The sequence below is a fragment of the Pipra filicauda genome, unplaced genomic scaffold, assembly GCF_003945595.2.
Source record: "Pipra filicauda isolate LSUMZ 115617 unplaced genomic scaffold, ASM394559v2 scaffold121_size3267253_pilon, whole genome shotgun sequence".
NCBI lineage: Eukaryota > Metazoa > Chordata > Aves > Passeriformes > Pipridae > Pipra > Pipra filicauda.
In genome coordinates, this window is record NW_024103674.1 from 500,795 (window position 1) to 744,587 (window position 243,793).

Genomic DNA, 243,793 nt, shown 5'->3' on the forward strand with positions numbered 1-243,793 from the left:
TAAGAAAAACTGCACCATGGAGACGAGGTTTGACTAAAATCATGCACAAGGTCATAAACTACCTAAAGACCTCAAGTCTTCCAGATCCCTCCAGGTGGAATGCCATTTCATTCACCTCCTGGGAAGCACTGTGCTCCCTCAGTGGAGCAGGAGCAGGCTCTCACAGGTCTTCCCTAGAGCTGATTTGTGCAATGCATTTCTGAGGTGTAAAGGAAGAAACTGCAGGAGTGAAGAGAAACACAGAGAAATGAAGCTCAATCCACATGTTCACTGTGCTTGTTCTGCTTGTCTCCCTCTCCCTCGTTTCTTGTGTAGCATTTGGTCTGACTCCTCATCTTGGAATTATCCCTCTCACCCCGAAAGGTCTGTGGTGACACTGAAAGGTAGGGAAAGGCTTGGGATGAGCAGCATTAAGGGATTCTCCCTCTGGGATGAATTCACCGCTGCACAGAGGTCAGCATAGATTCTCAGAGCCTCTCCCAGACTGCTCCCATCCTTTCAGCTGATAGAGGGAATGCACTGGGTGAGTGGCTGCAAACCTGGGGGGGGGTGGCAGTGTGGTGGGACACGGGGCCCTTGAAGCATCTCCAGCAATTCGCTTAGCACCGGGACCATATTGTTTTGTGTGTTCCCAGCCTCATTAAACAGAGCTCCCTGCCTCTGCTGGGGGAAGGCTCAGAGCCTGGAAGAGATGAAGGATTGTTCTGGCTAGTCAAGGAGGTAATTTTAATTTGCAACATTCAGCTTCCAACTGTTCAGCAATAGCAAGAGGTTAACAATGTGGAACTGGGGCTCGCTCAGAAGAGACATTTCACTCCCTCACTCTGCACGTGGTGCTGCCAGGGCTTAAGCAGCTCTCTTCTCCTGCTCTCCCATTCCCAGCTGAAGGGAGCATCAAAATAAACTGGATATGTTCCTGAAGTCAGTAGCTGACTTTTGGCACTCTGTTCTGACCTCATGGCCAAAATGTTCTCATTCTCTTGGAAGACCCAGAGTTATTTCTCCAGTCCCATGAGATTGCTCTTGATTTCAACTCATTATCTTGTCTTAGGTGAGTTTTAAGATCTTACCTTTCAGACTGTCACTAAGAGGAGGACACTGGATATTAAATCAATCAGCAGAAAGACATGGATAATTTTTTTTTCTGTCCACACTGAACAATTATTCCAATGGCTGTCCTAGACATGGCAGATTAAATAACTGCAAATGAAGGACATTTATCTCTGAAACAAGTGATTTGATAAAAAATGGTAAAATAAATTAATTCATTGCTACATAGGGACAGTAATGCTTGTAAGGGGAGGGGGACATGAGCTTGTGCTGTTATAAATTATTGCAGTCTGGTGGCATTTCGATGTTCAGGGGGGTGTTTGTGTGCAGTGGGAACAGTCGTGGTGCTTACCTGGAATTGGAGGAGTCAGAGCACAACTGCTGCAAACACTGCTACAAACAGCTTCTGAACCACCTGTAATTCCTGATCATCCCTCATCGGCAGAGCTCGTGGGAAGACACATCCAGGAAAGAGTCACTCAGCACTTCTTATCTGCTGAGGCAACGAGGAGGCCTGAACAGAGATCTCCTACCAACCACCCCTACAGCCTGAACACACAAATCTCCAGTGGGCACAAAAGTTAACTCAGCACAAACCAAATTTCAATAAAGTGGCTGATTTAACTGGTTCTGGAAGGGTGAGCCACAGCAGCAAGAGTGTAAGATATTCCTACAGAATGTAACTTTCAGGATACTTCTCAGCATTTCATTTCATAATAGGTCCAGTTTCAAAAATTTTCTGTGTGCTGTTGAAAATTTGCAATTGAAGAAACGTAAAATATATTAGTTTCATTTGCAGAATATTTTATTTTGTCAGAAAATTCCTGCAAAATATTTTATTCCCACTTTTACAACAACTGTCTGTATGGCTTTCTATCCTTTATCCCCTCTTCTCTCTTTTTCCTTCATGAATTTGCCACTCCAAAGCAAAGAAATGAAGGAGAAATAATTATATTAAGTCAATGTTTCGTTTTGCATGTTAGTGAGGAAAGTAAGAATAAAATTACCTATAACAACAACTCAATACTATTACCTATTTTTAATTTTTTTTTTTGACAGAACAGAAAAATCAGCCGCCTCTGTTGTGCACTTGTGATTTCTTGGGCTACACAAGTTAGGGTAGATTCTACAGACTCTCATCTCCCATGAAAGTGAAAGAAAGGGTTTGCCCCAATTTAATTTACCATTATGTGAGGTCAGAAATATGTGCTGAAAGTGCCAGACATTGTGATCTACCATCTTAAGCCCTTCCAGCTGTCAGGCTGTATGGAAATAACTCAAAGCATTCAGCACAAAAGGTTCACTGGGTGTTCAGTGTAAACAGACTCTGATGGGATTTATGGATGTGCCTTCCAACTCTTTTTCCTTCCAAAAAGCAGAGGTGGAAACCCCTCGTATGCATTAGCAAAAAGTCATTTAGTCCTTGCTCATCACACCTGTGACACCGAACTCCGACTTGGCAGCTTTTCTCTTCTCATCTCATTTTGCTTTTGATCCTGATATTTCTGGATGGGGATCTGCCTCTCTGGAGCGTTCACAAGAAGCCAGCACACGATGTGAGAACTCACAGCCCACAGATCCATTGCCACCAGCGGCCTGGGGCCATCTGACACCAGCTGAGGGTCTGTCCCATCTCCCCAGCCAGGGAACCAGCAGTGCCCAGCTCCTGGCTGGGCCCATTCACTGCTGTATCGAGGAACACAGAGCTTGGATGCAGCAGATAAGCCTGAATAAATCCACACTGCACTCACCACTCATTTGCCCTGGAAATAACAGCCTGGGCCGAGCGTGGTGTACTGGCAAGAACAGCAAAGCACCCGACATGATGAATAATGTTTACATCGAGAATCCAGATGTCATTTTCCATCCTGTAGCTTTAGAAATAATGGCCTGTTACTTCATATTAAATCAAGGGTAATCCATTCACCTACAGGCCCAACGATAGCTGTCTCTGCTAATCTCCACTCAGGGAGTTATATTCATCAACAGGAAAGGCCTGTGTTTTCAGCAACAACTGGAAGCCAAATGATCTTCAGCGATGGAATTTCAAATATCAATTAGCAGTTGAAAAGTATGAATCTGTCAGTGCAATCCTGCCCGTACATAAACCCTAGTTTTCCACCAGCAGTGTCACCCCCTATGTCCCCAGGCACACAGACCCCAATGTTGTTCATTTCCTTTGCAAACTTTTTTATTTACCAGCAATAAAATTCTCAGTGGCTCTCTTCAGTGATGATTCACCCAGTGCCTACTACACTTCAGCCAGTTTAATCCTCCTGTGGATGGATGTGACTCCAAAATTGGCCCTGCTTTGAGCTGGTGGTTGGATGACATGACCCAGAGGTCCTTTTCAACCCAATTTTTAATATGACTCAATGAAGGAAGTGATGATAAGAGCTAGGATTACAATGTTGTGACCTTGAAAAGCAACGGAAAGTTCTTTTTAAATCACCCTTACACAGTTTGGTTTTCCTAGTTGGATTGAACCACTGACACCCCTGATTTGACCTGGCAATTATGATAATGTGCACCTGCCTTCCCTTCTCTTTCTGCCCAAGTGTGAAGAAAGGTTCATTTTCTGTAAAAAAAAAATAATATTTTAGAAAACAGATTAAATACGCAAATGTGTGACCAATTTATTTTGAGCTATTTGCACACAACAAGATCTGGTCACATCTACTTTCAGATTCTAGTCCTTCTCTTTGGGGCTTTTGGACTGTAATTGTGTTCAGTCTTCTATTTATACAGTGAATCTATAATGTAATTTCATGAGGTACTGAGATGCACTGAAAAACATATGAGCACGAAGTTGCTCTGCCTAATCCATATGAAACAGTGTTGGAAATCAGCCTGGTAAACATGGCAAGAGAATGAGCAAGGATTTCATCTGGGGCTCTGACACTAATCTAAAAAGGATTATCAAGGAGATAGCCTGAGATACAGAGCACTCGAACAGAGAGGACAACGAATCCTGGTTAAATGAAAGCATTGGCTGGTGGGGGCTTGTAAGTGATTAGGGCACGACTTCACCCTGACCACACCAGGAGGGGCTCGTCCCTCACAGCCCCTGCACGAGTTACATTTCCTGCTCCATTCCCCCAATTCAAAGAGAGGTTAAGAGGAACAGATGATTTTCAAACATTAGCTTTTAATAGGGACAGCATGTCTGGCGAGATGAAAGGACTGAAAAGCCCCTGCTGTTCACAGTTGTAATCCACCCCCAGCCGTCTCGCTGTCGTTCCTCCACGAGCTTCACCACTTGTTGCTTTGGGGAACTCACATCAACACAAATTGGTATTAAGGCATCCAAGGCTCAGTGCTCAGAGACCCAGGAGAAGGAGGTTCCTGCTGAAGTTCACCCTGTGTGCCAAAGGTGGTGGTGCTTGTGGCCACACTCCTCTGATCTCCCTGCTCTATTTTGCTCGTCTTAAAATTGTATGTTGTCCCTAATAACAGAGCTGTGAGCACCTGTCCTTTTGGGGTGATGGAAAGCAAAGGTCAGGCCAATAAATTCTGTAATTGAAGGTTTAACTTAAAAATGTGAGAATTGATCTTTTGAAGCAAAAGAAATTAATAGTTCCCTCCTCTTGTGGCAGAAAGCTGAGAGCCTGCTGATTCCCTCAGTCTCGCCCGCTTGTCTTCCCCTGACAAATTGAAGGTTTTGTGGATTTTGGCCTTTTGAACTGTAGGATTTAGTTTCCAAATACCAGAAAATGTTTTATGGATTGTAGCATGTGTAGTCCTGTGTTCCTGTATCCCACGTGCCTGAAGCCAAGCGTCTGGCCCAGATCAAGACTTTATGGGATGTTTCAATAACAACTGAACAAATCCATGCTAATGCCATGAAAGAACTGTCATCCATCCTCTTACTGTTCCCTTTGGGTTTTGGCTACAAATAAATTATGCATGCCCTGAAGTCCCCTAAAGTCTTCCTAGGTTAGAGGGGTATCATGAAATGCATGAACAACTTAAATAAAGCTCTTTAAGGTTTGACAGTGTTCCACATGGCACTGTGCTCCTGGCAACCTGAGCATCCACCTGGGGCACGATCAGTTCACCCTGGTGGGGTGATTCCCCCTATGCATGGGGAGATGGAGAACATAAAGACACTCTTGTGAGTCCATTCCCCTCCCACTTCATTTCTTTTTCTCCCCTCTGCTTTTGATTAAGGCTAATAAAGCTCATGAGATGGGCAATGTTTTAAGTACAGCAACACTTTTCCACCTTTCAGCCCAGTCAAATCCCTTTGCTGATTTTATTGAGTAGCCCTATTTCCACACAGGAACACTCCCATATAATTGTTCCATCAGCATGGTTCAGTGCATGGTTGAGGTAGAAATTGTCCTGGATGATGCAGAGCGTTCCTTGTTTGAAGCAAAGCTGTCACAAATGTATCAAAAGCACCTTTTCCCTTTTTTGCATGCTGCACAAGGGAAGCTGTTATGTACTCTGCAAGCATTTATCCATTATAAAGTCATATTTGATTCAGTAAGACTGGAATGAGTTCCAGTAGGTTAAATATCTCAAAAGCCAAAGCTCCCTCTTTCTGGAGTTCATGCATTTAGTTCACTTAGCTTTCCAAACATAAAAGTAATCATGACATAATAACATACCCAGGGGATCTTCAAACCTCACCGGGTAGTTCATGGGATGTATTAAGCCATCTACCATCCCTTTCATCCACTGGAAGACTTGTGCAAAACAGAGAACATTGTGATAAAAGAAGGCAGACCATAAAATAGAGGACCAAGCCCTCCAGTTGTGTATCATAATAAAGCCAGTAACACTGTCCTGATTTGTGCCAGTAGAGAATCTGCCTCTTTGTATTTAAAATGTAAATATCTCAGAGCAATAAAAGTGAAATATGCTTTAGCTGTACTTTAAGGAGAGGTTTCAGCAACCTTTATGTTTAAATTTCTTGGTTGGTTAGCCCACAATGACTTCTAATCGCTTGGGAGAGTTTTTAAAAATCAAACTTCAATATACTCAAGATGCAGAAACTGAGAAAGTTGTCTGCAGTTCATGGGGGATAACTTTTATTTTTTAAGGGGAAAAAAAAAAAATCCTTCATCTCATTTGCAAACAGCTATTGCATCCAATATTGACGATCTGAAACTAGCAAAGCCTGTTGTTTGAAGGAAAGCTCAACACCTCATTTTCCATTCGTCTGGCAAAGGATGTGCAGCCCTGTGGAAAAATGAGAGTAACATTATTATAAAAATGGGAGTGATAGATAAAAGGGATCTTTTGTGGGGTTTTGGGTTTGGTTGTTTTTTTTTTTTTTGAGCTACCCCTTGCAGGTGGGTGTTTTTTGCGTGTGTTTGAAGACAGGACAGGGATACATCCTACCAGCCCCCAGAGAAGACTGGGCAGAACTGCTTAAACTCAGCTCAGAGTTGGGTGTAACCAAAACACTTCTTTTTCCCATGATGCTCCAATTCCATCCTTTCCCTCACCCTGAGTTTCCCTGCAGCTGAAGGCACTGGGTACCTCCAAAGATCCAACTACTATTCATGAGGCAGGTCAGGTTTTCAGCAGAGGAGAGATAGTGCAGCCATGGCTGGGAAAGCTGCCTGCACCCCTGACTGCCCATCTGGAAAATGTAACTAATTTCATTCACTGGGGAGTGCTGGGAGGATTAATTGGATTTAGTGGCCACAATGTACTTTACATTGGTTGGGTGGAAGGAGACTGATAAGAGTTGAGGTGCAAATTTCTCAGAGGTGCAAGGAAAAAACTGACCAAGGAGGAGGGCAATTATTTCAAGAGTCAGTGAAGCAAGGAAAAGACAATTAGCATTGGTATCACCCTAATTCACAACAATTTACAACAATGAGGCTGAGACACTCTTCCTATCAAGGCCAGAATACATAATTCCTTGACCTTATTATAAAACATAATTAAAAAAACATGAGCAAAAAGGCTGCTTGTCCACATGGGCAAATAGAAAACTGAAGGACACATGAAGGAACTGAAGGACAATGTTTTTTTGAGTCCAGGATCTGGAAGAAAACCACAGTAGTTGTATCAAGCTTAGAGTTATTCAGTGGAGCCAAACAGGTAACAGGAAATTTGAACCACACAGCCTTCACCGTATTTTTTATCCCTTGGGAGTCTCTCATTTGTGCTTTGCCTGCAGGGAACCCCAATGCTTGAGTCCAAATGAGCAAAGAACCCCATTCTCCTGGGACAGGATTCTTTTTTCCCCACATTCTTGTAGGTTGTCTTAGATGTTGGCCTCAAATATCTCCAGCAATGCAACATGGAACAAACATGAGAGAAGCAGATGGAATACCAGGAGCAGCAGCATCAATACCTTCTGAGTGGATTAGAGGCTGGAGTACAGCTGCCATTTTCTTGATCTTTTATTAGCACATAATATTATTAATTACAGAATTAAAGGAAAGACACACTGAAAGGGGCGAGAGGACAGGCCTGTAATGGAATTGTGACTGTTTTATACCATGGCTTTTCTATTCTCTTCTGTGTCTTGTTTTTCTTATGTGGAAAACCTATTTTATACAGAAGGATTTTTTTTTTGTAAGGAGTACATGGAGCTGGGGACTTAGGCCAGGTCAGTTTGCAACACAAAAAGTACACCTGCCTGACCTTACCACCTTTAAAAGTCTCCTCTATGATTTTTTTTTTTAGATTGTTTATGGTGCTTGTGCTGAAGAGTCTTGCCTGTCCAGGAAGTGGTGGACAGACAAGTGGTAGATATTCTCTTTAACTGTGGTTGTCTTCCTCTCCTCAACTAGAAAAAAAGCCAGAACCTGTTCTGAAGAACTCCTCACATCTGTTAAAAAACATAGTTCTTTCTTCATCTACAAAATGTTCTGTTCTCAAAGAGAAGATTTCCTATTAATGCTGAGGAGGAGGATGTTCATCAGTGTTAAAGGGCAAGAAATCTTTGATGACAGCAACTTTACACACTTCCTTTCATACATTCATCTCAAACTCCTTTATAGGTCATATAAAAAATTATATTTTCAAAATTTACCCCAAGGGCCATTTTGAGCCACCCTAACCTGCCATATCCTTAAAAACTGGGAAAAAGCACCCCAGACAACATAGATATGGTACAAATCAATCTAACTTTCCCGATTCTGATGTATCTGCAAAATGGATGTGGGCTGAACATCAGGCTCCTTGCTTTTTACAGTTGTTTGCAAAACACCTAGAGCACTGTAGATGTTATTTATAAAACTATTGATTTTTATTATTTATCTTTATGTCTGTCTTGGTCTCTGTCTGCCAGCTGATCACTGTCAGGTGTACTAGATTGTGCTCATGGATTGGACTGGAGTAGATGGGATTAATTGATTTGATTACATTGAGTGAAATCAGTGGATTTCACATCAAATGGAATCAATAATCTGAATTACATTAGACAGATGAGCAAACATCGGGCAGGATCATTGCTTTGGCTTTCGTGGGCTGTTACAATGGTTGAGATCAGTGGATTGAATTCATCTGTGCACAACACGGGGACCGGCTCCATTTGAATCACACTGGTGGCCTCAATAACTCCCAATTTCTTTTTAACTTGAGTTTGCACTGATCTTTATTATAATAATTATACCTAGCGGCAATCACCCTCTCTGGTACACACAAAAAAGTTCATTATATGACACAGAGATGAAGTGGCTCATTTTCCCCCTATTCTAATTTGGTAAATGGTGATTACAGAGGTAGGAGCTTAGCGAAACCCAATGAGCCTTGATACGTTAGTTAGATTTTCAGCAAGTCATCTTTACTGAGACCTAACTGCATGTAGCCAAGTCAGATGACAAAGTCCAAAAGTCTTGCCTGCTGGTAGTGTTGTTATTCTCTTGATTATCCTCCAGCATGTTGAACACTCCTGTGTTAGAAGGGCAGCACGGATGGCTGTGGCATCGCATGTGGCCGCCTTTCTCTCGTCCTTAATCAGAAACGTTGAGCTGTTCTCTAAATCCCCGAGAGGGAAAAGAATTCATTAGATTTCACCTTTTTTCACTCCTGAATGCTAAGTGTCTCTTCCTTTTTCTCTCTCTTCCTGGGGGAAATGTGCGAGGAATTAATGTTTAGAAAAAAATATTATCTTTTGCAATTCCCACATGACGCTGAATTCCATCTTCTGCACGGAACTGCAGCCAAAGGTCACTGTAGCAGAGGGGTAGGATGCTAGCAACACTTCCTTTCAATTCAGTGATCAAAAATAGAAGATTAGCCAGCTCTTTCCCAGCTTAGTGACATAAAAACCACGGGACTGGACTGCGGAAGGAAAAGGCAGACAGTGCTGGCAACGAGAAGAAAGTTCGGTGGGTCACGACCGAAGCTGTCATTTGAAAATAAAAGTTCATTCATATTTTCACGTACATAACGCTACCAAATTAGGACACAAAAGACAGAAGTTTTGACAGGAAATCAGGGAGGGTTAGAAGAAAGGACTAGAGCCAGAGGCTGATTTCACCTGTGACCCCTTGAAGGTCAGCTCAAATCTTCTGTATTTATCCCATGCTCGTGTCCAGCGAGCATTTCTTGGCAAACTGTTTTAAGTTTGTACTGAAAAAAATCTGAATTATTGTTAGAAGAAGGGAGCCCAGACTCTTGCTCCTTTTTCTTTTCTTCTGTTCTTTGGATTTTCTTTCTGCCTGAGAAATGAGGCCAGAGCCTGAATCCACAATTGGCATTCCTGGAGCTAAACAGATTTTCCCCAGGTCTGGTGCTGTTGGAACCAGCACAGACAAGGGTTAGATATGAAAGAGGTAAAAGGTCACCTTTCAGGACACCTGCCTTTCTCTTCTTACTCTACCTGACTACATGGGTAAGTTGTCTAATTTCTCCATGTTCTCATTGCTCAAATACACATATAACAAAGAATACTGTGGCAAAGAATAAAATTATTTGGGAATACAGAGAATACCAGTGTATGCCCTTGGATCTTTTGTTTACTTGACTTAAAATTTTACCTAAACTGTGAACTTTTTATTTACAGCTGTAATTTGCAGCTGTAACTTACTGTTTATTCACAGAATATTGACTTCTTTTTAACTTGGGGAACCTGATATTTTTATTATGGGAAGTGGTTGCCTGTTGTAATTATGCATCCTTGGAGAAGGGTATTTCCTGATCTGGAAAGGAGGCTGGATTAGGCTATTAAAGGACAGGGGAATATGTCTGGTTCAGAATATGAAACACATAGCAATATTCCACTATTTAGCTGTTGATACAATGCTCTCCAACCTTATTGAATGTTAAGGGATTGGCTCAGTTTAAAAACACACGAATGCAGAAAGATTCATATGTGATGCACAAAGGACAGAAAAGCTGCACCATTCAGCTCAGAAATGCCTCAAAGTCCAACTTGTAGCTCATCAGCACTGCCAGCTATCTACTGATTCCTCGTGCCTCTCATCCCTTCCTCCTGCTCTGCTTCACTCTCCCCCTCTCATCTCCCTGGGAAGGCAGAATCTCATCTGTTTGCAGTTAGTGGAAACCAAAGTAACTGGACTTGCTGCTGGAACAGAAGAAATATGTGATGTTAACAGTTCATTGAGCTGTGAGATGAACAAGCTGGGTGTTGAAAAGGAAATCCAAGCTAAGAGTACATTTCCAGTGTTAATAAAGCTTTTTCCCTTTGTTGTATATTTCCAAACACTGATTCTGGAATGGTTGTCATCCGTTTCCTTCCAGAATTAGACAACAGGACAAATTTCAGGTATCTTGGAGTCATTTATCCTTGTTAAATGATAGCTCTCTATGCTGCATCAGGAAATCTGCTTCCTCCTCCATCTTTTGTTAAAAGTTCTCTCATGTCTGCAGCTGTCATTGCCTTTTGCAACAAAGTCTTCTACAACAGTTTTGAGTCTGTCTCCCCTGTGTTCTGCTTTAAACATGAAGCAATAATCTGGGCAGCAAGATGTGAGTTTACCTGGAACAGGAGCTTTCTAGTCAGAGGAAGATGGAACAGTATCTTCTGATTCTTGGAGGTACTTTGCTCTCTTAAATGATGACAGTGGTTTTGGGACCCAGACTGATTGCTGATGATGGAGGAGACTTCACACGAGAGCAACCATAAAAACAGATGGAAAAGGCACAAGGAGCTGGGTGTGAGCAACAGGGAAAACCCAAATGGGTGAAGCTTTCCTTGAAAGGTTTTCCTCAGAACATGGTGCCTTAGAGGAAATACTATTTCCAGGGACTGAGCCATTGCTATCAAAGCCACGTCACCTCCACCTTTTCAGAGAATTATCCCAGGCAAGGCAGATGAGAGGGTGAGCTACTGCTCCAGATGTTTTTGCTCTGGGTCTCTGTGAGCAGATGTTGTGTGCAGGCTGCTCCCTGCTATTCTTGGCAGGAGGTAACTCAAATAAAACTTTGCTACACTTTTAGATGGGAAGAGTTTCTGTTGGGTTTTTTTTTAGGAGCATTATGTGCAGCAATTGCATAGCCTGCAATGATTTAGAGATCATCTATGTTACAGTGAGCCCATTTGGCTTTTACTTTCATGAGCCACAATGGAGACCTCATGCTGCAGAGAGGTTTGTCTTGAATTTTGTTTCACTGTCACAGAGCCATCATCATCTGTTTTTGCTTCTGAGTTTTATCTTTTGCTCAGGAGAGGAGTACCATATATTATTCACATCACATTATGTTCACAACATGTGAGGTGCTGGACAAATGCATTATAAGAAAACAGTCCCTGCTGTGAAGTTTACAACCCAGGCAGAAAAAGCAGATAAAATTTAAAGGAAAAGAGATGTACCATAAAAAACCAAAATGAGATAAGAAAACATTCAAGGTGTCGTGGTTAACAGATGTGTTGTTAATTCCTTTTTTTTAATATTCCATTTTATTGGCAGAGATGGTTGAAAATTTTTCAAAACTCCCCCTCCTTCTGCTAAAAGGAAAGTTTACTGTGAAAACATGAAACTGGATTTTGCCCTATCTCTTGAATTGAATTTTGATTTTCAGGAATACTTTTCATCTTTTGAAGACTCAACTGCAGAAGTGCTTTATTAAGCTGTATTTTCAAAAAAATCACTTGTGGGATTTGTCTTAAAAAAAAAAAAAAGAAGAAGAAGAAAAAAGAAATTCACCCAAAATTGTACTCCCCATATAAAAAAATCTCCTTTCTTTTCTTACAGTGATTCCACTTTTGGTGCAGCACTGACACCAGGTACCATGTCATCTGCTCACATCCATCAGCTTGTTAGCACTGCCTTGTGTTCATCCCCTGCTCGCTCCCAGACACATCTGCCAGGTACCTCTATGCTTTAGTCTGGCTGTTTGCAGTTCTCGTGGTGGGTGATCACTCCCACAGGTACAGCAGCTTTCTCCTCTGTTGGTACACTCCCTGTGCCTGTGGAGACCAGTTCACACAGTTCCATCCCCCGGGATGGCAAAAATACTCTTTCTCTCCTGGCAGGAAAACTGGCCACCACTTTTTGCAATGCAGGTCCAGCCCCTGCCATGCCACCTCACCTCCCTGGGCTGCCCTGGGCAAAGGGAAGGTTGGATGGGAGGAACAGGCAAGGCAACAGGGATTCACACCTGCTTTGTTACAGCTGTCCTCTCTAATCCCAAAAGGGAAAGACAAGGGTTCTCTCCTGGCCATGGGACTCCTCCTGTCCCTTCAATTCTCCTTTCACAGGCTTTGTTAAACACCTTCCAATCCTTGTTATTTCCCCAGAGCAGATGGTTGCACACAGCAAACTTATTATTGCATCTTTCCTGTCTGCTCACCAGTCCTGAGGGATTTGGTGGCTCCTTTGCTGGCCGTGCTCTACACCACACATCCATCTACAGAAATATAAGTCCACTTGATACTGGCTCCAGGAGGATCTCCTGAAGACTACAAACATCTAATCTCTTGTCATAAGCCTGCACATTTATCACCAAAAATCCAGAGCAGACCGGTGGCTTTGTAGGTGGCAAATTGTCCATTTAATTATGGGATTTCAGTTGGCTTTTTCTAACAGGTCTTTTTCACAGCAGCTGACCTTCAGTGAGTCCTTGAATCATACAACTGCCTTTGTGAAACTACAGCAGAGAACATCCTTATTTTATTTTCCTCACTGCCCTTCAGTTCAGCAGCAACATCCTTGAGGTGTCCTGTAAAATCCTGACACACGGAAGCAATAGCCTGTGTTTGCATCAAGACAGGAGATGGCAAGCCCAAGTGCACAGTCACTTTGATGTGATTTTTAGGAGCAGGGATTATATTGCCAGTGCTAACATGCTCTTTTTAGGCTATTCATATTTCATTAAAGCCAAGCAGACTGTGTTGCTGTGAGAAGTGGGGGAGAACCACTGCTTTGTGTCATGTCACAGCACTGAGTACAGACAGAGCGGGGGCAGCTGGGCAGGCACTGGGTATTCTGCTTCATAGGAAACTCCCTTTAGAGGAAAATAAATATATTCAGAGGAAGATGAGGTCCTCTGGTGTCATTTTTTAGTTCCCTTTCAATGAAGTGTCACAGCCAGAATGTTTTCAGTTGGTGTGGTGGTGCATTCCCCCCCTAGGCTGCACGATGATCTGAGAATTATTCATGACAGAATAGTCAGAATGTTTTGTTTTGAACATGGAGAGAGAACTTTTTCTGAGTTTGATACTAACCTTAATTCTTTTTATGTGAAAACTGTACTATCCATAAGGACAACAAGGTTTGCCATGTGTGAGAAGGGCTCAAATGCTGCAAGGATTCTTCTCAGTGTGAGGAGCTGTGTGAGTGGAGGAAGGTGCAGCTGAAGAAGCTCCTGACAGTGAGTTAACCTTAAGGAAGCCCATTTCCAACCTGTCTTACTCCAAAAAATTCCAAGCTGGGTTCAAACTCAATGTAGTTCTGGTGTTTAAAAGTCCCTTTGGCTTTCCTGGTGTGTTCACACCAAGGAAAAGGTGCTGTCCAGTCTGCTCTGCATCTGTTTGGCTTCGGTCCCCCCACGAGCCTGCTCTGCCCCCATCACTCCCACTGAGAGTTAGTGCTGCTTGTATTTCTCAGCTGTTTGGGTTTGACAGCAGATACCTCAGTAAAACTGGAGTCTGGTTAAATCACTGCTCTGCTTTGTCCTCCCCCAAGGAGTGCAGCAGAGGAGTTTTGCATTTTCAGGTTCCTGGGTGTCTCAGCAGGTTACTGTTCATGTGCCTGTTTTCTATTTGTTATCAACAGCTCAATTTTCTGCTTCAACTGAGGTGTGTTGGCAGGGCTGGCCTTTCTTTGTTTTTTACCAGATTTCTAGATTTCCTTTCCTTGCCTCTCCACCAGCTTATTGAATTCTTGTTGATATGGAACAGACTTCACCATCTCAGTTGTTTTTCTCTCTGAGCTCTTAAATGTCTCCACTGTCACCTCTTGTTTGGGTTCTCAGACTTACTTCTCTAGGCTATTTTCATGATTTATAGTTGATTATTGTTGCCACTTTTAGTGTAATGTCTACTTGCAGATATAAAGTCAGGTTTCACCTCCACAAAAGATTTCTATTGGAAAAATGAAAACGCTATTGAATTGTAAAACCTGCCAAGATAAATCATAGGGGAAAAAAACCCCCAAACCTGTTGAAGATGTACTGTTTCATTTATATAAATATACTTAAAGGTACAGGTGACATTCCAGGGAACTATCAGCAGATGGCAACTCCACCAGCAGCAAGCTCAGGGGGAGCTGCTTTAAGAATGAGGTCGCTATTTTTCTCCAGAGCATAAATCTATAGATTATAGTTATTGCATGACAACCTGCCACTAATTAAATTATAAATGACATGACAAGAAAGAAACACTTTAAAATCACTGAGCATCTTTTTGGGACACTTTTAGTACATTCCAGCTATGCTCCACTTTCTGGAGCACGGTGACATCTCCCAGTGTTTGTATTTAAAGTAAATTGAACCAGTGAAGGATCTGACACATCTCCCTTCCTGGGAAACCAGGGTGATTGCTGATGGAGCTGTGGGAATCTCTGCCTGGGCTCATTTCTCATTTCCCTGTTCAGTAACTCTGCCTGCACTGGCCACAATCCCTCTGTGAGCTGCAGCTGATTTAGCAGGTGGGGGAACCTTCTAGAATTACTGCCCCTCATCATCCGTCTCAGGCTGGAGGAGAAACAGCCCTGTGCCTGAGGAGTGGGTGATCCACCAAGGGATGACAGTAATCACTGCACATGGTTGATATTAACATTCATTAAGAATAGCATTTGTTAATAATAATAATTCATGGAATTACAGAATCACAGAATATGCTGAGTGGGAAGGGACCCACAAGGATCATTGTGTCCAACCCTCAGCCCTGCACAGGCCCATCCCCAGGGGTCACACCCTGTGCCTGAGAGGGTCATCCAAATCCTCCTGGAGCTCTGGCAGCCTTGGTGCTGTGCCCACTGCCCTGGGGAGCCTGGTCAGTGCCCAACCACCCTTTTCCTGGGATCCAACCTGACCCTGCCCTGACACAATTCCAGGCCATCTCCTGGGTGCTGTCCTTGGTCCCTGCAGAGCAGAGATCAGTGCCAGCCCCTCCTCTGCCACTCTCCAGGAGGTTGTAACTGCAGTGAGGTCTCCCCTCAGTCTCCTCTTCAGCTGAACACATCAAGTGCCCTCAAATAAAGCCTCAGTTTCAAATAACCCAGGCCTAGCCCAGGAAAATTTATTTTTCTCAGGTCCTCCAGTGAAGTTCATTACTCTTGGCAGAGATAGTCCATGCTGCTCCCAGTTCTGAATCCTTGCTGTACTCACCTCCCTGATGCCCATTTCAATGAGTTTCATGTGATGCCATACATGGACCAGGTTTGCTTTTCAGCTCTATGAAAAAAGGCTGAGAGAACTGGGATTGTTCACCCTGGAGAAGAGAAGGCTTTGGGGTGACCTAATTTCAGCATTTCAGTACCTGAAGGGAGCTGACAAGAAAGATGGAGAGGGACTATTTACAGGAGCCTGGAGTGACGGGACAAGGGGCAATGGATTAAAACCAAAAGAGAGCAGGTTTAGATTGGATATTAGAAAAAAATTCTTCCCTGTGAGGGTGGGGAGGCCCTGGCACAGGTTGCCCAGAGAAACTGTGGCTGCCCCATCCCTGGAAGTGTCCAAGGCCAGGTTGGACAGGGTTTGGAGCAACCTGGGCTAGTGAAAGGTGTTCCTGCCCATGGCAGGGGGTGGGAACCAGATGATCTTTAAGGTCCCTTCCAACCCAACCCATTCTGTAATTCCATGATTCTCTGTGTTCCAGGTCTTTTGGGGCTCCACTGATGCCACCACATGCAAGAAAAGCACATGGTTGTTGCCTGTCAGTGCCTCAGTGGAACCCACGTCCCACCCCTGGGTGCTTGCAGAGCCGTGTGTCACCCTGCAGATAATGAGCTGATGAGGCAGATTCATTGCCTCCCTTTTTCCACCGGAAAACGACATAAATCATAGCAGATTTTTTCTTTGATAACTTAATGCTGCAGATGTGAAGTGTTTGGGGATGAATAGGATTCAGTGTTTGTTAATGAGAGTTTAATGTCTTCATCTTCTGCATTAAACTCCAGTTAATTAATATTCATTCAATTAGAAAATGTAAAAATAAATTATACAAAATTAAGCTTTACACAGGAAGCAAGTGACCTCATTTCTGCTGTTTTCAGGTGCTAATTAGATTAGCTTCTTTCCTATAAAGGGGGAGGCACCAAGTGCTGCCAGTACTAAAGGGAGCCTTGTGTTTTCTGCAGACCTTCTCACCTGGGAGTGCCTGGTTCTAGTCTGCCCTGAGCTGGCAGAGACCAAAAACTACAGCTCAAGTGAACCACAATTTTTTTGTGAGTCTGGAAAGCTTCCTGGTCAGTGGAAAGCTTCTCTTTGCTGGAATATTGGTGTTTTATGGAGCTGGGTGTTGCTGGGAGAGGATGTGTGCTCAGCTGGTGACAAACTGGGACGAGTTGTATGAAGTCTTGGTTCTAGTCTGGTTCTGCCTCCTGGCTTTGGCTGAGAGAATCTTCCTCCTTTGCTGCCTTTTTTTAATTTTTTTTTTCTGCTCTGAAGGGGTTGCCTAAACTTAGAGTCCTTTAGGAAATGGTGTTCTTTTGGAGCTGAGTGAGTGTCTTGGCTTAGAGAGAGAAGATGCAGCCCTCTGGGATGAAGAGGTGGTCTGACTTGAGCAAGGCTAAGGGCAGGATAAAACAAGCCAGCCTGAGCTGACTTTATACAGACAGACCACAGGGGTCCTAAATAATCACTGTTATCAGCTTATCTAATGTAACTTTGAAGTTGTCCTTGCTTTGAGTCAGGGGTGGTGCCAGCTGACCCACAGAAGTCCTTCCAACTTCAATCACTCCATAATATTATGTTCCTTCTACTTACCTAGATCCTGAAGCCACATTTGTCTTCTGATGCAGAAATACTGTAAAAGGCAGTGAAAACTGGTAGAAAACTCAAACTGCTTAAAGACCTGCTGTGGATTATTGCACACTGTGCTGGGCTGGGGAAGGGAGTTGGGGAATAAAGGTTCTGTGCTGGTTTTATAGCTCACCATCCATCACTCACCTCTTGATCTGGTGCTTTCTAGTAGCCCTGAATAGCAATTTGCTTTTAAAATGCGGGGGGGGGGGGGGGGGAGGAGGGAGGAGGGAGGCATCCATGTGAATAAAACTCAGGGTTTATATTTTGTCTTTGAGGATTGTTAAAAGGGAAAAACACCTTTGGATAAGATGGTTCAATTACTGAGAATTTGGGGAATTGGTTTTGTGTGTGTGATGTTAAGAAGAGTCAAAAGTAGTTCAGACTATCAGTGACACTGCAGGGAGAGTGCTTGTGATGGTAGTTACTTCTTGCAAAGGAGGAGGGTGTGCTAAAGTGATAAACAATTTAGAATAACTAAAAAAATAAATTAAAAAAAAAAACAAAAACAAAAACAAAAACAAAACAGACAAACCAAAACCCAAACCAAACCAACCAAACAAAAAAAGTTGCAACACTACTGAGACAGAGACATGGGACCCAACTGTGTTTCACTAGGTCATCTCATCCTGGAGGGAAATAGGATTATTCTTAGTTTGAAGCTGCTTATTTGACTCAGGTCATCACAAACACATAATGATTTGCAAAGGATGCACAAATGAACTACAGTGTTACAGCCAGAGGCACCTTGGCACAAAGGAGGATATTTCATGGAAGGGAGGTCAGCGATGCTACAAAGGACAGTTTCCCTCTGCTGTCTGGTCCTGCTGTGGCCCTTTACAATAGAACACAATAACTCTCCCCTGGTTTGTCCTGTTGTGAATCCCTCTGAAGGCTGCCATCCCACTGCCTTTTTTTCTATTCTACTGCCTCCGTGTCTTTCTGTTCTTCTCTCTGCTACACCTCCTCGTTAGCTAAAATATCTTAATCTTCAGAACCTGTGCTTGGGTTCAAGCCAGATTCCTGCTTTCCTTGGCTCATTTCAGCTATCACAACAGTTTGGCACCAACTGTTAGGGCTGTGCTTAAGGCCCCAATTCAGGATGTTACTTAGGAGAGATGTTGAGGTACTTATCTGCCTGGTGTAGGCAATGCTGAGAGCCATGGGCTGCTGCAGTGCTTTGTATTCCTTGGTGTCACTCTGACTTCTTAATTTACTGTGTCCTACAAAGCTGCAAGGGGAGGAGGGAGGCTCCCAAGTGTCAGGCTTATAGAGTTGTTTGGGTCAGATGGTATTCCCCTGATCACAGCACTCCTGTGTGGCACTTTGCACCTCCTCAGCTCTCAGTGTGTGCTCTGGCTCCGTTGGAGTTGATGAGAGCTGGTTCTGTGCTCTATTTCTTTGCTGAATTGACCTGCTGGTCTTGAGTCTGGAAGTTACTCATTTCTCTGATGCTGTTGGTAATTAGTCTTGCTCTTGGCTTGGAGATGAGCTCCAGGCACTTGGGAGATTGGGAAGGCTGTAACAAGGCTGATCTCATTAAAGGGTTAAAAAATAAAGCCCCTTCCTGAGGTTATTGGATTAGCCTTGTTTGGATTGGTGTGGGCAAAGAGCAGGACATTCCTCATCAGTTGTTTCTGCTCTAACCAAGAAAACATGGCTGTCTATATATAATTTCCTGGCTGGGGGGCAGGTAGGAGCCTTTGGGAAATCACAGAGACCTCACCCTGCACGCCCTGTCTTCCAGGAAAGCTTTTGATCACTGAAGTCTTGCCTGTTTGAGTGGAGAGCTGACAAATACACTGTGCCTCTCAACATTCACAGCTCTGCAGGTTGGGTTTCTCCCTGACATTACAGGTTTTCCTACCATATCATCCAGACACCGTGTTTCTTTTCTTCTGTGATAACTGGGAAAAATGGCACTTCTGGGCCTGTCGAAAAAGGAGACCAGGCTCATATTCCCCACCCCAACCCACTGTGGAGTCAAGAGGTGTTTATACTTGACAAGATTAATCTCACCAGCTATTTGAAGACTTTACTGAAGTCTTTCATTTCACTGCTCACTCAGGCTGCTCAGGAAGATTAGAGTGATTGCTGATGGCTTTGCAAACTGCTCCAGTGGACACTGAGTAAATATTTTAGGAAGCACAGCTGCAAAACACTCTAAATCCAGCCCTTTCAATGACAAGCCATACCTAACTAGCCCAGTCCAAAAGGGAAACACCAAACCCTTGACCACAAATCCTCCTTGTTATCCTTTTAAGAAGGACAAGGGTCATGCTCAGACACCTCACGCCAGCATATCCTGATTTTTGATGTTCTCTGCACTGTGCTTCTGGGCAAAACAGGGCAAATGTGAGGTCAGAACCTGGGCATGTACCTGTGCATCCACCCCCAGGCTTGGTTTCAGCTTGGGATTAGTCCTTCTGACATGCTGAAGACTCTTACTTAATTCACTTAATTAAAAGTGAAAATGTTTGGAGATACCCATGTTCCTTGTTCTTTCTGATTATTGGAACTTTATTAATGAGTGACAGGTCTTGTTGTTAACGTGTACATTAAATGAGCTACCAACCAGCTACGTGTTTTTGCCCAGCAGCCATGGAATTCAGAGTAGACCAGAAGGGATGGATATCCCACTTCAGTTTTGGGGTGTTTTTAGCCTCTGGGTTGTAAGTATGGAAGGGTTCCTGGGAGTAATCCCAAAAGATTTGTCCAAAAGTAAATAATTAGGAGGATTTCCATGTGAAACTTGGACAATACTGAAAATTCAAATTGCCCCTTCTCAGACTTTTAGAGCTTTATATGATTTCCATATGTTTTAAAGGGCTGTCTGACCCTTCAGTTAAGGTGTCCCCTCAGCTCTTTCCATGTCACAGGTGAAAAGATGACTCTGAGAGTCTGTCTCTGAGGTCTGAATCTGAGAGAGCACTGCTGAGTAAAGTGACCTGACTCCTGCTGTGCCATGTCTCCCCAAGTCAGCTCTGCTTATTTCTCTTCACATCCATCACTTCCTCAAGTACAAACACATTAATGATACTGGCAATGGCAAGAATTTTTTTTCCCCTTTTATATTTATCTCTCTTTCCTTGGTTTCTGTCCAGTCTGAAAAGTCCCACTAAAAAAAAAAAAAAAAAAAGAAAAAGAAAAAGCTGTTGTGTCTGAACTGATTATAGGCCATCAGACTTGATGTCCCTTTGAAATTATGACCAGCCTTCACAGCTGGACAGATCTGTGCTCCTGTCTGATGCTGATGGGTCACACATTCCTACAGGAGGAAACAGGAGGAGGGCAAGCTCTGAATCTCGCTTTTTTCCTTGGGTGAAGGGGACATTTTCTAAATGGGATTTTATTACAGTGACAGTTCTGAGTGTGAATCACCCCATTTAGGTGATATTTCCAGCAGCTCCACCAATTATGGCCACCTTTGCCATGAAGAACAAGGAAATTAACAGCAGCTAATGGACTGGCAGAGCTTTTGGTGCCAAGTCAGGAGCACATGACAAGGCAGATCAGTCCCCGCCTGCCTCTTTTCTTATTTTCCTCACTGTCAGATATTTATTGTAATAGTTGAAAGGCAGCATTTAGCTGGTATAGCACTTTCTATTTAAGGTGCTGAGCAGAACAGGCCATTCCACAGATAAAGGGAAAAGTATGTTTGAGGACGATATTGGGAGTGAAATGGAAATTGCCTCAAATTGGGTTGGCGAGCATCCTTATTATTCATTGGGATGATTTAAGGACCTCTTTCAGGAAGGAGAAGGAAGTAAAGGTATGTGTGGGGGAAATATTCTAAAACTGAAACTGTTCTCTGCTCACTCATTAAATAAATTCATGACCCAGCAATGCCTCAGGGAGCCTTCCTTGCCCAGCCAGGCTGCAGAAGGACTGTGGGGCCTGGCTGAGAGCAGGGATCAGCTTCTTAGGGCTTCTCAGAGAGTCCTCAGGGACAATATTTGCTGATTTGGAGGACTGGTAATGGTTAAGGAGGAGATCCTGTCCTTTGCCTCGACCTCTGTGTGCAAGTGCTCCAAGAGGCAGGAGAGCTGTCGGGTGTGGGATTCGTGTGGGACCTTCCTGTGTTTGTGGAGGAGGCAGCAGCCTCTCCAGAACATGCTGTTGTGGAGTCACTTCTGTGGAGCAATGGATGAAGTATCCTGGACTGATTAATCCCTCAGCTCACTGCAGGGCTCCCAGGAGAGGAACAGCTCCTTTCCCTTTCCAGTCACTGCTGGTGTTTCCATGGCAGGTGCTTAAGGACTTTCATGACAGCACCAGAAAGGACTATTACAGAGGATCCTGGCTTTTTCCATAATCTGAATTGTAGTATTTTCCCTGATGAGTCCACAAGAAGCCTTGCACAGTATCAGACTCCTCAACACTGGCATTTACTGCCCCTATTTAGAACCTAAAGTTCCTAAAGTGCCTTTTCAGGTATAAATGACAGAATTACATGTCATCCTTTTGAATTGCAACCAGTTTGGAGCTGTACAGCACTGCAGGTGCTGTGGGGCGTTGATGCTGCCCCAGTATTCAGAGCAGAAAACGAGGAACCACAGTATCTAACTGCAAATGAGCAAGGACTGTGCTTATCAGAGTGTAATTACCCTGATCTGTGACCTTGAGGGAGCTGAGGCTCTGATAAGAAGCCCCTGGGAAGGGTATACACTCCTGTCAGTCTGAGAACATGCACAGAGATGAGCTTCTGCTGTTATCCTAATTTCTCCTTTATTTCTTCCTCCTTCCCCCCCAGGAAAAGCTTTGTGTGGGGTTTTTTTTGCCTTTTAAGCTTCCTAGGCACCAGTCTGAAGAAAATCACTTTCACATCCTTTTTCTGCCAGGTTCTTGGACATTTCTGGGTTCCTCTCTGATGCACTGTGAGCAGCTGTGGTGTCCCAGTGTCACCTGTGGGGGTCTGCTCTTGACAAAACGTTATAGTTCAGTTCTCCTGTTCCCAGTAGCCTTTAGCTCTGCAGCCCCAGCACCACTTGATGGGCTGATGGTGTGCAGGGGCCTGAACACACAGCACTGAAGGCAAAACTGAGATGATGGATCTTCACACTCTGCTGAAAGGCCTCTAGTGGTCTAGTTCAGGCGGAGTTAACTCTACCCTTTCCATCTCCAAGAACCAAATAGAACACACTCCAGGCCATGTAACACAAGATGCCTTGTCAGCTGTCCAGCTCCTCCACGGCACTCGAGAGCTGCATCCCACCCATCCTGGATCATGTCACACTTCAAATATTCCCTTCCATCACAAAGCTACTTACAAACAATATCCTGTCAGTCCCATAAAGAAAGGCTGAATAATGCAGAGCAGAGGCAATGTCTGTGCTTGGCAAGTAGTGTGGCACCTGTGGAGAGCAAAACAGCAATTTCAAAGGACCAGTGTCCATGCTATAATCATTTAAAGGGAAATATTTTAGGCTGCCTCTGGTCTGATCCCAAATTCTGACTGTTCATTAGTGCGTTAGGGGTGTGCTTCAATCAAAAGCAGTTCAGTTCATGAGCACCAAGCCTGCTTCAGCATGTGAGCTGAAGTGTGATAAAGAGGCAGTTTTGGTATTCAAAAATACACTTTTGGCCTGAAACAAAATGCTGCTGTAGGTGCACACACAGAGGAAACCTGTAATTGCCTGAAACTGCAGGGCAAACTTTGACAGGGCTATGAGCAGGACCAGGCAGCCTGGTCTGCTGTTTTTCTCTCTCTGCTGGTAAATAATACTCAGTGCACCCTCAGAGTGGACAGTACTTCATGGCTGATGTATGTTCCCTCCTATTGGGTCTAAAATAACTATATATATACATTTACTGTGTCTAAACAAAATTAACTGTATAGTATGGAACCATGTTGGGGGCTAGAGATGAAATAGGAAATAGCAGTTGGGATTTCATATAAATAAAAATGTATGCACCATATCAAGAGGAAATGAAAAACCTTCTATTGCAGCTTTTGCTGGGGGTGTTGTTTGTAAGCAGTTGTCAGAGGATAACTTTTTAGTTTTTGCCTGGAAATTGTTCATTATAAAAAAGAGCTATGGAAAGTATTGGACCTGTGATAGATCCAGATACCTCTGAAGCTGAGGAAAATTCAAATCCATGGTTTTGGCTTTAAAATGAGAGTACATGGATGTGGTCCTGGATCTTCCTGACATTGTAACATACGGTGTTGCCCAAAAAAAAAAAGCTCAAGTTACTGGAAAAAGAATTAGCAAGTATATCACAAGAAGCTGTGCAGAACTGCTCTTTGTGTGTATTTCTTGTAGCATCACTGACTCTGTGGAAGCCACATGGGTACAATTCAGTTCCAATAACCATGCCTGCTAACCATACACAAACCCACCAAACCTCCATACAGCCCTCAGAGAAGTTGGCTCCTGTGTTGGGAAGCAGATGTGCTCCTCGTAGGCTTCCCAAGTAATTTAAATATCCAACAGCACAGAGCCCTGACCTGGGTATTTCACACTCTGCTTCTCCAAAATGCTGATGAGTGCTGTGCCCTCCCATATGGAGGTCAGTGTGTGGGTGTCATCTCCAGCAGGATAACCATTTAATATCCCATTGGAGCAGTTCAAGAAGGGCTGGTCCAGGACAGGAGAGGGTACAAGTTTATTCTTTCTTCACTCCATCACCTCGTGTATGTGGTTTCAGCTACACTTGACTGCCTGTACTTCCCAAAGGCTAACACTGACTTGTTCCAGGGACCCATTCAGTTATAGAAAACTTCTGGGGAGTTGAAACCAGAGGAGACTCTTCCCACAAAGATTATGTCTCTATTTGGGATCCTCAGCTAAGGACCCTTCTTTCTGTGGGCTCATGCTTATACAGAACAAGCTCAGAGATGCTTCTTTGAGGGTTATTTATCAGCTTCCAGAGACTGACTTTCCTTGGTGCCTTTGGGAACATCTGGCCTTTCTCTGAGGCTGCTGCAGAGCTCCAGGGATGCAGTCTGAGCAAGCCAACACACACCCTGAGGGTCCTGAGCTCATCCTGGCTGCTGCCACTCTGAGAACATCACTCCAAGTGTCGTGCTGGCTCCTCTGGAATCCAATGTCAGCAATATGGAGTGACAGAGTCCTGGTAAATCTCAGACCAAACCCACAACTTCCATTTTGCTGCTAATTGTTTGGAATTCTTTGAACTCACGTCTGTGGATGGCACTTAAAACTGCCTCTGCCTGGTACACCTCATAAACAGATGGAGCGTTTGTTGACGTTTCTGTGACAGCTTGAAAACTTGTCTCCTACCTCTGAGCTGAGCCCTTTCTGCCTTGTCCTCCATCTGCCATCTCATTTTAAAACTAGCAGAACAACTCGAGTGAAGCAATTCCGACTTTTTCCATCTGTGCACAGTTAATTAAGAGGGTAATGAGAGCTCCGAATGAACAAGCCCTGCATTAATTCAAGATATGATTAAGGGAAACATCCAAAAATGAAAAATATATATGTGCCTACATACGTACATTTAAAAAAAGCCCCGAGTCCCTTTTGTCTGTCCCTGTACTTGCCAACATTATGGCTATGGATGATTAAAAAATAGGAAGGATGACTATGGAAAACTGAGTCCCTGTTCTGAATGTGAAATTTGTGTATGAGCAGCTCAAAGGTGTGGGGACTGTTGTAACTGGAATATGTGTGAAGATGGTGCTTGATAGTGGGAGAAGAAAGTGCTGTTTGCTTTTTGGGGGGTTAGAAAGGTGAGTTACAGAACCAAAGGCAGGCAGAGATGCACAATCCAAAGAGTTGCCCCAGCTGAAATGAACTTAAAACATATGGTTCTCCATGATATTTGCTTTTGTGGCCATCTCTGTGTGCTCTCAGCCAGGCAATATGTGATCACATGAATCTACCTTGGGAAATTTTACAACAAGCCAAGACTGTCTCAGCAGTTACTGAATTAGTAATTCCAACCAAGGCTGGGAAAAAAAGGACTATATTGCCTAATTTTGCTCTAGCTACACTAAGAAGGCAGCAAGAAGCTCTGTTGGGGACCCAAGAGTATGAATTTTATAGGGAGTGAGGCAATATCTGGTCCTGCAAAATATAAATTTGGGAGGATCTTGGTGGCTGGGAAAGGACAGGGCTGGAATAATGCAGGAGGTGAAACAGGACAGGCAAGAAAAAGGAACATGAAGACCTTGGAGTGAGGAAGAGGAGAGGGCAGCAGAGCAAAGCAGCAGCTTTTCCCTCTGTACCTCGTGGCTCCCTCCAGTTTTACATCTCTCATTTTACCTTACTGGGGGGTGGGAAAATGACTGGCACTGAAGAGGGCTGAGCGAATCCTTGTTTGGGGTTTTTTTTCCCCCCCTTCTTGGTTTCTTGCAGCAGCAGGAAACGCAGCAAATATTTCTAAACAAAGTCTGAAATTGGCTGTTTGCATTTTGCCTGTGAAACTTCCTGTGGCTCACAAATTGGACTCTCATCCCCGCGCTGCCGGGGAAGGCAGACGCATTAGCAGCAGCCTGGCAGAGCTGTTGGCTGCAGCCAACAGAAAGGGGCTCAGATCCACCTGCTAAAGGCTGTATTAATTTTTAAAGAATAAGCTTTCTGTGGCCCCTGGTGCTCACTGGTGGTGAAGCCTCTTACCTGACAGATGAATGAGAACAACCCTTTACGCCCTGCCCCCTGTGCTGTTTGCCGAGGGGGGGGTTGCTCAGCAGTGGGGAGGTGGCAGATTGGAAGAGCTCATGGCATTTACACAGGGATCCCAAGGAGACAGCTGGAGCAAGGTGTCCCACACAGAATGATTGCACAGAGGAAGGCAGGGTAGGACGTGAGCCATCAAAATATGTATCCTTTCTTATTTCTAAAGGATTTCCAAAGCGCTGTAGGAAACAGGGCTGGAAAGGAAATCAAGATATAATCCTCTGCCCCAAAGGAACATCAAAATTGTCACTCCTGTCAGGCATTTGTCTAATCTGTACTCAGAACATCCCCGAGTGGGGATTTCACACCCTCCCTGGGCCCTCTTTTCTGATGTTTAACTACCCTTGCTGTTAGAAAGTTTATCTTAATGTCTGGTCAGAATCTCCCTGGCTGTAATTTAAGTCCATTAGTCCTTGTCCTAACTGACATGGAGACCAAACTTATTCTCCTTTCTGCACAACTTTCTGAGAACACATATCTTCCCAAAGATGTGTGTGGAGGAGCAGGGACACAAACACTGGTTTGAATGCACTGGTGACACACTTGTGTGTCAGGACTCCACTTGTTCCTCCAGGTATCCATAGCTGTGCCCTAACACCAGATCTGGGATGGGTTTTGCACTGGTTTGGTGAGACTGGCACAGTGTGAACCTGAATTGAGAAGGGAATTGCTCAGAGAAGTGGGATATAACCTGGAGCTAAAACCCCAGCTGTTATACAGTCCCTCTCCACGCTGCCTGCAATGTGGCTTTGGGAACATCTGGGAATTTCTGCACTGGGACATTCAGCTGTTATCCCTGGGAACAAGGATGTGCCCTGTGCAGGTACCCAGAGCTGTTGTCTCTTCCCCACTGAACCAAAGGCCATTTCTGAAAAGATCCCAAATTTAACAGCATCCTGAGAGAGAGCATTGCCTTTATACTGGATGTGCAGAGGGAGCACAAACAAAGCAAAACTGAATTTGTAATCTGAGGAATGTTTTATTACATTACTGAAGACTTATGCCAACTAATCTGTGTGTGTATACTTATGTAGGCCAAGTAACAGAAACTTCAGGGTTCTGCTACCTAAAAATCCTGGACAAAACCTCTGCTCAGGCCAAGTACAGGGTGGGTGTGATGAGTCTGTCCATCCTTGTGGGACTGATAAGCCCAGAGACCAGGTAATTCCTGGCTAACTCAACTCCCAACACACAAGACAATCTGTCCCGCTGATCAGAGCTTCAGTCAGACTTCCACTGGACTAGTTTGATGTAAATAAATTGTTATAAATGGATCTCTTTTCCACTGCAGTGTGTGCCCTGCTCCGAGATCTAAACCTCTCCCAGGAAACTTCCCAGCTGAGTTTTCAACATTCAAGAAATATCCATCATAAGGTTTCTGCTTAATGTTCAAAATTTGGGAGGGTTAATATCCTCACAGCATTTGAACAATAAAATGGACAAGTAGTTTTTGCTCGAATCTGAAGGAAATGAAATTCTTCCCTAGACTGGGAATTTGTTAGAAATTTCCATTAAAAATAAATAAATAAATAAAATCCCCAACCTTTCTACCAACTAAGTCTGAAACTCCTTGAAATAAGGGCTAGTAATGGAAGTGCTGACAGTATCTTAACTAGAGCAGCGTGAAAGGAGTGATATAATAGTTTATTTCAGGTAATGCCATGGTGATTTTTAATTTACATAATGTCAAAAATGCAGTATGTGAACTTTCTGAAAGCAAAAAAGTGGCGATAAAAACATCTATTTATTCCTCCTGCCTCCTTGCAGAAATGAGAGAATGAACAAAGCCACAAGGAAAAACCTCAAGGCCATGGTATTTGCATGAAGCATTCTACACATAATGTACCCGAGGAGTGTTTGAAAGAGAAGCTGACCCCGTGTAGTTGCTCTTGTCTCAAATCATTTGCTAGTTTAATAGCTTAACATTTGCAAAATGATGTTTAGATTATTTTCCCTTCCTAGCATTAAATATAACTGGTGTACAGTGAATGTGAGCGGCCTGTGGAGGACTTTCAGGTCCCAAAGTCAATTCTCCTGACAGCTCAGCGTGTCCTGGCTGTGGGTGCACAAAGTGTGTGTTGCAAATGGAGGGGCTTGTGGGGTCTGAGAGCCCTGCTAGAGGTTGGGGTTTATAGATTTGGGGGATTTTTAGGGAATTAGTCAGATATCTGCAGGTTTTTCTGAGGATAAGTGGTCCTCCTTCCTGTAACAAGGCATCGAGGTGGTGTCTTCCACTTCCCAGTGGTGAGTTCTGGGTCCACAGCTGTTGTGTGGGTTCCTTAACATGTTTCCTTCTGGCCATGGGAGGACAGGTTTGTACTCAATTTGTGGTCTTTTCCAACCTAAATGATTGTGTGCCATGTGCTGGCCATGAGTGTGTGGCCAGGGGACATTTGCCCCTCTCCCTTGGTCCAGGGGCTGTTTGGAGGACCTTGGCTATCTTAATTCACAGAGTTATTCTGAGATTATCCTGGAGGCTGCTGTCCATCCCAAACTCTGGGAAATAACTGTATTGGAGCTACAAAGACATCACTGTGAACAGAGAAGGATCAACCAGGTGATTCCCAAAGAAACTAAACAGTAGATCTGTAGTACACTTATTGCTCAAAGAGAGTCCTGTTCACTGCAGAAGAACTGGTTAACCATTATTTTAGCAAAATTGCAGTTTGGTATAAGCAGTCCACTAAAATCCTAGTTTGGAGTTCCTGATATTGAACCAGCCTGAGCATCTTCTGGGACTGGAGTTAACTCCTGTGGCCACTCCTCTTTTATTAGAGCCCCATCAGACACTGCTTGTGTATCGATGATTTTATTAATTCTCTCTAGGAAATTTGGCTTAAAGAGCATTGGCAGGCATTGTACAAACCTAGAAGGAGCATGCCCTGCATAAATGACTTTAAATGGGGGGGAAAAAACCCCATGATATGGGTCCCTGGTAACTTACAGGAGCAGCACAGGCTCTTCCAGCCAGTATCAAGTCCTCAAAACAGAATTTTAGCAGGTTTTCAACATGTTCAGTTCTTGCTCTAGCCCTCCACACAAGGGGTAAACACCAGCCTGAGTGATTAACACAGCCCAGTGTGACACAATAGAGCTTGCAGCCACTAAAGCAGCCTAGTGTGACCAAAAAATTCTGAGAGGAGTTAATAGAAATCCTGCATCATGAAGGAATCCACAGAGGAAGAGAATCCCTTGTGACAATATTATACCTTCAATATCATTCATAAAAATAAAACAAATAAAAGCCAATTGTGAAGTCCAGGATACCATAAAATATGAGTTTGGGTAGAGTCACTTAGAGGGAAAATTTGCTTTAAATCTGTGTAACCACCTTGAAGCCTCACACATTTCCAGTTTTAATCTAGCACATTAGTGAGATTAGTACATGGTTTTTTTTGTAATTAAACTGCATATTTTATCACTTCTTCTACTTTCATGCTATATAAACTTCCAGGAAATTACAGGCCTATAAATATTGCCAGAGCCCTGCCTCTGTGGGAGACAGAAGAACAGAGAGACAGAAGCAGTGTGGGTGGCCCCTTCCTTTTTTCCCTAATTGTGCCATTAGTCAATAAACCCAAACCTTTGTAGAGGGAGTTTTAGGATTAGGATACACACAGAGGGAAGCTCAGAGCCCAGGTTCCCATGGAGAGCTCTGTACCTGCAGCCACCAGTGCTTTCCAGAGGCTGTGCAGAACGAGCCTCCTCTTTTACTGAAGAGGAAAGGGACGTGGCAAAGGTAGCACTGAATGTCCCAATGGACCTCCTGGCTAAGTCCTCTCCTTTGATGTCAGGTTATGTCACTGTCTGAGGAAAAAGAACTTGCTGTGCCTTATCCCTCATCCTTTATAAGTGCAAAGATGTTCTTCCTCTGTCTGCAATGTCCCCACGTGGCTGTTCCTGCCTCTCCTCCTGTGCTGAGCATCAGTTTATCCAGGCATGTTTCCTGTTACCTGTGAGTTTTTTGACTTCCTCAGACACTCACTGCTTTTCAACCCTTAGTTTAAACCTGAGGTGGACCCTTCTGTGTGCAAAGGACAGTTACCACCAATGCTTGCAGTTGGTTTTAGTGTTTGAGAAAACTCCACCTTGGTTGTATCAGCTGCAGCTCAGCCTTTCCTGCTTGGACCACAGAGCAGGTGAACATCCATGTTTCCCATTTTGCATCAGACACCAATGTTTTGGAGGGTGCAAGAGTCCAGGAATGTCTCGAAATAAGCCTTTTTGTAGTCATTAACTCTAAATATTATGCTGGACCACACCTGTGTGTGTCCTGGAGAGAAGAGCAACCCTGAAACTCATTCACCAGGTTGATCTATGGGTCCTGAACTCCAGACACTGTGTCAGAGTTACCTTTCACCTCACCCCAAGTGCTTTCAGGCGTGTCAGGGCACTTGGATACTTTTACCAAATCGTAGGCTGTAAAAAGGCAGATAATGCTCTCAGCAGAAAGGGATGTAAACAAAAAAAGGGCAGATGCCAGCATTTCCAGAGATCAAGGCACCTCTGTTGTAGGAAAACAAATAAATAAGAGCTGAGCTTTAGGCAAGGTTTGAGTAGCTTTAGAGTCAGCCTGGAATCTGATCCACTCAATCCAGTGCTGCTGATGCCTCCAGCATCGTAAGCTCAGCTCCTTAAATGTCACTTTGGAAGGTGAACAGATGGGAAGTGGAGCTAGAAATATATAATCATGTTAGATTTCTTTTACAAAAAATTCTTTTAAAAAAAAAAAAAAATTAAAAAAAAGGAAAATTCTTCCTTGCAAGCCCTTCTCTGCCCTGCATTCTCTTCCTCCCACTCCTTTAAAATTAACAGAATTCTGATCTGGTGCACAGAAGGAGATTTTTGTCAATTTGAGACAACAGTTGAAGGAAAGACCCAACTCAAGGAGTGCTGGGCATCTCACTGGGATAACAGGAACACTTCCCAGAGCTCAGGCATCTGGAGCTCCAAGTCTCCTCCTGAGTACAACCCCTGAGGCTGACCCACTAGTAACCAGGTTTCAGATGTGGCTTTGTCTCTGGGTCAATCAACATCCCAGGGAGTGAGAAAGCACCAGGAACTGAAAGTAGATCATTCCTCCATGAACCAAAGAAGATTTGCTGAAGCACCTCCAAATAATGTGCAAAAATCTCTGTGCTGGTGCACGGAGCCAGGAGGTGGCTGCTATAAAATCCTGGCAAAGCCATTGCTTACAGATTATAAACCTGCAGATTTTAGGGAAAATGGGCAGAGCACAAAGATTCCTGCTTCCTGACAGAGGCAATCACCAAATTCCTTCATCTCATCAACCTGCATTTTCAAACCTGACAAGTGATTTGGGATGGTAATGCTGCAACAAACCCTCAGCTCTGTAGCCTGAAGAGAGGAGTTTCTCAAAGACAAGCCTATTAACACACTGCACAGCAGCTTCTCCCCTTGTGTTCTTTGCCATCAAAGAGTTGTGCCTCCTCCAGGGCTCCTTGTGGAGCTGAGACCAGGCCCACCTGCTGAATTAGGTGCTGCATGGTGGAGAGAGGGAAGAACTGGGAAAATACTGATGATCAGTCAACAAACAATCACCCAAGGGTCGTGTCCTGGCTCTGTCTTTGCAACAGGGTTGCTCTGACAGCAAGATTTGCTCTACAAGTGCTTGCACACCAGTGCTGGGTGCACAGAGAGGTAAAGATGCACCAGGTAGATGCACAGCCAACAAGTGTTTTTTAGGTATTTAACTCCAACTGCTTTGTCTGGGACAAGGGCAGTTTTGTGTGCCAGGCACCAGGTAACACTACAAAGCCCTGCTCTCTGCTGGCAGTGCTGTGGGACATCAGGAGTGAGAGACTCAAAGACTCTGCAGTGACTTGTGGTGGTTATTTCCCTTCTACTTTGTGACTACAAACTCCTGGACCTGCCAAGGGAGCTGCTGGGAAAACAAATTTCCCACTGTCCACTCAAATAAATAACACAAACCCTTCCACCACATCACAGATTTACCCTCTTGTGATTCCCAAGCCCCTCAGATCTTCCCTCTCATGTCATTGAAGCTACCTGGGAAGGGAATGGGAGAGGGGAATAAATAAATAAGTAATGTGTATAGTCCAGTCTTGTTTGCAGTTTGAACAACACCCTCATCTCCCACAAACCTCCCTGTGCTCAGAAAACTTGGTTTTGTGGAGAGATTGGTGGAAGGGGGAAGGTTGGTGGCTTTTTTCTTTTTCCCTACTGATTTGTCTCCAGAGAAATGAGTAAAACCTTACAGATGAACGTGGCATAGAAGAAAGAACATATGCTGTACATGCATTTAAATAGCATTTATCTTACTTTTCACTGACGCAGTGGTGAAATATGTTCTCTTTGCTTTCAAATTTTAGGGACGAACAGATGGTAGAAAGCTTAGTTTTGGGTATTATGTCCATCAAAATAACCTGTATTGCAAGCACCTCTTACTATAATTGGGGATTTTAGCTGCAGTAGAATCTGGACTCCAGGAAAACTCCTTTGTAGAAGTAGTATGCAAAAAAAAAAAAAAAAACACCAAAAAACTGAATGTTGTCCTAAATATATATTCTTTCTGAAATACTCAGTTCTGCAATGCTGTGATTAGAAATGTGCTCACTTTTTTGGCCTTGCTTTTGATATGGACAGAATAAAGTCCAAAGAATCCAGTCCCTACTCTGACTCCCACCTCTCCCCTCCTCAAATGCTCCAGCACACCCCAAAAATTATTCAGTCAGCACTGTAGGAACATATGAAAAGAGAAAAGGAAAGGGCTGCCAAAGATTCTTTTTAAAAAAGAAAATATCCCAAGAGTCCCAAGGATCTCTCACCTGTTTCATCACTGTTTGGATGTTCCTACAAAATTCTGAAATTCCCAATGTAAAATGAGCCTGGGGGGGAAAGTTCTGCCCCAGCCACCCTGCCCTGGGTAACATGGGCTGTACCAGACCTGTGGGAAGGGAGGGATCCTGGCAGGGTGTGGAAACCTGCAGTCAAACCCAACCCTTTGCTGGAAGCCCTGCTCAGAGGGAAAACTTGGCCCTGGAACTAAATAAGCTTTTGGGGATGAGGATCATGTAAAATATGTATTTATGCCAAATCCAGCATGGTGGGAACCTCGTCTGATGGGGAAGGGAATGCTTATGTACTGCAGACATGAGAGTGTTCTCATTATGGATTTATATATAGAAGGCAAATTCTGAAATATTCCAAAGCTGTCTTGCACAGTTTTAGAGGATTTTATTTGGTTTGTTGGGGGTTTTTTTTCCCCCTCTGGGTTTATTTTTCTTTCATTCTGGTTTAGTGGGTTTTTTTGTTGTGGGTTTTGTTTTGATGTTGGCTTTGATGTGCCTGTTCTGCTGCTCAGCACTTTTCCTGGTTCAGTGCCTCAATTTCTAATTTCCAGGTTGGTGTGTGTTTTGCATGAATTTAATACCTGGTCAGCATTATCCCATGTCCTGGAGGAGTCTCTTACTTTGCCATTTCATCCTGGCAGATCAGATCCAGGTTGGTTAATTGTGCAGAGGGAAATAGTCTAGCAATGTGTTTAGAGGCTTTAAAAATTAATCAAAAATCCTAAGAAGAAAATGTATAATTCCATCCACCTTGATGGAAAGGTGCCCAACACAGCAGCAACATTTAAAAAGTCACTATTTGCCAGTAATAGATGCAGAGTGGCAACAGGGGTTTGGTTTTTCCTCCCCATGCTTAGGAAAAGAAATAACTGCCTCAAGGATGCTGAAAAATAATTATGGGAAACATACTTGGGACACATCCCTCATTTTTAGAGATGTCAGTCAGTTTAGTCCCAAAATTACAATGTATAATCAACGTCCCTTCTCTTATTTTTCCTTCAGGACTGTTTACCTTAGAATAAAAATTTAAAAAATCACAAGAAAATAAGTGATGGAAAGAGTTGTCAGCACACAGAGAGGGAACCCAACCATATTTTATTTACCTACATAAATAATTCTTTTATTTAGTGCAGACTGTATCTCACATTAGGGCCCTGTCAGACTGAGAGCTATCGTTCTGTTTTTATTTATCTACATACACTGAAGTGTGTATTTGTTTAAATTAAAACTGGGGGCTCAGAGACCCATAAAATGTTTAAACATAAGCACGGTTACAAATTGTCTGGTGTGTATTTACCACGGCCCCCTGCTGTGTGATACCAAGTTACTTAATTGTGCTTGTTTGCATCATCTGTTCTATAATGCTCACAGCATTTTATTCATGGAGTAGGAGCCTATGGTTTGGCATAAGGAGGAGGTTATTTTTCTGTCTGTGCTGGAGCAGGTTAAAAAGCTGGGTTTGATTCTTTTTTTTTTTTCTTTTCTTTTTTTTTTTCCAAAGGAAGGAAACACCTGTTCGACTTTTTTTTATAATTAAATACTGAAAATGCTTTGGTGGGGATTTTCTTTTTCCTGAAGCAAGACGCAGAAAATTTTGAAACAAACTCGGGAATGGTCAGATCTTATTATATATTTTAAAAAAGTGTCACTTTCCATCCATTTTTTATCCATCTTTTCCCCACTGTGGTTCTGACACTGTGAACAGCTGTTCTCATCTGGAGTGCTGCCTCCTCACGGTGCTTTGGGTGGCTGTAAATGATGCTGCACCAGATTTAATCTCCTTTAAGGATGATAGGTTTGAGGGGGAGAGGGCAGGAGCTACACTTCAGGATTTAGCTTCTCTAAGTGAAGAGGGTGTTACGTGGATCCCTGATTTCCTTTGAGATAAGCCTGGCCAAATGACAAGGATACCAGCTTCCAGTGCTTCCATGGGCTGGGAGAGGTCATTAATTAGAGCAAGGAGGAAGCCTGTCTTTGTGCTTTGTATGATGTGCATACATATATATGACATTCAACAGATCCTGTGGCTCTCCTGCTACTCAAGCCCTAAAATTCAGCCCAGTTTGGCTCTGATTTGGCTGCACACACCTGCAGCAGCAAAGGCTCTCAGCGAGAAAACCAGCTCTTTTAAAAACACACAGGTCAAGCACGGAGAGATGTGTGTTCAAAGGATAGAAGGACAAAAGCTGAAGCTGTTTACAGAAGTCTTTGGCGTAAAGTCCCAAAATTGAGGGAAACTGTAATGTGCTTCCAGGTTCTAATCCCCATCCATGCTGGTTTGGAGCTGGTTTGGAGCTCAGCTGGTGCTCAGGTACATCCACACTCACTCTGGGGGTGGAAGAACAGCTTTGCATAGTTTTCATAGGACATATTTATTAACTGAGCTTCTTCTTTTGGAAAAATGCAGTGCAGGATTCAAAGCTCAAAGGTGACACTGGGGAGTGTAAAGGTATAAGAGCAGCCTAAATGAGAGCCCCAGGGCTGGCTGGTCAGCCCCAGGCACAGAGACACAGGTCAGGCAGGTCACCTTTCTCCTGCAACCTCTCATCTCTGAGAAATCTGCATTAAAGCATCTCTGTTTCTGTTTAGTGACCTCCAAATTTGCTTTCTCCTTTATCACACCTGTCTGCCTCCACCTGTTGTTCTCCAGGTGTGTTGCCCCAGCAAACACAGCCATGACACAGTCCAAACATCCCTTTATGTCTCTGTGTATACATGCAGATACATGTGGTTGCAAAAGACCTCCCACAAGTACCTGGAGATGTTTTCCAGCTCCCAGCTGATAGCCAGACCTCTGCTGCCTCCCAAAATCCATTTCTCCCATTTCCTCCTTTGCACAAGAGTGGCTGGGCTGTCACAGCCTTTATTCTGCAGCTCTTCTTAGATAAGTTCCAGTATGACCTTTTGACCTGTAATTTTTGGAGGTGACCCCATCTCTTCCTTCCCAGTCTCTGGAGGTTAAGGGTGGAGGATACAGCTGTAAAGGGCTTTATAACAAACCCAGCTTTGTAACCACATTGCTCATTGCAGCAGAAATAGTTTGAGGCAAGAATTCAGATGTGAAAGCCACAGAACCCAAACTGCACCAATTTCCTTGTAGTTCCCAAATGTAAGTCTACCCAGAGAAATTATGCTCTTTCCCATTTTTTGAGAGAAGAACACTGCAAACAGGCATTTCCAGCACTGCCTGTAAGTACAAGTGCTGCTGTGTTACCTCATTACTGTCACTCCATCCAGTCTTTGGGCTAAGCAGAATTTTGTCTAAATACTTCTGGGTGGCTTTTGCAAGAAGCACAAGAGTTATTAGTTATGTCTGGATGAAATAGGGAGTGCAGTGAAAAGTTCACAGGTGAAATGTGTCTGTCTAAGAGCTGATGCAAACATTTCCCTACTGGCAAACCAGATTTTAAGCCTACAGAAAGTGACATTGTTCCTTTAAAGAATCCTTATCACTCTCCTGCCTTGAAACATCCTAAAACCCCTTCTCCTTTACCATTCCAACGGCGTAACTTCGACATGTCAAGGTTATCTATAATTTCTTCATTTCCTTTCAGGAGGGCTCCCTACCTACACACTACATCATGCATCTTTTATTACCACCTTAACGTATTTATAAAATATTGATCACCCCTTCTAAATGGCTTTGCAAATGAAGCCACGGGCCTTGGTATTCCCTTCAATTAGCAGCATGTTCATTGTTTGCTGAAATGACCCCCTGTTCAGAGCTGGTGCTGAAAACAAACCTTTCAAACAAGCTCTTGCCTATTTTCAGTTCTCGTGCCAATTTTTGCCTCCAGTTATATTCAACGTACACACCCAGTCTTTTTTTTTAAATTTTTATTTTTTTTTCATTCTGTGAAGTTGCTCTCAAATTACACTGCACTACCTGGGGACAGAATGGGGTTAGTGGATCTGCTCTGGGGTTTTTTTCTGCAGCAGCAGAACTCAGGGTAGATTTAGCTGGGACCTGCAGTACCTGAGAGCAGCAGAGAGTTGCTCTGAATTTTTTCTGGAGAACCAAAGGCACAGTGAGGTTAGTCTCCATCGGCACCAGCAGAGATGAGTTTTGAATTAGGCACCCAGTGTGTGAATTAACACCTGGAATTAATTTAGCATGACACTTGCTAATGAGAAAATAGAAATGCTAGTTTATAAAACAAAGAAACACACAATTTCAGGGGGAAGAATAAGTGATAAGGAGGGCTTGTTGAAAGACTCAGCTGCAACCTCCTTCATAAGGCAAGTTTGTTGTTAAATTTAATGGGCTATAGGTGTTGATTGGTAGAGTCGTAAAATGAACTGTTAATTTGCTATTTGGAGAGTGGAGAATCTAAATTATGCAAATTGCTTTCAAAACTACTCTGTTCCCTGCATACAGCATAACAAGGTAACATGGCCCTTTCCACACCATTATTTTTAGGGCTCTTCCCCGTTGCCATCACCGGTAGGTCTGGGTGCTTTGAAGTGCCGCAGGGCTTTGATTGCCTCTGATCTGCGCCCGCGCCGACGCGGCTCGGCGAGGTGCCAGCTCAGACAGGGGCTCCCTTTTGTCACCTGTGTTTGAGCACCTACCTGAGTGAGATTTTAAACTGACAGCCCAAAAGAGGCAGCGATGCTCGTTGTGTTCAGAATGACACTCGGGGAGAGAGACCGTGCTGGGGAACGAGCGCGCGCCTTGGCGAGGACGCGGAATTCATTCAACCTGCCCCGCTGCTGCAGCTGCAGCGCTCAAAGACCAGGCTGGGAAGGTGTCAGCGTTTACCCTCTGTGAAGAATCAAATGAATCCTGCCAGATCTGGTGTTTCCAATGCAGCTATGGAAATGTCAGCCCTGGTAAGCTCAAAATGAGCACCTGAGTAGATGAAACGCAGCCTGTTAGAATCGGCAGACATGGGGCAAGGGATGACGAGTTTGCTGGGTGTGAGGAGATAAATAACAGTGTGTGCCATGGGTGTGTGAAGATCTGCCCCTCAGGATAGTGCTGAAACGGATCAGATCTGGCATGTGAGATGTTCTGGGCTCTTTGTGCCACAGACTTGGTGTTGGCAGCACCGACAGTTCCGCAGCCTCTGAAACTCTGTCCACTGTGATACCAAATTTGTCCCTGCTCAGAGCAGGGATCAGTGGACCACATTTCTGATTATGTAGCCAGAGTTCATCCTGAGGCCATCTCCTATTTCATGGGAATGGGAAAGATGGCGTCCAGATCAACATCTTGGACTTTCTCACTTAGAGCCCTGCAAAGCATGTGGTTCCTCACTATCCAATGGCCAAGTCTATATAACAATTCCTCATCTTCCCAGGTCCCCTACCAGTCTCAGGAACACATATGGCTGATTCAACAAACATGAAATGTAAGAGCACTATCCTGTGGGACTGGAGAGGTGACAGAGAGCAGGGACCTTGGCATTCACCTTCATAACCTGCATCATCCCCCAAAATGAGTGCAGCAGGTCTCACAGCCTGTAGCCACCGTTCCAGGGCTCTCTGCAAACTCCCCTGTCACACTTTGTGACTTCTTTTGGAACAATAATGCTTAGAGCTACAACTTCTTCTTTAAGAAATGTGAACATATGGATTCTTCAGGGAGAAACTAGATATACCACATTGACTGTAGACTGGCTGTTTTCTGGCTGTTTCCTACTGGAAGTCTTTGTAGGTTGGGGGATTACAGCATAGATGAAGACTTTTTCAATATCCATAAAAAATAACTTCCAAGTGAGCAATATTTCTACCAAAATGGCTTTTTTTTTTCCTTTTCAGTGAGTTAGAGTAATTTGTGCTGGTAGGCAAGAGAATTCTGCATCTGATATTGACACTGAGGAGAGGTATAAAACCTATTACACCCAGTGCCAATAGCTTCTCTTTTCTAATCAAAACAATGTCAAATAAGTAAGAGAATAGGAATGAAATAAGCCAGTTCTTTCCATCTCACCCGTCCCTATAAAGCAAGCAAGAAAGTGTGATGGCATTTCAGATATTTGGAGCACTCAGCTATGAGGTCTTGCAAAACCCTGTGGTTTTCTGGTGTGCTGTTTGTTTGGGTTTTTTATTATTGCTATTATCATACTCACAACTGTTAAGTGAATCACTGAGAAGGTTTCTGCTGCACATCCAGCAGGAACATGCCTCAGGCAAGAACAGGGTTTTATTTATTTAACTTTAGCAACAAGGAAGGGAGGAGGAAATCTCTCTCGTATGTGTCCACCTTCAGCCAAGCATCTCTTTATTTATCCAACATCCGTTCCCTCTGCACATCTGTGCCTGGCTCACCTGCCCCCACAAAACCCTCTGCCCTCCTGCCTTGTGTGCCTGGGGATGAGGAGCTTCTGCCAAAACGCCTCAGGTGCTGCTGAGGGAGCAGCACAGCATCTCCCCCAGGCAGGGAGGGAGAGGAGCAGCTCAGTTTGGAGCAGCCGTGTGCACTCCTGCCCCTCTCCCCCAGCCCCTCAGCTCTGCTACCAGGAGCTGAGCACTGGCAGCCCCCATCCTTGACCCCTCACTGTCAAAGGAGCACCACTGCCTCTGCAAGCTCTTCTCCATGGACAGGCCTCCCTCCCCAGCCCGGGGGCAGGGCTTTGCTTCCCAGACAGCACTGATTTTCTGCATCTATTGGAGGGCACAGTCATGCAGTGACTGTGAGGAAGGCCAGGGCTGTGCTTCCAAAATGGTCGAAATTGGGATGAGGTTTGATTGGTTTGTTTGTTTGTTTTGTTGTTATTGTTGTTGTTCCGGTTTTGGTTTTTTGTTTCTGTTTTTTCTTTCTGGTTTTTTTATAACAAACTGCTGTTGGATACCTGAGCTGTAGGGTGGCTGCAGCCCCCACCCAGCTCGGTGCTCTCAGGCACACTGCTGGGCAGAGGCACAGGCAAAGCCCTCCTTGTCCTTGTGCATGGAATTAACACATTAGGCTTTTGTTACATGTTTTCTTTTCCATTTCAGCTCTGAAGGACTCTGTGTATGCAGTGTGGTAGGTGACTCATTTCAGCTGGTTAAGACCAGAGCGCTCAGAGCACAGCAATCCTTGCTACAACTGCAGGTATCTCCAGTGAGGCAAAGACTTTTGATATTGCTAAGAAACCATCTGTGAGAGCCACAAATACTTCACCAGTCACATCTGCAACGAGCTGATATCTGCACAGCAACTACCAAAACCTCAGCTTCTTTCCTCAGCTGTGTCCTGGGCTCAGTGTGGTTCCACAGTGGCCTCTCAAGGGCTGTGAAAGGAGCCTGATTATTCCATGGGCAGGCCAAGAGCCTGCTCGGGATGCAGATCACACACCTTGGTGTTATCCCTCACCGTGGGCTCATGCTGGAGGGGTCAGGAGCTCCCACATCAGCACAGAGAAGAGCCACGTGTGCACCTGGTGTCACCTGGTGCTGAAGGGGACGAACACAGGAGTGGTACCCCGAGGCTGCACATCCCAGGGCTGGGGGACACCAGGATGTGTCCCACTGCCTCAGAGGTCCCAGCATGATCTCAGCTCAGCACTCCACAGCTGCCTTTCCCAGCTGGCTTTGAGACTGCTCTGCTCTCCTTCAGATTTGCTGCAGTCTCTTCTCCTTTTGTTTTTTGCCCCCTTTTGTTCCCAATTCCACCCCTTTCCGGGGTAGGGGGTGGTACAGGTGGCTTTGGCTCCCCAGTGGCAATGGAAATGGGGAGAAGGGAGTGAATCCACTTGCTGAGGCAGCTCCCTGTATATAGAGCAGTGCTCACTGTTCAGCTGTCAGCATTCAAATCAAATAACTTTCCATACCAAGGAGTCAGACTCCAGCACCTTATTTCTTTTCATTACATCTTTGAGTAAGCACTTCCCTTTAGGAACACCTACTGTTCCAAGTAGAGGCTTGGTGTTAATATTCTGTATTGTTGCTCTGAGAAGCACTTTATATCTTGAGTAGGTTCATTGGGTTCAGGGGGATTTCTTGAAGAAAAAGAGCCCCCCTAACATGGGTGGAGAACACCAAAGTTCATCCATTAGCAACAGACCCAAACTAGAATATCCCCAAATTTCTTGAAGCATATGTCAGTTGACATTTCATTGATTAATAAATGCAGAATATTTTTTTTCCTCAAATAAGCATATCATTGCTCTGCTGTTGTATTTTATATGTTGCTATATTGCTATAGTAACGGTAGTATTGTGTTTATTCTATTTTAAATTAATCTGTGCATGAAATAGAGGGAAGATAAATGCTAATTGGGAGATTTATTTTTAATAAAACCAGAACTGGTTATCCCATGCAAGGAAAGCAGGGATGTTATGGATAAGGCAGAATGAGTGGTACAGACTGCCCTGGTCCAGCACCGAGTGATCAGGGATGTGGTGCCTGGAGCTGTTCAAAGTGCTTTTTGTGGTTCCTGTACCAGAGCTATCCATCCACCACATCATAAAATCACAGTCATAGAATGGTGTGAGTTGGAAGAGACCTTAAAAACCATCCAGTTCCAGTCCCCTGCCATGGGCAGGGACACCTTCCACTGGCCCAGGTTGCTTCAAGCCCCGTCCAGCCTGGCCTTGGACACTTCCAGGTATCAAGGGGCAGCCACAGCTTCTCTGGGCAGCCTGTGCCAGGGCCTCACCAAAGGTGATGTGCTCTATTGTAAAAGCAGAAAAAGAACCAATTTAGGTGTCTAAAGTAGGAAGTAGGAGTCCCCTGTTATGTTCCTCACTCTCTTGACCCCAGACCCTCTGCAGGTATTTAGGCAGGTCCCTCACTCACTAATAGAAAGGCTCTTTCCTTTCCTTTTTTCCAGGGAGTCAGGGACATGTCTGAGAGCAGCCCCACTGCCACAGCACTCTCTGATGAAAAGTAAACCTCTCTCATCCCACACTGCAAATATTTGCCTCCTGCACGACATGGGGACAATCCTGATCACTGGGAGCATCTGTGGCAGCAGAGAAAAGGCATTAATGAATCTCTGCTGATAAGCACTATTTACCTGTTTTTGCCTGGCCTCCAACTGATAAACCAGACACACAAAATGGCACATGCTGACATGTCTTGCTGCTCTGCTCCACTTGGAGAGAGCATTTTCCCTCCACTCAGGTGTGTTTGCAGGTTTTTCCTCCCCTAGTTTAGTTCTGTGTCACTAAAAACATTTTCCACGGTGGTGGTGAAAGGGTCTGTGCTGTCACACCCCAGCTCTGTGTGGCTGAGGGTGATGTTTCCCCTTCTCTCACAGCGTGTGCTCCCTTTTGATGATCTCTGCATACACGGATTAAGCTGTGAAGGAGTTGGAGTTATTAAATCCTAGATTAGCCACAACTAGAGAAGGAAGATCAGCCCAAATGAACTTGATTAGCTGGTGCTCTGTAGATCTGAATTTCACAGGCAGTGTTGTGCAGTCACTTAGACCATAATCCCAGCCCAGAAACCTAATGATATAAACAGTGCTAATAACTCTGGGTCACCTGTCTGTGGAGGGCAGATAAGGAATTGAAAATTATGCACATTGCCATAGGTAATCTACTACCAAATACTGTTGAGTAAAGACCTCCATTTTTATTTCATTCCACTTATGTTCTTGCCCTGATTGAACAGCAAATAAATTGGAAATTCAGAATTAAAGGACCTGCTAATTCAAATTGATTTGCAGCCTCCAGCACCCTCTTCCCTACCGAAGGTGCAAATGGATTCTGGTGTCCACCCTATGATGGCAAATCTTTAGTCTTCTCTGCTGCATTGTCAGAAATAGGGGAGAAAAGACTGTCTTCAATGGCACCAGAAAAAAAGGAAAGTTTGCAGAGGGAGCAGGTGATGATCTGCTTTATTGTATCAGACAATTATTTGTTAGCAGTTAATATCCACAGTCCTATTTCTGTCCTCACAAACCAAACAGTAACTGCAGCTTGAAAGTCACGCTCAACTTTGAGGACAAAATGTACCATTCGGGCCTTTTGAGTGAACTGAACCTGCAACAACCTCCACTGTGGAGCAATGGGGAGAGCTGGTGAGGGAACCAGGGCAGTAGGGCAGCAAACTCCCCCACACATTGCTTTTTAGACTAAAAATTTGTAGGGGAGCACGGCATGGTGGGGAATGGTTTATTTAAAATCTGACCTGGTTGGAAAACCAGTCCCAGCACCCAAGGGTGAACCTTCGTGGATATAACTCTGCCCTATTTCCAGTGGAAAGAATAAATAAATAGAATAGAGGGAATAAATGAACATATTTACATGCCCAGGACTACAACTGGTCAGCCTTTGCTGTGCCATGGGATGCCAGTTTTGGGGTAATGCCTCAGGCCACTGGACTTGTGGGACAGCCCCTCCTGTGCAGCCACACAACAACTTGCCAGAGGTCATGGCAGCCCAGCCCTGGCACATGAAGATTTCCCTGCAAGGATGCTGTATTTATTATTATTATTATTATTATTACTACTACTACTATCCCTTGAATAGATGTAAAAGCTTCAGGCCAGGTGGAATCACCTGCCACCTCTCAGGTGAGCTTAGGCCCTGCGGGGTGAAACGGGGATGGCACGGATTAGTTTTGGGTCTGACTTCCGAGCCCGTGTCACAGATGCCACCCACCAGGCTGGGAACTGCAGATGAAAAGTGCCCTTTGAGCAAAGTGAAAATAAAGAGAAAGCAGTGCTGTTCCTGTAGATTGCATTTCTCTCTGCTGCCAGCCATGTGACAGACAGACTGTGTTTCTCTATTTGTACCTGGAACGCTCCAATTTCTCCCGATAGTCTTAAAACCTTATTTTTAAATCTTTCTTTTGACACTTACACAGCGTGACTTGATTTGATAAATAAAACCTTCTGGTGCTGTTGTTCAGGTCTGAGATTAAACACTTGATGCTCTACATAAGGAAATGCTTTTGATGGGTGAATTTAATAGCAATTGGTTACTAGCAGGATGAAATTAATTGCAGGTGGTTCAATTCACAGGTGAATTGTGGTATAACCTCACAGCCAAGTCGGTGGACACAGAAAGCTCCCTTGCTGTGGGTTGTCCCTGCTGAACATCATGTTTCATGCTGTTTGTGATAATATGATGACATTTTATTTATAAGAACAGAACAAGCAAAGTTACTTTTCCAGTAACTCAGAAACGACACAAACTAATTTTTAAAATTTATGGTGGAAGGTATTTTTTATTGCTCTGGAGCAATGAGAGCCATATCTGAGTCATCCTTCTTGCTGATTATGTCTAGGTAGTGAATAATACTGCAGTGTACTGTACAAATTTTACATCTTGACATTCCTAATACTTACATCTCAAAGTATTTAAGACCCACTGGTTGGTATGGTTATCTCTTTGTGGCAGATGTGGAAACTGAGGCATCTGGACAAGCTGTGTGCACAGCATCACCCCGTGGATCTGCAGCACAGGAAGGACATAAATGCAGGACCCAACCACTCCCCACTTCATCTTTCTGCTCAAGTTTGCTTTATTCATGGTGTTAACCATTATTTGCAAGGCAGTAACCACTAGAGCCCCAAAAATGGACCCTTATCAATGCCACAATCTTCATGTGTCATTGATATGGGTCTGGGCACAGTCTGTGTCCCAAGAGAGTTCTGATGTTCTAGAAACAGTGGACAAGGGAAAGCAGAGAAGTGCCACACTCAGCTTTGTCTCTTGAGAGCTGGATACACAGTCCTGTGTTCTTATATCCTGCAACACCAACCAAGCCAATAAACTCCAGCTCTGGGCATTCTTGTTTGATATAAGAACAGTGGGATTTATTTCATTATGAATCTAACATCATGCTTTCAACCATTCATTTACCAAATTTCTCTGTGTCCTTTGTGCAAGATCTCCCCCGTACTTCAGAGACTCGTTGGAGAGGTAGAAATTATCCCTAGCCCAGCAGCACAGGAACACACGTGCGTGCACACCCCATTTAAACTCGGGCTGAAGGTCAAACACTGTGCAGTCTGTATCACTGAGATACAGTAAATTCTTTTGCCTAAGTAGGATCTTGTCTGATTCTGCGAAAAATGTATCAGCATCAAAAACGTGACACTGAAGGTCAAGGCAACATTGATCCACAAGAACTATCTGCTACAGTCAGCTCTCTCCTTCTGTCAGTTTTGATGAAGCTACTTTACATTTTTATGTATACATACACATGCATATTTAAATATCTGTATAGTTTTAAGGCTGGATTTGTTACACGCTGTAGTTGTTGCTTTTGGTGTATATTAGGGATTCAGATCTATAAATCCCTGCATGTGTGGGGTCTAACTGCTTCAGATATTGGATCTTACCCTAGATGTGATCAGCCGGATGCAAGTGCACTGGTAGAGGTCATCTAATTACTTCAATCAGCTTGAAAGTGGGAAAAGTGAGGATAAGAGGAGAGAGAGGTGACCTGTCCCCTTTCACATGAAGAAGGAGTCATGAAGTGGATCCAAGAAGCCCCAGCTTTTGTTGAGCTTTCAACCATTTTGCCTTCCACCTTCTGTAAGTTCCACGGTGAACTTGGAAGAGCTTCCCTTTCATATTGATTTTCTTGGACTCAGTCCCCTAGTTTTAAAACCACTGGAGTGGTAAAACACCTTCTGGCATTAAGGACAAACAAACTCTGCCTTTGCCATGAATGCTATTGATCAAAGATCACTTAAACCAACAGCATTCCACCGTGTCCACCGATTTGCTCAAACCGTCCACGTGCACCTGCACCGGCTCCTCTGCTTGCAAAGGCAAGGCAAGGATGCTGCTTATGGAAATTCCTGTGATATAAATAATGTGGGATGATTATAACCACACAGATCTTGGCGAAGGGTCTTGCTTAAGAAAGCTCACACTCAGTCAGTTCCTGGAGATTTTCAGCACAAATAGCAGCCTAGAGGATGCAGTCGGCTTCCTGGCCTCTTGCCTGAACCCTTCACGCTTTCTGTTCTGCTCGTGGACTTCTGCATTTATAAGCACTTTCTTTTATCTAACCCTGAGAGTCCATCATGTTTTATTTACCCTTCTTTTAGCTCTGCCTATGCATTTGCAGCTACACAGAAATCGATAAGAGCATCGCTAATTTTATCTGGGAAAAAGGGAAAATTTACTGGAGAACTAAACGGAGTAGGTTTCAAAGGCTGGGGTTTGAGGGTTCTTTTTTGTATGAGGGAGGAGAATTTAGATATCCAAACTCGCTTTTTTTTTTCTTTTCTGAGGATCAGTGATTGGCACAAGCATGGATTTTAAACATCTATGGACTTAATTATGCTACAGAGCAAATATTTCTGCAACTGTTGGATTTGTACCTTTTTTTACCTTTCGCAACAGATGCAAAATTAAAAGATGGCTTGGTTTTCTAAAGCAATTTGGCAATAGAGCCCTGGAAAAGGTCAATAATTCCAAGGCTGGCCACAAGGAAGTTTCAGAGAGCTGATCACAGCCTGAAATACATGGGGAAAAAACAAGGTCTTGACATAGAGGTGTCACTTTGGTCTAGAAACCACTTGACTGTACTCTAAATGCTGCTCCGAATGCTCAGAGGTGTTGGGCAGGTTGCAGCCTCTATTTCTTCATATATAATGGCAGGTCTTTTATATTGACCCCATTTTCCAAGCAATGAGAAGATCTCAGTGTTGCTGTGTTTCTATCTCAGCCTTTCCTTTCAGCACTTTCCCATTGTTCTTCTTTGGTTACGTCTGTGACATGGTGTATTTCAAAAAAGATGTATATATATTTTCCTTGTCTCTTGTACCTAGAGAATAGTGAATGAACATGCAGCATAAATTTAAAAAAAAAAATAAATTAAATGAATATTCCAGAGGAATCAGTCTGCCAGCAGAATCTTTCACAAGCACAGGAAATATTCAGGGGGGAAATAACTCTCAGTCCATTTGTTTGATTCACTTAAAAAAAAAAAAAAAAAAAAGGAAAAAAATTAGCTTACTGTTAATTCTGAATGGAAATGTGCTTTGGAGCAGATCCTGAAGGATGTTGACCTCTGAGCATTGGACTTTGGACACCTTCCACAGTACAACAAGCACGTCCATCCTCCAGGGAATTCCATGGGAACTGAGGATCCTGAGCACTTGGCAGGATTGAGCCTTTTGCCAGGCGACTGTCAGCAGGGCTTGGGTGCTTATTTGGAAAGAGATATCACGTGCTGGCGTGATAATAACGAGATCTAGGAGTATCCCCCTGGAAGCAGGTACTTGCTTTAGATCTCATAGACATTGTCTTAATTGTGCACTAAATCAGGAGGAGATGGGAGGCAGCTCAGGCTCAGGCAGCGGAGCCGCCGGCGCTGCTCTCTGGTGATGCTGAGCATTATCAACCCCAACCAAATGCTTCCTAAAGAAGGTTCATGTTTGGTGCCATAAACTCCGCTGGCTCGTTACTCAGAGTGATCTGTTAATGCATCTCTCTGAGCTAGATATCCTTTATTTCCCTTTTCATTTTCTTTTTTTTCTGTTCTTTTCTCTCTTTTTTTTTTTTTTAGTGGATAATAATCAACTTGGAGAGGGCTTTTAAAAGGAGAAAAGGTTATTTCGCTGACATCAATTTTTGCATTAAAAGTGCACTTGGCCAAGTGCCAAAATATTTAATATCGTTGCCATCTGTCCCAGCTGAATACAATTTAAGATTTATTGATTTTTCTTTTTCTCTCTCTCTCTTTTTTTTTGTTTTTGTTTTTTGTTAATTTTGGCTTGAGACAAGGTTAAGACTCTAAAAAACAAAGTCTTTTTCCTCCTATGGCATCATAATCTTTGACTAAGTCCAACTGCCTTTTGATATGCAGCTGGTGCCAGCTGTCTGGGGTTATAAACGACCTTTTTAGAAACACTTTCTGCCCTGGCCACCTATGACTATGCACATGTGCCAGGAAGAGAGGGGCTGTGCAGGGGGGTGTTTCTGTTCTGGCAGTCCTCATTAGAGAGGTTCATTAATGTGTCAGGGATTGCAACCTGTGCTGTTTTCAAACAGATCTGAGACTTTCCAGTCCACTCTCCTTCTCTTCCAAGGTAAGGACAGCACCAGGGAGGCAATTTGGGAGCATAAGGAGATCTCTGCAGAGATGTTCCACTGATTATCAGCTCTTCAGAGGAAGAAGAGACTTTTTCTGTGTGTAGCACACCACAAAACTGTTTCCTGGGGGATGTCAGGGGTCTCTGGGCAGGATCACAATGCAAATAACGAAACACTTTGGCAGTTGCTTGAAAAATTCCTTCCAAGGGATGCAGAGGAAGGGGAAGGTGGTGTTTCCTAAGGGGAAAAGAGGCAGCCCAGAGGCAGAGCTGTGAGGGGCTGTGGGGCTGATGGCCAGGCTTGCATTCTATAGCTGCAACCTGTGCTGTGTTACTTGGCATTAATGGTTTCATTGCTGCTTTTTGCCATCACCTTTTCAGCAAATCTTTACCAAGGGACACAAAGAGAGAGACAAAAACCTTCTCAAGCCACTGCAGTGAGCAAGGTTCAGCTGAGGGCCAGTCCCTCTCATTTTATCCGAGCTCGCTTACCTGTTTTAATGACCTCCTGCTTTAGCAAGTTCTGCAGCTTGAGTTCAGCCACAGAAATTAATGGGACCATTCAGAGGAGGTTGATTAGCTCCAGTTTTATTCGCATAACCCTGAGTATCACCTAAGAAAAATGCTAGGTATGTTTGTGAGCAATTATTTGCACAGTATCCACTCCCCATCTGCACAGTGTAACCTGACTCACTTCCACAGGAGCTCGTGTCATGCAGCTGAAATGCTGATCCAGGAGCCCAGCTAACACCACTGTGCTGTGGTGTGTCATGTTCTTGTACCATTTCATTATTGTTTTAACCTTATTATGTTATGAGAACCTTTGCGTGGTTTAGTGCACTGGGTAAGTGGTGCAGGTCACTAATGTGCCTCTGATCTGGTAATAGGTAATTAATAATGCTGACAGCTTCACCACATGATCCCACTTCCCTTCGTCAACACTCCAACTCAATTTATACCCTATTGCCAACCATCTGTTTAGAGGCTCCACCGTAAATCACAGAACCATTTAGGTTGGAAAGTACCTCCAATATCATCAAGTCCATCACCACCTTGTCAACTAAACCACAGCACTGAGTGCCACATCAGGTCATTTACTGAACACCTCCAAGGATGGGGACTCCCCCACCTCCCTGAGCAGCCCCTTCCAAAGCCTGACAACCCTTTCAGTGAAGAAATTCTTCCTGATGTCTAACATGAACCTTCTCTGAAGCAGCTTGAGGCCTCTTCCTCTTGTCCTATCACTGATTATCTGGGAAAAGAGCACAACCCTCACCCGGCTGCAATCTCCTTTCAGGCAGTTGTAGAGTGAGAGAAGGTCTCCCCCAAGCCTTGTGGTGTCTTTTCCCACATCTCCTGTCAAAAAAAAGCATCACCTCCCACTGACCTTCCCTTACACTGATTGTAAGATATGTCAGTGGGTCCATCCTGAGGATTGCACAGACCTAACGTGGTGTGTGCTGCTGTTCTTAAAGGGAAGTGGTTACACTAATCCATAGTTCACCATCTCTTGAGCATGATCTGTTCAGACTGTGTGAGCAGGAGGGACAGCTTGCTGGCTTTGTCAGTGAAGTCAGATGCCTGTTTGCAGCAGAACTCCTCCTCTGCCTTCAGCTGGGCTGTGCTAGTTCATGCACACTGACCTGTCTCTGCCCACCATTCCTCCACCAGGCTGAAACCAGCAGCCTACAGGAACGGCTCTTTCCCACATATTTGGAAATTCAATAAGGTCAGATCCTTGAACAAGGGCAAGTAAGATTTTTCTATCAGTGTAAATGTGTAAATACTAACAAACTCCTCAAGCTGTGCATTGACAAGCCCATCCCCTGAGGCAAGAAACACATGGCACAGATTCCCTGGACAGAACTGAACTGGATTTGTTTTTCACCGTTGCCACAGCAGGAGGATTTCTTTAAAAGGCATTTGTTTTCTATTTCCCCCCTTCCCCAACATTTCCCTAGTCACAAATCAAAAATAACTGCAGTATTTTCTGATTGTTAGAAAAACATTGAGCTGGAGCTTTATAACTAAGATGGGTCTTCAGCATAAATCAGAGGAGCCCAGCCTTTATTGCAGAGTGAGCCATTTGCTTCTGGACAGACTCAGAAAAGGGCAGTTTCTCTCTGAAAGCCACATATATGCTGCCTGCCCAGCTCTCCCATGAAGGTCTAGATTTACTGAGCAAGCAGAGCATATTAACTCTGCTCTTGCATGTACATCCAGCTGTTTGCAGGCACATAGTTCTTCACTTGGGTTTATCCCTGGAAAGAGGCAGGGCTGGAAGCAGGCTGCCATCCCTGTGAGGTGTTGTGTCTGACCAGGGGAGCTCCAAGAGTGGCTCCAGCAGAAGTGCTCCTAGTTTGTGTAATTCTTGGCTTTTTACCCTAGGATATTATGCTATTTTTTTAGTGTGGGAAAGGCCTTTTGGGCACCGGAATGGGGCCACTTATCAACCTTTCACGTTCTGGATTTTTCAGTGCCAAGTCCACATGTTTAGTTTATCACATGGGGTTTAGCCTTTGCACTTGAAAAAAATGTAAGAGATTTGATATTTTGTATTGATTTCAACCAGAAGGTAAATACAGCTGGGCAGATTCTGTGCTGGTTTATACCTCCTCAATGCATCCTCCTGAGGTCCAGTAGGATTGCTTGGGATGTCACTCGGACTAGAATATGTCCCTTTAATATTTACACAAAATAAAAAAGGAAAAAAAAAAAACCTTTTCATTATTTAATATCCATTCTGGAGTTTGCTTTTCCAAATGTGCAAATACAAATCAATAAATGCACTTTGACAGATGTTCTGAGATGTTTCTGAGTCAGAGAAAGTCAACGGGTTCTCCACCAAGGGAAAACTGCCTCCCTCTTTGGTGGGATTCATAGGGAGGCAGAGTGGGAACAGGGTCCTTTTTCCTCCTTTCTGCTTGCAGGCATTGTCTATAAAGCATTGGCAGGAAATTCTAGGGAGGTTTTATAAAGTAATCTAACATGGATAGTTCCATTTAGTTTCAACAGAAAGTCTGTAGGAAATGTTCTAGGAAAATCCATCGAGATTTCCGAGGGTAATGTATCACAGCAAATGGCCTTTTTAAACTTTAGCAGACAGGTGAGAGAGTGCATATTCCTCATGTTACAAATGAGCCCAGGGTCATATGTGTTTACAAATCAGCCCTTTATTAAAAATCCTCTGTAATGGGACTTTCCTTAGCATGGCTTCTGTTGAGATTAACAGGCCTGGGCAGGAGAGGCAGAGGGAACAGCAGCCCATTCACTTACTGTGACCCCTCGAGGCTGGAGAGACCAACCTCCCCCAGCACTACTGAGCCAGGCAGGAGGGCTCCTGCCCTAATACCTCTCTAATGAACAGGCAGCCCCACTGATCCCACCCTGGCTCACATGAGAACATCCTGTTATTAAAATCTCTGATTTGAAAAGTCAAGATAAGGTCAGGGATGCAGGGCCAGGCTGTGGAGCCTCGCTGTTGTCTCCCCTTGAGTGTGTTTAGATGTCCAGCAGGCTCTGACCTTAGAAAACACAGGCTTTGCCCCAGGTTCCAGCCCTTACCAAACTGCAGCCTTTTTTTTCTCTCCCTGGACATCCACAACCAAAATCCTTAGTGCAGGTGCTTGCAGAGACCAATGCCATTGACTCAGGTTTTTCTGCATGAGCTGAGTAGGCAGCTCCTGGGATCCTGACCCTTTCACCTGCAGAAGGAGGTTATTTAGCCCTAATTAATGTTTTTATTCCAGAAGAGCACCAGGGAAGGTGGCCCAGCTAGCGGAATATTCAGGATACCAGGATTTGCTCCCTATAGGTCCTGCTGGATGATATTGTTCAAGACATATCATCTTGCCATGCCCCACTTGTGAAATTCAGTTAATGGCACTGATCTCACAGAGAAAGTGCTGTAAGAGTGGCAGCATTCAAGACCTAGTGGTTTGTTTTGTGGGAGTTTTTTTATGATTGTCATCATTTAAACCATGTCACTCTAGTTAGTAGCTACTGAGGAGCAAGAGAGGCACCAGCTGCCTCCAGCATGTGTGTAGGTTGGCATTCTGTGAATGAAGAGGCCACCCATGTCAGTGTAACCCAGCTCTTATACACCCTCACACCCTCCTTTATCAGCCTGTAAATTATCACCTGCTCTGTTATCTTTGCATTTGTTTCATGAAAGCTTTGGACGAGATAAGTGTCTCACAAGGGTGTAAAAGCACACAGAAGCTCCTCACTGCCCCTGCTTGTGTTTGTACACGTGTCTCTTGGGCACATATTTGTACAACTCCCACTGCCCACCAGCTCCTGCTCTGCTGACAGGGTGTGAGGGGTCCAAGGCAGGTGGCATCTTCAAACTATCCAATGCCACACCTGGAGCTGGCACCAACCCTGCTCAGCTCAGCCTTGGCATAAGGCAGCATCGTTCCCATCGAAGCCAAAGGCAGAGAGGCACTCTCTGCCCAGGGCGGTATTTGGCCCTTTATTTACAAATAATTTAAAGCAATTCTGTAAATGTTTGTGTGCCCAGAGGTCTGGGGATGATTTACAGCTCTCTCAAATTGTGTAGACCCTTGATCTGGGAGTGTCACTCACAGTAATGGGATGTCTCAGCTGTCCAAACAGAGACATGTTTTAAATGTTAAAAATGTTCCGTGATCGATTTTCTCTGTTTATAGTAAATGCCTTGATTAGATTCCCTTGTAGGCACTTCAGAGGCAGACTCCCCCTCGCAATCTTCCCATATGATGAAATCTAGTTCTTTCTTCGCTCTACTTTTTTATTTTTCCCTCCCTTAAATGAATTTAGTGCTTGAGAAAGGTGACTGATTGATGGCTTTGAGGACTGAGGCTTTCTGAAGCAGCGTCTAGGAACATTGTCCTGCTGCCTGACCTCCAGGCAAAAAGGGGTGATCTCTGAAGACAGAGGGGCACTGGATTCCCTCGGGACATAACAGTTACCCAAGCCTGACATATCCTTGTCACAGTGTTAAGCTGTTTAGCTTTAATTACAAGCAGTCAAATGTCATCTTTTTTTTATATAAAAAGAAGTGAGACTGTGAAGGGATGAGGTGATTTGCTGGAGCTGGGGAAAATTGCAGAACAGACGTTGGAATGGGCTGAAAGATGCCCTAGTTGGGTATTTTAATCTTTTTTTCCTTCTACATTTCTATTAAAAAAAAAAAAAAAAAGAAGCAGCAGGACAGGTTAAGGTATTTTTGTGAAGTCTGCTCTGGACTGGTTGAGACCATCATTTCATTTCACATCCATCACTAACCAGCCATTAAAAGCAATGGCTTTCATTCTCCCTATTGACCTGGTCTGTAATCAGACCAGGGACCTTGAAAGGTGAACAACTCTCTATCCTATTAACAGACCCCTGAGCCATCCAATCCCCTTGATAGTCATGTCCCCTTTTTTCTTTTTTTTTTTTTTTAATGGAAATAGCTCTGCTTTAATCCACGTGCCTCTATTGATCAGGAGATCAGGTCTACTTGATGTGCACAGTGGAAGATGGTATGACATTAAGAACAACTTGTGACTTAGCATGAAAGGGTCGGTCTAACTTTCACTAATTAACCTTCCTTTTTTAATATTATCTAATTTGCATCTTGCCCTTCTGAATTACATCTCTGTTCCCCCTCTTCAGTCAAGATTGTCAGCCTTCCTTCCCCATCTCACAAACTCTTCTTTCTCCTAAGCCTTTTCTCTGCCATATGTGGATATTCCATCTACAATGCCATGATCTCATGGGCATTAAAACAAATAACATCAGCCTGTTATTTCTCATGAGAATATCAGAGAAATATGTATAGCAGTGGCAGAGCAGAGCCTCACAGAGAGAAACAAAATTTCACTCTATTTTTATTCTCCAGATTTGGATGGTTAATTGGTGGTAAGATAAAACTTACCTCAGAACTACGTAATATAGGAGAGGGGAATTGTCTTGTGAGCAGATGCTGTCATATTCCTTTGACTCAGAGACAAAAGGGTGAGAGGAGCTGTGTTAGGCTCAGGGAAGGTTATTTCATGCCAGAGATCAGATCACATGGAGAGCTCAGAGCACTCTGCCTGACTTTCCTTTCATGGACACCAGTTTACATACTAGTCTGCCAATACCATATTGATCTAGAACCTCCATGACAGGAGGCCTAGGGCTTTCCACTTGCCAAGGTGTTAATACTACATTTTTGATCATCACTGTAGTGTTTTGCACAGCTTCTTTCTGGCAAAGTTCAGCCCATACAGTCCTGCAGAACTGCCAGTTTTCTTAGTTAGACAAGAGACATCCCAGTTGAGCTCTGGGGGTTTCCTGCCCCCTCAGGGGATCAGGTTGTTTCTACTCGTGTCTCTGATGATAGGAATCACTCTGCTTCTCTAGTGAATGATGGCTGATGTCCTTTCATACCCTTAAAAACAAATACAAGACAGCACTGATCCTCATTATTTAATTTCCAAGGACTATGCATCGATTGTTGAATAAAGTTGTCAAGGGTGAATTAACAACTCATCTCTACTGTTACAAACCTACAAATTAAGTTGAAAGGGACCTTAGCTTTTGAACAGTGTTCCAGCATCAGCTGTCTTCCAACGCAAACCACTCTGTACGATCACAACCGGTGACCTCTGCCCTATTCTTGTTTTGTTTAGATCATGTTTAACCCCAATTTGTGCTGAAACAGAGCCAGGCAAGAGGCATCGTGAACATTTGCAATGCTCTGGGCACAGTGATGGACAGACCCAGATGGTAATTCCAGGCATGGAGAAGGGTTAGGAAGCACGTAATAAGCCCCAGCCAGCCAGGAGCAAATCTTTTCAGAGCCTAGACTAGTTATAAAGAAGTGCACGGTTAACATAAGAATTAATTCAGGGTCACGAGGAAGCAGAAGGAAGCTACTGCGTGTTTAAGTGCGTTTGTGCCTGTGCCTGGAAGCACTGCTCGTGTTCTGTAATATCTCTTTGCAATATGTATTTTGGATACTGCATTTTAAACCCATTAAGCGTGAGAAGCACTTATACACTGTAGCTAAATCAAGAAATTAACTCCTACTGCACAACTTCCTGCCGTTAATTTATTTGTTTAGTGAATGTTGGGCTAATGAAAGGACATGAGTTGGCCATTCCCTATTTTAAGGGGCTTTAATCAAGTTAAAGATACGTGGCACAGTTTCTCCTTTGATACTCAGCCACCTTTGTGGTTTTGTGCTGTCCTGGGCTAGCAGTGTCTCAGAAAACATTTGTTCCGTTTTTTTGGGGAAGCAGCTATGACAAGGATAATAGAGACCTCAGAAACCAAGAGAGAGCAGCATTAACACACCCCTGTCTGGAACCATAATACAATCTCCTGTCTGGTAACAAACTCTCAACATCTGAGTGCCATGTCAGACCTCTGTTAATTTGTTCTGTGGTATTTCTCTCCATGCTTCTCCCCAGCATGCACCTTCTCTCCTTGTTTCATTCGATAAACACCATCCTGACTATATCTAATTTGTGGGCTGCACAGTGTGGTGTTACACATGCCAACATCACCAGCACTGGCTTTGCAGACAGGGAAAAGTAGAGGCAAAATCCCACTGAAGGTACACAGTGGCACTCAGCAAGGTCTTGGGAGATGGAGAAGTAGAAAGTGGTCTTTGTTTCGCTATGACCAGGTGGAGGAGAGGTGAAGTAAATGCAATTTGACCAGAATAAAATCAGAGTGGGTGGGTGGATTTCCTTGTAGGGGGTTCACCTGTACCTTTTCCCAGTGGTCAAGCACACACTGAGCAGGAATAACCAGGCACAGTAGGACTACACTGCACTTCCAGTCATTTGCTGCCAGGGCTCTTTCAGGCCTGAGCTCCACACACATTGCTCTCCTTGCTGCCGAGTCAGGCACAAGGAGTGACTGGAGAGGGGAAAGCACAGGTAGTGTGTCCAAATGGCAAATAGCCTCTGTCTGTCACTCAGTCTCATTGTGAGGGCTGCCTGGGGCTGTTGCAGTGCCTGCAGGGCTGTGCTGGGTACCCAAAGGACTCAGCACTGTGGCTGCACTCCTCGGGCAGGGGGAGGTTTGAGATTACAGGGGATACTGAAGCAGGAGAACAAGTTGACTAGTGGTAAGAGGAGACAAAAATGTTGCTTTAAAGGGGCACTCTGGAGTTATAGTGCAGCCAGACTATTTTAAGGTGTTGGCTGAGCGTGTTACCAGCTGGATGCTGCCACTGCTTCCCCTGGAAGGGAAGTGGTTGCCTGTGGGGCTTTACACCAGTGCTGTGCAAGGATGGAGAGTGCTTGTACAGCCAGATACAACAGCTCACCTGAGAAGGTCCATAGCTGGTCTTTAATTACTTTAATTTAACTGCTGGTGAAGGTCTGTTCATCTCCTTAGGGCAGAACTAGGGCATGACAGCCCAGCCAGCAGGATCACAGGAGGACACTACCTCTGAATCAGCTTCAGGCAGGACGTGGGACGTGCCTTGTCCTTACACACACGGAGTTTGATCCTGTGTACGTTCTCTGAACCGTGGGTGGATTCAGTTTGACTGGAAATCTTATGAGAACAGGCTTTCCTTGTGAGATGTGGAGCAGCTCTCCCATTCCTAGCTGCATGATGTCTTTTTAAGCACGACATCCTCCCGTGTCAGGACAGGAACTGAAGGGTGTGCTTCCCAGTGGCCTCACAGCTGGGAAATGTCCATGTTGCAGGGGTATGTTACAAGCCAGACATCTCTTCAAACAGGAGATACCTACCTGAAATTAGCCCTGCCTGTGCCATGTAGCTGTTCCACTCCATGACAGAGTCATGCAATGCTCCTCATGGCTATTTATCGCCTGTGACTGAGTGTCTTGCATGTGGCTGGGCTGGAATTTCAGGTTTTGCTGATGACATGAAACCACAATGCTTTGTGCTAGCATTTAATTTCTCAGCCTGTCTCCATTGCTTGGGCTGCCCTTTACTGCACATCCCACTCTGTTCCCTAAGGGTCACCGAGGCACGGGGAGAAGGCCAGGAGTTCTGTGCAATTTAAATGTCACATCAAAGTAGGGAATTCATCCTGGCCCAGAGACACAGGCTGGAGACTGCTTATACTTCATTCCTGATTATCTCTTAGGTCAAGGTCCCTGCTAGCAGGAATAGCATTTAGAAAGCTCCTTGGGCTCTGCCTCTGCCACTGACCTCCCCTGTAGCCTGAGGCAAGTCACTTCATTCTTCAGGATTTCTGTTTCCCCTTCCACCTTTCCTTCCTTTGCTTGAACAGTGAGTGCTTGAGGCCAGGAGTATTTCTAAGCAGGTGTATCTTGCCTAGAGCGACAGAGCCCTGATTTCATTTGGGGCCTGAGCTACTGCAGCACAGAAAGAACTCATCCCCACCTCTGTGTCTCCCACAAAGTGCTTTGGTACCAGGATGAAGTTAATGAGGAAGTGACACTGCCTTGCAGTCAATTCATGGGAGAGTGGGGGATGAGATGTGTCTGTTTGCCAGGGATGCCTTTCAGTTCATGTGCATCAACTCTGTAGTTTTGGAAATACAGGAGCAAGAGCCTTGTTTGGAGTCCCAAGGTGTTCATGAGCAGCAGAGCCTGTAGCCTGTGGACCTGCTTGAGCAGGTTGCACTAACAGTTGGAGCAGTAATAGGCATCAAAGATGCTGGGGAAGCAGGATTAATAGAACCCAATGGGAGACAAGTTGCATCATTATGTGCTGATGACATGATCAGGGCTTTCCAACTGCAGCAGAGGTGTGTTCTTGGTTCTGTCCTCTGCCTTGAGCTCTAACCACCATTCAATCACAAACTATTTTCAGGTGTTGGCAGGTGGAAAATAGAAATTTTTTTGAGGAAAGATTTTGAGACAGTTTGAGCACTCTTAGAGGACAGTCAGTACACAGGGAGGTCATGCTAATTGCTGAACTAAAGGTGGGTTGAAGGCAGTTGGAGAAACACTGGCAGTCCCGTAGTGCAGTCACCTTCAGCACAGCCAGACCCCAAAGTCCTGCTCCCAAAGCATTGGACCACGTGCCAGCTCCTGCAGCCACCTCCAAAAGGGATGCTTCAAGAGCACAGTGCATTATAAATTGATGCCCACATGAACATGCATTCCTCCTCCCTGCAGTAAATGTAAACCCTGTTTTGTTAAGAATTCCTGGCAAGACTGCTCTGTTTCCTTCCTGAAACCAAACGAGAAGTCAGGGGACTTAGAGCAGTGCAAAAAAAGATATTATATTCAGCCTCATTTCAACAGTCTTTCCTGAACTCACACGCTCTGTATCCTCTAATGTTGAGAGGAAGAATGATACACATTTACCTAATGTGATCAGTGGTAGTTACACATTTTAATAGACAGTGAAATGTGAACAGGAATTGTGCAAAGAGAGATCTATATAATTAGGAGGTTAAATATTGTGATAGCTTAACCAAAACAACACTGACAAAACCCAGACTTCTGACTTGCAATCCGTGACTGAAGTAATTCAGCAGACTGGAACAAGTCTAAGGTTTGGGGGTTGATTTTATTCAGGGTTTTTTTTTTTGTCTTATACAATTTTTAAGTACAAGCCAGAGCAGCTCTCTGGAGGAGTGGCCACCCCTTTGCCTCCATGGAAGCTAATGGCTCATCTACCAATTCAGCAGGAGTCAGGAGACAGTCATCTTACTGTAATATCTTTTGTCTTTCTCCACCGACACCTCATTGATGGGCAATTTTTCTAAACAACAGCAAAATTGCAGTGCCTGCTTCTCTGTCAATAAATTCCATTATTTCACATGGAGCTTGGTAGCATAGCTAGAAAATGCTGAAGCGATTACATTGAGGAACTACAGATCTGTGGCCTGAGCACTCTATAAATCTATGGACAAAGTTTGATAAAGCACATTGATACTTTATCTGACAGGAGCCTGTCTAGATTTATGGGGCTCAAAGCTGCTTGCACTGTCATCCTTGATTCAATTAATGCAAAAGCACTTCCCATGTTCACACTTCTTTCTTGTTGGGCAAAATGTGATCTTGACATTCTTCCCTTACTTTAATGAGCAAAATATAAAGTGATGGAATCAGCCAAAGGATAATAGTGTGGCTCTGTAGCAAGTAGGGTAATGCAATGGACTGTTCCAGGTTAATGTGCTGTGATCCATGGAGGATTTGCCTCAGTGTTGGGGTGCCATCAGTTTTTCCCTTAATCTTTTCTAGTACTAATGATGAGCAGCAAAATCAGATGAAATTGTGGCAGGTTTAAAAAGGGTTGTACTTCACTTTTTTGTTTGTTTCAAAGTCACTGGGACTGGGACACTGAGGGACAGGGAGACAGAGCAGTTCAAGCTTTTGGACAACTGGGATGTAGCTGTCAGGAGAGGGTCTTTGGTTACAACACCAGGGCAAGTTATGTTGCCATCCCGCTTTTTTTTTTCATTCAGGAAGTGACAACTCAATGGGCAAATAGATTTGGTGTAAGGACTGTACTGGATGTAGCTTTTGAGGATTTACTGTTAGAAACTTAATGTTTTAATTTTTTTTTTTTAAGACACAAGACTTCTGTGTGACAGGCATGTCTCAGCATGGTTTGGTGAAGTGTAGGGTTATAAATTCCCAGGGAAGCTGTTGCTGCCCCAGCCCTGGAAGTCTTCAAGACCAACTTGGATGGGGCTTGAAGCAATCTGACCTAGGAAGGTGTCCCTGCCCACAGCAGTGGGGTTGGAATGAGATGATCTTTAAGGTCCATTCTATTACTCAATGATTCTGTAGCAGCCTCTGTCTCTTTATCTCACATTACAACAGATAGTTGCATTAATTTACTCCTGGAACATGCTCTGGGCTTTGTCCTGATTTGCTTTATTGTAGGAAAAGTATTTCTTCAATGCTTGCTGTTGCATTGATGTTTCAGGCCCACTTTTACATCCCCTGGAGTTCCAAAATCCTGCCTGTGTGAGAATCCAGGGCTGTTTTCCTGTTGGGATGCAGTTACAGGAGAGTTGGAGCTGTGTGTAATACCTAGAGCTGGATATAATCCCTGCTGTTGTTGTGCAGGGTAGTTCTGTGGAGAGGGAGTGTTTAGCTATGGAGAAATCCAGGAGAGCAATACACCTGCTACATTAGGGTGATTTGCTGTGATTTCTGCCCAGAAAGAGGGAGTTTCTCCCAGCCATGCCTTGCTGAAGTTTGAGGACACTTCAGAAGTGCTCTGGCTCCATGATGACCCACAGGCAGGGACAGCTTCACCCTAGAGCATCCCTGCCATACTGGGGAGAATTCCTGCATCCCCTGACATTGTGCAACTCCCCTGTGCTCCCTGACAGGAATACAATTTACTGCAATTTACTATAAATCCTCATAAAAGCCCTTCTCTTGTGACACAGTCAGTCAGAAACCCTAAAAATGACTGACAGGCGCTTCATAAATATTTATGATCTCTAAAAAAAGATTGAAAGAAATAAAAGTTAAATTCTTCCCTTAGTGAAGTTTGTCAGTGGAGTCTTCTCTGCAGTGGCCAGGTCTGCCCTTCTGCTGGCATAGGAGAAGTGGCTTCATCCTGCCTGGCAGAGCTGGCCCTGCTCAGGGTCACCCTCATCCCCAAAAGCAGGAGGGTGCAGAGAGCCCAGACCTGCCAGCTCAGCCACAGAGATGGAGCAGAGTTCCCATGCCTGTCCCACTGCTGCTGTGCTCGTGGCATGAAATCCAGAGGAAACCTGGTGAGACTGGAAGTGCAGAAGGCATTTAAAGCCCTTAAAAATTGCCCAAAATAGGCAAAGCTGCTTTTCTGACTGCCTTTGCACAGGAGTGCTGCCCTTCATCGTTTCTTTTTGCCATAGAGAAGGAAATCATGACTCAAAGAGGGTCCTTCAAGGCCAGGTCTCCAAAAAGAAATCAGAACATGGGCATATAAGCCCATCCATTAAAGCCTCTGGGGCTGATTAGGAGTTTATATCCATGCCATTTTGCTACTTTAACTTCTGCTCCTGTTCAGTTTATAAATAGTTATGACATTTACTGCTGCTAGTTTGGGAGGGAGAAAGTAGAATAAGCTAGAACCAAGCAAAGTCTTGGTCTTTGTGGTGCAGAGTCAAGCCAGGAGAGGAAATTTGAATATGGTAAATTAAGAGAATGTTCCTCAAATGAAACTGTCTCCCAGTCATAAGTCATGTGATGATAAATTTCAGTTGAGTGACAACAATATTAACAAACTGAAAAAAAGATTGATGTGCATCACAGGTCCATGAATGCAAAATAAAAGGGAAAGGCTTGCTAGCCTGTGATAGGCAAAATATAAATATGTATCACTTGGTTCTAAAGTGAGTTATGATTACATTTTCCTACTTGTACCTGAAATCTGTAGAGGTTATTCATCTTATCCCTGTATCAGCCATGACAGTTATAGCCATGCGCTGCATACGGCTCAGGTACCTGTTCAGCAGATAAATCAGCAGGCACGAAGGGACCTGTTGTTATCAATTTGATCTTCAGAATAAATATACAAATATGTGTACGGCATTGTTGTCACCGAGAACGATTTCCCTTCTTCTCGCCAATACATTTTTAAGAGGTTCCTCCAAGAGCCGCTTTCCGACAATGCCAGAGGGAGACGGAGGGAAACAATGATCAGGCAGGAGGGCTAGATTTATGGACTGTTGTCTATTTTATTTAAAAAGAAAAAAAGAAAAACCAAACAGAAACCTCTTCCTTCTAGCATCTCTTGTCCTCGGAGCACAGTCCTGGCTGGCTGCAGCGAGCGAGGGGAGGGAAGAGGCGATGGGGAGTTACGGTCAGTGAACATCTGTAAGAGGAAACCATTCCTGATGAGGCTGAGAGTGGTATTGCCTCTCCACTGGTGCTAAAGATCTAAAGGTTTTATGATGCAGCAGAGACTGTAGTTTAATCCTGATTTACCACGGCAGTTCAGCAAGGAGGAGAGACTCACACAGACTCAGCCCGGCAACGCGCAGGCCGCCGGGACCTGCTGGCTGTGCACCGAGCAGAGAAGCTGGGAACGGAAAGGCAGGGGAGATTTCTTCTCCTTCACTTGCACAGAGATCACAGTGACAGGCACAGGGATGTGGGAATGCTGGGACCATGTCACTGCATCGTGCCATGAAGCATCTGAGGAGGGGGGACATGGGGTCCTGATCGGATCTGAGTGCAGGACTGGAGACACGCTGCCCTGGAGGAGTCTTTCCTCGCCGGGCACTGTTTTGGACAGGCCACTCATCAGCATCAATCCAGGTGGCAGCTCTGGGGAAGGAGTGGGAGACAGCCTTTAACAGCATCAGCTTCTCTCAGCTGGAACATCCTTGCAGATAGAGGCAGAATGGCAGCAGAGACACGAGCTTCTCCCAGCATCAGGCTGCTGGAATATCCCAGCAAAGTGGGCAAGTAGCGAGAGAGACTCCAGTGCAATAAAAAGCATCTGGGTGTGTGCACTGACCTGAGCCCTGTGCTCTGTGGTCCCAGAGTGAGCAATAAAGGCTTGCCCAGCTAGAATTGCTGATGGGCACTGAAGTTAAGATGTTGAATTCATGCTTTGCCTTCCTTGTGACAGTCACTGTGTGCATTACTCCGGATTTATGGAGGAGGAACGGGGGCTCTCCAGGCTCACCTGCTAAAAATCTCAGGACGATGCAAAAGCAGCAGCATCCACACAACCACTCCCCTGCCCAAATTTCATACATGGTACCAAATACCTGTGAAGATGATGACAGTATGAAATAGTTACTGTCCTTGACAGCTACATTCTGTCCTCTTACTTTGTCTAAGTCTGGGGGGAAGGACAGTGGTTCTATGTAATTACAATTCCCAGGTAAGGCTGGAATGCAATCTCCTGGTAACTCTGACTCGGTAGCCCAGGGGAAAAGGCTTATGCCTGAACTGTTTTGGTTTTTTAAACCCTGCCTCTTCTGGGAAGCGTTTTGTTACTTAATCAGTACCATTTATTTAGTTTGCATCACAACTGTGCTCAAGGTCCCCAGCGAGGACAGAGCCCCAGATTTGCCAAGAGGTAAAAGATATTTATTTCCAAATAAAGTATTACTCGGATAGGTGTTTGATAGTTACAAATCATAACCTTCAGGCTCCATCCTATCTCACAGAACTTATCATCTCCACTTCCCTGTCAGGCAGCCGTGTATTATAAGGCTGTAACACTCACAGCCAGGCACCAGGCTCTTCCCTCAGGTACACTGTGACTTTGTGCACACCCAGGTTATAAAGTTTTCTGACCTTCTCTCCTTGGGCTACAAAACCAAGATTGCGCCATCCTTTTTGCCAGCTGCAAGTATTTCTTGAAGTGTGGCACGCCTTTGAATTTTATTTCCCCAGGGAAAACTCAGGATTTTCCCTGGAAAGTCAGAGGTTAATAAAGATGTGTTTGATTCGGAAATGGGAAGGCAGGAGGGAAGTGCTGGGAACCAGGAGTCTGAGCGATGGGGGAAGCAGCAAACTTGAGTCTGAAGGTGGCTGAGGATGTCACCTGCGAGGCATCTGAGATGCTGCATGCTGAGTGTGTTTAATGACATGCGGGGAGAGGAGATGAATTGGGTTGGTTATTTTTCCTAAACTATAATACTTTAATGAAAAACAACTTCTGTCCTTCAGCCGTAAGAGCTATTCCTATTCTTGAACTGTGAAGGAGGAGGAGTGAGCAGGAAAATGCCATATGAAATTGTTAAGCTAAATTCAGAGACGGTACATTCTGGCCAACAAGGAAGATGTAACCGTATATCACAGCATTCTGTTAATGAGGATTCATTTTTAGCCCAACTTGTCTGTAATGAAAACCCCTAACATTTAATTTCCATAAAGCCAGAATTAAGGCTGTCTTTAACCTCGGTGTGCTCTACACAGTTGGTTTTTGCTGTGGTGTAAATCACCCTGCTCAAACAGCAATATAAGAGCCATCCCCCCACCATAATAAGTGGGTAACGCTGACTCATAATTCACACTGTGTAATTCCTGACCAAAAATGTGCAGCTTCCATTGTTGGGAATACTGTCTCTAAAAAGGTACTGCTGCTTTACTAAAATATTTGCAAAAGGAGGGAATTTGTCACAAATTGAGACTTCTATGTTTGCAGTAAAGCAGTGGTAAAAAGGACATAGGTAGATACACTTGTTTTCTGTCCACAAAAATTGGAAAAATTCTGTTTTCCCTTGAATTTATTTCCAATTATATTAGTGACTTACATTTTCATGGCAATTTAGGAACCTATTTTGTGTTCTCCAGTACCAAGATCCCTTCAAAAATTCGGACCTCAGACATCACAGTGGTCATTTGGCTGCTAAAGCTCAAGCAATCCACTATCAAATGAGATATGAAGGACAAATCTGGTGTCCCTGTGACACTCGAGCATACTCTGAATCACCACTTTCACTCACCTGCAGAGTTCCTTTGCACCAGAGTGAAAAGAGGGCCCAGATTATTGCAAATTAAAATGGCAGAGGCTGATGTGCATGTTGATAAGAATGAGTGGAAGGTGCAGAACACCACAGTATTCCCTGTGTCTCCATTTCATCCCCTGCCAAATGAAGACATGGCCTCCTCCAAAGGAGGGTGGTGGGGTTTTCTTCCTGAATGTCTGGAAAGGGCTCAGAGGGTCTTGAGTTAGAAATGCAGAAGAATCACAAACAACCCTTACATTAAGGCTGCCTGGAAAAATTAGGAGTCCTAATGTTAATTAGAGCTGTGTGAATAATTCATAGCAGATCCTTTATTAAAAGAATGCTGCTACTTCTTTCTGTTCGCAAATTGTCCATAAGCAGATGGTGATTTTCTGGATTGTGTTTATTATACAGACCTATTTGCTAAATTATTTGGGGGAGTAAGCTCTGCTCTGTGTCTCATTCAGGAGGAGTTAGCTGGGCATATTGAATGGTCAGAATTCACCGTGATCATCTAAGTTTTCACTGGATATATTGATCACCTGGAGGGTTTCTCTTCCTGACTGGATGTGTTAACATTTAGAGGAGGGACTCCAGCACGAATACTCATACACTGTATTACAGCTCCTTGTGCTCCCCCATCTGTATAACACATCAACCTGCTGTCTCTCTGTTCAGAACTTGCTTTTGCTTAGAATTATTCAGAAATGTTTAAATCAGAATAATTATTCCTGAATAGCTCTCTCTGTGAGCACTTATTCTATAATAAGAGTGCTGTGTACCAGTTTAGTTTAATCTGCTTGAAAGTGAGCTAAACTAAACAGGAATAAGGCATGCCAACTGCAGAAGAAAAGATGCCACAGAATTTAAATTCACAACCTATCTCTTGCTTTTTAGCACAAAATACCTTCTCTGGGTCAAAGAGGCCCCTGAGCAGCAAAGCCGTGGAAGCTGGAGGGTTGCAGCAGGGGAGGGAGCACTCTGTAAATACCCTGCTCAATGCACCCACTGTTAGGGAGGAGATACTCAAAGAGACCTTGAGTCTGACCCCAGACAGTTGGTCTTTGGTTATCCAAATTAATTCCCATGTGTATACAAACCCTTTGGCTCGAGCACTCTCTGCTTCGGGGGTGTGCAGCTCCCAGCACAGCAGCCCCCCGTCCCTGAAGCTTGATGGGGTTAAGGAGTCAGGGAGCACCACACGGCAAGGGCAGGATTCGGATTAGACACCAGCACCCCACCACCACCTCCAAACCTCCCTGTCCATCCTCTGAATAAAATCACTCCTCAGTGGAAGCAAACAGAAAGAAACAGAAAGACTATCAAAGCCTTGCTGGATAAATATTCCTTCTGCGCTGCAAACTGTTGCTTACAGCTACTATTTTTTGGGTAATGATCTGCTTTTAGATTTTCTCTGAGATGTATATTCCATCTCTTTGACACTGTCTCAGCCTTATCTCGGCTCATTTTTTTTTCCCCTTCCTTAAATCTCTTTCTTTACCTTTAAAACGCTCTTTCCCCGAGCAGTTACAGATGTATCATTGCTGTTGTGCTCTTAACATGCAGCTGGAGCAGCTCGGGAAGCACAGGGAGGATGCTCGTGGCAAACTCCACATCCTGGATGCAGCTGAAGAACCGGCTGCAGCTGAGCTGACCCTCTACCTCGAGCACCACCAAGTGCAGTGGGGCTGCATCTGCCCGAGGTGAGGCAGAGTCACACCTGAGGCTTGCAGCAGAACACTACTAAAGGATCTTAATAAAATATAATAATAATAAATTTTAACATATGAGGACATTTTTCTAAAAAAGTCTTTAAAGTCAAAAGCGTGGATTTCATTTTCTCAGAGCCAGCCCAAAGGCTCCCTGTGCAATCACAAATGAGATTTTCATGAGTGCTCAAAGCAGGCACATTTGAGTAAGAGCCAGGCATCTCACTTCCACAGGGATAGTGGGTGGGTACTTCCTACCAAACTTTAATTGCTTAAGTTTAGTACCTACTTTTACCTTGTGAGCTCAGGATCGCACACAGACAAAGGAGGGAGAGAGTCCTTCTCAGGCAGACACCTGGGCTAGAATGGATTACTTGGCCTTTCCTGCAAGAACAAATCTGCATTTGTGAGGCCAGCAGGAACATGGATTGCAGCAGTCTTTACTAGAGTGAGAATCATGAAGTTACTGGGGCGTTGCAGGAGTGAAAATAAAAGACATTCTTGGAGATAAGTGATGTTTAAACTAACAAACTCGAGAGTAGCAAATTGCCAAGATACTGGGGGACACTGGCAAATGGAGAGTTTGGATTTCAGTGAGTGACAGGGCAGAAATATTAAGTGCAAAACAAGCCATGCTGCTGTGACAGCTGCACTCCACCATGGGCACCAGCCCCTTCCCATCCCACCACTGGCATCTTCCCCCCTCACTCCACACCATCCTCCTTCATCCTTTAGTTGTCCCTTGCCAGGCTTGGCAGAACTTCCCCCAGCACTCAGCTGCATTAGTCCTTCTGACAGTTTTTGGATTAACAAGAGTTTAATTCCAAGTCTTTGGTGTATCCCAGTGCCCTGATCCTTTGCCTCAGTTTCCCTGGGGAGACAGTGCCGGGTTGAGCTTCTGCTTTGGAGCAGAGCACAGGAGCAGTGTCATTGCTCCGTGAAGGGTGAGGCAGGGGGATCCCTGGCTCAGGTATCCCTTGGGACCCCATTGCCTCTACTCCTAGAAGGTGTCACCCCATCCCTCTCTGAGCAGGGGGTCGCTGACTCCCCACACTGCAGCCCCATGATGATGTCAGTGTGAAGCATCAGCTCAAACCGACTGTACAGAGAGGGAATATCCCACCTGGATGCACCACATACACTTTGGGAAAAGCCTCCTGGAGAGACCTTGCAGGAGCAGGGCCATGGCTCTCCTCCTGTTTCCAGCAAGAGGTTCCCAGACTGCAGCAGGGAGTTCAGATGAAGTCATTCAGGTCACCTGCCAGCCTTCCACAACAGAGTCCATAAAGAACAGCAGCCAATGGTACCTCTGTGCTGCGTTTCCCTGGAAGGGTATGTTAATATACCCCGTCTTTATTATCCTATCTGAAAAGATATTTCATTTTACCAGTTTTTACTACGCAGTCTCAATAACTGGAACTTGTTTAAAGGCTCACTGCTCCAGGAAAATGCATTACATCTTGGCTTTTAAATCCGCCAGCTCCCATTTATTGCTATTAATAATAGATTGGGAAAGCTGTTCTTTTTATTTTATTTTGGCCCTCTGAATAATTTTTTTTTTGGTAGCTCTAAAATCAAATATTTTAAAAAGAAAATGTCTTCAAGCAGCATTCCTGTATCCACCACTCTGGGTGCCATTAAGGAGTCACTTGCAGTGCTCAGGAAAGGGAAAAGGCAAAGGGAAAAAAACAGCAAAACTGTTTAATAATCATTTATGAGCCCAAAGTATCCAGGGAAAACAAGTTAAGAAAATACCTAAATTGGTTTTCATTTAAAGTTTAGGCATCTTTAATTTATAAATGCTATTTAAGCAGAGAAATGTTGTTGAGGACTAGAGTAATTATCCGCATAAGTGGAAATACAAAACTTTGGTGCTTCTACACAGTTTGTTCTCCTTCTGCAAACTCCATTGAGCTGTTTTTAAGCTGAGCTCACCCAGGGAATTGCTGCCTGCATGTTTATGTATTTACTGTAGAATTTTTTTTTTTTTTTTTTTTTTTTTTTTTTTTTTTTTTTTTTTGCCAAGCCAGCATTGGCTTTTTAATCTTTCACTCGTTTCAGCATTACTGTTGTGAAGGAGGATATTAATGGCCAGGCCCTTCTCTCAGGAACACTGGCGTAAAATCAGAGGAAATGGGCTGAAGTCAGTGGAATTTCTCCACTTCTTAAGCACATCTACATCCAAACACAGCCCCTGGTCCTCGGGGGATCTGGGAACCTGGGATCACCTCGGGTTTGCCTTCGTCCCTCTCTTCTACTGTGCTAATCAAAATGGGAGAGAGGAAGTTTGCCCAATAATAATTCTTTTTCCTCTGCTGTACGCTGTATAAATGCAATCCTTGCATTATTATGTTGAAGCTGGGAACCTCTAAGCAATTACTTCCCAGCACATTAGTGTCCATGTACTAAATGCTAAAGTGTTTATTCAGTGCATTGCAGGATCAGGTTATTGCTGAGTCTGTCCATCATGCCCAGAAATTATTGCTATAAGTGCTTTAAGAGCATGGCCAGTACAATGGAGATATAACCCTGCTGAAGGACTGCAGTACTTCTATTTAGAGAGAGGGAAAAAAAGGCTGCAAAAGTGTTCAGATGCACAAAATCTCATCATCAAGCGCACATCGCTGTAGGAACCAAAAAAAAAAAGGAGAGAGACACAAACAACTTTATACTGAAATTGAGTGGAAATTGGAATAGTGAAGGAAATATGCTTTCTTTTTCAATTCCAGATGCTCATGCAGTCTTTTGCCTGGGATTAAGAGGTCATTTATTGCAGCCTTAAAGGATAAGGACTGGGCTAGATAGGAGAATCAGCAGCTGTTTATTCTGTAAATGTTTGAATATGAATCAGGTCTTCCTTTTCAGAGCTTTGCTTATTACTTTTATTTACCAGGATAATATCAGAAGTCTAATTAATTCTCCCTACCTCTTTCAATTCTCAGTGTCTCAGTGCTTCAGCAAAGCTGGAACCCTTTAGAGCTTTCTATCTATTGAATGAAATATCCTTGTTTATAAGGATGGCTATGTCTTCATCTTTTCAGCTGAGATTGCCTTAAAATGTACTAGTGCAGAGCACAGAGATAATGCTGGAGGAATAATAACTTCTTTTTTTTTTCTTTTTGCATTTGGTTATCAACTGGTGGTTTATTTCTGTAATCGTCTTTATCAGAGTCCTTGCTGCACAGTGGTTAATATTCAGGAATGGTTATTATCTCTTTCAAAAGTTAGAAATATCAGCCTCAGTGAGACACACTGAGGTCTGGGGCCGTGAAGTGACTTCTCCAAAATCACCCAGGGAAGGATTTTAAGGAAGAGATACAACAGACTTAAATGTGATGCTCAAAAATCAGTGTCTAGTCCTGAAGTATTTCTGCAGGGTGAATTGCAGGGTGAATTGCCACCCAGTCTTTCTGGGGTGAATTGCCACTCTCTGGGGGCATTTCTGGAGGCGGTTCTTAGACTAAATGCAGCTCTAAAAGTGCTAAAGTTGGGTATAATAAGTCCCAGTTTACACCTCTGGGTTCTGCTGCAGTGATGAGGCCGGAGGAGCTGATTTGGGCTAAAACACAGGCTGGCACCAACAGGCCTTTGCTAGTGCCCCATTTTGCCCTGTTTCAGCCCAGTTCCAGTCACCACCTTCCACAGACAAGGTGGGAGGAGGGCAGTTTCCCAGGAAAAAGAAACCAACCAGCCTTTCCCCAAGCCTGCAGCAGGCACTGTGCCACACGGGGATGGTGCCAAGGGATGCTGTGCACATCCCAGGAGGAGGAGGATGGTGTGGTTGATGCTCAGGGTGATGTTTTCCCGGGTCAGATGCCAGGAATCACTGTAACCTTGAGCATCCCTGCTCTGAGATGAAGCCTCTGAAGCCCCCTCTGCTGTGACTGTGCTCTTTACACTGGGTCTCTCTCTCAGTACTCACATCCCGTCCTAGAAAGCTGCCACAATAACAGCCCTTATCTTGATGAGGGACTCGCTGTGCTGCTCTGGAGCACTGTAACAGTAATATCCTCACAAAAGTTCCTTCCCATCATCCAGCCCAAGGACAAATGAGATCTCCCTCTGTGTTAATTCAACAAGGATTTTGTTTATTTGTGATTATTTCTGTTGGTGACGCTTGTATTACTGGAGTTTGTTGTTTGCTCACAGCACTCTCTCTGCTGCTAAAGCCTATTTTTTTTACATTTGACCTAAATGTTTCCATGTTTTAAAAGGTTTTAATTAATTCCTATTGACTCCTTTCAGATTCTAAGCAAAGTTTCCTCCTTCTTATGTCTCCAGCACTCCCAAAATAGTTGTTCAATTAAAATAGCTTATAATAACACTGACCAAAAGAGGTGCACGAGGGGCCCAGCCACTTCCTAAACACAGCACGAGGTGTTCTGAGTTGATTATGCATTTGTTATTGATAATTATTAATTATATGCCGGTTATTACACCACTCTCTTGTTTTATTGGCATGCTGTGCATTTCAGAGAGGCAGAAGCCATTCTAAGAGAAATGGGTGACATTAGCTCAGCACAATAATTAATAACTTTATGATAATGATGTATATCTACTCGGCATTGAACTCTGGAACACACAAGAAAGTCCTACACAAGCTTGTTCACACTGTGCCCGGTACGTGAAGGGGTGACTTTGCCACTAAGGTTGGGCCACTTTAAGAGCCAAAAAGAGATGATAATTAGTCATCATTAATTAGTGGGCACTGGCCAGGCTTGGGCCTCTTGGAATTTTGCGGTTTGATGTTACACTTGGATTTTTGAGGGACTCCAAAGACATGTCTAAGCATACACAGCCAACTGGGTTCCCTTGAGCAGGCTTGATGTGCAAGAAATGCAAAGCAGGAAAGTTGTGTCCCTTCCCTGGTGTCTAAAGTTGGATAATTAAACAGAAATCACTTTGAAAAGCTTGTCCCTTCTTCTCCCACATCCCTTTAAGCACTTCAGTGCTGGAAACAACGCAGAAGACCAGCCTTGGCCATCAGGGTTCTCTTTCCCTTCATCCATCCAGAGCACCAGGGCCATGGGGGTGATCCAAACCCCACCCAGACATGCCACTGGCACACTGTGGTGAGCAGGGTCACTTGGGATCTCCACCAGCACCCAAACCCTCCTCCTGACGTTTCTTTGGATCTGTTTTGATTTCCAGCCTCGATGTTATTTGAATGTGCAGTGAGTAGCCTCTTGCTGGCAAATATGAGATGCTGATAGCTTCTGAAATCTATATCCCAGCCTTGAGATAACAAGACAACAAATTTTTTACATCCTGGGGGAAAAAAAAAGTGACAGGCTGTTAGGGGAAGAGATCAAGATAGGTGTGAGCACGTGTCCCTGTCCCTCCATTCCCAAGTCAGTCGTTCCCTGAGCAGGATGACATAATCGGGGTGATGGAAGTGTCCTATTTCCCACAGAGGGGACAGGAGGGAGGGGGCACAGCAGCACTGGGATTGATTTCCCTCTGCTGGAGCAATTACACTGCCAAACTGGCAAAAAATAAATAATAATAAATGACTAATAAACACCCCGTTTGAATCTTTAAATGAATATCGGATTTTAATTATAAAGGTTTAATTTTTAGAATGGAAAAGCTACTTTCGCACAATTACTGCGTGCAACTTTAATTAACTTTCAAGAACTTTCTCTTACTCAAAAAAAAAATCTAATTAATAATACTTAGGGAATTATTAGCATAAAATAAGTCATGAAAAGGGGTAGAGAAATATAAAACATATATTGTACAAAATTACTTGGGAGAAAGACTTGCTAATTCTAAAACCAAAGTCAAAGCTTCCAGCTTTCCTAATTTTGGCCTATAAGGGACTTTTTTTTTTCCTCAGTGAAAGCATGAGAAAGATATGGGAATCATAGGACTTAGGACAGAAAACACAGTTACATTAATCAGCTGCTGCAGAGACCTGTAGGACTGGGAGAGGTGATCTTACCAAAGGTTCCTTTATTTGGGGGAAATATGACACTGGTAGACAGGATGGTTCCAGGGAGATAGTGAATGAAGGGCTAAGGAATGGGTTGGGAATCCACAGGATTGCTGCCCAAAGAGCCCTAAACCCAGCTGCAAAGCCAAGCCTTACTGGCCAGGCAGGAAAAGGCAGGGGAAGAGGCAAAGAGCTTGTTTGCCACCCACCAAGAGCTGGGAGGGTGGGCATGGAGGGGAGCTGCCAAATCCCAGTAAAAAGAACCTTCCTGGGGCACCACACAGCCCTCCAAAAGGCAAACCTGGGGGACTACAGGGGTCTGTATATGTAAAATTGGCCAAGCAGAGCAGGCTCAGAGAAGGAAGGGGGACTGATATGATGCTCTGGAGCAGAGGTGTATTACTGCAGGAACCAAGAGGGAAATTAAGTCAGGGCACAAGGACACGGGGAGGGCAGCCTGTGGTGGAACTTGTTGCTTCAGTAATGGAACAACAGCGAATGAGAGTCACTTCACAATAATATTTTGCCCAGGTCTTGTTCCAGCTGAGTTTTAAATTAACCAGTGGATACAGCTGTCAGCATTTCCTTTATGAGATTGCTCCAATACAAGAAATCCTCCACGGTCCAACCAGCGTGGTTGGAAATGTCTGTGTGTGAGTGTACAAAGGAGGCTGAGCCTGATAATCAACTGCTCTGCTAAAATGGCTTTGACTCAGCTAAATATATCCTGAATTAAACTGAGACCTAAACATTCTGGACACAGTGTCCTTTATGGCCAGCTCAGCCAGAGCAACCTCCCCCTTCCACCTCCCTTCAGGGAGGGGAGAAAGGATGCAAACCCAAAGGTTTGAAGCTTTCCTTTGCTTCAGGGAGGGGAAATGGAGGTTTGCAGCCCCTTCTCCTAATGAGCTCTCTGGCCAGTTTAGCTGAAAAATAAATCAATGAGCAGGAACAAAGTACCTGGAACAGAAAGAGCAAAACTTTCAACTGGGGACCTGCCTGAAGACCCCAAGGGCAGAAACATCCTGCTCTTTGTATGCTACTTTTGCAGCCAGCCCACGGGCTGTCAGCAGACAGTGGCTGAGGTCAGAGCAAGGGATAAATCCTCCACCTTCCTCTTCCTCCTTGCCTGGCCAGCAGGCAGGCAGCCTCAGGGCAGATCACTGACATTGCCCCAGCAGGTCTATCACTGTCATCCCAGGCTCAGGCAGCCCAGGTCCTGTCACCTGGCTGCTGGTGTCTGGTTTTTTCTGAAGCAGGACTGGCTGGACTGGACCTGTTGATCCCTGGTTGGAAGAGGTTGTGTTGTTGGGACTCCGTAGCTTCTGGCCAAGAGATTTCTGTGATGTTCACCCAGTACTGCCACCCTCCCTCCTGTAACACATTCCACGTGCATTCAGCATTTATAGAAAACATCTGTTGTGGTGTCCAGGACTCAGATTTCCCTTCTTTGCTCTTCTCTCCTTTTGTATTTCAAAGGGTCTGTCTGTGAAGCCCAGCAGCACAGGGCTTCAGGATCTGTTGTCACAGAGCCAGACAGGGAAGCAGGAAATCCACAGTGTGCCTGGAACCCTGGGCTCATGTCAGAGAGTCAGACATGCAGCAAGCCCTAAGGGCTCACCCACAAACCCAAGAGTTTGTCTGGGATAACTTTAAACCACTTAGCTTGGGTTTTATTCCCTGCATTGAGAGTCATCATCCCAAGGGGATAATTTGGAGCTCCCTCAGGTGTATCACCACATTAAGAGAGGTGAGTGTGGTGTGTGGATGCCCTACAGCCACAAAGGGGAGGAAGATTAGGAAGGCAGAGAGAGGAAAGCATCGATTTGAGCAAGTTCACATTTAAATCACTATAAAACATGGTGTGGTCCAGAGCCCCCAAGTGCACAGGACACACTCTGGACCACACTTAACTTGCTCCTCTAGCAGGCTGGGAACCTAAAGATGTGCTTTTCTCTGGAGCTATGAAAACATGTCACAAAATACAAGGCTTTTGTATTCCAAGTAATTTTACTTGGCAAGAAAAGAAATCACCCCGAGCTCTTGAAAAACAACTGCCACAACACCAAAAAAAAAAAAAAAAAAAAAAAAAAAGAAAGGAATAAAAAAAAAAAGAACACCCAAATGAGTTTAGATTCTCACATCCCTGCTAGGATGTTCCAAATATAACCACAAAACACAGTTCTTAAGCCTGTATTTATTACTACACAAATCTAGTTTAAAAACAGCTCTACAGGGGTTTTTGTTTAGCTGTAGTACCAGATCAGAGAGAAAAGGACACTCGTGCCAGCAGAACTGTAAGGCTGCACTGACCTCCAGTGGAATTGGGAGAAATATTCCGGTTGTAGAGGCTTCTTCACAGCCCTGTGAAGCCAAAAGTTGCCTTGTTTAGAGCTTTACAAAGGCACCGAATTCATATAGGGATCAGGGAATTTATTACAGATTACTGTATACTTAGGATAAATAAGTTAAAGTACTGTAAGGGGATTTGTTTGGAATAACGCTTCCAGTCTAAGTCTGGCTTCATCAAATTCAAGCTTAAATATGCAGGTATTAAATAGAGCTTTACAAAATCAATCAGCCTGAGGGCTTTTTAATTGATTGAGGAGCAATTTTTCCTCCCCTTTTCCGCTGCAGAGAATTGTTAAAGGTGGTTAATTTCGGTTTTCCCACCTGAAAAACCTTTTTCCTTTTGGTTTGGTCACCTAATGAAGAAACTCTAATGACAGTCGGTGTGTGACATTTCCTCTCAGCACTTAGGAGGAGTTTTTCAAGGTCGGACAAAGGTGATCAAACAAGAGAGTGGCACTTCTCAGTCAGAGTGGGAATGATTGATCTTCCCATCAGATTTTAGAGCTGCACCGCTTGACATCGTGTCCTTTCATGTCCTGATCAAAGAAGCTCATGGCACGCCCAAGGTATTCTCCAGAGTGCCTTCATTGAAGAATTCCAAGGTCAACTGAAGGAAAATGTGGCATCTTCTTCCCTGGCAACCTCTGGCCGTGGTGGTTCCACATCGGCTGCTTCAGGAGCTGCACGTACTCAAAATAAAAAGGTTGACACTGGCACAAACAGCTCACAGAGTGAGTGTTAGAGAAACAGTTCTCCTGTGCTAAAAGACAACCTTAGCTGAAAACAGTCCCTTTCCCCTGGAACAGCTAGAGGGCCCTTCCAGGTTGTTCAAGAGTTTTCTCTGAAGAGCAATTAGAGAACTATTGTTCAAAGTGTGCTCAACAAGGAGGCATGAGGACTTCAAAGGGAAGAGGCAGAGATTGATAAAGCCACTCCAGAAACAAGCAGGGGGGAGTCAGACAGGCAGGGGGACCTGAAAGAAGGAGAACAAGAGAAATTAAGGCAGTGCTCTGGAGTTGGGGCTTTTTGTTGTGGTTTTTTGGGGTTGTTTGTTTGTTTGTCTTTTGGTTTTGGGGTTTTTTTTGTTGATTGGTTGTTTTAGGGGAGTTGAAGGGGGGTTGTGGCTTTGGGGTTTTTTGGGGGGAGGGTATTTTATTGGCTTGGAGGGAGTATTTTGGGGGATTGGGTTTTTTTTGAAAGGAAGATTTAAATATTTCCACTCAAAACAGTCAAATGAAGTGAAGCAAAATGTTTTGGCTTCACATCGTTTAACCTTATTTAACCTGCTTCCAAGTTCTTCGTCCCAACCATCCTTTAAACTTTGGCCAGATTTTAAATTCAAATTGCAGTTGGAGGAGTGGAAGAGTTTGATTTCCTAAATGGCCTCCCAAGGTCTTTCATGGCATTTGCTCTGCACCTGCCTGCATCCCCTGTGTGTGACAAGAAGTAAGAAGCAGGAATGCAGGAGGCACAAAGGCAGGGGGTCATCCACTGCCTCACACCTCACCATGTCAAACCTTGTTTTGACTCAGAATCATGTCACTTAGCACTTGTTCTCCCAGGACACAAGGATTTTTAAAAATCCCACTCATTTTTCATGTCCTGCTTAGACTGTAACTCGTGTGAAGCAAGTGAAGTCACGTTCCATGTTTAGGTGCTCCATGACTTGGTTCCTGCTCTACCACTGACACACAAATCCTCAGGATGCACATAGATGTGATCACACAAGTCCATACACACAAGGAAAACCCAATATTTCCTTGCTGGAGTGGCAGGAGTGGAGGTGTATTTCTTTGGTTTAGATTTTGGAAGTGTGTTTTCTGATATTTTACAGCAAAGGAATCAGATACAAAACCTGCCTCAGGAAAACTGAGGACATGGGAAATTCCAGCCCAAATTTTGCCAAAGTTTGGCAAAATTATAATTGACTGCCAACAGTGCTTTCCTAATGAGAGCTGTAGGGTGATTTCAGTAAGTACAAATACCACTCCTCTGTATAAACAGCAAGGAATATCATCTAAGATATATCCCAAACCACTTAAATACATAATGATTTTGGTTTTGTCAAAGACTCTGATCCACCTCTAACAGGGTCTTCAAGGGATATTTTTAGCCCCCTCACAAGCAATAAAAACTTTCAGATGAGATTTCCTGATGTTGGTGCTATCACAGAGCAGAAGAGGAATGCACAGCAGGTGAAGGGACAGCGTGTATGTAACACACTGTGTCCTTACTGGGATTTTTTGTTCAACAGGCAGTTTTTGTTGTCGCAATAGGATCAGTCCAGCTGTGACTTTTCATATAAATCCTCCCCACGTGGCCAGAGCAGCTTGAAACACCTTCTTTCCACTCTGGATATAAATCCAGCTGCACTGGAAAGGCCCCATGGATGGGTGAAGTCCCACTGAATGCTCTAAGAGGGAGGAACTCCTGGATGTCTTTGGAAGCTGCCAAGTTTTAATGCCTGTGGTGTATTATTTCCTTGGAAATGCATGAAAAAACGTCAGTTAGTGAAGCAAAGAGATGGCACCTTTGAAAAATAAAAGAAAAAAAAAAAAGGAAGAAAAATATCTAATTTACCTCCTGATGATGATTCTCTTTGGAGATCCCAGGACCCACAATTTCTAATTGAAGCCAGAAGTGCATAAGCAGAATAATTTGGGGTACAATTTACCTCTGCACAGACATTCAGCTCAATTCAAAGGCATTGCCTCGACTTGTACTTGCTTCTCAGAAGGGAAAACATTCCTGGTTTTAATCCACTGCCACTCTTTTAATATTTCCTTGCACTCTCATTGTAATGCAGCGAGTGTAGCTGGTTTATATAATCTATCATATCTTAATTAAAAGGTCTGCAGCTTTCCCTTGGACTTTGTTCATTTTGGTTTAGTATCACCAAACTAAAGTGATTGGACATTATTGAAAAAACATGTCTTGATGGCACTGAACCAAGACTCCTGACAAAAATGTTGGCAGCAAACTTCGCAAGTGTGACCGTTCATCACGCTTTGCAATAGTTATTTATTTCAAAATGTCAGAATTTTCCACAGATCAGAAATTCCCATTCCCTTCTCTCTCTATTACCGAGTGCCTCAGCCTACACCCAAACACTCAGGCACTGAGCCCATAGGAATGCAGAGATCAGCAAGATGTGCCAAGTGCTACTGAAAGGATAAACAAAGTAACTCAAATTATTCTTACAAAGCAGAAAAATACGGATGTAATTTTATAAAACTGTTTGCTGAGTGTTGAACAGTGAGACAAGCCCTCCAGCCCCAGTGCATAACAACTCAATTATGCAAGCCCCAGATTCATTATTCCCACTTTGATGCTGTACTGCACACACACAGTGCTGTAATTCCCTCTGTCACGTGGCATTACATTAATTCTTAGTTTGTCATGGAAAGCAGTATTTTTGGGGTGGACACTTGACCTGTCAATTAGTAGGATGTGTATGTTGAAAAAATGTGGGAGAAGACTACATAAGAAAAATATTTTCTCCCTACTAAAAGGCACGTGGATTTTTTTATTTACTTCTCATCTGATTTACCACTTTAAAATCAAAGTGTTACTTCCAGGGCCTCGGTTATCAATACCAGGCTGGGGAGTATAATATATTGAATTCTCTACCAGCTCATGGTCTTCAAATCCAAGGGTGGACTCTTTTAAATAAATCTGTTGTCAAGGTTTGCATGTCAATGCAGAGCTGTGGGATGCTGTTTCTGTGGTCTGGTTGTCTGGTCAGACTGGACTTTCAGGACAGTCCTTTGCCACCATAAAAGCTCTTCTGGGAACTGGCAGAAGTGTCCACAGCTTCGGTGACCTTTAGGATAACAGCTAAGACTATTTATAGGCAACAAATTTCACTTGCAGTCATATCAGAAATCTAATTCAAAGGATTAGATCACCCCATCAGAGAGCTAAGACAATATCCTGCCACGTATTCCCCATCAAGAGCAATCAGCACAGCTCTGAATTTTGTGACTGTTTATAACAAACTGCCCATAAACAACCTGCAGACCCAGGCAGGAACTTCAGATAACAAATGAATCTGAGCAAATCTCAGCAACAGCTCCTGGACAACTGGTGAACAGAGAGGAAACTAAATTAATCAGATAAATGACTTGCTCAGCTCAGGTAGAAAATGTCAAACACTTCAAAACTAACCTTTTGGCAGCAGGATTGCTCTTCCCGGATCTATTTAAGATTTCTGCCTTTTGCATTTGTCAACAGTGCTGGGAAGTGAGTGGGTTTCAGGGGGGGTTATGTGTCATGCTGGACACGTAGGCACAGCCCCTCAACTACCTGCAGTGAGTGTGCAAACCCCACACACTGCCTGGAAAGCCAAGTGCTGTTTCCTGGGCTGAGGGGAAACACTTCTATGCAGTTCACAGCTAAGCCTGGGCACAGTATTTCTGTCTGAACTGATTTTCCTCCAAAAAGCTGTTTTTCTAAGGGATCTTTCAGTGAGATTTATCTGTTCTCTGGAAATATTAACTCTGTATTTAGAAATTAGGCTGCAATTTAATTTTTCTTGCTGGAAGTTGGAGTATTTTTATTCTGATAGGTTGTTGCAGCGCCAAGGAGAGTGAGAGCCCAGCTGGCTTCTGCTACCTCTCCCTGTGGTCACAGGGATCCCCAGCCAAGCCTTGGCTTCCACGCTGGCACGTGCCAGACCCTGGGTGTGCTCCCATCCCTGCCACAGCCCTGAGATGCCCTCTAGGACTGGGTACCCATTCAGAGAATTTTTCTGTTGCTGGTTGTTGGAGCCAAACCACACTTGCTGTAAGCCAAGAGAGCAATGCTGGAATGACTGTGGCTTTCAGCCAAAAAAAAAAAACACACAACCCAAAACCCACACAAAAAAAAAAACCCACGAGAAAACCTTTCTGTATTCATACAGACACTATTAAAAAAATAAATAAATAAAAAATAAAAAAGGTTTTACAAAAGGAGAAGCAGCATTTAGGAGATTATAGGTGCACATCCACCTTGTTTCGTTTCAAACCTAATCTCCAGAAGCAAAATTCCCCCTCTTACAGAGGATCAGAGCAAGGTCCCTGCAACAAGCAAATCCTCTCTTCCCTTGTGCCCAGGGTGAGCAAAGGGCAGGACTCTTTATTCAGGGAGTTGCTACCAAAAATGTCAAGAAAATATACAAAAAGTGGTAAGTCTGGAAGGACCCTGGTAGGTCTCACCAGCTTGTGTCACAGGAATTTTCAGCTTTCCACTGACACTTGGTAGGATTGAGTTTAGAAGACCAATTTGAAGGAGACATAAAGGCATATAAAGGCTTTTATGCCCAAAGTAAAACCACAGTTTGCTGATAATTTATACCAAGCTAGGAAACAAGTGAGGAAGTTCCTGTTCCAAAACAATCCAGACCTTTTCTCAGAAATCATGTGCACCTCATTTTATGGGCATGTTTAAGTTACACTGAGGCTTTGCTGAATCAGAGCTTTGATTCCCACCTAACTGGCAGGATCATGGACTGTCTCCAGTTGGAAGGGACCCGTAGGGACCATCAGTCCCTGCTCGGGGTGGATCCACCTCATTACACTCCATGCACTGTCAGGTCTGCAGCACATTGAATGGTCTCAGGGGTGTTTGGAGTGGAGTTGTCTCTTTACTAGGTTGAAGTGCAGGGTGTTCAGTGTTTATTGTGTTCTCAACAAAGTCTGTTATCAGCCAGTTTGAAGTTTGTTGCTATCTCCCACCGTCTTAGACTAATCACAGTAATGAAGGCATTGAGCAGAGCCCTTCTCAGGTGGCATTTACCATTGTTTGCTGCAGATAACATAAAGCTTTCTGATTACAGTCGGCTTTTATCACTTCAGAGCAAATCTACTCCACTGAAATGTGCTAATAAAACCCACGGAAGCAACAAACTGGAAAGAAGTGTTACAGCAATAAAGGAACATGAGGGAAAACGTACAGCTTTTGCCACTGTTATCATTTTCAATTTATTAAGATCTAACCATTTTTGTAATATGATGCTATTGCTGGGGGTTAATTTAATCTTCTCTAATACCAGGCTCCAGTCAGTTTTCAGTGTCAATTTAGATATAATGCATATTTCTGCACTACAATCAGAGAAACACCCTCCGTGGCCCCGTGACCATATGGTTTCAACAATCCGAGTGTAAATGTCCAGCACTTTACACATCTATTTATCTCCAGCTTTTAAAAACCCAAATCCCAGAAAGGATCTTTGGTGCTGTGGCTCTGAGGACAGTCTGAGGGCTAGTGGCTGCCACAGAGAAGCCCTGAGAGCCATCCTCCTGTGCTCCCATCAGGAAACCTCCCCTGCTCTGCTGCCTCTCACTGCAAAGGGCCCCAGAAACTGGGTAGAAAACTGCTGAGTAAACCCTGAGATCTTCCTTCAATCTTTGCTGAAGGCAGCAGTTGTTTTGTGTGCATAAGGGTAATGCAAAACCCAGTGAAGGTTTTATGTTGCCACTGAGGTGGCTAAAGAAAGCAGATGGGGCAGCAATTCACATAGAGAAGGAAAAGCTGGATCCAAATATTTGTGCCAGTGCAGGAGAAGGACAATCAATGTCCTCCATATCTGCACATAGGAGACAGGGTACATAGAGACCTCGTCTCTATAAATCACACAAAATAAATAGTACCAAACTTTGTGTCTGCTTTGTATGAGATACACTGACCTGGCCAAGATTTCAATCTTTGTCTTTGTGTCCATGTCACCCCTTGCAAATTAAGGACATCAAACTTCATCCAGACCCCTCCTCCCCAGTGGATACCTTCCATCCAGCCCTGCTGTCCTATCATCTCTTGTGCTGTTGTCTTTTTCCCTTTTGACGTGCTTCTGTGCAGTTAAAGCACAGCCAACAGGAGCAGGAGTGGAAAAGAAAGTTACTAGAACACGTTTCCCTTCTTTGGAGCCTTGTAGGCTTCTGGATTTCGCTGAACATTGTTGAGCCTCTGTGGGCAGAGACTGCACATGCTTGGCACCATTAACATCTGCATGTCCATCATGGGGCAATGTGATTCACAACCTGCCTCCTGCTTCGTGAAAACCTCTTGTTTGTTCTTCCAGCCTTTGCTTTGTTCCCTTAGTGGGGATGTTTTAAAGAAGGGAGAAGAAACGGGGATTAAAGAGGAGATGTGGGAACATCCAAAAGACCTCATCTCAAGAGACACACAGGAGGTTTGAGAGGCTGACCAAGAAGCACCATGTAGCAGGAAACACCAAGGCAAGAGATTTGATCTGTGGCAGTGCTGCCCTGTGTACCTGCAGACATTCAAGGACAGAGTGGTTACAGTCTCTACTCATCCCCACCCTGCCCCTGTCCCAGTAGCCCATAAGCTCTGGTATCACAAATAAGCTCAGCCTTACAAAACTGACTCCCTCTGTCCTAACAGAGCAGATAGAAAAGCTGAACCTTCAAAAGATCAAGTGATTTAGCAAGGTCATGCAAGACAGAAGGGGCAGATATTTAATTTTAGCTTAAAAAATTCACCTTCTCTAATGAGAGCCCCAAATGTGGAGCCAGGGACATCAGAGCTACTAAATGGAGAGGCAACGTGTCTGCAGCATTGTGTCAAAACCCTTGTGCAGAGATCACACGTAGTTCAGGCACCTCTAGGAGAGGCCATGCAAGATCTAGCAGGCAATTAATGAGACTTTCAAGGCAGTGGGTAAATTAGGTGCCAGCAGAGAGCCTTCAAGCTTCCTAGAGGGCTTGGAGTGAGTGAGAGGGGTGGAGGGAGAACTGCAACACACAGGGAAGGACGAAAGGTGTGCTACCCCTGCTCTCACCCTCACAGCTCTTGGCACAAGCATTCACATCCCTGTGCTGTTTAATCCCAGGAGAGGCTGCAGGATGCTGTTTGTGTGGCTGCAGTGACAACGAGTGATGTACTGTGCAGGGCTGGACTGTGCTACACAGGGTTGTGTTCAGTGAATAGAGTGAGGGAAATATGATCACCTCTGAACCTCCATGGCTGAGGCTGGGAGAGAGCAGGGAATGGCAGGGCATTCAAAGGCTGTGAGGGTGTGTGTCTTGCTTAGGGCATGCTAAAAGGCACTGCTTACTGCTGAATCAAGATTTCCTCTTGAGCTCACTCCAGTGGCTTTCCTGTGTTTGCCTCAAGCCACCAGGCAGCTATCAGGGTCATTCCTAACAGGACATCTTCATCCTCCCTCTCACAAGTGCCTCAGCACTGCAGCTGAGGCTGTGTGGGGTGGGCAGGGCAGCCCAGGGGGGCTGGAAATGTTCGAGCAGCCCCACAAGAGGAACCCCAGGTGCAGAGAAGTGCAGGCAAAAAGCCAGAGGTGGACTGGATCAACTCCTCCTTAGCTCTGTGCTGCAAAGCCCAGGTGGAGAAGGGGCACAGAGGGCACGTGTGTCCCCTCACTTCAGTTCCCCAGCAAGAAGCAGCTCAGGAGTTGCATTGTGAGCAACTAATGAGATTAATGCAAATGGGTACAGTGAGTTACACAACATATAGATGCCCTTCACACAATGACGGACACCTTCTGCTACAGTTCAGTTTTCCAGCAATCATCGGTAGCACTAATAATAATTAAATCTCAGAGGCTGTAATGAATTATACATAGCAGCATTCTGGTAGCAAAACAAAAACACTTTAAAAGATTTTCTCCTAAGCCACCATCAGTGCTTATTTGTCGCAATGATTTATTTTTTTCTGATGTATTAAGCACCTTTAAAGTTTGCGGTATTGAAACACAGATAGCACTGAGTCACAAAAAAAAAATCCTGGAAACAATTTAAAGAAAAGCAGGTACCACTAAGCTGATCATTTTTGTTTGAGTGTAACCAGCAGAGATGAGCAGAGTCACAGCTCAAACTGGAGCAATGGACAGGAATGTGGGGGGCTGAGGGGAGACTGAGCATAGCAGGGTTTGAATTCTGCTGTGTGACCTTGGGCACATCGATTAGGGATGAAATTCATCTCTTTCTGAAGTCAGACATCCTGCTGAAGCTGATCAGCGAGGCTCTCAAAGCCAAGGAGAGGACAGGACTGCAAAGAGCAGCACCTTCCAGGAGGGTTTCAGTGGCTTTTGGTGGCTGTAGAGATTTGGGCCAGTGTTCCCTGTGTAGGTATCCAAAGGCATCAGTCAGGTCCAAACAACTGCTGCTGGACACCAGTCCTGCTCCAGTGACAATCCTGCAAGCAAATAAAAGTACTTTTTCCAAGAGAGCATCCCCTGTTCCCAAAACTGCAAATGACAGGGTGTTCCCTGTCACTGCTGCATCTGCAGAGCTGGAGGAGAAAAATAACCATGTCAAATGCCTCTCTTTACTCCAGCATGTAACAATTTGGTCACTTGGAGAGGCCTCCAAAGGACCATCACTTACAAAGTGGGCTTGTAGCACAGGGGTTACTCAAGGAGAAGAGTACCTGAAGACCAGAGATGGAGCTGGTACAACAGAGCCCTGACAGCTCTAACACATCTTCACTGCTCGTGCAGCCACTTACAGAGCCTACATCCAAGTCCTCTGGTGGATGCCAGGAGGCTTCACAGAAGGTCAACCAAAAGCAAATATTAATGTGAACCTGATCTGGAGAGCAGAGAAGGGATGATTTTCCTCTCTGATACTGGATAAGACAGCGGAATAGCCCACCAAAAGGAGCAACTGGTGTAATCAGTTTAATCAGATATTGCAGGGATAAGCACAAGATAAATAACCCGATACCACAGCCACGAGCACGGCATGAATAACACAATACCCAAGCAATGAGCTCAACATAAATAACCCAACACTGAGCAGTGAGCTCAGTATAAATAATCCAATACCATGGTGATTAGCTTAGCATGAACACTGCGATACCACAGCAATTAGCCCGGCGTAAATAACCCAAAATCCCGACAATCAGCGTGGCGTGGAAAATTGTGTCCCACACCAACAACCACAGCACAGCTAAGGCAGAAAGAAGACAACAAGAAGAGCACTGATATGTGTTTATTACTACAGTTGCAGGTTTATACCTGCTTTGGAGCACTCCCAGCTCGTCCTCATGCAGGCAGCAAAGTTAACCCCTGCAGCCACCCACAAAATCAGGTTTATGGGCTGCATACATTGTGTTCTGGAGGGAGGAAAAATCAGTGGAGGGAATGAGGGGGTTTGGGGAATTTTTCAGCAGGTGGGATAATCCAGGCATGCAGGCAGTATTCTCAAAAACACTCACTAGTTCTCCAATGCTGCTCCCAACAAAGTCAGCTCAGCAGCAGGACATGGGTGAATGGCTCCACACTGAGGGAAAGTAGGCTTAGACTGGATATTAGAAATAAATTCTTCCCTGTGAGGGTGGGGAGGCCCTGGCACAGGTTGCTCAGAGAAGCTGTGGCTGCCCCATCCTTGGAAGTGTCCAAGGCCAGGTTGGACGGGGCTTGGAGCAACCTGGGGTAGTGGAAGGTGTCCCTGCCCATGGCAGGGAGGTGGAACAAGATGATCTTCAAGGTCCCTTCCCACCCAAACCACTCTCTGACTCCATGAAGTGAGGAGGGAGCATCCCCCAGAGGCCCCAGTGCCTGGTGGGCAGCAGCTGGTACACGGGATGCAGGTGATGGGGAAGGATGGGTGAGGTGAGGCTGGAGCTCAGTTCTTCCCTCTGGGGCTCCCTGTGGATACAGTTCCATGAATCCACCTGCTGACACTCCCAAATCCTCCTCCAGGGATGAATCTGGCAGTGTTACCACCCGGAGCCCACTTAATGTACAAATGCTGCATTTATATGTAAGTCACAAATACATCTTTTAATGCACTCTTAAAAAGCAGAAGCATAATTACTAAGGTCAATATATAATGTTTATTTCCTTTATAATAGACATTATAATTTCACTTTAGGGAAAAGAAACTGTATGCATAAAAATAATGACAAATATTAAAGTCACCAAAATAATGGAACCAGATCACTCTACTAATCCTAAATTTAAATGCATTAGCGATCCCTGTAACATTAAAGGTCTGATAAGCCAAATTAGGTTTCTTGTAAGCATAATTAATCTTCTTTTTCAATGAAGATATTACAAGGGAGTTAATTTGAATCCCAAAGGCATTTCTAAAATTGAATTATATAGATAAAGCAAATATTTGACCTTTTACTGATAATTACTATAAAAAATCAACATGCAAATGAAGCTTATGAAAACCTCTCCTGAAAATGGTATTATTGGGGTAATAAAATCTTCTATAACCAACCCCTCCAATCATTTAGTGTCTTAAAAGACAGGTAGCCCCTACCTTAATCTACAATTTGAGAGAATTAAATTACAATAGTGAGGTCTATGTTTATTAACAAATAATTGAATGGAATAAAATACAAATGATTATGTCAAGTGCAAGGATTATCTGGTTTCATTCATAGGTCATTAAATTTAAAAGACTTCTGGTGTTGGTTCACGTTCTCCTCTGAAATTATTTTTTAGTGTCATTAAAAGAAGGTGATATTTATTGATTTAAATTACCCTCTGATTGGAAGAGGCTTTTTCATGGCACTGAATCAGGCTATTTTTGAAGAAAATTTTTATTCAATTCAGTGGAAACAGCATTTACTTCTTCATTACAAGCTGAAGCTCCCAAAATCTCACACGCCTGGAGACTCATTGCATGAGTTTAGGGTTAGGAAGGTGCCCCAGGGTCTCTGATGGTGAGCATGGTACACTCTGACTGCTGGGATTTGCAGGTTAGAACTGCAGATCATCAAACAAGTAACAAGATCATCCAAGAAAAGCCTTTTTTTCCCAAGGTTTTGAGTTAAAATGGAGGTTACTAATTTCCAGGGCATCATTTCCATGGATGTTCCCCAGCCTTGGAGCTTGGTGAGCAGAGGAAAAGCACTGAACTTCTCACAGCTGGGTCACTATGGTTGGTCAGGGGTTTTATTAGCTGGAAAAGGAATGTAGAAGAGTTGATCCTTGTCACTAAAGCCTCAGTTGATACAACAGCTACGTTGAAATTAAACCTCAATGTTGCCCATAAAACCAGCAAGTTTCCTGTTAGCCAAACTTTTGGCACGTGGACAGGCCAGGAATAAAGGAAAATATTTCTCATACTTAAGGTTGTTCCATTCAGCCCACCTTTGAGGCCCAACAAAGCACTGGAACAGTGCTAAAGCTCATATTGTAACAATTTTGCCACTGTTGTCTTGCTAAATTGAGGACTTTTGTCCCCAAACTGCCAATCGAGGACCTCTCACAAGCAGAAAACTCGCTTTAAAATGTATAAAGAGGAAGATCTGCTCACTGACCCTGGCTGCTGTTTCAGGTCTAAAAGCCACCTATGACACAGTCAGCTCCAACAGCCAGAGCTGGTGAATCACTTTGGGTTGGCTCACTGGCCCTGCTGTCCAGCATTTCAGAGCCTGGAGCCAACAAAGCTCCTCAGCCCCTTTGCCTCTTTTGAAACATCTCCCTGGGAACACAACCTGATTTTGTTCAGGTCTGGTTTTGAGTTAAACAGACCTGGTGGAAGATGGTCTCCACTGGCAATTTTACTCTGTTCAAGGTCACGGGAAGCCTGCAGAGAAGCATCATTCCTTTATTGAGAGACTTTTGCCAGGCAACATTAGCCAGTCTATTCTATCTCAAGCCCCTAGCCTTTAGATATAATTGCTTTATTAAATGTCACAAATGCTCATTTGAGTTAGATGGTGTCTGTCTCTCTCTCTCAAAAAGAGAGAATCTTAATTTAGACACAGAAAATGGCCCATTTGCTGTTGAATTCAAAGCAAATACCCCATCTCTGACTCTAAACTCAGCCTCTCCTGTTGGAGTGTTTGCAGTAAGGGACATTTAAATGGCCTGAAACAAAGTCATTTTCTTTGTCATTATTACACTGGAGTTTTCCATCTCTCTGATTAGATTAGAATTGAATCTGGTTGAAAGAAATTGAATTTGTACATTTCCCTAATCATACGATCTCCAAACACTGAACTTTCTAGTACCAATTAGTCCGTCCTGATCGGAACGAACCTTCGGAGATGTCCCCACTGATGGGAACAAGGAATGAAAAGCTGTTGATGAAAGAGATGATCGATTGATAAACTGCCACCTGCATAAACACTCTCGTGCTCCTTTCAGGCAATTGCATTGTTGGCATCTTCAGAGCTCCTCTGAAGCAGGTGAGCACTGAAAAACGTGCTGTTCTGCTCTGTAGCTGTAGAAAATTCACACTCTTTGTTCTGGTGGTCATGGTCAGCGTGGACTTGCTGTGGTAGGATATCCCTGACTTGCACTTGGTTGAATTTTGGTGTTTTCACCTGGCTGAGCTGTGTTTAAGAAGATGGTTTAGTGTGCTGGGGGTTGTAAATCCCTTCTGTGCCTTGTGTGGCTCTAGGAACTCCGTCCAGGGTTCTCTTGGACACTCATATCTAAGCACTTCAACACACATTTGTTGTTACACTTTATTTTCTGGGTGTAGAACCCTGTTTCCATCTGTCTCTGTTGACAAACTGAACAAAAAAACAATTTTGTGCCCCCATGTGTGCCAACTGCCTGTCTTTTTGCAGGAGGAACCATCTCTAACTTTGGATTACACAACCCAGCTAAAGGTGGCAAAGGACAACTCGGTGACATCTCCTCCAGCAAGAAGCAGGGGATAAATATATGTGCATGTGTGAGCATGTCAGAGCACACAGGGTAAAAAAATGACCTGGAAAGATCAGTGCCAGCTCTCAGTCTGTCAGCTGTGACCCCACTTTGTTGGGCATCTCCAAGAGCCAGAGAAGAGACCTCGGGGGAGGGGGGGGAGCTGGTGAAAAGCACAGGGTTGTTACACATTAGGAAGTTATCGATGGGAAGTTAATGGCAAATATTCAAGGCAAAGGAGATGGTTTCTGACAGCCAACCAGAGCTAAATGGTTGCTGAAGTGGCATTGAATTAAGCTGGTTTTGACACAGATGTATTTACCTCTCTGTGAGCAGAGAAGCACCTCACTGGGCTGGGGTTTTTCTTCAAGCAAAGAGTGGAGACATTAAGACAGTTCCAGTGACTGCTCAAATGGAATGTGTTTTTATATTGAGAAGGGTTGTTTCAAGGAAACATCTATCAAAAGGGAAAACAAGATTTCAGCAAGCAGAAGCACTGTTAGATCAGAACCTGAGAGATGAAGTGCCGGATCATTGTTAGTGGAAGAGTGAAAATAAAATAAGAGAGCTCCAACTTTGAAACATTTGGCTTCATTACTCTCCATTCCTCAAACAAACAGAACTGCCTCAGGTCATCTTCACACAGGTTTTTTTCCCCTCTGTTTTGATCATTATTCCACAGGGACACTCTCTGCACTAGCTCATGTTTGTGCTGCCTTATAAACTGACATAGTGTGGGAAAGGTTCTGCAGTCCCCAGAGACCAGACACAGCCCTGTCTGGCCTGGCTGTTTGGCAGTGTGTAAGTACAGCAGCAGCATTTTGAAAATAAATAAATAACTGTTCCAAATAAAATGAGCAGCAAGGCTCCATTTATAATCAGCAGAGAGAGGGAAAGGTATTTCAAGGGGGTGACTCACCACGAGATATGTCTAAGGCTGCTCAGTGGACTTGTCCTCATCTCATGGGCTATAGAAGCACAGAGATGAGTGGCATAGCGGTGGATGGCAATAGTCAGATAAAATTAATCCATTCAAAGTGGCTAATCCTTTCCAGATGGCTTGGGGGATGAATAGAATTCCACAAAATTGGAGTCTCTGAGCAAGAAATCAGTGAGACCGTAGAACACCCTTCAGCTTTAGAGATCATGGAGGGACAGGGGCGTTTCAAGCAGAGAAATGCAATGTCTTTGCAGTGCTCAGAGGGCAGGAGGCACCTCTGACCCCTCCTGAGCACAGTTCTTCTCCATCTGATCCCTCTTGGAGGGACTGCAGCAGTGCCCTTTGGAGGAAAGCCCAGGATTGCTTGTCCCACATGCTACCACAGTGACATGTATCAGATGATCTCCTCAGACAGTGGCTCCCCCTCATGAGAGCATTAGTGACACTCATTTTCAGCATCAAACAGTGGCTTTGCAGCGGCTCCAGCTCAGAAGCTAATGAATGGTTGCTCAAGGAAGTTATTTTTGCCAGCTCTTGGCAGTAGTTACTTTGCTTTTAATTGTGCATTCACATGCCTGAGTCTGATAACAGTGACTTCTGTGGAAAAATGCAGTTTTATGAATAATAAGCGGCCCCTCGGAAAAGAAACCCACTCTGTTTTAGATACCAGGAACCTCCTGATCCACTGTTGTCAGCTCTGCAGTGTCTGGTATTCACCAATGCATTCAGCATCCTCCTGAATAATGATAATTCATCTGTGTTCACTTCACTAAACTATCATATTTTATGGAAGGAGTTAATTAAATGGTGATTTGCACTTCCGCTGAACATTAAACATTTAATGCAGATGCTCCAGTCATTGCCTGAGCTCTAAAGTGGGAAATGGCTTCAAAACTTCATATTTCCTTAAGAGGTTTAATGATGCTAGATCAGGCTATTTGCATACATACATATACAGGCGTATTTTATACCAGCATTTATTGCAAACAAACCCAGCTTTCTTCTTGCCACGTTCTCAAGAATACGAGGCGGGACACACAGATTGCAACTGAAGGGTTCTCTCTGGATGATTTGCCCCTGCCACCATCAAATTAATGGGCTCATTAACGTGAGATTTTCTAGCAAGGCATTAGAAAGAAACAGTTATCTACAGCGGGTCGTCTCTCCTATAATTTAGAATAAATTAATTGGTAATAAATTAAGAATGCTAAAAATTAATTCTCGTACAGCAGGAGTAGGGGCTTATACGCATTGCCTTCAGCTCAAGTGCCACAGTAAATCCTCTGGAAGTAAATAATTGTTGGGATGGGGGAGGAAAAGAAATTAATATTAATGTGCGTTGGAGGGGATGACACAGAGGTGAAATGTAAGGCAGCCTCTGGATGGTGGGAGAGGAGTGCTCTGGCTTCCTGAAATATGAGTCTTCCTAGGAGGTGGTAACATAAAACGAGGTACTGCTGGATGTCTTCATCCCTCATGCTCCGGGTGGCCCTGATGGATTGCCCTGTTCCCGTCCAAACGCTCCTGTCAGCACAGCGGGTCACTCCACGCGCCGGGGTTGTGCTCGCTGAGCCAAGGGATGGATGTCACACCTTCCCTGGGATGGTTGTTCCGGGGCTGCCGCCATCATTTTTGGGATGTAGAAGTGAGACCCCACTTTTACAGAACTCGGCAGTTTTTTTCCCTGTTACCCTCAAAAGAAAATAAAGTTGGAATCGCTTCAGTTTCGGAATGTGACGCGTGAAAGTGGAAGAATTTCTTTTTTTTTTTTTTTTGAAATCACATGTTTTCAAGTGAGGGAGAGATGGGCAGGGAGCAGAGATGTTTCAACACATCTTCAAAAGCACAGAAGTTTCATTCTCTCCACCCCCAGCAACTATTTAAGAAGAAAAAGGCAGACGTTTTCTTTAAGTTGGTCCATTAATAACTCTGCATCTTCTAAGTGCCAAATTGCTTGGGTCTTTCCCTCCTCCCAAATTCACACAACATCACTTTGAAATATAAGAAGCTCTGGTTTGTCATTCTACCCCAGGATTTTCAGATCTAAACTTCTTTTAGCCTTCCCACAATCATCTTTCTCTCACAAAAAAAAAAAAAAAAAAGGCTTAAAGCAGTTATTGTTGCATATAACGAATGCTTTTAGAGTACCAGTTATGCTTTAATGTACATTAATTTTAGATCTCCTGGCCCTTTTCCAGCGAAGCCTGTGCCTAGAATTTTTTTTAGGCTATGAAAAATTATTCACAGATATGTCAAGCATTAAGTTAGTAAATGAATATAGGTTTGAATTCAATTTGTTTTAGCAAACTACTGTTATAAAGAGCCTAGTGTAGCGTGAATTATTATCCAGATTTATGCTTAGCATCTGACAAAACGTTAAGCTACTTTTTCAAGTATCCACTAATTCTAAATAAAGGCAGAACTGTGTCATTCCCACATGGCACTTCCCAATGCCAGCTTCACACTCCATCACATTTTTAACTTGATGCTGTTCCTGCCATTGATATCTTCCAATTACAGGTGCTTCAGCATAGGCAGGATTTATTCAGTGCCCGATCCGTGTTGGCTGTAGCCTGTTTGGGCAGAGATGCTTGGCTTTTCAGCATCAAATCCACTCAAAAGTGTGTTCTCCTCCACTCCTCCCACGTCCCACACAATTTCAGGGCAAAGGGCCTGATCCTGAGTGTTCTGGGCACAAAAACATAACCCTGAAGGCTCAATATTTCTCAGGATGAAAAGCTGTGCAGGATTTTTGGCTGGGGCAGTAGAGAAGGTCCTCCCACAGTCCTGACCACGTCAGCCACATCAGATGGGACAGAGAGAGGCATTTCCCCCAAAGGACACAGCAAAGGAGCTGGTGGGTATTCCCAGGCATTTAGGGAAGGAAGGAGAGGGGATTACAACAGCCACCTCCCCTTCAGGGGTGTTATCCAGTGTAAGAAGGATTGTTTCTTACCAGATCCTTCCTTCTCAGCAGGCAACAAAAGGAACATGTGGGAGAACAGTGGGAGGATGTTTCACCTCCCAGCCTGGTGTCAGCCTAAATCCAGGGGTTTTAGGTGAGCTTTGCTTTGAATGTAGGTTTTTTGCCCCAACACACAGAGTGTCTGCACCACCTATTTACACACTGTCAATGAATAAGAACTTTAAGCTTGCAAAATTGGGTTGGGCTCTGTCAGATGCAGGGACAGGGGATGGGGACAGAGCTGTCCACCCAGGCTCTGGGAGGAGTGACAAGACCCTCACACTTTATTGCCACCTGAAGAACAGGCAGCTGACAGGAGGCGACCAAGGGACTTATAAAAACGTGGCTGAGGTCCATATTCTCTTCCAGAGGTGAAGTTCTATGAGCACAGCTGGCTTGCTCTCCTGCTAGTCTTGGCAGCTCTGGGGGCAGAACACAGTCCTCATAGTTAGCAGCTTCAGTCCCTGCTTGAGAACACAAGGACTAAAACTATGGATTTCCAACAGTCCTACTCAGGCTCTGTGCAAAGGACCATCCCTTCCATCTCCAGAAGGGAGCCAGGCAGCACCATCACACAACCCACTCACCATTCACACCATTAACTGCTCTTATAGTGGGCCTGAACATCTGATTAAACATTCACCAGGCTGAGCTCCAGCCTCATCCTGGAAGGGAGCCACCAGCACATCAAACTGGCACTGCAAGATTTACAAGGCACAGATGAAGTCGAGCCCTACAATAGTTCATTATAATTAACAAAGCTGGAATTGCACTGGGCTTTGAGCTCTATATCAATGCTAAATATCTCATTACCAGAGTAAAATATTTATGTCTCGTGGTCTTTATCACAAATGCAGGCTCGCAGTTAGTGTGTTCTGGTCCAGAAGATGAATTCCAAGGAGAAAATGAACGGCTTGGATTAAAAGGCTGGCAGCCCTGCAGGATAAAACTCCTTACTGCACATGACCCCAGTGATGGAGGGAGAAATGAATGCACAGCGAGTGCACAGCCTGGAGCTGCAGAATTATGGTCTGTGTAGGCAAACGCTCCTCACTTTTCCCCCTGGTGTCTCCTTAGGGCCAAATCGATCCCTGGGCTGTCACAGCTCATGGTGGTTTGTGCTTTTACTTCATCAGGGGCTGGCAGGTGCTCCTGGGTCCAGCTGCAGTGGTGGGAATTGCTGGTGCACACGTGCCCATGAGTCTGAAGGCTTTTCCTCTGGCACATCCTGCTCCCCCTCCAACCTGAGGGTCTTGGGGGACTTCCAGGTATTGAGAGTGGAAGATAAAGACGATTGATTTTTTCCCTGATCACTCCATGGGGTCTGCACCACCCGAGAGCTCTGATGAGCTCCTGTGGGGCCTCCTTTTCTCTCCCTGCTGGGAAGGATGCACCTCTGCAAGCACAGCCTCCCTCTGCTGCCACCAGCACTCCATCCCCAGCCAGAGCAAAGCTCTGCAGCCTCTACATGTAAAGGAGAAGTAAAAGTGAGGTTTTGTTGCTCACTCTAATCTTGTCTCTGGAGAACAAGGGTCAAGTCCTAGGCAAAGGCTGCAGCTCATTTTTGTTGGCTCAGCACTGCTACGCAGAGGACTCGAATAATTTGGAGGTGTGAATACTGTGCTGGGACTTTGGAAGAGCTGCTTCCCTGCCCTGCCACAGGCTATCTGTGCATCTAAGTGAGTCTCGTAGGCTTAACTGCCTTCCCCTTCTGCAGATGGAGGCAAAAATGTCCTTGTCCTTGTCCCCTGCCCTTGCCTGGCCTGTCAGTGTGGTTCAGAGCAGGCACAGGCTGGTCCTGTGTGGGTGTTCGGTGGCAGGAGCAGGCGAGCCCTGATCTGCACTGGGACCTCCGGGCTCCGCTCTAGGATGAATAAACAATTTTCCCCTCTACTGCCTGTTACTCCAAATTTGTCAATAATTCCCAGAGTCACTACGAAGCTCAAGCACGAAGGCTGAGCCACCTCAGAGAGGTGTTCAGCACACTGGCACAGGGTTTAATCCAGGGAATGGACAGAGGAGCCACTGCCCCACCCCGCAGACAGACCTGGTGGGCTAGTGTCACTCTGCCCTTGGTCCCCCTGCACCTTCCCCAGCTCCCTGGCCTTGCAGGGAGCGAACATGCTGGCTGGGAGAGCACACACACTGGGAACCAGCCAAGGAGGGATGAAATAGAGTTGTCAGCATTTCTTAGCCATATCGACTCCCATTAGCGGCAGCGCTGGTGTGATGGATCCCAGCCCGGCTGGAGGAGGGCAGGGGGGATGGATTGCTTTGCTCACACCAGCTTTCACAAGAGAAGTGCTAAACTGCTCGACTTGGCAACATTTAGCTTCCAAAAGCTGGTGTAGCTATTGCCAACCCACTCCAAAGAACGGAGCAATTCTTTAAATTCCAATTAGAGGGTGAACAGGTTTTGACAGAGGGAAGTTGGGAGCATGGAGGCCCATTTTGTATACTTAGGACATTTATTTGGGAGATTAGCACCTCCTAGTAAACAGGTATTAACTAAAATCTGTCTGAATTATGCTTCTAATTACTATTTCATTTGCAGGGGTGTTGTATTTATTACAATAAGCTTCTTGTGTATTTATTGTATTCTATATTGGAGTGAGGCTCGGGCTGCTGAATGTATGTGCTGAACATGAGGGCTCATAAGCACTGCAGTGAGTACAAGTGCAAAGCCCTTCACAGGAGTTGGGACATTTAACTCAAGCACTGGAATCTTTCTCTTGCATTAAATGCCAGAAATATTCAAGGTGTCCACCTTCATTACGGCCTTTAGAAGTATTACTCAGTCATCTTTGTTTATTATTTTTCTCTCTCATTTTCAACTCTGCTGCCCAAAATGACAATCCTCATTTTTTTTTCTCAATAATCTCTCTGTATTAGAGGTACAATTAGTAGCTGGATCACCTTGTGCTCTGTTGGAAGCCCTAGAGGTATTGCTTTGCTGCTATTTTCTGAGGTGGGCTTTCCCCTCTGTTTTCTGCAGGCTCAGGTGCATCAATCCGCAGCTCTGGGCTTGGTTGCTGGTTTTTTTGGTGATGTCAGCCTCCAATGTGACCTAGGAAACAGCTGTGGGCTCTAAGAAGCCCATTCCAGATTTCAAACTATAATATATTGAGTCTTTACACAAACACCCTGGAGCCAGGACGGCTGTAAATCATGGTTAGACAATTGTGCATTTAATGTTTCTCATAAACGTGTAAAGTTTGTCTCCAGAAAGCCATAATGAAGGAAAGCAGATTGAAGCCAGGAAGTGTCTCGTTAGCATGTGATGGAAATGTTAATCAGGAGTCTTTAAGGAGGATGTAATTAATTCCCCACACAGTGCTGTGTGAGGTTCCTGGGGGCAATCAGGCAGCAAAGGGCAGAGCAGTTGGGAAGGGAAGTAGGGATGGTTATTCTGCTCTGGGAGAGGGGCTGCTTAGGTGCTCTCCACCATTTTATGGTTATTGGGGTTGGCCTGGAGCAAGGACCTGCCTGAGACCTGGCCCTGGTTCATGGAAACAGGTAAGTCCTATCATTGTTTTCTGATTCCAAGTGCACTCACTTGGCAACAGATACTCATAAAACTGGTAGTTTGAAATCTGCTAAGACAAGTTCTGCTGAGCACCTGGTCCTCCCTCTTCTTTTTCTTCCAAGTTCTCCTCCCTACTGCTCTTACACTTGTATTTTGGGGTTTCTTTTATATTCTGCCCTATTTTGACATGGGTCAGAGTCTCTCATCTGGTTTGAGGAATGCAAACTAAACTCCTGGTGCTGCACAAATGTCTTATAACAGTAATGACTGTGGCATTAACTCCTATGCTTGTGGTGTGTTCTCTAAGCTTTAATCCCAATGAATTCCCAGTTCCCTGTGCCACAGGCAGTGTGGTTGATGCCTCTGAGGCCAAGAGCTGCAGGCACCTCTGCAGGGGTGCCCATCACCTCCTTGGGAAAGCAGCACTGCCATACCCAAGGGAAGGGGAATGAGGATTTCATTCCTCCTTGGAGTGGATAGGGGAGCCCTGTCTGGTGTCAGTGTGATTCCAGACTGATCCTGGAGGGAAGCTGTAAAGGCACACAGCTGCTCCAGAGATCTCAGCTAGAGCTTGTTGTGGTCTGGGCAGCATCTTTCAGGTTGCCTAGGGTTGTTCTTCAAATGAGCATCATTTGTTTCCATTTCTAGTGCAGTCAAAGCAGCACTTCAACTTCTATGCTGAAAATCCAGTTGTTGTGTTTCAAGCATCCCTCTGTATGGAACCTCTTGTATTTTTCCAGTGCAAAGGGCTTCCCTTCTGAATGGAAATTAAAGTTTGACTTTATTTCCTTGGACTTGAGAACTTTTGTTAGCAGTAACTTCTGGGTTGGATCTGAATTTCATCCTTGTTATTGCGCTTTTCACACTCTGCCTGAGGCCTCAGTGCTACAACAGAAGAAAAATTCCCAGTCCCTGGGGATCTCTATTGATTGTGACTCTTCCAACATCTGGGACTCTCCCATCCCAGCAGATTTGCGAGCAGAGAGAGACTTTATTTTACTGGTTAATTTTGCAGAAAATAATAACACATGCAAACCAGTGAGACTGTAAACCAAACCCATTAAACCTGATTATTGTCAATTTGTGCCTCGTACCTGCGGCTCGTGGAAAGTTCTCGCCTGTGGTTACCCAGCAATTGTTGTTGTTTATGTGTTTATGAGCTTGTACCCAACATATGCTTAATGGCTCTTCTGCTCATCTTTTTCACTGTGGTTCTCACTGCTGTTTCTGTAAGACATTGTGGCCACAGCAGTCACAGACTGTCTCTCCCTGGCAAGGGCTGCTGACCTTTTTTGTAAAAAGGTCCCTGTTGTGACAGGCTTTGAACTTTTGTCCTCCTCTCCAGCACTGCTTTTGGCTGATGAACTGCAAGGAACAACATAATAGTGAGGGAAAAGCACAAAGTCCTGTCTCAGGGTGGGATCAGACCCATCAGAGAGGGCTGATAGATCCAAGCATGATTTGGGCAACGGGAGAAAATACTCCAGCTACCCCAGAGCCAGCTGAGAGATTACTCTTCTTCCCATAAGAGAAGATAAGTTGGTTGGTTTGTTTTTCTTTTTTATTTTTTTTTAACTGGATTTCCTGGTAACTGAAATTATTTGTTTGATGACTGTGGATGTAGAAGCCCAGGTAGGAAAATGTGCACTTCAAGGATGGTTTGGGAGGACTGTAGATACCATTTCATGGAAGTTATTTCTCAAACCCCCTCCTCAGCTGTCAGTTATGCCTAGAGGTGTCTGAACCCCCTGGCCTGGGGGGTTTATTGACTTATTTAAGTTTTTGAGGAAACTGGCATTTTTATCCCATTGGAAAAATTGGTGTTCCCACCAAATGTTGTCTCTGGAATCAGAGGCAAAAGTTCACAGTGTGGTTCTCCTGGGAGAACTGTGAGCAAGGAAGGAGCCCGGGATTTGTTGTGCAAAGACAGAAAAGGGCCTGGTGACACACAAACCAGAGCTGGGCACTCAGGCCTAAGGGTTTGCCAGCAGCTCTCTGATTTCTGACAGCTCTGATATTGGCAATTTCAGCACATGGGCTGTCTTTTAACTTCCCTCTGAAGTGAGGGACCAGTGGTCCTGCTCTGGAGTGTCCAACCAAACCTGGGAGGTCCCAAACCTCTCCTGGAGCCAGCCCTTCACGGTCATTGCAATATCTGCTCTCTTCTTAACTAGAAACCCAGCGTTTCTGCTCACATTTTAAACTGAGTCAGTAAGAAATGCAAACTATTACTTCAGTGCCTGCCTTTCTCTTGTGGGGCTGGAGGAGCATTACCTTTACTTAGCAGGTGGGAGAGATGTATTCTGTAACTCTTCAGGGAATTAATGTTCACGTTATTAAGTTTAACATATTGCTCTCAGTTCCACATCTTTTTGGTTTAACAAGCAATTGCAGACTCAAAATGATGAGCTTGGTTGCAAATGCTGCACCTCTCTTTGGGGTCTGGGGACTGAGTTTTACCAATTAAAGTGGAAATATGTTTGAACTGCGCAGTGGAAAATCAACATCCAAATTAGTACCATGTAAGATTAAAAATACTGTGGTAGGACCTCACTAGAGAGCAGTGCAACCCCCACCTCAGTGAGGCTGTCTGGGGGGGCTTGTTTTGCTCCCTTGGCATAATGTTTGTCCTTGGGGAAGCTTATGATGGGTCAGAGCATCACGCCTGGAGGAGAAACCCCTCTCTGAGGTCAATGCAATGGGACCTGCAGAGCATCAGGAGCAGGGGGACAGAAATAGCAAATTTCCAGCATCTCTTGCCAATATCTGCAAACAGTCCTGATTTGGGGAGGTTGGTTGATTTCTTTTTTTTTTTCTTTTCTTTCTTTTTTTTCTTTTTTTTCTTTTTTTTAGGTTTTTCTTTTTTTTTTTTTTTCTTTTTTTTTCGGTGGTTTTCTTTTTTTCCCCCCTTTTTTCCCCTGAAGGGGGGAACACCATCCCCCAGCGTTTTCCCCCCCCTGGGGCCCCCCCCCACCCTTTCCCCCATTCCCCCCCCTTCCCCCCTTTTTCCCCCCTTTTATCCCCCCCCGTTTCCCCCTTTCTCCCCCTTTTCCCGCCCCACCCCTATTTTCCCCCTTACCATTTTCCCCCCCACCCCCTTTTTCCCATTTTTCATTTCTCTTTTTTTCTTTCATTTCTTTTTTTTTCTCTTTTTTTTTCCCAAACAAGAATGTCTTGGGAAAGATGTTCGGGGGCTCTGGGAAACCCAAAGGTCCAGCTCCACTTTGTGTTGTGGTAGTTAAAGGTTTCTACCAGAGTCATTCCCAAAAAAACCCACTCCTGGGCTTTCTTTCTAGCCTTCCAATTTAATAGTCATCTTCATACCTCCTATCTGCTCCTGAAATACAATCTGTGGCATGCTGGGAATTGTCTTGAAACCAATGATTAGAAAAATCTCCCCCACGCTTTTGCTGGAAGATACCAAGGTTCAGGTGCTCCCTCTCTGCCTGTTCAACTCCTCCTCCCTTCCCAGGAATGATTTGTTTTTTGGGAGGCTGTTTCACCCCACGGGATAGAAAAATATTCCTCTATTGCCTTTCTTTTCTGAGATTATTTTCTAATATATTTCCCTTTGTCATCCTTCTGTTCCCTATATGTTTTCAGGAGCTCAGTACAAAGTTAGGCTCATCAGGGAAAGATGCAGTAGCATCAAGTTATTTATTAGAATGGGCAGCAGTAGTCAATAATAGATGATTTGGAACAATGAGCAACTTATCAGGAACTTGCTTCTGGAACATATTTGTTGGGATTTTCTACCTTAACCCCAAGCACTGGCTGGGTTTTATTTCTAATCTCTTCAAAGAGTGATTTGAATGTGATAAGAACAAGACTATTTTATATTTCAATTTAAAAAATAAATAAATAAATCAAACCTGTATCCTCTGTAGCAAAGGTGGGTTTACTTGACCCTGGGTTGTTGGTGGTGCTGAATTTCACAAATAAAGCCCACGTTGCCTTTCTAAAATGTTTTGCCATCTGTGAATATGGAGTTGTGACCCCTTCAGTGTCCAGGTATCTGTGCTGCTGAGAGCTCTCCTGTCCTGTTTTTCCTGACCTTGAATGACTTTCACTGCTGCAGCTGATGGTCCCTTCCATCTCACCACCCATCTGTATGCACTTCCATAAACAAAGAAATAATAAACCTCCACACCATTAAATTCAGGGAACTGATGCATTTCAAATGCAGAAAACAGAAGCAACAGAAAGTCTTGCTAATTTTTACACTAATTTACACCAGAGGGAATAAGAAGTCTCTTAAATCAGATGCTAATTTTGTTTACTTAACTTCCTAGTCAGCACAATGACCTTTCATCCACGAGTAGGAACAAATTAGTGCAGAAGTTCTTTGTGAGAGACAGGAGAACTTGCCTCAACCTGATACTGAATAATACCCAATTAAATGTACTTCTAAACAGCTCTGCCTTCCCTCCTAGAAGGAAGCTTCAGATAAAAGAACAAAATGATATGCCTTTTATTTGCCACTTTACAAAATCCCTTCACGTAATGCAAACAACCCTAACCCTAGTGTGTCTGATACAGGATTTGCAACGCTCTCGCTTTTTGGTAAGAGGATAAGAAGCTTATTACTGTTTATCAGGGGAGGATAAAAGATCCCCTGTTCCCCTTGCTAGGAGGGGAATGGATTTTCATGTTTATCAACAATCGGGGAGAGGTGGGTGGGAGGGAGGTATTTGGGTAACAAAGCTGTAAAGACGCCAAAAAGGAAAAAAAAAACAAACCCGAATCTTTCTGGTAGGTGGAAGAACGGAAGTTCTTCGTATTTGGTAATGGGATAAGAGACATGGAGCACGTTCTTTGGCGAGATAAGGAGCTTACACTGTAGTGGAAATTCTTTCTGGTGTTAATACAGAGATCCAGAGGCATCCTGATGATTAGGAGGCAGCTAAGGAGCTACCTAGGGATTTGTGAAGGGAGCAGGGGGGCTCTTGATGTGGCCACAGCAGAGAGGGACCAGCTACCTACAGCTCCTCGAGCTTGGACAGGTGTTGTGGGTGGGGAACAAGACACTGAGTCACAGTGGTAGGAGAGGGAATGAGGGGCAGAGTCCAGGGTGCCTTTGGTCACCCTGGATGTGGTGTGGAGCTGGCTGGGGGACAGTGTCTTGGATCTCAGGGCATGAAAGCTTGAAAGACTCTAGAGATAGACATCTCCACCATCCTCTCTTCTGCTCCCTCCTGCTCTGTCCAGACCTCCAGGTCTCTTCTCTAAGGAGAATCAGGCTGTTTGTACTCAGCCAGGGACATGATGGCGAGGAAAAGCTGAACCCCACATCCTCACTATACATTCAAAGGGATGCCTGTTCCCTCCTCTCTCTGGAGGCAACATTTCATTTCCTTAGCTGTGCTCTCATTGTTGGGTTGATGTAAATTTAATCTCCTCTGTTATGATGACAGAAACCAAACAATTTCCAGGATTTGTCACACAGTCCATGAGAGAGCCAATGCGGTGTCAGGCAGAAGGTTTGATTCACTGAGCTGTGAAGGCAGCTGCCCACAACACCACCTTCAACTGCCTGTTGGGAAGAAAATTGAGTGAAAAAGCTGGTGGGAGGAGGATGAAGAGGAGGAGAGTGCCATGGCAGGCCCTGACACTGCTCGGTGCATCAGGTGCTGAGATGCTGCAGGGGCTGGGTGGGCACCAGGAGAGCTTAAAAGTTAAACTTATTGAAACATCAAGTCCGTGGCACAGATCACATTTAAAATACACTCCTTCTACAGCTGGAGGTGTATTTTGGATATAAATGGCTCTGCTGCAGCTGGTGTGGCAGGGGGGTGACCTCACCCAGCACTTGCACTGTGTTGGTGGCACACGATGTTGTGAATGTCCCGGGCTGTCACTCTCCTTAGCGAGAGCAGGTATCCAATCCTTCTCTTAGTTCTTGTGTAAACCTCCCCCAGGGAGTCACAGCTGCTGTTCCATCCACCTCTGAAGCACCTTCTGTGGGCCTTCTCCCCTCCCAGGAGCTGTGGCAGGACCCAGGTTGCAGCAGCAGCCACGGGGGTTTGTGAGAATCCCAAACACAGACTTGACGCTTGGGCCAGATCCTGCCTTTTCTGCAGTGACTTTATCCATGTGCAGAGCAATTCCTGCAGCTCTGGCTCTCTAAAGGCACAAATACAAGGCTTGTGAGGAAGATAATATGACTTTTTTGAACTTGTTAATGGCACTGGGGAAAAGGAAAAGAAGTTACCCAGTACACAAACCTTGCTTCAAACATGTAGTGCTGTGCACGTGGGATGGTGCCACCTGTCCCCAAAAGTTCCTCATTTCAGTGCTTTATATCAGTTTTATACCCTCACCAATCTGTGCCAGTGTGATTGCCTGCAGCTAAAACATCCCAGGAAACTTCAGAGAAAAACTGTGGGAGAAAAGAGATCCTTTTTTTACTTTCTTTTTTTAATCAGCTGTTTCGGTTTTTTTCTTTTTTACTTTGAGGAAGGGCTTTCAAGGTAGCAGTGATCTCTGAAAGGAAAAAAAGAAAAATAGAAAGTCTGCTCTATTTTTTTTTTTAAGTCAGTTTTCACATGCTAGTTAGTTTTTGGCAGCTTCGCAATCTGTCACTTAAATTAATTTTTCAGAGGTGGCAACTAATTGTCTTTATTTTCTGGAGCCCCTGGGGTGCAGTGCTCAGAGCTGAGTGCTCTGCAACCTGGAGCAACTTGCCTTTTCCAACAAAGTAGGTTTAGGCTGACTTGTGACTTAGGAGAAAGAAACTGCAGACACTTATCTTTGGCAGGTTCTGTGAAATAAAACTGGTGAGGGGGAGTGAATGTGCCCCCAAGCCTGTGGCAGAGAAGTGTGAGCGAATTGTGGGATCCTGTGCTAAGCCTGTTTTGCTCTGTATATCCTGCTGTGTGGCTCCTTCCTGGTCCCAGATGGTGAAGTCCTGCTGCCAGGTGACCTGTCCTCCTCTCTGGAAGCTGCTTCTCCCATTAGGACCTGGGGACCACAAGCTGAGGTGCAGGGAGAGCTTGGTTTGCAGCCAGCACTAGTTAATCCTGCTGTGTTTCTGCCTCCTTTCTCCAGTGTCTGGATGGAAGAGCTTGGGAGCCCTCTGTCCATCCCTTGCACGGGTCACCAGGATTCTTCCCTGGAGAAATGTCCACTTAATCCTCTCTGTTGCAGCAGGGCCAAGAAGCCAGAGCAGCCCAGGCCCACTGCTGCCGTGCAGCATGTGGCAGTCCTCAGTCCAATGGAACAAATCCATATTCATGGCTCCCTCCCTCCCTCCCACCTCGCTCAGATCCGGGGCTGGGACAGCCTCTCGCAGATGGGAAGGCCAGCAGGATGCTCCTTGGATCCGGAGCCAGAGCTCGGCTCTTCTCAGATAAGGATTTAGGTTTGGGCTTCTCTCCAGTTGGGTACAGGCAGCAGATTCCTGCCCTGCTTATCCTGCCTTTAACGAGCCCTCCAGCTCTGAGGCCACGCTCCAAGCTGAGCCGGTTATCGAAGGGATCCAGCTGCCAGCTGGGGGTGTGCTGGCAGGGACACTTTGGCCTCTCCCAGGGATGTGGAGTGGCAGGGTGGCACCACTCAGAGGGTTGGCAGCACAGCAGGCTGCCAGAGCATCCACTGATTGGCAGTGGGAGCTCACACACCACCTCTGTCGAGGTGCACGAGTTCTTTCCTCCGTGGATGTTGCCCTGGGAAATGGTGGGGTTGGTTGGTTGTGTTTTAGAGCTGGGAAACGTGTTCATTCGTTGGCTTGAGGTGGGAGCAGGGAAAGATGGAAAGATGTCCCCTCTGAGCTCGGTGCCTTGTTGCTGCATGACGGAGTTTTATGGTGAAATTCCCCCAAATCTTCAGGTTTTTGCCTCCACACCAAGGCCTGAGGACCCGTGGTGGGTCTGTGCTGCTCTGTCAGAGCTCAGTGAAGGTGAAACAAGGTGGGGAAGCACATCTTGGTGCTTTTCATTGCAAATAAGAGCAATATTTTGTGTTTTATTTGTTTTCCCCACCCACAAACCCTTGCAAGGTCCAAGCCCCTGTGCTTGCAGCCCCCTCACCACAGCCCAGAGCATGAGCAGCTGTGAGTCCAAACCCAAAATAAAGCACCGTGACCCCCCCTTAGCCAAACCTGCTGCCCATGAGGCTCCCCCTGCTCTCCTGCCCACCAGCAGCAAGGGAGTTCCAATATCCCCTTTCCAGATGAATCTTTCTCTCTGGAGCTTAACTCCAGCAAAGGAATGATTTGCTCTTACAGCCTGTTAATGAATTTCTGAAATAAGGAATTAATTACCGTCTGTCTAAATTAGAGTTGTCCTACCCTTTGAGATCCATCTTTTTGATTCTAATTAATTTTAAAAATTACTTTTAGAGTCTTCAGTCGAGATTCTAATTTATTTTACTCTAATATTATTTCTCTGATAAGCAAGTTAATTTTTAGATCAGAATCCGTCTAATCTCAAATTTGTCACACAAACTCTGCTCTCTAAGATACTGTTTACAGCTCTTTGGAGATGACAGATCATGATGCACGAATCATTCTTCTTTTTTTCCTTTTTAAACACCTGAATGTGTGTGTTCAAAGGAGATTAATTGAAACCCTTCACTGGGCTGTGTTTAAGAAAGATTCTTAATATTTTAGAACCAAAAACAAATATTAGTTATAAAGCTTCTCTAATTGCCTTTTTTCATGGAGAAAAATGCAAGTCTAATTTGCTTTTTTAAAAGAACATTTGCTTTATGGGTATTTGCCTGAGTTTGACAGTTATTTAACTGGCTGTTTTTATTAACTCGTGTTCTCAGCATCAAGTGCAATGGCAGCTGGGGAAAATTCAAATATCAATTTTATGTTCTTATCAAAGCTGCCATCCCACAGGCTGCAATAAACCGTGCAGCAAACTTCATTCTAACTCCTGAGTTTGTCCTGATGGAGGTTTGTCCTTGTCCTCTGCTGGTGGCTGTGCTGGACCCCCATGGGGACAAGGATGGGTGAGGATCAGGGATCAGGTGTAAAAGGCTGGATCTCCATCCTGATGGATGGTGTGTGGGCAGCCAGCAATCCTGGGCAGAGGAGAGGAACCACCAGGAAAAGGGCTGAGGAGTCACAGCAGCCTCTCCCTCACTGTCAGCATTTCTCTTTCTCTTTCCTGTGTCTGTTTTTTTCCTCTTTCCCATGTTTGTTTTTTTTTCTTTTTCCTGTGTTTGTTTTTTCTCCTTCCTGTGTTTATTTTTTTCTCTCTTTCCATGTTTATATTTGATCAAAGTTTACAAACACATTAGCAAGGGACAGAGAAATAACCTGAAGTCTTACAGTGTCACCGAAAGCCTTGCAAGAAAAGCTCTAGAGAGTCCTGGAAGCCTTTCTGGAGACCTCAAGGGAACTTGGATTCTCTTGTTATGTCTCATTTGTGGAGAAGCCCCCTATGCTGAGTACCCTGCCCAGATGCTTCTCTACAGTCCCCCCCATGTTCTTAGGGCACACTGCAGACCATTTTTTGGCCCTGGCACATGTTGAGGAGCACCAGAGCATGAAGTGGACACTTCATGCTTGTTGTGCATCCTGTAAGAACCAAACTCCCTACATTTGTATGCAAGCTGGGAAAGAACCTCCCCAGTCATCTTGGACAATTTCATATTATAGTTTGTTTTGGTTCTTAAGATCCTTCTATTTGTATTTTTTAATTCCCACCTGTGTGGGGTATGGATCTTGGATTCTAAGAATCCCAGATGCTTAGCAGATGGTTAGCTTGAAAAAATAATCAAAGAGGCAGCAAAATTCTGTGTTCATGAGCTCCTATTTATTTCAATCTGGTGTTTTGCCTCACAACAAGACTAATAAGCAATTACTCTTGCATCTCAAATGCTTATGCAGTGTAAATGCATCTGTCAACCAGATTCAACATCATCAATAAAGCTGCCAAAGCTGTTCATGATTCAATGATATATGCTTTGAGCATCTTTTTTGAATATAATTTAAAGATTGCGGTCCTATGATTCCAACATTATTTCCTGTGTGTTTAAAATACCTCCAGCTGGAAGGATCTGTGCAGGCATCATACAATCACCTCTGCCTGTGTGCACCTTTGGAAACTGTGCCATTTGGCTTCTGTGATGGTCTTACTTTCCGGCTGGTCTCTGACAGGGCTCCCTCAAGGGCTGCTGGGGCTGAGAGAGACATTCTGGGATTTGAAGTTTTTCTTTCCTCCTTTCTGTTCTGGTGAAATCCATCCCTGTGCAGAACTCCATGGAAGTGCTGTGAGCCCTATGTGCTGTGCATGAAGGGAACTTGGTAACAGGGAAGGTGTGCTCTGCAGTACCTTGGGGGAATATTCTTTTTTAAAGTGTCTTTTACAGCCAGATGTTGCTCGAAGCAGGTGACGTGATCAGCCTCTACATGTATGTACACACATCTTAATTGCTTTTCTGGATTTCAGCCCAGTTTGACAGAGATGTCCCAAATATGTTTTCATCAATCATAGAATCACAGAATGGTTTGGGTTGGAAGGGACCTTGAAGATCATCTCATTGCAGCCTCCTGCCGTGGGCAGGGACATCTTCCACTAGACCAGGTTGCTCCAAGTCCTGTCCAACCTGGCCTTGAGCACTTCCAGGGATGGGGCAGCCACAGCTTCTCTGGGCAATTAGTGCATATGGACAACTCACATGCACTTCTGCAAAATGGTACCTGGCCTCAGCTTTAAAATTATTTGAAACTAGAATCCAGCACAGACACTGAGGCTCCCCCATGCTGATCTCTCCAACTTTATATCTTCCTCTTCTCCCCTCTCCCTGCTGCTGCAACCTCCTTCCTTTACTCTGTGCCTTGCTGTGTGTATCCTGTTATCCCATCAAGTGGAAAAGTCAGGCTGCAGAAAGGTGTACCATTCATGCCTGAGCTGAAGAAAGAGCAGCCTCACACTCTCAGCTGTTCATTAGATCCCAATGTTTCCATGTAGGAAAGGCATTTATGAATATCCCCACTGTAAGAAATACTTCAGTGAGATCTTGCAGCTTGCCCTAAGACAAAAATCTGTGGGAGGTGGTCTGTCATTAGTGCTGGTGGGGTGACACTGTCACCCGAGGGCATCACATGGAGAAAACAAGTATTTGTATGGTAAATGTTGGTTTGTCCCCACAGGTCACTGGTCTGGTGTGAGGGGACCAAGACCTGACTGGGGCCCTGGCTTGGGGTCCCATCTGCTGCTGCAGCAGGTGAACCTGTGCTCACCCACTGGCCCTGCCCTGGGCAATGCTGAGCTAAACATTGCCCTGCCCTGTGCCAGTGCTGGTACCAACAGGAGCTGACGGGTGGGGAGGTGTGGGGGGCACAGGGGGCTGTGGTGCCACAGGAACTCGGGCAGGCTGGCTCAGCCTTGTCCTGCTCCTGGATTTTCTGCTCGTGCTCATCCAGCTGGGGAGTCTCAGCATCCCGGGGTGGTGGGCTCTGGTTCCTGGAGGCACCGAGGAGGGGGCATCCAGGCAGCTTTGCCAAGAGGCCTCCCTGGGAAGCGCCGTGCTCCGCTTGCTGTGTGACAGATTCCTCCCGCTGCTCGTGCCATGTCCCGGGGAGCTGGAGAGACACGACTCCCCCATCCCTGCGGAGCCACGTGCCCACGGCTGGGCGCGATGCCCGGCAGCTCCCGGGGCTGTGCCAGCGTGGTGGGTAATTACCATGGCACAGGGTTTGTCAGGCCCAGGCCTGGGGGTGCTCCTGCAGCCCCCGGAGCCGGCGTCTCGCCAGGTGGGAACGGGCCTGGCTCTGCTTCCCGCCCTCCGAGGGACAGAACCAAACTTTCTGTTGCTGATAATGGAATTATTGTCGCTTCCTTCCCTCCCATCTCTCCTCCAGATGCCTGTGCACGCTGGTTTGCTGTCAGGGCGCCCTCAACTCTGATTTTTACAAGTGTGGTGCTGGTGTTTTCCAGCTTGGAGCAGAGCAGCTAATCAACTGCAGGAAGGCGATGCTCGCTGGAATTTGGCTCTGTCTTATCTGTGCTACCAAATCCACACAGACCCTCTTGGCCATCGGCTTTTACTGCAGCTCCGAGGAGGGATTGACTGTTCCTTCCATCAGGATCACTTTGTGTGAGCCCAAGCCCTCTGTTCACTGTGCACACTGAGTATGCTAATGGGCTCTGCCTCTGTTTTCCAGCCACCCACTGGGGTGAGTTTCTCTTTCTTTTGGTTTGCTTTGTGCCTTATTTCATAGTTAATGGAATACAGATTTCTGAGCAAAGAGAGATCCCAGTGATTTTTTTTTTTAAATATTTTTGTGCTTTTTATAAGCCTCTGTGTGAATAAGAATCTGAGTCTATCAATGCAAGAGGCAATCCTGCACAGTTTAATTTCTCTGCTCTCTCAACTGTGTCAGTTCCTGAAGGGACAAAAGGAAAAAAAAAAAAAAGAAAATGAAAAAAAAAAAAAAAGGAGAGAAAAAAAGAGAAAAGACAGTTAAAGCAACACACTAGGAGTGGTAGTGCAAGGTTAGCAACAGGAAGTGTTTTAAAACTGGATCTTTGGAGAAGATATGACCTCATTGCCAGCCTTTTGCAGTTTCCCTTTTCCCAGAGGTTTAGGAGGGACCACATTCTAATCTTTTCCCGTGTCAACAGAAAACCATCCTGGCTGAAGCTTGTACTAAAGTAAATATATTTTGTCCAGGTGTTAATTCCTTCACTGGCCCCCAGGAACAAGCCAGATTTGCCCTGACTGACCTTAAGCTGGGTTTTGGGTTTCTCATTCGTTGATTCTCCGAAAATTAAGTGCCCGTTGAGGAATGTTGGGAAGCACTCAGTTGGACCATGTGCTCTCAGCCCTGGGCTGGGTTTGGGGGATTATTATGGTCTGTTTCCCTGACGTTTTGTAAACAGTTCCCATCACTGCTGGAGATGAGTTGTCCTGTTTCTATGTGTCCATGGCTTCAAAACAGTTCCTTGGAGTCTTCAGTGAAAATAGACTGAAATTCCAAGTCTTCCAGAGTATCCTCTGCCTTGCTCTTTGAAACCAATGAAGTTGAAAGTCTTCCAAAACTTTCCAAAACACCAATCCCAAACCCTGAGTCTAAACATTCACCATCAGGCTCAGGAGGAATTCCAGGATCACTCTGGATGGCATATTTTACACAGGAGATCACATTGCTCAATTTTGCTCCATTTCATGCTTTCTCAGCTAAGAATTTTTTTTAAGACCACGGAATCAGTGAAAAGGTGGTGGTGGCTTCCCCCTCCCAGCCAGCTCTGTTCAGCTGAGCTCTTGGCTGTTAAACCCAGCTTAGTTTTATGGCAAAGACTTACAAGGGAAAACAGGCAGCAGAAAAATTTAAAACACTTCATGAAGTATTTTACAGAAGAGTGATGTGGCATATATAGACCAGTTAATGGTGTGGTGTGAGTGGTTTATTGGCACCTGTGAGCGATGCAATTGCCACACAAGCTCGTGGCAATAAACCCTTTAATCGATTCGGTGCCACTGTGGGGTCTTGAGCCAAGTCCTGGTGCCCTCAGTCAGGAGGCAGATCCCTGGGGAGCTGGTCAGGCTTCCCCAGCCATGTAACCTTGTAAAGTAAGGGTATGGAGGGCCCAGAGGGTCCTGACCCCATAATCAGTGCAGCTGTAGAGCTTTCCTTTTCCCCAGGCTGGAATATGCTTTTGCTCTTTCATGAGGTGGGAGTTCTCTGCTCTTTGGTTTGAGGAGAAATGTGTGGTTTCTCTAGAAATATGAAGTCAAGTGGGCTCAGAGGCCCCATCTCTGGTGGAGGAGCTGTGACAAGGGCAATGGCCATGTGATCCCCAGGGTGGTGGCCATACAATGCCCAGGGTGGCCCCTGGCTGTGGCTTGGAGCGGCCCAGCCTTTTGAGGGGCAGGGGATGCATTTAGACCATGGAATCATAGAATGGTTTGGGTTGGAAGAGACCTTACAGATCATCTTGGTCCAAACCCCTGCCATTGGCAGGGACACCTTCCACTAGCCCAGGTTGCTCCAAGCCCCGTCCAACCTGGCCTTGGACACTTCCAGGGATGGGGCAGCCACAGCTTCTCTGGGCAACCTGTGCCAGTGCCTCCCCACCCTCAGTCCAGAGAAAGTCCAGGGTTCACCTCTCTGTGCAGGAGATCAGAGGTTGCTGGTCAGACTCTGCTCTGGGTCTCTCTGAGGTTGCTGCTGGGGCTCCCCGTAGTTTGTCACTGTTGACAAACTTCATCAGCAGCTGCAAAATCCCTCCTGAGATGCAGAGCCTGCAGGTAAACCCAGCCCAGCACAGGGACCTTGTGGGCCCATGGAGGGCAGATCTTCTCAAAGCTGCTCTGGCTGCGTAAAACTTTCCTGATGTTTCTCAGTTTCCCTGTGTCACATCTCAGTGCAAGTTCTGCACTTTGTGGAGGCTGCCAGGCCAACTCAGTTCATATTGATCCTTCTCTCTGCATTATCATCAGCTGTAACTACAAACAATCAGGGAATCCTGCATTCAAGTAGACATAAATACAAATATCCTTCCTGCTCTACAGGCTGAGTTCCATCAGACAAATTTGTTTCAGGGTGGAAGTTAGCCCTGTTTCTGCTTAAAGTCACGTTTTTCCAGCAGAAGAGGTAGGAATGTCAGGTTTGGGGACCATGTGTATCTGTGTCTTTACACCAACAAAACCCAATCAGGCTCCAATCAAGTCTTGTCCCCTGTTATCTTGGCAGCTGCTGACAAGGATGGATCGAGACGGGCGTAGGAGATCAAACATGAGACAATCTGTGCTGCATTTCAAACCACCTGAGGCTTCCAAGTGCCAGTGTGGCATCTGGTGGGCTCAATAACTCAAACTGTGCTTTAAAACACCTCCGCTGTCCCCAGCAGCCTGTGTTTGCCATTGTTATAAATTAATAGCTTTCTCCAAGTTATTTTAACTTATTATCCCACACGTGCATTGTGTGTGTCACTCTGGTAGGGATAGGCCATGGAGTGAAATTATAACAGCATGGTTCTGTTTTTTCCTTAACCACTGGTGCCTTGCTAGTTTTTTATTATCTTTTCTGCCTGGAGGAGTTTTTGAACAAAGTAACTTTTAAAATCACGGCGTTTCTTTGATGCAATGTCTGGAGACGAGTTTGCTGTGCTTTTACAGGACATAAGTAAACACATTTCTTAAATATATTCCCATTTACAAAATTTCCTGCTGTGCCTTTAGGCAAGCAGGATACTGGTGGAGACTGTCAGAGCACCAGTGTGTGCCACAGGCAGGACTGGGGTGGGTTGAGGGGGTGTTGCAATCTCTGTCTCCAACTTTTTTTTCATGCCTTGGGGGCAGGAAAACACGGGGAAGGGATGTTGTTGTGTCTGTAATTCCTTGGGACCACAGTGTGGATTTCACAGCAGGTGACATTGGAGGGAAATCAGGAGCAAATGGGCTCAAAGTGTGCTCAGGGGGAGCTGAGAACTTGCCTCTCCCATTCTCTTTGGGGAGTTTTACGTCTTTATCTCTGCCCTGGTGGGTGCCCAAGCAGCTGCCAGGGTTAATGTGTGGGTGGGCACATCCCTGGCACCAGGTATGGATTGGGAGAGGAGAATGGGGGGCTGCAGCCTGAGCCCAGCCCAGGGGTGATGTGGGATATGAAGGTGAGGAAACCTGACCCTGTGCCTTCCCACAAAACCTTTCTGCCTCCAGGTGAAACCTCTGGCTCTAGGAAAGTGCCGTGTTTCTTCATGCTGAGCAAAGGGGAGACTGTAAAGGGTGAGACTGGCCTGTAGGCAGTTAAAATGTAAAATTTTCCACTTTTCTGAGCGCTCATATCATGATCACGCTGTCTAAATAATGTCCAGGCTCTGGCTGCTGTATTACCTGTCCCAAGCATGATTTACTGCTGTAATAAATTAGCCCCTAAGCCAAAGAATCAAAAATAATTGGCTTTACATCTTGGTGCCCATTTTATCCTGTTCCTTTTTCCTTTCCACCTGTCCTCTTTCTCCCTCTTATTCATTCTCTGACATTTCCCCCCCCACCCTTAATTCCTTTTCAGGGACTGCTTTGGGATTCTTTTCCACTCCTCGTGCTCTTCTTGGGATTAACAGAGCTGGTTTCTTGTCCTTTGTTTTGTCCTCCAGATGTTTCCAGCTGCTGTGCCTGTGAGTGGTGCCACGGCCAGTGGAGCAGGAGATCTTGCCCTTGTCCTGGACCAGTGCAGCCTGGTGATGGCTGTGACCCACCCTGGTGGCTGAAGGAGAACCCCCAACCCACAGGAGGTGATGGAGGTGCCACAGCAGAGGTTGGTAAAGACATCAGTGTCACAGCTGGATTTTAAATGGACTTTAAAATGAGCTCCACATCTTATTGCTCTGAAATACTGGATGGCCTCCAAGCATGAAATACAGCAGGGCAGGGGGCTGGAGGGGTTGATGGGCTGTGAATCTTCTGCATCTTTTTGGTGTGGTTTTGCTTTATACATTTAACCCAAAGGCTTGTGACACAACGTTTAGCAGCATGTACCCTTAGTTATGTCACCAGCTCCTACCATGTCCTCGTCTGCTTCCAGCAAACCTGGACAAGGAGCTGGATATCCAGCCCTTCTAGAAGGCATATGAGGGTGTGTTGTGGGGTAGAGGTGGATTAATAAGGGCAAATTTGGAAAAAAAACCTCAAAGCCTTGGTGAATGTGGCCTTTGGGATTTGACCCAAAATGTTTGGCTCAGTGACGTGCTCTGAAGGCTGTTGCAGCACAAACCACGTGAACAGGAGTGGCTGATAGAGACAGGCTTTATTTGTCTCTAGTAGCAGCAAAGAATGGGCTCCAAAATCCAAGTGTACATGGTTATGTGTGTGTGTGTAGTGCGTGTGAATGCACAAATGGATGCCAGGAGGCACCTGAGCTCCATCACTCCAGGGGGTTGGTGATGTTGCACAGTGAAGCCTTTGGGCTCTCATAGAATCACAGAAATGGTTTGGGTTGGAAGGGACTGTAGAAAATATCCAGTTCCAACCTCCTGCCATGGGCAGGAACACTTCCCACTAGCCCAGGTTGCTCTAAGCCCCATCCAACCTGGCCTCGAGCACTGCAACAACACCATCACTGTGTCACACCCAGCACAGCAGCTCCAAACCCAGTTACTCAACAGCACAGCCTAAGTGGGGACAACTTCACTGCTCTGAGCAATCCCAGCTAGAACAGCCTGAAAGAGTGGAGGGTGTTTCTTTGTTTTCCTTTAAATAAATGGGCATTTTCTGTTTTCTTTTGTTTTGTTTTTTTTTGTTGTTGTTGAGCTGTTAATGTTCATTTTGCGTGCGGGCATGATGCCGTGCCTGTTACAGAATGCACACAGTGGAGTGCAAAAATCAAGATTGCATCTCATGCATAATGCATGGCCCAGCAACCCGCTCAACAAATTACCCAAGTAGATGCCTCCGACAGGGCTGGGGGGAAGGAGGGGGGAAAAAAATATCGTAACAAGTATCTTTCTAAAGAAATGACAAAATAAACACATAAAAAATAGGCACGCAGAGCTTTTCTCGAGGGGGTCAATTCAGAAATTAAAGGTAAAGGATGATGTGGCTGCAAGTGTGGAGCAGCAGGTCTGAAGGTGGGATGGGGCAAGGGGAGCCCAGAGCTGCCTGTGGAGGTGTCCAAGGACTTGATTTGGTGTTGGGAGCTTATTAGAGGAGTGACATCCTGTGGAGATAGGTAGGAAAAGGGATTACTTGGTTTATTTATCACTTTTGATGTGCTGGTTTGCAGGGATGTGTTGCAGCTCTGCTCTGCTGTGACACTGGATTTTTTGCTGCTTCTCTGGAGACGGGAGAGAACTGTGAAAACACAGATTTTACCTGTGGAAGGATGGCGAGGAGGGGGACAGAGAGGTGGGAATGGGTCACTAAAATCTTTCTTGTCCCCTCAGTGTCACCAGCCCAGGAGCAGCTTTGTCTTCCCCCACTGTTGCCAGACACTGCTTTGCAGCCTGGAGGAGCTGGAGGATGCAGCCTCTGCTCCCTGCAAGGGGAGTTTTCTGCAAACGGATGCTAAAGTGACCACATTCCTTCCCTGTTCTCTGTGCTTTGACCCTGCTAAACCTGGATCATTCCCTGCAGGCTGGCAGGGGAGGGAGCAGCCACTGCCCATTCCCAGAGTGCTTCCCTCTGGAGCAGGCACGTGGTCGGTGTGTAGCCTGAAATCTGGGTGCTGAGCTGGGGGTTCAGGGTGAAACTTTTTGGTGGAGAAAAACGGCATTTTAGGAGTAGTTTGTATTGCTTTTGCTTCCCCCTGGAAGGTGAGGGGGTTGACCCATCACCCAGGGCTTCTGTGCTGACAGCACTGATGGGTTTGGTGTAGCATCCAGCAAAGATGGAGAACCCTTGGGCACTTGTTCCTCTGGAAGCCAAACCTTGACTCTAGAAGCCAAACCCATTGAAAGGGACTGGAGGGGGGAGTTTGTTTCCAGAGAAGCAGAGGGGCAGCCCCAGGACTTCACCAAGCACTAAACTTGCTGATAATTTCACCATGACAACAGTGCCCGTGGCTTCTGGATCACTGTGATCTGTGCAGGGCACATTTTAAGACTGGGATTTGTTGGAGTTTTTTTTTCCTCATTTGAGTAATAACTCAGGCTCCAAATCTCATCTTATCCGTGTCATTCACACTAATGAGCCCAGGCCCGATCCGGCAGCATGTGTTTGGGTTTATGGCAGCTCCCTGCAGGCAGGAGATGGGCAGGAGCCCAAGCCCAGCGCAGCGGCCGCGGGTCCGTGCTGGGCTCTGCCCGCCTGGGTCCGACACAGATCCCAGACCGCCAGCACGACCCGCCTTTGCCATCTAGTGGCTGCTGATCCCAGGAAGGCTCAAAAGTGGACTTGAGGAGCCAAGGATGAAGGTCAGGAAGGGAAAGTGGCAGGGGAAGAAATGTATGGGGAGGGATTTGTGCTATTCGAGGAGCTTTTTCCCGCGTTGTGACAGCCCCGAGGATGAGCCCAGGCTCTGCAGCATCCCCTGCTGTGGGGGGGTTGGTGCTGGAGTTATCCTCCCCAGTGTGATGTGGGTGTCAGTGTTCCCAACATCCAGAAGGCAAACACCCTCCACCAGCAGCAGAACCCAGGGCTAGAGGGGCAAATCACCCTGCACAACCACCTGGGTGCTGGGGTTTAATACCAGTATCAGTTCAGGCTCATTGGCACTGGAGGGGTTTGGTCTCACTCACAGCAAAGCCCTGACCCTCTTCCAGGTTCCTGCTTTCCCCCAGAGACCACAGTGGGAAAGCTCTGGACACCCATGGCTTCAAGGAATTGGTGTCCACAGGTGACCAGGGGCGAGGTTTTAGCAGTTTGTACATCAGGAATTTGGGGCCAATAGAACTCTGGAGTGTTGCCACTTACTTTTTATACATTTCTCTTCCCGTACTGTCATTTCTGTGGAATTTGGGAGTGATGACAGGATTTGCTTTTCCTAGTTCACGAGTGTTTAAAATAAACCCAAAATATAAAGAGGGCATGATCCCCTCTGCCTGGCTTTTTGGGCCATGGCTGGTGGGGAGGGCTCTGCCCCCTCCCCAGATTGCTCTATGATCCCATACAGCTGGTGGGGAGGGCTCTGTCCCTTCCCCAAATCTCCCTGTGATCCCACAGGTGCCCCGGGATGCCCCATCCCTCTCCACCCCAGCAGACACCACCCCTCAAAGCCTCACTGCTCCCTCCCAAAAACAGAACTGGCAGCTTTTGTGGGGATTAAAATACCGCAAGGTCTGCAGCGTTTTTGTTTTTAAACGCTTGAATGCATTAGCATTGATTTATTTTTAATACAACCAACCACCTGTGAGTTTGGGATATTACTTCTGTTTGTTCCCTTTGGCAGAGGTGGGTCTTCAGTGGCCTCCCAGCCGTGCTGCCCTGATGGGATGGTTTGGGGCTGGCTGGCTGTGTCCCCAGTGCACTGCTCTGTCCCCAGGACAATAAATATTGCCTTTTCTCAGAGCTCCTGTCAGCTGCAGGTATTGTAGGGGGGCTAAAGAGAAGGGAAAAGCTTTTAGTTTTTTCCTTTTCTTTGTGTTTGTTTTTTTTTTTTCATTTTCTTTGGTTTTTGTTTTTTCCTTTTCTTTGTATTTTCTTTTCTTTGTTTTTTCCCTTTTCTTTGTTTTTTCTTTTCTTTGTTTTTTTTTCTTTTCTTTTTTTTTCTTTTCTTTGTTTCTTTTTCCTTTTTTTTGCTTTTTTTCCTTTTCTTTTTTTTCCCCTTAATCCCACCTGGCTTCTGACTTCTTCTCTGAGAAGGACCTCAGCCTGTTTATGCCCTGCAAGCCTGGGAAATGAGCAGAGAGTTTCAAGGTCACAGGTAATAGCAGCAGGTCTCCCCTCACCCTCTAGAATCCTCATCCCTGAACTACTCTCTCAGCAATGTTTCCAATCACCTTGCACATATAATGAAAGTACAGGCAGGAACTCACTAAGCAAATGAGCCCCTCCTTTAATTCCATTTGCTTATGCTGCTTATTTTTCTCCTGCATAATTATTTTTAAAGGAAAATTTAATTTTGTTTAATGGGAACAAAGTTTAACACTCCGTAAGCTTTGTCTTCTGCGGGTTCCATCTGGTGAGCTTTTTTTCTGTTTTATTTTTTTTTTCTAATTATTTTTAAACCAGCCCAGTAAATTGTGTGTGTTTTTAAGAGGCACTTCTCATTAAGATGAAATACTTTGATCTCATAGGATCATCTGTTTTTAAAGAGGTATTGATAAAAGCTGCATTTTTTTTTTTTCTCTCCCAGTTAACCCAATCTCAGTGGTGACTCTGTCCCCTCCACCTGCCCAGGTGTTTGCTCTGCTGTGAACTGAGTGCAGCAATCAGAGCCTGTCAGAAGAAAAGAGGGGTCAGGAGAAGAGCTCTGAGAGGGCACAGCAGGGACCATTAAGAAATAAGTGGCAAATCATCTCAGGAAAGGGAAACATTTAGCCTACTTATTTATTTATTTTTAAGTACAGATGGTGTGGGGGGAAAGAAGAGGCTGCAAGAAGACCAAGAGGCATGGGAGTGCTATATATAGCTGTACAGCTGTTTCCTTCAGGTGTTATAGCTCAGAAACGTGGGATGATTAATTTTGAAAGTTGAAATGTATAGCGGATTCTGATTACAGCTGAGTGTCTATAATTTAGCTACTTAGTAAAATTAACTTGACGTTTTTAGTGAGCTGTGAGGACAATAACGTGTGAAGAGACTGAAGAACAAGTTTGACTGCATGCTCCTTCCCTTACCTTCCCCCCTTTTTCCGATTGGCGAAGTTTATTTTTAACTTTTCCCATTTTCCCGGCATCTTTCCCCGAATCCAGGCGAATGGGTCTGGCTCCCCCTCCTGGCACAGAAAGGCAGCGCCGGGTTGGGCTCAGCCTTCCCATCCCGGGATGGTGCCACAGGATAACCAGGATAACCAGGGCACGGGCTGCAGGTTGGGATCGCCAAGGCACAGAACACTTCCCAGAGCACGGCACCTCCAGGAAGGCTGTGGGACCTCCCACTAAATCCATCTGCATCCTTCAGAGGGAGCCCATGCTGGGAACTTGCAAAGCAGGTCACAGCAGGGACCACAGAAAGGGACGCCTGGGAAGTGCAGGGCTTTAGGTTGGTTTCCTCCGATAAAAAAATGACATGCACGATGGTTCTGTGGAAGTATGGAATGTGAGAGACCATCCCCAGTGCCAAGGAACAGATTATCTGTGACCTCTCCTGTGAGGAAAGGCTGAGAGAACTGGGATTCTTCAGCCTGGAGAAGAGAAGGCTCCAGAGTGACCTAATTGTGACCTTCCAGGACCTGAAGGGGGCCCTCAGGAAAGATGGGGAGAGACTGTTCACAAGGGTCTGGACAAGGAGGAATGGCTTCAAACTAAAAGAGCAGGTTGGATATTAGGCAAAAGTTCTTCCCTGTGAGGGTGGGGAGGCCCTGGCACAGGTTGCCCAGAGAAGCTGTGGCTGCCCCATCCCTGGAAGTGTCCAAGGCCAGGTTGGACAGGGCTTGGAGCAACCTGGGCTAGTGGAAGGTGTCCCTGCCCATGGCAGGGGGTGGAATGACATGAGCTTTAAGGTCCCTTCCAACCCAAACCATTCTATGATTTTTTAATTTAGTTCAATAAAACCATGATTGCACCACAAAGTCTACTTTTGTAACTAAAAATTGCTGTATTATGGTCATGTTAGGGTTAAACTATTTTCCCAGTTCACTTTGTGCCACTCAGCAAAGGCACCCTCTGATGTGGTTTCTTTGTTCAGTAATGCTCAAAGTCTGAGGTTTTAAACAAAATAACACAAACACGTTTGTGATTATTTTTCATTTTAATTGTCTGATTCTACGTAACATTTTCAGACACAGCATCAATCTAAGTTCCTAACAGGACAGTAAGAAAGCCCAGTATCAGGCAGCTTCCAGAAGAATCTTCCAGAGATGGTTAAAATGCTTTAAAATATTGAACATTTTTCACATTTCTACAAAACAATGACAACTGGCAGAATCTTTTTTTTTTTTTAACCTGCATTATTTTAGCAGTAGAGAAACAGTGGAAGGTGGATCATATTCTTGACTCTTTCTGGACCTGTTTGACTATAACAACAAATAGGTTTATAACATGACAATTGCAAATATAAAATTTCAAATGTGCCAACTTTAAAAAAAAAAATCTGGAGTTTTCCTCAGTACCTGCAGTACCTTGCTTCTGTAATAAATATTAAAAACCATCTTTACATTACAGAAAATGTTAAATAAGTTATTTACCAAAAGAATTCTTTTTTTGTCCTCTTTTTTTTTTTTTTTTTTTTTTTGGTCAAAGGCTGATTCCATTAAAAGAGCTGAACAAACATTTTTACATCAATAAATAGTAAGGCAGCATGAAGCAAACAACTCCCAGGACCAGTCTGTGTTAGCAGAACTTTCTCCTTCAGAGAATCCTCTTTTTGCTGGTGTAGGAAGGTGATTTTTGATTCTCAGCTGGTGGGACCTGGTTAGAAAAGCAATAATTACTATTATTGTACAGTACTTTGATGCCCACAATTTGTCCCTACCCCATCCTGCTGCACAAGGAGCTGCAAATAGGAGCTTCTGTGTTCAGCAGATCTTCAAATTAAAGTGATAAGACTTTTGTAAGCAGAAAGACTCTTTTATGTCATCACTTTCTAGCTCAGGCAGGGCTGAGACAACAGCACAGCAGCTGCACAGGGAAGTGCTGAAGGAGGCACTGATGGGGATGAGGGAGAAGGGGTGCACAGAAAAGGTTAGAGGAAAATTCAAGGAGGGGCTGAGAACTGTACAATCATTCACAGTGGAGGGGTGTGAGGAGAAGGCTGGGATTTAGCAGTCAAGAAGTGTATTCATCCTTCTGGGAGCAAAGTCTGAACCTTCTGGGAGAAATTATATCTGAGCAGTGATTATTTAAACACTCCAAGTGATTTAATACCTTTCATCAGCAAAGAGATGGTTGCAAAAGCTTTGCCTGTTGGGTCCATGTTTAAAAAATAAAAGGTGCATCAGTTACTAATACACACTCCAGCTTTAAATAAGGGTGTCTTTGTGAACTTGTTCAGCAGGCAGGTTATCAGGCTGTGATCACCCGAAAATAAACTGCTGGAAGGTGATGACAGACATGAATATTAATCTAGGGAAGCATCAGGAAGGAGAGGGTTTAGCTGTTTATGTGGTCAGTCATAAAACTCTTAATTCAGACATCAAACACGGCAGACTATTTATCATACTAAACTGCTGTCACCCAGACTTGATTAGGTAGCAAACCTAAAGCAAATCAGACTAATTCTGCAAAATACTCCTGACACAGCAATGCAGATTTCTGATTAGCATATACCAAGGAATTAAAAACAAGCAAAAATTTTACTTACTTCCAGGTTTCCTCTGGCTTTCTTCAAGACATCATGAGTTAAAACCACTGGAAAGAAAGAGGAGATTAAAAAGAATACTTCAAGTCTTTCTAAATTCACTGTATTCAAGTCTTATGACCAAATATTAAACAACATCTGAGCAGGAGGATTTCCTCAGGACCACAGGGCAGGTCCAGAGGCCACCCCTGGAATGTGGTTTCCTACTCCTGGCCTGTATTCCATAATCTGCTTTTCAAATCTAAGCATCATGGAAGTGGTTTAGAAGTTTTTCTGCCACACCAAGAACATTCCATGTGAAACAGGAATAGCTCAGGACTACGTGTAACATCCCAGGCACCAACAGCCCCTGCGATCCTGAGTGCCCAGTTCCCTCCACCTAAGGCAGAAAGGAAGACTTTCTGTTCATTCTGAGGGGAGCTGGTGCCTGATTTAACTCCAGTTTGAGCCATTATATATCCTATTTGGGCTGGGGAGGGCAGTTAGTAGGGAAGAGAGAAAATTTGCAGTGGAGATGTTGTGGGGGGACCATGGGCAGGTGGCAAAAGGAGTCACCCAGATCCTCCAGCAGTTCAAGGACAAGGCAACCCCTCTGGACCATGGGGAAATCCTGTCAGGGGCTTGTTCTGAAGGGTTCCAAGTTTCCTCTGTTCATCCAGCTACTTTGGCTCTGTGGGGACAGCAGGAGACCTGTGAACAGAGGAGGGGATGCTCCCAAACAAAACCAGTATTTAGAAATGTCAGATTAAATCTGCGAGTCTCTAATCTGTGTCAGCTCCATAACTGCTGAAATACACCCCTCACAAGTACCAATTTGATATTCCAGTCTCAAAAATAAACAATTTAGCCATAATAAAGATTTTTCATTACAACAGCAAGAACCCAACAACTCCAAGGGTAGAGCTGTCATGAGATAATTACACCCTTGGCAGATTACTGCAATTTGGCACCACATTGTTCCACGTTCAGAGGTTCAGAGGAGGTTTATAAGCAACGAGTTCTCTCACCACAGAAAGCACACAGAAGACTCTGAGCCACAAGAATGTTCCAGTCTCTGCCTCTAAATATATTTAGGAATATATTTAGGAATGTTCAGTTAAATAACAGAGGGAACCTGAATATCCTCAGTGGAGTGGCCAGGTAACAGGATGTGTGGAGAATGAAGGTGGGCAAGGTCACCCATGGAAAGGAAACCGATGCTTTTCCTTTCTTAGCAGCAAAAGGGGAAAGGAAGAAATCTCAAAAACAAGTGTGAACATCCTGACAAAAATCCAGCAGCTTCACATGATCCCCCTGTATGCTTGGTCAGGAATTTGTGTACAGATGCAAATTAGAAACAATTATTAAATTGCTCTTTAAGGCGAAGGCAACTCGACATCCATAATTCCCATAATCAATGAAACGTAGAGAAAATCACATCGAGGCCTTTCTGTGTAGCAGAGTGCTCTCTGCTCACAAGAGCTCTGCTAGTAAATTCATTTCACCTGGCAAACTAGATTTTTTCCTAAATCAAAAATGTTAAATTCAGCCCATGAAGGGAATTTGGAGGCTGTGACACTGCTGGCACAGCTGCTGCTCCCCAGGCAGCACTTTTGCATTATGGAGGTTTCAGAAAATGCAGGTTTCAGTTTCTCAGCCCCTCGTTCAGATGAGGCTCAAAGCCCTGCAAAGAGGGAGCAAAATTAGGGGGAGATGTGCTGTTTGCACATTTCCACAGTGGTGGAGTGGCAGAGGGATAACACTTTGGCTACAAGGGTAAAAATCTCTGTTGATTTATAACCTGCCTAGTTCTGAAATAACCCAGTGTGTTCCAGATGTCACTGGAACTGGAGAAACTACACCAGTAAATCTACCCCAGGGATATTATTTGGAAAGACACACTACAATAGCTTTGATTTTTATATGACAACCCCAAACTGAGCTATTTAGCTTTAAAACTTGAACAAAACACAGTTTATGATTTAATATAAGTAATTTGTACATCGTTTAATATAACAATTCTGAAAGAAGTGACCAAAAACCAGCCCATAAATGCTTAAAACAACAAAAATCTGCAGGCAGGAGACACGTGGACCTTAGATATAAAAGTTACAGGCTATGGAGCAAAATAACATTTATCACTCTACACTGCATTTAAATGACTTGAGTCACATATAGTGTTATGGCCATTTTTATAACTTTGTATGGTGTGGAACATTTTCCAGTCTAGGTGAATTATTGGTAACACAAGTGCCACTCCAGCACAGACTAACGAGCCATTCAGTCCCACCTCTTCAGAGAAGGTAAGGAAGGACTTTTTAATTTTCTTTTTAAAGAAGAAAATTAAATCTCCCTCCCACAAAACACATATGGCTGTAGTATGAAGGTAGAGGAGACATCCATTCAAAGCTCTTCTGGTGAGTGATTAAACTCTAAAGCAGCAGAGATGGATCTCTTCAAACCTGGCTTAAATCAGCTACAATACTGCCCGTGTCCCACTTGTTTTCATGTTTCCAGCTAATTTCCTAGATACAGGATGCTAAGAGTAAAATATCATTTCACAGCATATCCTAATTTTTCTTTAAAAAAGGACTCACAATAAATTTTTGTTTCCCTTATTCTGAGCCTTGTTCTCCTGCACTCCCCAGTCTGGTGCAGAGCACTGACAGATCTCCTTTGCCACAAGGGCAGCATCTCAGAAAATCTAAGAGCCTAATTCCATGTTTACTAAGACTGAGGCAAAATCACAGTTCCGAGAAGGACAAAAATCTTTGGCTGAAAAGGTCTACAGCAACAGGAGCTGTCCAGAACTGTTGCAAGATAGAAAAAATAGTATCCAAAATGGAATAACTCAAGTGGCAATCGGGCAGCTGCATGGATTGACATGTTATCAGTGGTTTGTGTAAAACCATGAACTGCTTCCCATGATATTCTCTGCAGCTTTCTGTACTTTGGGCAACTTTTTTCCACTGGACTGAGGCTCCATCAGTCTGGCACAGCCTGAACCTCCTGAGCTGTTTGTCACTAACAGCTGGGAGTGCACAAGGGAATGCCAGTTGTAAAGGTAGCCACAGACTACAAAAATGAAATAAGAATCATTAACAAAGCACACACTTACACTGGTCAATGATGACTTTCTCCATGTTTTCCTTCAGCTGGTTTGTGGAGTGCAAGCGTTTCACTGTGCTGTGCAACTTCTTCTCTTGCTCAGACAGTTTCTTCCGTAATCGAAATATTTCTGCTTTCATCCCTTCATCCTAAATTGAGAAAAGAAAATATGACATTAAACTATTACATAAAAGCACTATCCACACTGAGAATTGCTCAATATTTTTGTACAAGGACTCTCAAGCTTCCTTAGAGTATGAACAACTTAAAGGAGTGAAAGATGTCTGAGTCCTGTCCTTCCTCCAGGACACCTGTGACATGATTCTATGATTCTATGACACCTGTCAAGAGACAACTACAATTCTTCTATTACACTGGGGAAAGTCTTAACACCAGTGCCTATTTTTGTTTCTGAACTGGAAAAGATAAGGAAGGGCAGTGCCATGGGATCAGCAAGTGTCCTGTCTGCAGGTTCAGAACTTCCATCTTGCTCCTCCAGTGTTCTGTTAATAGTTGATGCTGCCTTTATCAAAGGGCTAAAAGGCACTGGACATATGAACAGGATGGTTTAATTGCAAAATTATTTGACAGTATCATTATTAAGGTTCAGTTTTCACCAGTTCCAAACAAGTTATGGTTAGTAACTTGCAAAACAGGATGGTGAGCAGCCCTTCCAGTATCACCAATTTGGATCCTTGGGCAAACTTAAGCTTGCACATTTTTAATCCTGTGCCACTTGTTAATTAATGTGTCTCTGGAATTTGCCCCCAGTACTTAGCTCTGCAGAACTGATTACTCACAGCTCCTGTGGGGCTGCAGAGAAGGCAGTGAATGCCCTGTATCTTTTACAATCAAGCTTCAAGAGACATTCTTTCATATGCTGCATTTAAGACATCAGAAGCAATCTAATACTCTTAAGATCTCGGGATGTTGGATAAGAAACTTTAAAAAAGATTCTATTAGGCTCTAATTAGGTGCATGCTGGGAACTCGAATCCCCACACACATTAAGGTCAGATTTTCGTAAGTGACTGATCCAAATGAAGAAGGTTTGGATCAGTGTGACAGGGAAGCACAAGATGCATCACCCACACACTGAAAGCCCTGAGTGTGTGTGAGGTATGTTCAGATACTGCAACCCAGGCCAACATTTAGCTGTCTGTATAGCTTACACACATGAGGATAAAAATGGAAGCACACACACTTGCCAAGACATTCCAAATATGGAGCTGAAACATCAGTGAATATATCAGACAGCAAACTCCTTCTGCTTTTGTGAGTCTATATAAGGATGCTAGAAAACATCACCAAAAATGTCATGAAATTATATATACAATGTTTATTTTCCTAAAGTTTGAGGGTTTTTTCAGGAATATCCTACTTCCCTTAAAAAACACATACAAAAATCTCAGTGAAAACACTTCAGATTTATTTTAAAGCCAGAGTTTGAAACAGTTGTATTGCTGAGTGGTGGTACTCTGACAGTAGAGATAATTCATTCCTCATTTAGTTTACTTTCATTCATTTGCATAGTGCAATCCTTTTTAGTTAAAATGTTATAAAACTTGTCTTGGGGTTTTGTCACACTTTTACAAAAGCATCCTCTTTTACAGCTTTGGCATCAACAACATTTTGTAGCTGAGATTACATCGAAGGTGCTGATGCTTCTGTTCTTACTGGAATACACATAATCAAATTGAATTTGGCTCAAATAACAGGGAGTCCAAACCTTTTCTTGCAGAAGTGGAACATTTGCCACCTGCCTGGGTTTCCTGAATATCCTGTGACAGGGTTACAGATGACATCTTGATTATAAAGTATGTTGTAAATTAACACCTGGGCACACAACATGACCAGGACAGGAACCAGCACACACTGGACATCCTGGGTTCATGATTTTCAAAAGATTTTCCCAAAGGACACGTTTGTAACTGGTCCATCTCCCTTGACACATTGTCAGAGTTCAGAAAAAACCCTCAAATCCAACAAATTCCAGTGAAACCCAGCAGTACCTGAGTGCCCTGAGCAGTACCATGAGCAGCTTTCAGGGGAAGGGAAACTCTCCAGAGAAGCTTCAATAAACGTGCAGCCTCTTCTAAAATCTGCTGCACTGTGTGAGTATTTGTGGAAAAGCCATGCAGGGATGCCTGGGCTGGTACCTGTATCACAGGAGTAGAGACATGTCATATTTTATACTTAAAACATTATGGAAATGTAATCTTAATGAATGGATTTAATCCAGTGGGTGTGATTTCATATTTAAGATAATGTACACAGACATTGTTTGCCATAAAAACTAATTTGTTAGTTAACAAAAGCTGATGAATTATGCATTATCTGAGAATTTCAGGGAGGGAGGGGATTCATCCTAATCAATAACCATGATTAAGAATAGATTATATTTACTAGATTTCCTTTGCCACATGGTAACAGTTGGCAACTCTCTTCTTTCTCCATTTGCATTTCGTGTCATGTTATTTGAAAGTCAATGATTACAGACATCAATTTAAGCAATATAGATGTTTCTTCCTTAGCAGACCCTTTAAACTGTTCCATTTAATGCTAAAATAACCATCAGGACACACATAAAATGTTTTCCTCTGCTGACAGATGAGGAAACCAAATTGAAGAAATTGCATAAATGTGAAATAAAGGAGGGAAAGAATGCGAGGGGAGCAAATGAATTACCAAAGCAATGGTGCTACAGAAGGGGGAAGGGTAATGAAGGAAAAGCATTTGCAGTTCCTACCCCATGCAGGATATAATCTGAATATTTATTTAGCATTGTTATCTAACCAGAATCCTCCTGTCACATAAAACATCCCATTTGCTAAGTAGTCTGAAAATTCAGTGATGTAAAGCTTGATAGGAAACTGCAAATTGTGAAACTTACTGCTTTTATCTTTACACCAACAAAACAAGTTAAAAACTTAGAGAGATTACTTTTCCAGTCATTATCAGTATGTTAACTAGGTCATTTGGAAATATATGATACTTCAGAGAGTCTTAACTGTCATTCAGGCATCATTTTCCTGGGTGAGCACACATGTGATACCACAAAAAGAATTTCAGAATTGTGGAAGACTGCACCTTCAGTAGCTTCACTAATTATAACTGCAAAAATAAGTAGCACAAATTTATCCCTGCAGTTAAGACCTTCTGGTTTTTGAAGAGCAGCAGGAATGGTTTTTACAACATTTATATTATCATAAAATCATAGGGGTGAAAAGGACCTTCATTAGTCACTTAGTTTCCTTTCCCACTCCAAGGCAGCAAACATTACATGGAATTTTTCAAATATTGGCATAATCATTTTTAAAATCGCCTCCAGTAAGTGTCTCTGAGCACCCTCCATGCCAGTGGTTCATTATTTTTACCACTGGCTGTTGTTTTCAGTGCCTGTTCCAAGCCTTTCCTGTTGGGGTTTAAGTTTTTTAGCTCTTTATTAGATGCCACAGACATGTACAGACTGTTCCTTCCCTTTAATTGAAGCTTGTAGGCAAATTTATCTTTTCAATCCACCCCAAATATGCCATCATTAACTGTGTCCAGGAATTGAAAATATTACATAAGATAAAATGAGCAGAAGTAAACACTAACCAGTTCTCCTGATTCTAGAGGGAAAGGACTGACATTATTCAAGACAACACAAACATTTGATTTGTTTAAACATTGTTATGTTTAAGATTACAGCAAGAGCACCATGACTTGTTATTACTGTGTCACAGGATGCAGAAAGGATGATACACTGTGTTCCAGAAGACAATATTTGATCATTAATAAGATATTCCAGTCTGTGGATAGCCACTGATATTGCTAAAATGCTCAGCTGATACCAAGAAGTGAAAAAATATTAAAAAGCTTCCCTGAATAGGAATGTAATATGAAACAACCCTCATTAGCATGCATCAATCATTAATGTACAGTTACAACCTGGTGTTACTAAAGGGCTGAATTCAACTAAGTGAGGAACTTTATTAGCTCTGTATCCCATTTCTTTTAATTGTCTCATATTTCCTGCATTACAAGAAAATCTCAATTAGTTTTATCCTTAGATTATTTTTACACACCACTACTTTATGCCCTCTTTAAAGCATTTCAGACTTTTACCTGAGGTTTTCTGTTGTTGCTTTCATTTGGCTTTTTTATCATTTCCAGCGTAACAAACACCACTTTTCATATAAAAGCAAGCAGTTTTACCTCATTTCGACTTGCAAGTAAAACTAAGATTGCTTAAAGCACCAGAATTAACTAATTTACCTGTAGCCTCATTAACTCAGAATCACAAATAAGTGCCTGCATTTAGATGAGGCTTGGACCGTGAAGGTCGAGGTGTCCTGAGTCATTCAGTGCCTGCTGCACCTGGTTCTTCTTCTATAAATTCACCCTCCTTTAGCAGCTTTCTCTGCTTACCTTTACTCCAGGCTCCTGCAGCTTCGTACCAGTGATGTCTCTCAGGGAAATATCCATTTCTGCCAGGACCTGCTGCCCCTCTGTGATCTGTTTCCTCAGGGCCTCGTAGTCCTCGATCAGCCCCAGCACGTGGCGCCCGTTTTTGTCCGCCCACACCCCGTGTCCGGGCACCAGGCGAGGGGTGCACGTGGTGCTGGAGCAGGAGGTGCTGCTGCAGTGGGAAGCACTGTCTACATCATCCTTAGGGGCTGGGAGTGTACCTGGGATAGAAAAATAGTGGACTTCTTTTATCCTTACGTGCAGAACCGATTTACACTGAATTTCTCTCAAACCACAGGTCTGAGGTACCGACAGTTACAGGATCGCGGAATATTCTGAGCTGGAAGGGACCCACAAGGATTTTAAAGTCCAACTCTTAAGTGAATGGCTCATACAGGGATTGAACCCACAACCTTGGCATTATTAGCACCGGGCTCTGACCAACTGAGCTCATCTCAGGGTCATAACTCACATTTAGGACACATTTGGACGTACCTGTTTTCCCCAGTGAAATGCAACGTCCACTCCTCTGCTTCTGCTGCTCACAAATGTTTCTGCTGGCAGCAGGGCATTTGCAAAGGTTTTCTACTAAAAAGTGAGAAGGAAAACTCTTATCAGTAGATGTTTACATCCATTAAAAAAACTTCCCAACTCTACTTCTGCTCCTTTTATTGCTGATGCTGCACTTGGACTCAGGAAGCAGGGAAACGCAGCCATGGATCTTCCAGTATTTACCTACTCTTGTATTTTAGCATCTATCCAAAGTTCTAGATATCTCCCAAAATAGTAAAAATATCTAAAATACCTCCTGAAGAGCATATTTTAATTAGCAAATGTAAGCTTCCCATTAATTTCACAAGAAGTATGACACTCTCCACACTACCAGACTAAAGATCTTCCAAATTCCCTAAGCACTTATGAGTAAAGACAGCAACCTAAAAACCTAATAAAGTCAGCTGTTGACATTACAAGGAGTTTTTCTGGCTGTATGCTGGATGTATGGAAAGCTGTTACTATGCAGAGCACTTTAAGCAGCAAGGAAGATTTTCATGCTCTCTGCATCCCATGTACATTTATATTGGAACAATAACCTGAGTGTAAACATTACATTTTCCTTGATTTGCTAAAACAGCATCACTTAAAAGTGATTGAAATAAAGGTAAAATATTCCTCAAGGGCAAAAAAGGGACAAGTGATTTATCCAGAGCCCATTTAGTGCATTTATTGATCATTCTTGGGTAATACATACTCACCCTTACAAACACTACAGAGCTCTGGAGTGAAAAAAGAACCCCCAGGTAAGGAAAATTTCACTTCACACCCCCTGCACAAACAGCTCTACCAGGAAGGGGATTTGGGTGCAGCTGATGTTGTATAAGGCTTTTAGAGCATCTTTAAAGAGCAAGGCACAGGTTCCACAGCACAACAAAAGCACACACAGCACAGTACCATTCACTCCTGCACAGTGCTGAGATCCTGGTTTGAAAAGACAGTTGATATTAACAGCTGACACTGATGCCACTTCCTCCCTCTTTCCTTTGGAAAGTTGTTCCTCTAATTTTTCATGCAAGGACTTGTTGGTCTCGATGCTCCTTTCCAGCTGCACCCGCAGACTCTGTATTTCAGTCAACAGTTCGTGTAAGTCAAGTGGATTATTCTGATCTTTTCTGAATTCCTCTGAGGCATCACATCTGGCATCTGAGACAATTTCAAAAGAAACACTTAAACATCTTTAACTATTAAAAAATATTAGCTACTAGAACGCTCAGCAAGTAAGTTATAGCCAGTGTTATCCTCAATATTAAGAATTAACTACAAACAGCATTGAGATAAACAAAAAAGCACGTCTTAATTGCTTCTATCCAGGAAAGATTTAAAGAGCTGAAAATTATTTTTCACTTTGTCCATTAAAGCTACTAAGTCTCAAGCCAAAAGCTAAAAAATGTGATAAAAACAGAATGAAGAGGATTTACAAAATCTGAAGCTCAGTAATGCACAGTCTGGGGAAAGAAAAAGAAATGGGTAATCTCAGAGTACAGAGGAGGGATGAAGTAGAATTGGGAGTTTAATTTTACACACGGAATTAAAAACAAAGTAGTGATCACCTGGCAACCAGAGGAACAAATCTGAACATGAAAAAAAGCAAGGGCTGTGTTTGCCTTTTCACAGAAACAATTCCATGTATTCTTTCCTGCTGAAATCAAACTCATGAAGGTGTTCTCCAGACAGTGGGAAGGGGCTGAGCTACATGAGGAGGGTGCTGCTACTCTCTAATGGCATCACCAGTTCCACAAGAATCACTTCCACCCTGAGCCAACTTTGGCTTAAAGCCTTGTGCCAATAGGGTTCTTCTGCTGCAGCCAGGCAGGAAATCCAGTGGCAGCAGGGCATATTAGAGGAGCAGGGAGAAAAAAAATCACCTTTTACAAGAAGTTCCAATAAGGAATTTGCTGGATCTGGCAAGGGGAATGCAGCAATGAGCAGCATTCCACTCTTTTATCTCACCAGCTTCCTTACAAGGGGTAGGAAGAACTCAGGTGAGCTCCAGTCCCCCTCTCACCTTTAGTGACATCAAAGTGGACTGGAAATTATTAAACAGCTCGTTCAGAAAGCAGTGCCAGCACTTCTCCCAGCCCCAGGGAGAAGCCATACCCTCACCTTCAGCCAAGAGAAAGCACAAGCTACCTGAGTAAGCACGACCTGTGAGGATGCAGCAGCAGGTACTTAGATGACAAGTAAATATCTAAGATTCCCAGGAAGCCTGAGACACTAAATCTTCAATTCTTGTTTTTAGCTTAGCTAAAAGACAAAGGGAACTTGGGGTGTGTGCAGTCAACATCTCAAACAGCCTGGCAGTGACACCAAGTAAAAAGCAGCGTTTGATTAGCAAGTTGTCAGTTCCCTCTGCACAGCAGAGAAGCAGAAGCACAGAAACAGTGACCCAGCCCTACAAGGTCATATTCAGAGGGAAGGGTTGCAAGGGCAAATGTTGTGCATTTATACCTGTCCTCTTCCTTCTTGCTTCTTCCAGCTTTTCATACACCTTGATCTCCGTCCGCAGCGACTGCAGTAACTTCTCATTCTCTGAGATCTGATGTTGCTTTACATTGATTTCTGTTTGCAACCTGTTAAGTCCCAATAAACAGCTGAGTTAAATTCTTATTTTTTTTTTTCAAAATCTAAAATCCATTCCTCTTTCCCTCCGTAATTCTTGCCTTGCCTTTTGAATACATCCATGCACCTCATTAATGTTAATGGCTATGGCTAAACACGTGCTTGTCACATTGACAATCTTCTTCTCTAAATGACTGTTTAAATGTGGACAGAATCAATACCTGTTTAATTCATTACGACTGCTGTAAATTTGACATGTCAGGTATCTGATTTCATCTTCCTTTTGGCAAATTTGTTTTTGCAACTTTTCGTTTTCCTTCTTGATGCACTCATGATCCTCCTGAAGATGCTCAATGATTGCACTCTTTTTAGAAAGAGATTCTCTTAACTTTTCATTTTCCTTTTGTTTATCTGAAACAAGAAGAAACACAAGGTATCTGTAACGCCCCCACTAAAGCTATGGTTTTTAACTAAATCAGCTTTTTCAGAGACTATCAGAAAATAACAGCTGCTACTCTATTATTGTTAATCCCAGCTTGGATGCTTATGGTTGAGCATGGAATTGCAGGGGTGGGGAGAATGGTTAAGTCAGTTTAATGAGTAGAATGTGACTATTTTATTGTTTTCTGATCTGGGATGAGTTGCAGGCTACTCCTGTAAAGCACAGTTCACGTTTTTACCTCTGGATCCTTTTGCTAACATTGCATTCAGAACTTGATTTTGCTTCCTCAGGAAATGTATTTCAGAAGTGAGGGAATTATGCTGCTCTGAGCCATGGATAAAAATGTTTGCAGAACCTATAAATATATACATAAAAGATGATTTATGAGTCATCTCTAGGTCATTAAAGATTAAACTTTCCAGACAAGAACAATTTAAAAAATTGCAGAAAAACATGTTATGAAAGCTATTTCTCCACTATATATTTTGAAGGTTATCACTACAGGCTAAAAGGCAGCTCAGGTTAATGCCAAGTAATCCAAAGCCCTGAGCATCACAAGTATCTCTCATTGCTGGGCAACCATTACCAAAATTGCACAATTATCCCCAGCAGTTTTCACCTGTCAGTTAATATCCCAATAGGACAAAATGTAGGAGTATTTTGTGACATTTCTATGACTTGAAAACTGTTGGAGGGTTTATCATATATTTTAGTCTTGCTCTGCTCATACTCCATTGTATTTAGTGAGAGAACAACTAGATTCTACCAACTAATCCACAGGGACTAATGCAGGAGTAACATAAATAGTCTGGCAATAGATCTGTTACCACACAGCCAAGAGTCACTGTCTTGGCATCTGATTACAAACTGAGAACACATTTATGACCACAGGGATGAAGATTCATCCCTCTTAAATTCGTGTATCTAAAATTCAGATAACTGAGCCCGACTTGATCAACCATCAGCAGCCACAGGGAGGAACAGGCCCCTCCAGAGAGCAGCTCACCCCGTGCATCCCCTCCACACCTCTCTGTGGGTGAGAGCCCTGTTCTCCAAGAGCTGCACTTCTCTCCAGTGCCTCCATGAGAAGCTTTGGAAAACCAGCACAGATTTAGATGTCTAAATTTCAGAAAGATAAGGGTGATGAATCCTATCCCGAGGATCTTATTGTGTTAGTCATATGAATATAAGCGTTAAATCCTGTATCCAGTCAGTCAACTTCCAGCCCAGGCACTCCTCATAATGTACTGTATTTATGTTACTCATTCCCCAAGTGCACTGTTACAGTGCAGTCTGGAAAGTGCCACATTCCACTCTCAAGGTGCTGCCTCTGAAATGCAAGTCAAGTAAATTTTATTGCCCTTTACAGCCTTCTCATAGTCAGTAAAACACTCCAGGACCCACTGGAATTAAAAGTATTTTTCAGTTGATTGGTTATCCCAGTATCTCCTGAGATAACTACAAGAGTGTCAAGTATTTGGTTAATAGAGAAATAACCAGCTGGCAAAAAAAATTAGCTGAGTGTATGAGGAGGATGCCTTTCAGCTCTGGCAGTTCAATTCAATTTGATGTGCTGCACTTCCTCTGAGTAATCTTATTTTATTGTAATCCCAATTGAAGCTTTTACCCACTACCTAACTGGGATGTAGTGTGCCATGATATGCACCTCTTGTCACTACTGAAAGACTCAAAGGCTCCAGAAGCCTGGCACTAATGGCATTTCACTATCTATATGTTAAAGAGTTGAGGCAGCTCTGTGAACTCAAAAGGCTTTTCCCTTTTCAGACTTTAACAAAGCAATTCAAGTTGAAGTGGCAAGGCTTGATGGTCTCATCTTGATTCTAATTTAATTTATTGCCCATCACCCAGCTTTATCCTATTTGAAAAGTTATGCTATCACAGTTCTACTGAAAGGCTTTAGAATATAACTAGTAGTTATCTTACATAATAAGGGATAATGTAGAGCCAGTGGTAATAGGGACACAATCCTGCAATTTGACCCACTATTGAGACTACTACTTCTGTGCAGAGCCCTGCTGACATCAATTACACTCTCCACAGAGGCAAAGGTCCATCTAACCAGAGGAAAGTGGAGCATCAGGGCCCACAATTGCAATACACTTGAGTTCTCATTCTGTTTTGTGCTGAAAAAGTGAGTGCTAAGGAAGCATACCTTGAAGGTTTCAAAGGAAACACCGACTGAAAGAAAGGCACTGTTGAAAATCACAGCAAAGAGGAAGAAAATATTCATTCCCAGGTAAAGCAAAATAAAGGCATTGACAGATGAAGAGAATTCTGAGTAGATACAGTCACTTATGGGTTAAAAAAGCAAAAAAGCACCTATTTTAATGTTAACTGCCATTAATAACATTTGAAACCTGGGAAACTCAAAATTAAACCTTTGATTTTGTTTTGAAGCCTAACATTTGAAATGATTGAAGCAATTATTTTAGTTCTACTTGCACTGCAAACCTCAGCTCTACAGGAACGATGTAGTCATTACCAGCACTTGAGTCATTTATAGAATACTGGAAGCCCAGAGGCATTTAAATACTTAGAGAATCTAAATATTAAAAATAACACGGCAAAAATAGTGGGCAGATGTATGTACATCCATATAACATTTATTAGACCAGAATAAATCTATGCAATAACTTCAGTTGAACAAATGATTCAGTATCATGAATTTAACAGGCTCTCATCAACAATTAAGTATGTTACAATTTGGCTTTCTGTTTTAAAGGAAAACAAACTAAGGATATTAAGTTAAAAGTAAAAGTATTGAATTCATAGAATCACAGAGTGGTTTGGGTGGGAAGAGGCCTTAAAGCTCATCTCATCCCACCCCCTGCCATGGGCAGGGACACCTTCCACTAGCCCAGGTTGCTCCAAGCCCCATCCAACCTGGCCTTGGACACTCCCAGGGATTCAGGGGAAGCCACAGCTTCTCTGGGCAACCTGTGCCAGTGCCTCTCCACCCTCACGGGGAAGAATTTCTTTCTAATATCCAATCTAAACCTACCATCCTTCAGCTTAAGGCCATTCCCCCTTGCCCTATCACCCCATGCCTTCAGGAATCTGCCTCAAACTTCACTTGTGAACTTCTTTTTACACTAAAAGTCAAAGAAATCTCATCTATTACGAAAAAAAGGAACATCATTATTAGAAGAGAGCACAGGCTTATCTGATCTCATGAAACAGATCTTCAGTACAGAGAGAAATAAGAAGGACTGAAAGTACATAGTAGCAAAAAGGAGCTGTTCTAACAGGTAGTTGTTTTTTTTCCTTTACTTTCCCAAATTTCTCCTCCATGCATTGGTAGATGTGCTAAGGCAACAAGAAGACAGATGGAAGGCATAAGACAGTTTATAAAGAAAATATACTTTCACTGCATTAATGGATGCCCTTGCCAGAATCTTTATGAAGCTGTAAAAGAGTTGGAAGTGTTTCAGTGTGGTTATTTCACGAGCACAGAATGCCTTTCCAGCAGTGTAAATACTTCATGGATGAAATGGATGCTTTTTATCCACCTTTCCATCACTGTAAATTATCCCTGAAAGCAAACTGCCATGTGCAGGTTGCCTCCATTTAAACAACAACAGAAATGGATCATGGGGTGATGTAAAACATAATGAATCTAATGTCAGTATTAGTGAAACTGAGGCAAAGGAAAGTATGTCTGTATTTATTGCCTGCTTTCAGTCTGAGTCATATTGCATATTAATCAATTGTCCTGGGGGGGGAATGTGGGAGAGTGAGAGCAAAGTGCAGGGAAGTGCAGGTACAGGGTGCTTCAAAGGTGCTCCAAAAGCATCCTTTTAGTGAAAGCTGGCTATCTCCTCGTGAAAAGTTTTAAACACAGATCAGAGCTTGGCTTTCAGAGATGCTGAACACCAGGAACAGAGAGCACTGCCTCCCAATTTGCATAACTATTCTTAGCATTTTTCATCCGCTGCTTTATATTAGAGTTTGGAATGAAAACCAACTCCATGTTAAAATTTCCATCAGTCGCTGTCAGGTATTTCTCATTAAAACCTCACGGTGGCATTTTGTCCAGGACACATTTATCCCACCAGTCAACTCCAATGACAAGCTGACATGGCCCAGGCTCTGTCTTGCAGGCATTTTGTCCCTGTGTGTAAACACAAGCTGGCTTTAGAGTAGTCAGAAAATTCCAGAGAAGGCATCTCCAGCTGGCAGTGGTGCTGTGCTGACTGCCCCAGGTGTACATGGGACAGGGGCAGGAAAGCTAATTCTACACAATTCCTACTTTGGATCAATAGCAGGGATGTAATTTAGAGCAAAGCATCTCCTTCTTTATTCAGACTGAAAAATTCATACTGAAATGATGTTGATAAAATGGGCTTCCCCTCCTGCAACTGTCCCTGGCTGGACATGGCTGAGAAGTGAAAGAGGACATCCTAAAATACAAGAACATTGAAATAATAATGATATCCTGAAGGCACAAAAACAAAAAAGGGAAAAAAGCAGGCTGTTTGTTGGTAACAGAACTAGGAGGGTCTTTCAATTCTCTGTATGAAATTCAACCACAGCACCATCAAATGTTATAAAAGTCCCTGGCAGCCCTGTTCTCTGAGCAATGTGTGCATGTGCAGGTTTGAGGCTCTGTGGTGCACGTGTATCCCATAAAAGATTTGTGCTTTGGTACTGGGTACACTTCCAGCACTGGACTCAAGGAAAAGGCACATCAGATCTGTATTTATGCCACTCCACAAGCAGGGTGGGAAACCAGTGTCTGCTGAGAGGTTCAAAATGCAGCAGGACTCTGAGAAAGGCACATCATTTTAAGGGGTGGGGTTATTAAAAAAAAAAAAATCACACAAAACATTTCCAGCAGCATTTGATCTCTCAGGCTCTCATCAGAAAAGGTGGATTTCATTTCTCATGAAATAAATTCTTACCTTGATCTAGTTCCTTGTCTGTTACTTGTCTCTCAAGCTGCTTCCTCAGTCTCTCATTAGTTTTTATGGAGTATTCTAAACGCTGTCTCAGGATTCTAATTTCTTGCAGATGCTCCATTAATAACTCTAAATAAAGCAGGAGACCACTTCTTATTTTGAGCAAATTACTGTATTCTTTTACACTATGTACTCCTGCCAAATCTAATGGCTGTTAATACTAAAAGATGATACAGAGCTGTTAAAAATGGTAGATATTAAATATCTGACTCCACGACAGTCTTTTTTTTTGTACAGTGCTCAAGCCATGCATTTAGTGACAACTCCTACTCTCCATTTTAACTTAAGCAATATTCCAGTTTTAAGGCTCTTCAAATTTCTTCTTCCTACAAAACTGGAGTAGATAACAATTTTATCTAGTTAAACATTCCCTGTATTGAGAAATGAATTCTAACTCTGCAATGCAGCTTCACACTCTGGCTCAACACACCAATCATATACATTTTCCCTTACAATAGGAAGCTCCCAGAGTAACTCAGATAGAAATTTGACTTTGACTTACCCAATGCATACCACAATAAATAAATCTTGAATCAAGTTTCATTACTGTACCTTTTCCTTCTTGCTTTGCCATTCTACCATTTTTCTTCCATTGGCTGCAAGTTTCAGCTTTACTCAGGAGCTGATCTGTTCTACCTGTCACTGTCTGATTTGTCAGTTTATCCCTGTCACACACTCCTGGTTTACTCTGCAATATTTCTCCCTGAGCAGTCGGTGCCAGCTCAGACATTAAATTTTCATGGCTGCCGATAAAGTACTGCAAGCATCACTCGTGCTTAGTGAAACTATCCAGGTCAAACATGACACCACTTATTAATTATGCAGCACTTAACAATCCTCCAGGAAACACAACTCTGGCTTTCACAAAATTAGAAAATCTCTCTTTTTCAACGTAATAATCTCTTGACAATTGTCTATTTTGCCCCCATAACTTGTCTATTTAAGGGCTGTCTGGAGCACTGTAAAAGCTGAGAGTCTAAAACAACAAAGGCACAAATGATCACGGTTTATTTTGTCTCAAACAGGAGGCAGCTCACATCCTTGCCATCTCTGTGTGCCTTATCACTGGAATTGCAATGATTATGCAAGGAACTGGAAAGCTGAAGCAGACAAACATTCTTCATTATTTCTTAATTAGTTCCCTTGTGTGTTATTCATCAGCTTTTCCCAATATCCAGCGAATCTTCAGTGGGAAAAACATTACCTGGGGGGAACTTGCTTGGCACTTTGCTGTGCTGGCCTTCCAGGTCACGCCTGTGCTCGGGTGAGCCAAGGGGAGACTTCTCTGACAAATCAAAGTCAGACAAGCTCTGAAGAGCAGATGGTACAGGGGACTCATCCTGCAGCTGCTGGTACATCGTGGCGTTCTTCTCGTTATCCCTTTTGCGCCAAACAAAACGGTTTTAAAATATAAAACGTTGTTTTATCACTTTGGAAGCACAGACAGGGGGCTTGCTGTCAAATTCACAGGTAAAGCAAGGGAATTTATACAGGAAACAAAACACTACACATCAGAGGTCGTATCAAGACTGAAATTCAGAGCTCACTGAAGTCAGCAGGAATAAGCACTGGACCTCCAGCCCGCTTTGTATTTTCCAGCACCAGGTATTCACCTTGGTGTTCAGGGGACCTCAAGCTGCCTTGAACAGGCAGCTGAGGGTTTCTGTAGCACAGAAGAATCCCAGGCTGGCATAAAACCAACATATGCAGCACAACAACACCTGCTCCCTTCACCTTCAGCAGAAGGGGGTTGTGAGAAGGAACCTCAGCTGTGCTGCAACTTCAGTGATCTGAGCCAGCCCCAAGGTCACAGGGAGCTCCCTGTCCCTCCTGGCAACCAGGATAACGTGTGAACATCCACCACAGTGGATCATGGCACAGGTATTGTTTGTTCATCACTGGAACAGTCCTGGTAGCGGGATGTTTCTTTTTCAGTATCTCAGCTTTTTGATGAGAAGTGGGGAAAAAAAGCCTTAGTTTGTTTTCGATGGATATTTTATTAACAAATTGAATATTAATAAGCAAAGCCCTGCCAAAAAGCAAAACAGTGGAAGTTGTGCTACAAAACGTCCTTATCAACTTAAGAAACAACCATATTTTTGCTAAACATTCAGTTGCACTCTTACCTTTGAGCTAATTCATAAAGTATAGTAACTTCTGTACCTATTGATTCTCCTGCAAAGCAGAAACAGCTGATTAAAAACACACACTGAGAATTACAATTTTTTCCCCTCCATCTTACTCTATTTAAATATAGAATGGTAAATTAATGAGAAATTAGAGAAGTCAACAGATACTAACACACTGTGTGTTAGTGTCAAATGCTGTACAGGAGTAAAACTATTTATAGCTTAGCAACAAAGCAGCATCTTGCTCTGAAGCTCAAAAAAAAATTAATAGGGACCACAGGTGCCAGATTTTACAGCCTTGGTGTTTTAGTTAGCACACAGATGTGAAATAATTGTGTTGTATGCAAAAGGATTAAGAGTAAATGCTTCAATAAAGAAATATATAAACAAAATGATATAAAAACAATTCTGTTGCACTTGGATTTTGTCCACCCAGCGTCATGTTAACCAGTAATTCTTAATAAAGGGGCACACGCGGGATTTTGCCTGCAATATTCTCTGTGGAATTGTGTGTGAGCACAAGCACAGTTTAGGGCAAGAGACCTGGACTCAGACACTAATTTGAATAAGGAAATGAGAGTTTCATGGTGTCACCTTGGCTCCCCAGATTTTAAAATTTTTGTGCAATTAAGCAAAAGTGGCAGGGAGGAGCTGCTCAGCTGAAGTTTCAGGGGAATGAACTGAAGGTCAGGATGGAAATGCCGAGACAGACGGTTGTTTATGCTGCTTCTTTACAGTCAATTCTTAGTACACTGGATGTTCTTTACAACCCTACAAACATCCTTTTATTTTAATGTGTGATTCAATGCAACACCATTGTGTTAGATATATTGAATTGTCTCGGTTGTCAGTGACTTTTCACAGTATATAGGATACCATCTGTTGGCTTAAAGGCATTTAATGTTTATTCACTACAGACTTCTCATTTGTAATGCAAGGAGTCTCTGCAGCCACCGAAATCGTTGAATACACTCAATCTTTTATTACCCTGCTATGACACACTGCCTGTAATACCTTTTTCTCATATACAGCTGCTTTATATGAGCAATCAAAACTGCAACATGCTGCTGAGATCTTTAATGAAAGGCAGAACACAGATCATGGCATGGCTGGGCCCTGAATGGGGCTGAACAAAGTCATCTTCCAGAGCCAATTCCAGGAGGATGTGGGGGTCAGGGTCCCTATTTCAGGTGCCTCAAGTGTTTTGCTGAAGGTGTAATTCCTGCTGCTGACATCTGTGGAAGTATTGCTGGTTGTCTGGGTCAGCAAGAGAAACACTTGCAATGCCAGGAAAAGGTTTTTCTTGCTGAATTACTCACGATAACGTCCCTTTTCCATCACTTTCCTGCTAACCTTCTTTAAACTACAGACTGAAGGCAATATGCAGGATATAATCTTCCTTCAGGTGACCAATGTCAATTGTGATGCTCATTTTCCCACACATGATTGCATTTTAGCTCTCTGTCATGAAAGACAGTGTGTATTTCCTAACCAGTCAGACTATTGGCAGCAAGATACAGGTCCCTTGGGCAAACCATAGAATAATTTAGGTTGGAAAAGACCTCTTAGACCATTGAGTCCAACTGTTCACCCAGCACTAACCCATGTCCCCAAGTGTCTTCAACAGTCAGCTGGGCTTGAAACAGGAAATCCTGAAGCTAGGTGTAATAAAACTTTTACCAAGCTAAATATAACCACTGTATTTTGGACAGTTAAAATATGCTTGTGTTAAGATAAACAGCTCCAAATAACAGGTGTCAAGAGAGAGCACAATCACAAAAGTAAAATCCAGTCATGGGGTAATGGCCATAAACTAAAACCCAAGAAGTTCCACCTCAACATGGGGAAGAACTTCTTTCCACTGAAGGTGGCAGAGCTCTGGAAGAGCTGCCCAGGGAGGGTGTGGAGTCTCCCTCTCTGGAGACATTCCAAACCCACCTGGTGTTCCTGTGTCACCTGCTCCAGGTGACCTTGCCTTGGCAGGGGGTTGGACTGGGTGATCTCCAGAGCTCCCTAATTAGTCTGTGATTCTTGTTGGAGCACAAAAATTTTACCTTCCAAGACAGCCCTCCCCTATAAATCATTTTAAAGCAACCCCTCCACTAAAAACACAATAAAACCCTTCCCATTTGGACAACGTGAACACGTGTGACAGTGAGCACAAAACACTGCTGCTTACCATAGAGGAATTTCATTTCCAGCTTCTCAAACAACAGGACACTTTGATTCAGCTGCTCACGGAAGCCTTCAGCAACATAATAATCAACATCACTGGCCTGAAGCAGCTCCTCAAAGGCTTTAACCAGACTTGTCAGATGCTGATGGTAAGTGACACAGCCACAGCGGATCTCTTTAATTTGTTGGCATTGAAAGGAGAGCTCTCGAGCTTGGGAATGAACTAATGAATCATATCTGAGAAAATGAAATTATCTGTAAGGCAATTTGCTGACCGTAAGTGACACTTAAATAAAAATAAAAAGCGAATTAAACTTATATTCCTGGACTATAATTTTATGCGACTCGATTTGCTTTTAAAGCGCTTTTACGGCCGTAATGAGAGATGTGTTGTCTCTAAGTGTTGAGTTTGGTATTTATGGGCAGAACTGGTGGGTTATTCTCCATCACTGAACTGCTTCATTTATAAAATGGGCCAAAACTAAGGGAATGACTCGATGGTCTGCTGGGAAAGAACCCGGATGGCACCAAAGGTGCCAAATTTAGATAAGGAAGAGTGAATCCACGAAAAGAAGTTTTAAGAATACACATATTTTCCCTGACTGGATTGGTTTGGGTTTTTTTCAGGATGGGTTTTTTGATGCTTTGTGGGTTTTTTTCCTTAATTCATTATGGAAAAACAGAGCTGTCCCTTCTGAAATTTTATGTATTTACATACAAAAGCACAATAATGGACTTTCTGGTTTCACCCCGTCTGAAAATTCTACATATTTCTGCATGTTTTTTACCAGAGACACGACCATGACAACCACTGTAGTGTCCACACTCCTGTACTTCACAAGCCAGGATATAAATTTCAACTCAGTTGAATTTATTTATTGAGTTTGCACTTGCAAATGTAGACATCCTCTTTATACTGCCACTGTCTGTACCACAGGTATAGTTCTTTGTACAGAATCATACATTAGTGGAGAGAAAAATAGAGAGGATTTGAAAGAGAATCAACCAAAATCTATAATGGTCTGGGTTGTTATAGAATTTTTATTGTCACTTGTATATAAAATAATTCAGTTTTGGGTCTGGCACTTGTGACTCATGATGGTGTCCTACACAGTGGCCATAAAACTTCACAGTGACCCATATTGTCTCATTCCTTAATCTACAGTTAGATCTTCCTTTGTAAAATGGATGAGGTGTATTTTCAAGGTATGTTAATTTATATGGGCTACGTAACACAATTGCATTTTACAACAGTAAGACTGAGATATAATAGTCCGTGTTGGTGGTTGCTCAGTGTCTCCAAATATTTCTCCTCAAGCATTTGGAAGAAAGCCACAAGGCTAAATCCCTTTCTTTGTTACACTTCCTGGCATCCTACAAGCCCTCAGGACAATAACAATATTAAAAAGGGAAAAAGGGGGGTGGATGTTAAAAAAGGTTCACTCTTATGAGTCCCCATTCTGTGGCTGTGATTTGTTCATATGTAGCCAAAATGCTGCCCCCGGTCTTATCATTCAAAAAGCAAGACTGATGTTTTCCAGTCTCCCATAGATGATTTTCCAGCTTATGAGCTTATGCTATAAAATTTCATTCATTAATTTCTATATATATATATCCACTTTCACAGGAAAGCATCACAGCACTTCAGCTGCAAAATAAACGGGAACTAGAGCGGAAACGTCTTATTTTACACATGAAGTCTGGTCCCATGAACAGAAGGGCCAGCGTGGATGTGCCAGCCAACTGCCCACAGAAACGTTTCTGGCTTAAAAGGGATGTTCCATTTTCTTGCACTTGTCACCTGAAAAAACCCTGAGTGATGCAAAACTGTGACACTTTGATTACAGAGCTCAGCCCCTCTCACAGGTAACCTGAGATGTGGCTGCTCACGGGAGGGTGTCTTGCAGCAAAGAGAGTTGTGGACCTGAGGTATGGGCAAAGACAAAGGTGTGTGGCACAGGACAGTTACACATGAGCTTATCAGGAGCAGTTCTGTTGTAGAGGAATATTGTTTTGTACTTCAAGGGGCCTTTTAACTAAGTATTTCAGTTTATTTATGGTAATGTTGGTGAAATAGCCTTTACTATAACACACTTCTATGTGAATAAAAATGTCTTCATGTTACCTTCCCACTGCTGTTTACAAAACAGAATCTGAAATAGCAACGGCTTTACTCACTTGGATGGTGATGTTTCCCCCAGTTTGTTCTGAAGGTGATACACTTCATCAAGATGCACATTTGCAACTTGCTCTTTCTCATGTTCTGCCTCATTTTCCAACAGCAGTTCCTTAAGGTTTTGTGCTGCCCATGTATCAGATGCTTTTGAAGGCTCTGAATTCCTGTTTTCAGCGTGGATCTCATAATCCAGCTGATGGACACCAGAGAATGCTTTGATGTCTTGCATAGCTTTATGTGACACTTGTGTTCCAGACCCTTCCACGGGCAAGGCTGCGTCACTCACAACTTCGTTAGGAACACCACTGAGCAGGAGATGGTCAGAGCTCTGCAGCTGAAACAGGAACATTTTGTACTTTTCAAGCTCAGACTTCATGTTCTTAATTCTTTGTTTCAGTTCTTCTACATCATCTGTGGCTTCACAGTCATCGAGTGCATCTGTACTCGTTCCACTCAATTTGCAGGAGCACGGGCGCTCGGAACCCGAACGTGCAGTGGCTGAGTCCATGTCCTCCTGTTCCATGGGATAAAACTCTGCATCCATCTCTTTTAATGAACTCTGAATATTCCCATTGCTAATGTTATGATGATTTTGCATGTCTGAAAAACAGGAGGCTTGAGAGTGAATATTAATATTTCTTTATCTGACACTCTGTTCTCAACAGCACCAGAATGAATTCATTTAATTCTGCAATAGCAGAATAAAAATGCAGATAATTACCAGCTATACAATAATAGTTTGGGACTTTTGACCTCTTTCTTTGATTTGTCTGTTAATTCAATAATTCAACCCCTTATCACCTTTCAAATAAACAATACTCAAAATACACCCACTTTCTTTTCCCAAATGATTGGAAATTCCTTTTGGCATATGCTGTCCTGAATCAGACACCATTGAGGCCCAGACCTTTGCAGTCACAAAGATATAACCTCAAACAAGAGACCATAAGATTTCAAAGGAGACTCTGACTTTACATGGTTCTTCCTAAAGCTCCTAATTAAATATTCCTCTTCTCCTCACTTCAAAAATCTATACAAAACCAATTGGAGCATAAAGTCAGCAGAATTTTAAAAAGGTTATCAACAAAATAGTAAAATTTGAAGAAGGGGCTTTAATAACTTCTTTTTAAAGGTTGATCTAAACAAAATCCATTAAAGTGTTTGGTGTTAAAGGTTTTACTGGCACACATTTGACGTGCACATCACATTCCTCAGGTGACTTTGCCATTCCTAAGTAATGCAATCACCCCAGATTCAGCCCAATAAAAGTCATATATTCCTACATATAATCCATGTTTATACTTGTGTGTGTATTGAGGGCTCTATGTGTTAGTAGCTAGCAAAATGATTATTTTCTAGTTACCAGTAAATTAAATTTTGCCCTCCTATTAGTTCTGCAAAAGATCACTGTGAATTAGAACTTCCCTTTCGGGAGTCACTCATTGATCTTTCAGAGGTCTTAATACTTTCAAATTGGTTTCCATGGAGAATTTGAATGCCCAGGTTCAAGCTTTAAATCAGCACAAAATCTCAGGAGGAGCAGCTCTATATGAAGGCCCAAGTCAAGTTCAAGCACAAGCAAATAAAAATAAATATAACATAAAGCTTGAATAAAATAAAGCTGTGATACTGGGATATCAACACTGCCCAGAGAAGCTGTGGCTGCCCCATCCCTGGAAGTGTCCAAGGCCAGGTTGGACAGGGTTTGGAGCAACCTGGGCTAGTGGAAGGTGTCCCTGCACATGGCAGGGGGTTGGAACAGAATAATCTTCAAGGTCCTCTCCAACCCAAACAGTTCTGTGTCTCTGTGCAACACTTCATTCATCAACTTCTCCTCCTTCCCTACCAGTGAGTTGCTGCAGTAACACAGATGTCAAAAAACCCAAATACTTGGTGAACTCTTAAACTCTGAAATCCTGATTCCATGTAAACAGATAATAAACAGATAAAATAATAAAAACAGATATTAAGGAAGAAATATTTCAGATTAGAGCACTGGCTGTAGTTTTAATGAACCAGTGCCCTTTAATTAAAGGAGAACTAATAAGCTCTCTGTGCATATATGGCCACACACGGAGCACAGCCCTGCACACCAAAGGATCACAGATTTGGCCATATCCTCTCTCTACAGTATTAATCAGGTTATTCAAGCTCTCCCAAAAAAGACTAATGGATGATGCAGAAACATGGAACACATAGTATAAAGCCTATTTATATTTTCATTAAACGATTCCATTAGGTTTCAACCTAATTGAATGCCTTCAAATAATTCAGATAAGCAAAATTCTATCATTCAGTTGCTTCAATCCAATAGTTCAGAACTAGATGCAGAAGCAATAACTAACAAACATTTAATTCAGAGGAGAGTTCAGAAGTGAGGACATTAGCAACAGAGATCAGAGTCAGGCATATAACTCATTACTTTTACTGGAAACCAGACTCATAAATCCCTGTGGCCCTTCTGAAAGCACAGCCCCAAAAGACCAGCTTGGATCCTTGGAGCAATTAATCCATACTAGCTAAGAAAATGAGATTTAAAACCCACAAATAATGGCAAGGGAGATGATTACCTGCAGCAATTTATGATTTTATACAACTCAGAAAAAACTAGAGTTTTAAAATTTCCTTTTTTCTTATACTATACCATATAAATTCTTTACCTTGATAGTTTTGCTGATTTTTGTCCATCACATACTCATTCTTGTCCTCTGTACCTGTATCAACACCTTCCAACTCCACCTGGGTTTCACTATTATCCACTTTGAGCAATGAGTCAACTGGAGAACAGTGGGGGAAAGTAAAACACAATTCAGTAAGTGACTGAAAAAAATTAAATGGAGACAGTTAAAAGAAACAAAACCAAAAAGCAACCAACCAAAGCACAAAACAAAAAGCAAAAACAAACCCACCTCACAAATCCCAACCCGATTCTCTGACAATTTGGAACAGGAAAATATTGGTCATGTGTAACAGTGCTTGCACATATTTTTAAAATACTTGAACTAATTATAAGGATAACTACTGAGAATGACTTGCAAAGGCTCTTACTAACAAATGAAGATAAACATTTGCAAGTCCCCTTTGTGATGTTACAGTTCATCAATTTGTAGTGCATTTTTCAATGTTTTATGTTAAGCTTAGAGAAAAGGCTTCCAAGTTTCTCCAGCATGAGCACTGATCATAAACTAATCTTCTGCAATCTCCCATTGCAGCAAGTCTTGGAATTACCAAGTGTGCAGTACAAGTGTTACCCAGGGGAAAGAAATCAGTGAGGAAAGGAAACCACAGGAGTGCAGCTTCTGATTCATCTCAGCATTCAGTTTAAAAGTACTGCCCTTCTCAGCATTCTCCATGGGCTTTGCACCTACCAGAATTAATTGCTCCAGTCCCATCACCTTAGGTATTTACAACAAATTGTACCATATCTGTCCCTTTCCACTTTATTAACAACAAAGTCTCTGCAAACTCCGTGTTTGACAGTGGTTCACTCACTGACACTCCCTCCCCTATCCTTCAGATCTCTACTCAGTTTTTATTCTAACTGCTAAGTGCATTTTTGGTTTTTTACCACTCCAAATCTTTCTGTAATACCCATTGCTCTCCGTCTTACAATTTGTCATAGTTTGCTGATCCTGACACTTTGTCAACAACTGAGTTTAGATTAACCCACCACACTGGAAACAGACACAGATTACTTGATTGATCCGTGGAATATTGGAAAAACTTAATTATGCAGCATAAACAAATAAAGTATTTTTTACTCTCCTGTCTCCATTACTGACAGTTTTCATTAAACTTGGCATCCTGTAAAGGAAATTTTTTATTTACCTAAACACTGACATATACGTGTGCACTTGTGGCACTCTGTGCATCTGTCATTTATTATGGATTTTGTGCCATGTGTACACAGCACTTCCTATTCCATAAAAAGCTGGTTTACATTTTAGTGGCAAAGAGGAAAAAAAAGGTGTTTTTCAAGATCTGTACACTGGTTTCAGCACTGCAGATATATAAAGACAATCTGGGTTTAAGCCACTATTCCAAGCAGCACAATCACCACGTCTGTTCATTATTTACCTCTCCCTGATGTGCTTCCCTGGGCAGGCTCTTCTCCAAGGTTTTCAGCTCCAGACTCATCCAATGAGTCTCCATTAGTTTGTGCCTGCAGTGGTTTGGTTTGTGCTTCACAAGCTTTCAGACCTTCCCAGGGTGTCCTGGTAGAACACTGTGGTTCTGACCCCGATTTCTGCATCCAGGAGTTCAAAGGCACATTTCCTAAGGGTCTGGAGGATTTTAAGAGCACGGGCAGACGGGATTTCTTGGGCAGGGAAGAAGAGCCAGCCTGAAAAAGGTGTGGAATAAAATGGGGAGTTGTAGCTCACATGTAACAGTCAGAGCATAGGAACTACAAGGAAACATTTTGTAGAAAAATAAAATTTTTCCTGTAAGATCAGTCAGCTGTCACTTTAGTTTTGACAATAAGTTTGCAATGCCCTTGGCTACATGAAAAATAAACAGAGAGGCAGAAAACCCATTCCACTGGTACAATTTTCTGTAAGTACCAGCTGCTCATGCATCCACAGCCTCCCAGTGACTGGCTTCCAGCTCAGGAACCAACACAGCAAATCCAGCAGTGACCAGCAAAAGTTTTTAACCAGCAGAACTGTTAGTTTGGAATTTATGGATGCCTTAGGAAAATAGTTTCTCACCCAAACTGACCTCTCTAACTGCTACTTCCTACTGTCATTTATATCATAAATGTCTGCCAGCCCAGCAACTTAACACCTTTAAGTTAACTTTAAAACCTGTTCCCCTTAAAACACATTTTTTTTTTAGTTGAGGATCTTGCTCATTTTTAAAAAATTCTGAGCTTATTTTCCTTTCTTCCTTTTGTTTCCACCTAACAACCCCTATTTCCATAACCCTGAGAAAATCAACACAGCTTTGCATCAGCCACAGGGGACATTTATCCTGCCACAGAGAAATTCTTCATGAACAAAACCAGCTCCTTCACCCATATAGTCTATAAATTGTTTCTGCAGCATTCCCAGTTCCTACTGTAACAGACATTCTGTCACTGGAATTGGGGGAAGTTAAATTTCTTAAGTCACCACATTTTAGCCTCTCGCCTTTTGGAAAGTCTGCACAAAACAAATGTTCCTTGTTTAAACCACAGAGCATAAAATAGTGCTATTTCCAAAAAGATAAAAGCATGCTATGTGTTGATGAGAGTTATGGAATTGTGTGCAATAATAATAATAAAAATCAATAATGGCATGTTCAGATAGATTGAGTTTATTTTTTTGCTGTTCATTTGCTCTACCAGTGTCCTGAGTCCCCTAATTTCTTTCACCACCCAATGTATTCTGAAATACCTTTTCTCATTCACTTCTTGGTAATTATAGTCTTTACACAATTCAAAATAATAAAATGCAAGTTCCATTTTCCTAATGCCATACTCAATCCCTTTTGTACATACATGAATACAATATCATCCACAGGCTGAAATATAAATCCAGAACTTCCAGTTAACTAAACTGCATTAATAACAACAAACCATTCCCAGCTGTCTCAGGGCTGTGGCACAGACACATATGTCACCCAGATCACCCAAAGGCCAGTTCAGCTGGGTAATTTATAAAAGCCATTCCAGAGCTAAAGATACACTGCATTAGTCCAAACAAGAAAGCTTTTAAAGCAACTGATTCAGGGATTGCATTGAGGTTGCAGCTGATTAAACTAGAGAGGAATCAGAAGAGTATATTGAAACTCAGGGAAAACAGGAACCTGGAAAAAAAGAGAAGTGCAGAAACAATCACAGGATGGTTTGGGTTGGAAGGGACCTTAAAGCTCACATCATTCCATCCCCTGCCACGGGCACAGACACCTTCCACTAGCCCAGGTTGCTCCAAGCTCCATCCAAGCTGGCCTTGAACACTCCCAGGGATGGGGCAGCCACAGCTTCAGAAAAATGAATCCAAAAGGAACAAGCCAGAATAAAAATGAACAGTTCCTAATTGCTGCCTCACATAAATCTCTTGATCACTAAAGTCATGGGAACCACTCTTTGCAGAAGGTGCTACAACATTCCCCATTAGAAGTGCACAAAATCAAAAGCAACGCTCTCCTTTGTCTGCGCCGCAGGAGCCAAGATCTTCAAAGAGTTTTCAACTTCACTTCTATCACTGCTGCTGAAACAATACACAGGAACTCTTTAGCAGACACTGTTTTCCCACCTCTTTGTTTGGGATCACAGGCTGCCTGCAGACAGAAGGCTTGAAAACTCAAGTTCTGTCTGTGCTGACAGAACAGATTCTGTGCTCTCAGGTTCCAAACCAACAGGACAAACTGCCCCCCAGTTTCACAGTGCCCCACTGGCCACACTTCTCTAAAAGCAAGACACAATTATTAGACGTTAATTGAAGGCTAAAATTAAGATTGGAGTTTGTGGAAGTCTACCCCTGACTCCTCACCAGCCTGCTCTCAGACATGGTGCAAGGAATTTTCTAGAACACATTTGCCATTTAGACTCAATCAATGAGTTCACTCTGCTCAGGCTCTCCAGGCTGTGACCATCTCTGCAGGAACACAAGGCAGTGCAGAATCAGGCCATTAAGCTATAAACTCTTTTTCCAAAAGCTGTAATATTTACTAGTATCTGGTCCCGGTGAGGATTGAAATTCAGTTAATTAACGTTCTAAAGCAGGCTGAAGTATGTGATGAAAAGCTCTGAACATTAAGAACAATTATCTAAAATATATTTGGCTTACATCTCTTTTCCTAATATTAAAAATTACACAAAAGCAAGATTTAATATTAGAAATGAAACATATTTTTCCCTTTTATATATCTATTCCCTAAGTAACAGAACGAGAATAAACTTACTTCATTTGTTCTTGTAAAAAAAAGTCTTTCATGCTGTTCACCCTTCTTATACACATTTCCTTGCTGATGTTCTCTTTCTGCATTTAATCTTGAATAGTGTGACTTTTCTTCTGAGGCTTCTTTTTTGCCTTCATGTTTGAATCTCATGACATTACTCTCTAAAGTCATTGTTTGTGTAGCTGCATCTTTCAATTCCACTTTCAACAACTGAATATCCTTATTAATCTGTGGCACTGCATCTGGATAAAGCTTCTCTTTCCCATCAAAAGTTGATTTCAATTTTACTTGCTGCTTTAAGAATTTAGTGACCTGCTTGAAACGTTTGAGTTCAGCTCTTAGTTGAATAATCATTTGCTTAAGATCTTTTTCATCCTTTTTCTCTATATCTTCACTTGAACATTCTTCCTCAGTCGTGTTCAGATGATCTAACAGTTCATTTACAATTTTCATTTGTTCTTGTCTGCTGCACTCGGGAAAGAGGAGAGAAAAGCCATGAATTTAGATTTTTATTTAAGCAAACAAAAATACCTTCTAAGAAACTCTTCTGCTGTGTCGTGACACATCTGAAATTCCCAGGAGATTCTGTTTTACTCACTAATGAATTATGAACAAACAGAGTTTTTGAAACCCTTTCACAACTCAAATTCTAACATAAATTATCTCATCAGTGCTTTTCTCCTATTTATGGCCATATATGCTCTACTGTCCCTCTCTCAATTTATGAGCTGACACTAAACCTCTGGTAACTAAACTGATTGCTTATGTAACAAAGAAATATATGAAATATGAATGGATTTTCAAAAAAGTTTACTCTCTACCTTAAAAATTAATTTATACCAAAACCACGGGAGACTTTAGATCACGGAACCACAGAATATCCTGAATTGGAAGGGACCCACAGGGACCATCAAAGTCCAACTCCTGGCCTTGATGCTGAGTTTTTCTAAAAATCTATCCCTTCATGTATTTTTAATGTAACAGGGAAGATGGAAACTGAGAAAGCAGCCAAAAGCCTGCAAAACCAGCTCACTGCAGACCACCAAACTGCCCCATGGATAACTAGTGGTTCATGGACAACAGTTTGGAAAGTGATGTTTAAGAGAAACTGAAGCCAAATAAGAGGCATTTCAAGCACAAGCAAGCTCTCAAATTCCACAGACAATTTTGTGTGTCCAATAGAGAGCTGTTTGTGCCATTAAACACATAAACCAGCATTTTAAACAACTGCATTTATATAGTTTAGCATTTGAAATGGTAGAAGCTAACTAGGCTTTTTATGGCTTACTCTGGCATCTGATGTCATTAGTGAGAATTCAGTTATGCAAAGTACAGGCTCATCACCCGTCAATCTGGTCATTTATACTGGAACACAGAAAAAATTACACGCTAGAGTGGCAAAGATGATGGTGCTGGAATCGCTCATTAGCAGACTTTTAAGTAAAGTTAACAAATAAACAATGTTTTCTGTTCATCTTCTAAGGGAGCAGTACCTCCTCATTTACCACTAACTACTGCTGTGACAACTAAGACCATTTATGCCTGTTGGGAGAGTTTTAAATAGTAATGTAAAAATAGAGAATTGCTGGAGTAAAGCCAAGTGCAGGATGGTGAACACAGAAACCATGATTTGACTTGTGCAGCTCCACGTGATATTCTGCTCCCAGCATTGCTCAGCAGAATTTATGGGGAAGGTCATTCCCATCACCCTCCAAAAATCACTACACCCAGTGAAGGAACAGCACTGAAAGGCATTGGAAAAGACACATAATCCTGGACATAGTGATTATAGTGGAAAAAACCGGGAAAGGAAAATGAGAATCATCTCCACCAAGACTCTAATTCAGTTCTCAACCAGGAGATAAGTGGAGTAAGCATGAAATTGGGGAAACTAGTCAGGGAGTGTGGTTTTCCTGTACAGCCATTTCTTGCTTGGTATTGGCCAGTTCCTATGGAAATGAGCATTTTAGCTGGGAATTGATCAAATCAGACACTTCAAAAACACTGATTACACCAGGGCTTGTACAGATTTTGGTACACGAGTGTCTCCTCCTGCACTGAAAGGGATCCAAATACCCACAGAATGGTTCATCTCAGCACAGTCCTACAAGTGCTTGTATTGGAATAATCTCCTATTCAGCTGCAGAACATGGGCCCCAAAACCCCCTGAACCACTGACAGAGAGCAAACCTCTGCCCAGGCAGTTCAGGTGAAATGCATAGAGTACCATCCATTCAAAATTATCCCTGTAAAAATCATTGTAACTCCAATTCCTCCGCCCTCAGATCCCCATATATATAATTTTTACAGCAGTAAAGTGTTGTCCCCTCCACCACACCACCTGTGCTCTCAGATATTTTGGTTTTTTAAAGAAAAATACCACCTATTATGAACTGAGCCCTTTAACTCTGCTAGACCCCATCCTAGAAGCAATCAGTCCCTGCAGCAAAGCTCCATGTACCAGTAACTTTGGAGAGTTTCTTTCTTGCAATGGGTTTTTCTTAAGGATTTCTACTGATAGTGTGTTTCCTAATTACTTAATTGCATGATAGACTAAAATGGCTCTGAAGGTGTCTTGCCAATCTCTCAGGTAAATTAGACAGTGCCATTATCCAAATTCACTTTAGCAAAATTACTTTATTCTCTTCTCAAATAGAAATACTGTCAAAAGCAGTGCATATCCCTCATACTTACGTAGATTCCAGCACAGATGTTCTATTTTCTCTTAAAAGAGATGTGAGCAAGCTCTCTTCTGTTTCATATTCACTCATTCCCGTTCTGCCCAAGTGTTTGTCAGCTGTATCATGCTCAAATTGAGGCTTAATTGGACTCCTATAATGTCTGTCTTTGCAGAAACTCTCTGAATAGCCCGATGGAGTTATCTGCTAAAAAATTGCAAACATTGTCTTATTACACAGGTATGTAATGTTCTATTAAATTCAGGGCTGTAATCTTTTTTGTAATCAGGTTTGGTAATTCCTGATGCTCTTTATCTGCATTAAGAAGCACCCACAGACATTTCGCTGACTATTTATTAATAGGAAAACCAATTAACATCTATTTCATATGATTAATTCATAGCCATCAGTTGTTTAGGAAGGAGTAAGAAGATTTCCCTGAAGGTCTTTATCTGTGAAGAGGCACGAAACTTCTGGAATGTTGCCTGCAAACTGCAGCTAACATTTTATTAGTTCAACTTGGAATCATCTGTATTTACAGTACAAATTCTGTCCTGGGATCTCCAGATGCAAGTGATGGCTGGGACAGGAAACAACATCAAGCATTTACAAGCTGCCAGCTTCTTGCAGAAAACACTGTAGGTGTGTCCTAGGAAATTTCTACCTGGGATCTCTGCAGTCATTCAGCCCCCATTAAAACAATCAAAGTCAGTGTCAATCACATGAGAATTCAGGCCCATGTGGGTACAATTTCCACCAGCAGAGAGAGATGAGGATGTTAAAGAGCCAAGAGAATCTTATCAATACATCACTAACCTGTTTATCCACCTCACAAGGAAAATCCAAAGATACTTGAAGGCATACCTGGTAAACAAACACAGAAATTACAAACTGCATCATTATTCTTCAACATTACTATACAAAATGCCCCATTTTGTGTCATATTTTAGCATGTTACAGTTTTTAAACCCGAAAGGTTCAATTTTAATTGCACTTGATGATCCTCTAAGGTCCCTGCAATCTGAATTATTTTGTGATTCTGTGATGCTTTATATTAGAATAAGAGGACAGAAGATTCCTGTGTGTATGAAAATGCAGTCTACCAGTTACCAAGAACATCAAGTACTTCAAACCTGAAGAAAGATCTACAGTATTTTTTCCTCAATCACAGCAGCAAATGAATCTCACACAATTTGTACTATAGGCCTGGGTGCAATGGAAGGAGAAGATCAGTGTGTGTTTAGGTAAAGAAACATGATTTGAAGGGACTCTCTGTCATCCCCTTTCAGGATGACTATAAGTACTCCAACAAGAGAACACAAGGTCCACAATGAAACCTATTTTGACTGTAAAGCCAGCAGAAAAATACAGGAAAAAGCTTCCACAAACTCTTAAGGATAACAATCAGTTGAAAGCAAACTCAGATAACAAGAAAAGCATGCTTTGGTCGCAAAAGACTTTGTGTTCTAAGAAAATAAGAGATTTTAAAGGCATGCAGAGAAGAGGGCACTGTAACCCAGTGTACCCTGAGCAGAGTCCTACCTGACTGACCCTCTCACAAAACTGACTGTTCTGCATCTTCCTGTCATTGTCACCATCTTCAGTCTGCATTACAGGCTCCTCTGTTGTTTCAAGACACTACACAAAGTATGGAATGATGTGAAAATGTAGCACAAAAAAAAAAAATACTGTGATATGAAACATGCATAAATAAGTCAGTGACATGTCTTAAAAGAAAAATAAAAAAAGCCTGTAATACAAAGTAACAAACACTGAATTAGATTTCTTCGACAAGATCAAAGAAAATTAGTACAAACCCCAGGAATGACTCTCATCAAATACAGTGAAACTTCATCTTATACATTCCTCTATTTTTATTTAACCCTTTCTCCTTAGAATTTATAAAACATATAAAACCAGTCAAGCCCTTGTGGCAAAGGAGCTCTGTCTCCTCAGTCGTATTCTCGTTGTGCCTATTCTGTTTTCCAATTTCCAGAATTTATATTCATTTGCTACACAGTTTAGGCTCTTCTCCAGCATCCAAGAAACAGATTCAGGTGAGAGACTGGAGGGAAGGGAACTGGTGTCTCGGGGTCCTGGATGTGGTATTTATAGCTTGGTGCTGAAACTCAGCGAGAGAGAAACCTGCTTCCCCAGGATCACAGGCTGGAAAGTCCTGGCTCACGAGTCAGTCCCATTGCAGGCAAAAAGGACTCTATGAGCAGAGTTATTTCTGCTTCCTAAGAACACTGGGAATTGAATGTATGTGTGGGGTCTGATTTTTTAATTGAGCATACATTGAATGTATGTGTATATATATATATATGAAATTAATGAGAAAAACCTTTTTAGCTCCCAATCCCTTGCAGTAGAAGCAACTCTAATGGTTTTTAGTACGAATTTTAAAAGGCAGAAACCGGATGGTGCAGTGTATTAATACATTTGCCTTTTACAATTAGAATTCTATGCAGAAAACTTAACTTGCAAGTCATGTTTGGATTATTTTGGTATTTTCACTCAGATTTGGTTTTCTAGGACAACACAGAAGAAAGACAACTTGAAAACTGGAGGAGGACACAGATGGGACTGTGGTGTATAGCAAGGGCATGCATTATAAAAAAATCTTTTTGTTGTCATCATGGGATGACAAAAGTCTAATAATGTTAGCTATTATAAAAGAAAAACTGTTTAGATTTAATCTTCCATGTGTAGATTAAGGACAAACCCTGCATTTGTGTATTAAAAATGAAGTAGTTTGCACATGTAACTTATCCATCCAATGCAACCACCTTTTATAACTCAACAGTTTTTAGTACCTGCTCTTCCAAGGCCAGTATTTGGGTTTATAAGTGAGGATTCTTAGAATTAAACTACTGCATAAGACCAACAGGTTATAAATACACTATTACAAGGAATCACTGCAGGTTGAGCCTGGTCCTATGGTCCTCTCTCTGAGAGGCTGAAGACAAATTTTCTGTTCTCCAAGGAATATAACCTAATGTGCAACAAAATATTAAAAGAAAATAAGTGTCTTAAGGCCAGAAAAATAAGCCTACCAAGACTAAGCTGCCTGTTTTAAAGTATTTCCTTGGAGACTGAAAACCTTGAGAATGTTTTTTCGAAATGAACCCCTGATATGCTTGGTTTGCAAAGATCCCCAGAGCCCTGAAGGTTGAAATCACTGAGGCTGCTTCTCTCCAAGAAAGCAGATGTTCAGAGGACAGTACAAAAACAACCTTTTCCTCTCCTTTTTCTCCCTCCCAGCATGAACATGAAGCCAAGAAACAGAGGACTAGGGGCTATCAGACCCTGCAGAGGCACCAACATGCAGATTCATCTGATTTGTGCTCCAGCTCAGGGAAGAAAAAGCAAAATGGGAACATTTTAAGAACCTGAGAAAGATACATCTTCCTGTGCCTGTCCAAATTCCTCTTATAACACATGTTAGTGTTATCCCAGCACCACCTGCCAACAAATTTTAGCTCAAAACCCACACAAAAAATAGAACATAGGGTTTTTTGACAGTGCTTATTAATATATAAAACACACTGTTGTCACGATCCATAACCCGAAATCCAGGTTGCCATTTATTGCCAGGCCTGATAAAATGACAAATGGTATAAATGATAAATGATAAAAACTTTTAAACTAAAAACTTTTAACTAAAGATCCTTCGACTTTTGAGCTCCAGAGTACTACTGTCATTCTGGCACAGTTTAAAATCCATATTTAATTTTCTTATTTCCTTTACCAGAATTGTGGGATTTATTTATATTTTACAAGCTTCACTCCTCATCATTCTACATCTAATTTCGTGTAGGGAGCTTTCAGAGAGCAGGTCTGTGTGTACTTGTCATGTGGAGACAAGCAGGAGAGCACAGTGTCCTGTCATGATAATCCCAGCACAGGACTGGAATTCCTTTGGAATGAACTGTAGCATCCTTGGGGGTGCAGCACCCTCTGCAGGATGATAAGGCAAAATGCAAAAAATATTAATTATGGGAAGTGTAGGCACCCAGAAAGGGATCACCCACAAGCTCTGTGCCCAGACCTGTTAGTGACACATAAATTCATTATTTCAATAAAACCACAGCACCCCTAAAGGTCTGTTTCTCATTTTAAATGTATTTCAATTAAAGGTAGCATGAGTAAGCCTTAAAATTGAAAAAGCAAGAATATTTGGTGACTTCTGATGATTGTTTGACAGCACATCCAGGAAAACACATGAGCCTTTTTCCTGAGTCCTGCAGAAAAATCACCAATACCACAGTCCCAGTTCTGGAATCAGCCAGTCCCTACACATAAGTAATTCAAACTGTTCCCATCCTTGTTCTTTTAATTCAGAAATTCAAGGCACAAAATACCAGCACCATCATTATTCTTTCCACATTTTTTCCTTCCTGTTCAATATGTTCTGCAAACAACGGGACTGAAAGCAAAAACCACAAAGGAATATAAAGACAAGCACTACCAGCCACACTTCCAGAAATATTTTCCAACAAGCTGGAAGGGTCAGCAGGATCTCTCAGAGCCTCCTGAACATCCTTCACCACTCACACACAGTAACACACGTGGGGACCCAGCTCCCAAAATGCTTCTTTCCCACAGCTAAAAACAGTCTCGGCCTCAGGAAAAAGAAGGAAATACCAGCAAGGATTATTCCCACAGTGCTGGGGGCCCCTTCTTCATGTAATTTTCTGCCCTATATGAAGAAACAGCCACACATTTAGGTGATCTGAAGTGCTATTCTCTCTTTTTTGGCTACATTGGACCCTTTTGTTTTGCAGATGCAAAGGAAACCTGAACCAAGCTCAGAGAATTAGACCCAGCATGAGAATGACTCTGCAACAGCAAAGAGATTTTCAGGAATAACTAAAATGTTATATAAGATACTGCTTTCTTTGTAAAATTAACTATTTCCTTCCCTTTCAATTGACAAAACAAATAGATCACAGACCCAATTAATATTTAAATGAGTATGTTGCTTCCTTAAAATCAACTTGACACATCACTGAACACTTGCACTGAGCTGATTCTCTGTTGTGCTAACACGTTAAAGTTGTTTACATCATTAATTTAAAAAGTTATTATAAGGAATTAGCAACTTCAGCCCTGAGGGCTTTACACTCCTTCTGAACTGATGTAAATGACTCCACAAGGTACATTAGATGAGAGAGTCAGACTCAGTACTTTAAAACAGAAAGCCTACCTCTCTGTGGTTTAATATTTTCAGTGCTTCCTTCCCTTGAGAATCTGTTGTACAACATCCAGACTGCCTTTCCTTAAGTTCTTGATTAATTGACTGCAGTTCCTTAACCATCAGGAGCAGATCAGACACCTAAACAATCAAAGGAAGAACAAGCAGAACTTTTAACATCCAAACTAGTAGGAAAACACATGATGATATATAAATGTCCAGCTAAATCCAAACTGCAAAGTGGGAGAGGCTGGGTTTGTGTGCCTGTTCTTGAGGCAATCTATGTGTGGAAACAAGGTTATGTATTTGTGAGTTGGCATTCAAGGAACCTTAATTTGTAAGACTGTAGTTTCCAGTCAGTTACTAAGTTCAAGTATTAAGTTTCACAACTCAGTGGCAAGAACAAACCTGAGGGCACCTCACACCAACAGCTGATTTGGGAAGAAACATTTAATGCAAGAAAAAATGGCATTGCAGGGAAATGGCATCATCCAGAAACAACCTGTTCTTCTGCCTCTAAACCCATTTATAAATTACTCCCATTCTGAGCAGCTTCACAAACACAAAATCTGAATGGACACTCATGTTCAAAACTCTTGAACAGACATTACAGTCACAAACACTTTTAGTATATTGAGAAGGCAACATTTGGAGAAAAAGGTGAAATCTTTTTATTAGACCAATTAATATACTTGGAAAAACAGGTCAGCTTTCAGGCACACAAACCCCTTTTCCAGTAAGAAGTTATATATAAACATCTTCTGCTAATGAGGGTCCCTGAACCTATTGAAGGGAATATGCTCAGAGATAAAAGTGGTGTAACCCCAGAATGGCACTGGGACACAATCTGGGGCTTTTTTAGTGACACCTGCTCAGTGTAAGGCAAAATTCCTTCCTTTAGATTACCCACCTCCAGAGTGTGAGCACCTGCCTACAATTCAGCTGGCCCTGAGAAATATAAAACTCCACTTATGTTCACTCCCAAACAACCACATTCAAAATAATTCCTTGTCATAAACTGGAGCATGGACCAGAGGTCACTGCACAGGGTAAGGAGTAAGAGACCAAGTTTCTGAACTCTGATATTGCTTTATTATATGGCAGAGGTCTGCACATTTAATCCCTGTGAATTTCAGTTCTCCTTATGTAGAATGGAGACAACATTCATTTATCACTGGTTTATTTTGTAACATGTCCTATTTACCAAAAGGTTTGAAAATCCTGGAGTGTGCTGTATAAACTATATATCTTCATGTTTATAAAGGTGCATGAAATACACATTGTGGGATATTTAATGTCAAAACTTTCCTTTGGAGTTGATGTACATGATGTCTGAAACATGGAATTGAGTCAAAAACTTGAGTCCAAGTGTCTCAGAGCATAAAACTTTGGCAGCAACTCCCCCCACCTTTCAGCTGATTCTGAAGTCCACGTGGTGTAACAAAGACTAAATAGTTCATAAAAGGTAGGTCAAAGAACCACAGAGATGTTTCCTTCAAATCCTTTCAGAACAACTCAATTGCATCTAAATAACATTTCTGTGAGAGATACAGAAAATACAAACAAAGCAGAATAAAGCCATTAGAAATAGTAAATAATAAAAAAAGATCAATACCTTTTTCTTAAGTTCTTCAAGAGACAGATGATCTATCTGTAGGCTTAAATGATCTTGTTCTCCTAAACAGATACTCATATAAGATGTTTGATCACCACAGAAAGATAGTGTTTCATCTGCCAAAATAATCAAGGACAGGCATTATTTCAGAAATTCCATTTGCAGGAAAACACAGCACAAAATGCACAGACAGGACTTTTCAAATAAAAACCTTCCAGTAAGTCTCTGGGAGGCCAGTTAAAATGTTTCATTCCCAAAATAAGCTTTCTGTTTAATTGAAAAAAATTTTGTCCTCATATTTCTCTGTGCTTCTGACACACAGACATGCTGCATTTTCTGTGGCTGTATTTTCTGTGGTTATCAGCATGAGTTGTGAATGTAATTCTGAATTACAATTTGCATATTTAGCATTACAATTAGAAATATTTTTTAGGAAGGATAAGTTAGGCATGAATAGTTATTTGGTTTTAACTATATTTTTATGAACATGAACTCAAGGTTTCAAGGCAAAAGGCCAGGTTAGACAAAGTTAATGAATTTATTTTGCTTTTGGGTCAAAAGAATGCAGCCATTGAATTGTAAATAGTTATTCATTTCCTCTATAACTGCAGGAATTATTTGTTATGTTTCAATAAACACCTGCTTATTTGCAATATAGATGACAGCTAATTCTACAAATGGATCTCCTTAAATAGAGAGAAAGTATATCTAAAGTAGGACAAAGAAGAGACATCCAAATCCTACTCCCAGCTCTGACACTGATCCCGTGGCTGCTGCAAGGACCCAAAACTCACAAATTATCACTAATTTTTCAGAGTCTTCATTCCCAGCAGCCTCACCCTCAACAAAACTGCTCCTGAGAACACAGGAGCATCCACGAGGCCCTTTGGCCCACCCTGGTTGTGGATCATCTGTGGGCTTTTGAGGCTGGAAACTCTGAAACAGTCAAAGTTTACCTTTTATCACTTATCAGAGCTGTCAAGGGAGTGATGCTAAAACTGAAAATCCAAGTTGAAAGGGGAAAGTGAACAGGCTTTATTGTTATTTATATATCCCCTAAGGAATAAACCAGATACATCTTGTACATATGCAGTAAACTATATTTAACAGTGCCCACTGACATTATTCTTTTCCATATCTAAGAATATCCTAAAAACACCTCCCAAGACGTACAATAAAAAAGCTTGAAGATAAAGTAATAGTTTAAGGCTCTACTCTTTCTGAATCACTAAATAACAAAACCTCTGGCTACCTTTTCTTTCTCTAGAAATAATTCTTCTATTAGGAGGAGGTTATCCATTGTCTGAGGCACAAGTTCTTTGGGAAGTAATTACATCCCATGGTCAGAAAGTGATCCCATTGCCACAGGTTGATTCCAAGTCAGGAATTACAGACTTCTGTGAAAAACATAAATTCTGAGGGTACAAAACTTTAAGCAGCATGAAATAATCCCTGCTGCAGATTTGCCATGGAATTACCAACACCTGCTGCGTGGAAAGAGAGAACCTGTCCCTCTGTACGTGCCCTGATTGCTCCAAGACGTTCTGTTACAAATCCCCCAAATCATCTTCAGTGTAGAAAGCCAAAAAGAAACCTTTTCACACCTTTTTTACTCTCAAATATTTCTTCTCCATCACAGCAAATTGACTGTAAAAAAAACCCAGGTTTTTTTTTTTCGTGCAGGGAGAGGGTTGGGCTGCACATGGCTACAGACCTTGGCGGTTTTTCATGTCCTTTATCTGATCTTCTAAGACCTTCTGTAGATTCCGGTTGCCTAAAACATCTTCTTCCAGTTGTTTTCTCAACATGAAAATGTTGTTCAGTTCCACTTGCAAGCTATTTATGCTGGATAGAAAAGGGGGGGGGAAAGAAATCTTTGAGATTCAACTCAAACCTCAGCACATTTTATCCACCTGGGCTTGCACCAAGAGCCCATTTCAGGTTCCCCATCGCTGGGTTTCACCACAGTTACATCATTTTCATGCACGAGCACAAACAAATCCCTACGTAGGGAGAGGAGACTAAATGTTTACATACACAGCCTCTTCCTGCTGTTTTGAGCTGTGCTGTTTCTAAGTCAGCTTCCACATGACAGAGTTATTCCAGCAGCCAACTCTGGGCGATTCTTTTGAAGGAAAAATCAAAATTACTGACTTCTGGAGAGTATGCCAGAAAAATATCATTATTATATAATGCTGATGGCTTTGTGTACTCCAATATGTGGTGACCATGGAAACTTCATTCCCTTGCCACAGAGCTACACTATATAATCTAATGCTCCACTTAAGAAAAACATCAAAAAATCCTGTTTCACTGAAAATATGACCCAGATATAACTAACTGTTTTATTTCTTCATTTATCCACACAGTCTGTAAAAAGACCTTTTGAGGTCTAAATTGTCTCAATTATCTCAATAGGGCATAAATGTCAAAACTTACAATTTATAAATTTGTCAAAGTGAATTAATTCTTTAAGCAGCTTTGCCAGGGAAGCTCTTTAGCATCAGCCCCTCAGGTCTCACAGTCTCAGCACCTGGAGCTGTCCCTTTCTAAATCTTCCCCACACCCTTCAACTACATCAACAAGACAGTTCTGATCAATCCACAAAAAGACTTAAGTACTGAAAAAAAAAACCTGAAATTGTACTAAAAATGAAATAAATAGGATTTAATAAAAAATAAGTAACACGGTATGACTGAACTCATAGTATTATTTATTTTCACGTTTACTTCACTCAGTGTTTTAAAATAAATGAAGCCGCTGTAGAATTTCCAATCCACTGCACTAAATGCCAGAGAATTCAGGGATCTTTAAAAAATTTAAATCCATCTTACAGGAGACTGTACAGGAACACAGAGCACATCATACTTGCATGAGAATAACAGTGTATCGTAGAAGCACATTAATTAAAAGGCTGCATGTATGAAAAGACTCTCAGGCTGTCTCCTGACAACTGTGCTGTTGTCAGGGTTTCCCGCACAAGAAACTACTGCTTTAACCAATTCTGCCTCAGACAAGAGCTCCTTTGAAGAGAGACCCCTCTTAAAAGCTCAGCAAAAAAATTAAGAATAAAAACAAATCAACACATTAGTAGGAGCCAGGTAAGCACATTTTCTCCTTTTCATGAGTTAGAGGTTTTATAAGAAAAAGCATTGATTCCCCACTTGGAGAGACGGGGAATGTCTTGGTCCTGACATTCTGTACCTTATTTTGAAATATAACCACCCAGGTTGCTTAAAATAAATAATGCCTAAAAGAAGATATGTCAGCAGGAAAACAGATGTTTGCCTAAAATCCTTGTCACTGCTGATGGCAATTAAATTCAGCTTCCTCATTTGTGTATCTGCAGGGCTTGTTTATCCATTTCCAAGAACTTTGGCTGTTCAAGTCTTCCCTGATGAGATTCAGAGCACATCTCAGCCCCCAAAACTACGAGGGGGAGAAACAAGACCAGTCTCCAACTTGGAGCATCGCGTGCAACCGCTGCGTGACACTGCTCTGTGCATCCCAGAACCCCACATCAAGAAACCAGAACCAATGATCCTGATCCTGCAGAAGTTAATTGCAGAATTCCTAGGACCCTAATGATTACACCTACAGTTATAAGTTTCCTTATTTGAGAGGAAAAACTCGTTTCAGAGCCACTTTCCTCTGCCGTTGTTACTGCGCGGAGCGATGACAACCACCTGACCCACAGAACATGGCTCAGTGGCAGGCCACCCTCCTCATGTGAAATAAGAAATAATCCCCATTATCTGGCTTCTGTCACTATTTTTAATTAACAGAATTCTAGTATCTAAAGCAGCTCCTGAGCTGTGGCCAAGCACAAGCTGGCACAACTGTTAATGTGCTTAACTCACATACAGCTCTCATCTACTCACTTCATGGTTTCCAAACTACAGTGGGCTACAAACCAACTGCAAAATACAAACACACATTCCCCCAGGGCTGGCAGGAATAAGCCATTGCCTTCAGGCAGAAAGAGTTAGGAGGCTCTCAAATGCTCTCAATATCTAATTAAGGCGTTTGTAATTATAACAGCAATAGTAAATTTTTTATAAAACATTTAAATTTATTTTACCTTACGGCTAAGGATTTTCTTTATTTTATCATAACATCTCCTCCTCAACTGCCAAGCAATAACAGGGTACAAAGTAGGCCACGGATTTCTCTCTAAAATGTTGTGTTCTTTGATTTTAAAAGGTTAAAAACCACTTGCTCCTGCCATACTTCTCAATGCCTTACATCGAAAGTGTACTATGTAATCTTCAATTATTCTGTTTTGTTTAACCTTTTCCAAAGTCTTATGGGTTTATAGTCTCAAAGTGTCACTTTTAAGATAAGCATTATCTGTATTTTAGAAGTAAACCATGGCAAATTGTCCAGCACCCAGAAGTTCACTGCAATTTGATTTTTCCCCTGTATTCCAACACACCACATGTAACTGCTGAAAATCCAGCTGCTTACTTTGGTACCTCAGTGGAAATCTGGGTTATTTCAGATTCCAATCCAAACAGAAATATTTTCAGAAACATTTAAGTAATTTACATAACAGAGCCTCACTTACAAAAATATTTCCCTTTACAGAGACGACTACGGTGAGTTTACAAACAACTGGCTGGTAAAAAAAAAATCTCCAGTTAAGCTGCACATTTTTCTCCCAACTTCTGACTTTTGCCCTTTGAGTTTAATCATCCCCCAAACCAGAAGTACTCACCTATCTGATTCTTTGAAGGTCTTCACTAGGGTAGAATATATATTTTGTTCTTTCCTTAAAGCAAGAATCAGCTTCTCATACTCAGCTTCTTTATTTTCCTAAATTAAACCAAGAACATACTGAACTTGCAAGGTAATTTTTAGGTTTGTATTGTATCACTGTTTACCTACCATGAGTGAGTCACACATCTAGACAGTGATTCATCATTTTTCTCACAGTTTAAGAAGCTTCCCCCCACCCCAACCCAAAGCATCCTCACTCCCAAAGTTCCAAAAATTCAGGAACAACCCAGCAGGCAGCTATTCCAGAGGAGAGGAAGGGAGGGAAGGGAAAGCAGACAAACCCAAGCTCCAAGAACACATTTTAGAACAAGTCCTCTCGGTGTTCTGGATAAATTTGGCTTTTTTGGGGCAAGGAGTTCCTGCAAATTCTGTTCCATTTCTGAACAACAAAAAAAAGGGTTGTGTTGAGCCACAACTAAAGGGTGACCGTGTCAGACACTCTGTGAGTCAGCTTTCTGCACACTCAGCTGGGTCACCACAAGCTGCTGCTTCACTTGTGCAAAGGGAAGAAAATGGTTTACCTGCAGTCCTGCTCACAGAAAGGATATTGTTATTATCTTAAGAATAAACCCAGACTCTTAGGGTACATTCTCAGTAAGGATCCACTAATTCCCCTAGACTTCTTTCACTCCAAAACAACCACAGGAAGCAAAAAATGCAGCTATTCAAAGGATTATTTGCTTGCAGTTATTGCATAAAAGTATCTAAGATATCAGTCATCTTTGAAGAGAAAATAACTGGAATATCTGTAGCAAATTTAGATGTATTAATACCAGGCACAAATTCTGCCTCTGTTTAAGAATTGTTGCTTCTCTCAGTTTTCTTTTTCGACTGAAAACTGAAAGCAAGAACAGAAGAGGTGCCACAGCTAAGGGGGAATCTCAGCTAAGGGAACTCTTAAGAGATACTAAATCATTAGTGAACAGATCATTAACAAGGAACAAACCTACACCCAGGAGTTTTAAGCAGCTGTTATTACTCCAACTGCAATTCCTAAGGAAGGAATTGCAGCAAAAAAAAAAAAAAAATCAGCTACAGTATAATCTTGTTAATTCACACTAACGATGCAAAGACTGTTAATTTGAAAAATTCAGTGTTCTGCAAAGTAAACAGCACAAAAGCAAGGACAACTGCTGTTTACTTTTAATTATTTACACTCATACTTCACTGTATGCTGGCAAACATGTTAAATAATATTTTGCAAGTGTAATCAAGTTTTGCTCAATCGACTCCTGTTCAGGTAACGTGCCTGGCAGGTCCTGCTGCAGCTTCTATCACCAAGGCTGCAGAGTCTTTGAAGAAGTGACCTTGCCTTAGGACACAGGCACCGTGTTCAGCTGCCACCTACAGGCACCTGTATTCTAATAAATGTCTCCATGTTCTAGTGCAATTTATACATTAAATACTACTCTGTACTGAAGTGCAAAATACTGAGATTCATATCAAGTTTATCATCTAGATGAGCAGAGGAGGAGCTCACAGCAACAGCTTCTGCTGACTAACACAAAGGCAAACAGATGGAGGTGGGTGATCCAGAGGCCATTAATAAAAAAAACAACCTCATGCAAAAAAAATGTTAAAAAGTACATATTGCAGCCTGAATTAAGGAGCCTTATCAGTGTACTGGAACCTCAGCCTTTCAAGAACAGCCACTAAACATAAAATACACAGGTTGCAATTTAACTTGGAAAACTTTGGTCACAAACACTGATCAGTGACGTAGAAAAAGCAACAGGAAAAAAATAAATCTTTTGACTTAATTTAGTCGGTTCGCAGTCTGTTAAAAGTTCTAGTGAACTCTTCCATATGTCTGATACAAGCCTTGCAATTATTACTGAAGACATACAGAGCTACATCCTAATTAAAAGCTCCTCCTGAAGCAGAGGCAAAGCAGTGTCACTCTGCAGGGTTACGGTGCACAGAGCAGGTAACGGGTGGCACCGATGGCTCGGGGTCTGTAACTGCTGCCTGAACAAAACAGTGCTAAACACACCACCCTGCTACACACACCACCCTGCTACACACACCACCCTGCTACCCTGCTAAACACACCACCCTGCTACACACACCACCCTGCTACACACACCACCCTGCTACACACACCACCCTGCTAAACACACCACCCTGCTACACACACCACCCTGCTACACACACCACCCTGCTACACACACCACCCTGCTACACACACCACCCTGCTCCTTTTAGAAATTCACGTGTTCATTGAGTTCTACATTTGTACCAAAAGCTCAGCGAGCTCGTGAAATCCTCCCAGCTCTTCCTCTGCGTAACGGGAGGCAGGAGCTGCTCGTTAATTCCAAATGTCACAGACTATACACAAATTATTAAATTCTAAATTCGACCAGCTAGGTAAAGGTTAGCAAAATCATGAAGAAGTGTTCCCGATTTTTCAGAATCTTTCATGAATAATAAGGATGAGAAGGTACAGCATGAACTTCCTTTTTTTTTTTCTTTTTTTTATGTACATTATTACTGTCATTTCTAAATAACGTGTAGGAGTGAATTATTTCAATCAACTCCCCGACGGTACACAAAACATAAGGCAGTTCTGTAACTTAAATAGACTGTAATGCTGGGGGAGTTAATGAAACATTAAACCTCTTGACACATGGTGTGAGGGAAAATGTGTTAGAGAAGATAGCTGTAAGACATCCAGGACCATATTGCAGTGAAAGATTTATATTCCCATGAAAGGAGGCAATCTAATACATTAAAGTCTATATTTAAGTCTGAAATACTATTGCTAAGCAGCAGTGGTGGAAAACATAACTTACTTTCATTAAAGGTTTCTCAGATTGTGAGCAATGAAAATAAAAGGTTTATACCTCCACAATAAATAACTTATTGGCAAAGTCACAAGAATATCCGGTTGCCTCACTGAATATTCTCTTGCTTCCAACAATCCTCAGGATCATTTCAAAATCTCTGAAGGTTAGAGAATGAATGACTGAGAGAAAGCCATAACCTACACCTCTTTATTGATCCATCAATCAATCAGTACCAAAATTTGGTAATTTCTTCTAACTTCTAAATTCCTTGGTTGCAAAATACATTTAATTCTGAGACTTCACAGACAGCAGAGTCAGCAGTTGCCTGACTCCCCTATAATTATCAATGCCCTCATTCACTCTCTCTCTCTAGCCCATGACAGTGGCTCAAGAATCCAAACTCCAAAATTAGAAACTGTCATTAAACTTCCCCGCCCTGGCCAAGGCACCCAGCAGAGCTCTGGATGTTGGTTGCCTCAAAATTTATCATTGCATTAAAAGAGAGTACAAAGATATGATGAAAGAGAGAAAGTTCTGCATCTCTCAGATCAGTGTCTTCAACTTTAAAGCTCAGTGAGGCTGGAAGAGCTGGGTTTCTGTTCCCTCTGGTGGGGAGGATCCATCCAGCTGTGGCTTTGCTGGGAGTTGGTGCAGCAGGGAAAAGCCATCCAGGAGTCCCAGGCAGCCAATGAGAGCAGAGCTCTGGATAATCCTGTCCGAAAACTGATGATTAACATGCCCAAGTGGGTTCCTACAGGAGATATGTGACACTGGGGTTGAGCTGAGGGGACAATGGGCCGTGATTAGCTATTGTTCACAGCCACCCAGTGAACCAGCAGCAGAGAATGGGCTGTGATTAGAAGGTGGGTCTGGGTGATTGCCATGCACAGCTTCACCTACCACTGCTCTCACCCCTGCTTATACACCTGAACTGCAAGTGAGGTGTACAGAGGGGAGTTACTGTTTGATTTTCATTAATTCTGTATGATTTTCCATCACTTTTAGGTCCCTTTGTGACAGAAGTTACGTGCATGCACTGCAGTTTGTTTTACAGAGGTTGAATTTCTGCTCAGCCTTTCCCAGACTCTATTTCCTGCCTGTACATTCATATACACTGGATATGCCCTCACTGGTACCTGGGCAAACAGGGCTGCAGCTCCCTTACTCTGAGCTTCTCCTATAATCCATGACTCAACGTGTGCTTGTCTCTATCACATTTAATAATAGTGCCCATCACATCAAACATTTCATGATTCAGAATGTGACCCAAGATATTGCACTTATGTTTCCTTTGCCATTGGCTCACTTTGTTTTGAGCTCCCTTCAGAAAATCTCATTAATGACTGATTTATTATTAAAGAAATGAAAAAGCTTTCTCCACCATCATAATGTACTAGTCTAATTCTTTTTACCTTGCCTGATGCTTCAAGAAATCTTAACATACCAAGGTGCAAACAACACAAGAAAGACAAAAAATGTAACCTCAAAAGGAGCTTATTTGTTCAATAATCTGTACATAATAATGCACTGATGGAGTCAGCAAGTGATTCAAAAATTTAACACTACCTGACTTTTCTTTTGCTTGTACAGAAGTGGGGGGTGAAGGGAGAAGGAACTAACTCTACATTTTAAGACTTTGAATTTTGAGCTCTGATTTCAGTTACTAACAAGTTTATTCATTTCATGGCATTAAATAAAATGGGTATATAAATACATATAAATATTACTGTACTACTGTATTTCTTCTTTGCTTTAAAGCAGTTTTCTTCTTGCCCTAGACATATTTTCACTGCTGCATTTTTCCTCACACTCCATTCATCTCCTTTGGTCACTGGCTCTGTGCAATCTTCCCTCTTATCTATCAGAAGTACACAAACCTTCCTCTGTAGCTCTCTTCAGAAACACAGATACCCTCTCACTCAGGGAAATATGTCTGCCCTAACCACCAAAAAACTCTACCTCTTTATGGCAGGAAAACCTTTAACTTGCTTTCTAAGAGTACAGAGCTTAGTGATGCCATATGAGCTCATCAGAGTACAATACTGGTGAATTACAACATATATCAGTCCACAGCTTGGAAGTCAAAGTCAAAATTCTCTTAAATTTGAAGTCAAGGTATTTATCTGCAAACGATCAGTTATGAAAAACTCACCTCTAACTCTCTGGCTATCTTGATAATTGACTGTTGAGACTGTGCAGCACATTTTTCCTTTACTAGGCCCTCATTTTTCAGCTCAAGTTCTTCATTAGCTCTTAGAAGGTTCTTGTACTTATTCAGGAGCTCCTGCAATTCTGCATCCTTTTCTTTAACTGTTCCATCCAGTTTCTAACAAAAGAAAGCCATGAGACACTTTTACAAAATTTACTCCAGTTTTAAATTGCAAAATAGCAAAACAAAATTCAGGAGAATATCCAAGGATTACTTGGCACATGTTATTGACACACCTTGCAAAAAGAGCAAAATTTAAGATATTAGAAGAAAAGAAAGACACACAGAAGCTTTGCCCAGCTATTCAAACTTTTAAGTATTAATAAATAAGTCAAGGCATGCACCTTGGTCTCCAGGTGCAGAGCAACCTTAAGTTTTTGTATTGCAGGCTGAACACCATCAGTACTTTTCAGTGTTATATCTCCAGTAAAAAAACTGAGCAGGGTCCATTACCATTCAGACAGGAGCCTTCTCACATAGGTCATTTAGGCTTCAAAAAGGGAAGATAAAATATTTCAGTATCTCTACCTATTCCTCAGCTTCCAGTTTCTGCACAATAAACTGAAAATCACAGGCACTTCAGAGCTTTTACCACAACAGTGAAAATTCTACATAAGCATTAGCAAAGCTTCCTTCTCCCTCTGTCCACACGCTTCAAAAAACCCTAAGAAATCCTGCTGAATGCCACACACTCTATAATTATATGTCTGTTCTGCAAATAAAGCATTATAAAAACTGAAGGATTATCAGCAAAATCAACAGTAACTCCAAATACAAATGTGATTTTGTAATAACTCCTCACACAAAATCAAATGATAACTTTCCATTTTTCATTTCAAAGTCAGTCTACCTACCTCGAGCAGCAGATCCTTGTGATTGACACTGTCTGTCAGCCGCCTGATAACGAGCTCTTGGCTCTGCAGCTTCTGATTGCTTTCACTCAAAAGAATATTGTAATGGTGTTCAACTGCCTTTTCTTTCTCAGTCATTTCACCATGTAATTTCTCTAGTTGATTTCTAAGGTCCTACCAAAAAAAAAAAAAAAAAAAAAAGAAACTGAATATGTAGCAAATCAACTTTAAAAAATGTTTTATCTTTCCATTGCTTTAAATTACCCATATCACCGGATAGCCTGGAAAACGTACTGAAGCCACTTTCTTTCTGTTGGCATCAGTGAACACAATTAAAGAAAGGAAACTTTGAGAAGAGATGTCAGTATTTTCTTCTAAAAATCTAGGTGGCTGTTGTTGTTTAAATGCTTTTCATACCAAATGACTGGACTGCAGGGCTGGGGGGAATATTACACACGCAGATGTTGTCGCTGTCAGAACCAACACTCGCTCCCGAGTCAATTCACTCCCTTGCTAGAAATAGGAGAAAATTGGTTACGGGTGATTCAGTTTGTCATTTGCTCCTTTTTCTCATCACACCATGAAAATTGTTGCACTAACATTGTATTACTGGTTACTTTTGCATCAAACGAGAGGTCAGAAACGTTCAAACTTTTTTTCTTTCGACAAGAGCACAAACTTGAAGTGACCAGTCGGGTCAGTCTCGTGATCAGAAGGGGTGAACAGAACTTGATCTTGATTGTGGCTCTGTTAATTACTTTCTGCAGCTCCAGGATTAGCTGCATTATCTCCCCATCAGAAACGTGTGCTTCTTGTCCATTCTGCTTCTAAACCATAGAAACAGCCTCTTTCAACAGCCTGATGCAGTGGCAAGTCCAAAGGACTCAGAGATCTGTAGGACCAAACTGGAATATTGCAATGCAAAGAGCAGCATCTCCTGGGTTGCAGGTTATACCACAATCCCAGCTCCTTCCTCTGCATCCCTACAGATCCTGCCCCACTCCACCTGACAAGGTAGCTCTCTGTGGGGTTCCAAAGTCTGACCACCTGATAAAGCCTTGGGTTCCAAGAAACAACATCAAACAATTCCTATTCCTTACACTTTGCTACAAACCAGGAAAACACCTAAATCTATGTAAATATATGAGATTATTAGCATGGAATTAACAGTCAGCTCCCAGTTACTGAGTGGAAAAAATCAAGAGCACAAGGCAATAGAAAAATCCATAGTGTGGCTTCTCTCCCACTCTTTGTGTCACTTCTGATTTTTTCCTGATTTGGTGGAAGTTTCAACACTCAGTCAAAGGAGGCAGAGGTTGCACAGACATGAGCTTCATTTTATAAACTGTTCCTCTGCATCTACTGCACAGATTGTGTGGAAAAAGAGAAGTAGAAACTTGTAACAAAGGAGCTGCTGCCTAAAATTAAACAATTAAAACTTACAGAAGACTTTATACTATCTAAACTTCTGTTCAGACCCAAAGAACCAGGTAATACAGAGTACATCTTAAAATAAATGTTTTCTATTTATTCCTCAAAAGGGCCCATTTGTGAAGTAGCATAAGCCCTTCAAATAGTTTGCACATATGGTAGTCACCTATAAACCTTAAATTTACCTCCACTGGGATTTAAAATTTAATAGTTGTTTCTTATTCTAAGTTCAAAGAAATAGCACTAGTGACACTTTAACTGCAATCTCTTTACAAACTGTTTTATGTCCTTTTCTTGACTTAATTACCTCACTTCATGCAGGTTCACATCAAATCCTTAACATCATTTTATTACTGCAGTGTTTTACTTCTGTTTATTTTGCACAGTAAATGCAAATTGTCATTTACAATGCCTTTTGGTTTACTTGCTTCATTTTAGCTTCATCACCAGGATTGAGCTAAGAAACCCCTAACAGCTCCCAAAACCCCCTCAAATGTTATTCAAAGAATCATTAAAACTAGACTTTCAGTTCTGCAAACTAATAAAGTTATTTTTTTCAGGACCAAAAAAGAACTACTTGCTTGACTAAGAAAAATGAAGAATTGCAGAATCAGGTCCAAGTGTTGTCTACGCAAACAAACTCTCAAAAATGTTGCTATTTTTTCCTAACTACCTATAAATACAAACTGCAGTGGGAAGTAGTGTAAGGTCTGATAACTGCAAAAGCTTATGGCTTCAAGTTATGGAGCTCTTCAAGTGGGTCAAATTAAGCCTGAATTCCCATTCCCAGCATGGGAATTGGAAGCAAAGGATCAACAGCAGTGTTATGAGTTTCCCTGCACTGCAAAGTTCACTCCTTGGTTGTTTTTTTTTTTAATGTCGTTTTTATGCTATTACATCACTGAGAGGCTTTAAGTGAATCAACCACCTGTAACTAAACTCCAAATGAACATTTTTGATCTGTCCTGTGACTTCAGGTGACCAACACCCTGAGCATTCTTCTCTTTATAAAAACCATGAACAGCTTTAGGAAGGTGACAGACATGCAGAGACAGAAGAGATGCTGCTGCAACACCATCCCTATTATCTAATCTCAGCCCTCTTGGTGTACAGCACTTGTCAGGTGCAGAAACCAGGTTTCTGCCTTAAAAGCACTCTGTTATATCCAGGTTTATGGAAAGAACTGGACTGACAATGGATACAATTGTGGAAAAACCAAAACAGCCTGTGAGAGATTTGCAATGTGCAAGTAACTTTGCCTCAAGTATTTCTGCCCCCAGAGTTCCCTAAATCCTTCCCAAAACAAGCTAGAGGTGAGACTGAAAATCATCTCCTTTGCATGAGCTGGAATTCTATAACACACCAAACTATCCATCACTGTAGCAGGTTGTCTGAACTCATTGACCACTCAGATTGGCTGGGAGAAAATCTATTGGTTTCCATACACTGAGTTGCAAGGATAATATAGTACCTACGGCTCTCGGAGCACAAACTTCCCAATTCCCCTTGCCAACCTTTTTCCCCAGAGACTTTCTCATGATTAATGATAGCTGAACTAAGAAAAATGAATGTGAAACACTGTAATATAGAACACTGGAGCAGATGCCTCCCCCTCCTTGTCAGATGAAATCCAGTTTGGTGAATAATTAAATCGCAAAGCTCCAAAACTTCCCTCTCAGGCTAAACTACAGGTAGGAAGGCTAAATAATAAATTCTGCCTAATGAGTTATTCTGCATTTCCCCAACCAACTGATCAAATATGAATATCTAGTAAATACACTCTAATTGTCTACATTTAGGCCTGGAGAGAGAATGGATACGTGAGGTGTTTAATCATGTAAATTTGAACAAACTCCTCGATGAAGGAGGACTGAATCCCTGCTAGAGGCACAGTAACGTGGTAGGCACAAGCAGTAAAAAGGATGAGTTGATGTTTATTCCTCATCAATAGTATATAAGAATATAGCTCAAACTTCCTCGTTCCAAAGAGCTTAAAGTGATACTTTTAACAGCATCTCAGTGGTGATGCTCAAAGTGCTGCTTAACAGCAGCTTTTGGCAAGTACAGAACTGAGAGCTTTTAAAAGCTCTTTCAGAGACCTTTAAAGTTGCCCACCCTGAGGCAGGAACATGGTTCAAGGACATCTAAGCCCCTTATTCCAGAAGACTCCTAATACTGGGCAGAGTCTGTGATTTGGATGATCAGCCCACATGGAACAGTCTTAACTGATTTAGTTTCACCCCCTTCCCTTCCAGGACAGTAATGCCCAATTCATGTCCAGACAAACTTGGTTTACAACAGGGAAAAGGACATTTTCTGGACCTCAATTTTTTTTTAGGGTTTGTTGCTTGTGATGTTTTTTGGTTTTTGTTGTTTTTCTTTTTAATGGATATATGCAAAAATTTGCATTATCCCAATTACAGCACACGGAAAGTCATTGAAAATTTCCCTGTGAATGAGTGAAGAGCCAGGACAGCAGTTCATTACAAATCTTGAGGGCATTTTCTACAGTTTATACACTTTCTTGCTGGCTTTATTCTAACAAAACAGAAACACTGATAAATAGGTATCTTGGAGCATAAATAGAACTGAATTTTTAAGGCTGTCTCATAAAAAGTTTGCATCACATCACTGAAGCAGTTTCCTGTTTGTCAAAGAGCAAAATCTCACAGCATATTTTTTTACTCCCACATATCTACTACTTAATGGGCTACACTTCACAGGCAATGTGGTTATATCCCAATGTACTCACAGCTCTGAAATGGAAGCAGCTGTTCTGCAAGGACTAGGAAATAGGTTAGGGATATAATTTTTATAAGACTGCTCATCTTTTGGCAGGAATGCTTCTCCCCAAGGAGCCAGTCATTTACATGAAAAACTTGGACATAATGGAGTCAAACAGGGCTTCTGTAACCCAAGCAACTTTGAATCCCCTGGCAACTCCTTGCTCAGTCCTATTTTTCCTGTCTCTCTTATACAGTTATATTCTAGCTCCCCTGAAAGATGAAAAAAAAAAATTCTGAATAGAGAAGACAGTTAAATATAAAATACTTCAAATCAATAAAATGCTCTTTGTGGCTGTTTCACTGACAGGAGCGATCTGTTCTCGCTCTCCTTAACCTCAACACCCTGAAGAAATTTCAAAGCACACCAAAGATAGAGACTTTGTGACGGCAGCCAAACCACAGTTGACAATCAAACAAAAATGCGTTAAATTGGGGTGGGAGGGGGGGGGAGAAGAACTTAATTGGTTTGTAGGTAAAGAGACCCCTCTGCTGGTTTTAAGGGATAGTGCAGGAGCTGCAATTTTCACGTCTCCCTGCTTTATTAAGGCCCTTATTTAATAATGGAACCAAAACAGCCACTGAATAAGGACAGGCTCATTTAATCTTTTATGTAATTTAATATAGCAGGAGACTAATCCCTGACTGAGGAGGAGCAGACTCTGGATGCAGGAGGGACTCTGCTTGTTATGCAGATGCTGCCCTGATGGAAGTAACAGTGGGAAGAATTTAGCAAAATCCACACGACAAACCATAGAGGTGAGAAGTATGTTTTATGTCAACCCCTTCAGCACAGGGTGCATCCTTTTTTCAAAGGAAAAAAAAAGATGAAACCTGATCATTCACTTTGTTGCATCAGCTCTGAGAGCTGGAAGCAGAAGTGCTTGTCTGAACACCTAGAGCAAGGTAAAAACCCTCTGCAGAATATCAAGCAGCAAAATTAATGAGCAGCACATCATTTTTATGTTAAATTGTCATCAATTAATCCTGTGCTTTGGGTCTTTTACAAGCAGAAGTTATTAAATATACAGTCTGTGCAGTGACCCTGCTGGGAGAGCAGAAAGCAGGCTGAGGTTTGGCTTGAGGTCACAACAACTAGCTGCTTCCTCCTGGGATGTGTTAGAGTTTAAAAGTAGTGTAATTTAGGATAATCTACAGACATATAACAAGACAAATACAGCAGAAATATAAAACATACACTGTCATGCATGTTCAGATCCTCCCATCAGAAAACTGAAACCAACAGTAACCATCTACCACTTCTAAAGGCTAATGTTTTTCCCTAGGACCTAACTATAAAAACTGTATTTATTTTAATATATTCTTCTGTGTAGAATTTTCCTCAGTCTTCTTAGCTACATTCTTTCAAACACTGGCATTAGGCAGTATTAGGCATTTACCTTACCAAAAGCTATTTACATTAAAAACCTAACTCTGTGAGAAAAGGACCTGCTAAAGTGCTGAATTAAACATTATGAAATAACACAAAAAAATGATAATAACATTAATGGTTTTGTCACTTCTACTCTTCTGTAGCTGTGCCTCATCCAGCTCCTTCTCCATTTTCTCTCTTTCCTGATTCAAATCACTCAGCTCTTGACCGGTCACTTTAATTATCCTTTGTAGTCTGCGATTTTCAGCATCCTTGGTCAGGTTTTCTGAACGAAGTTCTGCCAGCAGGGTCTCCTTCTCCATCAGGAGAGCTTGATAATCTGCAGCACCCTGAAACATAAAGCAGCATTCAGGCTCTAGAAGGTGTTTGTAGAGCCTGGAATTCTTTATTCCTGTTGCACCCAAACCCCCTTCCTTGCCCCTCTTCCCAGGACTTCAGAATTGGGGTGCAAAAAAACAGTGAAATGACAAAACAGGGAAAGTGTTACACTGATAATTCTCCCTGCTAAAGTAACACAACTTTCCATGACATCCAGTGCAGGATAACAAAGTCTGAGATAACAAAGAATGAGATAAAGGTTGACGTGCAAAGGAGGTGCAAACCAGGTCATAGTTGTATTTTTGCTTCTCAAAGCTTTAACTGCATAAAGCTCTGCTTTTGGGGCAGTTTGAATCTGGCCTAGGGCAGGTAGCCACCAAGTCTTTCATGGAACCATTAAGATTGGAAACAACCTTTAAGATCATGGAGTCCAACCACCCACCCAGCACCACCACTGTGTCCACCACTAATTCATGTCCTCAAGTGCCAGATCCACGTGTTTTCTGAACCCTTCCAGGGATGGTGACTCCACCACTGCCCTGGGCAGCAGCATGATTTTTAACATAAAACAGCAAGTCTGATTTGTGTTCTTCCCCACCACACTGTTACAAGTGGCTTTGAAGCTGACAGGAGTAGTGGGCTGTGCAGCACAATCTACTCACAGAGAACTGCCTTCAACTCAAGTTTGTAGCTAAGGAGCTGAGTATTGAGGAGAAGGGCTGGCTCTGTCACCCACCATGCCACGTGGATTCTGTGGGCAGGAGGGATTAGCCACACACTTTATAAGCTTAGAACTTTTAAAAAAAAAAAAAAATCAACAAGGTCTCAAAAATGAAATAGATAAGAGTCATTTTTCAAAGCAGGTATGAAAAAGCAAACATAATCTATAGAGTCACATTCAGGCCAAAATGACCTGAAAAAGAAATATGATAAACTTTTCTCAGTAGAGCACAATTAAAACATGGGTTTAAGTGAAATAAAAGGCTTTTGAAGAAATGGAGGTTCTCTGAGAGAACTAAACCTTACTACTCCATTAGACTCTCTAATAACAGCCAGTCACAAGGGCTGCAGTGGGGGCACCTCAGAGGCAGCTGAATCCACCTCTGCCATCCCTGCTGGGCTGAAACCAGGTGGATGAACAAACAGCACAATGGAAGATGCAGCACTGCCTCTAAGCAGTGTCAGTTTTATCAAACTTTGGATGAGTTTGAAAACGTTACAAGAGACATTTCATTGCCTATTTTAATATCTAGTTCTTACTTTCTCCCATTTTACATTTCAAGACCTTTACGATGCAGAAATTATCATCATAAAGTCCTTCCTCCACCACACACAGGAAAGCATTACTAAATCACATTTTCACAAACAACATTCCACTATTTTCTAAATAGTGGTTTCACATTTATTATATAAATAAATCCAAACAAGTGTCTCATATCCAGTCTGCTAACAAGAAGCCTGTGCTGGTACCATACTTTTGGAAGAGAAAACAAAACAGGTCAAAAAAAACCCCCTCAAGATCATCTCAGCTCCACAACTACCTGTGTCTTTGTTTTTAACTTCTTTTGCTTTTATTCATTTCTCCCTTAATGTTTCCCAGTTTTTATTGAAGAAAAAATATCAAGAAACAAGGTAAGTAATCTCACATTTTAACATTCTATTTTTCCAATGATTTGATTTGGGATTTTTTTTTTCAAGGTAATAAAAAAAAAAAAAAACCACACATTTTAAACAGCATTTTAAACTAATTTCCATTTCTCTGCTTTCAAAGACACAAAGCTCTACCCACTGTGTGGAATTAAAGAGGAGGGAAGAGCAGGGATGGGGAAGCCACATTAAATTGTTTGTCCTTACCTTGAATTTTTGTACATGTGCCTTGTGAGTTGCCTCTCTTGCCTTAGCCAATGAAGCATTTAACTCTTCAATTTCAGAACCAAGCTCCTCATTCTTTAAGCAAAAGGAATGTAGAAATAGTTATTTCCAAGGAATGGCCACTAAGTAATCACTATCCCACCTCATTATCCATTCATCCAGCTACACAAAACACTTCTAAGAACAAAACCACCAAACACATCATAATAAATCTTATATAAAGAAATACTTGTTCTTATACAACACTCACTAGACTGCCTATCACTCAAGTTAAGTATTTCCCATTCTTCCACACATTCTGAATTTCAGCTTGACCTCTCCTATTTTAGCTGCCTTTGACAGCTCCACTTACTCAACAAATAAAATACTCCTCATACCATGTAAGTGGTGCTCAGAGCTGATAAAAATCAGTGTGTAAGAGAAACCATTTTTCTTTTAAGTTCTTAGGGGAGAAAGTATCAGTTAAGTATCTTTTTTCTTCTCTCCTCCAGTCCAAGAGCCCAAACTCCAGGCAAGCAGAACTGCTTAGAGCTGACAGCAGTGATCAGGGACCCACTAGAAGCCTCCTCATGGTTACAGTGAGATCAGACTGTCACACACACAACACAAAATTCCACTCCCAGTTCAACAAACCAGCAAGATCACAATCACCATACCTCTCTTTCCTTTGCTTTTAAGGCAACAGTTAGGCCTTGGATAGTTTTGTCCCTTTTCAAACCATTCTTCTTTTCCACAGCAAGCTCATTTTCTCTCTCTTGTAGCTCTTCTTGGAGTGACTAAATTAGATTATGGGAAAGTTGCATTAACTTCCCACTAAGAGACACTGTAACTGCACATTAATAAGAACATTCCCTCAGAGTTCTTGAAGCTTATTACTCAGATTACCAACATAAAATACAGTCCCAAAATGAGAGTCATCATCTTAAATTTGTGCCTGGAATACAGTAGAAGGCGGCTAATCTCATGGGCTGGCCATGAGTATCAGCTCCAATATTTGATAAGTGGCCTTATCAGCTCTACTGAAAATTGGTTCAAAAAAAAAAAAAAGGAGGAGCCTTCCTGTCGTGTCACATAAAAGAGAATTTACCAGAGGACTTGCTCTGCCCTCTTTCCTGTCTGTACCTATGAATGTATAACAGAGGGAGCCCAACACACACTGCAAGGAGTGAGGGAAACAGAAACAAAGTCAGAACTTACCTGAATTTTTTTTTCAAAGGAATTTCTCTCATTTTTAAGCTCCATTCTAAGAGCCTGTAAGAACAACATAACTCATATGAGAACAAAAAAATTCATTCTCAACACAAATATAACTCATTAAGCATTAAAATGAAGCAAAACGAGCTTAAAAACCTTGGAGGTGGAAGGAAAACTTAATATACACATTTTGACAGGAATATATCGAATCAGTTGCTTCCTGGAAGCCTACAAATCTACCTGGGCATGGTATGAGCCAGTCTAAATTAAGAAGAAGGAAAAAAAAAAAGAAAAGAAAACCCCACACAACATGTTCTTCCATGAGACAGGAACAACTGTACTTGCCGAGTTAATAAAGGTGCATTTTTATGTGACATTTATCTTTGCCAGCAAGATGCTTTTACCAAGGCAGATTTTAATTAGCACTTTTCCCCAGGGAGGTTACAGAATTATTTGTTTTTAAAAGGTAATCATATATAAAAGCAGAGTTGTGCAAAGCTATTCATCAGATTTTTTCCTCCAGTACTGCATCCCAAATGATCATGCAGGCTGTCCACCTCCTGAGAAGTGATTAAAGGTGACACTGTCTTCACCTTGACACACAAATACTCTTGTGAAACCAGGGTGGTCTTTCCCGACACACATTGATTTAATTGCAAGACCATGCAGACTGAAAAATCTTAATTTCACTGATGAGTCCAATTGTTGAAGGTTCTCATCTGTTCTTGACATAAACAAAAAGGTGTGTAGGTACTGAGCAAGATTCAGTTCCAAAACGCATCCTGACAGCCCCCATGACTAACTTTCCTAATTCTGCCAGCTTTAGTTTCTTGTTTGAATAACTAATGGGAAAAAAAAGAAAAAAAAAAAGATAACAAGCCTCAGGACCTGATTCTGCATTCCAGCTGTCAGGATATCTGCCTTCCTGTGTAAGAGCCAAGTGAAATAAGACTGACTCTTGCACCTTTTGTAAGCCAAAGGCTAAACTTCCACTTTATTTCATGAGATTTTTTTATGCCTACCTCCCTTACCACAGCATTTTTTCCAGACCCTAACAGTAGAGACACTTTCCAAGAACAAACTCTCAAGTCACATTCTTAACTTTTACAGCAGTTATGTCATCTAGTGAGGGATCTATTAACATCTAGTATTTCTTTAATATATACTTCTGTAAAGCAATTGCACAGTATCTATAACACAGGCATAAAAGCAATGGGAAACACAACCTCTCACTGAATGAATGGATAATAAAGATGAATATTGCCCCCCAAACCACAATATAACCAGTGAGTGGTAAGGAAAAGGAGAAGGAAGGAGGAAATAATATTTTTAAAAATTGGCTTAGGTCACTCACATACTGTCATGCACAAAACCTTTAAAATCCTACCCCACACGAGATTTATAACATGTAACTGTTCAAGCAGTTTCCTCACCTCTATCTCACTATCTTTTTCATGCCTCAAAGCAATGGTAAGTTCTCTGATTTTTTCTGCTGACAAGTTCCCATCATAAGATCCACTCTTAGACTTTTCCTCTTCGAGGTATTGAATTAGAGCTTCTTTACTCTTCAGAGACAGATTCAGTTGCTCTATAAGTCTAAAATGATAAGAGTTTTAATATTAATCTTGCATCATCTACCACCAACTCTTCAGTCATTGCAGTAAATCTTGCAGACAACTTCCCTAGGTGGAGACTCCAGACAATACCTGTAAAATTTAGGGGAAGACTTTCACAACTCCTTCTCCCTCCAGAGAAACACAAAAAGAGATGTAACTTTAAAGCAAGCAAACAGGGCTGAGCTATTTGCAAAGTGCTCATTCTTATTTTCCTCCAGTATCACTTCAGATGTCAACACTTAAACATCAATATTTTAGTTACATTATCCTTTAGAACCCACACAAAAACCTTACCGATCTACTCCCTTTCTCTGCCCACAAAACACCACATGTAGTTTACCTTACACATCTAAAATAAAAGCAAAAACAATCCTCCAAACTACTGAGATTTGGGTTTATACACTTTCCCCATCTAAAGTTATTGAACAACTTACACACCTTACCAGCTACCAGCCAAAAAAACCCACAGCTGGTGCTTTGCAAAGAACAATCAAACCCACAAAGCTCAAACACAGTGTTTCTCTTCCCATTAAATTCACCACCCTCACCAGGCACATCCCTGGGACTGAGAGCACACAAACACCACAGCATGAACACCAAGGGCTCAGTCAAGTTCTCTTGAGCAACAGCTCAAGAAAGCAGCGAGCAGGAGGTGAGTCAAAGTTACAAAGAGGCTTTAATGTAGGACACGCTGGTGTCTCAAGCATCCTGATCCTTTTACACTTTCCCACAACTTTTAAAGATGGCTTTGCTACATGTAGCATGTGAACTGGTTGCTGTGTTGCCATTCATGTCCCAGCTGAGCAGGTAAGATGGTCAGAGACGCTCCTGTATCCCAGGGTAGGACCAAACTATTAAAACCTAAACCCATGTCAGCTCTTCACACTTTCACAATAGAGAATTCCAGTAGTCAGAAACATCACTGGCAATGGTTCTGACCTGTCTTTCTCAGCTGCTGTAACCATATCCACATCCTTGGCAGGGGCATTCATAATTGAAGAAAGTTTCTGCTCAGCTGCCACTCTCAGAGCTTTCTCCTTCTCTGTCATTGCCATGGCTTTCTCCACATCTTCTTGGGCAGCTTTAAGATTCTGTAATTAAAGCACACAATCCTGATGCTTATAAGAACAAAATGCTCATGAAATTTTTCACATATTGAAGTTTTTTTTCTACCAAACATATGTCGGGATGTTTAATTTAGGAACTTTTACCAAGTATTTCAATGGCTTTACAAATGCTTCTGAACTCTGTGGCTGCATTTTCAAGATTAATCCATTTTCTGTGGCACAGAAAGAAGGGAAATTTGTTTCAAAGAAAAAAAAAGAAATATCCTAACTGATAGCAGAACTGGAAAAAAGTGCCCCTATGCTATGGTTTTAGATTTAGCTATTATAATTTGGTTTTGTCTCACTGTCCTCCCTCTATCATAATAAATTGCTACACTTAAATTAAAGAGGTTAAAGAAGGGCTTTTTTATTCAATAAAATTAATATTCCCAGGCTCACTGTAGCTAATTGGAACTCTTCCCAACATCATTTATAATACTTTGCAAGAATTGATAAAGTATGAACCAGACATTTTTCTCTTGAACAGCAAAGGAAATGGAGATAAGACCCAGAGATTCCAGCCAACTTCCTCTGGGTGACCCAACTCACAGAGACAGGGAACACCAAAAAAACTATACTCGCCTTCCACTACATCAAATTTGTTTCAGATCTTCATTTTTCTATTGTAAGCTTCCCTGCTGTGCTCACCCAATTTTGCTTTCTATGAAATAAAAGCCCCCTTGTAGCCTAATAAGTAATTCCCCTTCAGATCCAAACTAAAAAGAATCTCTCTGGGGGAGGGGGAGGAAAAGCTCCTTCACGACTGAACTTCCCCACTCAACCCCTCTCCTGAAAAGCTGTTCTGCCAACATTCATCTGTCAATCAAGAACTCTGAAGGAAATTAATCCTTGTTAGCATTACCTAGATCTGTATAATTACATGTGCTGTGAAAACCAGTGACTAACACCACACTGCAGTGTTTACATTCATAAGAACACTAAAATTAATGTCAGAGGCCAACACTATCTCCAGGCTACAGAAAATACTCCATCTCCACGAGATTGGAATATTTGCCCTTCTACCTGTCAGATCTGAGAACACCAGTCTGGCTGGCTGGTTTGGTACAGAGGAAGTAATTTAGGAACTTCTCTACCAATCCAACAGCACAAAGAATGCTTTCAGAAATTCCAGTTGCATTAAAGAGAAGAAAAGGTCATGGAGATTCCCTCCTCCCTGAAGGAGCTCACTGCTATAAATGGACTTGGATGATCCTTACAACTCAGGATTCTGTGATCCCGACAGAAAACTATGATCAGGAGATTGCTACTAGTATGTTCCTTGACCAGTTCATTCTTTAAAGATGGAAAAGCAAATATGGGAATTAACCCACTTGTGCTATTTCTACTTACTTACAGAAGAAGCACCAGACATGGATCCCCCTCACAAACACAGCTATAAAATCTCACTTCTCCAGAGAACTGTAGACAGTCAGTGATGCAAACCAACCACAAGCTTCTGTATTTCTAGAACTTGGCACAAACATTTCCAGCACAGACTATTCAATATCAGATTTGTTCTTTGTAAGGAACTGAACTTCTCCTCGCTTGGAGGAAGCATGTTATTCATACAAAGAATTTTTTTTTTGCCTCTACACTAAAAAAATGAGGAAACATGAAGCAGTTCTGCAAAGATATCAGTGATGGCTCAACCATAAATACAGGAATAAACTGTCTCAACAACAGACAGTGAGGAATTAAAAAAGACATTATGAAAATATAGGTAGATCACAATATCAAAAATGAGACAACACCACAAAGACAGCACTGATTCCTTACTATTCCTTCAGCTTTGGTCACTCACCTCTTCCAGAAGGTTTATTCTGCCAGTCAACATCTCTTCCATCTCTTGCATCTTCTTTTGTGCCTCTTTCACACGCTGCACTTCAGCATCACCACCCTGGGCCAAGCTTTCAACTGCCTTGCTGAAAGGCAGCAACACAGAGATCCCATTGCATATCAAAGTGGAAAACATTTCAAGTGCCAGTGGCTGATGAATTATGCTCAAGCATCTTCCATTGTATCTGTACCTGCTTGTCACTTGAAGGTTAAATACAAACATCCACAGACAATATGGCAATTTGGGTGGTATAATCTGAGCACGAGCTTTGTCACAATGGATAAAGAAGCATTTTATATGTATGATGAAAAAGTGAAATATTTCCTTTGTATTTTTAAAGCTTTAAAATACAGTATCAAGCCTTCAGTAGAGTTGTATTTTCTACAGGAAGCAGCACTGGAATAAACTGAAGACATGCAGATGCTGAGATCTCTCCAGCTGCCTTTTCAGTATTTGTGAGAGAATAACAGGTAGTGTTTCCTTACTAAACACAGGATAACCTCTTGCATATTACTGATCCCTAAATTTCACTTGCTACTTTGACCTTGTGCAAGGTTCCCTTCAAAGCCCAGCAATATCCCTTGATCCACCTGGAAAGACCAAACAAAAATCGATCTGGTCCTCAGGAAAACAAAGAAAATTCCATTGCAACTGAGGCCTATGGAGCAGTCAACAGCTGTCAGTCATTGCCAGCCTGGATTAGTTTTGAACCAGACATTTATAGATAAGTACCCTTAAAATACTCCTTTAAATCCTCCTATTCCTAAAGGATTAGGAAAAAACCAAATAGAAACAAGTCCAAGTAATGGACATCCAGAAATATTCTGGTACTTACTAGGCTTTGATGAGTAGTTTCTCTCTCTCCTGCAGTTCACGCTTCAGACTTTCTACTTCAACTTTCAGCTCAATGTTCTAAGGCAAGAGAATGAAAACCCAAAAGTTATTGGCAGTGTGTAGATTAATTATTGCTTGGACCAGCAAATGTAAAGTGTCACTGGGCTAAGAAAAGCACAGAGACATTTCAGCTTCTGAAAGACATATTTTGCAAGGTTCAAGCCTTTCAGAAATCTCAAAAAGTATTAAGGATTCACTTAACTGCTCTAATGGGGAGTACTGCACCTCAACTTGGGAATTTCTAGGGTTTCCATGCATGTTTGTTCTTGTTTCTTTTCCTTTCAAAACCTGATTGCATCAGCTGGAGAGGTTTTTAACAATTTTCGAATTATTTCATTGTATGTAATTGTACAAAGAACTCCTTGCCCTGGAAGCTGACAGATGCCATTTCCAACAACAACAACAACAAAAAAAAAAAGACTCAAAATTTAAGTGAAATAGGCAACCTCCCCACAAAACAAACTCTTCAAAAAGATACACAGCACTATGAAATTAATCTAAATGCATACAATTTTATATATTTCTTCAGTGGGACCATCAAACTTCTGCTGCATTCGCTCCTCCAGGAAATAGATACGAAGCTTCAGGTTGAAGTTTTCTTTTTTCAGATCAGTGATTTGCTGTGAAATAAGAAAGAAAATGAGCAAATTATGTGATGTCTTTCAAATGAAGAGTAAAAACTACTACAGAATTTGGTTTTGCTCTCCACAGTGCAATACTGGAATCCAACCCACGGGACATAATTAAACATGTGGATGATACACATACACATATATATTAAATTGTGAAGGTGCTAATTGCACCATATGACACCCAAGTCCAAATAAACATCCTTCCCTCTAAGACTGTGTCACCCACAGAGCTATAAATACCCCAAGCCTTTCAACAGGTTTCTGTCTCCTACAGCTTCAGCCCGAAGCACAGAACATAATGTTCTCCCACCATCTCAGCCATAACATTTTTTCCCCAACTCCATTTCTCACCTGAACAAGAAGAAATCCCATTCCAGCCTATCCCTTCTAAATGTTTGGAGATTTGTCTTTTAGTTTGGTTTTAAGACACATAGCCATGTTGGCACACACATAAATGTTGTGTGTTTGTCTGAGACGTTATCATTTATGATAACATTTTGTTTATTTTTAGCCCTGCACAGCACTTAAGCAAATAACAACTATAAAACAGTACTGTTTAAAAATATATAATACAAGCTGTAGTGCAGACAGTGCTCTTTAGAATATTCCTTCTTTAAAACATTGACTGACTTGACAAAAAAGTATCCAAAAAAATATTAGGCAATTCTTCTATAAGATGGAACTTGAACAGAATATAAGACATTATGTTGAAACAAATATTTTCTAAGGGAAAGCCTGGGAAGGAAGCCTCATTCATGGGACCAAGGTAATCTTATTCATGGGAAGAAAAGCCACAAGCACACAAGGCACATAAGCCCAATCGAACACCAATAAAACCTTTATCCCATCCCATATTTCATAGTGCAATTCTTCGGAGAAAAAAATTGCTTATCATTTTTAACCTTCCTTGTAGAAGCAGTAACATAGTTGATGGTTTCATTAAAGAAAGGAGTCTCCCTCTAAATTTTTTTAAGAGGCTAAGCATAAAACATTCACTCAAATAAGACTCGTGTCCCCTGCCAGATGCTTTCAGCAAATGGAAATCTAATATGTTACAGAGCTTCTAATAAAATATTTATGTAGGCTTTTCCAGAACTGTACAGTGCCATTTGTAAGAATTATTAGCAATACAATTTCTAAAATATTTGGCTTGTGAAACCTAAGATTACTTTTTGTAACTGCACTCAGAACCTGCATCTGCAAACAATTCTTCAGTTTAACAATCCCTGCCCAGCAAGATGCCTTGTCATTATTCACACAAGTGAATATCATCCAAGCAACTGAAAATCCAACTGACTACATAAACTTTGTGGCTCATTCCCACACCTTGTCAGTAGATCATTCCTAACAGTCTCTGCTCATTCAGAAAAAGTCCAAGCAACAAAGACACTCTGAATTTATATCAGTTGAACTTCTAGTTAGTCTCCACACATTCAATAGATTTCTGAGTCAAAAGGAAAAAACAATATCAAAAGAACTCAGCATACCATGATTTTAGTCACATGTATTTCAGTGGCAAGAGAAATAAACCAAAGAGCTTAAGGGCAATATTTCCAAAAGGCAAATAAAACAGACTATGCAACCATAAACCAAGAAGTGAAACAAATGTCGTCTCTGATGTTGTTTCTCAGATGAAAGTTAATTCAGGCAGACTACAATTAAAAAGTTATTGCTTAATAAAAGAGAAGATGTATAATGTGAGCAAGTTCACACTGCAAAGAGATTTTAATGGTAGCTCTCTCAACTTATGCATTTGAAGTTTTAATTCCTTTATGCATTTTGATTTCTGTATTTGAAAAAAGGAATGAAAACTAGGACAATGATACACACACTACACAAAACAATCCACACCATGGACAGCATGGCAGCAAATCCTAACTCAGATTAGTTCCTTTCCCAGCCTGCCTGTACAGAGCCACTTTCATGCCAAATGGATCTGTCAGCAGCAGCTGTGGTTTCACAGCACAACACAGTTTTCACCAGCAGAGGCCTTTTTACAAGACAGCAAAACTCTAAGTGGGCTTGGAGAGACAAGAAAAAACCCACAATTACTATTACTCAGTTCCCTACCTTAATACCCATCACTCTTTCTATCCATGAGCACCTAATAACCCATAATGAGGTCCTCAATTAGAAATCCTTTCACTTTGCCCCTGTAATCATGTTTTCTATCACAAGGTGGTTCCTTCTACATTGCAAGGAAGTGAGACACACCATAAATAATTCAAAAATGTGCACCTCTAACATTTTCCAGCTCAGCACCTTCTCCTAGTCTAAACATAAAAGGACCTTTCCTACATGGATCCACCTTTTGGTCCATTACATCCATCCTGCTCTCTCTGAGCTGCAAGGCCAAAGCCACTCTTTTAAGCCACTGTTTTAACTACATCCTTCTCATGTCCTAAATAAATACCATATTTATAGAAATATCTCTGTGTTTAATGGATTCTTCTTCCTTTATTTGAACGGATCTCTGAGATTCATTACACTGCTGGCATCCATAGAAGTTCTTATCCCATGAGAAGTTTAACAGCTCAGTTTAACATGAGGGGTCTGTAGACACCAGGATGACAGACCTGTGACCTTTCTCCCTACATAACAAGATTTTTCCTCCCTGCTAAAACTTTTTTTCCCCGTGCAAAAGGACCCTGCAGACAATAACCTACTTGCAGAATGTATATTCTAGACTGAGGTCTTTGGGATGTATCACAGTAAAAGATTTTAAGCCTATTCTAATGCCAAGGCAATGTCTTTTGTCTACCCCAGCAGACAAAAGAGAAAGAGAAATAGATACAGACTGTAAAAAAACATCCTTCACCAAGGCTTTCCAAAACAAGCTTTAAATTCTGAGCAAAGAGCATAGTTTCCCCTCAGGGGGATATAAGGCCACAAAAAACTGAGTTTAGAAGAAGCACTCATTTCAAAAACAATGCCACAAAAGATAACAGCAGCTACAGCAGTGCCCTGAAACTGCAGACACTTAACACAGCCCAAAAACAGCAGCCACAGCCTTTATCTGCAGCAGTCATCTCAAACATTTCAGGTTTGAGCTAGAAGCTAAAAGAAGCTAGAGCTTCTTCTCACAGTAAGAACTAGAGTTAGAAAAAATGCAAAACATTTAACAGGGAAGTTGTCCCACAACACAGCTACACCCCAATCAAATCATGGTTCAGTAGATATAAACTTATTCAATTTAAACAACTAATACAATTAATATATTTTAAAAAACCTAATGTTTTCCTTTATATTCTAGTAAGTGCCAAAATAATTTTGCCTGCAGAACTGTCACAATGACACTAGACCTTTACAACAGAGGTATTCTCAGCGCTCTCGTACACAGTTATAAAGTTAAAAGCGTCATACCGCAGCCAACGAATTAAAAAGCCAAACCTGCACTAGCCTAAATGAAAATAAACTTGATGCCTCCCTGAAATAAATCAACAGCAGATGTGCAAACCAAGCTCTGGTGCTTGTGGTGATTTGCAGGAAGTTTTGAGCAGAGGGTGCCAATTTTTGTCTCACAACTTCAGCGCAGCAGTTGGCTGCTCTCAGCAACAAGTTCCTGCCTCGGTTTTGGAAGCAACACTTAAGAAACGGAGGTTCAAAGCACAGACAGGGACATCCACCTGGCCACACCTCCAACAGATGTGTGTCAGCTGACACCAGCTACAAACCTGACCCCAAGAGGCAACACTTCAGGCAGCATGCTGGGAATATCTTGGCCATAAATCTGTCACCAAGTCCTATATTAACAGTCTGCTTACATTTTCATAGTCCTTCATGGTCCGAGCTCGAGTTGGTGAGACTGTATCTTCTGCCACATCTGGCAACACTAGACAGATTTAAAAAGACAGAACAAGTTCAGACAGCGGAATCCCTAAGCAAAAGCTTTAATTTGGCAAAGTCTACACTAATCTAAACATAATAAAAGAACACCTTTTGGGAAGCAAGGGAGGCGATGATGCTTTGTCCCTTGTTTACATCTCATGTTAGTGCTACTAAGGAGTATCTAGATTTCTTTCTGATCACAATAAGCTAACACTTAAGCTCCCAAATTCCAGCATCACCCATTTAAACCATGATGAAATTAGGCTATGTGAGGTGCACTCACAACAATAAGTCCTCAGAGCAACTACAGAGGAATCCCATATTAAATTAATTCTCATTAATTTACTAGAAAGCAATTCAAATCTCTCAGTATCTCACTGGTCACAGGACAGGCCTAAACCTCAGACTGAAGGAAAAGATAAACAGAGGAAACGGCCAGGATTTACATTCCTAAAATTTAATCCCTCCTGAATCTACAAGTTCTGTTTGCACACACATTCTGCAGCAGCCACATTTAACAGAGCTGCATAACTTATTTCCACTCAAATCTGAGAGACTAAACTTCCATTCAGAATAATGACAATGTATAAAACATGTAGCACTTACATCATCTTAAATATAAAGAAGATATAGCTGGGGACTCAGACTGACTCTCATATTAACTAAAAGAAAATATTTCATTTAAATCACTTCCAAAATTGCTGTGCAGCTGTGTAGAGCAGTCTTAAAAGTTACCCAAAGAGTCAGTGGTTTTCACATCTTGAAAGTCTAATTAGTTTCACAAGGCAGCTTTCCTTGAGCAGTTGCACAACAGAGCAGCACGAGTACGTAATTTATATTTGCTTCCTTCTGTGAGTAAATATAACTTCCTGGTAAACCATCTAATTTGATTTATCTTAGCTTCAATTACTACTTCACCTATACCATGAAGTCAGCCATTCATAAAGAAAGTCAACACGTTCATAAAGAAACACATTCACAAAGAAACACATTCATAAAGAAAACCAAAACAGACACCTGAAATTGACCCTAACGGAGCCCAGGACAGTAAACAACAGAGGCAGGAGGTTTCAAACCGGTATTGTCCAGACATTTTACTCTAAAATAAGTGTTTCAAGCAAGTCTCCCACACCTGAGGATGAACAGTTACATGGCACCTGGCAACCTGATGGAGCTACAGGAGGAGCTTTTCATAAGGACCTGGAGTGACAGGACAAAAGGGGAAGGGCTTTAAACTGACAGAGGGCAGGGTTAGAGTAGAGATTCGGAAAAAATTCTTCCCTGTGAGAGTGGTGAGGCCCTGGCACAGGCTGCCCAGAGAAGCTGTGGCTGCCCCATCCCTGGAAGTGTCCAAGGCCAGGTTGGACGGGGCTTGGAGCAACCTGGGCTACTGGAAGGTGTCCCTGCCCATGGCAGGGGGTGGAATGAGATGAGCTTTAAGGTTCCCTTCCAACCCAAGCCAGTCTGTGACTCTACGGTCATCATACAGAAAAATGCACAGGATTACAGCTCCTGTTCAAGAGGAACTGGACAGGAAGGTTTCTTAATGCACGACTAGATAAAAGCCGAGACACCGGGTCTAGATCTTCAGGCAGGCGGGAACTGAACAGCCGAACAGAGACCCGGAGGATGCACAGCGCGTAACAACCCTACCGCCGAGCGGAGCACGGCCGGGCAGCATCGCCTGCCTGGATATTCCAAGCATTTTAAGTACGCGCTCCACAAAATCGCTGATCGTCTTATGTAAGGCTGCGAGCCGCGATGACCGCGAGCAGCGGAGCTCACGGCAGCGACGGCGGCAGCCGCTGGCCCTAAAAGCCCTTCGCTTACACAGAAACACATCACTTAAAAGCGATTTTTCTTGCCCCTTTCTTTTTCCCGCAGGGCTGAGGTTTCCTCCCGCAAGGTTCCCCCAACAGAGACCCAGCCTTACCTTGTCCGCCGGGCGGGCCGGGCTGGGGGTCCCCGCGGGAGATGTCCGGCAGCTGGGAGGCGCTGGCGCTGGGGAAGGAGGAGGAGAAGGAGGAAAAGGAGGAGAAGGAGGAGGAGGAGAGCGCTGAGAGCCGAACGCCGGAGGGGCTCGTCCCGCTGACCCCGCGGCCGGCGGGCCCAGCCCCGCGCCCCAGCGCAGCCCCCGCAGCGCAGCCCCCGCCGTACCTGCCCTCCAGCGCCAGCGGCAGCGTGGGGTCCTCCCCCGGCAGCGAATCCATGGGACGCTCCTGCCGCTCCTGCCGCTCCCGCCGCCTTTGTGCGAGGGTTTGGCGGCTTCCCTGGAATTCAAACGCCCGCAATCGCCGCCGCCATCTTTACGTCGGCAGAGCTGAAGCCGCTGAAGCCGCCGCGGGGGCGCGTAGAGGGCGGGCACTATAGAAACTGAATGGGAGCCGCCATGTTTGTTGCGGGCAGCGGGGGAAGGTGGGCGGGCAAGGCGCCATGTCGGCTGAGGGCAGAGCGGGGCGGGTGCCAGATGGGCAAAGGGGGAGGGAGCCGGCGGGCGCCATGTTGAGTGAGGGAAGGAGCCCGAGAGCGACCCCCGCCGCTCCCCGCGCCCCGCTCCAAAAAATACCCCTTTGGAAGAGGCTTTTGCAGGGATGCGCCACGGCCCCGGGCTCCTGCCGGGTCTGGCAGAGCCGCTGGAGCTGATGGTTTCCATGTTCCCCCCGCAGCGCCAAGCCGTCATCAGGCTTGGCGGGAGAAATAATGACGCTTTAGTTCCAAATTCTAATCGCTGCTCTCCGGAGCTGGCAGGGGCGAAGCCAGCTGCTGTCAGCATCCACGCAGGCTCATTTTGAAACAATCTGGGTTTGTTGGGGGTTTTTTTTGTGAAGCAAAGGTCTAAGCACGTCGGCTCTCCCGCCTTTTGAGGGCAGAAAATGCGATTACATTGAACATTTCAGAATATCGACAGCTGGAAATGCTACACTGGATTAAATGCTGTGGTGTCCCCTCCTACACCGTGTCCCCGAGGGCACGGCCATAGTAACGGTGCCGGAGCCAGTGGAGCTTCAGACACCCCCTTGCTGCCCATCCTGCTTGCCCTCCTTTTGAATTCATTATTTGGGAGCTGTTTGTGTGTAGGACTGAAATATTTCCCTGCAGTATTTACAGCGTCGCCGTGCCGGGACTGGCTCTCAGTGTTCCATGTAAGACGAGGAAGCTCCATCCGTCCCAGCGGGACACTCACCTCACCCACGGGAGTAACCGTGTGCCTTAGATTTGGTTTCCCCTTCTAGATTTGGTTTCCTCTTCGGTACCACTGCGTCAGGTTTCACTCACTGTGTCAGGTTTCACTCTCCATCCTCTGGGCTGTCTCAAAGGGACTTTTACCCGGCCAGGAAATCAGCCACAGAAAAGGGCTGACCATGGGCCACGGTAATTCTGTGAGTTTATCATCCCCAGTTGTCCTGTGCCTGGTGAGCTCTGTTTTCTCTGTGCACCTGCACCATCTCACTGTTCAGAACTGATTGATGCTGTCACCTGTCAAACGCCCCAGGCTGGTGGCAGCAGCCCCTGCAGCTCTGGGTGTGTAGGGTCACGGTGGGCTTCCTATCCCTGCTTCATCCTTTCAGCTTTATGAGTACAAGTGCAGGATGGTGCAGCTGTCAGAGTCCTCAGACTGCCAGGAAATGCCAGGTACTACTCAGCACAACTAGGCTCTTAATCCCATCTCCAATTGGACATGCCTCACGCTTTGCCTTTGGGTTCTCGTGACCCCAAGGGATGTTTGGTCCCTTCAACTCCCCCATGACAGACTTTCGGAGACATTGGTCACGTTATGTGACTGGGACCCTTCTGCAGTGGCCTCTGCCAAGATGAAGTTAAGTTCACAAAATCACGTCTGCCATATGGCACCAGATCTGACCAGCCAGGCTGAAATGTGGCTTCCCTTCTCTACAGAGCAGGTCTTCATAAAATGAATGAGTCCATTCATCGAGAGGATGATACCAATTTGCTCTTATTTAAGGTTTCAGTGAGGTGTGATGTATCTGATGCATGTGTTTAAATCAGTGTCCATCAGCCACATGTACAGAGCAAACCACTCCCTGCTCGTGTGCTGTGGGCACACACAGCACCTCTGTCTGCAGAGCCACGGTCCATGTCCAACATTCAAAAGGAAATCAGGAGGGCCCTCCTTGTGAAGTTTAGTGCTTCATGAAGTGTTTGTCCAATGGATAAAGATATGGATATATAGAGATATACCCATGTCTGTCTTCCCTGGAAGTGTTCAAGGCCAGGCTGAATGGGGCCCTGAGCAACCTGGTCTAGTGGAAGGTGTCCCTGCCCATGGCAGGGGGTGGAACCAGATGATCTTGAAGGTTACTTCCAACCCAAAACATTCCAGGATTTTATAAGTCTATGTATATACAGACAGATAGGATGGGAAATTTCCCTGGGTTACTGCACTGCACAATGTTTTGAAACCTGCAGCAGCACGAGGAAGCTGAGGGGGCAGAAAGGCCTGGGAAATACCTCTAGAAGCAGTTAACAACTTGCCTTCTCATAATCTGCTTAATGTTGTTTAAACTTAGCTTAATTAGCAGCACATTTGGGGAGATTACACTAAATCCTCATGCCAAGAAGCTGTGTTGGAACTTCCCTGCTTCTCAAGGAAGCCCGAGGTCCTTCCCACCTCAGGAAGAGAGTCCCTAAAGACAGTCTGGGAAGGAAGTACTTATGGTGAGTGTAGTGTAGGGATGAGTCGAGCACAAGCTGCCCTGGAGCAGGACAAGAGCCAGTTGCTCACTGTGCTGTGCTGTGGTGGCACAAGGAGGGTGGATGTCACTGTCAGGGTCCTCCTCACCCCCCGGCTCTCACTCTCCACTCTGGGGACCTGGTTCAGCTCTCAGTTCTGCCTCCTCCTCTCACAGCTCCCAGCAAGATTCTTCCTAACTTAAGTCATACACAGCCCGACTGCTCTGCTAATGCAAATCAGGTCCTAATAAACTCCCTGGAATTCCACCGCTGTGGCCCTTACTTATATAGCTCTGGCTCAGCTAAACATTTGAATGAACACTTAAAACCAAGTGCTCGCCCAGTTTATGAAGCCTTACCTCTCCAAGTTCTTTGCTTAATAAGGGCTGCAGAGTCAGACACAGCTTTCAGCAGAAAAGCTGAGCCTTTAGCAGTTGTATTTGCAAATAAATTAATTTCTTAACGCTGCCAACAGAAACAGAAACACAAGTTTTCCACAGACACTCCCCGAAGTGTTCAAAACTAGTGACGCCACACATGTGGATTTCTGAGTATCTATAGCAGAAATGGCCTTTGAAAGACATTTGTGGTCATAAAGAAAGATCTGATCCAATATCCTCATCCCATTTCTAGCTTTGCTCTGAGGGTTTTGTTGTTAATGACTCACATCTCTGACAAAATGTGTCCGTGTGAATGATATAGAAAACAGTGGGAGAACAGACACTGACTGTGGAGATCCGAAACATGTCAGTGTGAGCAGCTGAGGGCTGGGATGGTTCACAGCAGACACAAGAGACCAGAGGACTCATTTTTTAGCTGGATTATCCGACACAGGATGTCAACTGTACTTACGGATATCTGATGTTAAAAAACATTTTTGTGCCTCGGTTCTCATCTCACATACAGGGCTATAATGAAGGAATAATTCTCTTGGAACAAATATCATTACCAGGATGAGATCAGATTCAATCCTTTCTGTCATTGGAAAGACTCCTGCTGAACTTCAGTGAACAAAACCACAGATGCAAAAATCCAAGTGGCATAGATACAAATTATATACATTTATTTTTATTCATTTTAAATAACATTCTTCTGTATAAATTCTGACATATATTCAAATCATACACTTTTTTTTTCTTTTTAGAAATGCATTTGTAAGCATAGCATATGCTTGGGAGACGCCGTGTTTGGACGTGTAGTGAGACTGATGGGTTTCAGTTGGGAGCAAGTACAACTTTTAAGGCCCACATTTTTCTTATTTTAATCCATTCCTCTGACACACAAAGAGCAGAGTCCTGTGGGAGCTCATTCTAAAACTTCACTTTAAAGAGAAAAGTATTTTTATACCCTTTATTTAAAGGAGACTGTGCAAACTTTCTGCCACGTTTACATTGCCTGTAACACTGAAGGTAACAGTGCTGCACAGCAGTGGTTAACTGACCCAGCATACCTGAAGGATGCTCAACACATCCGTTCCTCTTTCCTAAATGCTAAGTTTGCTCAGCCTGGCCCAAGGGAATTACCATTCCAGGGGCTGACATCTCCTGACAGCTCCCCAGGGCCAGCGCTCCTCGCAGCTATTTCCAGCCACGGCGGTTCACGAGACTCGAGATCATCTATTCTCATTAACCCAATCCCTTCTCTGCACATCTGCTGCACTCTGTGCTCACCAACTGCTCTCCCCAGCCGTGAGCCCCCCAGGCTGCCCCAGGCCTGACACACCTTTGTGCCCTTTACCTGCTCCAGTCTGGCCTCTCGCCTTTACTGCAGAACTGGGCTCACCCCATACGGACCAGCCCGGCCCTCATGACCCCAAGGATCGTGCCTTGAGGTGGTTTCCCACACCCACCCAGCCTCCCCTGCCCTGTTGTGCCTTCTCTGAGCTCTGCAGCTGCTGTCCCACACCACGACCCCGTTCTCTGGGACATCCTCACCGCTGGATCCGGGCAGAAGGTGCTGCCCGGTGGCCCCTCAGGAATGCCACATGTACCTGTACTGTCACCTCAGCCCTACAAGATGCCTCCCCCTGCCTCACTGGCTGCTGAGCTGGGCCTCAAAGCAGCCCTGAGAGTCCATTTCTGGTTTACCTGCCCCTGCCCCTACCCCAACAGGGCATAACCTGAGCACCTGGGAAGCCTCATGACAAGCAATGACACAGGTCATGGTCTTGGTGACCTTCATTACCCAGCAGAGGTGTTTGAGCTGTGCACCCCCTCCAGTCAGAGCTGAGTAGAGACAGAGCTAGCTCAGCCTCTTCCTCCCCTCTGTGCTGCCAGGTATGATTGATGAGAGCACAGAGGATCTGGTCTCACATCACCAAAGGCAAACACAAAGCTGTTTATTCTTTCCTTGCTGAGGCATCGACCTCCTCCTCTAACTGTTGTTCTCGAGTGCCAAGGCCTGGGTGGCAGGAGGTGGCTGGTGGGTCCCTGCTGAGTCATTCTCCCATCTAACCAGCCTTGTGCCAGTGCCACATCCTCGCTGTGCCCTGCTAAAGGACATCCTGTGCTTTCCTCTGCCATCCAAGCCTGGGCAGCCAGGTCCTGCCCAACCAAGCTTCCCATCACACCTGCCAGGCCACCTACATCCCTTCATCCAGATGTGCAACCCACAGACAACAGCTGTACTGCCCCCCCCTCGCATCCTGACTGCAGGGCATCCTGACCTCCTCCTCTGCCCAAACACAGAGTGTTTGGAGCGCTCTGAAGGTCAGAAACAGCCCAGGTGCCAACACCTCCTGTGCTGTGGCAGGCAGGGACTAGGAGGGCTCAGCACCTGAGCCCACGCTCTGCTTGTGCAGATGGTCCTTATTTCTACAGTGAGACAAAAATCCTAGTCTGTTCCCATTACAAAGCAGCCCAGTCACACCAAAATTTGAGGAAGAGGTGTTTTGTGGCAGAGATTAAAAGATCTACTAAAGTATTTTAGAAACATTAAAGTGAACAGTCTGTCCTTCACTTTGCCCTCTAGTATCACTCCCCAAAACTAACACTTCCTAAATTACCTTGCCCTACCCCATGAAGTGACCAAGTGCAAGTGTATCACTAGATTAGCAATGCTACATAATTACAATTTTTAGGAAATTTTGTATTTCAGCACCACCCTGCTCTTCAGGAGTTCCGTGAGTAACTCCAGGATTAGCAATATCCAGATTTTCTCCTCCAGTCCTCCCCCGTTTTATTACTAAAAGTAACCCTATTATGAATGACATCAGCCAGATTTATTACCTAAACTATGGAACCTCACCCAGGCCCACAGCAGGCAACTGCAGCTTTCCCATTGGGCCTATATGCATTTCCACACTCTGCCCTCACCATTTCCCTTGGTCAACCTCAACTATTTCCCTCCTGCCTTTTCGTGCCTCATCTTCAATTCAAATTTTGAGGCAGAAATGGCATCTTTGTGCATGTGTTTAAAGCACCTATTTCCCCCCCCCCCCAAGCCTCCAAAGGTAAGAAAAGCCTCCACGCAGCACCAGCAATCAAATAAATAACCACCACATTCTCCCCACCATTTTTCACCTGGAGAAATACCCACTCTTGCCTGGCTCTGAGGATGCATCCGCCAGCTCCTGCTGACCTTTAGCAGGTACTTCACTGAACCTCAGCATTAATTGCTGGTGAAGCCTCACCACGAACAGCAACACAGCTGCAGCTCTGGGGCTGGGCAGGAGTGAGGTGAAATATTTGTTCCATGCCCCGTTTCAATGCAATGGTTTGATTTCCAGGGGTGGGACCCCCGTCTTGAGGCTCACAGGCTGCAGGGACCAGCTGAGGAGCTCCCTGGTGTGACCTCCCTGTGCTGTGCTGCCTGTTTGGTGTTCTCCCTCTGCAAACAGCCCACCAGCCTCCCACAGAAATCAAGGGACTCTCTAAAACCCGTTCCCTGTAGGTTTGTTTGACAGCTGACTCCCCCCCCACCTTGTGCTACGTTAAACTCCTGAAACCACCCATGGTACACTTTTACCTGTTGAGCCTCGAAGTGCAGATCTGCCCCTGTGAGCTCCTCATCTCAAAGCTGTCTCCACCCAAACCCAGGAGACCTTTGCTTTTGCCCCTCGAGAGGCCAGGAGGCTGCACTCAGCCCTCTGGCACATCTGCCCCATCAGAGGTGGCGATGGGATCCCTTCACCCCATGAGCAGCTGCTTCAGAGAACCTCAGCCATGGAGACCAGGCTCTCAGTGTGTTCGTGACAGTGAATTTGCATTTTGGATAGAGATTTAAAAGCAAACAACAGATTGGTACATCCGATTTTTGGACACCTACTCGGCCCTAGTCATGGCAACACTGGTATTCGCTCTATATTTAAAGGAATGGCAAAATTTGACAGATGCAAGTAGGGAGCACTCACATTTTCTCTAAAAAAGAACGTTATTCAATGACACTAGAAGAAAAGCTTTAAGCAGTCGTTGTTTGCCAGAGGCCCAGCTCCAACAATATTGCCATCTCATTTACATTATTTTAAACAATCCTCATGTTTTGTTTTTGTTTTAATGCCACTAACCGCTGTACAATTAAAATCTAGAGGATAAAACATGACCTGGGGAGTAGGGGAGGTTGGGAAGGGGTTCATGGTTACGTCGTTGGGGGAGTTTTTTTGGTTGCTTGGTTGTCTTTTTTACAAATAATTACAAATACAATTCCAAGAAGATATATTACATTTTATATACAGAACACACCATTTCTATCAGGGTAGGGTATTAAGCCTGGCTTTTATTTTTACACGGCAACCCTGAGATGTCTTGTCGTCTTCCCTTGCACAGAAACTATACAAGTTCATTAACTCCTTCTAGAAAAAACTGGATTGCTATGCTTTAATAGCATCATCACCCTGTATAAATACTCAGAAAGGGAAAAGCTTAGTCTCTTCCCTAATTTAAATGTTCTCATGATTTTTATCCTGTTTCCCTGCTTAGTGGAAACAGATAATGGTGACTTTTTTTCAAGTGTGCAACTCACTCCTCTACTTGCCTTTTGGTAGCACAGTGAACAATTATTTCCCTTTTTTTTGTCCTCCTTTCAAACAAATTTCTATCAGGAACTAAAATGATGCCTTTCTAAAAGGTTTGTTTCCTGAAATTCCACTGTTACTTCATGAGCTACTTCTCAAACTAAAGGATGCAGACACAAGTGTTGGGTTGGCTGGAAACGAAGTAGCTTCTGATTCCTCACGGGGGTTCTGCTCTGTCCACCCCACCACCTCTTCATTACAAAATGTTTCAGACCAGCACAATCAAGTGTTTAACAACAGTGAATTCTATGGATCTTTATGGAGAACAGGACACTGAATGCATTTCACCACATTACCTGGAATTCGGATGTACTACACTGCCTTCTGTTCACCTGCAAGCTACAGCACGCCCAGCATCAGAGTATCTGAAGAGCAAATTCCTCTGCGTGGAGCCTTGGCACGGATCCTGATACCCCTTCCACAAGCCCTGTAGCTTTTTGAAGCCAACTTTGGAATAGCTGGATCGCTCCTAAGCTTTATAATTATGCATGGGAGTCGTCAGCGTTAGCTGTCCGTTCGGTGCCACTTCGTTCCCGTCGTCCTCCAGCAGCCCCGACACGTCGGCGTTGGGAATGCTGTCGTGGTAGCTGCTGAAGCTGATGTTGTCCTCCTTGAGCTCAATGGTCCAAAAAGGAGCGTTCAGTTTTCGGTTCTGATACTCACGGTACATGTAGACGGCGCCCACGAAGCCCATCAGCAGGACCACCACGATGATGATCACCGTCAAGATAATGATGTTGAACTGAGTCCACGACACGTCTGCGAAGGCAGAGGTGCTGTTGTCAGAGGAGCTGACGGGAAATATCGTCTGTAGAGTTGTTGGGGACAACGTACTGTTCAGCACTGCCGTGGAAAATGATGTTGCCTTGGTGGTGTTTGGAGCAGAAGTTGTAAACTCCCTTGTTTCTGGGCCAAGAGTAGCTTCTACGAAACAAATAAGAAATGATCAATAAAAATCTGCTAAGCTGGAATCGAACACAAACAGAACAGATTTGACATTTATGTCAGTTATTATGGCAATTAAGTCTACACTGTTAAAGCTGGTATTTTTTTTAAAATAGTTTACAAAATGGTTCGCCAGGGTTGGGTTTCGTGGTTTATTAAACTAATTCTGTGTGCTAAGTGCCCATGGACTGAAGCATCCCTATGAAAAATCTGGTGCTGGAGGGATAAGTGAAGTACTCAGGATTCAGTGTTCCATACATGAGCCTGTGATGAGAGCAAGTCACCCAGCCCAGCTCCTGTTCAGCCCACGAAAACGGGGCTTTACCAAGCTCAGCACATTTAGACTCTGAACCAACGTGTCACTTGGTGTCTGTGTGGCTGCACAGTCAGGCTGGGAGGACACAGCAACTCCAGGAGCCTAAACCCCTCACAACCAGTGCACCAGATGCAGGATTATTTTCATGACATTATTTCTGTCTTACCTGTACAAACAAGAAGATCAAAACTGAGAAAATGAACCACAAGTATTCAGCCATCACAGCCTTTAGCAACAGGCTTCAGTGTTTGCACTGCTTTAGGTAAAAGGGCAAAAAACCTCAGTTCTGCTTTTGAGTGAGGAAGTTGTACACAAACCTCACGGAAACCCCCTGCCTGCACAGCCAGAAGCAGAAGGTGACCAAATCACAACAAAAAAAAGACTGTGGATGTTCTTATGGAGCTTTCAAACACAGCAGGGGCCAGTTGGGATCCCGTGTTGGTTTCAGCTGCTGCCACATGAGCATGGATGGGAAAGAACATGGGAACTACCAGAGTGTGCCACGAGCTCTGCCTTCTTCTTGGCACTAAATATCCAAGAACCTGCCTTGCTTCCAGCAGCCACGGGATAAGTACTTTCTCAGATCTAGGAGTCAGTGACAAGTCAACGCTGGAAATCTCATAATTGGGATGCAAAGTCATTATGCCTGCATCAAAACAGCTGAGCCACAGGCCTCAGAGAGCACCATAAATCCTGAGTATTAAGCTCACAAAAGTAACTAATAAAGCATTTCCTCACATGAATAACCTGATCTATTTTAGACTCTCAAGTCTAGGCAGCAGGAACCCTCCAGAAGCTGAAGCCTCAATCAGCCAGAATGTTCTCTACACCTATTGCTCCACAGGATTCTCTTCACCCTCTTTCCCACTCTCTTCCTGCTCTCGGAAAAGCAACTTCATTTTAAACCCACGTACAGCTGCAGCAATTAGAGCTGATGGTGCTGTACAGATCCAGCTCTCCTGAACATCTACTAATTATGACTGAGGAGGAGAGTCACTTCCGAAGGACTAATTTTGCACTAAGTTGCATCTCCAGTGGCAACAGGAGCTGGAAACACTCAGCACATCTCCTGCCACGGGTCCTCAGGGGAACTCCCACGAGTTAACTTTGGGCTGTCACGTTCCCAGTTCATGCAATGAAGAAATGCCTCTGGAATGGGCATCACACACCTAATGGAGCCTCCTGCTCAGAGTCCCCTCCCTGCAGCAGCTCCTCTATTATCTGCAGGTCCTGCCTTAGGCTGATAAGGATACTCAGGATGCTGAATGCCAGAAGGTGTTTCTCTATAGGATAATGGGCAGAATTCTGCAGTAGGAAGCAACATGACATGAGCAAGAGGTTCCTGGAAAACCTTTGACTTTGGGGAAAGGGCATGAGGAATTCAGTCATCCTCCCCAAATTCCTTCATCAACACTCAATCCTTGGCAAGCCCCGCCAGCAGCTATAATTAGGGAAAAAAACAGAACAGAGACAATGGCTGATTCACCAGCAAGGAAACAGCACTTTTCTGGGCTTTATTTGTGAGTCAGCATCAGCTCAGTGCTGGCACGGAGGCCCTGGGTGAAGACATTTCCTGCAGCTCCCGGTGACAGGGCGGGCAGTGCCGAGCTCCGGCCGCGGCGTCGCTCCAGGGCCGTGCCACGGCGCTGCCTGTTCCGCTCCCGGGGCCGTGCCAGCTCTCCAGATGTCCCAGAGCAGCTCCTTGAGAGCAGCAGCTGTTTGCTCAATGGGCTGCTTTGGCAGCTTTGACGTGAGCATCACATCCAGCTGCTTGATTGAGATGCCAGCTCGGCAAAGCTTCTGCTGCCTCCTGCAAGGAGTGAGCTCCGGCGGGAGCCCACGCGCCAGCTCCCGGGTGGCACAGAGCCACACTGCACCACTGAGTCCTTGCTCTGCCTCACCATGGCAGCAGGAACACCATCCCCTCTGGGGCTGGAAACACTGACTTTAGTCACCCCGCACGTCCTTGGAGTAGTCTCTCCATCAGCCTTGAAACCATCAGAATCTTGGTCGGGTTTAAGGCTCTGTGGGTACCCAGGGCTGGGTTTAGCTTTGCTCAGGCTGTGCAGAACCTGCTGTCTCATTTCAGCTGCCATCACTGAAACACAACTTGGGTGATGATTTCACTCCAGAAGCCCCTCAGAACTAGGCCACTCCAATGCACTCGTGGTTTAGGAAAATCTTAACCTAAAACTAGTCAATGCTCAGTACCTCAGCATGTCAACTTTTAGGCAATTTGTGTGTAAGAAACGGGAAAGAAACCACACACATTTTTAACTGCTTAATAAGAAAGGGGAAAAACAAGTGTCAGGGAAAGAGGAAAGCTCAAAGAGCATGTCCCAGTCCCTGTGAAAGGCGACAATCTTCCCCCACATCAGGAACTGCCTATAACAATGCCATTAAAATAAAACTGAATGGTGAAAGCTACAAGTACACAAGCAAAGCCATATATATGGATTTTAATGGAGCAAGGTCATGTGGATCTTTGCACAAAGCCAGAGCTGTGCAGGGGGAGGTAATGGATGAGCTGATGCAAAAGTGCTGTTTCCAGCTGCATGACAGCACTGTTACAGCTAATGAGCCTCCAACTTTGCTGTATTGATCACCTCCCTGAGCAGGGAAGGACTCTGTGATTACATGTCCAGAGAGCAGCACGGGACTAAAAAACCACATTAGCTCCTGATGGAAGATCTGAATTGAATCTCTGTTGGTGATAAGGCCGAATTTATACCCAGACACTTCCTTGCACTCTGGGTTCCCTCATCTAATACATCACACCAGTAATATTTCCACGAATGGAGCTGAAGATCCAATGTAAGGACCAACCTCCAGATAAACACTGAAGGAGCAACTTCAGAATCATTTTCTTTCATTTTAGTCCAAGCTCTCCTGCTGTGCAGCAGCCCCTTTAAGCACCAGAGTTTGCACCTGAGATGCTACAAACAGTGGATTGGAGACTGATGAGACCCCCAGAACCGCTACCAGCAAATTCTGGTGTTGACTCTCTCTGAAAGTTTGGATCTCGCCTTTCTGAGCTTTGGCTTCCCCATTTAGAAAGAAAAAAAAACACAGAATACCTAAAGTTGGGCCAAGCAGCTCTTGTTTGCAGGGTGTGAAGAGTGATAACATTAAGAACAGCCTTCCTAGGGAACCAGCCAGTGCTATGGAATGGAACAGTCAGTAAGGACAGTTCACTGGGCACTATGACATCAAGCAATGCAAGTCTGAAAACCTACATTTAAATTCACTGCAAATAGGGTTTTCTTTTCCAGCTTATTCACTAACAGTGCCTGCCACAGTCTGGAATCAGACCACACTTCAGGGCCAGTAGGCACCAACACATTACAAACATCCAACTTTCTTCCCTCCACCACAGGCCAGATAAACCTAAACCAACGCAAACAACCAACGCTACTCCCTCTCCAAGCTGCACAGGGGGCTTTGACAGACCCGAGGAGCCTGTTTTACCTTTCCTGGTGCAGTTGCTGCCCTCGGGGTCCCTGGTGTAGCCCTCCTCGCAGCGCTCGCAGTGGAAGCCGGCGGTGTGGTAGAGGCAGCCGATGCACTCCCCGCTGTCGGGCCGGCACACGCTGGGGGAACGCGCCGGGTCCACGTTCCCGCTGCACTTGCAGCTGACGCAGATGCTGTCGGAGTTGTAGTAGCCCTTGTCACACTGGTTGCAGTTGAGGCCCGTGTAGCCCGTTCTACACTGGTCACACCTCGGCACGGTCTCGCCAGGCTCTGGGGGACACAGGAAGGAAAGCAGGGATGTGCCGCAGCCCCTCTGCAAGAGGCACGGGGATTTTTCCCACAAGGCACTCTGACAAAAATCAGCAGCACCCAAGTATTAACCAGACTCCAGTTTTTGAGCTGGAAACACAGTTTTTGAACTGCAGCAGTTTTTCTCTGTTCCTAGGGGGAAAAGCAGCTTTAGGAGTCTCTGATGCCTCACACCAGCCTCACAGAGCACTCTCAGCACGTTGCTAAGGAAAGAGATCATTACTCCTGAATATTTCCGTCTCAAACAGGCAATTTCAGAGAACAGCTGGAACTATATCGGGAATGCTTGTCATCTGCAAGAACTTTTTGGCCTATAAGAAGCCAGAAGTGCCTTGACTGCAAAACTGATTAAGGAAGTATCAAAAAAAGTTATACATATGATTATTACAGCCATGACTTCTCTCAGTTACATTGGGGAATCTCTACTTGGAGTCCCATGGAGATGTTCAGAAGCAGGCTCAGAGGTATGGATGGCTACATGGGCACCTCTCCTGGTTGCCACAGGCTCAGCAGTTTCTCTCTGCAAAATTTTGCAGGTTCTTCAGAGCAGGCTGCAGCAACACACTGGGAGTTAGACCTAGACTTTTAAGATCCCTTCCAACCTAAACCAGCTGACATGATTTTACGATTCTACGCTCCCTCCACTGCACAGCCGCTCTCACGAGAGGCAGCACAAGCACCGGGGACACGTCACAGCAGGAGCTACTTCCACAAGGTGCCCACAAACAGGAGATTCACAGGCTGTAAAAAAACACCTCACTGGGCTGATGCACTCTGAGGGGCAACTTAACAGAAGAGAGCAACGTTCATTGTGAGGAATTAGAGCAAAAGAAAAGGCTCACGTAAGCGGCAGGTGCCGGTGGATGCCACGGTGGAGCAGGGGCAGCGCTGGCAGGCGTGGGCAGGATGGGCGCTGCGGTAGAAACCCTCCTTGCAGAGCTCACAGTGGTCCCCCTCGGTGTTCTCCTGGCAGTTCAGGCAGGTGCCTGGGGAAGGGAGAGGAGCACAGGCAATGGTTCAGCAGCAGGAACTGGAGCAGAACATTTGGAGCAAGAATGCGCGTGGAGCGCTCTCAATTATCCGAGCTCACAGGTGGGTTGGGATGCCCTCTGGCCAAAACATGATCCTGGCCTCTTATGACCTTCTGATGCTCATCCCCTCGTTCCACACACACAGATCATGTGAAAAAGCAGGTGGCCCCAGAAGAGAGGCCCCACAGCTCATCACTGAAAGGTCACTGCAGGTAAACAGGGCCTACCAACGTTAAACTCTCCTCAAGGAAAGGAATTTCAGTTTGCCTTTGCACCAGTGAGATGGAATTTTGAAGCTTCAAGTCTCCCACCCCCACAAGGGGTCCCTCGGGTTTATGTCTTCGGGTTTTTTTGTGCACAGCCTCTTCCTACACCCCAGAGCTGGTGGTGAGGGGTGAGGGTGTGCCACCATCCTGCTTTGGGGACAGACTGCTCCATCCCACCAGCGTGGCTCCAGCTTCTCCATCCCCAACACAGGAGAAGGCAGCAGCGAGTCACTGACCTTCCCAGAGGAACAGAGGAGAACTGGGGGCTCACATGAGCCACCTCCCCTTCCTGGGGAAGCCCCTGAATCAGAAAGTTGACGTGCCGTGTCTCAGCAGAGGCTGTGTCCTAATGGCCTCCAAATTGCATTTTGATACCACTGTGACCAGAGAAGAAAAATCTCCCTAGTTACGAAAGCACAGCCTCTATCCAAAGCCCATCCATCACCAGGAACACGCTGTAATTCAGCCAGCTCCTCAGTGAGGTGGCAGGGAGCTGAGGGAAGCTTGTGTGATTAAATCTCAGTACCACGCTCTGCAAAGGCAACAGCCCCCTTCTGTAAAGCAGGGTGGCACAGAGCAGCATATTCACCTCATGTGAGAGCACAGATTCACTGAGCTGATCCAGCAGCGCTGCTGGGGGATGGAAAAGTCTCATATCAACACCAACCACAGGAAAAAAATCCTGATTTAGGTTAATGCTGGCTGTTAAAAAGCCCACAATAGATTTTCTTATTAATATCGGAACAGTTTGGCTCCCTCACAAGCCCAGCACACTGCATGGCTCCCGTGCCTCTCTTTCCACAGCGATGACTCTGCAGCTGAGCATCCCTGAGCCAGCCTGGAGTGTCCTTGCAGCCAATCCCTGTGCTGAGGGCAGGAAGCAAACCCGGGAAGCAGCTGATTCACCCCCAGCAGGGCGCTGACAGCACCCTGATGACTACAGACACTTGCTCGGCGTCAGCTCCCACCCACTGTTTGCTCTTCCCTCAGCAGCCTGTCAGACACGAGCCAGTGGTTTTTGTGGGAGAGATGTCAGGGTTAGAGGGGAAAATTATCTGCTGGGCTCAGTTTCTCCAGCAGCAAACCCTGATCAGCTGTTCCAGCAGGATGGATTCCTAGGACAGGGCAACTCATGGGAAGTTCATTTTCCCGGCCACAGCACAGGTGCCTTGGACTGTCCTCCACAGGCATCAAGGGGGGCATAAATCTGGAATCACACCTGCATTGTCTGCACAGTCTTGGTCATTTCAGGACCAGTGCCTTTCCCATGGGCAGAAATCACTCACATTTATCCCCACCAGCCCTGCAAAATGGCTGCGTTTCCATGAGTCAGCACATTGCTCAGCCCTGCAGAGCACGCACAGGCCTGCCATCAGGTATCACTGTGGAAAGCCTTAATAATTAATAGCACTTCTCATCCCAATAATGCCCTCAGGAAGGATCAGACCTCACAGTACCCCAGCTGGGAAGAACCAACCCACCTGATTGCACAGACACACCACGGGGTGCAAGGGTCGTGTCGGAGGAAGTGCTGTCGCCTGGGGAGCTCTCACTGCCCAGTTTATTTATTTATGCCCAGTAATTTTGAATATTCCTCCTGGACAGAGCAATGCCAAGCAGGAACCAGCTGCAGAGCCGGCAGAGGGAGCCCAAAGTACAGCATTAATGGGGAAAAAAAAAACCTTGAAAATTTGACAAAGACTACATAGAGTCGATGCAAAGCTGGGGAGGTCACACAGAGTGCAGCCTCTAAAGCAAGCTGAGTGTTCTCCTTATTTATTAAGTATCAAATCTAATCTTTAATTGACTGTTCTCTGTTCTGGTTTTGTTGGGTTCCCCCACCCCCAGATGGAGGAAAATTTAAAAAAAAAATAATAATATTTTTGTCAAATCAACAAAAGGTCATTAACCAAAATGAAGGGTTTTCATTACAATGCCATGGGCAGCGATGGGCAGCAGCAGCAGAAAGGCTGCCTGAACAGCCCCATCCCAGGGACAAGGTCTGTGCTGGGTTTTCTTTGGGTTTTGTTTCATAAATCGAAAGCAGGGAGAACACTGAGGGGGAAAAAAAAAGGAAGAGCAGATTATCCTCCTCCTTCACAAAACCCACACACCCAGCTCCAAATCAGTAACACAGCTGATGTGTGCACAGCTTTAGGGACAGTCTCATATCCTTCAATGCTGGTAGGACATAAGCACATTGAGCTCAGTAGAGGAGAGAATGCAGTAATTCATCCTCAGGGAAATGCAGTAATTCATCCTCAGGGAGCACAGATCCGGCGCCCGCCGCTAACGCCGAGCGGGATCGGGGCACCAGCACTGCAGCTGCCTGTTCCTCTGCTGCCAACACACAGCCCAGGAGGGAACACTGGGGCAGAAACTGCCCAGAAACACTTCACTTGATGGCCTCTGCCTCTCTGCCAGCTACACAAAAGCTCTGCAACATTAGTTTGAATTATTACCCCTTTCTAAGCTCCTGGATAAATATCACAGAACCACATTTCAGCTGGAAGTTTGGATGAGAATTTGGATTCTTAAGGGAGCCCTGTGGCTGAAGTGAGGGTTGCACAGGCAATCACATAACATCTCTCCTCTGGGATCTGTCCTTCCAGTGGAGATGGGAAAGTGATTAGATTCCCCTCTGCCCTCCCATAAGCTGTTCAAGCACAGGTGCCTGGACATTTGCACTTCATCAACATCTGAGTGAGAGACAATCAAAGAAACGATCTAGGAAAATGAACACGGCCAATTTATAAAAAGTGGGCAATATTAATTAGGCGCTGCCAGTTTTTTCCAGCTCTAATCCTGCTATCTGTAGCAAAATGTCCCCTTACGTCAGTGCCAGTACAGTATATATTTCCAGGTAAACAGCAGTTAAACAAAAGCTCTTAAAAAGCCCATGTTTTGTGTTTATGTAAGTGCAGAGAACAATAGAGCCCTGATTTTCGATACAGACTGCTGAATTAAGGCTCTGCATTGCAGCCTGGGGCAAAACACACAGCCTTTATTGCCTTCCTTCAAAGAGGACCAGCTCCATCCTCGCCCTGCATTTCCATTTCAGTTTTAAGGTAAAAATTTTGGGTACTTGAGGCATAAAGATGTAGATGAAGGGGATAAGAGCACAGGTGTGTGAAAGCAAACAGCAAAAACCAGAGAGAAGGAGACAGGTGAAGTCTGCAGCCCCTGCACTCACCTGTTGAGCTGTTGCAGGTCTGGGAGTGGTTGTTGCACTGACAGGGCTCACACGTGGTTTCATTAAACCTGTAATATCCGTCACTGCACTGGTCACACTTCAGGGCCGTGACACCCACCTTACACTGGCACTTCCCAGAGCTGCAGAGGGAAAAACAAACACTGAAACCTGGCTGTACTGGAAGTCATCCAAGGTATAAACCTGCGGGCAGGGTTTTGGACTTCATTCCCTCTTTTTCCTCCTTTCTGCTGGAAGCAGCACATGAAACCCACGAGCAACCGATTCCAAAAAGTGATGGGAAGTTCAAGAAAGGCGAGTCTCTGCCAAGCCAGTTGCCCCGACAGCAATTTCCAGCTGGGCACCAGAAATCATGGCTCATTCTAGAAAGCTCTGGCCCAAAGCCATCCCATTGCATCAGCCCCAGCAGATGCTCCAACAGCCCCTCTCAGTCCCTGCTCCACCGAGCACCAGCCCCGGGTCCTGCAGGACTCTGGGACACCCGTGGTCACTGTGCCTGAACAATAGCAGAGCACCCACATGGATAATGACCTCCCCTCCACACCAGTGCCGAGCAGCACCTCCCAGATTTTCGGGTGAACAGACAATTCCCTGCTCACCACCTGCTCCACCGGCTCCCCCGGGAGCTGGCACAGGATCTCAGGTGTCTCGCTCAGGTTCCAGCCAGGGCAGGTGTCAGCCACCTGCACTCCCTCCACTTCTCCTCCATGACCCCATTTATCCCTTCCACACAACACCTCCACGGATGGAGAGAGGGCAAAGCCTCTCTCCAGTTGACTTCTGCTACCCAGCAGGGCCAGGGAAGTACAAGAGAGGGTTTTCCCTTCCCCAGAGAAGGTTTCCACTCCAGCTGACCCCAGACAGAAGCTGTTTACTTGGGCACAGTGTGACTGCAGGAGGGTGGAGCCCTGCACAGCGAACACAGAGGGCATTGCTGGTGGCTGCCACGAGCAAACAAATACCAGGAGCTATAAAAAGCAAAGGTTACCCTCATTCCTTTGGCTTTCCAAGCCACTCTCTCCACACAGAGGCTTCAAACCCTTTGCTTTTATAAGCGACTTTCCACCCTGGCAGCATTTAGCTCAGCTCTCCCAGGAATCACAGGAATGGATGAAATGCTCTTTCCCATCAAGCCCTGGGCACGGCAGTGGCTCATCCCACCTGCACAAGGGGAACAGCCAACGCCTGAGCCGAGGGGCAGGGAGCACTGAGTGCCTCTCCACGTGTCTGAGAGCCCTGGGGTGACCTGCAGAGAACCTCAGCCCTGCCTGCTGCACAGGGAACCAGGACAGCAACCCAAATAAACAGGATTTGGTCTCCTCCAGGTGATGGATTTATCTGCACACGAGGCAGGTACCACCCACAGACACCCCTGCACGCTGCTGGATCTCCCTTCTTTTGGCTCTCCCCTTTATAACCTCCACCCTATTCAAACACCTTTTAAACAGCTTTGAAATACCTTTTAAATTCAGTATTTCAGGGCTTGCTGTGCCTGCACAAAGCTCATCCATTGTTCCCCCTCTCCTCCAGCTGAATAGTGAGCAAGGCACAATTCACCTCTAAAAGCCTCCAGAAGAATCTGCTGATTAAAACTAATAGAGGCTCGATGCACTGTTGATGTGTTGTTTTTAATTAAAATGCAGTAGATTGCAATGTTTGGAAGACGTTGCTTCTGTTAGAAATCAGCATAATTTAATATTTCTGTTGTTTGTTTGCTTGGCAAAGGAAGAGGAAACACCAAAACAGGGACCTCAGCCCAAGTGGCTACACAATTAAATAGTTCCAGAATCTGAAACCTCGGGCACATGTAATGGCCTGACTACAAGAAGGAAAAAGAAATATGATGTCTCCTTGCTCTCCAGACCATTATCTGGAAGGGCAGCAGGCAGATGCAGGATTCAAAGGGATGCTGGTAAGCAGCTCAGTATGTTTGACTTTTAAAGAGCTTTTCACAAGACCTGACATTAATCCAAACGTTGTCACAACGTTTAAAATAAGCGCAAACAAAAAGCAGCTTGTTTTTATTTGCTTCTGACTGCTACTGCACAGATATTCCTGTAAGAGGGCAGGGCACAGGCAGAGCCAAGCAGGGAAAAGTAACTGATATGGGAAGGAAAATATGATATTTAGCCTGAAAACGAATCTTTGGGAGATGCACCCCCTGAGCAGGGTTTTGTAGGACCAGGCATTAAAGCTGCATCATCTTCACCCTCCCTGGCTTCCTCCTGCAGTCCAGGGAGCTCAGTTTTACTCCCTCCTGTCCCTGATGAGGCCTTTATCTTAAGGACACCCTCCTCTTCCTCCTGGCTGGCCCCCTTCCACCCAGACTCCCACTTCATTTCATTAAAGGAGGTTTATTCCCCCAGTGACCCTGCTAGAGCTCAATGCAGCATTTTGGGGCAGAGTCCCTTGGTTTTACTTGTTAGCTTAAAAATAACAGGAAAGAAAGCTGTTTTATTTTTTTCTGAAGAAATAAAAAAGACTGTTTTGGAAAGTTTGGTTTGAATGCCTCTCAAGCAGACCTTTTTTCAACATGTTACACATGGCAAAGAGCCAAGTCCTGCATGTGCAAGAATTAAATCACTCAGCAAATATAAAGCTTTGCCTGTGGTCATTGCTTCCATAGAATAAAGCCCCCTTACAACACTCCTTTTTATAGCTCCAGCCCAGCAAAGACTGTCAGACACTTTTTAAAGCAAAGGTCAATGATATAAATGCATTGAAACCACAAAAAAAAAAAAATCCTGTTAACAGACCGATTGTGCCCATAAAAATCCAGAAATCTGAAAGAAAAGACCCATAGTTTAATACTTGCACAGCAAGAACTGAACTGGATTTTGAGTATCAGCCAGGAATTTCTTTTTGGGGGGAAGTGGGGGGAAGGAGGGGCAAGGGAAGAGGGAAACATTTTGATGCAGCAACATCAATTGCTCAACTCCATTTCAGATGGTGATTAACTCCAGTGAAGCCAGCCAATTTTTAGCACTTGAAAAAGAATCGATATAGAAGGATGTGTTGGGACAAAACCAGACTTCCAGTAACCAAAGTCGCCTGCCAGCTTTGGCTTCTATTAGATTTTTATGAATATACTTACTTTAGAGACCGTGTAGGTAGTGTGAATCACCAGCACATCATCCATCAACTTTATACAAGTCTCCTCATGATTAAAACCATCACCAGCACACGAGACACTGGCAGAAGGAGCCGGCAGTGATTGTTGCTTGGCAGGGACAGACCACGTGCAAGGCTGGGATCCAGCATGGAATGACCTGACCCTCCAAGAGTGGGGGCTACACACCAGGTTTGGGACCCCCCCCCCAAGGCAAGGGGGAGTTGCATCTGATCCCCCTCATCCCTCAGGCTCCATGTTATGCCTTGGGAGTAGCTGTCCCTGCAGGGAGACAGCCTGGGGCTGGACCAGGATGCAGCCACCCTGTGGACGCAGCCTGTGTCCCGCAGATATGGGGCAGAGGGTTGTAAATAAAAGCAAAATATTGGGCCAGGGAACAGCCTACACCCCAAAATATGCCTGCAAAAACTGTCTGGTTTCACTTCCACTCCCCAGAGGCCCCCTCCATTCCCCTAAAGGGAAACAGCCACAGGATGTGGGAAATCCCATCACTCGCCAAGTGATTTGTGCCACCAGTGGCAACCAAACATTCCCCATGGTGGGATTTTGATGGTCAGGGAAGGACACACTGAAGGGACAGGCTCCACCTGCGACCTTGGGCAGTGCCTTCACCTTGCACTGCTCAGCACAGGCTGCAGGAGCTCAAGGCCTCATCACAAGGGAAACAAAGCATTAAAATATCTGTGGTCTGAGACAGCCCACAATGTGCAGTCACATCTGCAAGGGGTCTCCACTCCTCCTCCACAGAAACATCCTGACTTTAACTGGGACATGACAGGCACAAGATGGATGGGAGGATAAAGGACCATGGCCTTAGGGGCTGTTGGGAGACAAGCTGTGCATAGTTAATGGTGTAACAGAAAACCCTTAGCAAGCTTCAATCATCTATTTTCTTCCTTTTTTTTTTTTCCCAAGGAGGAGGGAAGGGAGAAATTAATTTTGAATATTTTCCCAGACACCAGAAAATCCTGGATGCCCAGATCTCAGTCACAGCCCAAGGACTGCCTGACAATGTCAGAGCCAGCAGAAACAGCACAGCACCAAGCTTTTGTGCCTTTATTTTTAAAACATAACAGACTGGTAAGATTTTGGGGTAGAGTCAGACAAGGAGGGAGCTTCCATGGGTCCCAAACCCTGTGGATGAGCCCTGCAAACTCCCCCCAGCTTTGAAGAACAGTTTTGCCAAATACATTTATCATCTTCTCCCTGAAGCACAGAGAACACCTACACACTCCACAGCTCAGCACCAACCAGGACCAGCCCCAGGAGAGACGGTGAGGGGCCATTCCCCAGCCTGGTGGCATCTCCAGCTTCTTCTCCACCCCATCCCCTCCCCTTTCCCTTGGAAACCTTCAATGACAGCCATGCCCATCATTCATCCCAGCAGGGCCCAGAGGTGTTCCTGGAACAGACACAATTAACAGCAGCAACAGCGTATGAATGAGGAAAATCACGTTGAGCTACGAGCATCTGTAAAACAACCCCCATGAAAAGGCTTTGTCACACTTTGATGGGATAAGACAAAAGGATTCTGCACAAGATTAGGAGGATTCAGAAGGGATGTCTCTAAAAATGGTGTGTTCCTCCAGCGAGCTTGGTTCCTTTAGTGCTGATTTTCTGTGATGTCTGACAGCAGCCAGGGGATGAATCTCTCTTATATTTTCCTGGGTTGCGTGGAAAAGTTAACATTTGAAAGCTAAATGCTCCAAGACACTTTGGTGGAAAACCAACAGTGTTAACACTCAATCAAAGAATGATTTAGGTTGGAAAAGTCTCCAAGATCATCGAGTCTGACCTGTGACCAACCCCCACCTTGTCACCCAGCCCAGAGCACTGAGAGCCACTTCCAGTCATTCCCTGAACACCTCCAGGGATGGGGACTCCACCACCTCCCTGGGCAGCCCCTTCCAATGCCTGAACACCCTTTCCATGAAAAAATTCTTCTTGATGTCCAAGTTGAACATCCCCTGGTGCAGCTGGAGGCCGTGTCCTCTCATCCAGAGGAAAGCACAAAGCCCTCTAAGGCATGAGCTGATCTTCCTTTAGGTCACTTGATTTGAACATCAGCACGTGGGGAAGGGGAGAGCAGGAAAAAGCCCCACGTTGGGTTTCTCCTCCCCTCTGCCTCAGCTCAAACCAAAGCCCTGGCAGCCGAAGCAGCTCCGTGGGAGGGTCAGTGGGGCCAGGGCTGAGCCCCCACTCAGAGCCCCTTTGTGGAGGGCAGAAGAAGTGGGGCTTTATGGGGGCCAACACTGGCCCATTGTGCGCCGCATTCCTCGCTCCGTGCCGGGGGACCGCGGCTGTTTGTGTGGCAGCCCTCGGCTGAGCAGGGACACTTCACAGCTCTGAAAGGCCACTCTGTGAATGTCAAAGGGCCACCTTGTCTGGCCACCGCCGCCTCCGCAGCCCCGGCTCCCCCGCCAGGGAAAGCCGGGAATCTCCAGCCCCGGGGCTGTGCTGCCTCCTCCGGGGGCCCTCCCGGCACCACCCACCAGGACCAAGGGGGCTGGGGAGGGAGGGAGGGAGCGATGGGCAGACCCTGATGGCCCTGGAGAGCAAGGCTGGATGGGGTCCGTTATGGTTTCCATAAGGAAGAGCAACAAAAGTTTCACTCACTGCAAAATTTCAACCCCAGATGGTGTGTCCTGGTTTCTCAGAATAAGCCCTGGAGATCATGGCAACGCAGGGATGGGACAGGAAACCTCCATGCAGAGAAGGACACATCAGTGAAGATGGCAGGGAAACAGGGCTGGTCCCTACTGGACACACCAGTGGTCCCTCCATCCCCCAGATCTCTGCTCAGGCAGCAGCAGAAGACAGGCTGGAGCAGTGCCTGAAGTCAGGCTGGGCAACAACCCCAAACCAGAATCCAGCCACAAGAGCTTAAATAGTTGAGCCAATACTTTTTTTTTTTTGAGGGCAGTCAGTGTTTGCCAGAGCAGCAAAGACTGCAGCAGAACAACACAGGAACGGTAAAGCCTGCTGGAAAACCCACAAAATAACAGGATTTCTGAGAAGCCACAATTACCATAGGGGAGATGATAACAATCCACCTTTCCCTGCTGCTGTGTCCAGTCACTCATTCATTTCCTATCCCTGTCTGCAACCGAATAAAAAGGGGTGCAGGTACAAAATTTACCTGATGTAAAGGATGCAAGAGGCTGAAACAGGAGAGAGATTTAGATAATTAAAGCATGCAGAAAAATAGGCTCTAACAGGGTATTCTTCTGCTTTTCTGACGTCCACATGTAATAATTTCCGCTACAAAACAAGATCTGTTCTCTGCAGAATGATGCTGACAAGGCATTACTGGGAGATAATGAGCCACCAGTTGTGCTCAGCTGATCTATAAAGGGGAGAGTAGCCTTTCTAAAGGGAAAAAAGAGGTGCCTTTTTGTCTGGTTTTTTGGGGGTTTTTTAAAGACAAATCCTTAAGGACTTGAGCTCCCAAGGTCATCTCTCCAAAGGGGAGCAGTGCCCAATGTGGTTTTACTGGACTGATGAAGTACAGCAGAATGGAAATACAGATCCACGCGAAGAAGAGACATTTCAGAAGTGTGATGACACTTCAAAGACAGAAAATGAAGGTTTTTATCTATGCAAAATGAGAACTCCATTGCTTCCCCCAAATAACCTCCTGGGGTTGGGATGGGCAGCAGTCCCGGGAACATGAAGCTTCTCTGATCTCAAACCACAGCCTTGAGCACCCTTCCTGTGCAGGCTGGTGGAGCTCCACAAAAACCTTGAATTGCAATGGATCTGCATTTCCTGGCTAACCAAACAACATCAAACTCTGCTCCACATGATGCTCAAGGTGCCTCCAGACTGTGACCCACCTGGCTGCCTCCCAACACCATCAGGACCAGTGTTCCTTACTGCTTCTCTCCCCTTGATCTCTTTGGCACCTTCCCACATCCCACCAGCTCCACAATCCCAGCTCCCTGCCCAGCTCCCCCAGAAACCCCAGTCCTTATTCAAAGGCCTCAACAAAGCACATTGTCCAGAGCTGCTGACCTTACCCTCACCAGCAAGGCTCTTGCAAACCCCCATGAGCAGGGGTCACAAGATCAGCCTCTCCACACAGAATCCCACCACAAAGGCAGCACACAGGGATGGTCACTGCCCTCCCTGCTCAGCCTCTGAGTATCCCTGCTCCAGGGGACAGCCATGTCCAGATGCTCTCAGGGACACTCTGCCTTCTTTCTTTTTAATATGGACATGATGTCCCCTCGAGGGGGCAAAACATCTCTGAATTAACACTTGGACATTTATATGCATGTTATTCTTTTTTCTCAATGGAAATGAGCGACAGGAGCTGTCTCTTGTAAGATTTATGCCAAGCCTGCAGCACAAACCGTGCAGGAACCAGGAGCACAGAGCTGTCTCCACAGCCAGCAGTAAAGAAAAGCTGCTCAGACAGCACAGGAGCAGAGCACTGCACCCTTGGGTAGTGGGTTTCAGCCTACAGGAACCAAAGCTCACATCACCTCCAAGCCTCTGCTTCCCATTGCCCTTCTGCTTGTGGGGAAACTGAGGCACAGGCAGAGGGAGCAACCTAATCCACAGATCCCAGTTTAACATCATCTGTTTTCACTTGGGACAATGGCAGCAAATATGTGTGTTTAGTCTGCAGCTTTTTTAAGGAAGTGGAAAAATTTTAACCCAGTTTAGATTGTTAACCCAGGTTTAGGTAAACCACAAGGCGAAGCTGTGCCAGGGGAGGTTTAGGTTGGGTTTTAGGAAAATATTCTTCCCCCAGAGAGTGGTTGGACACTGACCAGGCTCCCCAGGGCAGTGGGCATGGCCTCAAAGCTGCCAGAGCTCAAGGAGCATTTGGACAATGCTCTCAGAGACAGGGTGGGATTGTTGGAGTGTCTGTGCAGGGCCAGGGGTTGGACTGGATGGTCCTTGTGGGTCCCTTCCAACTCAGAATATCCTGTGATCCTTGAAACACCCCCCAGCAGCCACAGCTCTCCTCTTGCTCAGTGGCACAGGTCATGGTGCACCAAAAGTTGTCTCTCCTAGAACCAGGGTAAATTAGTTTAAAACACAAAACCTCCCAGGGAAATGGGGAATTGAGGCTGAGCCCTTCTGCCAGGCAGCAGCTTCTCATAACACCATCTCCACTTCACAGCTCTACTCCCCCATGCACATCCCAAATCCTGGGGTGCAAGAGCACCCACACAGGGACAGCTGCTTGTGGGCTAAACTTGCTGCCTCCACAACTGCAGGAAAAGCAAAGCCACAAAGGCCTACCCTAGGAAAGCCTCGGGTGAATGACTTGCAGGAGGTAAATCAGGGTCATCCCAACTCTCCCTCCCTGCTGGGGAACACAGGGAAACCCCACACCAGCACCCAGCAGATGAGCTGCCAGGGCCCCACACCACTGGGCTGCCCTTGGCCAGTGTTTGCAGCCCCATGTGGGGATGGGGCAGGGCTGGCAGCGAGGTCAAAATAAATAAATCAAAAACTGCAGAGTCATTTGACACCTCCTGCTCCCCAGGAGGGTACCACATGCTGCCTCATCCAGGCTGGCCTCATCCTGCTCCTTTAAATCCATCAGCCAGACGACAGGTTTACACGGGAGAGTTATTTTGGTGTGTGTTGAAAGAGCTGTGCCCGCAAGGCTCCTCACACCAGGGCACAACAGCTGTGAAACTAAAAGGCTTTCTCAAACCAAACCTCTTCCCCCTCAGCCTGCACATCACAGGGCTGCTGAGGGAGCAGCTGCTGTGCCATGACTCAGATGGGGACACGAGTGGCATTTGGGGCAAAGCTGTGCAGGGCACAGAGGGCCAGAAACACTGCAATGAGCCCCAGCACTCCCACTGCTGCTGGGGCTGCAGACCATCAACCCACCTTTGCTGCCTCTGGCTTGGCCCCCTGCCCAGCCTTGGGGAGCAGGAGATGAGAGTTCAGGCACAGGACTCTGCTCACATGAAGTAAAAAGGAAAAACAAATGCCCAGGGGTGCAAGGCTGGGAGATTTGGGCTGGGCAGCCCAGGCACAGTGACCTTCTCCAGCAGCATCACCTTCACCTTTGCCTCCTCCACCAGGAGGGAGGTTCCTCCTTCCTCAGAGGACACAGAGACAACTCAGCTTTCGACTCCAGGTGCCCAGAAAATGGTGTGAGATGCAGCTGGTGGGGGCAGCTCCTGGCTGGAGCTACATCACCATGGGCTGGGGCCACTACCAGCCACTCTCCCCTCCCTGTCCTCATCCGCAGGGCTTTGCAGCAGGAGCTCTTCCAGCTCAGCCTGTGCACCCAACATGAGTCACCATCCTCATTCTCCACTACTCTGACCTTGACCATGGCCCTTGAAACTTCAGCTTCGTTCCCCACCCTTCCTCTATGGACTATGAACACTTCCAGGCCACAGCTATCTTTAGCAAGCATCTGCACAGCATCCAACCCAGAGAAATGTGGTTTTATCCGAGGTTTCTAGGCGTTAACCGCAACAGGGACAACTCACTCCCCCTCTCTGAGCAGCCCAGGACTCCATCCAGCCCCACAGCAAGCTCCAGCTTCAACCACACACAGCTTTTCATCTAACAAAAAAACCCACCCAAACCAGAGCACAGAAATACTTTGCCATCTCAGAGGGGGATCTCAGTGGATCTTCCCAGATAATCAAATTTAAACCACCACCAAAACAGACCTTTGATTAGCAGCCATGGAGGCCATTCATAGCGACAGCATGTCAGGTCAATGTGCACTCCCAAAATCAACTCTGTGCCTCGGGAAAGGGATTTCTTTCTATTTTTATTTGACAGTCTGCATTTGAGGTCTAGTTAACAAACAGCAGACTTGGGTTGCCATCTGGCCGGCCCGAGAGCGTGCCGAGAAATAATACTAATAATCATCATATGGTGGTGCTTTAAAAGGCAGTTTTACAAAAGGCTGGGCAAGCTGATTGAAACCTATGAGGCATGTTTTGTGTGCCCCGAGGGCTTGGCCTTCAGGCACTTTGCCTCTCCAATCAGCTTCCCCTCAAAAAGGGTCAGAGTCCAGAAATCACGCCGCTGTTTCACCCGGAGACTGATCTGAACGGCGGCCGCTTCTCTCTGAGGGCAGCACGCAGGAATTCACTTGTGCAACCTGGAGTTGGGCTGGTGCTTCATTAATTAAATAAATAAATAATGGAGCTTACAGGATTTTTCATGTCAACAAAGCAGTAGCTGGCTGCTGGTGTTGGGCAATGCCTGCGTGCCTCATCCCGAGCAGGGACTGCCCGGAGGGACACGCGCCGCTCCTCCAGGGACTCGACAGCAGACACCCAGGGTTTCCAGCACCAGAGCCAAAAATCTCATTCCTGGATTCACACTGCAACGCAGAAGAGGTTCTCCCACCCATCAGGGCATATCCCGCTCTGGGACCCACATCCCTGATGCATCCCTGCACCCATCCCAGCAGCACACAGGCAGGAGCTGTGTCCAGCCCCAGTGTCCCACTTTAACACAACAGAAACGAGGGGAGCATTTGCCCCACCGGGCTTTGTGTCCCACTCCATTTTCCCATACACATCACTACGCACAAGGCTGCCCATCTTGCAGCCATTCTGATGCCCCCAGCCCTACAACACAGACAACTGACCTAATTTTCCTCTTTTTAAAAACACCCAGAGGTCATCTCTGTCTGCAGCAAAACCCCACTGAGCCGGGAAGAGAAACACAGAGCGACCTCTGTTAGCAACATCCCCCCTCCCCAAATCTTCCTCTGCATTTTGCCCTGTGCTGTCTCTTCTAAATGGCTGAGAATGAGAATCTCCCACATCCCTCAAGGCTGTGAAATGGTGCTGAGGAGAAGCTGGGGAGGTCCCTGCCATTCCTGGGCGCACACACGCTGGGGTGTGGTGTGATGGCTCACTACATGCTCCAGCTCCACCTCATTCTCCTTCACAACTCGAAGCATCTCACCTGAAGTTCCCAAGGGCGTTTCTTGGCTCGCCCCACACAGAGAAACGTGGAGAGACATCACACATGTCCGTGCTTCACCCACTGCCCAGTGACTCAGAGCTGGGGCAAGAATGCTCCCTCCCAGTTAACCCAGTTGCTCCAGCAGTGCTTTCCCTCCTCTCCCACCTCTCAAAGATAAGATTTGCCCAATTTGCCTTTCCAGTAGATCTGACCAAACTCACACTTTCAATACTGTGGCAAGCCCTGATGCTTCCAGGCACATCTTCCCAAACCCAAAACAGCTACTAAAAAAAAAAAAAAAAGTGAAAAACTCCATACTTTCCACCCCCAAGAATCACCTTTTTTAGTAAGAAGGTCACTCCAGTCAACTGGAGTGTTACTTTTAAGTTCCGAATTCTCAGAGCTTATGCAAGCAGAAAACTGCAGCATTGAAACAAAAAGGAAGGACATTAACAGAGGGCTTGGGTGTTTGGGAAAAGATAATGTATAAAATAATTACAGGCAGCATGTCCCTGCAGAGCATTTCGACTCTGACTCAGCCTCAGCCTTGGCAGGGAAGTGCAGGTGTTTAATACACGCTGAGCCCAGACCAAACCCTAAAAGACAGAAAGGCAGCAGGAGCCTGGGAAGGCTGGAAGTCACTGCAGGGTGGTTTGCTGGGATCTCCAAGGACAGAACTTGCAGCCTGCTGCGTGTGAGCAAGAGTTGGGGACCCAACGGGTCAGGCTGCTGCTCAGTCCGTTCTTGCAGGGACACAGAGACACCCCCAAATCAGCCACGAACCTCTGACAACCGACAGATCACCGGCTGGAGGAAAAATAATTGCGTGCCAGCTTTTAAAAGGCAAGATGTGAGGGTGGGTGAGGTGAAATGAAGAGGAACACATTCATTATACAAGAGCTCGAAGCATCAGCTCCGGTGACTGTAAAGCCCAGGCAAGGCAGGAGCCCACTCTGTGGTCAGTCTGCTGCTTCCATCCCGAGGCTCGGCAAGGGCAGAGCACAAAGCTTTGCCTGCCTCTGGCATAATGAATATCCTTTTGCAAAATAAACCTCTCCAAAGCCCCTGTGCTCCACCCCGGCCTCCCCTCCCCAGCTGAGGCGTGAAAGCCGCGCTGTCCGACAGGGACTATGGGATGCACAAGGCATTAGAGGAGAGGTTCTGCTTCCGTGCAACTCAGAAATGCAAGTCAACTCCCTTGGGGGCTGCCAGGGTTTTTGCCACAGCTATGGATATTTTTATAATCCAGCCCTTGAAAGGGGAAGAATAATCTTCATGAGTTTTTATAAGACCAGCTTCCTTCCTGCCTTTTTTTTTTTTTTAATTTTTCCTTTAAACACTCACACCAGACGACAAGATTCATTCTTGCCCGATCCCGAGTCCCAAAACACCCCCCAAATCCCAACGCCACGCGCACAGGCCCCGCAGGAGGGACGCCTGGCCTTACTCACTGGTCACACTGGGCACTGCTGGAGCCGGTGGGGCTGCAGGCACAGGGCTGGCACCTCTGGGTGTCCTGCTCCAGGTAGAATCCGTGGGCACAGCTCTCGCAGCGCAGCCCCGCGTACCCGGAGAGGCACCGGCACTGCCCCGTCGTGCGGTTGCATTCGGACACACCAACACTGCCCACAGAGCTGCAGTTGCACGGATCTCCTGCAAGGGAAAAAGAAACACATAGAATCACAAAATAGGGTGGATTGGAAGAGAACTTAAAGTTCATCTTGTTCCATCCCCTTGCCATGGGCGGGGACACCTTCGATCAGACCAGGTGGCTCCAAGCCCCATCCAACGTGGCCTTGGACACTTCCAGGGATGGGGCAGTCACAGCTTCTCTGGGCAACTCATGCAAGGGCCTCACCACTCCCTTTGTGCACCCCAGGTTGGAAACTTCATCACTGGAAGGATGATGTTTGCTTTAAAATGTTGAGAGCACACTGGGGTTTGAAACCCCATGGTTTGTTCTTCAAATCTCTCTCTAAAGAAGAGTTAGAAGATTACAGGTACAACTACCTAAAATACACATTTATTTTATATATATATATATATATGTAACTGTATCTAATGTCTGTGTGTGTATATACACCCATATTCACCCTCATGGTTGTCTGGTTCCATCATTCCAGGACCACACTAGCTGTGTAATATTAGCATAAAATCAGCAACAGGTGGCAAAATCATTAATTATAAGATTCTCCATTTCACACCACTGGAAAACTCCTGCTTTACCAGCAGGATGGTCATTATGGTGCAGGACACACACCAACACAATGAACTGGAACCAGCATCTCCCATTCCTGAAGAAGGGATATAGAATCCCCTGAAAATCTGCCCTCGAGGGAGCACTGAGCACATGAAAACAGCTTTAAAAACTGGGGGGATGGAGTTGTGGGCAGACAGAGACCTCCACCACCTAAACCACAACATGTGAGCAGGGACAGCTCTGCAGACCCACATCTCTGCTTTGGGGACACTGTATTTACAGGGGTTCTGGAAAGCACACACTGAGCAGCTGCTTTTTTTAAGAGAGAAGCAAATCTTTTGATCAAGTGATGAATTCCCAGTCCCCCCGCACGTTATTTCTCATAATACTTTAAAGCCCCAAATGCACTGAAGAGAACAACCCTCTCCCCGGCAATTTGTTTCTGCCAAGAGCTTTATCTCCGTTCTTTCATTGCAAAATATTTAGTGCCTTAATAATTTAAAGTATTTCTCTGCCAAGAGTGAATTATAAACAAGGATTATTTGCAGAAATAGCGCATAAAGTATCGGGGGCTTTACGCAACTGCTGGTGTTTGTTATTCCCTGAGAAGGGCCAGTGTTCAGGGCACTGCATGGAGAGGGGAGAGGCCGGGTCCCCATCCCAAGAAAACATGATTTGAGCTTTAAATCAAGTTAAGAAGACCCAGCACTAATGCTCTGTATCAGCACAAGTATTTCAGATTATTTAACACTGATGTTGTGCCCCAGTCCAATGGAAAGGGCCTCAGCAGGTGCCACACCAAAAACCCAGCGACCAGATAAAGATGAATTTATCAATCTGTGAGTAATCTGAAATCAGACCACACTGAAGACCTCAGTGTATCTTTGGAGCCACAAGCCATAAGGTCTCCTCATCACAGCAGTGAGTTTTCAAGGATTGCTAGGAGCCATGTGGGAAGGATCCCACTCTCCCCACAAAGGGACTGTGCAGAAGCACCTGGTTGTTAAACAGCCCCCCAGAGCTTTTCCTTGTCATCCATTTTCTTTCAATACACAAAGAAATATGAGTTATTTATCTCTGTTACTCTATCACAGGATCCCCACAGAAGTCTTGTTGTCCCTATACACCTGTGAAATTGCACCATTTCCTTCAATCCAAACTAGCAAATAGGACAAACACCTCAAGATCTGCAATTATCCACTTCAGCAGCCACTTCACATAATGAACCAAATTCCCAGTTCAATTATCCAGAACCTTATCGATTTGGGCACTTGGGCTTCCCCCTGCCAACAGATGCCACGACAACTTGTTGAGCAAAAGCACTTTGGAGTTTGTCAAACGTGCATCAAAACAAATTTCCCTTTCAAAGCTCATTACGTGCGGTGCCATTAGACCTGCCAGACTTGATTAAGACAAGAAAACGAGCATCATACCCCTTCTAATGGCATGGGAGGCACTCAGAGGGCAGGTCCCACACAGGGTGATGAGCTGCTCTGTGTGGAGACCACCCCTGTGCTCCAGGAGCATCACAGCCAGAGCCACCCGAGACCATCCCGACACTCCAGTCGAGAGCTGAAGCTCGGTTGGGAAGCTATAGGTGATACAAGTTGAATTCCCATTGGAAGTGCTGCCATCCTGCTGGAGTGATGGGGAAGAGCTCCCCCATGCCAATGGGGACCACTCAAAAGCACTGCCCTGCTCCTGCCCTTACCATCCAGCAAATCAGCTCTGCAACACTGGCTCCTCAGGAGAGCAAGAAATGCTGCAATAATCCAAACTAACACTGGCAAAAGCAGCTTTTTGTTGGGAGGCTGGTGAAAGTCCAGCTCCAGCTGCCTTGGCAGCACCAGAGGAGGCTGGTTCTGCTGGTGATGGGGGCACAGAACTGAGCCCATCTGGTGCAGAGGCCGCAAAATCACCCCCGAGTGCATGATAAGGCACAACAGGGCATATACAGAAGATGTGCCCCAAAAGGGTTGTTTGGGGGAGGTTGTTGCCTCCCCCAAACCTCCCCAGAGATCTCTGGGGAGGGATGGTGGTCCCCATCAGGGAAGCAGCATCACATGTGGTCCCCACCCACCCCAAATGCACCCAGCTCAGCTCACACGTCCGCTTGTCTGATGCAACTCCAAAAACGCCCCGAAGCCCCCGAGGTCGGGTAGACGAGGAAGGAGATCCAGACACAGCACTGAAATCCATCGCCTGGCACAGCATCGAGGTCGAGGCTCGACATGATGATGTACCAGACTATGAACACCCGAGGCCTAATTTAAAAGGCACTTTGTTGTCCCGACAGCAGCCGGGCTCGAGAAGGCGAGAACGGTCCTTCAGCCAGATAACGAACATCTGCCCTGGACTCTGGGAACACAGCACAGATGATGAGCACTACAGAAGAAAATCAGGGAACATTGTCCTGGCTCCCGGCCATATCCTGGCTTTTTGGAGCCTTTATTCAGTTTTCTCAAGCAAATGTTTTGCTTTTGAAGGTTACCTTCAAAAACACCTCACTGAGAGCTTTTGTGAACACAAAGGAACGAACGAGGGTGGACAAACCCCGGAACTGTCCCACTCCAGGCTGCTCAACCACAGCTGGAGGTATTGTGTTGAGGTTGGGATAACACCATCAGCAAGGGGAGCCAAGGGCAAAGACCTCCCAGGGATGGGGCACTAGTCCAAGCTCTGACTCTCCCCAGCTTGCTCTAGTGACTCACCCTCACCCTGCCTCAGTTTCCCCATCTTAGGGTGTTCACCCACCCCTAGGGCCTCCAAGCCCTGCTCATCTCTGCCTGTTTCCCATTGCTAAACCATCCAGGTTCCCCTTCCCTCCCCACAGAGCACCACACAACAGCTCAAAGCACGTGGTTATCACTGATAAAACCCACCACCTTTGCTCGTGATGGCATTGATAGGCTTTAATTAATTAACAGCCCCATGACGTTTTGAGGTGCCAGAATAGAGGCACCATAAAACTGCGTGTCACTGCCACATGTTCCCCCTTCAAACAACCCAAGCACCACTCCCTTCAGGAACAACATTTAACCTTCACTTGTCATTGCTTAGAGGCAGGTGGAGTGAAAGGGAAGGTTCCCCATTTGGGAACAACAAGGGGCACTGTGTGGGACACAGATTTAATATGCAATTTCAGCCACCCCAACCTCAAATTGATTAATTCTTTTTATGCAAAAGTCATAGGTTACCAATAAACTGGAGAATAGATACTGATTAGATCCACACCATGGCTGTAAGCAGCACTGACACAACCAAGAACCTCCAGGTTTGCAGGTACCCTGTAACCCCTCAGTGTGGCCACCTCAAGCTCAGTGCCAGCCCCCCCAACATGGATCTCAGCCTCCAAATCCTACCCCAATGCAAAACCCAACTCTGCAAACCCCAGCAACACCTCAGCCTGCACCAGGTCCATCGTCACACCGTGTTCCTTCATCTCCCATCCCCTCCCAGTACTTAAACAGGGTTTGTTCCAGAGGAAAAATCCTTTCTCAAATTATTTTTTTTCACATCCTTTCAGCTTTGCAGTGTTTTAGGTCCTAACACATATTTTAAGCGTGATTCCTTCTCCCCTCCAAGCCACTTAGTGAATGAATAATTTAAAAACGGGTGAAATATTTACAAAGGGCTAAAGAAGCCAACACTGTGAAAAGCACGAAGGTCTCTGTGAAACCACATTTGCTGGGGACATCCTGAAACAGTGCAAATCCTGACCAAACTCACCTACTCTCTGGGAGCCAGCATGGAAAAATCCAAGATGCACATTTTTTTGTTATAAGAATGCGCAGCTGTAAGAGCAAGGGAAGTCCCAGGGATGCTATTTATTGTCCTGCTGCAAAAGCACCCTCAAGGAGACAGACATTCTCTGTTCTGTGGAAAAGATGAAGGAAAAAAAATAATATATTTAACCTGGAGGTGCTGTTGTAGGTTTGGGTGGTATCACAGCCACGGTAGCACTGCAGCCAACACACAACTCAGCAGGAATCTCACCTCCCAAACACCCCACAAGTATTCTGCTGGATTTAAACCAGCAGGAATGATGCCAGGAAAGGGGCATCTCCTGCCATTTCACAGAATCATTAAGGCTGGAAAAGATCTCCAAGATCACAAGAGTCCCACCTTTGACCGATCACAACCTTGTCACCCAGACCAGAGTTCCACGTCCAGGAACACCTCCAGGGATGGGGACTCCACCACCATTTGATGGTAGGGGCAAACCAAGAAGCCCCCACCTGCTCCCTCCCTCCCCTGCACACTAAGGTGAGCAGCCCAAAGCCCAGCCCTAAGGCTGGAGACACCTCCTTCTTGATTACAGAAGGTTTGTAGTTACCCTGGGTTTATACCAACCTCCCTTCACACCACTCTGACCTCCCAAAACCAGCTTCAACTCAACATCCCACTCACTTCCACAGGGAGGATGAAGCCACTGTATCCACTGCACACAACAGCATCCCATTGCTGGAAAGGCTCTGTTTTGGGATTAATTCAGCAGTTTCCCCCCTCTCCCTCAACCCCATACTTCATTCCCAAATTCAAGCCCTACCTTCTCTCCCTTCTCTCTCATTTCCCCTTCTCAGTCCCTCTCCAGGCACCATATTCCTGACAACACAGGAATAAAGGGATCAGGCAGCAGGTTTAAAAATCTATCCAAGGTCATTTCCTTTCCCCCTGTAATTAAATTGTGGAACTCATTGTCAGGGGATGTTCTGGCTGCCAGAAATACCTACGGCTTCAAAGGAGGACTGGAAAAGCTCACAGAGGACAGGTCTGCTGGTAGCTGTTAAACACAAGGATCTGGAAGAAGCATCCTGATGGGAAAGTCCCTGAAATGCTGGCTGCAAAAAGTCAGGACTATGCCCTGCCCTCTTGGCATTTTCTTCTGGCCAGTCTTGGATGGGTGAAGCTTTGCCCTGAGCCAGGTTGGCAGTTCTGATTTGCTCCTCTTTTCCACTGCTCGAGGATGGTGGAGGCTCCAGTTCCTCCCCCTAAAACCCACAAATCCCCCTTAAAGAGTTAGGCATGGCTTTTTCCACTGGGAATTTTCTCTTAGTACAGCCAAAGGCACAGCTGTGCTGCACCACTGCTCTTTCTTTCCCCCTTGCCTCTCAACGGGCTCTTTCTCTTACCCCCAAGAACTCACTTCATCCCCTCAGTACAATCCACTGATGGGATGAAAAGGGCAATGGGATGAAGGTCAGGACAGTACTGTCCCAGCATGGGATAATGAGAGTATCCATGAGCTGATTGTTAAAAGAGAAGGTCCTACTTTACACAGCCATTGTAAAACAATTTACTGAGCTCTAGCCCATTCCTTCCACACCTCCAGTCTAGCCCTGGACTGGTATTTGTGTTCAACTCCACCACTCCTCGCTTGAATGCAACCCCACTGATGCTGTGAGTGCAGGAGCTGCTGTTATCCCAGTGCAAGGATGCTTTGGCCTCCAACCTTCCCCCACAGACTGCAGCAGATCTGAGAGGGCACAGCCTGGCTGAGCTCTCCCACAGGGAGCTGAGGAACATCTGCCACGGGCTAAGAGCTCCTGCAAGAACAGGATCAGAGATGAGCTGATGCACTGTGACTTCCTAAAGAGAAGTGTTCTGCCAAGTCCCAGGACTCATTCCCATCTAGACAGCACTCAGCACAAAATAATAGTCAACTCTTGCATCACGAAGGTGCATTAAAGTGCTCAGACCTGTAATTTACTCCCAACTTGAGGCTACAATGCAAAGCCAGACTGGTAGGAAGAGTATCTCTGCCTACCCCAAAAAAAATTTATACAGATATAGGAGTGTCTTCTGCTATTTAGCATTCACTTATTACTGAGTGCACCAGATTCAGGGCACTTATAGACTCCACCAAGCTCTGGGCACTGCAGAGTCAGGTGTGCTGGTGGTGAAGAGAACAACAGCATTCACATTAATACTGTTAAGAGCTTTACAAAAGTCACTTGTGCTGTTCCAATAAAAGGCTTTTATGGGTCAACAAGGGGAAAAATACAAGAATTTCTCAATGCTCATACACCACTTGTAATGTCATTAAAAGATTAAACACACTTGTTGAGGAAAATTAAATCAGATTAAATCTCTCTCTTATCACTTGGAAAGAAGTACGAAGCCAAGGTCCCAACTCTTGGGGGTCACCACAAGCACTTTCCATCAGCATGAAGCAGGCAGGGCTGGGGCTTCAGCCAAACTCCAGCTCAGCCCTAACAGTGTCACACTTCTGCCACTCCAAAGGGATGGGGCATCGCTCCCCACCACAGCTCACAGTCCCCGTCTCCCTCAGCAAACCCACCCTCAGACCCTCCCCAAATGCACAGGCTGCTTCACTCCCTGGCATTATTCTTATTCCTTCCCTGCACCTGCAATGAACATACAGGCATTTGGTTACTGAGGAGTTCCTGAAACCTTCTCCACACAGAGGAATTCTGTTGGTTTTTATTCCTTTTTGTTGCTAAACAAGTCAGTAACCTGTGCGGGGAGCTTTGAACCTGCTCATTCCCCCGTAAACGTGCTTTAAAAGTCAGACTCACAGGTGTAAAGCTGTCTTGGGAGACTAAAGGATAAAGCCCTGCAAACATTAGGGAAAAAAAAACCGAAAAAGTAAAATATGGATTCTCATTAACTTTATATTCCTCCTGCACTGGGAGATCCCCGTGTCACAGCACAGCTGGGGCACAACACCTGAGGAGCTCCTGTGGATGGGACAAGGCGATGTCAGGGGGAGCAGGAGTGGTCCTGGAGTCATTAAGATGGAGGTTATAAGGCAGAAAGCTGTGCAGGAGGGATTGCACAGCTGCAGCCGAGGAATTATTCATTCCTATATAACAATAAATTTCCATACGCAGACAAACCCTCCGGGTCTCTTACGAAGCAGACTGTGTACAAAGAGGAATGTGGCCCTAAAATGTTTATGGTACAAGAAGCTACAGTAACTTCAAATAGACCAAATACATGCTTGAGGATTAAAACCTCCACAGTTTGAAAAAAAAAAAAAAAAAAAAACAGATCCAAGCCTTTTAATTAATTTAAAAATAGTTTTGTTGGTGTTTTACTTTAGTTGGTTAGATTTTCCCACTAATATTTCCACAAATGTCTGCAACCATATAAATATTCCATGTTTCTGTTTGAAAATCTCCATATTTTTTACCACCCAGAGCGTGACACAGCCAACCCAACTCGGGGTTTAGAGATAAACAGGGTAAAAAGTAACTTTGGCAAATATCTCCCTACCAGAGCACAGCAACCCTGGCAGCTCATACCCTCCTGACAGATATACTTGTGTGACACCTCTCGGGAAATTAAATTGTTTTGTCAGCAAAATACTTTCGGTCAAAGACCAAGACACCTCACACGGGATGGGGCTGGGAATTTAGCAGCAGATTCCAATTTTAGTATCTATCCACCATGCCCTGGCAGAGAGAGGGATTAAAAAGAGCTGCATGAATAATATGAACCATAATCGTCTGTTGAAGGCTCTGTGTGCTCAGATTCCTGCAAAAAGTAATTAAACTCACAAACTTTGCTCGGTGCTTTGGGGAGTTGCAGCTAATGAACGAACACATTAATTTGTACGGGAGCTTTAAGGAGCTACAGAGAAAACCCTAAGCAAGAACTGTGCTTCCAACTGTTTGTGTTTGGGCTATAAAGTTGTGCTGCATGAACAACCAGCAAGAAAACAGGGGTTAGGAGACGAGTTGGAAGATGAGCTTGGATGAACAGCCCTTTACCACATCCCAGCTCCCATTGCAGAGTCCTCTGGGTGAGACCTCGGGGAGAACCAGCTCTGACCACCACCTGGTCATAGTTAAACTACACTAGTGATTTCTCCTTGCTTGAATTAGCAAATGAAAACTTCCTTGCAAGGAACTCCAGTAAGATGCAGAGTGCAGCCAGGGAAGGAATCACCAGAGACCTGCTCCCTCCACGCCTCCATTTCTAAGATGGTTACAAACTGCAAGTCAAGAAGGGCAAATCTTCAGCCCCAAAAGCCCAGGTGAAGAATGCAGATGATTCCTTTGCTCCACTAATGAAGCTGGGGTTTGCTTCCCACTCTCTGTCCAAGAGCTTTTTTGCACAAACACAGTATTTGTGGTTGGTTCATCCCACCCCACACTCCCAAGGCTCCCTCCCAGGGATGCTGTACAGGCAGCAGAGCAGAGAATTTGTCCAGCTTGCAAGGAACTAATCTGCCCAGCTACAGGAGCTGCACATTTGTCTGACACAATTAAGTTGCTTAAATCCAAAATACATTGCTCCAAGGCATTCAGCCTTCCAGAGCCTTCTCCCCTCTGGACCTTGCCTGCAGATACAATAGCTCCTCTTCTCCCAGATCACTGCAATTAACTCCTCATGCTCTCAGGGACAATTTCAGCTTCAGCAGGAATTGCTGTGACTTCCAACCTCTTCCTTCCAGACCACCCTGGGCTGTGCTTGCACTGAGCATCCCCTGAGAGCTCTGTGGGTACAGGTGAGGAGAGCTCACCCGACATTGCTGCCCCAGGTCCTGGCTGTGCTCACACTGCCTGTGAGAAAAGGGAATGGCCCAGTTCAGGCTCCTGGAAAGCCATTTTTCACTTAGTACAGAGACCACAGACTAGGTGATAACATCTGCTTCAGCACCACCAGCTGCTGAAACCTGCACCACAGGGAGGGGAGCTGGTGGGGACTGTGACAGCCTCCATCCCTCCGTGCAGGTACATCATGGCATGAGCTGCAGGGCCTGGATCTCTTGGGAGGTTTCCTAGTGAGGTGGCAAACACACATGGCTGATCTCACTGCAAAATGCAGCTTTTTTTGTTGTGGCAAAGACATAACAACCCAATTTCTTTACACCGCAGTGTAACCAGATCCTTCACTGATGTATGGAGGGAGCTGCAGCTTTGCCTCACCACTGACCCCAAGCAGAGTTTCCAAAGCTCAGTCCAGCATAGAATGGCTGTGGTTGGAAGTCATCCCTTCCTTCCCTCTCCTTTACAGCAGTCTCTCTTACACTGGGAGGGAAGGCAGAACAAAAGCTGGAGATGCCACAGCGACGGCGCAGGTGTGCAATCAATCCATAATTCAATATAAAAATGCTGGGAAGCACATCCTCCCACAGCCAGAGGCAGAGGAATGCTCTGCATCTCCTGGAAGCAGCAGATGCTCCTCAGATGGCTGCCATAGGCCCCCAGCTGGCTTTGGGGTACACACAACCTCTGGAGTAGGTCTTCACCTTTCGGGGCAGCACAAGCATCAGGTTCCTCTCTGAGTGAGCGGGAGTGATTTTAGATTGCTCTGATAATTCCCCAAGACAAGAGGTGCATTCAAAAGGGGACTGTGGGCACCCACAAGAAGTGCAGGATGGATCAAAAGAGGGTCACATCACTGCTCAGCACACAGGGCAGGGGCCCACCATGCTTGGCACACAGGCAGCAAGAAGCATTTTTACAATTTGTTGTGCCTTTCTTTTTTTTTAATGAGGAAGAGAAGGCAGACTTGCCTTGGAGGGTTTCAGGCTATTTTTTGTTTAAGCCTGTGGAGAAAATCTGGAATGAAAACTTTCATCAATAACTCCAGCAGGTGCCCAAGGCAGCTCCTTTTAAGCTTCAGCTCCTCCAGCCGAGGAGCAAAGGGACAGTTCCATTAACAAAGGCCCCTTTTATCCACGGTGTTAATAAACACTTACTGAAAGTGTTAATAAAAAGAAGCTTTCCAGAGCCTGAGCTACAACCCCAGTCTATCTCAGCTCACTGCATTTTCAAGCTTGGAGGTTTCACAGAGTATTCTGAGTTGGAAGGCCCCAACATCACAGGATTCATTCCCAACGCACGCTCCTAATTTTTTTTCCTACTCTAAATAAACATATTTAAATACAGACTTTTATTCATCACAAACAGCAAAATCTTTCTTCCTTTCTCACTCACTTTAAAGGCCGAGGAGGGGAAGGGAGAGGGACTTGAAGAGAAGAAAACCCTTTCAGAGCCTGCAGCCAGCAAGTCCCGGTTCTCTCACTGCTCCCGAGCTTGGTTCCAAGTTTAATAAAGGTGTTTTGTCTCCTTGCTTAATAAGTGGAATTACCATAGCAGAAAGCCCAGCGGGGGAGAGGGATAGCACGGAGCATGAGTAATCACAACTGGTTTCAGGCAGGTTTTGCCATTTGGGTCCTGTTTCAAGGTTATGATGACACAATGCTACAGGCTAGTTTGGAGCTACCATAACTCCTGCCAGACAAGGGGTTGTAACTTACAACGTGCTGTAAGCAGGGAGAACTGCTGGGACACAGCAAGGAGAATGTCATCCCAGCTGGGAAGAGAGGTTTCCTGCTCCATGAGTTTTATTCCCTTATTTTATAACGCAGCCTTGTGCTTGCCCTGCTATACTTTGCACAGGACAGCGACGCAGCCACCTCCAGCTCAGGTGATTTAAATTCCCCCTCTGACAACCTGTTTCACACCTTCATCCAGCACCTGCCAAACTGGGTTGCAAATACTGCAGCAAGACAAAATTTTCTAGCAAATCCATGGAGGAGGAGTTGAGCTTTCAAAGAGGGAACTGATATGGGCCAGGACACGTCATGGAAAAAGACACCTGGACAGAGAAAGCTGCCACTTATCACTGGAAACAGGGAACTGCAGCAGATCCAGTATCATCTGCTGAGGACCTGCTGAGGGGGAGCAGCCAGCACGGTGCACCTAAGCTGTACTCCAAACCTTCCTCCAGCAACTGCAGCCATGGCATGAATTTAGGGAGCATAAATTCCCCCCCTGCACACACGGCAGGGGCACAGCCCACACATAGGGGTTGCAGGGCAGCTGCCAGCCCCTGGTTCCCCCTCACCTCTGCTTTGAGCCCCTGAGCCCTGCAGCAGGTGAGTGACCCAATCAGGGCTGCACATCAGCTTTTCATTCCTCTCTCCTTAGTCACCACACTGCTGCCAACACTGACAGACCCTGTAGCTCCATCCAGCCCCAGCTCCTGCCTCAGCCACAAGGTGTTATCTGTATTTATTTCTAGCAATAGCTCACCTTTCAAAAGGAAACGTTTCCATTAAACAGCACCACTTCAGCAACCACAAACAAACAGTGACTTCAAGCCTAAGCCAATTCTCTGAAACCTCCACAATAAATACCAGGTCATCCAGCAGAGTACAACAGGCAACAGCCCTGTCCCACAGAACACCCAGATCCTCTTTAAACAGGGAAAACTCTTAAAGGTGTGACAGAAAGGATGGAGGCAGCCAGGCACAAGGGTTTCAGGCACCCTGTACAGTGCTCCCTGTCTCACCCACAGCTTTAGGCTCTAAGCTGAGACCAAGTCTGAGCCAAGATGCTAAAACCAAACTGGTGATTTCCAGGGTCAGAGCTGAATCTCCCACCATCCCCAAGGGAGAATTACCCACGGTAAAAGCAGCACACTCTGTCTTGGGTTGATAAAACCAAGCCAAAGAGATGCTCAAAACCACAGAGCTTCCTCTGCAGCCTGTGGGCCAGCTAGAAGAGGTTTGTTGACATTTCTATCCTGACCATTTCCCCATTTTTGAGGGCTTCATAATGACTGTTTTGGCATTGCAGGAGGAGGAGTGGTGTCTCCTCTTCCACCAGCTCTGCTGCCAGTGAGAAACCCTGCAAAAAGAGGATCTGAGTCCCATCTGCAAAGAGGCATCCAAAGTCCTGGTGAACCCAGGGAGCTGCAGGTACCTGACACAGTCCTGAGGCTCTGCTTTCATATGGCAAATAGTGCACCCACTGTTAAATATATTACCTGGTATTACATATATATAGATAGGAGAGTATCAGCTCTAAGGCAAGGACCACCTACCCCACATATACATGACAGTGGACACAAGAGATCCCCGAAGAGGGATCACAAAGTGATGGGTGGAGGAGCAGAGAGAGAAGGGCATCAACTCCCCAGTCCATAAATTTGAACTCACCATCTACACATCTCCTGGAAAGCTTTTAAGGGGTTTATAACCAAAAGGTGTAGATAACCACTGCCCCAGACATTCCCTGACACCAAACTGGGGTGCTGGGGGGAAAGGCAGGACTGTCATTCTGTCCATCCCAACCCAGAGCTCGCCTTCTTCTGCAGGGAAGGCAGTACCACCCTTGGAACCCACTGTCCCTTCAGAGACCAGTCCGTTTCTTGTTTATTTTTCATTTTAAATGGATTAGACATGTACAAAAGCCTCCCTTGAAAAGAAACGACCAAGATGCAAAAAGGATGGGAAGATCCCACTGCGAGGCGTCAGCACTAATCCACGTCAAAGGGCACGCTGTCAACAACTCACTGTGAACTTCCAGGAGGGAAAAAATGCTCAGAATAAAACAGTTAAGACCAGATAAGCGTTTGTCATTAATTATCTGGAGTCAAACTTGGATTTCTCAACAACACAGCCAAGCCAAAGCAAGCACATTAATAACAGAACATCTCTTACAGGGAGCTACACGCCGGGCGTGCAGCCTGCCCTTGGAGGGAGAAAGGCTGGAGGCAGGTGGAGGCTCTGTTTGCTTTTCCCCGATAACAGGTATTTAGTTCTCGACGTCACTTCGCTTTATCGTAGCCTGAAACCCGGCCGAGCAGCCCGGCTCCACCCCCCCATCTGCTCCCTGTGCCAGCTGGCCCCGTGGCTGAGGGGATGCTGGGCAAGCCACGGCCATGCCACACAGCCCACCAGCTGCCCAGACCCATATGGGGACACCCACCCTGCCCAGAAACTGGGGGGCACTGCCGGAAAACCCCACAGGACAGATCCTAACACGACACAGCCGTTCAAGGGAGGGGAGTGCCGGGAGCTGGGATGGCTGCGCTCGCATCCAAGTCAACTGGGGAGCTGAAAAACAAGGCAAATCCCCCCAAAATCCTTCCTCGAGTACTGGGAGCAGTAGGAATAAAAAAAAAAACAAGTGGGCTTGGCAGGGAAGGGCAGAGCATGAGCTGGGGAGGCTCCAAAGACATCGCCTGTGTTGGCAGCAAGTGAGCAAACACCCAGCCCAGGCAGGAGCCGACAGGTCGCTGTGCTCCACTTCAGTTCCAACAACCCTTTAGCTCTGACAAACAACCTGGAGCAGATCCTCCACATTCTCAGGATACCCTGGGGTCCTCACTGCATCCCAGCCCAGCTCCCCACAGCCCTCAGGCTGCAGTTTGGGTGGGAAGGAGAGCATGGGAATGCCCCCACTGCACCTCACCCAGCCACACTGTTACCAAAGGCTCCGGGTCCTTTCGCCATCCAGCAACACTCCAAACAAAAGGCACCTCAAAGGTTGGGTGCCTCTGCCCCATTACTCACACATCTGCCATCGAGGCATGTTTTGGGGAGGCAGTTTGGTTTGTAGGAGCCACATCCAAAAATCCTGCCCGTTCCCTCAGCGCCCAACATCCCTCCTGATTTTGCCCCCACATAACTGTAAGCATGTCTCTATTTTGGGGCAGAGAAAGAATATCCTAAGAACCAGTTTCTAACGTTTGCTTTGTTCTAGGTGATAAAAGACATGAGTTTTAGCAAGTAGAATATATATATATATTACAATATATATGTATATCTATGTATCTTTTTTTGAAATAGAGGGAAGAAGGAAAATGGAACCATTGAAGTTTTCATGGCCCAAGGAGCTTTGAAAAATCTGGAGGGAAAGAACAGAACATCAAGTTTAAACCGTTTTCAATGGAAAAGCCCATTAAAGGAAACAGGCTCTTTTGCAGAAAGATACATATTTTGCTGATTTTGACAAAAAGGCCTGTTCAGAGGAAGGGCAAAAAAAGCTTTCATTTAAATGTTTTCAACTAGCATTGCTTTGCACCTTTACATTGCTGCTCATGAAAGCATCCTCACAAACCTGTTACTGCTGGAACATGGTGTGCCCAGGGAGAAGGGGGTGCAGGCAGGGGTTTGGAGACAACCCTTGCCTGTACCATGGAAATGAGCAGGTATTATAAAAGGCAGAGGGGAAAAAATATGTATTTAAAACAATAATCAACTTCCTTCCCTCAATTTTGCCCCTAGGGAGGGGGAAATGCTGATCCTCCAGCTCACAGATGGTTCTTCTGAAACAACCTCCCACTTTCCACCCCGTTGGTCACATCTAGTGATGAGGAAGGATTTGGGAGGAGGGATGAAGGACATCAGGCTGTCTCTCCTCGACGTCAGCAGCAGCAGCACTGCACATGCTGTGGGATGCACCACGGGATGTGGTGGGTATTTCCTGGGATGAAACATCACCTTTGCCCTCCGATCCCTCCTCAGCCACAACCACAAAGGAAGAAGCTGTGGGTCAAGCACACACCTCCCTGGCAATTAAAATCATCTTCTTAATATCCCCCAGTCCCAGCCATCCTGTGACAGGCCACAGAAAATATTAATTACACCCTTTCCCGTTCAGACCAGTTTCTTTCTCATTCAGGTGTTGCTGGACCTGAGTCAGAGCCAAGCTGGCATTCAGCAATTGCCCACAAGGGAAGATGGAGCATCACCTGAAAGGTTGTTGTTCCCCCTTGTATCTCCCTTGAAACTTCACACAACTGCACACACAGCAATGAATTTAGAGTAATGCCACCAATGAAATGCACAAATTAATAGCAATAAAGTGTAAGTGCTCCACGTGGCTGCAGCAGAGCCGTGCTGGGGAAAACGACCTGTGAAGCCTTAAAAACCACCACACGATGAGACCACTGGGAGACAAAAAAAAAAAAAAAAGGCAACAAAACAAACAGTCCATTTCAATCTCTTTTTCATAAAGAGCCAAAATGAACCCAGGAACACATCAGAGAATAATCATTTAGCACAGATCAAACAGGAGAACTAGCATATTAAAAATACATGCAGCATTAATCAGCTACGCAGAGTTATGTGCCATCATTTCCATAAATAATACAGGATCAAAGCAGCCCAAGCAGCACTATCAGTTAATATAGTCAGCCAGTCAGTCAAAATAGAGTAAAGCTGCCTGAAAACTGTGGCTGTATCATTTGCCAGGAATAAAGCAGATTCATCTGAGAAGTGGCACGACCAGTTAAACGGGTAAAGGTTACCAACAGCCTCCTCGTCACAGGGAGGTGATGCCACAAAGGAAAGAAAAAAAAAGAAGGAATTAAGGGTTAATGCAGCTTCAAAAAGTTATTTTAAAACAATGAGCTCGGGGAATATCAATATATCTTGCCTAATGGTAACCCCACGAAGAGCCAAGGTGTGGGGGAAAGGTGGGAGGACCAATCCTGCTGGGAGCATCCCCAGTGGCTGGAGCAGGGGTGAGCCATGGGGTGCAGCCTACCCAGAGCCCCTGCCCAGGGTCAGGGCAGAGCCAAGGGGCTTCCCTTTGCCCAGGAGAAATCTCCCTGCTGCAGAAACCATCCATCCTGCTCGCTCGGGGTGAAGGCTCAGCACCAATGGCCTTTAAACATCCACCCATCCATGCATAGAAAATGCCTGTGTCATTAAGCCTTTTGCTGAAAGGCTGCAGAGCCATTTAGCTGCCTGATTTTTAAAACAGGCATGTGGAGCAGCTCGAGCTATAAATAGCAGGGATGGTTGCCTGGTCATGTGTCTGGGGGCTTATTTATAAGGACAGGGGGTAACTGAATTAAAAATGGTTAAAAAAAAAAAAAAATCATCTTGGACTTCTCTGCTTGAAGTCCAAGATGCCAGGAGGGGGAAAAAAAAAACCTTTTGAGGGTTTTTTTTGCTTTTTTTTTCTTTTTCCAGGCGCAAAGCAAATGCCCATTGCTCATGCTCAGACTCTGAATCAGTTACATTTACAAGGCAAATTGTAATTCATACAGCAGGTGTTCAGAAATAAAAAAAAAAAATCCTCCTTTAAGCAGCACAAGACCGAACTAAGGCTTTGCATTAGTTCATGCAGCTCCGGGGAAGCGCCTCATTCACTGAAATAGGACCCGTGTGTGTGAAGCAGGAGCAGAGATCTCAAAAATCTGTTCCAGAGGGGGAGGAAAAAAAGCCCTAAAGGGTTGGAGCAGAGCTGCTGCCAAATAGGAGGGCTGGCAGCCTGCGTGGCATCAGGACCCTGCTGCATTTCGGGTGACGAAGGGCGATAGGAATTTTGCATGGGAAGATCCGGGATGAGCATCAGCCAGAGGAGGAATTCAGCCTCCAACAAAAGAGCCGCTTTGGGCAGCTCAAATGGTCCCCAGGCGATTAGTGGCCCGGCAGAGTGTTTGGAGGGTCTATTCTTCGCAGGCAGCAAAGCAATCCCGGGAAACCACGTGGATCCAGCATCCCCCTCTCTGTTCCCTGCCTTTATTAAATCGCCGGAGAAAACAAGGGGAGACAGCCAAGCTGCTCCCAGCCCTTCAGCGCCAGGACACCAGCCAGCTGGGATGCAGGAAAAGCTGGACCACTTTTCCAGCATCCCTTGCTGTGAAGAATTAGGGAGAGGAGCCATGGGGGAACAAGTGACCCCATCAGATGAGGTGACAGCCTCCACCGCTTCTCCAGGAGCCAAGACCAGCACCACTGGGAAGTTTCCTAGTGAATAAGGGGGAAAAATGTTCTGCCAGACAAATGAGGTTCAATTATTCCAAGTCCAGAATATCTTGTTAGAAATGCTTCCAGACTGACAAGCTTTAATCCAATAAAAGACCCTTCCAGACAAGCCCTGCTGGGATTTTGGGAGCGTTTTCCCCCTGGCAGGGACCCAGAATCCCCCAACCCCACACTGGGGATGGATTTAGCCCTAAGCACAACAAGCACATCAATCTTACAGGACAGCCTCGAGGCACAGGACCCTCGACCTTACTGGAAGCTTAAGCAGAAGCAAAGCAAGAACAACCATTTAATTTCAGTCTGACCGAACCCAAAAGTCAAATTGAAAAAAAAAAGGCAAATAATTTCCTGTGAACCAGAAATCTGGTTTTTAGCCAGTTTAATGAGACTGAATTGCAACTGGTTCTGTTCTCCTGCGGTGGTGGAGACACAGGACCCCCCAAGGCAGGGCAGATGGCTGGATTGCAATCTAGCCCTTAGCTCATAAAACATATTAATATCCCCAACCAATTATAAAGTGCCAGACTCAGTCCCTCTGGCCCCTACTCCCACTGAGCAATGCCTCGCTGCACAAGGCAGCCCTGTTGAGCTCAGACATGCAGCACCTGCCAGGGCAACAAAGCCTGTGGCTTTCCAGGACCTCTGAAGCAAGTCTGAGCCCTTGCTCCATCCTCTGAGATCTCAGAGCTTGATGAAGTCTCAGGTGCAGTCAAGGTGTTGATCAACAACCTAGCTCCTCAACAGGACTTTTTTCATTTTATTTTATAAGTGCTTGCCAGAGGTAAAGCAGACGGAGCCTTCCCATCCAGACAGACGGTTGGAAGAGAAATCCCTGCCTTCAGCACCCGGCCTTGGCATGAGTTCATTCCTAACACTGGCAGATGCATCACACCACCAAGATCCTGGAAGCACCAGTGAGCACCTCGGATGCGCAGCAGCGCTTCCTGACAGTCAGCTGGTGTCAGCTCCACAAATGTTAGTGGCACACAGTGCCCCAGCCCTGGGTATTTATAGGCCACGGGCTCTCATCAAAAACCTCCGAAATCTTTCCCCTGACTTCAGCAGACTCACATCCGGGCCCTCTGCTCCTCAGGGACAGCTTGTTCTGTGCTTCCCTGCCCACAGCCACGGGGTGTGGGATGTCCTGGATGTCCCTGTCCTTGTGCTGCTCACCCACAGGCAGCTGGTGAGGACAGATTTGGGGACAGGCTCGATGCCCACTGTTACCCAGCTGGGCAGATCCCAGGATGCTGCAGCCACCTCCAAGGTTGCACTAGAGCAGCACAAGGACCACGGTCCCCTCCAGGATGGGGTTGTTCACCCTCTGAGGTTACACCTTGGTGTAGCCCACAAGATGAGCTCTGCTGCCAGCCCAGCACCATCACTCCATAACCACAGTGGTCCTGTCCCCCCTGGCACAGCCAGGCAGTCGGCAGGACTGAGGCCAAGGTGCCTCTCTGGGAACAGGCAGCCCCAGGAGGATGCTCCAAGGACAAAACCAGTCACGGACCAGGAAGCTCATCCCACACATGGCCACACATTTCCCAGCTGTTTGGACAGACACAACCTTTGCACTCCATGCAAACCCCAGTCAGTGTCGCAAGAGTCCCCCTGGTCACAACTCCAGCACTGCCCTGACTGTCCCAGCCACCCTCACGGAGCCCAAAGGACCAGCAAAGGCACTGGGACATCTCCTGCCCACCACACAGCTTCAGACAAACCACTTTATTCCATGCTCCAGCACCTTTGCCCCCCCACAGGCTGGTGTTTCGGTATTACCAAGAGCAGCCAGATAAATAACATCACCACACACTGCCAGTGCCATTTTACAGATGGCATTTTCCAAGTGGCAACTCAGTGATGTGATGTCTGAATCTCAGCTATCATTTAAAATAAAATTAAAAAAAAAAAAGCAAAACCCCAGCAGAGAGAAGATGACAAACAAGACCTTGGATGCTCTGTAGATCCTCCCAAAAATATCCTGATATTCACGAGCATCGCTAAGTCCCAGAATCTCAAAATCTTGAGTCAGGACAGTTGGATGCATCTGATACAAGAATGACTCAGATGGGAGCGTGGAGGCAAGGAGTGACATTTTCTGCTGTGGGCAACATCCCTTTATTTTAAGCTCAAAGCTACAAACCTCACAATTTATTACTTGATTGAAAAAAGCCGCTCTCTGCCCTGGCTGCTCCCATACTCATCCCAAGGAACAAGAACCATCCTCCTTATCCTCAGCCTTCACATCCTTAACTTCATTTCCATTTCTTTAAATAAATTTAAATCCTGCTGACACCTTGAATACAAGTTATCTCAGTAAACACATTGAACACAATTCCAAGCCCTCAAACGAGGAAAGCTTAAGCTGCCTTCCCAAGCAATGAGCAGGAGGAAAGCTCCAGCTCATCCCTCTGCCTCCCTCAGATTGTCTCCCACGGGGTCAGAGGCAGACCAGGGGCATTCAGGTAGGTATCTGCATGAACCCATACAGGGGTGGGAAGACCTCTACCAAAGGGTGTAATGGCTCAATGGGAAGAGGGAAAGAGTCATCCAGAGCTACAAAAGGGACCAGCACTGGCACAATGCCCTGAAACTGTCCTTCAGCAAGCTGGCTGTTTCTGTCCTACCAGGATTTGAGAGCTCCCAACCCCTCGAGGAACACAGCCCCAGCATGGCAGGGTCTGGCTGCTGATGGTTCCATGGTTTGGACCAAAGTCTTTTCCCCACAACAATACTGCTGGTGCTGCAGGAACTCCCCCTAAACCTGCCCCCCTATACCTTGTGCAAACATGGGGTGCACAGTCCTGTGCCTGCACAAAAGTAAAACCCTCCAGCTCTCCAGCTGGATGATGAAGAGCTGAAGCCAGCACTCCCCAGTCCCCTCCTCGCCCCAACACCTCCTCTGTGCCCAGACAGTCACCCAGGTCACCCCCAACGCCCCCGAGGATTTGCCAGGCTCCTCTTTACACGCTAAACCCATCAGCTAATCCCACCCAAAGCCACAGCCTCCACCCATTGAGGGGGCTCTGGCTGCACCCCCTCCTTCTGAGCTGCAGCACCTCAGCAAGAGGTGGCCCCATGCCAGAGGCTGGAGACCCATCAGACATCACTGCACACCCTGACTCAGCTTTCACACGTTTCCGTAGCAAATGTGACACCTTCCCGTGGTTTAACTGCTCTGAGCCACCTGGCCATCTGCATTTCCTGCCCTGTGGCTGCAGCAGAAACTGCTCATTGTCCCCTCCTATGAGGTTCAGAGGTGAGGAGTCAGACCCAGCATCATTTCTGGGAGCCGGTGACCCTGCAAGGCAGGTGGAGCACAACAGAAACCCCGGGGAGGAAAGAAGGCAACAGCTTTTGGGATCTGAAACATTTCGTACAGTCTAAAGATGCCTAAACCCAAGGTTTGGGTGCAACTCCTGTGCTGACCCAGGCTGTGAAAGGAGGTTTGGGCTTTTCAGCCCACTCGTCTGTTGTGCATGGGGCTGGAAAAAAAGAGTCAGAACAACACGTCCTTCAAGGAGACCCACAGTGTTCAACACCACCCTACAGGAACGGGTGGAATAGAGCAGTTTTGTTCTTAATGGAGGCAAAGTCCAACCAGAACCACACTGGCCACAGCAGCCACATCTCTGCTCCAAAACAAGCACCCACCCAACAGCAATCCCCAAAACAGCTTCCCCAGCAAAGCTCCAGCTTCTGCTTGAAACAAGACTGCTGTGGATAAAAGGAAGAGGCAGAGTCTCCCTGGTGGGTGTTGGAGGCTTTGGTGATAAGGCAGGGGATACTTCTAAGCTTGTCTCCACAAACACGGGGATTAGCAATTTACTTCTCTTAAAAACAAAATCCGGGATTTTAACATGATCACAGGCTTGGAAAGAAAAATAAACATCATGAAACTGGGAAAGGGAAGAAGAGAAGGAGAGTGGAGCAAACAGGCAGCTCAGTGAAAGCTGAAGTGCTTCTTAAATAGGAATGAGAAATGCATTGAAGTCAGACTTGAAGTCTTGGTAGTGCTGAACAACACTGACTGTGAGGACTCACACCCATTTCTTATCAGTGATAACACCATGGGCATTAAGGGAAGCCTTTCTAATGATGTGCATGAGAAAAGACCCATTTGTTTCATGCAACAGAGCATATAATGCATTAATTATCTACTGAATTGGAAAAGTAATGTTGAAAACATGCTTGCATTAAAGCTAAAGGAGGGTTTTAGATAAACCCATTATGAACACTGGCTTTGCTATACCTTCAGTGCTTAATGCCCTTTCAGAGCAAACCTCTGCACAGGACTCCAGTGTCACAGCAGTCATGGCAGCACAGAAAAGCCCCATAAAACCCACAGAGACCAGCTCCCACACAGATCCCGGCCATACCACCCACCCATGGCACCTCCACGGGCTCCCACATCACACAGGGGGATGCTGCCAAGCCATCTCCTCCCTCCACTGCCTCATCCCCCCACAGATGCCCTAAACTCCACCCAGCCCACAAGCACACCAGCAATCCTTCGTCAGTCAGGGCTAATCTCAACCTGTCACACTCAGGACTAACAAACTGGGCTGTTGGAGAAGACATAATCTGCCCGTGTGTTCCTACCCTGGCCAGCACTGCAGAGTAAAGGCACCAGAGAGCAATTCTGAGATCAAGTGGCTGTAGCCAGTAATAATTAGCACTTTAAAACTTCAAAGGGTGATGCTGGCCTCCACAACCCGAGCTCAGCACACCCAGGGCTGGCAGGGAGGAATGCTCATCCTCAGTGCTCCCGTTTCCCAAGGGAGAACTGAAACACAGGGCTGAGGGTGCCCATGGCAGCATGAGGAACAGACACAAAATCCCCCCCAGCTTGCATCCCTGACAGCTTCTACGGCAGAAGACAAAGGATGTTATGTGAGCATCCCACATGGGCATCTGGGAGCATCCCAAGCCACTGCTAAACCAGCCACCTCCTGCCTTGCAATAGTTGCACTCGTCACTTGGCCCATATGAGAGTGATGCTCTTAATAAACCCATTGGAGCCCAAGGGTGGGAGAGACGATGCCACCTGATACTGATGGAAACAAACACAACACAGGAGGTCAGAGGGGGAAATGTGCTCCAGGAAGCTTGGGGTGGGTACGTGCATCCCCCTGGTTGGCACCCAGAGGGTCACACTGCGCTGCACATGCCAGTGAGTTGTTCAGTTGACTCAGTTTGATCGTGGCACAACAGAGGAAACTGCTTCTGCTTTAAGAGCACTCAACCCATCCTACCTTTGTCAGAAACTCCTAATCTTAAGCCATTCTGTTTCTTCCAGAAAAAGCAAAGACAGAAACCTCAATGGAAAAAAAAAGGGAATTAAAGGCTGAAAACAAGCAACTCCAGATCTTCAGCTGATTTTATTTCTAGCCAAATAAAACAAGTTGATTAAACCACTTGTTCAGACTGCTAGAGCTACCAGAAGAGCAGAATGCATCCCTTTCACATCAGAGGAAGCTCAACGCACTTAAACCAAACATATTCCAGGAGAAGAGAAAAAATAAATACAAAATAGGAAAGGATCAGCACTATAGTACTTGCATGTGTCTGAACACAAAGCTTTGGAAATGCAGAGTGAAGCCAAGTTCTCTGCTAAAGTAAGTGAACAAAGCTCCATACAAGGACTCCAGCAGAGTTTTGTCTGCTTAATCTATAGGTAAACTGCAGTCTCAGCTTTGAAGAGCATCAGTGTTTCCATCTCCCTGGGAGTGACCAGCGCTGTCAGTGCCCAACACCCAGCAAGAGCTTGACCTGAGAGCTCAGCCCTCCCATCCACCCCTTACCTCTACCCTCCTCACACTCTTCATTGATAATTTATTCCCATTTATTCCCATTGTCACAGCACCTTCCTCAGCTCTGCGTAAGCCCCGGAACACAACAGGGTCAGGATGAGACCTACTGAGGTGCATTTCTCCCAGCACAGAAGAACCAATGGATCTTTCCTGCCCTCACACGCCCATCAGGTACCACGGGAGTGTGGGGTTTGAGCTGCAAACATACCTTCTGGCACAGGTAAGAACAAGGGCTCCAGCGACACCAAGTCATCGCTAACCCCGCTCTCCCTGCTGCCGGCACGTGGAGGTGGGACACCGGGAAGCCTTGATGCTCACAGAGCTACTTGACCTCCAAGGTCCCACCGGGGGATGCTCAAGGCCAGCGCCCACCCTGTTGGGCACTGCCCCGATACAACGGTGATGGCAAGAACGTGTCTTCACCTCCTCCACGGGGAGCACAATGCACGGCGGGGACCGCTGCCGTGAAGGATGCTTTGGGTAGTCTGGACCAGCACCTGCCCCGCTGCTCCCCCAAAACCACCAGTGACACCTGTAACACCCTCGGCACGGGAGGGGCATGACACACCTGCCCTGCCAGACCCCATCCCGGGGTCGGTACCCCCGCACCCAGCCCCAAGGTGGGGAGGGTGTGCCGGGCACACGGGACTGAGATGCTCCGAGGGTCCCACCCCGCGGGGGTCGCTGCAGCCGGAGGGGCCCGGGGAGCCGCCGCCCCGTCCCCGGCCGCGCCTTTGTCCGCCCGGCGGAGGATGGGGAGCAGCCCCGTCCCGCTGACACCCCCCGCCCCGCCACGGACACGCGTGGGCCGCTCACCTGCGGGGCCGCTGCCCGCCGCCTCCTCCTCCTCCTCCTCCTCCTTCTCTTCTTCCTCCTCCGCCACCGCCTCCTCCTCCTCCTCCTCCCGCACCTCCTCCGCGGGCGGCGGCGGCGAGGGGCTGCCCCGGGCGGGCGCGGCGGCGGTGCCTCGGGGCCGTGCGGGCGGCAGCGTGCCCGGGCTGCTCTCAGCGGGGCCGCCGCTGCCGCTGCCGGGCTCCGAGGGCGGCGCGGCGCTGGAAGGCGGCAGCGCGGAGGCGGCGGCCAGGAGGGCGGCGAGGCACAGCAGGGCGAGCGCGGTGCTCGGCCGGCGCCTCATGGTGCGGCGCGGGGCTCCGCCATCCACTCATTCATTTGACGCGGGCGGGGGCCGGGGGAGCAGCGGCGGCGGCGCCGGGAGCGGCGGCGGCTCCTCCCGCCGCCTCAGCCGGCCATGCCCCGCCGCGCCCGCTCCCAGCGCCCCTCCGGCGGCTCCCGCCGCGCCGCGCCCCGGCTGACAGCGCCCGCCCCGCCCCCGCGCCGCTTCAGCCAACCGGCGCCGCGCCCGCCCTAACTGACGGCTAAGATGCACCAATCAGAGGGCGGAGGGGGCGGGGCGTGGGGCGGGGCGAGGAGGGGAGGGGGCGGCATTGTGAGGGCGGAGGGGGCGCGGAGCGGGACCCGCTCAGAGCCCCCGCCGGGCGCGGGGAGCGGGGGCGGCAGCACACCTTCCTTTCTTATGTCTGTATATATACATGTATATACACGCTCTATTTTAAAACATACACGGTTTTAATTTTTTTTAAATTTTTC

General features: G+C 44.5%; 2 protein-coding genes across 5 annotated transcripts; both read right to left on the reverse strand.

Annotated features, from left to right (window-relative positions):
* Window positions 1-117,366: 117,366 nt before the first annotated feature.
* Window positions 117,367-189,616, reverse strand: CDK5RAP2 (CDK5 regulatory subunit associated protein 2). Of its 4 annotated transcripts, none has more exons than XM_027729898.2 (39): window positions 189,545-189,616; window positions 189,321-189,388; window positions 187,324-187,391; window positions 183,437-183,547; window positions 182,869-182,945; window positions 181,998-182,118; window positions 180,030-180,181; window positions 178,908-179,070; window positions 177,478-177,531; window positions 176,937-177,056; window positions 176,263-176,355; window positions 174,201-174,419; window positions 168,487-168,657; window positions 167,576-167,749; window positions 162,576-162,673; window positions 159,573-159,703; window positions 157,859-157,974; window positions 156,256-156,384; window positions 152,589-152,684; window positions 151,863-151,910; window positions 151,063-151,250; window positions 148,372-148,834; window positions 145,564-145,828; window positions 144,147-144,263; window positions 141,489-142,086; window positions 139,315-139,547; window positions 137,133-137,181; window positions 136,211-136,386; window positions 134,950-135,075; window positions 130,266-130,382; window positions 129,807-129,996; window positions 129,475-129,596; window positions 127,921-128,169; window positions 126,967-127,056; window positions 126,433-126,692; window positions 124,032-124,178; window positions 122,031-122,169; window positions 118,937-118,983; window positions 117,367-118,044 (listed from the first exon to the last, which is right to left on the reverse strand). In XM_027729898.2, exons 1-39 carry the CDS (start codon window positions 189,595-189,597, stop codon window positions 117,985-117,987), a joined length of 5,898 nt encoding a protein of 1,965 aa, XP_027585699.2. In that variant the 5' UTR covers window positions 189,598-189,616; the 3' UTR covers window positions 117,367-117,984. The 4 variants fall into 4 exon arrangements, with proteins under 4 accessions (XP_027585699.2, XP_027585697.2, XP_027585698.2 ...); XM_027729896.2 differs by having other exon boundaries at window positions 126,967-127,059; XM_027729897.2 differs by having other exon boundaries at window positions 151,063-151,253.
* A 3,496-nt stretch (window positions 189,617-193,112) lies between these two features.
* Window positions 193,113-243,320, reverse strand: MEGF9 (multiple EGF like domains 9). Its single transcript, XM_039388462.1, has 7 exons — window positions 243,096-243,320; window positions 243,002-243,038; window positions 219,138-219,339; window positions 206,622-206,761; window positions 202,974-203,117; window positions 201,820-202,092; window positions 193,113-198,014 (listed from the first exon to the last, which is right to left on the reverse strand). The coding sequence occupies exons 1-7, from the start codon at window positions 243,318-243,320 to the stop codon at window positions 197,560-197,562; spliced, it is 1,476 nt and encodes a 491-aa protein (XP_039244396.1). The 3' UTR covers window positions 193,113-197,559.
* Window positions 243,321-243,793: the final 473 nt, after the last annotated feature.

Bases quoted from the DNA above. Each gene is read 5' to 3' on its own strand.
- CDK5RAP2 (XM_027729895.2), bottom strand. From the start codon at position 189,597: ATGGATTCGCTGCCGGGGGAGGACCCCACGCTGCCGCTGGCGCTGGAG. The intron at 177,532-178,907 runs GTGAGGAAACTG...TTGTTCTTACAG, and splicing joins AAAAAGATAGTGAGATAGAG to GCTCTTAGAATGGAGCTTAA. The intron at 124,179-126,432 runs GTAAGCAGAGAA...CCTGTGATACAG, and splicing joins TGCAGGAGCCTGGAGTAAAG to GTACCAGCCCAGGCATCCCT.
- MEGF9 (XM_039388462.1), bottom strand. From the start codon at position 243,320: ATGAGGCGCCGGCCGAGCACCGCGCTCGCCCTGCTGTGCCTCGCCGCC. The intron at 219,340-243,001 runs GTGAGCGGCCCA...TTTCCCTTGCAG, and splicing joins GGCGGGCAGCGGCCCCGCAG to GAGATCCGTGCAACTGCAGC. The intron at 206,762-219,137 runs GTGAGTAAGGCC...TTCCCTCTGCAG, and splicing joins AGCAGTGCCCAGTGTGACCA to CTCTGGGAAGTGCCAGTGTA.